Source organism: Mobula birostris, chromosome 15 (assembly GCF_030028105.1).
Source record: "Mobula birostris isolate sMobBir1 chromosome 15, sMobBir1.hap1, whole genome shotgun sequence".
Taxonomy (NCBI): Eukaryota; Metazoa; Chordata; class Chondrichthyes; order Myliobatiformes; family Myliobatidae; genus Mobula; species Mobula birostris.
The window spans coordinates 56,207,392-56,440,608 of record NC_092384.1 but is presented as its reverse complement, the minus strand read 5'-3'; the positions used below and the strand labels follow the sequence as shown (position 1 = coordinate 56,440,608).

Here is a 233,217-nt window from a genome sequence, read left to right as displayed (position 1 = left end):
AATATTCATTTTGTTACGAAGTGTTGGTGCTTTCTTTAATCTTTTAATTATTTCTTCAGGTTTTGATTAATCTTAAAATTGTGAAAACTGAATTGTTGCTGGATATCAGATGCCAGCTGGGGGAGAGCCCGTGTCATCTGTCTACGTTCCTCAGAGGGATTGGAACTTGCTCTTACTTCCTTCAAGGCCAAGGCAATGCTCAGGCTCTTGTTCCTCAGTCCTGGGATTATCTGGCTTAGTGAGATGGATCTTCCAACTGGCTAAATTTGAAGAAATGGGCAAATTTGTAGATGAATGTAGAGATGAATAGCAACTGTGGGCATCAGACCCATTTTGGTAAAATGCAGTCTACTGTTGCCATTTTAATACAGTGTCACTTTTCCTGCTATCTTACTTTTAGGTTAGTTTTGTTTCTGTAATCTTCTTATACTTTGACATATGATCAGAACATAGCAAAGATTGCTTAGTTCTCATGCTCCAGGCAGTAATATTTGGTGAACTTACTTGTAATCATATTTGTCATTGCTTTATTTCATAATGGCCTTAAATAATCCACACAATTTTAATTCTCTATTTAAGAAATATTTTAAGAAACTTTATTTCTCAAAGAGTGATGGAAGTAATTGGTTTCCACAGTGTTGAATTGAATTGTATCGATATGTTTGAGGAGATACTGGAGATGCACTTGAGGGAACAAGGAATAGAGGGTTATGAAAGGCCGGGCTGAAGTGTAAGTTGTGTCATGGGCTGTTGAGCTTGAATTTACTGACTATGCAGTAACAGTAATGCTTCCCTTCCTGCTGATCAAAACAACTTTATGTACGCTTCGAGGCGTGCAATACCAGACACGACACCTACCCCCTTTTCCTGGAGTGCAGCCACTGTCTATAACAGCAGCAAACGTGAGCAGAACTCTGCAAAGAGTCAATTCCTGTAAGGCTACCAGGCCAGACAGTATCCCCAGGCCAAGTATTCAGGAAGTGTGCACTGCTCATTGGCAGCTTTAACACTTCATTCACCCAGGCTGCTACATGTTTCAAATTAGCCACCATCATCCCTGTACCAAACAACTCTACACCTTCAGAATTAAGCAACTACCACCCAGTGGCACTGATGCCAATCATCATGAAGTGCTTTGATTGGTTGATAATGGCACACATCAAAAACTGCATCCTTGCCACACTTGACACTCACTGACATGCTTACTGACAGAACCGCTTTACGACAGATGCCAAAGCATCTGTCATGCCCGTGGCCCTAGAAAACAAGGACACTTTTGTCAGAATGCTGCTTCTGGATTTCAGTTCAGCATTCAATGTAATTGTCCCACAGACCTTGGTGAACAAACCCCAGCTCCTCAGTCTAATTATACCACTGTGCAACCGGGTGTTGGCCTTCCTAACAAATAGACCTTACAGTCAGGATGTACACGCTCCTCCCTGTGCATCATGCTCAACACAGGTACTCCCCAGGGCTGTGTGCTAAGACCATTGTTGCACACTCTGCTCGCACGTGACTACCCGGCCAAATAGCCAGGCAATCACATTGTCAAGTTCACCAAAGGCATGACAGTGGTGGGACTCGTCACTGGTAATGAAGAAATGGCCTACAGACTGATGATGGAAGAGTTAGAGGCCTGGCACCGGGCAAATAACCTCTTCCTCAATGTCAACAACACAAAGGAGATAGTTAGTGACTTCAGGAGAACTCACACCATGCACTCCCCTCTTTACATCAGTGGCACAACAGTGGAAACTGCGAGCTGTTTCATACTCCTGGAAGTGCACATCTCGCACAACCTCTCACGGGCCCAGAACACATCCTACACAGTCAGAAGAGCTCAACAATGCCTCTACTTTCTGGGAAGGCTGAAGAGAGCTGAACTGTGCACATCAGTACTCACAGCCTCCTTCAGATGCGTAGTGGAGAACATCCTAACATTCTGCATCACTGCACGGTACAGAAACTGCACTACGGGTAGAGAAAACTGCCCGATGCATCACTATCACTAGCCTACCACAATTAAGGATATATATAATAGAAGGGTGATGGAAAAAGACCAGCAAAATCATGAAGGGTCACCCCATCCCAGCTCACGGAATGTTTATCGCACTCCCATCAGGGAGGAGGCTACACAGCATCCATGCAGCCTCTCTTCCTCAGCAGTAAGGCTAATCAACACCTTTACCCACCCTACAACACACCATCCACCACCTCTACTTGACAATTTCCTGTCAGACTCACCTTATGCACAGTACCTTATTGTGTTCTTTTGCACTACAGCTGATGCAGAGTAACAATTACTTTGCTTTCCTTTGCATTTGCGTGCTGGAAATGACATTAAGCGATCTTGAATCTTGATTGCCCTGCTTCCATGCTGCATGTCTCTTGTAATGAAAACAGTGAGTGCACTTGGGAAGTACTGTATTGGATAAAATGGTATTTGAGAAGTCCTGTAAGTCATTTATATATTGTTCTTCAGGTCCTGGAAGGTACCTAAAGAACAATGTAAATGTTCCAAATACTTATTTTTTTTATCGTCAAGATGCATGGGAATAAAAATGTTTGGAATTAAAATGAAATAACAGCATTATCTAGGGAAGCAATGGCAATTTTAATGATAAAATTTTGTATCATTTCTTAATGCATGTGTTACTAAATGACAATAAAAGAGGACTACGTGTCTTCATAATCTAAAAAATAAGTCGCAGCATTGATTATGCATCTTGAAGTGGAATGGATGCATTTGTTTCATCAGACCAGTGTGGATGTTGTTCTTTTGTCTTCTTACTACGAGTTTTGCTATCAATTCACTTCAGTAGCAGGACGTAATTTTAAATAATCAGCTGGAAGAACTCAGCAGAACAAGCAACATCAAAAGAATTTCAAGAAAGGAACAGTTTATGTTTCAAGTCAAAACCAGAATTCTTGACTCTAGTGCTCATTTCTCTATTCAAGACTGTATACAAGTATGATCATTGTTCTCACAAGGTGCCATTGTTTAAAGGAACACACATCAAAGTTGCTGGTGAACACAGCAGGCAAGGCAGCATCTCTAGGAAGAGGTACAGTCGACGTTTTCGGCCGAGACCCTTTGTCAGGACTAACTGAAAGAAGAGCTAGTAAGAGATTTGAAAGTGGGAGGGGGAGGGGGAGACCCAAAATGATAGGAGAAGACAGGAGGGGGAGGGATGGAGCCAAGAGCTGAAAGGATATATGGCTGTGGTAGTGAGTCTGAGTCAAAATGTGGTCGAAAAGTTGAAGAGCCGAAGAAATTACAGATGGGAAGTAGTGAGAGATGGTTTCACTGAACTCCCGTCGAAGAGAAGATTTAAACTTCTTCAGTGTAGGCATCACCAGAACAGGCTTCGCAGTAGTGAATTTAAAGGAGCAGGTTTGACAGATTGTGACCCTCTCACTTGCATTGGATCAGATTTTTTTCTCCACTGGGGTAACCCAGTGTGGACAGGATGTCTTCAGTACGTATTCATAGAGAAACTGCTTTATTTATGTGAAGCAAATATTAATGGCATATGCTTTAGATATGTAAATAAATTATATAATTTACTGTTAATTTGCTGCAGACATTTTCAAATTTATAAAATCAGCATGAGAATCAGGTTTATAATCACTGGCATGTGTTGTGAAATTTGTTAACTTAGCAGCAGCGGTTCAATATAATACATAATATAGAAGAGGAGAAAAATAATAATAATAAATTCTGATTCTGAAGTGCATAATATACACATTCTTTATTGAAAATTTTACCGTGGCAAGTGTCTTCTCACTACATTAACTGGATACTGTATGATTGCAATAGATTTAATAATTTATTTAACTAAATGTGACAAATTTGTTCAATTATAACAAACAATATAATGACAGTTACATCGATAAAATCTGGTTTAATGAACTGGTGACAGTTACATGGCTAAGACAGCAGAACAGACATCACAATGAATTATTTAAGTTTCTATCCCACGTTTGCTATTCATCAAAATCTTCCATCGGACTAAAGCAGCAGATTCCTTTATATTGTCCTGATGCAAGCCCTAGTGTATCACAGATATTTTGCACCTTACATCAACAATAGGCCAACAATCCAGAACATCGCTGTCTTTGCTTTATTATTCTAAACACAACTTCAGCAACACATACCAAATACCTGTGTATCTGAATGGAATTACACTGCTCTTGATATATGCTTTTGCAAATGCTATGACATTGAATCATACTGTTAGTTTCTCAGGAGCCACCCTTGCTGGGGCTCTCCAGAATCTTCAGTAAGAAATTAAACAGCTCTATTATAAATCTCACAATGAGCCTCATCATTAGTTTCTAAGGTTTCAAAGGCACAATTTAATGTCAGAGAAATGTATACAATATACATCCTGAAATTCTTTTTCTTTGCAACCATCCACAAAAACAGAGGCGTGCCCCAAAAATGAATGACAGTTAAATGTTAGAACCCCAAAGTCCCCCCCAGCTCCCCTCCCTCCCGCGCATAAGCAGCAGCGAGCAACAATCACGCTCCCCCCACTGGCAAAAATAAAGTGCACCCGCTACCAGCATTCAAGCGTGAGCAAAGTAATAGCAGACAAAAGACCTGTAGTTGCGGGGAGACACAACAAACAACTCGCTGGCAATTGAATTACACAAAAATGTAGCACCTTCAAGGAGATAAATCACTGCCAACAGGGGAGAACCTGCACATGCTGGAAATCCAAAGCAACACACACAAAATGCTGGAGGACGTCAGCAGGCCAGGCAGCATCTATGGTAAAGAGTACAGTCGATGTTTCGGGCCGAGACTTTCATCAGGACTGGAAAAAAATATGAGAAGTCAGAGTAAGAAGGTGGGGGGAGGGGAGGAAGAAGTACAAGGTGGAAGGTGATAGGTGAAACTGGGCGAGGGGTAGTGGTGAAGTAAAGAGCTGGGAGGTTGATTGGTGAAACAGATGAAGGGCTGGAGAAGAGGGAATCTGATTGGAGTGGGTAAAAGACCATGTAAGAAAGGGAAGAGAGAGGAGGACCAGAGGGATGTAATGAGCAAGTAAGGAGATAAGATGAGAGAGGGAAACGGGAATGGGGAATGGTGAAGGAGAGGGTGGGCAATTACTGGAAGTTCAAGAAACTGATGTTCATGCCATCAGGTTAGAGGCTACCAAGACAGAATATAAGGTGTTGCTCCTCCAACCTGAGCGTGGTCTCATCGTAGCAGTAGAGGAGGCCATGGGCCTATTTTCTTTGCTATGAGTTTTCATGACTTCAGAATCATTTTTAATTCTGGATGTTATCCTGTAATGCTATTTTTTGTAACTTTGTTTCTTCCTTTAATAAATAATCATCTCCAAATTGTTGCAGCCTCATTTTCCAGTTTAAGCAAACTCCGCTTGTTCAATAATTGGAATTTAATATGATACCGATTATTTTTAAAGCATTAATTATATTCACATGATGTATTTCAGAAATATAATTTCAAAACAATTATATTTTTCTCTTGCTATGAACTGAAGATGTCAGTGACGGTTTAGCCCAACAAGATCACATCAAAGTCTTAGATAAAGTATTTTATAATAGATTTCTATACTGTATATTTTCCAGCAATAAATTGCACCTGCAAAATAATGTGGCATTTTATCATCTTAAACCAGTGGTCCCCAACCTCCGGGCCGTGGACTGATACTGGGCCGCGAAGCATGCAGGGGTGCAGCGGTGCAGCCGGGACGCACCCAGCATATCTTTAAGAAAAAAGCCAAAACAAACAAGCTAATTAATTAGGTGCTGCCCAGAAGCCAGTATTCATTAGAGGAACTGAAGGGGAGAGGGTCAATAACTTTAAATTCTTCGGCGTTAAGGATCGACGTTTCTCTCTCTGAAAAGTGTCAGAGGATCTGCCCTGGGACCAGCACGTAACTGTCATTACAAAGAAAGCACGGCAGCACCTATACTTTATTAGAAGTTTGTGTCGATTCAACATGTCACCTCGATCCTGACAGCTCTGTCTTTTCAGCCTGTCTGGGCTGGCATTTAAATTGACCAAAAAATGGAACAACTAAAGGCTCCAGCGCCCTGGAAAGAGAAGTGAACATCCCGTAGAGCAAGTGAAATCGGCAATCGCCTCTGATCTGGGCCGACATTTACGTGCCTATTTCGGCTTTTTTCTTAAAGATGTGCTGGGTGCACTCCGGCTACCGCTGCACCCCTATATGCTTCGCAGCCCAGTATCGGTCCGCGGCCCGGAGGTTGGGGACCACTGTCTTAAACTATCTTTCTTAGCAAGTATCAATCTAATTAAATAAACTATTTCACTGTCAATCAATTGTTAATCTATTTTGTGTGTTCATATTTGTTTTTTTTTACTCTTTTGCCCAGCTGATAGTGTTTTCATTGTATTTTGGCCACAAAATAACTTGATTGAGGATGAATTAACTAAAACACTTCTCATGACTGCCTCCTACAAAGGACTGAATCTGAAGTTCATCTCTTGTTATTCACAGGAAGTCATTCCAAGCAAGATGCGAGAGCTTTCTGCTCTTTATTTTCTGTCCAATAGTTGATGTTGCTTTAGTCAAAAGGCGGTGAGGGTTCAATGGAACAGGCATTCGCTGTTCTCCTTCACAAACAATATATTTTCAGTTTTGTGTACTTAGCTCTTTTTCAGGAATAAATATGCCATGAAGATCCAGATGTAGATCAGCACTAACAGAAGCACGGCCCACTTCTTTGAAAGTTTTTGCATCAAGCACAAGTAAAAATGAAGATTTCTTGGCATCAGTTGATACAATTGAAGACAACAGAACACCTAAAAATGTATACCAATACAAGCTTAAGGCATGTTTAATAACCTCATAAAAATGCAAAGATGTAGAAGCCATGCAATATTGATGGGGCCTGATGTGCAACCAGACCAAAGTAATCTACTACTATACTACTGCTTAAAGTTGACCCTGAATTTGAATTAACTGCAGTAATTCACTGCGTATTTCAGAAAAGTGATGTAGATTACTTCACACCCAAATACACGTGTATTGTCAATAGGTCAAAATATTAATACATTAATCTAGACTTTTACCAACATGACCAGTTTACTAATTATATATTGGGCAAAAATGAGAAAGTAGCTCAGATTTACCAATTGTTATGTAAACCTAATGATTACTCCTTTTTTTTAAAAAAAGTAGAGCATGTTGAATATTTTGCTGTTTCAAGTTCCACTTTTGTTTCTATATGGACTGCAGGAATCTACACATCTACATACCTCGAGTAAGCCTTAATTCATTGACCTCTATCTATAAATCTTCTCTTATACAGTTTAGAGCATTACAGAACTCCCCAGTTAGTAAAACAGCCAAGGCCTCAGCTTATTAGAGATATTACCTCGGTCCTATCCATCCAATCCTCCCCACAACTGCAAGCAATCAACCAGCTTTCTGACAAAGAGTCTTTAACTTGAAATACCATCTGCTTCTCTTTCCACGTATCTACCAATCTTTGCGCCATGCACTTCACTTTCCCATTAACTGTAACACCATGTTCTGCACTCTGTTTTTCTTTTTGCTATCTCACTGTAATATCTACAGCATGCTGCATCTGGATGGCACACAATTCTTTTACCCACTGTATCACACTCCATGTAACAATTCTAAACCAGTAATATCAAAACCTTAGTGCCTTCATCCAAGTGACTTCAATAAACGGTAAAAAGTTGAGGCCCAGCAATGACTGGTCATGTAGATTTTCTCTTGCTACACCTTGCCAAGCAGAAAAAATATACCATATAAAATATATTGCTATTAGCCAAACTATCTTCAATCACAGCTTATATGTTACCTTACACCAAGAGCTTTTATTTTCCTTTAATGGAACATCTTATTCAATGATTTCTGAATAAGCTCTCCAATAAACTGGTCAAACACAACTTCTCTTTCACAGACCAGGTTGACTTTACCAGATTGCATTGATTTATACTATTACTCCCACCAGAGACTTCTATCTCTTACTTCCACACCAACATCTTGAGCTTCTCAGCCTAAATCATTCCTCATTCATTACAATGACTTAATCCTTTATCAACAGATCTACATCACCACCTTCCTATCTGCTTAACTTTCCAAAGTTTATATGCTCCTGAATATTCAGTTTCTAACCTTGGCAACCATATCTCTTCAACGGCTATCAAATTGTGCACATTTATTTATTTATGAACTGTTAACTCACCTTGTTTGAATCCTGTGTGCATTCCAGTAAAGAGCCTTTAATTTTGTTTTATCATATTTCCTTATTCTGGTACTATTTGCTGGTGCATTTAAGCATGTACATCGCCCATTCCTGATAAACTCTGGTTATCATGTTAGTATTTTGTGCAACTCTTTTTTTTTTCCTCTTTGCCTCTCTTCTATTTCCAGATTAGCTTTCTTTTATTCTGAGATTACCTAGAGGTTCCTCTACACCTCCCCCTCCCTGCTGTTCGACCTTGTCTCTGTTGAAGTACAATCCATCTGCCTTGTAGAGATCCAACTTCCCCCTAAAGATCCTGATGCCTCAGGAATCTCCAATCATAAATTCAGATTCTCCCTCTTCCTATTTCTGCACTTACTGCTGGTAATATGAAGATTAATAACTTTGAGGTCTTGCTTTTTAACCTCATTCCTGGCTCCATAAACTCTCTGCTTGCAAGACTTTATCCCCCTTCCTACTAATGTTGCTGGTAACAATATGGACCATGATGGCTTTTGTATCCTCCTCTTTCATGATTCTCTATGTCTTTCTGTGACAGCCTTGACCATGGACCATGGACCATGCAACATACCATTCTTTAGTTATCACTACAACCACAGAAACTGTTGTTTGGGCCCTTAATGGCTGTAGTACAGTGCTGTGCAAAAGTCTCAGGCACTATATAATAGGCACTACATATACAGTCGGCCCTCTTTATCTGCGAGGGATTGGTTCCGGGACTCCTCGTGGATACCAAAAAACGCGGATGCTCAAGTCCCTTATTCAACCTGTCTAAATGCAGTGGACCTTAGGATCCAGTGGAACCCTGGACCTTATTTAACCTGTCTCAGTGCGGTGGATATTAGGAGCCAGTGGCGGAGCTCTGAATCTGCAATGTTTCTGTTCACGAAAATAATCACGATTGCGATTTAAAATAAAGTGGAAATACTAAAGCGATTGGAAAGAGGTGAAATGTCATCGGTCATTGGAAAAGTGTTAGGCTACAGCTCGTCAACAATTGGAACAATTTTAAAGGATAAAGTGAGAAAGGCCCTGCCCTGATGAAAGCTACAATTATTACTAAGCAACACAGTGGTTTAATTGTTGGGTATTGGGGTTTTGGGTTTTTGATCCCTCGCATCAACCCGGCAGGGATGGAGAGCGCGCTCGGGAGCGATCTGTCACTGGATCGAACTTGGGAAATTCCATTCCTGAGCCCGGCACTGAAACATATGTTTCTTAAGTATTTTATATGCATCGAAAGGTAAAATATATACTATATACTAAGACAAACATTTGACTAACTGACACCAAATAATACTGGATGTACCTGTTCCGACTTACTTAGTAAGAGAACTTCCGTTTTTTTTTATCCCGATCCACGATAACCTACGCACATCCTCCCGTATACTTTAAATCATCTCTAGATTACTTATAATAGCTAATACAATGTAAATGCTATGTAAAATAGTTGTTATACTGAATTGTTTAGGGAATAATGACAATTCGCGCATGCGGAACTCGCAGATAAGGAGGGCCAACTGTCTCTATTGTGGATTGAGAATAGGAAGGGGTCAGGGAGAGAGGAATCAAGGTTGGAAAAAGGGAAAGTCAGAGGGGAGGAAGCGGGAAGTACCAAACAGACATTCTGTAATGATCAGTAAACCAGATGTTTGGTATCAAATGGCCTTGCCTGGTGTCTCATGGCTGGTGTATCTGTCTACACCTTTCCTGGAGCACTCCACCCTCGCCATCCCCAACATCTTTTGCTCCTGCCAGATTTACAAACTTATATATAAAACTAATGTCAATATATATACATTACTTTGCATTGGATGTGACATATATATATATATATATATATATAAGAATTTTAGATTGTACTCTAAGTGGCTAGTAAGGGGTCGAGTCTTGGAGTAACACTTGAGGGTAGGTTAGGGAGAAGTTGGAATATTTTGTCAAAGGGATGAGAGTGTTGGGAATTGGCTGCATATTGGGGAGGGGGCAGCAGACTGGGGTTACAGGGGGGAGTTTGTAACTATTTTGGTTGCCTGCAGGTCTCTTGATTTGGTGCTCTTCCAAGAGTGCACAAAAAGCAATAATAACCAGCCCCAGAACCATCTGTCACAAGAAGATCTCAGGACAGGAAGGGCCTGACTGAGCTTCCTGGTAAACATGATTTGTCAGGGAAGCAATTACAAATGGGACTTACTCCAGCGTTACAACATTTTCTATGGATTCCGGCTATAACTAAATGTTCCTTTAACTATCTTTCGGAGGGGGGAGGGGGGGCTTCAGTTCCCCACATTGCTCAGATAATCAGGTGAAACAATGAGAAATGAAAGTCCACCATACCCTATTAGAAAATATCAAATTAATAACATCAGCCACCCAACTGAATTTATGGAATGAGACCTTTGCATTGGATGTGAGACTGGAGGTCCACCCACGTCTCCAGCAATGACCATCTTGGAGCTCAGAAACATTTTCATGTTAGAGCCTGCTTAAGTGTGATTTTTGTTGTGCGATTCGGGTGATTTTTTTTTAGGCTGGGGTGCAACTGCATATAAGTAGGTAAGGCCTATTGGGATGGTGGTGGGGACCAAGAGTAGAGGCTGGAAATAGTCCAGAAGAATTGTGTGGCTCAAAAAAACCTCTAGAACCAATTTTGAGAGAGTAGATGGTTGGATGTCTTAATGCCAGAGAACACATTACCTATTTCTTTGTGAAAGTTGCCCTGAGCCTCCACAGCAGGTACAACAACACACAGTATGTGAGTGTTTCAGCAAGTTCCTATCTGTTTCTGCTTCTAAGCTTACTTTTAAAATTAGTGATAACTGATTTTGAAAGTGCAAATCCCCAGCATGTTTTAGAAGTTGCTGTCCAAGTTTTCAAGTGAAGGATGGGTGCCTCACTGTTGAAAGTCACTTATGATGGGCAGTACCATTTTAAATGTTCTGTCTGACAAAGAAATATCCCAGTATCTGTTTAAAATGTAATTTTCAATTCTAATTTTTGACCTCTGGACTTTTTACTCTGCTTTTTTCAAGTAAGATTCAGGTATAGTGTTTATTATTTCGAAAATGCAGCTGTATTCAATCTCCTCTATTTTGCCTACTTTTACATAGTTGTGATTGTGATTGTTGTTTTCTGAATTCTATGCTAAGCACACCTTTTATTTTCCTCTCTGACCCTGGCCCTCACCCCATGTACTTGTTTTGACGGTTCCCATTTTGAGTAAGGACCACTTACCGTCATCTTCCTCTTTAGCATCTGGAGCTTGGACAAACACTGGCTCTGCAGGCCAGCAATCTGCTTCCTCCCACTCCAGAAAATTCCCGGTCTGAATGTCACATTTAATTACCTTGGAAAGAGATGAGTTTTAGTCAGTACGCAGTGGAATTACAAGGAGGGTCCATTTCCATTCATAAAGCATTGCTGCAAAAATAAAACTGCAGTAACACTGGAAAGAAAACTCAGGCCCCAACTCCAGCCGACACAGGAGGAATCTCCTGGACAAACTCTGCAGCAGTACACATACTGCATACCATCTGATAGCTGAAACAGACATACAGAATGCTGAGTTCTTCCACCATGTTGTATGTGCTACTCTGGATTTCCAGCATTTGCAGAATCTCTTGTTACAGAATGAGAGTTTGATCCCAAAGGGAAAGCAAACACCCATGAAATGCAGCTCTACAAAAAAAAACATAATATAAATGTGAACACCTACCTTTGTTGGAATTGGCTTCCATTGAACTCTGGATGCATAAATGTACCTGTACTTCTTACCATTGTAATTGTAGTTTATTCGCGGAAGCTCTACACCTGGAGAAACAAAGTTGTGTGAAGTGCATTCATTTGCATTATTATATATCTATTTAGAACACTACAGCACAGAATCACGCCCTTTGGCCCATCTGGTCGATTCCAAACTATAGTCCCTTCGACCTGCCCCTCAACCACAGCCCTGCAGACCACCCTTCCACCCCCATCCATGTACCTATCCAAGTTTCTCCTAAACGTTGAGATCGAATATTGTCTATCGTCTATTGAATCCACATCCATTTCCACTGGCAGCTCATTCCACACTCTCACCACCTTCTGTGTGAAGAAGTTTCCCTAACATTCCCCTTAAACATTTTACCCTTCACCTTTAACCCATGACCTCTAGTACTAGTATCACTGAACCTTTAGATCCAAATTTTCTGAACAAATTTAACACAACAGTAATTTTGAAATTATATCCGAACTACCATCTTCATTTCATGTTTAACATGAGAATTTATCTTTTTATGGATATTTACATTTATAAGAGGGATAACAGATTTATGTCATCTTTGCTGCAGCATACCTTTAGTTAAATACCTACCTATTTTCTATCAGTGTACCTTTCCTTAGAGCCCTCCATCCCTTCAACTTAGGTTAGCTAATATCAAAAATGCCCTTGGGCCTGAGCTGAGCATAAACTTACAATGTCTTCTCACACCTCAAACTTCCCAAGTCCTTGACAGACAGCAAATAATAGCCATGTTCGTGAGCAGGGGTTCCAACCTGGGGTCGATGGACCCCTTGCTTAATGGTATTGGCCCATGGCATAAAAAAAAGTTGGGAAGCCCTGCTCGAGAGTCTACTGCACTTGCATGACCATTTTAAACCAAACTACACTAGTTAATCTACAGAGCAGCACAGTGGTGCAACTAATAGAGTTGCTCGTTTATAGTTCCTGCAAACCAGGTTAAAAACTGACATCCATCGCTGCCACTGTGGAGTTTGCATGTGACTACGTAGGTTTCCTCCAGCATCTCTGACCTTCTCTCAAATCCCAAAGATATACAAGTTGGTAGGTACTCTGGATTTGTTTTGGACAGGAGGATGCATTTATGAACCAATATTCACTAAGAATGGTGCCCTTCCACATTCCTCACGAGGCCCTACTTTACCCTGCCTCAGAGTCTTCTGCTGCCTGTACTGTTGTGACTGCCATATTAAACTACTCAACTTGTCCCTATGTTCTGTCCTCACAAACTTAAGGTTCATGTGTAGTTCAATGACAATGCCCAAAATGGAACTCTCTCATTGATCAGACCTGTGCTCACTGACTTTCACTGGCTGGTATTAATTTCATCCTTTCAGCTTTCTCCAATCCTCTAAACTCCTGTAGTCCCACAATCTTCAAAGATAGTTCCTGTCTGTCCAGTGCCAGCCCCATGTGCATTGCCAGATTTAATTGCTCCACCATTTGAGCTGCCAAGGCTCTTGCTCTTGAATTCAGCCTCCTGGCCTGAAACAGCGACTGTTTATTTTCCTCCAGAGTTGCTGCCTGACATAGTGAGTTCCTCCAGCATTTTGTGTGTGTTTCTCAAGATTTCCAGCAATTGAATAATCCCTTGAGTTTAAGTCTTTGTTTTTCTAACTCCCTATCTTCTTTTAAAGAAACCCTCTGTGACCAAGCTTTTCAGCACTTGTACTAATATTTCATGTGGTTCACACTATTGTGTGTGGGCATGTGGTTAAGGCATTAGACTAGCGACCTGAAGGTCGTGAGTTCAAGCCCCAGCTGAGGCAACGTGTTGTGTCCTTGAGCAAGGCACCTAATCACACATGGCTCTGCGATGACACTGGTGCCAAGCTGTATGGGTCCTAATGCCCTTCCCTTGGACAACACTGGTGTCGTGGAGAGGGGAGACTTGCAGCATGGGCAACTACTGGTCTTCCATACAAACTTGCCCAGGCCTGCGCCCTGGAGAGTGAAGACTTTCCTGGCGCAGATCCATGGTCTCACAAGACTAAAGGGTGCCTTTACACTATTGTCAAATATGCAACCTTCTTATACTATTGTATTATTACCTTCAAATAAAATTTCAGGTGTGCAGTACACTTGTCCATCTTGCTCCTTCAATGCCTGTGCTGTGGTGCCATGAAGTCTGACAGTGTTTGTGCCGGTCTCGGTGTTCTAATAAAACAATAAGCAATTACAGCAGGTAAACTGTACGTCTTCTCTCCACAGATACCCAGGTCTATGGTGTAGCAGTTCATCCTACAATACTATTCCACACAATAGTCTAACAAGCAACATCAACAAGCTTACTTAATGTCTGTAAATGGACAATTTCCAAGATTGGATCACAGGACTTCAGTCACAGACCTTCTCGTTATGACAGGATTGTCAGTCTAGTCTTCTTACACTAATATTGCCGAAACTGACCAACTCCAAGGAAGATGAATTTGCACGTGGAGCAGCACCATCTCCTCTTAACCATTTATTTCTGTGATCTGGACCATGTTATCAATAAAATCTCGGGGTAGCATTTATGTAACTTCAAGATTTTTGTTTCATGTAAGGTGGTTTTGTAATGCTTCTCCACAATTTTGCAAAATAAAGATTAATATAATTATTGACAGTATCTGTGGAAAAGGAGATTTCACTTCCATTTTCAGAATTCTGCAGCTTTCAAATGAAACCTTGCAGATATTTACTTAGTATTTTGTATATCTATGCATATGTTTTCAATTAGATAATAATTATGCACAGAATTAAGTTACAAGAATGCATCACACAAAATATCTCCTGCCTTATCCCTGTTTACTCCTGGTAAACCCCAAATCAGTACTGTAATGTAAATGTCCACCCTGCCAGATATTCTTTGCCAACTTAGGGGAATTACTTGTTAAGCATTCTGGGCAGATGCAATTCCAATTCTTAAGTATATAAATAATAACTACTTTGCTTCTGAAAAAGGATTTATTTGAGAAAAGTGCGCTATAAGCCTAGGGGGTATGATTCTTCATTGTCCCTGTTGGGCTGTTGGAGTTTCTTTAACTTTCCATTTCACTGAACTATACTCCATTGAAATCTTGAACAGATACTGAGAAGTTTTATTGATTCACCACCTTAGGGCGTCACTGACAAGATCAGCACTTATTGCTCATCTTTAATTGCCACTCGAGAAGGTCATTGTGACAAATAAGTGGCTTGCCAGTCCATTTGAGAAGGCATTTTAAGAGTCAACTACATCTGGGTGAGTCTACGATCACATGCAGGCCAAACCAAAGAAGGATGGTAGATTTTCTCTCCAAAAAGACAACAATGAAACTAATTTTTTTATGATAATCCACTGATTTCTGTGGTTATCACAGCCAAAACTACTGGCAGTTGTTGCAAACTGGAGCGGCACAGTACAGGTGACCCGGGTTCAATTCCTGTCACTGCCTGAAAGGAGTTTGTGCGTTCTCCCCATCACTGCATGGGTTTCCTCCAGGTGCTCTGGTTTCATCTCACAGTCCAAAGAACGACTGGATGGTAGATTAATAATATCACCTCCCTGAACAAAAAGCCACAACAGCGCCTCCACTTCCTAAGAAAATTGAGGCAAGCAAAGCTCCCACTCCCCACCTTAACTGTGTTTTACAGGAGCACCACCAAGAGCATCTTGACAAGTGGTATCCCCATCTGGTATGGGAACAGTTGAGTATTGGACCTGAAGTCCCTACAAAGGACTGTGAGAACACCTGAGAGGATTATAGGGGTCTCCCTACCATCCTTCAGGGACATCTATCAGGAGTGTTGCCTTTGTAGGGCCCTTGGTATCATTAAGGATCACACCCATCCATCCGGCATCTTCTTTGATTTTCTATCATCAGGTGGGAGGCCACGATGCTTCAAAGCAAGAACGGTCAGGATGAGAAATAGTTTCTTCCCCCAGGCCATTAGGCTTCTGAACTCCCTGCCACATCGTATTCCAAGTGTCCCTGGTTAATCTGTTCCCTGCCTTACAATATTTAATATTAATGCACTTTAGTTTGTTATTTATGTGTGATTCATCTGTAGATTTTATCCTTACCTTCATAAGTAGTCATGTGTTATGCGTTTTACACCCTGGTTCGAAGAAACTTCGTCTCGTTTCTATATACATTAGATACATGTATGTAGTTAAATGACAATAAACCTCACTTGCCACTTGTCTATTCCGCACTGTATCTCAGTAAGTAAATAAGTTGCAAGGTTGTCAACTCAATTCAAATCCCTCGGCTGCCTTTGGAGGGATTTGAACTCAGACGCCCAGATCGTTAGTCCAAGCTTTCTAGAGAAACAAGTTAACTGCTATGTAACCCACCAGAAGAAACACAATCTTTAATTATGTGATTGAAATCCATGTATTTCAAATAGACAGACATTCTCTACCGTGATGTATTATTGCAGAAATATAGATGAAACTTAACCTTGTCAATATCCAAGGGAATTACAAATCTTCTGCACTGTGGAAGTTTGAAGCTTTTGCCTTTCTCTTGAAATTCATTATCACTCAACTTCATGTTTGCTAAGTAGAACATTTCATACAAACTGTTGTCTTCATATGCAATGATGTCAATAAGCACGTGGTTGTTCTCTTCATATGCATTGACATGATGATAGACCACCAGTGCATCGGTGTAGAACTTCATGGGCACAGCCTTCTTTGTTTTTCTGTCTATGATATGAATATAGGTCTGAAAATCATAAATGGATATTGAAATGAACTTAACAACTAGAAAACTTCCCACGGTTGACAAATAATGTCAAAAATTCATTAGGTTTCCAATTTGGGGCCGGCTGGTGGCGCAACGACATCGGCGCCGGACCCGGGAGCGGAGGTTCCCGGGTTCGAAACTCATCGGGTCCACTCCCGAGTACGCTTTCCATCCGTGCCGGGTTGAGTGTCGAGATCGCAACTTGACCTCATAAAATAAAGGGAAAATACTGCAAAAATGTCTGTGCGAGGAGTGGCACACCACACAGTCTCTCTCTCTCGCTCTGCGCCTTGTAAGAAGCCATGAAAAATCCATCATCACGGACGCATGCTCAGACACGCAGACGCACACGCACTGACTCACACGCACGCAGGCACATGCCAAAAGAAAAGGTTTCCAATTTGAACCATATTAAAACTTAAGCTACAAGTCTAGAGCAACATAATTGATTGTCAGTAAAAAAAAAATGGATGGCACTACAAACAACAGGAATTCTGCAGATGCTGGAAATTCAAGCAACACACATCAAACTTGCTGGTGAACGCAGCAGGCCAGGCAGCATCTCTAGGAAGAGGTACAGTCGATGTTTCAGGCCGAGACCCTTCGTCAGGACTAAGGGTCTCGGCCTGAAACGTTGACTGTACCTCTTCCTAGAGATGCTGCCTGGCTTGCTGCGTTCACCAGCAACTTTGATGTGTGTTGGATGGCACTACAATATGGCCAAAATTGTCTGGTTTGATACATGGTAAAAAGCTCCTATTTTAAAGGGATTATTTCATGGATGTCTATCAAGCTGATCCTGGTATGCACTGAGTTAAAATTAAAAGTTAGCGAAGTAAGTGGCTACCAAGGTGGAGCCAGCTGCAAGGGCCCACAGAGGGGCTCAGATCTGAAGCATAGCCCAGACATCCAGACCACAGTACTTTTTATTTTTGTTATTAATTACCTCTCTCAAAAGGAAGTTATCAAAGGAATGTGCAGCTGCTTTTGAGGCTTGTAGCACACACACCTGCCACTGAGTCATTACCCATTGGCCAGCAAGGAGTAACTCAAATTACCCCTCGTGGTTGCACAGTAGCATGGTGCCTAGCAGCGACCCGGGTTCAATTCCCGCTGCTGCCTGTAAGGAGTTTGCACGTTCTCCCTGTGAGAACGTGGGTTTCCTCCGGGTGCTCTGGTTTTCTCCCACTGTCCAAAGATGTACCAGTTGGTAGACTAATTGGACATTGGAAACTTGTCCAGTGATTAAGCTTGGGGGATTGCTGGGTCAAGGGCTGGACGGGCTTATTCCACACTGTATGCCAATAATACATCTGTAAATACTTTCTTCACTCAAACAATTACACCAAAATTTGCACCAATATCAATGTGTTTAATTAGCACCTTTGCCTCTGAAGCCAAGGGTTAAGGGTTCAAGTCCCACCCTAGATACCGGATCATGATTAATAACAATACTGAGGAATTGCTATGGTTGGAGAAGATATTTTTCCAATCAAATGTTTAAACTACTGCCTTTTCTGCTCTCCCAACTGGAATTAAAAGATAGCCCAACAATAATTGAAAAAAATGCTGTGTTCTCCCCGAAGTTCTAACCAACATTCATCCTTTGGTCACAAAAAAACAAAGCAGGGATCAACAATATTGCTGTGTATCGGAGTAACAAACAAAATATTGGAGGAAGTTAATGGGTCAGGCAGCGTCTGAAGAGGGAAGTGAGTAGTCAACATTTTGGGTCAAGGCACTTCGGGTGGCTTAATAACACAGCGGCCAGCGTAACACTGATACTGTGCTGGCAACACAGGTGCAATCCTGCTGCTGCCTGCAAGGAATTTGTACCTTCCTCCCGTGACTGTGTGGGCTTCCTCCGGGTGCTCCAGTTTCCGCCCACGTAGCAAGGACATGCAGGCTGGTAGGTTACTGGATCAGACAGGTGTAATTGGGCAGCAACGGATAATTGAGATCAAAGAGCCCGTTACCATGCTGTATCTCTAAATAAATATGGATGAGCAGTGGCAACCTGTCATAACTCCTACAGTGACTGCATTGAAGAGGAACATGCTTACTTATAAAATACTTTGACACGTCCTTTCTTTGTGAATGATGCTACAAAATTATTTAATACCACCTCTTTTTCATTTATCTCTTCACTATGTAATGTCCACTGAGGCATTTCTAACCTAGATACATGTGCCATAGTATGTATTAGATTAAAGTCAATTTAAGAACCTTAAGTCTCACTGCTTGTCTGGGGGAAAGGACTCTGCTGTGTTAGTGGTGATCCTTATGTAAAAATTCAACATGCAAACACAAACACAATGCAGAATGTATCCATGTTTGAAATCTGTAACTTAACCACTATGCTACCAGACATGATAAAGGACACAGCGACAATCCTACCTTCTCCTTTGGGTGCCAACCCAGGCAGCTGGCCCAGTTTATTCCTCTGAAGTAGGCTGAAGCCAATTTGAGTATATCCAGTTTAAATGGCTGCTCTAAGAAGATGATGTAGTTTTCAGTCATACCAAAGCTGTGGTAGTAACTGGGGCTGAGAAGTGAGCGACAAGGGATGGAGCAGAATATTTCACAGTTTTTAAAGCACGCATTCTTGTCATCTGTGTGATTCAAGAGGAATGAAACACCAGTTACACAATTGCTGTCTTTAAAAAAAGCTAGTATTGCACTTTCAAGTTATATAAATATATGTAGAAAATATCCAAGGTACAAATTACTTCTTAAGTGTTAGTAGCTTTATTTCTCTTGTTCAAATGCTATAATGTTGGAGCTGGGCAGATTTTGTGGTGGTTATTGAAGAGCTCAGTCAGTTTGGTTCATGACAAGAAGACCCCAGAAATCTGGAATTCCTCAGGTTTGACATGTTATTACAGGTATTTCATTTAGATTCCTTAGGTTGGTGGTGTGGATTAGGGTGTGTGTGTGTGTGTGTGTGTGTGTGTGTGTGTGTGTGTGTGTGTGTGTGTGTGTGTGTGTGTGTGTGTGTGTGTGTGTGTGTGTTTGTGTGTGCGTGTCTGTAATAGTCCACTAGCCTCTTGACCAGCTGCCATAAATCACCAACAAGGCTTGCAGGGACAGAGCCCATAGAAAGAAAATTTTACAAAGGATAGGATTCTATACAGTGTTTAAGTTCAGGCTGTATTGGCTAACTATCAAAACTGATAAAAGAGAGCAAAAAGATGGGCTGAAAAACATCAGCAAGTTTATACTTTTATAACGTATTTACTGTTTCCTTGCTGAAATACTAGTAAGGCACCAATATTAAGCTCCATGTTTGCTCATATTGTTGTTTCCTACTTCTGCTGAAGATTTTAGCTTGTAGGGTAATGTAATTGGGGGAAAATACATATAATTCACAACTACCAACATTGAGTTGGGGTTTTGCTTTAAGAGGATGGTCTGATGTGATGATGTTATTACGTGGAAGGTTTTTTAGTGCACTTTTGTTGTGTAGGTTTTTAAGTTTAATTAAATGTACTATGGGGTTTGTTAAACATAAAACGCCTCACTTTGTTTTATTTGTGGAAACCTACATTGGTGACCCCAATGCTCTAGGATGATTCCGGAGCTATTGACCATGTTGGCCAAGGCAGTTGCTTTGAATCTGCTGGAGTTTTGGGAGCAAAATACCATTGTTCAGTTTGTACAAGCTTAGGCCCAGTTCGCTTTGCGAGAAATCTCTGCAAACAACACCAAATTCTACTATGTGGTAGCGTCGCTTAGAAATCCCACAGCAGTGAGAGTGGTGAGTCTGCTTGAACACAAACCTGAATACGATAAATATAGATCACTAAAAAACTCTTACAAACTTTTGGACTATCAAGAGTCTGAACGTCCCAAAACAGTTGCACACCTTACCTAGTGTCAGCAATGATAATGGAGCACATGCTGTCTCTCCTGGGAAACCACCATCCTGGTTTTATTTTAAAATAACTTTTATGCAGCAAATACCTGAGCAAGTTCATATAGTGCTTGCTAATGCACCTCTGATGCACTATAGGGAGCTTGCTAAGATAGCTGATAGTCTACGCCAGCCTGTCTCAACCATTTTGCCCTGGAAGAACCATTGAAATAATTTTCAGGTCTCATAAAAATTATTATACCTATAGCTCATGGTATGTTAGCATGATCAGTGAGTTGTAGGTATAATAATCCAAAAATAATTGTCAATACTCTTTTTAAGTAGAGAATGAATTTTTAGCTTAACTTTCTTGAAATTAATTTCTTTCTTTTCTTATTTTCCTTTCATAAATTTTAAGAACTCATCAGGTAAACATAATAAATTTCTCTTTTCTGGGTTGAACTTGAGATAAGCACACATGGATTTCACCTTCAACTGAAATGAAACGATTTCTATCCTTGCTCTTGATGCTTGTTAAGCAAGAAAAAGCTTGCCCACACATGTAAGAAGTTGAAAACTGCAGCAAAATGTTTATTGCTTTCCTATGAATGGCAGGATACTCTTCTTTCACAGAAATCCAGAACTTGTCCAGGGGCAGGTCAGTAAATCTCATCTTGAGTGCACAATCAGAGCACAGCTCACAAAGTTCTTCCTCTTCTCTCAAAGTCAAGTTCTCAGGCTGAGCAGAAGATTCAGAGAAAGGGTCCCTCACCCAGTCATACACTTGTGTTGTAAGGGATGAAAAATACTATTCAATTTCGTTCTACACTTCTTTCAGGTAGTTTTCAAAGAGACTTGATAGTTTCTGATATTCTTCCTCTCTTTCAAACCCAAATAGCCTGGAAACATTTTGGGATTTCCTTTTCCAAATTTTATTTAATAAAGATTCAATTTTCTTTAAAATCCAAGAATCTTGTCATTTGAAGTCAAAACATTTTCTCCAGGGGCCTTACAGAGGTTTGTTCAACTGGTTCATATGATGTAAAATATCTGTTAAGTAAGCTAGCTTCTGCAGCCATTCTTCATCTTCAAAGCACTCAGCAAAATTTGGTCTGCTATTTTCTTGAAAGTGCTCCTGCAATTCACCTTTCAGCTCAAACACCCTGTTGAGAACTCGTCCTCTGCTAAGTCACCGGATTTCTGTATGTAGCAGGAGATTGGTGTGCTCTTTATCCAGGTTTTCGCATCGTTTTTAAAATTCTCAAGTGAACTGGTCCTAAAGCTACTAAACAACTTGCTTCCTGAACCCTTTTATTGACAATGACTTTATTTCCAAAAGCTTTAATGTTTGTTTTGAGATTCCAATATTTATTTAAAATAATCAGCACTTCTATGTGTCATAGGGATGTGATCTGTAGTTAAGAGTCTTTTCAATTTTGCTGGAGCCATTGCTACATTTGTAAGTTTTTTGCCACAGATTAGGCACAATGGAATAGGACAACTTGGAACACCAGTCCATGTAAAACCCATTGATAAGTAGCTTTCATTGTAAAGGCAGACTTTTTTGTGTCAGCTGTTGCACTAGTTGAGTGCACGATCAGTACGCAGTGAAATGACTCAGAAGACTGTAATTCTTCATCATTAACCTTGTCTGTAGGCCTTGGCCTAAAATCCTCCTCTTCCACCTCACACCTCCTCTTCAAAAATTGCCACATTGGATGTCTTTAGAATGAAAACTTCCCTCCAATTTGCTACTACACCAGTAGCTTGTTAGCTCGCATAAGTCAGCCAGCGACATGTAAGGGGAAGTTGGGGGAGGTAATTCAAGAGGGAGAAGCTAACATCACAGGCCAAGTTGGCCCAGCCCATTCAATGCTCAGAAAACACACTTCACGCTCCTTATCGGCCTACCGTCCTCCCCCCTGCGCTACACAGAGCTCACCAATTATCAATGGCCTCCCCCGTCTCGCATCAAAAACTGAGAATGGACTCAACCAAATAAACATGGTCTACCTGCGAACCGCCATACTGGGCTGAGATTGCTATTGGGGCTGGTCGGTCACTGCCCACCATAGCGAGCACTAGCATCGCGCATTATGCCAAGTTAAAAAAACATGCTTATTTTTGTTTTAATCATGATCTCTTGCGGAACCCTTAGTGTCTTCTCACAGAACTCTAGGATTTCACAGCTCGCAATTGCGAAACAGGCAATGCCAGGCTTCGGTAGGAACGCGAGGAAGTGCCAACGGCCTTGCAGCTTCGACAGTCCCAGCGCATCGGGATATCAGAGGTCTGTGAACCGTGGGTTCCAGCTGCCAGGGTCATCTGCTGTTCATTACGGACACCCCTTTGGGACAATGTTTCCTGCGAGATACAGGTGCTCAAGTGAGTGTGCTGCCAGCATCGCCTATTGATGAGAAGGCAAAGAGTGGCGAAACCTCGCTGGAGGCCGCCAACAGCAGCAAGATCCAGACTTACGGGACACGACAGGTGATGCTCTGCTTCAGTAGGCGATGTTACACATGGGACTTCGTCCTGGATAAAATGGCTAGACCTCTGCTTGGTGAGATTTCCTGTGAGTCCACGGACTGTCAGTTGATCTTAAGAACTGCTGGCTTGTGGATGTCAAGGACCTTGGCTCGTTACCTTGTTCCCCCAGTAAGTTCCCCACAATGACTCTGTTAAGTGCATGCACCACCGCATGTGAGTTTATTCAACTGCTGGGCGAATACTTAGACCTCACCAAGCCCACATTCTCCACTACAGTCACAAACATAGGGTCAAGCACCACATTTCCACAAATGGGCTGCCAGTCCATGTCCAAGTGCTTAGACTAGACCCAGAAAAGCTGGCAACTGCGAAGGCTGAGTCTACCATTATGGTACGACTTGGCATTGTACACCAGTCGAACAGCCCCATCGTGCCCACAAACTGGAGACGGGCTGTCTTCAACTCTATACATGGCCTCTTGCATCCGGGCCGGAAGGCCTCAGAGAAACTGGTTGCACTAAAGTTTGTCTGACACAGCCTCAGAAAGGACATGTGTGATTGAACTGCAGCTTGTATGGAGTACCGGCCGGCAAAAATTAACCATCATGTACAGGTACCACTGGTATCTTTTGAGGTCCTTGAGCAACAGTTTGACCATGTCAACATGGACCTTGTTTGTCCTCTTCCCACCCCCCCTCCTACAGTTTCATACACCTTCTTACCATGGTGGACCGTACCAGCAGGTGGCCAGAGGCCACTAGGATATATCACACTGTGGTGTATCACCCACAGTTCAATGGCCAATGTGAGTGGTTTCACCACTTCTTAAAGGCTACTCGAGTGCTTCCCTGACAGATGAGTGTTGGCATGATCGGCTCCCGTGGGTTCTGCTGGGGCTCAGAACAGCTCCAAAAGAGGACCTGCAGTCGTCCATGGCTGAATTGGTATAAGGGCAGCCATTACAAGTTTCAGGTCATTCCATTATTGGCTGGTCGGCCTCTCAACACCGTTTCATCCTCCTCAGTAAATTCAATTCCTTTTCACCTATTCCTACCTCCCATCGTTGAGTACACTGCACCCTTGGATTCTCGTAGACCTACATTCCACCTTGTTTGTGCTCATCCGCCATGATGCACATTGACATCCCCTGAAGCCCCCTTACAATAGCCCATTCCATGCTTTGGAACAGGGGAAAAATAGCCTTTTATCAAAGATTAGAGGGGTAAACCTGAACGTATTTCGGTAGATCATCTTCAGGAGTTATTAAGTATGTCAGTCAGTGCAGCTGCTTTGAAGCTGCCTGAATTTTTTGAGGAAACCTGCAAGGTGACCTCGTGAGCTGAATGCCCACAACTCATTCCACCCTACACTGCACTGCAACTAATGAACTGGCACTGGTGTTGCAATTGATGCTGCTGACTCACCCACAGTAAGTCTCTCAATGAGAAATTCTTTGGATTCAGTTAATTGCAATGCATATATGAATTCAGATGGTAATATTTTTGTGACTTCTGTTATCAGCTTTGGTATTTTTACAGTCCGGTGCTTATATAGTAACTAGGAGTGTTGAATTGAGAAGCAAAAAGTTCAATAAATGAACTGCAAGGTGCAAACTAAACTAGAACGATTCCACATCTGACCTCCAGTTTGTCCTGCTACAAGAAAGTGAAACGCACCAAGCCTGATTCTCTTGCTCTGACTTGCATTGAAAAGTATGAGGGAAGGGAGTAGGGCAGGGGGCAAATGGAATAACAAGGCATCCCAGTGACCCCTAACTTACCAGTTTCACCTTAACTTCCACAAAGGACTCATCTTAACAGAAACCCAGATGAGAAAGGAAAAATATTTCAACGTCCATCAAACACATCACACAAAACCATCTAAACAGACACTGAAAATACTAACTTAGATTTCTGAGGATCACAAACTGTGCTTATGGAACTACCTGGCTTGCAATGAAAGCAGAGAATGCTGTAAATATTCAGCAAGTCAGGCAATATCTGCAGAAAAAGAAACAGAGTGGATTTCGGGTTGAAAATATTTTGTCTGATATTTAAAAAAAACATATGAAGATCTCTAATGTGAAACATTAACTCTTGTTTCTCTCTCCATAGATGCTGCTTGTCCCTAATTTCTGGTATTTTCGGTACTTGTTTCATATTTCCACCGTATTTTGGTTTTCATTTACCTGGCTTTATAGTTGGTACTTTCACAATCAGGTACTTTGTTTTGCCTTTCTCTGCAATAGATGTGCCAATGTTGTAGGAGTTTCCGTTTCCATCATAATGTGGATGAGATGTTGCCAGGTTGAGTGGGACATAATCTGCATAATCAACCTATATAAGTATGCAAAAATAGTGAAACATTATCCTTTACATTGAACATCCAGAATCATTTATTTCTTCATTATTAGTCTCTTGAAAGTCACTGATTGACCAAAACTCAATTGAATAAATGTTGAAAAGAATAGAGAAACTAAGAAGAAAACCGTTTCATACATACCAACGATGTTGCATAATCCTTTGCTTCAGAAGTGATTCAGTGATCAAGTAGAGATTTGTGCTTCAATTTTGGAACATCTTATCAGGTCCTTTTAAATTCCCCCAACCCTGTATGTTACTTAAATGTTCCTAGATGGTTTTAGCACTATAAAGTTTAAAAACCAGTCACTTTAGGCAGATGGGGCTTATCAGCCGTGGTTGGCAGCTCATCCAGGAGAAGGAGAACTCTGATCTCAAACCTCCACTGCCTTGCAGCTATACCCACTCATGGGGAAGGCTTCGGGAGTAAACCCCAAGGGAAAATCCGGAGCTGGAATCCCAAAGGCAGTCCTACATTGAGTCCAATGTTGGCTGGCAACTCCTGCAATGCTGCTGGTACCAAACTGTATCAGCAAACTCTGCCATTCATCTGGGTTCACCAGATGTGTGGAAGAGAGGGAGCTTGCTACATGGGCAACAGCTTGCTCTCCATATTGCACTGCCCAGGCTTGTGTATCTAGACAACTAGGATACAATATTGTATGGTCAACTCTGAACGATGGAGGCCTCAGATCTCAAACATAAAGTTTAAATTTCCCAAGGTGTTTTCTATATTACAGCATGTGAAATATAAACAGATTGAACAAACTTGTCAGAAATATATAAAATTATGTCAGGCACAAGTAGGGTAGATAGTTGGTTTTTAACCCGAGATGGAACTGTCATCATGGCTTTAAGGGTAGGAAGGGGAAAGTTTAAGAGGGATGTATGAGGTAATTTATTTTTTGTTTTACTCAGAGAGTCATAGAACAAGGTGTTAGGGGCGATGGCGAAGCCAATACATTAGTGTTGTTTTTCAGGCAGTTAGCAGACAAACAAGATTCTGCAGATGCTGGAAATTCAGAGCAACATACACAAAGTAGTGGAGGAACTCAGCAGGTCAGGCAGTATCTATGGAAAGGAATAAACAGTTGACACTGTGGGCTGACAGCCTGCTTCAGGACTGGCTGGTAATGAACAGGCAGGTAATGAAGAGGTGCTGTACAAGACCAATGCAGGGGGATGGAATTAGCCTCATTTTACATCATGGTTAGCATAGTCATAATGGGCCAAATAACCTGTTACTATCCTGTTCTTTACTATGTTCTATAGAATAAAACTTAGACACTCTCCCCTACAGAGACAGAAGTGAAAGAAGGAGTTATATGAAAAAAGGGAGCTGAATTGTTCTTTGTATCTTCATTGGAAAACGGTCGTGAAATGGAGTAAAATGCTAAAGAACCCTGCTCTCCTCCCTTTCTGACAAGGGAATCATGTAGAATTGGCAGCTCCACAAACATTATACTTTAGTGCACAACTATTCCTTGTTATTGTTAAAATGTAAAGATATCTAGAGCGTCTCAGAAGAGTACTTTGTTCTAAGAAACATGTACTGAACATTCAATGTGGTATCCCAGCTTCCGAAATTCGAAAGTTCATCACTCATATAATACCTCATCACACGTTTGATGTATATATCATAGAGTTTATTTTTTAACTGTGGACGCTGAATATGTGGAATTCATTGCCAGAAATGGCTGTGGAGTCCAAGTCATTGGGTATATTTAAAGCAGAGGTTGGTAGGTTCCTAGTTTGTTAGGGCATCAAAGGTTATGGGGAGAAGGCAGGAGAATGGGGTTGAGAAGGATAATAAATCAGCCATGAAGGAATGGTGGAGCAGACCCAATGGGCCCTGTGGCCTAATTCTGCTCCTGTCATGCGGTCTAAAGCACAGGAACATGTTTGGACAGGTAAAATGAAAACCTTACTTCCAGCATCATCACAATTGCCACAAAATTCACAAATATACAAGAATCTCACCTTTTCCAATGTGTCAAGTGACCTTGGGTCAATTCTTCTGATGTAGTTAACCTCCGATGAAGCATAGAAATTATCACCATATTTGATTATGTTAATCAAACAATTATCAGTGAAGTCAGGAATAGCATGTGCAAGGTAGGAAAACGCCCTGTAAATTTTTTTTAAAAAGTTATTGCTTACATTTAATGAATGCCTTTCTTATTTTGAGTCAGGTTACAATGTAACAATTTATGGAGATGCCCATTGAAATGAATTGGTTTTGGAAAATAATTAGTGGAAATTAAAATAGCCAAGTTATTCATCATTAATTCATCCACTTCAGATTGTTGAAAGAAATCAGTAATAGTCCACTCAGATGCTCCAATGATAATTTTCGAGTGTATTTCAAACTTCTTCACATGAATGGAAACTCAACCTTGTTCATACAAAATGAGAAGGGAAAACTGACTGATTACAGACTAATAGATCCAGCGTCGCAACATCAGATTCTTGTAGATGCTGGAGATCTTGAGCAACACACATGGAATGCTGGAGGAGTTCAGCAGGGCAAGCAGCATCCATGGAGGGAAATGAACTGTCGATGTTTCGAGGCAAGGCTGGAAAGGAAAGGGGGCAGAAGCCAGAAAGTCTAATGACAGTTGCATGAAGCTGTTAGGAACTGTGAATGAAATAAGGTTAAGAAAAAATCCAGAAATATAAAGGCCGGCCAAGGGCAGCCGGCTCAGAATTTAGAAAGGGATGTCAGTCAGTTTGATAATGTTAGCAAAGATACTTTTAAGAAATAACAGATTACGTAGATATCAGCAGATCACAGATGTCATGTGTATGAGTCGCCTGAAGACATTCCAAACAATGATTCGGATGACTAGTTGAAGTGGAAATATGTGAACATGAAAGATGACTACAGTTGAAAAAACAGAGTTGGGTTCAACAGATTTCACTAGGACTACAGGAAGTGATTCATCTCAATAGAACAATATTTCCCCTTGTTTTAAATAGATCATTTTAACCTGGATGAAATTTGCAGAATAGTTTGAAAACAATAAAATGGACTAGCAATTCATAATCAATGCTCATTTATTTTGTCTCTCAATGAACAGATAAAGTAAAACTGCTTATGTTCTGATGATTTGAACAGTCCTTCCAGAAGTGCACTACTGAGCTATGCAGCTCGGAATGGCTATCTGCAAGTTCGAGAAGGTGTGGGCAATGAGCTGGCTAACTGGTGCCCTGAACAGGGAAAGTGTTGGAAACTTAAAAGGAAAGCCAGTGGAATTAGAGACAAAGAGATTCAGGATATGCTGGAAATCCAGAGTAGCACACAAACACACAAGATGCTGAGGAGTAATGAAGGGTCCCTACTATCTGTTTATTCCATAAGACCATAAGATATAAGAGCAGAATTAGGCCATTCAGTCCATCAAGTCTGCTCCACCATTCCATCATGGCTGATTTATTATCCCTCTCAACCCCATTCTCCTGCTTTGTCCGTGTAACCTTTGACACCCTTACAAATCAAGAACCTATCAACCTCTGCTTTAAATATACTCGATAACTTGGCCTTCATAGCAATCTGTGACAATGAATTCCACAGATTCCCCATCCTTTGGCTAAAGAAATTCCTCCTCATCTCTGTTCTATTCTGAAACTGTATTCTCTGGTCCTAGACTCCCCAAATAGAGGAGACATCTACTCCATCTAGGCCTTTCGATATTCGAGCAACACACACAAAATACTAGAGGCACTCAGTAGGCTAGGCAGCATCTATGGAAAGGAGTACTGTTAGAGTGGTTTTGGGTTTAGGTCATTTACATTTGGCAAATGGCTTTGGCTACCAGTCTTCTGTTCCTTGAAAATGTATTGTGGATTTAATTTGGAACAATGCATTCCTAAAAGCTGTGAATCCCAGTCCAGACAATGCTGGCATCTGTGGGATGGATGCGAATCAAAAGGTTTGAAGTTTGTATGTAGCTTCAAAAGAAAGCATTGTCTATACTTTGTAAATATGGAATTGTCCTTTGTGTTCAGCAAATAAATATTGAGCCTCACGTTGGGCCAGCAGACCTTTCCACTGAAAACGTCTCCATATGATGCCTGCTGTACCTTGTTTTGTCGAATAAAGAAGCTGCTTTGTATCTACCAGTAACTCTCTCCGGTACAAGTACAGTCGACGTTTTGGGCCAAAACATTGACTGTATTCTTTTCCAAGGATGTTGCCTGGCCTGCTATGTTGGTTGGATTTCCAGCATCTGCAGATTTTCTCATGTTTGTTCTTCCAATCTTTGATTGGTTTCCCCCTCATTCTTCTAAACTCCACCGAGTACAGGCCCTGAGCCAACAAACACTCCTTATACATTAAGTCTTTCATTCCCAGGATCATTCTCGTGATACTCCTCTGGACTTCTCCGATAGAAGCAAATCCTTTCGAAGAAAAGGGGCCCAATCATGCACTCAATACTCCAAGTGCAGTCTGACCAATGCCTCAAAAAGCCTCAGCGTCATGTTCTTGCTTTTGTATTCTAGTCTTCCTGAAATGAATGCTGAAGTTGCATTTTCCTTCCTTACCACCAACTCAATCTGCAAATTAACCTCTAGGAACTCCTGCACAAGAACCCCCAAGACCCTTAGCACTACTGATTTATGAATTTGCTCCATTTAGGAAATAGTCCATGCTTTCATTGCTTCTACCACAGATGCTGCCTGACCTCCTGAGTTCCTCCAGCATCTTGTGCGTGTTAAACCAGAGGAATCTGCTGTTTTGTAAATAAAGGCAGAGGCACAGCAGCATTATATAATTACGAATTTAAACAACAATTTATCAGGTCATGTGAAGGCTGAGTTGAAAGAGGTACATGTGTTACTGAGGTGTTTAGTGCAGGCTAACTAAAAATGGCCCAGGATTGGGAGATCAGAATTTGAAGAAAATGTTTAAAATGCTGGAACTAATCACACAGGAATATAGAATAAATGGGGATATTGAGTAGAATTTTTTACAATTGGGAAGAACTTTGAAATAGTAAATACGTAACTGTCTCTTGTTAGGAAACTGATAGTTAATTGAAAATCAACATTAAGAAAGTGAAAGGACGTTGGGAGAACAGTTTTTGATGAGGATTCTTGTACACATTATTTTTTTTGCTTGCTTTTCAGGGAGAAGAGTAGATATCTTTGAATCACGAAGTTCTAAGATCACAAGGAGAGATGGGCAATATAATTAATTTTAAGTTGCTCTAGTCAAAATTCTTCTGAGCTGCAGTTTTCTAGTTGCATTGTACCGATTAAAATTAAGTGAATTAGGAAGTGTTAGTATTTCATTTCTTACTTGGAAAAAATATTCTTGCATGGGTCTGGATAAGCCATTGTGCCGAACTCTGACACGACAATCCTATTGGCTTCTATATTACGCTTGTAGGTATCACTTTGGAGATATTTGCTTCTGTAGAACACCTCACCTGAATTTAAGAATACAAAAGCTGGCAAACATTGTGGTTTGTAGCAAAATACTTTCAAATTTTCAATCTCGATTTGGAAAGTTAACATTTAACATAATGCGTTGGATTCTATGGCCTACTACAATTGTACCACTTTGAATTCTGCTACAATCAGTGGTATTACGTTCAATTTAAATTTTGGAATAACTAATATCCATCCTAATAAAAGGTTAAATGCCAATAAACAGAAATGGTGCAAATTATATTTATTCACTTGAAGCCAGTCATGTTCTTGCTTCAAATGCATTTACTTCTCCAGCTTTCCTTTGGAGTGAGTAACTGACATCCATTTTCCTGGAGTTTTAGCGTTTAGTCTTATTTTCAAAATAGCACCTCACATATTCTTTATACTTCATTGTCGCCAAACAACTGATACTAGAACATACAATCATCACAGCGATATTTGATTCTGCGCTTCCCGCTCCCTGGATTACAAATCGATAGTAAATATTAAAAATTTAAATTATAAATCATAAATAGAAAATAGAAAAATGGAAAGTAAGGTAGTGCAGGTCCGGATATTTGAAGGGTACGACCCGGATCCGGGTCAGGATCCGTTCAGCAGTCTTATCACAGTTGGAAAGAAGCTGTTCCCAAATCTGGCTGTACGAGTCTTCAAGCTCCTGAGCCTTCTCCCGGAGGGAAGAGGGACGAAAAGTGTGTTGGCTGGGTGGGTCGTGTCCTTGATAATTTTGGAATATTGAAGGATAAATTCCTTTAAATGAGCATGTGTAGAAAACACACTGAAATGCTGATGGACACCTTGGTAAGATCACTTCATTATTTGCTTTTTGCTAATATTGGCTTCCTTCATTCTCACTTAAAGTTGAAGTTAACACTTTCTTTCTGATTATAGCTAAAGCAAATGAAAACGTAAAACTCCTTTGATGGCTTCATCAGAGAACAAGCATGAGTACGAATACAAGAAGTAAAATAGTTTCCAACAGCATTTCTCTGGTGAATTATGGCACACTGAACAGCAAAGGCCTCTACTTGCAAACCTCATGTGTACTTCATCTCATTACAAAGGCTTATTATCACACTTCTGCAACTTCTCCTCATTTGCTCTATGAGGGATCACATCTCCTCCGATGTGCTACTACCAAATCAAACTACAAATATCAAAATGCACAATGAAAACATTAAGCTTTGGTTACATTGCTAATAGCATTATAAACCCCATATCTATTTTGAGTTGCACCACAATTGAACTATATGAAATAAAGAGTTACTTCACAATGGAATTTTTTTTAATATAAAAAGATGATATTTAAGACACAAGACTTGGCAGATCCTGTTTACTTCCTTAAAGAACACATAACTAAAGAAATGGATTGTGATAAAGTCATAATTATAACAGGGAAACAGGCCCATTGATTTGACTCATCCATACCAAGGTGGCCAACTAAGCTAATCCAATTTGTCCCATATCCCTCCAAACAGTTCCTACCCATGTCCTATTTCACAACATATGATAGTGATGTTAAACCTGATTCTGATTTATACATTAAATTCACATACCATTTTCAAAGGTGAAGCTATGTAGCAAGGATAACCCATCGAACCAATGGTTGTAAACAGTGTCTCCAATCTTATGCATGCCAGGTCCATTTCGGATGAGAACACCTTGCAGCCATTTTGGTATTTCACCTATTTACAGTTAAAATAAAAATCCATTAAAATAATTCCTTATTTTATATTTATCAGTTTTTTTATTTAGAGAATCATATCAAGGAAATTCAATGCACTGGAAGTAATACAGCATGCATATTAAGATAAACTTGGAATTTATTGACTAGAACATAAACTATTGAGGTAGTTGTTGCATAGGCCACCTGAGTCACAACAAAATCTACTGTACAGTGAACGTTCTACATTTACCTTTAAAAAACTGATGATATGGAAATTATACCAATTTCTCCCCCCAGGAAAAGCAGAGCAGCGTCTTCCGAAAAAGCAGGGAGTAGAGGATTGTTCCAGTTACATTAACCTGGTTTTATTGAGAGAAGTTGTTGTCGTTTTTGTTTTCTCTGGTCTTTAAATAGATGTTTTGTTGGCTGTACAATGGACTGATGAGGTCGGATGCTTTGGCCCATAGTAGGACCCCACAATTGCAAACGTGCCACATCACAGACGGAAGTTTAAACCGTTCTCAGAAGAAGGAGAATAGTGTCAGCCTCTGGGCTACATACTGAAAATACAGCAATGTATTTGTAGCTCATCGAGACAGCAACACAGATTTCCTCATGGAATTGTGTGGTCGTACCTCTGAGTGTCTAGCATATAGGAGCATCATTCACAGGTAAGATGTGGGCCCTTTAACTCTTGGGCTGAAACACTGATACTTCAACTCTGCCTGTTAAGAGGTATCTGATGTTTGCTATATGTTCTTTAAGAACAGAGAATCTGGCTGCAGAATTCCCAGATTATAATGTTTGCTTCGGTATCAGAGTTTCACACAGCCTCTGATTATACAGCACAGTGAATGAACAGGGAACCAGAAGAATTTCTGATTTTTGTTTTAAAAATTCCTAATCTTGCCCTATCTCATCTCATTGCTTAAGCACACACCTCCTTCCTTTTCTAATGCAAACTTGCAACAGGAAAAAGTGTAATTGCTGACAGCTACAATACAAACCTAGCTTATCTTCTATCAACATTATAACCTTAGTCTGATCCTCTCTACCTTACATGGTCCAGATTTGTCCAACCTAATGTTTATACTCATACATTTTAAATCAGTGACCTGTCTTTTGTTCAAAAAGAATGTTATTGCTGGAAAGTAATATTGCTGGCAAAAGCGGGTTACTGGTACCCTAAAATCAGTCGCTTCGGGCAGATGGGGCTTGTCAGCCATGGTTGTCAGCTCATCTAGAAGGAAAACTCTGATCTCAAACCTCCGTTGCCTTGTGGCTATACTCACTCATGGGGAAGGCTTCGGGAGTAAACCCCGAGAGAAAAATCCGGAACTGGAGTCCCTACGTTGAGCTCAATGCTGGCTGGCAACTTCTGCGATGCTGCTGGTGCCAAACTGTATTGGTCTCTGCTGTTCGTTTGGATTCATTAGTTGCGTGGAGAAGGGAGCTTGCTACATGGGCATCAGCTTGCTCTCCACACTATACTGCCCAGGCATGCATACCTAGACAGCTAGGACACATTGTCCACAGTCAATTCTGACTGATGGAGGCCCTCAATCCTATGAACAGACAAAGTGTGTTGATTTTAAAAAATGGATTTGTATGAAATAGAAATTATATCACTTGCTTAAAGTGATGCTGATCAGATTAGTTCAAAATGTATAATAAATTTTCAGCAATTTAGAACTTTTATATTTGCACGTTTCTGCTTTCCCATAGTGATTCTCGTATAAATGATTTACAAGCTCCATAAAAATATAAACATTCTGCCCTACAGAAAGAACCTAGAAGTTACATTAAAATAAAACTTTTCTGCAATGCAGGCTTCTCTAAAACAAGCATTATATCTCATTCAAAAAGAAAGCACAGGAGTTTAGCACCACTGACAGTTTATCTTTGTGTGTTGGTAATGTTTCACTGTATCTGAAGATTTTAACTAGTATAAATGATGACCTCGACCTTTTACCCATCTGGATTTTGTGCACCTGTCACGTGAAAGCAAACTACACATCCAGAAACCGATTTGCCAACCAATAAATGAAAACAAAATTCACAGGCAGGTAGTCTCAGTGGGAATTCTCTGTTAATCTCTAACCACATAGAATGATTGCTACAATGCCAACGATGGTCTCTGCTGCTTTGTGAATGTATCAGAGACTGAAATGTGCAGCATCATGACAGCAATCTATTCAGTAACATTCTATATGTAAATCCCCAGATCCACCATCAACCCAAACCAATAGCCCAACATGGACAGCAGCAAAGCCAGGGAAACAGATAATATTCTTTAAGAGGCAGGTGAAATGAGCATCATGCATTGTCTTGGATGCATCTGAGAAGAGTGCCATACTCAGCAATGAGCGTTGTGCCAAGGACTCGGACAGTGGCACAATTAGGCAGTGTTCAAGTAGAGTGTGTAATAGTGGAGGGCTGGATTAGCCTGTATGTCCAATCCTATTGCTTAATAGCAAGCAATCCCAAAGTAACATTTAAATAATTTTTTCTGTCACATCTAAAAACTCTTCTATATCAATGTCTGGAGCTTTCACTTAAGCATTCTTTACTGATAGCAAACAGCAACAGTTGATAAGACAACATATTACAATCGATAACATGTAATTCAGTTTCAAAGGTATGTACACATTCAATGTATACTATACTGCTTTCCCTTTACAAAATATAACAAACCATTATAAATGTATACAAACTATTTACAACAGATAGTGCATTAAAGAACTGCTGTATTTATATATGATCACTGATCAAGTTCATAACATGCATTTCAACATTGATTATATCTCACAAGAGCTTAACGTGAGCCAAAACTTCATTAACTCCAGTCCAGTAATTAAAAGTTTCTATTGTTTTCCAAAATACCCATTATTTGTCTTATTATTTCCCATCTGCTTAACTCCACATGCTCTTCTCTGCACCACAGTTCTCATTTTGGCTCATCAGACATCGGACTTTTCCCATCCTCTGCTGACTTTTTCAAGCAAGAAAGTCATCACCTCTCACCTTCTACCTCTTGATGGTTTCTCGTGCATACAACTCAGCCTCTGTGGTCCTTAACTTCTTTGCTTCACCTTGGCTAGACAGTGCAGAGAGATGACACTGGTATATCCACCCCTCAGATAGTATCATGCATGGAATCTTCAAACTCTCTAAATTGGCAGAACAATGTATTAAGATTTCCTTAATGCACCTGTTGGGGTCATCTATATCTGGTGCTCCCAGTGTGGCCTCCTGTATATCGGACATTATCGCTATAATAGGCTTTTTTTTGGAGTAGCATCTGCACCTGCACTCTGGCAGGAAGCTATGGAGCAGGTGCTGCAAAGCTGTCCAGGCTCACAGTGTCACCTGGATGACACCATTGTTACTGATTAGGATGACAAGGAACATCTCCAAAATCTCAAGACAGTGTTTAATAAAATTAGAAAATTATGAGCTCAGAGAACGATGCAACAAGTGTGAATTCTTTAACAAATTCATCACTTACTGTGGTCACACCATTGATGCACAATTAGTACACAAGTGAGGTGAGAAAATTCAAGCAGTGGTGGATGTCCCAGGGCCAAAGTACCTGTCACATTAATGATCCTTTTTAGGATTTGTCAATTACTATAGTTGTTTCCTGCCAAATCTGGCTACTGTGCTCCACCCCTTGAACTCATTTCTACAGATCAGGAAGAAATGGCAATGGAGAACGCCCCCTGACCTCATTACCACAGATCGAGAAGAAATGACAATTGACAAAGCAGTGTGAGGTGGTTTTCCAAAAGTCAAAAGGAAATGCCATCCCCTTCTCCCACCACATCTGCTCGCAGGATGAGGCTTTTCATTCCAGAACAAAGGTGATGTCCTCCTTCTTCAATGAAAAGGGCTTCCCTTCCTCCACCATCAATGCTGCTCTTATCCACATCTCTTCCATTTCATGTGCTTCTGCTCTCAGCCCATCCTCCCGCCACCCCACCAGGGACAGGGTACCGCTTGTCCTCACCTATCACTCCTCCAGGCTCCGCGCCCAGCACGTAATTCTCCATAACGTCCGCCATCTCCAATGGGATCCCACCACCAATCACATCTTTTCCTCACCCCCCCCACTTTCTCTTTTCAGCATGGATTGCTTCCTACACAACTCCCTTGTAAATTCGTCCCTCCCCACTGATCTCCTTCCTGGCACTTATCCTTGCAAGCAGAACAAGTTCTATACCTGCCCCTATACCTTCCCTCACTACCATTCAGGGCCTCAAACAGTCCTTCCAGGTGAGGCAACGCTTCACCCGTGAGTCTGTTGGGATCATATACAGTGTTGGTACTCCCAGTGTGGCTTCCTGTATATTGGAGACCTGACGCAAATTAGGAGACCTGCTGAGTTCCTCCTGCATTTTCTGTGTGTTGCTTGTAGATATATTGTTTGATAAAGCATTCTTGTTCATTTAAATAATTTACATATGTAAAAGTATGTAAAAGGTACATCATTATGCCGCCCCCTCACAAGTGCACACACCTCACTTGAAAGTAAAAAAAAACACAAGATTCACAACTCTTGGGCTCCTTTGTTTTTATTTTTATGTCTTGGAATTACAAAACATAACAATTACAGCTCAGTACAAACCACTGCTGTAACTTGCCTCGTACACAATTCCCCACTACGTCAGAGAGACGTAGAGGGAAATCGTCCGCTAACTGAAGAAACTCCGGATGCGACGTACCTTTCCTTTCCTACAGGCCCCTTTGGTGCACAATGTTACACTGACCTTTCAACCCAATGTTACAGAATCTCACTTCCTGGTGTTTTAGCAAAGCCACTTTAATCAAGCAGATGGATTTTGTGTATCACAGCAATAAGTTCTGGTGGTGAAGGGAATGAATGTTTGTGATAGTGGATGACTGCTTTGGACAGGACAGTATCCAATTCCTTGACAATGACCAGAGTTGCACTCACTCAGGCAAGTAGAGAGTTTACTACCACACTGCTGACTTGTGCCTTGTAGTTGGTGAAAAGGCTTTACAATCTTGGGAAGTGAATTCTTCTTCAGAACAGAGGCAGCTTCCAATCTGCTCTTTGAGTCAATGTGTAAATGTAGCTGATCCTCTTGTTGAAGGATTTCACAATGTTAAGGCCATTGAATGTCAAGGTGGGGCAGTTAGACTTCCGTATAGAAATAGTCAGTGGCTGGGTGAGGGGGGAGTGAGCAGTGGACTTGCTTTGCTTTGGTTGATTTGTTTTCTTTTTATTGTTGCTCTCTGTGTTGTTCTGCTGAACATCGCGGGCATGCTTTGTTGGCACTGGAATGTGCGGTGACACTTGTGAGCCACACCCAGCAAACCTTTAGGTGTTGGTTGTTACTGAAAACGACACATTCACTGCAGGTTTTGAAGTACATGTGATAAGTAAATCTTAAATCTAGACATTAGTTCACTCACCATCTCAGTGTTATTATTTCAGAGGACCTGTCCTGGGCCCAACAGGTACAAAGAAAGTAAGCAGCGCCCCTACTTTCTTAGGAGTTTGCAAAAATTTGGCATGCCATCTAAAACTTTTGACAAACTTCTATAGATGTGTAGTGGAGAGTATGTTGACCAGTTGAATCACAGACTGGTATGAAAAACCAATGCCCTTGAACGGAAAAAGCAGCGGATATAGCCCAGTCAATCATGGGTGAAGCTCTCCCCAATATGGCGCACATCTACATGAAACGCTGTTGCAAGAAAGCAGCATCCATCACCAAGGACTCCCACCATCCAGGACATGTTCTCTTCTTGATGCTACCATCAGAAAGACTCACACCACCAGGTTCAGGAACAGTTATTACCCCTCAACCATCAGGCTCTTGAACCAAAGGGGATAACTTCACTCAACTTCACTAGCCCCATCACTGAAATGTTCCCTGGCAAAGAATCTTCATCTCATGTTCTCGACATTTATAGCTTATTTCTTTCTTTTTGTACTTGCACAGTTTATTATCTCTTGCACACTGGTTGAATACACAAGCTGGTGTGGGCTTTCATTGATTCTGTTATGGTTATTATTCTAAGGATTTATTGAGTATACCCATAAGAAAATGGATCTCAAGGTTGTACATGGAACCACCTGCACTTTGATAATAAATTTACTTTAAGCTTTGGTTGGCTCTGTGTGGGTGATTTCTACGTGTCTCATTGGCCTCAGTATCAGCCAGATCTTGCTGCAAGCAGCATGGAGATCTCCCATCCACTGCTACCAACCTTATAGTTCCCACACCCCACACTTCCCGTTTCTACCTCCTATCCAATATCCACAAACCTGCCTGTCCTGGCAGACCTATTGTCTCAGCTTGCTCCTGCCCCACCGAACTCGTTTCTGCATACCTCGACACGGTTTTATCCCCCTTGTTCAATCCTTTCCTACCTATGCTCGTGACACTTCTCGCACTCTGAATCTTTTCAATGATTTTAAGTTCCCTGGCCCGCACCACTTTATTTTCACCATGGATGTCCAGTCCCTATATACTTCCATCCCCCATCAGGAAGGTCTCAAAGCTCTCTGCTTCTTTTTGGATTCCACACCTAATCAGTTCCCCTCTACCACCACTCTGCTCCATCTAGCGGAATTAGTCCTTACTCTTAATAATTTCTCCTTTGGCTCCTCCCACTTCCTCCACACTAAAGGTGTAGCTATGGGCACCCGTATGGGTCCTAGCTATGCCTGTCTTTTTGTTGGCTTTGTGGAACGATCTATGTTCCAAACCTATTCTGGTATCTGTCCCCCACTTTTCCTTCGCTACATTGATGACTGCATTGGCACTGCTTCCTGCATGCATGCTGAGCTCGTTGACTTCATTAACTTTGCCTCCCACTTTCACCCTGCCCTCAAGTTTACCTGGTCCATTTCCGACACCTCCCTCCCCTTCCTAGATCTTTCTGTCTCTATCTCTGGAGACAGTTTATCGACTGATGTCTATTATAAGCCTACTGACTCTCACAGCTATCTGGACTATTCCTCTTCTCACCCTCTCTTCTCACCAAAAATGCCATCCCCTTCTCACAATTCCTCTGTCTCCGCCGCATCAGCTCTCAGGATGAGGCTTTTCATTCCAGGATGAGGGAGATGTCCTCCTTTTTTAAAGAAAGGGGCTTCCCTTCCTCAACCATCAACTCTGCTCTCAAACGCATCTCCCCCATTTCACGTACATCTGCTCTCACTCCATCCTCCCACCACCCCACTAGGAATAGAGTTCCCCTGGTCCTCACCTACCACCCCACCAGCCTCCGGGTCCAACATATTATTCTCCGTAACTTCCGCCACCTCCAAAGGGATCCCACCACTAAGCACATCTTTCCCTCCCCCCCCCCTTTCCGCAGGGATCGCTCCCTAAGTGACTCCCTTGTCCATTCGTACCCCTCCCCCACCCCTCCCCACCAATCTCCCTCCTGGCACTTACCCTTGTAAGCAGAACAAGTGCTACACATGCCCTTACACTTCCTCCCTTACCACCATTCAGGGCCCCAGACAGTCCTTCCAGGTGAGGTGACACTTCACCTGTGAGTCGGCTGGAGTGATATACTGTGTCCGGTGCTCCCGATGTGGCCTTCTATATATTGGCGAGACTCGACCCAGACTGGGAGATCGTTTTGCTGAACACCTACGCTCTGTCCACCAGAGAAAGCAGGATCTCCCAGTGGCCACACATTTTAATTCCACATCCCATTCCCATTCTGATATGTCTATCCACGGCCTCCTCTACCATAAAGATGAAGCCACGCTCAGGTTGGAGGAACAACACCTTATATTCCGTCTGGGTAGCCTCCAACCTGATGGCATGAACATTGACTTCTCAAACTTCCGTAATGCCCCACCTCCCCCTCGTATCCCATCTGTTACTTATTTAGATACACACCTTCTTTCTCTCTCTCTCCTTTTTCTCCCTCTGTCCCTCTCACTATACCCCTTGCCCATCCTTTGGGTTTCCCCCCCCCTCCCCCTTTTCCTTCTCCCTGGGCCTCCTGTCCCATGATCCTCTCATATCCCTTTTGCCAATCACCCGTCCAGCGCTTGGCTCCATCCCTCCCCCTCCTGTCTTCTCCTATCATTTTGGATCTCCCCCTCCCCCTCCCACTTCCAAATCCCTTACTGGCTCTTCCTTCAGTTAGTCCTGACGAAGGGTCTCGGCCCGAAACGTTGACTGTACCTCTTCCTAGAGATGCTGCCTGGCCTGCTGCGTTCACCAGCAACTTTGATGTGTGAAGCATGGATTGCTTCCTTTGCTGAGGACTTGTAAATGGAATTGAACAGTATGTAAACAGTTTCTTCTCTGACTCATGATAGGAAGGTCATTGTCATGGTCCAGTCCGTGAAGTCCGGATTCCGGTTCACGGTCCGTTCTATGCTCCTTATTCCAGGCTTTCTGGTTTTCCCCAGTTCCTGTTGAGGAAGCTGATTCTCATTTAGGCTGGCTTCATAAATAGCTTCAGGATTCTGCCTTGGGCTGCTGGATTGTTCCTGTCCAAACCCCCTGTCTGAGGTCCTTCCCTTTCTCTTCCTTCTGTTGCCTCACCTGGAGCCCTGCTGTGCCTGCAGCCCTTGTCTGCACTGCCATCAAGTTCCATTGCTGGAGCAAGATAAGGAACTATTGTTGTTTTGAACTGTCTCTGTGTCCATGCCTTCACTAGGTGAGTCTGGCTGTTTGCCACTACCTAGTGTTGGGATCTGTCTCTGTGTCCATGCCTTTGCTGCTACCTAGTGTTGGGAACTGTCTTGTTGTATTCTGCATTTTGTGTAATGAGTCCTGGCCCTATGTCCTGTACCCAAGGAGGGGTCCTGGCTCTGTGTTCCATGTTCCTGTCTCTCCCTCGACCAAAGCTCTGCGTTCCTGTCTCTCCCTCGATCAAGTCAAGGCTTTGGGGTCTTGTCCAGTCCTAGCCATGTCCAAGAACCTTGTCCTGTCCAAGCCACAGCTGTGTGTTCTCGTCTTGTCCATGTGTCTCACCCAGCCCAGGAGTACCTTGCCCAGCCTGGCGCAGGGGTTCCCTTGTTCTCTCCAGGGGTCTTACGTCCTGTCCTGTTGCCTCTCCTTGTCCTGTAGCCATGTCTTGTCCTCGCCTAGTTCTGGAGTTGAGCCCAAGTCAAGTCCCAGGTTCTGGGTCCTTGCCCAGTCTCTGGCTTGGAGTCCATACCCAAGCCTCATCTCCTCGCCTCGTTCTGGGGTCCGAGCCCGAGTCAAGACCCAGGTTCTGGGTCCTTGTCTCTGGCTCGGAGTCCAAGCCCAGGCTCCTAGTTCCCAGTTCCATGTCCTGGTTCCACTATCCTAGTCAAGTCCTAGCCCAGGCCCTGAATCCTTGTCTCGTCCAGGGCCTGTGTCATGTCCAGCTTCGTTTCTTCCTGTCACACCTTGCTACCTTGATAATCCTAGTCCTGTTCCTAGTAGTTCAGTGTCTGTGTCTTGCATTTGGGTCCCTTCCCAGCACCTACCTTGTGACAGTCATTTGTGAAAGCCAAGGAACTCCTGCAATAAGGTCCTGGAACTGAGAGGATTGGCCTCCAACAACCTCGGCCATCATTCTTTGTATGAATTTCACCAATGGAATATTTTCCTTTTGATGCCAACTAACTTCAGTTTTCCTTGGGTTTATGGATCACAGCACCAATAACCACATGAATGTTTTGTGCATTTCTGAGTATCACTAATACCCTGCACTTTGTTGCTGTGTTGTCTGCTGGGGCCTCAATAATCCCATTTCCTCTCAGAAACTTGGGCAGTGACTGCACCCAATGAACGGACTACCCCAAACCATTAGCTTTTAGTACAAGCTCGCCCCCATGCTGAGCACCACTGGGCTGTTGGCTTCAACACAAAAGTAAATCACAGTTCTGGAGTCAGACCAGGCCAAGCCACAGGGACAGTTTTGTTTATCACTTCTGCATCAATACAATCCATTTCAACTGGAAGGCTTTGCTTTTTGTTTCTTTGTTACTCATTCAATCATCAGTTTTAAAATTGATTAAAAGAATGAGATTTCTCTTCATTATTAAGTTTTACAGGTCAGATCTCACCAGTGTTCTGGCAGGATAATTGCCAACTAATTAATTTTACAAATGCAGACTATATCTGTATTGTATGTTTCACATACAAACACCTCTCACACTTTGCCAGCTCACCTACATAACTGTCACTCCATGGCCACTGTATCTGTGGAGAACATGCTTGTCTTTCTCTTCGCCTTTCTTCTTCCTCAGCATCAGTAGCAAACCTCCACCTCCCCCCCCCCACCCAATGTAGCAACGGTAAGTTCTCCTCTGTCATTCAGTTAAGAATACAACGTTTAACGAAAAAATCTTTTGTTGTTAGTGAATAACATTTAAGGAGCAGACCTGATACCTGCAAGGATATGTCAAAAGTCCCAAGACAAAGTAAACAAAGTAGTGAAATGGCATATCCATATCCAAAAAGACAGTTTCAACTTAAGTTCCACAGATGTCTTCTCTTCCAAGGAAAACTATTAGATAAAGCTTGAGATTTATAGTTTACATGAGTTATAAATGCACGTACGACGCAATAACAAGAATTTTTAACATCATCTCATCACGTTGCGAAACCAGAATTTGCTGTGTTGGTGTTCTAACATTTGTGTTACAGATAAAACTAAAGAATCCTCGCAAGGAAGTGGCGCGCCGTTTTATTTCCACTGTCTGCTTTCGCTTTTGAACAGCCTTAAATTAGGACAACTTTTAATGCGAATGTTTTCATTTTCGGCGCAGTGGCGGTAAGTCATACAATCTCTGGAGAGAGAGAAAAACACATTGCTACGCCTTCCTGAAGAGTTTATTTCTGTCCTCCACTAATGCTTGCTAACAATTTATCGCTTCAGAATTTGACGGGGTTTGAATTCTCACAGAAAGCGGCACGGTTTAAAAGTGAAACAGGTTTGTGAGGAATCGGTGGCTGAATCAGACTCAACAGCTCAGTGTGTGATCAATTTCACTCAGTTCCTGCATTACGACGCAGTATTGATGTTGATCGTCTATTTTAGTACACTTCAAATAACTACCATATGCAAATGCATATACGTATTTAAACATGAAACTGCGCCACTGATCACCTTGGTCCATTCTACAATACACAGTATTTCCTCACCTTGAATTTCTGTTTTGATTGCCTCTGGAGTTTCCCTTTTATTTTCACCAAACAGCGACTGCATGATGTCGGCAGACCGTGAGCAGCGGCTGCACTCAATGTCTGGACTACCCCAAACCATTCGCTATTTATACGACCTCGGCCCTCTGCTGAGTGCCACCAAGCGGTCGGCTTCAACACAAAGTAAATCGCAGACGTGGAGTCAGACTAGGCCAAGCCTCAGTGACAGTTTTGTTTTACGTCCACATAAAACACTTCTGCGAGATGAGATCCGTTTCAACGACGCATGCTTTGATTTTTCGTTTCTCTCTGTTACTCGTTCAGTCACCAATTGTAAAGTTGATTGTCCTAAAAATGAGATTTCTCCTCACCGTTATATCACCGACATTCTGGCAGGATATTCCCAATTCTATCAATTTTCCAAATGCAGACAATATCCTTAGCTGCCCCCTCCAAGCACTCTTTGAATTAATGAAAAGCCCAGGATGCATATGCAAACAAAATTTGGAGCTGGACTTATGCCAGATGCACCTGTCAGATTCAGGTTCACGGTTACCGTTTGCGTTAACAACCAGCACTACCTAAGGATATGCTGGCGGCAGACAGCAAGTGTCACCACAAATTCCTGCACCAAAGTAGCATGCTCACAATGCTCGGCAGAACAACACAGAATACAACACGCAACAGAACAACAAAAGCAAGCCCTTTTCCTCCCTCCCAACCATCCACTGACCCACAGTTTTTCAACCTGAGGAGGGGCCTCTGGGCCTCCATATACTGATGAATAATGGGCGTCCAACAGCCCCAGAGGACTACAAACTCCTAGACCCAGGACTTTTGCCATCATGCTTCGACTTATGGACTTCCTAGCAACTAAGGGTTTCTGTCAACCCCAGCACTAGCCAAAGGCAGAATCCCGCACTCCAAGCCTCAGACTCTGGAGTCGCCTACCGAGGGGGTCACTGGCACTTGTGACTCTTGCTCACATGGACTTCCATTCCCAGGGGAAATCGCTGACCTGGCAGACCACCAGCCCTCATCCTCACGGCTCTTTGTTCACAGCACTTGCCAGCCCAACTTACGTGGATGTCATTCAACTCACGCCACATCACTGGTTTTCAAGTGTGGAGCAGAGGTAGAAATTCTGGCCTGTCATCTAACTCCTCCACATCCCTTTTCTTACACCTAACCTGACTCTCTAACTCCCTTGTCCCCAAAACCATCCCAACAAACTTAAGAAAACAATTCAATCTGAGTCACCATCTTGATGGAGACTGCATCTATTAGTATGTAACAGAATTACATTCTAACAGATTTGGGTCTTTTGTTTAATGATTAGTATTGCACTGTAATTCATATGGCCTAATAACCTTATTTTAATTACATGACTAGGGTTTGCATACTCAGCAATTAATTGAGCAACTAATCAACAAGCTTCAAAATCTGGGCCTCTATCTCCCTCTGCAACTGGATCCTTGACTTCCACTTCGAGAGACCAGTCAGTGCAGATCAGAAGTAACATCTCCTCCCCCCGCCAATCAACACAGGTACACCTCAGTGATGTGCATTTAGTTTGCCACTCTACTCATGCCTGTGTGACTAGGGACAGTGTAAGTGCCATCTATAAATTTGTTGATGACTTGTTGGCAGAATCTCAGATGGTGACAAGGGGTACGTGAGTGAGGTAGATCAGCTGGTTGAGTGGTGTCATAACAACCTTGCACTCAACATCAGTAAGACCAAGGAATTGATTGTGGACTTGATTGAGGAAGGAGAAGTTGGGAGACACACACCAGTCCTCATCAAGGGGTCAGCAGTGAAAAGGGTGAGCAGTTTCAAGTCTCTGGATGTCAATATCTCTGATTATCTATTCCGGACCCAACACAAAGAAGGCATACCAGCAGATACATTTCATTAAGAACCTGAGGAGATTTGATAGGTCAGCAAACATTAACAAATTTCTATGTTGAGAACATTCTGACTGGTTGCATCACTGTGTAATACAAAGGCACTAACGCACAGGATCAGAAAAGGCTGCAGAGGGGTTGTAAACTCAGCCCACTCCATCTTGGGCACTAGACTCCCCACCATCCAGGATATCTTCAAAAGGCAATGCCTCTCAAAGGTGGCATCCATCATTAAGGACTCTCATCACCCAGTACATACCCTCTTCATTAGTACCATCAGGGTGGAGACATAGTAGACTGAGGACACATAGTCTATTTTAGGAACAGTTTCTTCCTCCTCACCATCCATTTTATGAATGGTCCACGAACCCCCCCCAACACTACTTAACTATTTTGTTCTCATTTACACTACTTTATAGTTTTTTTAAAATAATTATTGTAACTTGCAGGATTTTTTTCTAATCTATTGCACTGTACTGCTGCCAGATGACAAATTTTACAATATATGTCAGTGATAATAAACCTGATTTTGATGTTACCAACATTTGCACACCTCCTGATGACAGGATGGTGTTAAAATTATTTTTTCCTCTCACATTGATTATAAACAGGCATTGAGATTTGAATTCTTTATTTCAAAATATAAACATTAGAAGCAAAATTTCAAATGTCACCTTCCACATTAATCAAAAAAATCTTGGCAAAGAGCCTTAAACAACCAATATATTACACGCAACCACACTGTACGTCAACAGAATACATTTAAAATGAGTATTAACTAAAATGAACCAGGCATATCTTCAAATGTTTGGAGGTTTCTAAATCACAAAAAAATGTATATTACCATAAATCAGGGGTCCCCAAACTTTTTAATGCTATGGATACCTGCCGGTAACTGAGGGGTCTGTGGAGCCCAGGATGGGAACCCCTGCTGTAAATAATTAGAAGTACAAGAATGAACTGTAGGAGGAGTACTTTAAAGCATTTTCCTGTATTTAGGCATCTCAGATCCACATGCTTGAGGATTCAATTATCTTCATGGAGCAAGTAGATTTTGATATTATTTAGTTTATATCAGCATCATTAATAACATAGGCACCACTGGAAATGGATTGTATCAGGATAATTCAAAGGCAATATGATAGCTCAATTACACCAACAGGAGAATTAAGGTCGAACAAACAAACAGTTGTTGATTTGACACAAAGCTATTTTTCTTAAGTTAGCTGATCAAGCAGTTTGTTTTACATAATTAATAAAAGTTCAGCTCAGCAAAACTATAATTGATTTTCAAGAGATTTGTCTAGATTGTAATCTTTGAAGATATACAATATGCTGTATTAATATAATTGGTCCTAAAATCTTTGACCATTGATTTCCAGCATTGAAACAGTTTTTGTTGTATTACAATTTGATTAGTTTTTTTTAAAAGAAATGGATTACTGAAACAACTGAATGAATTTACAGAATTTTTCACATGCATATAGATGAACAAAAATCAATGTTGCACAGTAGTTTTTTTGATTTCAGACATTTCTTACAAGGCTTGTTATGTAGGAGTGAGGCATTTTAACTACATAATATAGTATAGTATGTCAGAATGGATAAATTGTGTATTTCCAACATGACATTAAGCCTTCCACAATGTGTACATCTTTATGGATAATTTCTAAAAGCACCTTTATAATGTATCATTCCATGGCTATTGCCATCTTGAACTCAGAGAACAGCATTGCGATTTTTATTACTGATTTAATTTCCCTCCAAGTCTGAAATACACTTTCAAATTACGATTTACTAGGCCAATGCAAATTATTTACACTGAACACCATCTTTTGCTCATGTTGAAAGACTTGAGCTACTTTAGAAAAAAAATAGGTTAAATGCAATCAGTATGCAGTTACATGACTAATACTAATTCAGGGAGCATTAGGCAAAAACAAAATGGATATTAAGAGGCACTTTAAGAAAGATAAGAATTTTAACTGCTTATGGACCTGCAGTTCTTGTAAGTTTTCTTGAATGGTTATCAGACCAATAATATTACTGGATAAGTACTTATCATATTAGAGACTGCAAGTACACTTGTACAATCTGTCAGTAGTTTCCTTAAGTTCTCTGGATCTAAACAAATTTATCAACCAAATGTAAACCTTAGCAGAATAGCCCAACAATCCCATTTAATACACTAGAACAGATAAGAAGAATCCATCACCTCTTCATTTGGGCCTCTAGGTCATAGCAGAAGTGACATTCACAGCAAGCGAACATGTCCTGTAGGACAAATTCACTTCAAAATATTTTAAGCAAACATTAAGTCCTTGGATGTTTAGTGTTTCCTTTCTTTGTAAAATTCACCAAATTAGTAGTCTTCATAATTAAATTCTTACAACATTTCCAAAAAGAGCTGTGATTTTGGAAAATATGATCTTGAAGTATTCAAGTCATGCCGGTCTCAGAGCTGAGACCAGGTGTGTAACTGACGACAGTACATTCTCTGCAGATCTAAAGCATAATTACAAACAATTTGCATATGTACATGTTAATGAAACATTGAACTCAAATTAATTTCAATAATGGCAATATCAACTTAAAAGGGTGCAAGTTTAGAGGTATACAGATATTAATGTACCATTTTTTTAAAATATCTCCAGGTTTAAGAGTAGCATATCAATCTAAAAAGTGACAGTATGTGTTTTTGAACATTATACATATTGTACATTTTGCTGTCACTAGGACAGCGCAAGATAATGCAGATTATATGTTGTCATCCAGGAATATACAGTATGTTGATCCCATCTTCAATTCCTCAAAGCAGCCAACCTAGAAAAAAGCAATGAAAATTTCAGCTGAACATTTATTAAATGTGAAAAACAGAAAAAGCTCAGAAAGAATTGATGTTTTATATATTGCCTAGATTGTGATTTTAAAGTATATTTGAAATGCTAATCACACCTATAAACCAACCTAGGCTTAACTTGAATCCTCTTGAACTTCAAAAGATTAATAAGAATGTAAGAAATGTGCATTTTTGGATATTGACACGTCATCTGGAGGTGTGCACTATTTACAATAAGAAAGAAGAGTGTGGTTGCTTCTTTGTAGTAGGAGCTGAGTGTAAATATAAAATGTGACAGCAAGAAGGCAAGAAAAAGAACAGCAAAATGCACAATAGACCAATGGAAAAGGAAGTAGGAATAAAGAAGAACAGTATTTCCTGCCATGGGTGTTCTGATCATTTTATTGACAAAAAATGTTTCTCTTTCACATACTGTACGCATCAAATCTAGGCCCGCTTTCATCACTTGCATCATCCCTCTTATTTTTCTTTAGTCCAGCAACTTATTTTCTCTTAGACCCCCAAATTCCTTTGGATTATTTTGGCACTATTACGCAAAGAGAAAATTTCCAGTAGCTAATTAACCTACCAGTACATATAGGAAATGAGGGGAAGATGGATTACCTGTGAAAATTGTCAGCTCGTCTGATGGTTATGAGATAGAACTTTTGTATCAGTAATCACCACTATTACATGCCAATGAAAAATCTTATTGAACAGTGTTATATGACAAGGAATCTTAATGGAACACAGCAGTACTTAATAATTAAAAATGCTAATTTAAAAGTGTTATTGCCAGCTGTCACATTTCTCTCTGGTACCACACCACAGTCCCACATAAGTTCAATCAATTTAAGTCAGTTTTTGTTGCAGACTTTTTCTCAGCCAGGATGATAAAATTGTTGGCAAGATATATCAGTCATGCTGTAGAACAATTTCCGACACTAGTGGCCTACAGCACCTACCTTCTTGAAAGCTGGTCCTCCTTGTCCTGGTCACGTACTGAGGATTCACCAAGGGATGTTGCACCTGCTGGAAGTTGATTCAGTTGGTCCATCACCTCCAAACCATTCTCCTCTGCAATCTGCAAAATGAGGCTGTCAACCTGTTCTTGAGGAGTAGTTAACGTTGTTGCAGAGCTCATAGAGTCTTCCATCACCTAGAATCATGCAAAAAGTCACTTGGCAAAAGTGTAGCAATTAACTGAACAATATATACACTTGACTTTGACAGAGGTGGAAAAAGCGAAACAAGGAACATTTAAAGAGGAAAAATAATTTTGAGTAATTTTTGTTCAAAAATAACTACTGTATACAAATTTTGCTGCTGTCTTCAACAATGAAAAAACTAACATTTGAAGTACTTACTGAAGTGTGCACGTCTAGATTTTGAACTTGTTGTTCAAATTTGTCCATTACAGCAGAAATTTTTTGTAAGTCCATTGACTTCAATGCCTTATCCAGTCCTTGTGTAACACGTGCCATATTCTTTGTAACCTAGGTATATGAAGAATGTTCAAAATATTTTCAACCTCGAAAATGAATATCACTATTCAAGAGAAGTACGAGCAAGTTATAGAGAAATCACTTATGCACAATCAAGCCCTAATCATACATAATTCAGCAAAGTGTTTAATTACTGAATCAAAAAGTATATTTAAGCCTTGAATGTTTCTATTTTAACAGAAAATCAAAAGACTGCTCCCCCCCCCCCCCCAACTGATAAAACTCTACACTGGCAGTAAATTGAAAGCAAGTTTGTGTTTTCCTCTTAGGATGCTGCTGTAGCTTTCTAAACACTTACAAACTTCTGATCTATCTCCAGGTGTCTAAATGACTTTCCATTGAATCATCGAGTCAAACATCACAGATACAAGCCCATTTGTCCATCCTGTCTATACTAGTCAATAGAAACCCCACTTTGAGCATTCTGCATTTAACTTCGCATGCCATTGTTTCAAGCCTCCATCTAAATACTTAGAAGTACCTGCTTCCACAACATCAAGAAATTAATTTCAGATTTCAACCAAAAATCTTCTAACACCCCCCCCCTCCATATTTATCTGTGCTCAGGAGAAAAGTACCTCACTGCCCATTTTTTGCCACTCAATTTTATAAACCTCAATCAAGTCACCTTTTGTACTTCCTCACTCTAAAGAAAACAAACCTAGCCTATCCAATCCATTCCATTCTCATATGTGAAACACTCTACTCCAAGCAATATAGTGGTAAATTTCCAAGAAGCCAACACAAGCACATACACTAAAGCATAAAGAGCAGAACTGGTTAGGCAACTGCTTTACATATTCCATGACCATCACTACCATTTACTTATTTCTGCCATAGGTACTGTATGTCTTATAATGTTACAGTGATCATCTGTTAGAGGGAAATTAGTTCTTTTAGAAAGCCAAATCACTACTCCATACCCCTTTCATCGTTACTGCTGTCTGCACTTTCGACGCTACTGCATCAACTCGGGAAGCTGTCCGTAACCAGTTCAGACCTTCATTTTTCTTTCTGATGGCATTTTCTGCATAGATCTTTGCTCCTTCGATGTTTTTTTGCTGAAGAGCCTTGGGGGAAAACAAAATCAGGGTGATGATAGGCATACTAATATTTCACAAAAAAAATGAAGTAAAACTGAGTAGTTGTACAAATTTACATCATATTTTAAACATAATATAAAAGATTAAATAATAAAGGGATGAGAACAAAGCTGTACAACTTTGCATTCTGGAGCCTTTCCTGTCTCACTGTTAAACACCATACAACTGCCATTAATTCTTAAATTATGTATACTGATAATTATTTGAATACTTGCATTAACTTTTAGGCTAGTATGTTTGACAATTCTACCTTGCTCCAGAATTGTTAAAAAACAGGATGAAAACAAGTAGTGACAAATATTATCCAATTTAAGCTCATCCTATCCAGTGCACACATGATAATCCTCTGAATGCAAATAGCTGGTTTCAGTTGGGAAAGTTCAATGAAACAAAATATAAAATGAATGCTAACCTTCTTCACTTTAGCTTGTTCGGCTTTTGAGTCTTTTTCAGCCTTCTTCGCCAATCGCTCCAGTTGTTTTGATGTAAACTACAAAGCATTAAGCAGCTCAAATAATATCCCACAAATATCAACTTCAAATTCTTGTCATTTTCCTGTAAATAGGCTTCAATTTACAATTCTCAGGCATGGAACGTCAGATATAGATAGCAACTACAATGGCATGAAATGTTGTGACCCAGAACAATGAGACTTGAGCACTGATCAAGACACGACTGCGCAAGCGTGTGGATGTCAGCCAGTGAGAACAGCGAGAAGAGTTTAAAAGGAGACAGCTTTATAGAGCAGGCGTCAGAGTCGAGGGAGACAGAGTAGGAAGGCTTTGGCGATAATGGGTCAAGGCGAGGTATGTTGCTTGTGTAGAATACAGACAGGAAGTATGTGTGTGAGGCTGGTGTTCTATGCTTGGTGTCAGATGTGGGAAGTCCAGGAGACTCCCAGCCTCCCGGTCGGCCACATCTGTGCCAGTTGCGTCAAGCTGAAGCTCCTTAGGGACCGTGTTAGGGAACTGGAGATGCAGCTCGATGACCTTCGTCTGTTCAGGGAAAGTGAGGAGGTAATAGATAGGACCTATAGGCAGGTAGTCACAGTGGGAACTGGGGAGACAGATAAGTGGGTAACAGTCAGGAGGGAAAAGGGCAGGAGTCAGAGGCTAGACAGCACCCCTTGACAATAAGTACTCCTGCTTAAGTACTGTTGGGGGGGGGAGGGGACTACCTGGGGGAAGCAAGAGTGGCCGCACCTCTGGCACAGTGTCTGGCCCTGTGGCTCAGAAGGGTAGGGAAAGGAAGAGGATGGCAGCAGCGATACAGGACTCTATCGTTTGGGGGTCAGACAGGTGATTCCGTGGATGCAGGAAGGTAGCACAGATGGTAGTTTGCCTCCCAGGTGCCAGGGTCCGGGATGTTTCTGATCGTGTCCACGATATCCTGAAGTGGGAAGGAGAACAGCCAGAGGTCACAGTACATATTGGTACCAACAACATAGGCAGGAAAAGGGAGGAGGTCCTGAAAGCAGACTACAGGGAGTTAGGAAGGAAGTTGAGAAGCAGGACCACAAAGGTAGTCACAGAACCATAAAACCATAGAAACTACAGCACAGAAACAGGCCTTTTGGCCCTCCTTGGCTGTGCCGAACCATTTTCTGCCTAGTCCCACTGACCTGCACATGGACCACATCCCTCCATACACCTCCCATCCATGTATCTGTCCAATTTATTCTTAAATGTTACAAAAGAACCCGCATTTACCACCTCATCTGGCAGCTCATTCCATACTCCCACCACTCTCTGTGTGAAGAAGCCCCCCGTAATGTTCCCTTTAAACTTTTCCCCCCTTACCCTTAACCCATGTCCTCTGGTTTTTTTCTCCCCTTGCCTCAGTGGAAAAAGCCTGCTTGCATTCACTCTATCTATACCCATCATAATTTTATATACCTCTATCAAATCTCCCCTTATTCTTCTACGCTCCAGGGAATAAAGTCCTAACCTATTCAACCTTTCTCTGTAACTGAGTTTCTCAAGTCCTGGCAACATCCTTGTAAACCTTCTCTGCACTCTTTCAACCTTATTTATATCCTTCCTGTAATTTGGTGACCAAAACTGAACACAATCCTGACGAAGGGTCTCGGCCTGAAACAATGACTGTACCTCTTCCTAGAGATGCTGCCTGGCCTGCTGCGTTCACCAGCAACTTTGATGTGTGTTGCTCGAATTTCCAGCATCTGCAGAATTCCTGTTGTTCACAATACTCCAGATTTGGCCTCATCAATACCTTATACAACCTCATCATAACATTCCAGCTCTTATACTCAATACTTTGATTAATAAAGGCCAATGTACCAAAAGCTCTCTTTATGACCCTATCTACCTGTGACGCCACTTTTAGGGAATTTTGTATCTGTATTCCCAGATCCCTCTGTTCTACTGCACTCCTCAGTGCCTTACCATTAACCCTGTATGTTCTACCTTGGTTTGTCCTTCCAATGTGCAATACCTCACACTTGTATTAAACTCCATCTGCCATTTTTCAGCCCATTTTTCCAGCTGGTCCAAGTCCCTCTGCAGGCTCTGAAAACCTTCCTCACTGTCTACTACACCTCCAAACTTTATATCATCAGCAAATTTGCTGATCCAATTTACCACATTATCAGCCAGATCATTGATGTAGATGACAAATAACAATGGACCCAGCACTGATCCCTGTGGCACACCACTAGTCAATCTTGGGATTACTGCCTGTGCCATGTGACAGTGAGTATAGGAATAGAGTGAGGTGGAGGATAAATGCGTGGCTGAGGGATTGGAGCAGGGGGCAGGGATTCAGATTTCTGGATCATTGAGACCTCTTTTGGGGCAGGAGTGACCTGGACAAAAAGGACGGGTTGCACTTGAATCTGAGGGGAACCCATATCCTGGCGGGGAGGTTTGCTAAGCTATTGAGAGTTACTCCCTTACTCACTCTTCCTTCAGTTAGTCCTGACGAAGGGTCTCGGCCTGAAACGTCGACTGCACCTCTTCCTACAGATGCCGCCTGGCCTGCTGCGTTCACCAGCAACTTTTATGTGTGTTTATTGAGTTCAAACTAGGATTGCTAGGGGCAGAACTGAACTGAAGAGACGGAAGAAAAGGCAGTTGGCACACAAATAGAGAAAGCTTGGAGACAGTGCGAGAGGGAAGATAGGCAGGTGATAGACAAGGGACGCACTCAGACCAATGGTTTGAGATGTGTCTATTTTAATGTAAGGAGTATTATGAACAAGAAGGGATCCTGGGGGTCCGAGTCCATAGGACACTAAAAGCTGCTGCACAGGTTGACTCTGTGGTTAAGAAAGCATACGGTGCATTGGCCTTCAACAAACATGGAATTGAGTTTAGGAGCCGAGAGGTAATGTTGCAGCTATACAGGACCCTGGTCAGACTACTACTGTGCTCAGTTCTGGTTGCCTCATCATAGGAAGAATGTGGAAACCATAGAAAAGGTGCAGAGGAGATTTACAAGGATGTTGCCTTATGAGAATAGGCTGAGTGAACTCGGTCTTTTTTCCTTGGAGCAACCGAGGATGAGAGGTAACTTGATAGAGGTGTATATAAGATGATGAGAGGCATTGATCGTGTGTCAGAGGCTTTTTCCCAGGGCTGAAATGGCTATTATGAGAGGGCACAGTTTTGAGCTACTTGGAAATAGGTACAGAGGAGATGTTAGGAGTAAGTTGTTTTTTTTAAAAACACAGAGAGTGGTGAGTGCGTGGAATGGGCTGCCAGCGGCGATGGTGGAGGCGGATATGATAGGGCCTTTTAAGAGACTCCTGGACAGGTACATGGAGCTCAGAAAAATAGAGGGCTATGGGTAACCCTAGGTAATTTCTAAGGTAAGGACATGTTCAGCACAGCTTTGTGGGCCGAAGGGCCTGTATTGTGCTGTAGGTTTTCTATGTTTCTTTGATGGTATTTAGTTGACCATGGAGATGCAGTGAGATGATGGTGACAATTAGAAGGGTTAGAGGATAAGGAGATTTTTCTTATTGATATCCTAAACACATTACGCTTAGCCAAAAACCCTACCTCACCATTTCTTGTTTGTTTTAGATCAACCAAACCAGTTATTAAGTTTGGAAACTTCTAGTTCTGGTGTGCCAAGTGGAATGTTTTCTCACAAAGCCAGCTTATAAGGAGTATTTTATTAGTAATTATTAGTATTATTAATTTGCTCCTCCTTTTGGAAATTGGTAGTCAATCTCAAAATTGATGAAAATTCTACAAGTTGTCTCAAACACCAAATGGCTGCCAATATGGGCATGGACCATTTTGGCTCTCGCCTGAGATGACAGACTTGGCATCTGTTAATCATTTTAATTCAAAGTTTGGCACCTCCAATAAACTGAAAAGAATCTCAGTAATATCACCCCAAATTTTCCATTTGCTCTACAAGCAATTAGTCGGAAGTCTTCCAGTAGGTAAATCTAACCTCTCTGCACCTCCCCCAACTGGGCAGAAAATACAACAGCCTGAGAGAACAGACCACTGGGTTCAAGGACAGCTTCTATCCTGCTTTTAGAAGACTTTTGAAAGGTTTTCCAGCACAATAAGATGGACTCTTGACCTCACAATCTACCTCATTATGACCTTTCACCTTATTGTCTACCTGCACAGCACTTCCTCTGCAACACTATTTTGCATTCTATAGTTGTTTTACCTTGTATTACCTCAATGCAAGGTTGTAATGAATTGATTGTTATTAATAGTATGAGAGAGGTTTTTCTCTCTACCTTAGTACATGACAATAATAAACCAATTACCAATGCAACATGAAATGCAGAGAACTCAAGTGAAAATTAATCTGCAGTCGAAGTTTTGCAGTTAATCATGGCATTCATCACCAACATCAAACTTAGTTGCATACAAAGACTCAGCAATCTCTGTAATGCCGATTTGTCGCTTTAGGGCAGTCGGTGGTCTCTGGTGCCAATTACAGGGATCTTTGGAATCCTAGAACAATGTTATCAAGAATACTGAGCAACCAACAACATCGAGGAATTCTCAGACCAGAAAGAGCACATTTATAACTAAAGTAGTTTATGGTGTGTGAAATAGAAGTTGGAATATCAATGAAAATAAGCAGAAAGATTATCTACAGTTTATTATGAGAAGCACTGTATTTTAAAATACTATGTTAATGGAAAAATTCCTACAAGTTTTTAAAGAGTCAGAGAGGAAGTTAAAATTATAACCTTCCAATAAAAACCTTCTTGGCCTCTAGCAACAAAAGTTAAAAGATTTCTTGAAATAACATAAATAGTCCTGAAGTACCCTAAAATGTGTATTTTCATGGTCATTGTCGATGACACAGATTACGCCACAGAAAAGTGAAAATTAGCAGTGCCTAAAGGGAAGCACATTATCAATGACACAAAGTTTTAGATTTTTTTCATTTAATTGGAATGGATACACTCCCAAAATTGTCAGTTTTAAAGTGTAATTAGAGAAAACAAAAGAGTTTGCTGTCCTTAACCAGTTTGCTGTCCTTAAAACAGGAAAACTCAAGGACTTGTTCTTCTGACGGTGTAGTCACAAAATGGAACAGAACTACTCCCAAGTTTGGCATAAAATCCATATACTTTGGATATAGCATCTGGCTAAGGGAAAGCAGTGTAGACATTTTAAATAAAAAAAAACATGGTTTACCTATTATAATTGTACCTCAGAAATAGGTAGGAGGTTAAAGAGATATCTGCTTTAAGCATATTACCCACTTGGCTCTTATAGTGGGCAAACTTAGTTGGGAAGCATAACATTGCTTCATTATCGAGATGAAAACAAGATGGCAGCCAAGACCCCCCCCCCCCCCCACAAGGTATCACGACATGCAAATCAATGAAGGACCAAGACAATTCACTGCAGAGCAGCATAAGGTACAAGGTTTAGGGTGAGAAATTGAAGTAATATTTCCAGAGAAGTGCTTGGTAACAACTACCTGAAACAAGAGCAAACTGAACAACTTGATCCTGATATTAAACTGCATCACTGTTATAGAGTTTATTGTCACAAACTCTTAGTGGAGATAGTTAAGATATTCCAGAGTGCATTTACCAAATAAAAGTCACAGGCAAGTGTGTCCACAAAATACTGTAGTCACCCTCCTAGGCCACTTCAATTACACTTTTGACACCTACCAAGAATCAGACGAAGAGTTCTAGGATTAAGAGCCAGCAAAGAGGAACTCGCAAGTGGTGGACACTCCAATGCCCCTGCTGCCATGTTCTTCCTTCTTGGTGGAGTTTAATGTTCAGGAGGTACTGTTACCCAAGTATATGAATAGACTACACTTTATAAACGGTATATATTGCAACAAAGTGAATCAGGAGGCAAGTGAGTGTATGTTTTGGGTGATGGATAGGTTTCCAATCAAATGAGCTGCTGGAGATAGTCACTGTCTGAACTTGAGCAACAATTACACTTGCCACTTGTTATCCCAATTGTTTCCCAGGTCTTGCAGATGGGGTTTGCTTCATTTAATGACATGAAAATGGAATTGAAAATTGTGCAATTGTCAGTAAGCATCTCCACTTCTGACTTCAGGGTTAAAACAAGTTCACTGATAAAACAACAGGAAGAGGTTAGGTGTAGAGCATGGCCCTGTGCAACAGTGTCTGGAGGCTCAGATAACTAATTGATCACCAACAGCCAAAACCATCTGGCTTTGTGTGAAAATGATTCCAAGCAGCAAGTGTTTTGTTCTTTAACTCCTGCTGACCAGTTTAATCAAAGCTCCTTAATCACACATTAGGGCCAATGCCGCTTTGACTACAACAACGCCACGGGCTGATTGTAGAATTCAAGTCTTTCGATCAGATTTGGACAAGGCTGCAATGAGAAGAGAACTGAAGTCACATTCAGCTGCATTAAAGATAGTCAACCCATAGCAACAACAGAGAAGCAGCTGGATAAACAGTAGTTTATCGCCAAATCTCTCAAGTCTTCACTTTGTTCGCAGGACCCAAACCAGATTTGTATTAGAAAATGTTTGCTTGAATGGATGCAGCCACAATTAAAGCAGAATATCATCCATCTTAAAGAAGCCTTCTTTTGTGAAAAACTGTTCTCACTGGACTTGCAAACCAATTCCTCAGATGTGCAATATAATAGATGTTCAGCAACCAACTCTTACATGAACACACAATACTCATCCTCCAACACCAAACAAAATTGCAATATTGTGGAAATACCAACATTAAATTACACAACAGCTTAACAGAAATGGACACTCAGTCCTTGTTGGTTCATAATTTTCTTTCTGTGAATCCATGCACTTCTGAGTTGACTCCAGGCTATACCTTGGTCTCTTCCACCACCTCCCCCCAACAAATATATCTTTGGACATGTAAGTATTGAGAAACCACTATGCACAAATATGGTGATCACCACAATAGACAGCAGGGTAACAGGGGCCATCAGTGATGGAGAACAGGATTTTAGTACAGTAGAATCTGTACAGGTGAGGCATGGTGGCGAGGTGAAAGAATTTATAAACAAGTAATAAACTGAATTCAATGGTTACATATACTAGAGGAGGAAATAAGTGCTGCAGTATACTGGTACCATAACAGAAGATAAAAGCAATGGTCACCACAGAAATAGTATAAAATTAAGGGTGTAGATGAGCAACCTCATTATCAATATACTTGTGCTAACTGAATTGAAACTTACAAATAAAAGATCCATCTGTTGACAGAACAGAACAATCCTAAATCAGGTGGGTGTGAACAAGAGCTTGAGGAGCTTAAGCAATGATAAAAGAATAGAAAGGGGGAAGAAGGAAAAGCACACGTGTGCAATAGAGTAACATAACGTACAGATTAAATAATTAAATAGCTAACAGTGTAAGGCAAAGTATGAAGTTAGTTAGGGCAAGCTGCAAGAGAGTTTTAAAGGGACTGAAATTGGAAAAAAAAATCAAATTGACAAAATTTTTGTACTTACCCGTAATTGAAACAAGGTATCTGTAAGAAAGAGAAATGGCCACACGTTACTGATAAAAACAAAACATTTTTAAAATCACATACATTTACATTAAAGATCCCATTGCAATTTATTTTACTGCCAAGAAAGAAGCACTTTGTACTGATTATATCATGAGGACATTGATAAGGTCAGTCTTTTCCCCAGGGTAAGGAAATTTAAAACAAGAGGACATAGATTTAAGATGATAGGAAACATTTAAAAGGGACCCAAGGGCAACTTTTTCCCCACATAGCTGGGTGGGTATGTGCAGCAAGCTGCCAGAGGAAGCTGTAGAGATGGGTACGACTAAACATTTAAAAGACATTAAGAACATAAACACAGAGATTCTGCAGATGTTGGAAATCCAGGTGGATGTCCTGATGAATGATTGGGTCTGAAACGTCAACCCATTATGCCCCTCCATAGATGCTGCCTGACCTGCTGAGTTCCTCCAGCATTCTGTGTGTGTTACATTAGGAACATAGACAGGGAAGATAAGAATATGGGCCAAACACAGGACAACTCGGGCAGACAAATTGGAGCAAAGGGCCCGGTTTGCATGCTGCACAGAGTCAACCTGCACAGCTGCTTTGAACATCCTATGGACTCGGACCCCAAGATCTGTCTGATCCTCCACACTGCCAAGAGTCTTACCATTAATACTATATTCTGCCATCATATTTGACCTACCAAAATGAACCACCTCACACTTAACTGGGTTGAACTCCATCTGCCACTTCTCAGCCCAGTTTTGCATCCTATCAATGTCCCGCTGTAACATCTGACAGCCCTCCACACTATCCACAACACCTTCAACCTTTATGTCATCAGCAAACTTACTAACCCATCCCCCCACTTCCTCATCCAGGTCATTTATAAAAATCACGAACAGTAAAGGTCCCAGAACAGATCCCTCAGGCACACCACTGGTCACCGACCTTCATGCAGAAAATGACCCGTCTACAACCAGTCTTTGCCTTCTGTGGACAAGCCAGTTCTGGATCCACAAAGCAATGTCCCCTTCGATCCCATGCCTCCTTACTTTCTCAATAAGCCTTGCATGGGGTACCTTATCAAATGCCTTGCTGAAATCCATATACACTACATCTACTGCTCTTCCTTCATCAATGTGTCTAGTCACATCCTCAAAAAATTCAATCAGGCTTGTGAGGCACGACCTGCCCTTGACAAAGCCATGCTGACTATTCCTAATCATATTATACCTCTCCAAATGTTCATAAATCCTGCCTCTCAGGATCTTCTCCATCAACTTATCAACCACTGAGGTAAGACTCACTGGTCTATAATTTCCTGGGCTATCTCCACTCCCTTCCTTGAATAAAGCAAAAACATCCGCAACCCTCCAGTCCTCCGGAACCTCTCCTGTCCCCATTGATGATGCAAAGATCATCACCAGAGGCTCAGCAATCTTCTCCCACACCTCCCACAGTAGCCTGGGGTACACCTTATCCGGTCCCAGTGACTTATCCAACTTGATGCTTTCCAAAAGCTCCAGCACATCCTCTTTCTTAATATCTACATTCTCAAGCTTTTCAGTCTGCTGCAGGTCATCACTACAATTACCAAGATCCTCTTCCATAGTGAATACTGAAGTAAAGTATTCATTAGGTACCTCTGCTATCTTCTCCGGTTCCATACACACTTTCCCACCGTCACACTTGATAGGTCCTATTCTTTCACGTCTTATCCTCTTGCTCTTCACGTACTTGTAGAATGCCTTGGAGTTTTCCTTAATCCTGCCTGCCAAGCTCTTCTCATAGCCCCTTCCGGCTCTTCTAATTTCCTTAAGCTCCTTCTTGTTAGCCTTATAATCTTCTAGATCTCTAACATTACCTAGCTCTCTGAACCTTTTGTAAGCTTTTGTTTTCTTCTTGACTAGATTTATTACAGCCTTTGTACACCATGGTTCCTGTACCCTACCATAACTCCCCTGTCTCATTGGAACGTACCAATGCAGAACTCCACACAAATCTCCCCTGAACATTTGCCACATTTCTTGCGTACTTTTCTCTGAGAAAAGCTGTTCCCAATTTAAGCTTCAATTTCCTGCCTGATAGCCTCATTATTGCCCTTACTCCAATTAAACGCTTTTCTAACTTGTGTGTTCCTATCTCTCTCCAATGCTATTGTAAAGGAGATAGAATTGTGATCACTATCTCCAAAATGCTCTCCCACTGAGAGATCCGGCACCTGACCAGGTTCGTTTCCCAATACCAAATCAAGTACAGCCTCTCCTCTTGTAGGCTTATCTACATATTGTGTCAAGAAACCTTCCTGAACACACCTAATAAACTCCACCCTATCTAAACCCCTCGCTCTAGGGAGATGCCAATCGATATTTGTAATGTCATCCAACAGTGTCGACAACAATCAACGTGTGACAAGTTGTGCAAATAAAAAAACAAAAAGAAATATAATAATAAATCAATAAATTTTGAGTACACTCACTTAAGAGTCCACGAAAATTGAGTCTAGTTCAAGGTGAACAGAACAGTGCTGGGGCAGGTGAAGTTGAGTGAAGTTATCCTCTCTGGTTCAAGGGGTAGTGTTCAACTGTTCTTTAACCTGGCGGTGCAGATCCCAAGGCTCATGCACCTTCCTGCTGGTGGCAGCAGCGAGAAGAGAACATGGCCTGGATGGTGGGGGGCCTTGATGATGGATGCTGCTTTCCTGCAACAGCGCTCCATGTAGACGTGCTGAATATTGGGAATGTCTTTATCTGTGATGGACTGGGCTGTGTCCACTACTTTTTGTCATCTCCACCACACATCTATAAAAGTCTGTCAATGTTTTAGATGATATGCTGAACCTTTGCAAACTTCTAAGAAAGCAGAAGCACTACTGTGCCTCCTGTGTTCATAATGGCCCTTACATGCTGGACTCAGGGCAGATCCTCTGAAGTGACAACACTGGGGAATTTAAACTTGCTGACCCTCTCCACTTCTGATCCCCTGATGACAACTGGCTCATGGACCTCTGGCTTCAACTACCTGTTAATCAATAATCATCTCCTGGGTCTAGCTGACATTAAGTGAGAGGCAGCTGTTGTGGCACCACTCAGCCACTTCAATCTCCCTTCTATATCCTGATTCATAACCACGCTTGATTTGGCCAACAACAGTAATGTCATCAGCAAACTTGTATATAGTATTGGAGCTGAACTTAGCCTCTCAGTAATAAATGTAAAGCGAGTGGAGCAGAGGCTAAGCGCCCTTGTGCTGAGGGAGATTGTGGAGATGCTGCCAATCTGAATTTCCTGATGCATTTCCCTTAATTTCTCCTTTCATCCTTATAACTTATCTTTGCAATGACTTCATTTTCTCTTGATGATTTGGCAACCAGATTTGCAGATGGTATTTTGGGTTTGGCACAAGTTCTCAATGTTACTGTGTTAATAACATAAATTGCCAATTTTGCAGTCAGCTTTTGTTGAACAACAGTGCATTCATACCTCAATTGTCAACACTTCACGGAATTCATTTACATTAACAGTGCCACTTCAGGTGGCACTGCATTGTTGGAAGTGCTGCCTTTCTAAAGTAACATGTAATTTTCTCCCATAGGTCATGTAATCAATGGAAGTTTTCAAACGGGAATTTGCAGCAGTCAGCCACTAACCCACCAGTCTGCTCAGACACCAGTGGGCACGTAGCCAAGTGGTTAAGGCATTGGACTAGCGACCCGAAGGTCGTGAGTTCGAGCCCCAGCCGAGGCAACATGTTGTGTCCTTGAGCAAGGCACTTAATCACACATTGCTCTGCGACGACACTGGTGCCAAGCTGTATGGGTCCTAATGCCCTTCCCTTGGACAACATTGGTGTCGTGGAGAGGGGAGACTTGCAGCATGGGCAACTGCTGGTCTTCCATACAACCTTGCCCAGGCCTGTGCCCTGGAGAGTGAAGACTTTCCAGGCACAGATCCATGGTCTCGCAAGACTAACGGATGCTCAGACATTTTATTTACTTATTGAGATACAGCACAGAATAGGCCTTTCTCCTCCTTCAAGCCACACCACCCTGCAATTCCCCGATTTAAACCTAGCCTAAGTCACAGGACAATTTACAGCGATCTAACTGGTACATCTTTGAACTGTAGGGGGAAACTGCAGCACTGAGAGGAAACCTATGCAGTCCCAGGGGGAACGTACAAATTCCTTACAAACAGCAACAGAAATTTGGTCTGATCAGAACATCAACTCCGCATGCCCATTGATCCACACATTTATCTACCCCAACTTAAAAATGATCAGGTTTCTGCGTTCATCACATCTCTCAAAAGGCATGGATGACATCCTCTCCAAATCTGCACATATTATTTGGTCTTCTCTTATTTTTAATTATTCCCAGAACAAAAGCATCAAGACCAGCAATTTAGTATCATTCCCTAATTGAATTCCAAGAGGGACACGGTAATCCACCTCCTTGAATTGCTACAGTGCACAGTGAAATGATAGTAACTGACTACTGAGGAGGGAGTTCATCTATTGAGAGCCAGCAGCATAGAAATAGCATATTGCCAAATCAGGACGATGTGAGTTGGAGAGAAATTTGAAGACAGTGGTGCTGATATTGTTGTGCAAAGTTGGCCACCAGTACTGGCTGAAAAAAAAATAGGCTACACTTCACGAGGAAATCTGCAAATGCTGGAATTTCAAGCAACACACATAAAGATTGCTGGTGAACGCAGCAGGCCAGGCAGCACCTATAGGAAGAGGTACTGTTGACGTTTTGGGCTGAGACCCTTCGTCAGGACTAACTGAAAGAAAAGATAGTATGAGATTTGAAAGTGGGAGAGGGAGCGGGAGATCCAAAATGATAGGAGAAGACAGGAGGGGGAGGGATGGAGTCAAGAGCTGGAAAGTTGATTGGCAAAAGGATAGGAGAAGATCATGGGATGGGAGGCTGAGGGAGAAAAAAAAGGAGGGGGGAAGCCCAGAGGATGGGGGAGGGGGAGGGGGAAAAATAATAATAATAAATAAATAACGGATGGGGTACGAGGAGGAGGTGGGGCATTAACGGAAGTTAGAGAAGTCAATGTTCATGCCATCAGGTTGGAGGCTACCCAGACGGAATATAAGGTGTTGTTCCTCCAACCTGAGTGTGGCTTCATCTTGACAGTGGAGGAGACCGTGAGTAGACATATCATAATGGGAATGGGACATGGAATTAAAATGTGTGGCCACTGGGAAATCCTGCTTTTCACCGTCTCATGCAAAAATGCCATCCCCTCCTCGCAATTCCTCCGTCTCCACCACATCTGCTCTCAGGATGAAGCTTTTCATTCCAGAACGAAGGAGATGTCCTTCTTTTTTAAAGAAAGGGGCTTCCCTTCCTCCACTATCAATTCTGCTCTCAAACACATCTCTCCCATTTCACGCTCTCACCCCATCCTCCCGCCACCCTACTAGGAATAGGGTTCCCCTGGTCCTCACCTACCACCCCACCAGCCTCCGGGTCCAACATATTATTCTCTGTAACTTCCGCCACCTCCAACGGGATTCCACCACTAAGCACATCTTTCCCTCCCCCCCCCACCCCGCTTTCTGCAGGGATGGTTCCCTACGCGACTCCCTTGTCCATTCGTTCCCCTCCATCCCTCCCCACTGATCTCTCTCCCGGCACTTACACTTGTAAGTGGAACAAGTGCTACACATGCCCTTACACTTCCTCCCTCACCACCATTCAGGGCCCCAGACAGTCCTTCCAGGTGAGGCGACACTTCACCTGTGAGTCGGCTGGGGTGATACACTGCGTCCGGTGCTCCCGATGCGGCCTTCTATATATTGATGAGACCCGACGCAGGCTGGGAGACCGTTTCGCTGAACACCTATGCTCTGTCCGCCAGAGAAAGCAGGATCTCCCAGTGGCCACACATTTTAATTCCATGTCCCATTCCCATTCTGATATGTCTATCCACGGTCTCCTGTACTGTCAAAATGAAGCCACACTCAGGTTGGAGGAACAACACCTTATGCTCCGTCTAGGTAGCCTCCAACCTGACGGCATGAACATTGACTTTTCAAACTTCCGCTAATGCCCCATCTCACCTTCGTACCCCATGCGTTATTTATTTATTATTATTATTTTTTTCCTCTCTCTTTTTCTCCCTTTGTCCCTCTCACTATACTCCTTGCCCATCCTCTGGGCTTCCCCCCTCCCACTTTCTTTCTCCCTAGGCCTCCCGTCCCATGATCTTCTCCCTTCTCCAGCCTCATATCCCTTTTGCCAATCAACTGTCCAGCTCTTGGCTCCATCCACCTGTCTTCTCCTATCATTTTGGATCTCCCCCTCACCCTCCCACTTTCAAATCTCCTACTATCTCTTCTTTCATTTAGTCCTGACGAAGGGGCTCGGCCCGAAACGTCGACTGTACCTCTTCCTATAGATGCTGTCTGGCCTGCTGCATTCACCAGCAATTTTTATGTGTGAGGCTACACTTCATATTCGATTCCTTCAATGACAAATACTTTGGAATGTCTTGAATAAGGGGAGTGCACTTAACAAACATGGGTCATTTCAATGCTCTGCTTCCTGAAGCCCAACCTTAAGGAAGCACTGCCAACCACCTCCCCTAGCTTCCCTTTCAATTGGATGTGAGGAGGAAGCACCTCCCGACTCCTCCTGCCGCACCTGCATGGGTCCCAAGTGCCACTTCCGATGTACAACCCCAAACCCGGCTGGCGACCAGCACCAACAAGCCCGACGGGGCCCGGTTCAGGGTCTCGGCTCCGGGCACCGGTCACCCGACTCCCAGTTGGCCAATGGGTGAAAAAAGGAAACGCGCACCGCCTATTCGTCGAGTCTGGCTCCCACTTGCCAACAACCCCCCGCTCAGCCCAAGAAGCAGCCTTACCGTCCATGATCTCCGGGCTGCCGTACCAGTTACCCAGACTCGCAGCCTCTTTCCGTCAACCGGCCGCTCCAACTCTCGCGCGAAGTCGCGTGACGTCATCAAGGCGGAGAACCCGTCATCTGATTCGCGTCACGGATTGCGTCACACAGTTACCCAAACAGTGGAGCGGTTTGGGCTGCAGGGTATCATCTTTTGTCCATGGGTACCGGAAGCAGCAACACGGAAAATAAGGGTAAAAATCTGACAAGCATTTGGTTCCCATCGTCTATTTCAGATGTACAAAACGATTTCACCTTTTATCAAGCTTATTGTCATTAACTGCATGTATATAACGTTTATAATGTATGTACAAACGAGCCAACGTTTCTTTGAAACAGGGTGTAAAAACAAATTACACACGATAACTTATGAAGATAAGGATAAAATCCACAGGTGAAGCACACATAAAATAACAAACTGCAGTGCATTAATGTTAAATATTGTAAGATATGGAACAGATTAGCCCTGACATACCTGCGGCAGGGAGTTCAGAAGCCTAATGGCCTGAGGGGAAGAAACTGTTTCTCATCCTGACCGTTCTTGATTTTATGCATCATAATCTCCTGTATGATGATAGAAAGTCAAAGAGGATGCTGGGTGGATGGGTGGGATCCTTAATAATACTAAGGGCCCTGCAAATGCAGCGCTCCTGATAAATGTCCCCACTGGCTGGGAAAGAAACCCTTATGATCCTCTCAGCTGTTCTCACACTTTTGTAGAGACCAGGGGTCCAATGCTTGACTGTTCCCGTACTAGATGGCGATACAACTTGTCAGGATGCTCTTGATGCTGCTCCTGTAAAACACAGTGAAGGTGAGGGCTGGGAGCCTGGCTTACCGCAATCTTCTTCGGAAGTCGAGGCGCTGTTTGCTGTGCCTTCTTGTTCAGGGAGGTGATATTAAGAAACCAGGTGAAATAATCTGTGAGTGAACTCCCAAGAACTTGGTGCACTTCACTCTCTCTTTGGAGGAGCCATGTATTGGCAGAGGGGGATAGTTGGTCTGCATCTTCCTTAAGTCCACAGTGATTTCTTTTGTCCTCTCCAAATCTCTAGATGAGCATTTGAATCTAGAAGTGCTCATTGGCTCTGTGAAAAGAACTCTATCAGTGACTCCGCTTCCAGCACTCTCTCAGGCAGTGCTTTCCAGGTATACGTCACTCTTGAGTGGAAAAAAAAACCCTTGGATCTTCTTTAAACTTCTTACCCGCCACCCTAAACCTATTACCACTTACCCCAAATCAGCCCTATAATTTTGCTTACCTCTGATATGGGAAACACTTCTTACAGTCTACTGACACCAAAGATACCTTAATAATGTTCCTCTTAACCTCTTCTGCTTTGGGGAAAGCAGACCTTGCCTCTCCAGTCTCTCCTTAAAACTGAAAAGCTCCAACCCAGGCAATATCCACTTAAACACAAGAAATCCAAACCAACATACACAAAATGCCAGAAGAACTCAGCAGGTTAGGCAGCACCCGTGGAAATGAACAAAGTCATCAGTTTGTGTCGTATCTACCTTGTGTCAGTGCTGAAGAGCATGAAAGGATTTCTGTTAGTAATCTTTCTCTAGCCACCATTCATATGTTCTGCGTAACCCGGTAGGTATATTCACAACAATTTGTAAGCATCTACATTAGAGAATTGACTTAAAAGGTTATTGTTAACTTGCACAACAAAACACTTCTGAATCACAGTTCTGAATGAACGAAACAACACAAGTGTTCCCCAGCAATCATTTGTACATATTGTCTTACAGAAAGCACTGAAAATACTCAGCAAGTCAAGCAGTATCCATGAGCAGAGAGAAACAAAGATTATAGCCCAGGTTTTGAAGTCATAATCGAAACTGGCAAATGAAATACAATGTTGGAAAATGTGTGGTCATGTACTTTGGTAGTAGAAATAAACGTGTGGATTATTTTCTACTCGGGGAGAAAATCCAAAAATCTGAAATGCAAAGGGAGTTTCGAGTCCTTGTGCAGAACATCCTAAAGGTTAACTTGCAGGTTGAGTCGGTGGTGAGGAAGGCAAATGCCATGTTAGCATTCATTTCAAGAGATCTAGGATACAATAGCAAGGGGGTGATGCTGAGGCTTTGTAAAGGCCTCACCTGGAGTATTATGAACTGTTTTGGACCCCTTATCTTAGAAAAGATATGCTGGCATTGGAGAGGGTTCAGAGGAGGTTCACAAGGATGATTCCAGGAATGAAAGGGTTATCATACCAGGAATGTTTGATGGCTCTGGGTCTGTACTTGCTGGAATTCAGAAGGATGAGGGGGGATCTCACTGAAATCTTTCGAATGTTGAAAGGCTTAGACAGAGTAGATGTGGAAAGGATTTTTCCCATGGTGGGAAAGTCTAGGGCAAGAGGGCATAACCTCAGGATAGGGGGGGCACCTTTTCAAAACAGATGCAGAGAAATTTCTTTAGCCAAACGGTGGTGAATTTGTGTACTTTGTTGTAACCCTCACAGAAAGCTTCTCACAAAAATCCAATCATCTGTAGTGCAGATTTTCCCTTGACTGATGTCAGTAACTATCAGGCATCAGGTCAATGAAAATCCTGTCATTTGGAGCTTGATGTGTTGTAAGCTTCATCAAAAACCTTCATGTTCTGTTCAGGATTTGTTTTACTGCAACAATACATCCAAAATCCAACAAAGGAACAGACATTTTAGACCCAGAAATAAATGCAATTTAGTTCAATGTTTAAAAAAGAGAGTAGCAATAAACCATGTTCGCAGAAGGCTAGTGGAATAGAATGACACATTGCAGATTATATTTAATTTAGAAGTGTGAAGAGATACATTTTGGTAGGTAAAATGAAGAGAAGGAATACATTCGTATAAAAACAAAGAAACAGAAGTAGGAATAGGCTCCCCATACCCGCTCTGCTTTTTACTTCAGTGTCACTTTTCTCCACTAATTCTTGACTGCTTTGATGGCCTTAATTTCTAACAGTGCACCAATCTCGGCTTTGAATGTAGTCAGTGACTGGATTCCTTCGCTCTCTCCCTGTCCAGATGAAGAAATGTTATTTCTCTCTCCTGAGAGGCCATCTGCTTTCCTTGACATGATGAAACTTGTTTCTGGACACCCCAGTCCAGGAGGAGTATCAATTGTGTAACTCCACTGTGAAGTTCCATAAGCTTTCATATTTTTCAATAAGACCATCTCTTATTTTTCAGACCCTCGAGAGTATAGTCTCGGTTACATTGATCTCTCTTCATATGATGAACCAGACTTTAAAGAATCAAACTGCTTCACTTCTGTCACAATTAAGTAATTGCCCTGACAGCATGTTCTTTCAGGTTCCTGTCAGATGTTCTGAATGAAATAATTGATGTTTAAAAGTGGTGAATGAATACTGTAGAACCTGATCGTTTGCTTTGAAGAGTTTTGTTCAGAGTTAGGTAGCACTACATTTAGCATTAAGGCTGAAATGTCCCGGAGCATTTCAGGACTTAAAATTGCATTCCCTGGCTCTGAACCCACCACACATACCCTTCATCAGGCCAAAAAAAAGAAATTTTAAAGCAGGTTGATAATTTTGTAGCCAGAGGTATTTCAATTATATGGCAGGTAAAAGAAAGCTAAAATACAAATTAGCTATTAATTAAGTACATAGTGGAACAAGCTTGAGGAAATTTCTTAAATATTATTGTAATACTTTGGTCCTTGTTATATCTTCCTGAATCTGTTTAGATAACTACCCATCTTCAAACGAGAGCGGAAAACAGAGTAAAGCAAGTATTCCTACAATTGTAGTTACATCTGCATCAGAAAAAGCTATTACAGATTCCAAGATGTCTTCTGAAGGAGAGAGCAAGAAAGGCTGGAAGACAAGGTTTCATCGGAAATTAAATTAAAACTGAATTTTGTAAAAAAAGTATATAGAATTTCACTTTTCCAATTAACTTGAAAATTCAGTTCCTTGTAAAGATGTATAAAACAGCCAGTAGTTCTGTTTAGTGTTTGTGTAAATTAAATACCTATTTTCTTTGTTTATCAATATAACTGAGAAGTACTGCATGGATACCAAAGCTTTAAGATAGGTACTGTTCTATACGTGTGTCCTGTCTTTGGTCTATTGAAATGCAGTTGTGCAAATAAACTATTGTTGAAGAATTCTAAATCCATATCTGAATGTGTGAATTAACATGTCGATAAAATGAGTCATGAGGAAATTGAGAGCAATAATCAATTTATGTTTAAGTGAGATTGGTCATCATCATTGTATTGACAAGAATTAATTTAAGTTACGAAATAGGAAAGGATGATTAAATATCAGATTAGTTTCCTTTCTGTATGTTGCTGATGCCAAAGCACAATATTTTAGGTAACATTTAAAGTGTAAGTTTGCTGCAGTATAAAGACCTTTTATGCCCATGTCACTGTATGCATTTCTTGCAAGTGAATAAAATTCACTCTAAGGCAAAAAGTATTCACACTTAAATAACTAACGTAACTCTAAATTTATGGAAATAAAATTACTGACTAACCCTTATTAATAATGGAATCTTTTTCAATAATAAAGACAATAGTAGATGCCATTTCATTGACTCTTCACTCGGCCCTGGAACATCTGACAGTGAAGATACATTCTTCAGGATGCTCAATATTGGCTACAGCTCAGTATTCAGCACTGTCATCTCCTCGAAATTAATCAATAATCTCCAAGACCTAGACGTTGATACCTCCTTGTGCAACTGGATTTTCGATTTCCTCACTTGCAGACCCCAGTCAGTTTTTATTGGCAACTATATCTCCTCCACAATCACCATCAGCACAGGTGCACCATAAAGCTGTGTGCTCTGCTCCCTGCTCCACTCGCGTTGTATTTATGACTGTGAGGCTAAGTATAACACCAGTACTATATATAAGTTTGCTCATGACACCACTGTTACTGGCAGAATCAAAGGTGGTGACGAATTGGCATATAGGAGGGAAATTGAAAATCCGGTTGAATGGTGCCTCAACAATAACTTCTCACTCAACATCAATGAAACCAAAGAGCTGATTACTGACTACAAGAGGAAGAAATCAAAAATCCATGGGCCATCAGTGGACTATTCTATAGATTTGCTGAGTACTTCCACAAGAAATTGAATCTTAGGGCTGTATATGGTGACTTTTATGTACTTTGATAATAAATTTACTTGGATCTTTGAATCAAATTAGTCGAATTTCTTGATAAACAACCATCTTTCTTTTCAAAACTAAACTGAAGAAAGCTTATGTCCTTAGTTCTTAACTGGGTTTTGGAAATAGGGTATACTATACCCTGAATCTAACTTTTAGAAAAGCCAATACAATATTTCCCAATTTCAGTTAGTTATTGTAAGGAAAAAGATAAATGTTCCTCCTTGGTATACGCTAAAATAAAATGGAAGTCTGTAGGATAAAGTGCCGTTAGCTTGGAGTGGAATTGTTTTGGAAAGTACAAGAGAACAAGTCCACAGCAATGCTTTGAGAAAGTCAAGGAAGTACAAGTCTACAATGGTAATAGTGGAAAGTGGTGAAAACTGCTTTTGTCTGGCCTGAAGGTCATAAGAGATAAGGGAGTGGGGGGGGGGGGGTGCAGCTGCTACCACCAAGGAATAGAAAACTACCAATGCAAGGGGTTTTCAAGGGTATAAAAAGGTGCACTTTCTTTGTGCAGTGGGGAGGAGAGTTTTGGCTTAGGTTGGATCACAGCTGGTGCTGAGGTAGGGAACAGTACAGTACATCGAGATAGAGTTAGGCAGACTTAGAGACAGAAAGATAAAACAGGCTGCTCGTGAGATCCTCGATCTGTGCCCCCTCTGACATTGCAGACATTGACTTGCTAGTGAATAATAAGTATTGTTACGATTTCCGTACTGCTACTACTGAGACAAGCAACACACATAAGAGTTGCTGGTGAACTACTGGAGACATTTGTTTTTCTTTCAGCATAACATTTGTGCTAGTTCTCATAAAGTGTTTTCTTGTGGTTGAATACATGTAAAGTGTCTTCTTTATTTGTGGGTGCATATGTAAATACATATGCACGTGGCCAAGTGGTTAAGGCATTGGACTAGTTACCTGAAGGTTGTGAGTTCGAGCCCCAGCCGAGGCAACGTGTTGTGTCCTTGAGCAAGGCACTTAATCACACATTGCTCTGCGACGGCACTGGTGCCAAGCTGTATGGGTGCTAATGCCCTTCCCTTGGACAACATTGGTGTCGTGGAGAAGGGAGACTTGCAGCATGGGCAACTGCTGGTCTTCCATACAAACTTGCCCAGGCCTGTGCCCTGGAGAGTGAAGACTTTCCAGGCGCAGATCCATGGTCCCGCAAGACTAACGGATGCCTTTAATTTAATGTAAATACCCTGAGCTGAGTAAGGAAAGAACACAATTAATTTTAAAATAATTTATGTTTACAGTTATGAATTGTTAATTTGTCAAAAACTAAAAAATTCTCATTTTCTTGAACAGAGAAGAAAGTAACAACATAAGTTCAATCAGCAATAGCTTGTTAAAATACACTTAGTAAAGTAAATGTTTTTTAGAGGATGGCACTGTGTAATAAATTACTGGAAGTAAGGAAACAGCAGAGCAAAAATTTTATGTCTCTTCTTGGTAGAAGACACTGAAAAGATTCCAGTCATTTGGGAAGGAAATGTTAGATAATCTTATGGGAGTAAAGGCTGATAATGTCCCTGAATCTAATTACCTACATTCCAAAAAATAATGATTGGCTGAGATCTTACATAATTTTCTAGATACTGGAAATTTACCTGTGGATTGAGAATGTATAAATAAAACAAGAAAGAAGGGAAGCAGTTACTGGGAAAATGCTGCAAGGATGGATAAAGACAAAATCAGTAGCTGTCATGCGTTCGGATTTCCAAAAGGCACTCAGTGAGGTTTCACACAAAAGCAGTTATTATATAATATAATATTATATAATGAGGATAACATATTAGCCCAAATAAAGGATCAACTAGCCCAGCGAAAAGATAGTCAGGATAAATAGATCATTTTCAGGTTGCAAGCCATAATGTCTGGTACCATAGAGTTCAGTGCTGGAGCAACAACAACATATACTGTAATACAACTGACTTGGATGAAGGAAGAAAATGTATAGAAATTGTGAAGATATAGGATCTGTAAATGTATATATAATAGAATTGGAAAAGGCTGGAAAAACACTGCAGGTCACACTGCAAATGTACAGGGAAACCTTGCATTTCTACTTGATGACCTTTCATCAAAACTGCATTTAAATACAGTCAATAATGTGGAAGGCAAGTGGAACGAGGACTAGTGAAAGAAGACTATTACATTTGACTTGCTACAATCATGCAAAAAGCAAGTAAAGGTACAGGTACAGTTTTCATTTCGTTCAAGAGGGTATGTTTGCACTGGGGAAAGTTCAGAAAAGGTTTACCTAGACTGATTCCTGGGATGAAGGATTTCTATGGCACTTATTGAGACTTTGTTCAGAGGAGTTTATAAGAACAAACATATTTTGGATTTGAGAGTACTTGATAGGATAGATGGGATAATCTAGAGCAATTTAACCAATTTGAGAGGAGGATGAATTTGTTTTCACGGGTCCATGAATCTGTGAGCCACGGATACCTACTGAGTCAATGAATGCAATCAAAGTTTGTGGCAAACTTAATTTATACCATAGGCAAATATAATATGCTATAATACTAGAAAAGAAAATTTAGTCATGAAAAAGCCTGTTAAGCATTGCATCACTCACTAGTACAGTATTTTCTGTACAAAGAAACATGCTTTCATTTACCATACAGCTTTTGGCAAAAGATTATAATAAGTTATTGAGCCACACATCATAGACTGGGAGTATAATTGACAAACATTGCTTTCAAAAGCAAACAAGTTGCTCCAGCGGTTAATGGGGAACTGGCAGAAAAGTGGGATTTTTTCAAGACCACATTAAGAGTGATAGTAAAACAGATAAAGGCAGCACAGCGATGTGTGCTATTTCTGTTCCAGACCTCAACACATTCTGTTTACCCCTCAGATGATTTGTTTAAAACAAATGCTTCAGATTATCTCTTACTTTTGATCAGGGTTTTATTTTGGGTTCCTATCCCTATATCTCACACTCCAGTCAATGCCATCAATTTATATTTAACATTATGCACAAACACCTAGCACGATTTGCAACCCAGGAAGCTTTGTGTACTGATTGAAGTCCTTACAAAGTAACAAGGCTTTAACCAACCTGCGATATTCTCTCACTCAACACATGCAAGAACTTGCCTTGTACTTCTATACAGCTTCAAAACTTGAAGTAATGGAAATATTAAGAGAATAACTTTCTCAACAATTTGATGTTACCAAAAAAATGACCAGTGGAATATTCCCACAGTACTACCCTAACAGTCAAGGGTCCAACCACTACTGGACATTGAAAGGCTCTAACTGGTGGGCAAGCTCCTTGAACAAAAGAAAGGTACAGTATATAGCCCCAGGAGGCCTCATGAATGACAATTGTGCATTTTGTTTTGTAACTCCAAAACATAAAAATAATTTCAAAAAAAAACATGGAGAGTCCAGAATACAAGTCTAACTTCGCTTTTACCTTAAGTGAGGTGCACAGGTAATACACTGTGGCATGACGACGTATACCATTCTCATACTTCATATATGGAGCCATAATGAATTATTTAAACAACAAAGAATGCTTAATCAAACAATATATTTACAATATTACTGATATATTGAATTCACAACATTGTGCTATTTACAAAATTAGGTGCTGACACTACTATGTAGAGCAACACACAAGATGCTGAAGGAACTTAGTGGGTCAGACAGCATCTGGGAATCGAAATGGACAGTTAACATGTTGAGATGAGACCGTTCATCTGGAATCAGTGTACCAGTTAAGTCGAGTTTATAGTCATGTATGTACAGATGCAATTTAAACCTCCCTTGCAGCATCATCACAGGAATATGCATTATACAGGCAGCATTCACAAGGAAAACTTAAATTATTTAATTTTTGCAAGAAAATAGCACAATTTGGACAAAATCAACAAAGTCCACCATAGAGCAAAGTGATCAGGGTGGTCACGGTGTTGCTAAATTGTTGTGGTGATCAGGGTTTTACTAGCTGGTTCATGAACTGAATGGTTGAAGGTAACTAGCCATTTTTGAACCTGGTGGTGTGGAATTTCAGGCTTCTGTACCTCCTGCCTGATGACAACTGCAAAAGGAAAACATGGGCCGAATGGTGGGATCTTTGCTGAAAGATGCCTGCCTTTTGAGACAGCACCTTCTGTAGATACCAGCTGGTGGCGTAGCTGGACTTCGAGGTGAGAGGTCCCGAGTTCAAATCCAGCCGGCTCCCTTGCACGCTGTCTATCCATGCCTGGGTTGAGTGTTGAGCTAACAACTCAACCTCATAAAAAAAACCTGGAGAGAGATGGGCTCTGCCAGGTTTCAGATGCCCAAGACACGCCGTGCGATGAGAATACCAAAAAAAAGATCGGTGCAAAAGCTTGTCATGACGGCGCCCCGACGACTCCACCAGGGGTTAAGAGCACACACACACACACACTGCTGTAGATATTACCTGTGGAGAGGAGGGATAAGCTCATTATGTATTAGGCAGAGTCCGTTATGCAGCTTCTTACATTTTTGTGCATCTGAATTGCAACACCAGGCCAAGATGCTTTCAACAGTCCATCTGTAGAAGTTTAACTGTTAGAGTGTTTGGTGACAAGCCAAACTTCCTTAACCTGCTATGAAAGTAAAGATGCTGCCCTGCTTTCCTTGTGATAGCTTCTTTGAGCTGGGCCCAGTTCAGGTCGTCCAACATGTTAACACCCAGAAGTTTAAAGCTGCTGGTTCTCCCCCTTGCCAATATTGACTGCTGCCTGTTTGCCCTCCTTCTCCTTCCTGAAGCCAACAGCTAGTTCTTTAGTTTGTTGACATTTTGATGATCTGACTGCATAGAACCAGGGACACAGCATCTATAATGGATACACAAGAGAATGTTTATGTCAGAAACTGTAGCAACCAACATCTGCTGGAAGAACTCAGCAAACCAAGCAGCATTTGTGGGAGGAAAGAAATGATCATCAAATTTTCAGACACAAACCTGGAACCAGGCCTGAGAGTGGAGAGAGGAGATACCCAGTGTAAAAAGATGTAGAGTAGTGAGAAAACAATAAAGTAGTCAGCATAATCAGAGACCCCACCCACCACAGACATTCTCTCTTCTCTCCCTTCCCCAGGACAGAAGATACAAAAGCCTGAAAGCACCTACTACCAGGCTCAGGGCATCATCTACCCCATTATTGAACAGTTCCCCATTAGGATAAGGTGGACTCTTGATCTCTCAGTCTACCTCGTTATGATCTTGCATCTCATTATTTACCTGCATCGCACTTTCTCTGTTGAGTCATACAATTGATAGAAAAGAACAGCACAAAAACAGGCCCTTCAACCCATCTAGTCTGTGCTGAAGCATTTAAACTGCCTACCTCCATCGACTTGCACCAGCCATACCCCTACCATCCACGTACTTATCCAAACCTTTCTTAAACGTTGAAATCGAGCTTGCAAGCACCACTTGTGCTAGCAACTTGTTCCACTCTCTTATGACCCTCTGAGTGAAGATGTTTCCCTTAAACTTTTCACCTTTCACCCTTAACTCATGATCTCTGGTTGTAGTCCCACACAACCTCAGTGGAAAAAGCCTGCTTGCATTTACCCCATCTATACTCTTCATAATTTTATACACCCTTATCAAATATCCTCTCAATCTTCTACATTCTATTGAATAAATTCCTAACCTATTCAACCTTTCCTTATAACTCAGGTCCTCTAGACATGGCAATATCTTTGTAAATTTTCTCTATGCTCATTCAAACTTATTTACATCTTTCTGGTAGGTAGATGACCAAAACTGCACACAATACTCCAAATTAGGCCTCATGAACCTCTTTTACAACTTCAACATAACATCCCATCTTCTGTACTCAATACTTTGATTTATGAAGGCCAATATGCCAAAAACTTTCTTTACGACCCTATCTACCTGCGACACCACTTTCAATGAATTATGGACCTGTATTCCCAGATCCCTTTGTTATATTGCACTCCTCAGTGCCCTACTATTCATTGTGTAAGACCTACCCTGGTTGGTCCTACCGAAGTGCAAAACCTCACACTTGTCTGCATTAAATTCCATCTGCCATCTTTCAGCCCATTTTTCCAGTCGATCCACATTCCGCAGCAAGCCATGATAGCCTTCCTTGCTGTCCACTATACCCTGAATCCTGGTGTCATCTGCAATTTTGTTGATCCAGTTAATCACATTATCATTCAGATCATTGATACAGATGACAACTGACCCAGCACCGATCCCTGCAGCACACCATTAGTCACAGGCCTCCTGTGAGAGAGGCAACTATCTACTCCCACCCTCTGGCTTCTCTCACTAAGCCAATGTCTAATCCAATATACTGCCTCATCTTGAATGTCGAGCAACTGAACCTTCTTGACCAACTTCCGAAGCAGGACTTTGTCAAATGCCTTGCTAAAATCCATGTAGGTGACATCCACTGCCTTGCCTTCATCAACTTTCCCGGTAACTTCCTTGAAAAACTCTGCAAGATTGGTTAGACATGACCTACCATGCACTAAACCATGCTGACTATCCTTAATCAGTCCATGTCTATCCAAGTACTGATATATCCAATAAGAATTAATATCCAATAAGTTATCAGAATACCTTCCAACAAGTTTCCCACTGTTGAGGTTAGCCTCACCAGCCTATAATTTACTAGATAATTTTTAGAGCCTTTCTTGAACAGCCGAACAACATTGGCCATCCTCCAATCCTCTGGTACCTCACGTGTCACGAAGGATGATTTAAATATCCCTGCTAGGGTTCCGGCAATTTCTGCACTTGCCTCCCACAGGCTCCGAGGAAACACGTTACCGGGCTCTGGGAATCTATCCATTCTAATTTGCCTCAGGACAGCAAACATCTCCTCCCCTGTAATTCTTTGGCACCACGCATTCTGAGCTTCCATATGAACAATGTTGTCCCTTGCAATCCTTTTGCTCTTATCATATCTGTAGAATCCTTTAGGATTCTCCTTCACCTTGTCTGCTAGGACAACCTCATGTCTTCTTTTAGCCCCCCGATTTCTTTCTTAAGTGCTCTCTTGCATTTCTTATACTCCATAAGCACCTCATTTGCTCCTGTCTATACCTGCAATGCACCTCCTTTTTTTTTCTTAACCAGGGCTTCCAAATATCTTGAAAACTCTACACCTGCTATGTTACCTTTTATTCTGACAGACATATATAAGCTTTGTACTCTCAAAATTTCACTTTTGATGGCCTCCCATTTACACCTCCCGCTTACCGGAAAACAGCCCGTCCCAATCCACACTTGCCATATCCTTTCCGGTACCATCAAAATTGGCCTTTCTCCTTGACCTATCTTTTTGGATTATTCACTTTGAAACTAATGGCATTGTGATCGTTAGATGCAAAGTGCTCCACTATACAGACTTCTGTCAACAGCCCGTCTCATTCCCTAACAGCAGCTGTCTCTGGGACTTCTATGAACTGATTAAGGAACTTTCCTGCACACCTTTGACAAACTCTATCCCATCTAGTCCTTTTACAATATGGGAATCCCAGTCAATGTGTGGGAAGTTAAAAATCACCTACTGTAACGACCCTCCAGCATTTTGCGTGTGTTGGTTTGGATTTCCAGCCTCTGCAGGTTTTCTCGTGTTTTTGATAACAACCTTATGTTTCTTGCAACAGTCGGCCATCTCTCTACATATTTGTTCCTCTAAATCCTTCAGATTGTTATATGGTCTGTAATATAGCCCCAATATTTCTCAGTTCCGTCCATAACACCTCACCAGACGAGTTCTCCAGCCTATCCTGACTGATCACTGCCGTGATATTTTCCAGGTCTTCCCCTCCTCTAATCCCTTCCGTTCTGTCACGTAAATCAACGGAACCCCGGGACACTGGGCTGTCAGTCTTGCCTCTCCTGCAACCACGTCTCACTAATGGCTACAATATCATAATTCCAGGTGTTGAACCATGCCCTGAATACTTATTGCATTGAAATATACGCAGCTCAAGACTCTGATCGCACCATGCTCAACCTTCTGATTCCTAAATTTTGTCTTAAGGTCTTAGCTATATCTGTCTCCACAACCTCTCCACTAACTGTTCTGGCACTCTGGTTCCCATCCTGCTGTAACTATAGTTCAGCTGTTAATTCACTCTGCAATCTTTCTATTTAACCTTGTACAGAACAGATATGAACTGATGAACAGCACGCAAAACAAACCACACACACCAAAGTTGCTGGTGAACGCAGCAGGCCTGGCAGCATCCCTAGGAAGAGGTACAGTCGACGTTTCGGGCCGAGACCCTTCGTCAGGACTAGGGTCTCGGCCCGAAACGTCGACTGTACCTCTTCCTAGAGATGCTGCCAGGCCTGCTGCGTTCACCAGCAACTTTGACGTGTGTTGCTTGAATTTCCAGCATCTGCAGAATTCCCCTTGTTGACGCAAAACAAACTTTTCATTCTGGTCCTGACGAAGGGTCTCGGCCTGAAACGTCGACTGCACCTCTTCCTAGAGATGCTGCCTGGCCTGCTGAGTTCATCAGCAACTTTGATGTGTGTTGCTTGAATTTCCAGCATCTGCAGAATTCCCCTTGTTGACGCAAAACAAACTTTTCATTCTGGTCCTGACGAAGGGTCTCGGCCTGAAACGTCGACTGCACCTCTTCCTAGAGATGCTGCCTGGCCTGCTGAGTTCATCAGCAACTTTTATGTGTGTTGTTTTCATTCTACCTCGGTGCATGTGACAATAAGAAGCCAATTTCAATTGGTGCACTGAGGAGAAGTGTAAATCGATTGGCGGATTGTGTATCGATCGTACCAAGAATGTAAACAGCATTTCAGCATACGTACTCATCTTTTGTACATTCTTATTGTGAATAACGTTTACTTTTGGAGATAAATAAACAACCCGGACCAGTAACTCCAAAACGCGCTGGGTGGTGGTTGGCCATCACAGCGCAAACCCTGGTAGAGCCGCCGCTTGGCCAACTGCGGCTGGTTCTGGAGCTGCTCCGAGATCATGGGCGACACCAACGACGAGCCGGAGCCCATCCGACTCAAGTCCCTGAAGTACGAGGGCAGCTTTACCGTGCCGCCGGAGGACAAGGTAACACCAAACAGTGAGGGAACGCGTGGAGCGAACCCCAAGCAACGCACAGCAGATTCTCCTTCACCTGCTCCGGAGGGGCCATGCGATGGAGACAAACCTGTTCTGTTTGTGCATCAATGATTGGCCCTGGGCAGTCACGTGGATGAGTACTGTCATATGACTGACCCCGGAAGTCTGCAACCCAGTCTCCGGGGTTTAAAAACTAAACACGAGTAATTCTGCAGATGCTGGAAATTCAAGCAACACACATCAAAGTTGCTGCAGGACGAAGGGTCTCGGCCTGAAACGTCGACTGTACCTCTTCCTAGAGATGCTGCCTGGCCTGCTGCGTTCACCAGCAAATTTGATGTGTGTTCCAGGGTTTAACTCTCACTCATTCACTGGGGAATTTAAAATGTATGCATACCTCAGTTATAGAGCTACCGTCAACAATGGTGATCATGAAGCCACTCGATTACCATAAAGATCCACCTAATTAAACTTTCAGGTCAAAAACCACCAGAATTGGTCTTTGCAGAAAATACATTTTAAAATTTTGCCCTGTTTTTTAAAAAAAATTATATATTTGATCTGGCCATCATGCAAAATATACTGATTCAGTAGAGAAAACTAATCTAATTTTCCTGAAATTTGCCTGAAATGTTATCTGTTTGTCGCTTCACGGATGCGGACCTGCAGTTATTTCGAGCATTCTTGGTTTCTGTTCCGTTTTTGTTTGCTACCCTTTGCATTCTTTCAGCCGCTCCGGTAATTCATAGGCTAATAGAGATGGATTTTACATGTTGACGCAATCTGATCTGCATTTCCAGTATTTCCAGCATTTTGTGTTTTTATTTTAGATTTCCAATAAATGTTTTTAAAGATGTATTTTGGGTATTAACTGTGTCTTACCAGTAACACACGTTCTGTGTCTGTAGACGATGTGAATTCTCAATGTTTCAGATTGAATCAGATTCTGATCACGTTTATTATGACCGGCATGTGACGAGAAATTAACTTAGTAGCAGTTTCAATGCAATACATAATATAGAAGAAAAAATATATAAGAAAATCGTAGTCAGTATACTTTATACAGTATACGTATATTGAATAGATTAAAAATCGCGCAAAAACTGAAATACTGTATATTAAAAAAAAGTGAGTTAGTGTCCAAGGGTTCAGTGTCCATTTAGGAATCGGATGGCGGAGGGTAAGAATCACTGAGTGCGTGCCTTCAGGCTTCTGTACCTCCTCACTGATGGTAACAGTGAGGAAAGGGCATGCCCTGGGTGCTGGAGGCCCTTGATACTGGACGCTGCCTTTCTGAGACACTGCTTCTTGAAGGTGTCCTGGGTACTTTGTAGGCTAGTACCCAAGATGGAGCTTACAAGGCAGTGGGGCTATTTACCCATATATGTGTATTACTTAGAGTGTTGCAAAATCTATGTGTTTTTCCACAGCCCTTTCCTATTCTAGCTGGTGAATTCTGTTGTCTGTCGGATGGATTGTTTTTGTTTTCTTGATGTGATATAAATTGTTGATGTGTGGCCAGAGCTAGGATTGGAACTGGGGAATACAGCCGGGATTGGGAACACTAGGATCAGGAGCATACAGATGCAAATTTACATAGTTGTTACACCTTTGGAGAGGGTGTTTGATTACAACCTCATTGTCATTGCCAATAGTCCAAGATTTACCTACAGGACACTCTGCCCCATCCCTTGCAAACAATAAGAGTGGACTTGTGTACATTCATTGATATAACCAATACAGTTAATCAGATAGCTGACAGAAAGAAGTTTGTTTTCAGTGAATTAAAAATTCATATGTTGAAAGTTAACCTGCAGATAATTTGCTGTGTGAATTAATTAAGTAAAATAAATAATGTATTGTGTAGGCCTGTATCTTTGGCACTAGCAGCTTTTCTAAGTCAGTGGATCTTGAAAGCTACCCTGTCATTAGTTTTTGTTGTACCTTTCTCCCCCTGTACAGAATAGTTGGAGGAAACCATGCTATCTTGCACAGATCTGGCTGTAACCCTTCTAAGGTTAGCTGTCAGGAAGAGTTTCAAATTATGAATCAATACCATTACATCAGAGATCCAAGTTGCATTCAAACAATTTTTTATGAAAATAGGAGTTTCATTCACAAATTTTCTTCTGTGTTGAAATGGTATGTTTGTATTTTAACTTTGCAGCTGGGTAGAGGCAGAAGTGTGAAAGAATTTGTGAAGCTGAATCGTATTGGTGAAGGAACCTACGGTATTGTATGTAAGTCCAACTTTAATTTAATTCTTTCATAATGGGATGATTAAGATCTGCTGTTTTTATTTCAAAATCAATGAGGTTCGTGAAATATTCTTTTCAACCATTCTTAGATGTTTCAGGTGTGATAGTACTCAAGCATTCACTCTCATTGACCCATTGTCCACCATGCTTCTCTCTTCAGTTTTCCTTTCCCCATTGTCCAGTTCCATGGCATTGTTCCACTGTGAACATTATATCATTCTCAAATGGTTTCTCCTTCATCGTCTGCATATGTTCCGTTCTCAGGCATCAACATTTTATGCCAAAGGACAAATTATGCTAACAAGAGAAAATCTGCAGATGCTAGAAATCCAAGCAACACACACAAAATGCTGGAGGAACTCAGCAGGCCAGGCAGCATCTATGCAAAGGAGTACAGTCCACGTTTTGGGCCGAGGCCCTTCCTCAGGACTGGAGAAAAAAAGATGAGGAGTCCGTGTTAGAAGGTGGGGGGGGGGGGGAGGGGAGGAAGAAACACAAGGTGATAGGTGAAACCGGGAGGGGTGAAGTAAAGAGCTGGCATGTTGATTGGTGAAAGAGATACAGGGCTGGAGAAGGGGGAGTCTGATGGGAGAGGAGAGAAGGCCGTGGAAGAAAGAAAAGGGGAGGAGCACCAGAGAGTGTGAGAGGGGGAAAAGGGGATGGGGAATGGTGAAGGGTGATGGGGGGTGGTGGCCATTATCAGAAGTTCAAGAAATCAATGTTTATGCTATCAGTTTGGAGGCTACCCAGACAGAACATAAGGTGTTGCTCCTCCACCCTGAGTGTGGCCTCATTGTGGCAGCAGAGGAGACCATGGATTGACATGTCAGAATGGGAATGGGACGTATTAAAATGGTGGCCACTGGGAAATCCCACTTTTTCTGGCGACGTAGGTACTCGACGAAGCTCTCTTCTTAGCTAGTATATGATTTCACATTTTACTGTCACCCAGCTCTATCAGACCACTTTTTTCTATTAACCTCCTGTGTCTTGGCACCACTTCCTGCATTTGAGATGGATGCAGCAAAACTCACAATAAGCAAAAGCAGAACTATCTTCTTTGGTTTCTATAAATTTTATTACTATTTAATAGTTTTATTATTATTTAATTATTTATGGGCAACTGTAATGAAAACCAATTTCCCCCGGGATCAATAAAGTATGACTATGACTATGAATAAATAATTCTACACCTTTGGTTTTTAGCATAATTTTACTCCTTGACCAAACAACTCATACAGAACACAGAATTCATAATGTTCAGCCTAGAGTTAGCTTCTGCTGTGGTTCAATCTCTCTCAATGTTTGCTATCATTCACCCTCTTGCCCACCTCCTCATTACTGAAACCTTAATTCATGTCATTAACATCTTGTAGCTGCCCTTATCCAATGTACTTTTATTTGATTTTGATGTTTCTGCCATTGTAAACTAATAAGTAACCCAAAAGGTTTCAGCCCTAACCTTTACTGCATCCTCGTGATTTTTTTCTTAATCAATTTGACTGCAGCCTTGTATCCTGAAGAATCGTTGATAAACTTATTGTCTTCCACTTCAAAAGCCTTCAAGGCCAAACTCCACAGCTTTCAAAATCCCTTTGAGCCAAAAATCCCCTATGCACATTTTGTCCTCTGTATAACCCAGCTTCTCTTTCATCAATCCTCTATTTGACTATTGGTGATAACCCCTTGTACCATTTTCCTCTACCTGCTGGATCAAAACTCATTCTACAATCCCACACCCATACCAGCTCCAGACTTGCCTTTAGAATTTTTTCTAACATTTGCTTTATATGTGTACCAGTCCTCCAGCTCAATTCTCTAGCCTCAGAAAGGGTGCACCAGCATGCGAAGCACTGTGAGATGTCGTTTTACACTGTATGTACGAGCACTTTAGAAATTGAAGGCCAAAACTCTAACTCTTACACTCTGTGAATATAAACATTATTTAGCGCCATGGTAGAGTAGCTGTTAATGCAACACAATTACTGCTTGGGGAATCGGAGTTCAATTCCAATGTTGTACATCCTCCCCATGAACATGTAGGTTTTGTCCGGGATGTCTGGTTTCCTTTCACGTTCCAAAGATGTACCAATAAGTAGGTCAATCGGTTATTGTAAATTGTCCTGTGATTAGTCTGGGGCACTGTTTTTGGGTTACCACCTGTTTGGTTCCCAGACCACATCCCCAGTGTCTCCCTCTCCTTTTCCATCTGTTACATAAAAATTGTGAAGAATTTTGATTAACGACGCACAGTAAAAGAAAACAGGAACTGCAGATTCAAAGCAGTGACAGGTAATTCAAATCTATTAAAAGCTACAAATAAAACTGTTTCTTTATTTAATTAAAGTAAAGACAATTTTCATCTACAATTTAAGAGCGTACCTTTGTAGTCCAACCACTGTATTCACAATTTCATTGCTTTTTCACCTTTCAATGAGGTGGATGGGCTTGGTGCGGTGATATCAGCTTTGCAACATCAGGCTGAATGTCACTCAGAAGGACTGTCAGATCTCCACGTTCAGCTACTTGAAGTCTATTTTATTGCTCTGAAAGAAGTTGGGCCACTGCATGGAAACCACACTTCGCTAGTTAAGATTTTGAAAAGGCGATAAGGAACATCTTGATATTTTTCCACAGAATGGGATAGCATTCAGAGATTTCTCGTTGCAACCAAAAGTCTTGATATGATTTTCTGAATCTCTGCTTCAGCTCAAAGCCATTTTGCGGTGGGATCAGTTCTTCCTCCATCCTTCCAGTTAATTCCTCGTTACAAGTGTTCAGGAATGGATTTATTACCCAATCTGATATTTGGATCAAGAGAAGATGGATCCAATGCAGATTACCGAGGAGGAGACATTTGCCGTCTTGAGGCAAATCAGGGTGGATAAATCCCCAGGACCAGACAAATTGTTTCCTTGGACCCTATGGGAGGCAAGTGCAGAAATTGCTGGGGCCCTAGCAGAGATATTTAAATCATCCTTACTGACAGGAGAGGTACCAGAGGATTGGAGGATAGCTGATGTTGTTCCACTGCCTAAGGAAGGCTCTGAACTTAAACCAAGAATTTATAGGCCAGTGAGTCTGATACCAGTTGTGGGAAGGTTATTGGAAGGTACTCTTATAGACCGGATATATAAGTATTTCAATAGTCAGCATAGCTTCATGCTGATAGGTCATGTCTAACCAAAGCTAAGGAGTTATTTGCAGAAATTACCAGGCAATCTCAGGTGGTGACAAGAGGGCGTACAGAAGTGAGATATGCCAACTAGTGGAATGGTGCCACAGCAACAACCTGGCACTCAACGTCAGTAAGACGAAAGAGCTGATTGTGGACTTCAGGAAGGGTAAGACGAAGGAACACATACCAATCCTCATAGCGGGATCAGAAGTGGAGAGAGTGAGCAGCTTCAAGTTCCTGGGCGTCAAGATCTCTAACCTGGCCCCAACGTATTGATGTAGTCATAAAGAAGGCAAGACAGCGGCTATACTTTATTAGGAGTTTGAAGAGATTTGGTATGTCAACAAATACACTCAGAAACTTCAATAGTTGTACCGTGGAGAGCATTCTGACAGGCCGCATCACAGTCTGGTATGGAGTGGCTACTGCACAGTACCGAAAGAAGCTGCAGAAGGTTATAAATCTAGTCAGCTCCATTTTAGGCACTAGCCTAAAAAGTACCCAGGACATCTTTAGGGGACGGTGTCTCAGAAAGGCAGCATCCTTTATTATTAAGGACCTCCAGCACCCAGGGCATGCCCTTTTCTCACTGTTACCATCAGGTAGGAGGTACAGAAGCCTGAAGGCACACACTTAGTGATTCAGGAACAGCTTCTTCCCCTCTGCTATCAGATTCCAAAATGGACATTGAATCTTTGGACACTAACTCACTTTTTTTAATATACAGTATTCCTGTTTTTGCACATTTAAAAAAAATCTATTCAATGTACGTAATTGATTTACTTGTTTATTTATTATGTTTTATTTTATTTATTATTATTATTATTTTTCTCTCTCTCTGCTAGATTATGTATTGCATTGAACTGCTGCTGCTAAGATAACAAATTTCACGTCACAGGCCGGTGATAATAAACTTGATTCTGATTCTGAAGTGGATAAGTTCAAGGCAGTGGATGTTGTCTACATGGACTAGCAAGGCATTTGACAAGATTCCACATGGGATGTTGGTCAAGAAGGTTCAGTCCCTTGGTATTCAAGAGGAGGTAGTAAATTGGATTAGACATTTGCTTTGTGGGAGAAGCCAGAGAGTGGTAGTGAATGATTGCCTCTCTGACTGGAGGCCTGTGACTAGTGGTGTGCCGCAGGGATCTGTGTTGGGTCTGTTGTTGTTTGTCATCTATATCAACAATTTGTATGATCATGTGGTTAACTGGATCAGCAAATTTGCAGATGACACCAAGACTGGGGGTGTAGTAGACAGGGAGGAACACTATCATGGCTTGCAGAGCGATCTAGATTGGCTGAAAAAATGTGCTGAAAAATAGCAGATGGAATTTAATGCAGACAAGTGCGAGGTGTTGCACTTCGGTGGGACCAACAAGGGTAGGTCTTACACAGTGAGCGGTAGGGCATTGAACAAAGGAACCTGGGAACACAGGTCCATAATTCTTTGAAAGTGGCGTCACAGGTAGATAAGGTCAGAAAGAAAGCTTTTTGCACAAATCAAAATACTGAGGAGATGGGATGTTATGTTGAAATTGTACAAGATGTTGGTGGGGCCTGATTTGCAGTATTGTGTGCAGTTTTGGTCACCTGCCTACAGGAAAGATGTAAATAAGGTTGAAAGAGTACAGAGAAAACGTACAAGGATCTGGAGGACCTGAGCTAGAAAGAAGGATTGAATAGGTTAGGGATTTTTTTTGCGACGGCAAATGTTGCACTTAACCAGGGTTAACTTGGACAGAAATATGGATATGACTGATTTGACTTTGATTACTGAAAGAAGCATTCTAATCTTCAATGAATTTTATCACAGTTTCCAAAAGCACATAGAGGTGTCTCAGGCAGTTTCCTTTGGGAGCCGTTTGAGTTCTGTGTGCAACAGCCAGTATTCAAACTGTTTGTCATTCTCAGTACAAAGCTCTCAACATGGTCGAGAATTGAGTGCGATGGACTTGATTTTATTTACCGCTCTGTTAACGGTGTTTAATGATTTGTGTAGCTAATTACATAGGCCTTTTGCAACAAGGTGTTGTCTGTTAATTGTACGGTGAATTCTCAATCAGGATTGTGGGAATGATGGTATTAAGTGCTGAGCTATAGTCGATGAACAGCATCCTGACGTAGGTGTTTGTGTTGGCCAGGTGGTCTAAAGCCATGTGGAGAGCCATTGAGATTGCATCTGCCGTTGACTTATTATGGTGATAGGCAAATTGCAATAGGTCCAGGTTCTTGCTGAGGCAGGAGTTCAGTCTAGCCATAACCAACCTCTCAAAGCATTTCATCACTGTCGATGTGAGTGCTACCAGGCGATAGTCATTAAGGCAGCCCACATTATTATTCTTAGGCACTGATATAATTGTTGCCTTTTTGAAACAAGTGGAAACTTCTACCCGTAGTAGTGAGAGGTTGAAAGTATCCTTGAATACTCCCACTAGATATTAAATATTAACTCCTCTGTTGTATCTGTTTCTAGGCCCCTTGCAAATAACAACTCTTAAACCATATTTTTATCTTTTTTGAATCTAAGATTTGTTGACTGGCAATATTGATCCATCTGACTTAAGAGAAAATTCTGTTGTCCTAAACATGTTGCACAATGCGTCTTCTGCATTCTCAGACATTTCAGCTATTTGTCTTTGAACAGAGTTGTCGCTGAGCGGATTTGCTTTAATTATTTGGTCTGGTGACTTATTCAAAACAGTACACAGAGCCTCTGTTACTGCTGGCAGAACCAGTTCTTGTCCAATTGTATGGGGCTTTCCAGATTTAGCAATGAGTAATGAAATGTTGTATGAAGCACACAAACCATCACTTTTTGTTGTGAAGTGCTTTCTATTTTTGAAAGTTTTCACAGAGTGACTGAAAACAAGCCAAGGTCTTGTTAACTTTATCAGAGTGTTTTCTCCTCAGATGTTCAAGGAGCATAGATGGTTTCACTGCTTCATTTGAAAAAATCTTCTTCACACAACAGACGTATTGGCTGTTGTTGGTTGCTTGGTACTGGTATAACTCCATATTTCAGATCCTCCACACTATATCTTCGGCATTTCTTTTTTGTTTGGTCTGCTTCTGCCATTTTTGTTATGGATTAATGGCCATGGTCAATTACCTGTTGTTTAAGGCCAACCAATAAGGGGGAAAGTATGATCTCCTCATATTTCAGGCAAAACCTGACTCTCTGACTGAAGGTACATAAAGTGGGGCAGCAATACCTTGGTTGGGTCCTGTTTTAGAAAAATGCGGTCAAGACCAGTTGAAAGGGCAGATTCTGAACTTTATCCCATTGAACGCCATACCCTAATTCCCAGGAACTGCTTCACTGTGTGAGCATGGGAACTATACTAGCTAACCCTGCACTACAGTAGTGAACAGCAATAACGTGCAGGCTAGGCCCGGAAAAACAATTCCTTCAGTGCAGATTTCTGATCATATGCTAAATAAAGAAGTGTCACATTGCTTTTCAGCAACTATAATGCACTTTAAAGTTCAAAGTTTAAAGTACATTTATTATCAAGGTATGTATACTATATACAACCCTGAGATTTGTCACCTTACAGGCAGCCACAAAACAAGGAAACCCAGTAGAACCCGTTGAAAAAGAAGACTGCCAAATACCCAATGTGCAGAAAAGACAATAAATCGTGCAAACAGTAAAAGTAAGCAAACAATATTCAGAACCAAAGTTCACAAAAGTGATTTCATGCAGCCACAAAGCAGTCACAGCCAATCGAGGAGCCCATTTGTTGCAGGCCAAAGCCTCAGTTTAGCGCAGAGATGAGTAGACTTCACAAGCAGCGTGCTGAACACCAGCTCATCCCTTCCTTCTGGCCTGAAACCCTGACCTTTACAGTCTGGCCCGGTGTTTAAGTTGTCCAAACAGTGGGTTGTTCCTTGCTCTCAGACCTGGCCCTACCACTTCGATATACTCTTGGACTCAGGCTTTGAGGAAAGGGTGGGCTAGCAAAAGAAGAGGCAATTATTGATCATTGTAATTTTAATCAATTACAAGGCACTGAGGATCAAATGCTTGTAATAAGTAATTCATTTCTTAAGTTAGGCTTGTAATCCTTCAGTTCCCTCTTGCTACCGAGCACCCCTCCCTACCGCCCCCTTTACCTTTATCACACCAGGGGTGGGGGGTGATAATCACCCACTTTGGGAACTACTGGTCTAGGGTTAAATAGATGAGTTGCTGTGTGGTATGGCTCGTTGGGCTGGAGAAGCACTGTAGTTTGAAATAAAAATGAATAAAATATAAATGTTTTGACCTCTCCTCTTGATTGTGAATAGCTGCAAAGTAATAGTTTCAGCATTAATGTTCTTTATTGCTTTAGACCGTGCCCATGATATGAAAACTGATGAAATTGTTGCTCTCAAGAAGGTTCGAATGGATAAAGAAAGGGATGGTAAGTTAGAGATAATAAAGTTAATACCAATTGTTTAATGCTTTGTAGGTAACTCAATTCATCTATTTTAAATGTTAGTCTGATAATGTTTGAAATCAATTCCACTCCAAGTAGATATTTTGAACAATGACTACTTTGGACTTAGTCAATTAGAAACTTTTACTCCAGCTAACTATTAAAAAAATAGGAAAAAGCCATTCATATATTTATATATAAATATAGTACAGTCAACTTTCTCTACTTCAGGATGCTTTGAAATCCTTTATGCTTATTGTTTGTGCAATTTTAATTTAGGAGCATCTGCACCAATGGATTGCCCTTAAATTCACAATGATTGACACCCGTGACCATATTTTTTCATATATTAAGTTCTGGGGTCCAATGTCAGCAGTAAGATCAGAATTTAGAACTCAAGAAGAACCAGTACCAGTTTGATGAGAGTACCCAGGAGATAGAGAGAATTAATCACAGATTTAGGAGTTTACTGGATTGGCAGCTTAGATTTTTGTGTTTAAGTCTACAGTAATGTATAAAAATATGCAACACCCAAGTGTTGGGACATAGTACAGCTGGTACTTTGGAGAACTTTGTAGAGATGTTTTGAACACTTACTTCATGGAAATATGAAATAAATTTAATGGTTTTTAATTTTTACGTTATGAAATAAGACCATAAGACACAGGAGCAGAATTAGGTCATTTGGCCCATCGATTCTGTTCTGCCATTTTATCATGGCTGATCTATTATTCCTCTCAACCCCTTATCCTGCCTTCTCCCCGTAACTGTTGATGACCTTACTAATCAAGAATCTATCAACCTCTGTTTTGAAGATACCCAATGACTTGGCTGTCAATGAATTCCAAGATTCACCACCCTGGGGCTAAAGAAATTCCTCTTCATCTTTGTTTTAAAGGTACATCTTTGTATTCTGAGGCCGTACCCTTGGTATGAGACTCTCCCACTATAGGAAATTTCCTCTGCTTGTCCACTCTACCTGGGCCTATCTCTGAAAATAAACTGCAGCTGGATTCTAATAATTTCTGATTGGATCTCATTATGTACAAAGGTACAGTTGGCATTTCTGTCTTTTATGCAATAAAGCAGTCCATAGTCAAATGCAACAGGACTTGGACAATATCAAGGCCTCGGCTGATAAGTGGCAGAATTAGTACCAGATTTATTATCACTGACTTATGTATATGATGTAAAATCTGTTGCTTTGTGGCAGCAGTAAATACATTGACATAAAATTACAGCAAGTTACAAATTAAATAAATATAGCAAAACAATGAATAATGTGGCAGTGTTCATGAAATTTATTCAGAAATCTGATGGTGGGGGAGAAGAATAATTTGACTGTGGGATTTCTGGCTCCTGTACCTTCTCCCCATTGGTAGGAAGGAGAAGATGGCATGTTCTAAATGGCGAGAGTCCTTAGTGATGGTTGTCACCTTCTTGAGACACAGGCCCTTGAAGATGTCCTAGGTGGTGGTCTGGGTTGTGCACACACGTGCCAGGCAGTGATGAAGAAAGAGCTATTACCCTAACTGGCATTATTATCACTGAACTGCCCAACGGTCAATATCCTGGGGGTTACCAATGACTAGAAGCTGGAATGAAGTAGCCATAAATACAACAAGATTACTGCAGTAGGTCAGAGGCTAGGAATCCAATGTGAGTAACTCACCCCCTAACTCCCCTGAGCCTGCCCATCATCTACAACTCTCCCATCAGGGGTGTGGTGGAACACACTCCAGTTGCTTTTTTGAGCGCAGTTTCAAAAGCACTCAGAAAGCTCAGCTACATACAGGACATAGCAGCCCACTTCATTAGCACCCCATTGGCACCACCCTGCTGGCACTTCATTGGCAGCCCATCTGCACCCATTCACTCATTCCACAACTGATACACAATAGCAGCAGTTTGTAACATCTACAGGATGTACTGCAGCTACTCACTAAGATTACTCAGACAGCACCTCAAAATCTTTAGATCTACTGATGAGGAAGAAAAGGACAGCAAAAGTATGGGGAACACCATCACTTAGAAGTTGTCCTCAAGCAACATAATGTCCTGACTTGGAAATACTTTCAGTGGCCACTTTATTTAGGTACACCTGAACATCTGCTCATTAATACAAATATCTAATCAGTCATTCACGTTGTAGCAACTCAATACATCAAAGCATGCAGACATGGTCAAGAGGTTCAGTTTTGTTCAGGCCAAACATCAGAATGGGGAAGACATGTGATCTAAGTGACTTCAAGTGTGGAGTGATTTTTGGTGCCAGGCGGATGGATTGAATATTTCAGAAACTGCTGATCTTCTGGGATTTTCACGTGCAGCAGTCTCTAGAGTTTGCAGAGAACGGTGTGAAGAACAAAAAAACTACTTGTGAGCGGCAGTTCTGTGGGCAAAAACTCGTTAATGAGAAAAGTCAGAGGAAAATGGGTGATCTGGTTCAAGCTGACCAGAAGGGAACAGTAACTTGGATAACCATGCGGAGCAGACTCAATGAGCCAAATAGCCTAATTCTGCTCCTATATCTTGTGTCTTATGGTTACAAAGTGTGGGCATGCGGCCAAGTGGTTAAGGCATTGGACTAGCGACCTGAAGGTCATGAGTTCAAGCCCCAGCCGAGGCAACGTGTTGTGTCCTTGAGCAAGGTACTTAATCACACATTGCTCTGCGACGACACCGGTGCCAAGCTGTATGGGTTCTTGGACAACATTGGTGTCGTGGAGAGGGGAGACTTGCAGCATGGGCAACTGCTGGTCTTCCATACAACCTTGCCCAGGCCTGCGCCCTGGAGAGTGAAGACTTTCCAGGCACAGATCCATGGTCTCGCAAGACTAACGGAAGCCTTATGGTTACAAAGAAGACCATCTGAACATACAACACATCAAACCTTGGAGTGGATGGGTTTCAACAGCAGACCACCACACTGGGTTCCACTCCTGTACCTAATAAAGTACCCATTCCTTCACCAGCTCTGTTCAAAATCCTACATCTCTCTCACCCTGTAACACCGTTGTGGGTAAATCCACTCCTGAATGACTGCAGCGGTTCAAGAAGGCAGCTCGCTTCCACCTTTCGAGGCCAATTACAGATGGGCAATTAAATGGGTTTCAGCCTGCAAAACTCACATCCCATGTATGAATATATATAAAAACGGAAAGCTGACAGAATTTAGTTTTATGAATTTATGTATCATCTTTTTCAACTTTGGGACATCTCAGAGTGATTTATAACTTTTGAAGTGTTGTCATTGTAAGCAGAAATAGAGTTTAATTTAATAAAACTGCACAGCCAAGCTTCTTTGTTTCTTTTGCTTATTTGCAGGAATCCCCATCAGCAGTTTGAGAGAGATTAACCTACTACTTAAACTGAGACACCCTAATATTGTAGAGCTAAAAGAAGTAGTGGTGGGAAATCACCTGGACAGGTCAGTGATTTGACTTTTTACCTGAAGCTAACGGACAAGCCAGACTTTTGAGGTTAGCTTTTAAAAAAAAACTTAATAATCTTAAATTTTCAATTACGAGAAGGAAAATAATCATTTCTCCTTTGAGGTTTCTCTACCTGTTGTACGATCACGTTGTAAAGAGAACGGGCAAATCTTTTGATAAGCAGTTTGTAGTTTTAAAATACAAAACTATCAGCACAAAATTTGAAAATTTTGTAATAACTTTATTAAAGTTAGTTTTGCTTAAAAAGGCAACAAAGCTTATTTTGAAAGGATAGAGACCCACCTTTTTGCAACAGAGGTTACTTCTAAAGACTTTTTCAGATTGACTTTATTTGTTACATGTATATTGAAACATCAAAACACAGGGAATTGTATTGTTTGAGTCATCAACGACCAACATAATCTGAATATGTGATGGTGGTAGCCCACAAGTGTAATTCACACATCTTTGGAATTTGGGAGGAAACCAGAGCCCTTGGGGGAAACCCATGCTATCATGGGGAGAACATACAGTACAAGCACTTTATAGAGAATGTTAGGAGGATGTTACCGAGGTTCTGTGTTGATGGACTGGACTGTGGACTCCTTCAGTTATGTTTTTAATATTCTGTGTTTTCACCCATTCTTTTTGTGTGGCGTGTTTTGTTAGGTTTTTTTTGTGCAAGGGGAGGGGGTTTGGGAGAATGATGTTCTTGTTGTGTTTTGTTAGTTTCTTTCATGTGGATGGAGGGGTGTTCGGAACATCGAGGCGATTGTGGAAGGTGAGCAAGGGTTCAGCACCGGCTGCCTGGCTTTTGAATTGCTGATGGGACGGATCTCTGATGCTGGAGAAGTTTGTGGGCCCCATCGCTCTCTGATCCGTCCCATCAGCGACTTGAAAGGCAGGCAGTCGGGACAGAACCCTTGCTCGCCTTTCGGTTAAGATGGCGCTACCGAATGTGTGCGATAGCTTCCTGGTCGTCAAAAAACTAAGAAATATGACTAAAAACATCACTAAAATACCTTTCCTGAGGTAAGTTGTGTTAAATTTTCACCACAAACAGTGAAGGGCGAGTGATGATGAGAAAAGCTCGGGGGATGAATCATTGCAGGTGGAGTTCCAATGCTCGTACAACTGGCTCAGGAGTGAGGTTGGATCACTCTGGGTGCCGTAAGGAGAAGTTGGGCCCGGGCAGAGGAGATTTGATTTTGAGGTTCGAACAATGCGAAGTTGGATCACTGTAGGTGCCAAGCTGATTTGAAGAACTTGAGAGCGGCTTTGGGCTGGGCCACGAAACCTGGGCCTGGAGTGAGTCGCTGGGCGGCATGGTCTGGGCCCAGAGTGAGTTACTGGGCGGCATGGTCTAGGCCCAGAGCGAATCGCTGGATGGTGAAGTCTGGGCCTGGAGCTAGTTGCTAGGTGGCAAAATCTGGGCCTGGAGTGAGTCACAGGGCGGCGTGGTCTACACCTGGAGCCTTTTGCTGCAGCTGGGTCCTAGTGTAAGTTACGATTCGCTGTAAGAATTTAAATTTAAATTCCGGCCCAGATCGAAGGCCTGAACTGATTTTGCTTGCTCTCTGCGATCTTCACTCCTCTCTCCAGGGTGCTGGCCCCGAGAGCCTGAAAAGACAGGGCACTGGTCAGAACGAGAGCCGATTTTGCCCATTCTTCACAATGTCATCTCCATGGCGCTGAGGCAATGAAGGCTGCCCCGGCTGCTGGGCTCCATGCCCACTAATATGATGAACTGATAAGCGAGGCTTTCTGGGCTGCTCAGGGGTTCAGATCTGAGGACTCAATTTTAGTTTGAAATGCTGTTGTTTGCTTCAATTTTTTGAATTATTTGTACTTTTTCTCCTCTTGTGCATTGAGTGTTGGTCTTTTATTTTTATTCTTTTTGCTTAATTGGGTTCTTTCGGGTTTCTTGCTTTGTGGCTATCTATAGGCAAACAAATCTCATGTCTGTATAATTTATACATTCTTTGGTAATAAATGTTCTTGAATCTGTTGTCGGAGGACAGGCCTCTGCGCCTTGTTACATTTGTTATTTTTTTGTGGGGCTGGGGGGTTTGGGGGTGGATGATCATGTTGTTCTTTTTTAGGCAGGGGTGGGGGGTGGTTTGATGTTTTTTTTTGCAGGGGTGGGGGTGGTTTGATTTTTTTTGCGGGGCAGCGGGGTGGTTTGATGGGTTTTTTTGAACGATCTCCTTGGCTTTCTTTGTTTCCTGACTTTTTGGGGGAAGATGAATCTCAGAGCTGTATACTGCTTACAAACTTTGATAATAAATAAACCTTTGACCCTTTTGACATCAATGGCGCTGTAAAGCGTTGCACTAGCTGGTACTCTGACGTTCCACCCCCTATGCTCAGTTTGTCTTTAATTGTTGCTTTTTAATCTCCCCGTATTTACCTCATTATTAAGAGAAAAGGGATAATCTATTGGTAGTAAGTTCTGTAACTGGTAAATGTTCAAAAAGGTTGATTTTTTATTATGACAGATTCTGTTGGAAAAAGTTTTGTCCAGTAATGCCCTGACATACCCTGACAAAAACATACTTCTTGATTTGTGCAAATGTTACTCCAGTGCAGTAATGAGAGCTGATGATCAAAGCCACCACCTGGTGTCAAATGAAACATTTATTTACTTACATTTTGAATATCAAGGCATACAAGCAGCAATTTTAACATCCTTAGCTTCACAGTATTGTTAAGTTGTTGGTCAATAATGCTACTACTAACGACCGTGTGTGAGGACCAGTAGGAGACAATAAATTCACTGCAATTTAAATTTTATTTCCCACAGTATTTTCCTAGTAATGGGATACTGTGAACAGGATCTTGCCAGTCTTCTAGAAAATATGCAGTCACCATTCTCAGAGGCTCAGGTAAACAGAGAACTATTTAACATATTAGAATCTTTTTACAGGAGTTGCTTTACAAGTACAAATTTCTGCTTGAAGTTTTAGTACCAATTTAAAGTAATAAATATATGCTTTTGTATTTTTAAATATATGCTCCACATTTTAATTATGAGTCCCAGAGCTTTTTAAAATTTCTTATTTTTGTTGTTTCTGTTTTTCTTAAGGTGAAATGTATAATCTTGCAGTTATTAAAGGGACTGCAATATCTACATGAAAACTTCATTATTCACAGGTGAGTGAATTGAAAAGTTCAGCATCTGAGTAATTTTGTTTTAGCTCAAGCAATGATTGAATGTGAATGAAAATTTAAAAAAATTGCAGTTGTTGGTAATCACACAAAGTGCTGCAAAGAAAGTGGAAACTAAGTTAAACATATTTGAGTAAAGTATGTTATTGAGTACAAGAAGCATGACTTTCTTTCTTGGGCCCTTAGCTCCGAAGTGGAGCGTAGGCCATTGATGACCTCCAGTCTGCGTCATCCTCTGAAGTCGATGGTATGGTTGGAGTTCATCAACATTTCTATAACCCATTGCATCCAGTGTACAGGGGGTTGGCCAATACAGCTTCACCAGAGCACTGTTGGCCAGCCATGATCATTTCCACCTCTCACAACGAGGATGAAGGGATGGACTTTGAGAGGCATACAGGAACTGTATTCCATAAAAACTGGTTCAGCAAGAAAACAATTGAGCCTTGCTGGGTTGAAACTGCCGAGATAAATACCGCATTAAAAACAAATTAACTTTTATAGTGTCTCTTAACTTCTCAGAGCTAGAATATAATGTAAGACCACAAGCCAAATGAGTATAATCAGGCCACTCTACCATTAAGTCTGCGTGGCCATTTCATCGTGGCTGATTCATTTTTGCTCTCAGCCCTATTTTCCTGCCTTCTCCCCATAATCTTAGATGCCCCTTACTAATCAAGAATCTATCAATCTCTGCTTTAAGTACACCCAGTGACTTGGCCTCCACCCTCACTGGTGGCAATGAATTCCACAGATATACGACCTCTGGCTTATGAAATTCTTCCTCATCTCTGTTCTAAAGGGCCATCCTTCTATTTTGAGACTGTTCCCTCTGGTCCTAGACACACATACTATTGGAAATATCCTCTTCATGTCCACTCTATCTAGGCCTTTCAATATTTGGTAGATTTCAATGAGATCCCCCTTCATTCAAGCTCAAGTTTATTGTCATCTGACTGTGCATATATATAACCAAACGAAACAACGTTCCTCCAGACCACAGTGCACCCATAAAACATGTATCCCACACAGCACATGAAACAAAATATTACTTATAAATAAGTTATTTAAATACAATTCAAAATGCATGTAGTGCACAGTACAAGTAAACAGTAAACAATTCACTGTCCTAGTGACGAGACCTCAGTGCTGGCAGAGTATTCATTAGTTTCACAGCCTGAGGGAAGAAGCTTTTACCCTGTCTGGCAGTCCTAGTCCTGATGCCCCTGTACCTCCATCCTGATGGTAGTAGGTCAAAGAGATTGTGTGATGGATGATAGGGATTCTCAACAAGGATCCTCTACAATGCTCCCAGTAAATATCACAAATAGTGGGGAGGGAGTCCCGGTGATCCTCTCAGCAGATTTTACTATCCTCTGTAGGGTCTTGTTGTGCAATATCTTGCAGTTGTCATACCACACAATGATACAGTTAGACGGTTCACTCTTGATGGTGCTCCTTTAGAAAGTTGTTAGAATGGGTCCAGTTGCATTCCTCAATCTCCTCAGAAAGTGTAGATACTTTTGTAGCTTCTGGACTAGTGAGGAGGTGTTATCTGTCCAAGTTAGAAGTAATCTTTCTTGTAACCTCCTGTGAGTACAGGTCCAGGGCCATCAACCGCTTTTCATACATGATGAAATATTGAATTGGGCTATTTCTCTTTGCACATGGGTAAAACCTAAAACCATTTTATCTGTTGACTTAAACTTTACAAATAACCATTAAGTTCAACATATCAATTAAATGATCCTGATACAAAAACTTGCAGATGCTGGAAGTCCGAAACAAAAAAAATACTAGAAACACTCAATAGGCCTGGCAGTTTATACAGGGGGAGGAATAGACAACGTTTCAAGTCAATGACCCTTCAGTTTTAATGTATCGTGGTTTTTGCTAGTTCTGTTAATGTGAGAACACAGCTTAGGAGTCAATCATGTAGTGAGACCAGTCGACCAGTCAAAAGAGAACACTACTAAGCTTTATAGGACATAATTAGTTCCCTACTACTTATTCCATTCTCAAGTTTTTTTTTTAAGATTATGCCCCTCAAATTATTAGATTTACTGAATTTATTAGTATTTTGATCTATAGGGGAGTTCATAACCAGCACATTTTTAGCTCAAGGATAAAAATCACTACAGCGATGATACAGGATTAATTAAACTGATTTCTGAAGTAAGGTGGGAAGTTAAATTGTAAGAGCCAAGTCGTCAATGGTTTACTCTTTTTCATAAATGCTGCCTGGCTTGCTGAGTTCCTCCAGTATTTTGTGTGTGTTGTTTAGGATTGCCAGCACCTGCAGAATTTCTTGTGATTGTGAAGAGGAAAATTCCCAAGTTTTCATATTTTAGCATTGACTTATACTTTGTAGAAATAACATTGTAGTTTTACTCCATTAGCCAGTCTTTTTCTTGTTGATGTGATTTGCCGAAAGAGAATGATGTGTTGAGTAGAGAGATTTTGCAAGTAAATATCATAATAAATACTAGCCCAATTATAAAAGCCATCTAATATTTATTTGCAGTGTCTCTTTAAATAAGGATTTGCAGAAGTTTACTTCTTTCAGAATTAGTGGCACCTATCAAGAATTTGTATTTAAATCAGTGATGAGCAGAGTTTCTTAAAATAAAATTTGATTGAGATTCAACTGAGACCTAAAGATAAGATCTAAAAATTAAATTAAAACTGTCAGCAAACAAATAGACAGTTTTAATTGACTTTATTGATGAGTGACAAAAAGAAGCAGTGTAAAATCAAGGCAGGCATTTAGAACGCAAAATTCAAATTGCATTTTGAAAATTTAGGTCTAAGTGCATTTTTAGAGAAAGTTAAAATGGTTCTGTTGGCAAATTTTGACATATTCGGGAATTCCCAAACCATTGTCCTGATTATGACAAGGTATGGGTTCAGGCTATACTAGTTGTATACTATCCTTGTATCTTAGTGCATCAAACCAATACAAATATGGTATTGTTGACTTAAGACCACAATGTTATGACAAAGAACCAGATGGTCAACAAACTGCCAAATTTTGTTTTTTACCTTTTGAAACAACTACATTGGTAATAAGAGCGTTCCATTTCTTCAGAGACCTTAAGGTATCCAATTTGCTGATGACTGATAAAGGGTGCGTGAAGATAGGTGAGATTTGTATATTTCTTTTGTATTAACCTTATTAACATAAAAATTACATACTAATATCTTATATCAGCCGTATCTTTTTAAGTTTAAATTTAGCCTTTAAATGCTTGTTTTGGACATGATTGTTTTAGAAGAAGCTGTAAAAAATAATAGTAGCTATTAATGTAATTTTTAATTTGTAATTTTTTACTGTGTATTTGCCACTCTAATTTTTTGTCACCACACTTACCTCATTTGGTATGCAAATATTGACTGCTACGTTATGACTAACTGCTCAGCTACAAATTGCTTTGGAATGTCCTGAAGTTGTGGAACATGTTTAATAAATTCTTTCTTGCTTAACACTTATTGTCCATTACATAGCTTTCCTTTTTAAAATCTGTAAGTGTATTGTGTATCATTACAGCGGACTTTGGGCTGGCACGTGCATATGGGGTGCCTCTAAAACCCATGACTCCAAAAGTAGTAACACTATGGTAAGTTGGCAGAGACACGTTAGTGGAAGTCTTATGATAATTATAAGATGACTTAGTACTAAGCTAAAGGTGTAGCTAGGTTTGGCCCTTCCTGGAGTTACTCCACATGCTTTAATGCCTCTACATTATCTGCCCCATCACCCCCTCCTGCTTTTATATCCAGCAGCATCTTGTGGCTCTATTTTAGTAATTGCTGTACAGGTATTTTAAAATTTAAAATACTTACATTGGTTTGGTGGATAGGAACATATGGAAAGAACAGATAAAGAATTTAAGCAATTTTAATTTGTTCCAAATTACTTCAAAATCTCTGTAGGGATGACTGGATTCCTTTTACCCAGAGTATTTCCATATACTCAGATGCTGGCACTTTAGCACAGAGGTTAGCACAATGCTTTACAGTGCCAGCGGCCGGGATTCAGTCCCCGCCACTGTACATTCTCCCTGTGCTGCAGTTTTCTCCCACAGTCCAAAGGTTTACCAGTTGATAGATCAATTGGTCATTGTAAATTGTCCCGTGATTAGGCTTGGGGTTTGCTGTGCACTGCAGCTCGCAGGGCCAGCAGGTCCTGTTCTGCACTGTATCTCGATAAGTTAAAAAAACAATTGGGTGTGTTGCATAAAGAATGGCTGTAGAATTATCCAAAGCACTATTGCTCCTATTTTAAGAAGTTAGCAAAATAAAGCATGCCGTGGCTTTAAAGAACTAAACAATCTTTATTTATCACTTCCCTCCAAAGCTCTGAACGATGTTCATGGATTTCCTGCACTCAATACACTTGATGTTCCTACTTCTGTAAATTGATCTACGTAATCGATTGTCCAACAAATTTGTAGATCATGTTGGTTATTGACTCTAGGATTCAATGCAAAATCCCACACTGTTGTTGCATTGCAAATATTGATTAAATGTCAGAGGCTAACCTTCATGAAACACATTACTTCCGGACTCTTAGATGAAAAATAGACTTCTTAAAAGCACTTTGTGGTAATGTTGTTCCCCACTGAGACATTCAGGTTAACTTGGTTTACAATTGTCTAAATTAGTCATTTCTTTTTGTGATGTATTTGTTGTGATTTTGTGGTACATTTGTTCATGTTAACTAAATAAGGTGATGTACTAAACCATAGTTCACAGTAATTTTTAAAGCTTTGCAGTTGGTTCCCAGGTAGTTACAGATCACAGTATATACTTACAATGCGTGGTTTTATTAGCTATTTTGACTTTGTGAAACATTAAGGATTGAGGCGATGCTTGTGTACAGGACTTGGAATTCCTGACTGGATCTTGTGTTCTTACATTGTTAGGTACAGAGCACCTGAATTACTACTGGGAACAAAAACACAGACTACAGCTATTGATATGTGGTTGGTAGCTTATGTGCATGGCTGTCTCACCATTTATGTGTGTTGCTAAACTTTGTTTTAGCTTTTCTCATAAGCTGCTCTTGTTTTTTGTTGTTAACAGGGCAGTAGGTTGCATCCTTGCAGAGCTACTGGCACACAAACCTTTGCTTCCTGGAAGCTCCGAAATCCATCAGATTGACTTAATTGTTCAGTTATTAGGGACTCCGAATGAGAACATCTGGCCTGTAAGTCTTACTGAAACCTATCAGAGGCCTTGGATATTAATATTGTTTTTAAAGCAAAAAAAATTACTCTGAGAAAATTTACGTTCATGTTTATTTTATTTCATTTTTTTGCCGTTCATCTCAATTTAAAGTTAATATTCTCCTACCAGATGGGCTCATACAGGAGCATCAATTCAAAATGCCTTTCTGGACAAGTGGACTGATTTTTTAACTGCAATAAACATACCCAAGCATGTAATTTTGCCAAGTGCATGCACTCTATTATAGCATAGTTGATATTTAGTTTATAGTATTAGGTAGAGTCCTGATGAAGGATCTTGGCCCGAAATCTCAATGGTTTACTGTTTTCCATAGGTGCTGCCTGGCATGCAGAACTCCTCCAATATATTGTGTGTTTATTAGATTGATTTACCTGGTTCACAAGCTGACATTACATTTGGTGGCATCCACTTCTTTCTTCTTTAAAAAGCACAAGTAGTGTTTTGTCCTGTTCTATTGATCATCAGTGAGTAATATGACAGTTACAATTGTAAGTCTTTGGTCTGATGGGAGTAAACTGGAAGTAACTAAGAGCTTCCTAATTCTTTTATCATATGTTGGAGTCCATTCAACTTTTGCATTAATTTTATTATTTTTATTCATTTTGTTTGCCTAATATTGAGCTTTGAATGAAAAAGAGATCCTTCTTAGAATCAGAATCAGGTTTATTATCACCGGCATGTGACGTGAAATTTGTTAACTTAGCAGCAGCAGTTCAATGCAATACATAATATAGCAGAGGAAAAAAAAATAAACAAGTAAATCAATTATGTACATTGAATAGATTAAAAAACATGCAAAAACTGAAATACTGTACATCAAAAGAATAGGTAGTGTCCAAAGGTTCAATGTCCATTTAGGAATCGGATGGCAGAGGGGAAGAAGCTGTTCCTGAATCACTGAGTGTGTGCCATCAGGCTTCTGTATCTCCTACCTGATGGTAACAGTGAGAAAAGGGCATGCCCCGTGTGCTGGACGTCCTTAATAATAGACACTGCCTTTCTGAGACATCACTCCCTAAAGATATCCTGGGTACTTTGTAGGCTAGTACCCAAGATGGAGCTGACTATATTTACAACCCCCTGCAGCTTCTTTCAGTCCTGTGCAGTAGCCCCCCCGCCCCCCATGCCAGACAGCGATGCAGCCCGTCAGAATGCTCTCCACAGTACAACTATAGAAGTTTTTGAGTGTATTTGTTGACATGCCAGATCTCTTCAAACTCCTCATAAAGTTTAGCCACTGTCTGGCCTTCTTTATAACTACATCGATATGTTGGGGCCAGGTTAGATCCTCAGAGGTCTTGACACCCAGGAACTTAAAGCTGCTCACCCTCTCCACTTCTGATCCCTCTATGAGGATTGGTATGTGTTCCTTCGTCTTACCCTTCCTTAAATCCACAATCAGCTCTTTCATTTACTGACGTTGAGTGCCAGGTTGTTTCTGCGGCCCCACTCCACTAGTTGGCGTATCTCACTCCTGTACACCCTCCCGTCACCACCCGAGATTCTACCAACTATTTGGCTATAGGGAATATTACCAAACATTTGTAATTATCTTTGCTTGAAAAAGTTGATATGATACAGTTATTACTACACTGGATTTGATTCTATCATTTAACTCTTACATGCATATACTGTATGTTGTAATTTAGGGCTTTTCCAAGTTACCATTAGTGGGACAATACACTCTGAGAAAACAGCCTTACAATAACCTGAAGCACAAATTTCCATGGTTATCAGAAGCTGGCCTCCGACTTCTCAACTTCCTCTTCATGTATGACCCAAAAAAAAGGTATTATAACATAGTGTCTCTATTTAATGAGGTTTCCTTTCAGTGGCGGTTCATGTGGGGACTTTGCTCAGAGCTACTGGAAAATTGGGTTGGTCTTAGGAAGGTAGTATAGTTCAATGGGTGTTGCCTTTTAATCTAAAATTATTCTAACTACTTCCCTTGCAGAACTTCCTGCTATGACTTTTAAATTTTCAGCTGATGTGATGAAACAAATAATTCAGATTGTAGTTAAGGTGGAGAAATAAAGTTGTTCTTCTTTTTATGTAATTGTAATATGAACTCTTTGCTAAATAATCTATTTTAAAAATGTTATTTTTTAAACTTGCTTGCCTCGGTTTGTTCCTATTTCTCCATTTTTTTTTGTTTTGCCTCACTTTTCTACAGGCCAATTAGAGCGGACAGTTTAAAATTGTTGAAGTTGATTAATTGAGTTTAACATCCAGAAAGAATGGAAGTATGATTTGGTCCATTGATGTTGTTTCATCTAGAGTTCAATTTTATGTTAGGTGATCAACATTCCTTCAGCACCTGGTTTCTGGGTGATATTAATCTTTTGTTTTGATTCATGGTCTGTGTTGAATTCTGAAGGTAAATCGTAATTTGTGAATCCTGATTTACGTCATTAGGTCTCGTGCTCTTCATCAAGATATTGCTTCAATGTGCTTTTGTCACAGCGTGTTCTCATAAAACTCCACCACACTGTACTTAGATTCTAAGTGTAGACAGAATTAATGTAAAGGATTAGGTTTGTAAGGGGGTAAGAGGATTAGATGGCACCTGAGGAAGATTTTTTTGGGAGGATGATTGGCATTTACAACATGCAGCCTGGGTGGAGAATGATGAATGCAGACACAATTGAAACATTTAAAAAGATCTGGATAGATGCTTGAATAGCCAGGCTTAGAAGAAGAAGTCCTGATAAATGGCATTATACAGATGGCTACTTGAAGTCAGTAAAAGCACAATCAATGGGCCCAAAATGGACACAAACCTATGCTGAAAGTCTCTATGACTGTGTGTGTGTGTCCCTCAGTCTTGGGTCCTCTACCAGAGGCCTGGGAGCTTGTTTGGTGCAGTATCCTTGCAGTTCCTAGTAGTGCGCTCTTTTGGACTGAGATCTCAGATGTTGTTCCCAGGATTTGTTGGAGCCACTCTCCCAGTCCAGGTGTCACAGCTCCAAGTGTTCCTATCACCACTGGGATTACTCTGGCTTTAACTTCCACATCCTTTCTGTCTGCTCTTTTGAGCCCTGGTATTTCTCCAGCTTCTCATATTCTATCATCCTGATGTTACTGCCATTTGGAATTGCCATATCTATTACTATTGCTTTCTTCTGGTCCTTGTCCAATAGTACTACGTCTGGTTGGTTGGTTCATACCTGCTAATCAGTCTGTGTCTGGAAGTCCCACAGGATGTGTGTGTGGTGTGGGACTTTTTAAAATATATTGCTCCTTTTCTCTGTTCTTAAGTTGCAGTGTTATTTTTCTCTGAAGAATTTAATTGGTTGTTGATTCATTGACTCTCAACATGAGTAATTGGGAAACTGCTAATTTTCTGAAAAACCTCCAGTAGTCTATTAGATTTCAGTTAATGTAATTGTACACTGGCATTCAATTATTAGGATGCAGAAAAACTGATGGATATTCTATGTTTTAAGGGCTACAGCAGAAGATAGTCTGGAGAGTTCCTATTTTAAAGAAAAGCCATTGCGTAAGTTCAAAAATATTTTGTAAAAATTAGCAATTTATTTTACTTGGAATTGTGCTGATCTTTTTTTTCTGTGAGTCAAAATGACACTGTGATTAATAGTGAAACTTCGAAGTGTGCTGGAATGCTATGATCCTTACCTGCATTTTTACATAGTCAAGTATATTATAAATATACCTTTGATCTCTGATATATTTTGTCATCTGCAGTAATTCCACTCACATTTATGACTTGTACAAATTTTGCCTGTTTAACAGTCACAAACCCAGCTTCTGACAAAGCCAGACATTCGATTCCTTGTTGCAAATCTATTTCTGACTCTGAAGCATCAGACATAAGTAGTATGGGAATCAAAAATCATGAAAAAACAATTGTTGTGCAACTGCTCCACATTAACCATTCACAGGAAGCTATTACTGTGTTGCCACTGCTGATTCTATACTGACTACATGTTCACTATGTGCACTGCACCTAATACTTATTGACATAAAGATCACAGGCCCATCGTAGACTGTTAGAATTAAAACAGTATTTCAGTGATGTATGACTTTAAGGCAGCACCAAGACATTGTACACAGAGTGGATTTGATTGCACAATTCTCTATATGCTGTGACAATTTATCATCAACATTGTGCTATGCAGTATGATGTAGGCTGTCATGGTCTCATGACCATGATCGTTCTCAGCAAATATTTTTATGTAAGTGGTTTGCCATTGTCTTCTTCTGGGCAGTGTCTTTACAAGACAGGTGACCCAAGCCATTATCAATATTCTTCAAAGATTGTCTATCTTTTCATGGAGAAGATAGTAATATTCAGACAAATTCATGGTATCAAAGCAGAAATCAAAATGATTCAAAAATAATTAAAAGAATTAAAACTTCTGAAGTCAATTAGTTTATCAAGGTGTATGCAGTATTATGGCTGACAATCTCATTGAGAACAAAATGATAACAGTTTCAACGGTGTTTACAGAAATAATAAATAAGTGGAAGTTTATGTCAGAAGTAAGACGATCGGACAACATTTGCAGCAACTTCAGAATTTTCGGTTTTAACTGGTGAAAGACTTGACACTAAAAACATTCATGTTGTTGAGGGCAGGCATTTTTACCATCATTATGAACAGTTTCCCTTCTTACAACAATGAAGGACTTGACTTGAAATGCTAGTTGTCCATTTCTCTCTACTGATACTGTTTGACCTACCCCAACATCTTGCTTCTTCCTTCAAAATAATTAAGAATATTTACTAAGTATATTTTTTTACTGCGACGTTTGGGCCACTTATTCATCTTCCTAACATTCTAAAATCCAAATATGACGGTATTCAGCACAAGCATCCTCACCTCTAGTAGTTCATGAAGTACTTGATTGAATTGATTGAATCGTATAAAGGAATTTAAACATTGAAATTGGATGTAATTTTTAAGGTAATGTTTTATTTTTGTTTCTTTGAAGCATGTGAACCAGAACTTATGCCAACGTTCCCCCATCATCGTAACAAACGAGCTGCTGCTAGTGTGGATAACCAACAGAAACGTCCCAAGGTGTGATTCATCGATTCTAGTGACCTGGAAACCATCCTCCAGTATAACTGTCTTTTGTTCAGTGGATTTTGTATTTTGTTTTATGACAATAAACTTCCCCACCAGAAAGCAGTCATCAAATCACAGGAATGAAACAACTCTGCAGTGCTGTTTTAAATTTAAGTGGATGGTTTGATGCTTTGCAAGTATGTCAAACATCTTTTCAAAATTTTCCATTAAGCACGTGATGTTCATTTCTCTTCCTCTTTTTGTATTCAAAGCATTGAATTCAAGGTATGAAACCATTTCATACTTTTCAATCTCAGTTGAAAATTTCTTGAGAAAAGGCTACATTTATTGAAAAGTTTTAACTTTTACAATGTGAACAATCTGTATCAAAAAGCTGGTGTTCCAGTATTTCTTGTGCAAGAATAAGGGAAATTGACTGGTTATTTAATTGACAGTGATATTTTCATGAATTTTATATGCCAAACCTCAGAACATGAAAAGATTTTACAGACAACTATTACACTTTCGTAAGGCTGTGTGTGGTTGTGCAGAATGCTGCATTCGAATTGAGAATGCTATTCAGGAAGATCAGTGTTCTGTAATCACTAAGATTTTTGAAAAGTATATTGTCATTATGTATTTTTTAAATCAATCTATTATACATTCTGTCAGATTACACTTGAGAGCCAGAGCCTGTATTGTTTCATCCCAGCTGGCCATTAGTGAACTAACCAAGCCAGAGATAATCCAGGTGCAGAAGAGACAAGGGTCTGAATTACCAAACTATCCAACTATTTAAAACTACTTAATGCACAAAAAAACAAATATTTCAACAAATTGTCACTTATTTTAAATTAAGTCTTTCATAATGTGTAGTCAGCTACCTGAATTAAAAAAAATTCCACAAGCTTAAGTTTTTTAGGCATGTAATTGCAATACTTATGCTGTGATGCTCCCCTCTTATCATAGTTCTATGTTGTTTTGGCTTTGACCAGATGTTTCTTTTCATGTATAAATTAGTATTTGTACAGTTGGATTCCACCATTGTATTCAACCACAGATGGTATCAGACACAGTAAAATACCATCGGAGAGAGATACAGTACTTGAAGACCTACACATCATTTTAAGAACTGCTTCTTCCCTTCACTAGATTTCTAAATGGTCCATGAACACCATCTTACTATTTGCCTTTTGCACTATTTTGTTACTTAGTGAGTTTTATGTCTTTCACTGCACTACTGCTGCAAAACAAATTTCACAGCATAGGTCAGTGACAGTAAACCTGGTTCCAAATGACACATTTGATTACTTAGATCCATCTCTCCTGAATATTAAATTAGAAAAGGACAATTCTGTTTAGTTACCAGAAAAACTTGTGTTGTGCTGAAATATACTTTTTGCTGGCAGATGGGAAAGGAACGTTTAGCAAGATCCTGTTCCCCAGATCAATACGTTTATATGACTATCAGTGTGCGCATGTTGCTAGGTGAAATGAGGAAAACACTGCAACAACACATTTGACTTCTGGCTCACCTGCTTACTCATTTTCAAGTCCAGTAGCACAGCTTAATTGGTGCTGAGTTGAGGACCAGATGCAGTTAACGTTTGATTCCTTTATACTTTATGGCAATCGGGTGTTTAGGACTGGACTTCCAATCCATTTGCCTGACACTAAGTCACTACTGGCAGACTTCTCAATTCCACAGGATGCCATAGGAGTGAGACTTGCACTTCCACGCAGCTGCAGAACATCAGTGTGGCCACGGGGCAAGTGGAGTATAATCTAACCTATATTTCAACAAGGGGGATTTTATAGAACTTCCATACTACATGGTCAAATCTCCATAATAAATCCATTATACACTTCAATATGGTCTTGGCTTTTTCAACTTCAATTTTAGCTAAAATTGAGGTGGTGTGTATCTCTTAGGGAGCAAGGGGTTTGACTAGACTAAACAGCCAGGTACCAAATTAAGAAGCAAACCAGACTGGATAATAATTGATATCTGGTTTAACATCCAACTGAGAGACCCTTTTGCCAGATTGTACCCAAGAGAGTTAAAAACACATGTCAAATACTGGTGTGGAAGAAATGGGTCTTAATAGAGCACTGACATTGCAACTGGGAAGGGGGAAACTGTCTCACTAGGACAAGACAGACAATTGAAAACTATCTGAATGCACTCAATCATCAGAGGACCATTCAGGACTGTGAGAGTGCAGTGCAATAAAACAAATGTGAGTGTGCTTCAAGGAACTCTCAAGTCCATATAAAGGAATATAACATTCGTGAAGGAAGCCTTTGGTAACTGCAAGGCAAAATGTTCTCTGAAATTGCTTTTCTCTCTGGGTCTCAGAAACAGAACAGGTCCGGTTTAGCCTTTCAACACAGGCGTCAACACTGGTCATCCATTTTCTTTGTAAAAGCATTTCTTCTACTGAAACCTTACAGCCATCATATTTACAAGTAGTGCTGAAAGCCAGACACAACAGTAAGTAATGGTTAACTTGAGAATGTAATTCACAGCAAATATTCCCTTTAAGACACAAACCAAGAGGGAAAAAGTATCCAGTTTTCCAGAATACATTACTATTGATGAATCTGCAAAAATGAATGAAATATTTTCCAGGAATACATGAAGTTAAATTTTGTAATCAGAAAAGGCTGCGTAAAACAGAATAGGAAGTTTGTTACAATATTCAGTTAAGCAAGTAGTTACAAAGAGCGTTGAGCCCGAAACATTAACTGTTTATTCATTTCCATAGACGCGAGCTGACCAGCTGAGCTCCGCCAGCATTTTGTGTGCTACAGTGAAAATTCATAAAGTGAATGGTTGAAAATCAAGAAATATTAGTAATACTGCAAAAGGAATTGCTTTTATTACAAGAAAACTGAATAATCTTAGAAGTGAATGGAGGAACAAGACATTAACGAGAATGGGAACAAGTAAATTAACAGGATATCAAAACGAACTAAAAAAGCTTCTATAGATAAGAAAATATTAGTTATAGTTAATATTACATAATTTAAAATGATGGAAGATTGAAAAGGGGTGTTGTTCAGCTTCCTTGTATAGGAATCATTGAAAATGAATGCAGTTACAAAAACTAAGAATGTAATTGCTACATTGGCTTTTATTACAAGAGGCTTTAAGTGCAACAGTAAAGACCTCATATTTCAATTCTACACAGCCCCAACAGACCATTACCATTCTAGTCTCCTTACCCAAAGGGAAGGGTATACTTGCAATAGGGAGGATGTTATGATGGGTCATCAGATTAATTCCTGGGATTATCCTGCAAGGAGAAATTAGAAGCATCAATGGTCATTTCAGTGAAACAAAATGTTTATGGGGCTTGGCAAGGTAGATACAAGATGCTTTCCCTGGTCGAACTGTCTAGACCCAACAAGTCAAAACACACAAAAGATGAACTATTTTGGGCAGATGAGAAGAAATTTCTTCTGTTAGAGAAAGCATTGAGTCTTTGGAATTCTCCAATTTCTGTAGAGGCCGAGTTAGTGAGTGCATTCAAAACAGATTAAAATCTATGAAGAAAAACAAAGTATCAGGTTTTTTAATTGACACAGATGTTAAAAAACAGCTATGATTTGACCAACCAGCAACACACGTTCAGAACTACTGCTTCCAAATGTTCCTTCTAGAAGGAAATCAATCTTAGTTCTTATTAAGCGATGCATGACTGTAACCATTAATGAATTTTGTTTTGTTACTGTTGATGTCCTGATACTGCTGTTAGTATGTGAAATTTAGATAAGTGCCAAAAACAGTACAAGTTGTTAAAATACTGTACTGGTTGAGACAATAGGTGAAAAGATCTAATTTGGAGTCCAAAGAGTGAATATCGAAGTTCAGAACAGGTTCTTTTGAATCTGGGAAAGCACCAGTAGAATTACAGGAAAGAATGCAGGAAGGTTTTGAAAATGATGAGCAGTGGTAGCTTAAAAGACATTAGACAAGAGTAAATTGTCAAAGATCCTCAGGTTTTACTGTGCAAACACGATGGGATCTGCTCAGGCTGGTAACCCTCAGAAGGGGGAAGAGCTACAAGCTGGCAACATTGATGCCTTTACCTTTCCCACTGTCAACCATTGTAATGATCAGAATTATGTCATCATCAGAAATATTATCTAAAAGTAATGACATTTTTAGTCCAATGGTATTTTTTTGCTGATGCTTCAAAGTCAAATGTTTGCACATAATATTTCTTCCCTATTTTAACATTGTGCATATGACTATTGTACTAACACACAGTTAACTGTTTACGTTTGGGAAATTTAAGACAATCGACCTCAAAGGAGAAGAGATGTAGATTTTCATTTCCTCTTCTGCAAGTTAACCCGAACAGCCAATATTAAACATGTAAAATTTGACTGTGCACCTTGCCATAAGTATCAGGCACTTTCAGATTCAAACAGTTTAATGGAAAATGATAGGTACTCGAGTCTGCAGAGTACATTTGATCAAAGACAAAAATTCTTATATGATGAAAACTTTACAAATCAAAATGTTTTCACAAGCAATCATTTCTCAAAGTGATGCTATTTTACTGCCCATTCACATAAATCACTTGTATACACCCTATTGTTTTACCATAAACTTGTGTGGGTGTCCAAACACAATCAGGATCTTAACTTCTCAAGCATCGTGTCACATTTCTGACATACTAGTATAGATCGGTAACCACAGTATGTACACTTACACATGCCACATTCACAACAAATATATGTGGCTAATGCCTTACATACTACACAGGCAGGATCTACTTTTAGTATGCCTGCATTTGATGACTGCGCCAAGTTACTGCATGCACCTTCAGCCTGTTGGGGATATACAGAGTCTGCAGTTTCAAAAAATCTGAGGACATGATCCATGCAGGTTTTCATACTGTTACAGGAAATGGTGTGAGCTGTGCAACATGTATCACAACAGTAGCGAACTGATTCACCACTGTCAAGACAATTATGCTTTAAGTATTTTTTCAGATCCAAAACATCTCCAGCTGTATCGGGGTCACCAACAGATTTAAACTCAGCTGTGGTTTTATGTAGGTCTTGAGATTCCTCAAATTTATTGTCTTCAATATTCGAAGGAGGAATGTGCTCATTACCAGAGATTCTAGTAATGTGCTTGCTGCAAGTTTCATCCTTATACTGGTCACTACTATAAGGCCTGTACTCTACATGCATTGCCAAGGGGATTGTGCTTCCATTGTATTCCTGCTGAGAAGGAGAATTGGTTTGATGATTTGCACTAGGATTAGACCCTGAATCCATATAGATATCTTCTGCATTAGAGACAGATGCAAGTGTTCTTTGAAGTTGCTTTCCTCTCTGGGTATCAGAAGTAGAACAGGTCTGGTTTAGCCTTTCAACACAGGTGTCAATATTGGTCATCAATTTTCTTTGTAAAAGCAGTTCTTCGACTGAAACCTTACAGTAGCCAAGTTTTCCAATGACTTCTAACAAGATTTCACATTCAGTCCTTGCAACAAAGAAGTTAAACGCTAGACTTATCAATTGTGAAGCATGTGGAAGATCCCCCACTTCAAGTTCAAGATTATCCTTTACCCGATAGCCCATTCTCTTAAAAATTCTTTCAAGGTCTTCATTACAGATTGTAGGTTTTAGGTGGTACACATAGGCTCCTGAAAAAGTCTTTAAAAAAAGAGAAACACATGATTAAGATTTTGGACAAGGATGTTGAGGGTGATAAAGAGATGTAGAGGGGAGTACAACAGCAGAAAATTGAGCCAGTAAAAGTACTGTATTGTAAATTCATCAACAATTAAAACTATGGACATTTTGGTTTGTATAAATGTGTTGCAACAGACAAAACACATTGGAAAATAACGTTTTTGTTGAACATTTAGAGCATTTAACTCTTCAAATTCCGTGTAAGCAGGACAACTTAGCTGGCAAAATAAAACTTATTAGCAGACTTACCTTTATTGTTTTGAATTCATTTCTCCATGGGTACTGAAAGAGGTTGGCAGCAGCCATTTCCAATAATTCAAAAGCCCCAATCAGCTTCTTGAAAATATTTGGGTAATTATGTGACCTTTGCAAGGATTTGGCAATTATTTCATGCACATCAACCCACAGTAAGGAAGCCAAATGTGCGCCACTTTTTATTAACCATTGTCTGATTTGTTCTTTTAATTTGTTATCGTGACAAATTCCATTGTGTCCCAAAGATGATTCTTCACAAACCTTCTTGTATCGCTCGAGATAACATTGTAGTTCAGCGGCCATTCTGAAAGAAAATCTAACACAATTTATTCTATTAGAGCGCTTTTTAAGCACACAGTTGTTTACATTAGGAATTTAAATGGATACATGGCCTAAACAGGACAATTAACAAGGAGAGAGATTTACTTTCCCCACTTACTGGTGAAGAAAATAATCACATGGGTTCATTCTTAATACATATATTTGATTAAGAATTTGAGTCTTTATTACTATTTTCTCTTTTAACCACTACTGGGCAATTTATATTTTGATGTACATTAAGATTGATGATTCCTTGCTGAGGGCAGCACAGTAATATAGGGGCTTAGCATAATTACAGTCCTAGCAACCCAGGTTCAATTCCTGCTGCTAACTGTAAGGACCTTGTATATGTTCCCCATGACCACGTATGTTTGCTCCAGGTGCTCCTGGTTTCCTCCCCCATCCCAAAGACATACAGGTTAGTAGGTTGATTGTCACTTGGGTTGTATTTGAGCAGTGCAAGTTCATTCGGCTGGAAGGGCCTATTACTGTGCTGACTCTAAATAAAATAAAATTCAACCGTAGTTGATGATTATTTTGCCTGTGTATTTCTAATCCAAAACTCAGCTACTTTGTAGCATAAGAGTGCATGCACTGTTAGAATATTATGTGTGCTTACTGACAGTAGAGGACAGAAGACCATGGAAGGAAGCGAAGGGGGAGGAGAACCAGAGGGAGGTGATGGGCAGGAAAGAAGGTAAGGTGAGAGGGGGAAAATGGGAATGGGGAATGGTGAAGGAGGAGGGTGCAATTACTGGAAGTTTAAGAAATCGAAGTTCATGTCAACAGGCTGGAGGCTACCTAAACGGAATACGAAGTGTTCCTCCTCCAACCTGAGTGTGGCCTCATTGTGGCAGTAGAGGTGGCTATGGACTGACATGTCGGAATGAGAATAGGAAGTAGAATTGAAATAGTGGCCACTGGGGGAAATCCCAGTCACAGATGATACATTCTTCCAATCTACGTTGGGTCTCACAATACAGGAGACCACACTGGGAGCACTAGATGCAGTAGATGCTCCCAAAAGATTCACATGTGACATGTTGTCTCACCTGGAAGGGCCCAGAGTGGGGAAGGAGGTGTAGGGGCAGGTGTGGCACTAGTTCTGCTTGCAAGTGTAAACACCAGGAGGGAAATCATTGGGGTGGGACAAGAGAACAAAGGAGTTGGGGAGTGAGTGATCTCTGTGGAAAGTCGTGGAGGGGGGGCTGGATATCCGGGTGGTGGGATCCCATTGGAGATGGCATTAGTAATAGGAGATGTGTGTTAAATGCCTTTTTACCACCCTGTCTAACCATGACAACATTTTCAAAAAACTAAGCAACCGTATGCCTAGGTCCCTCTATTGTATTACACTTCCCCTCCCCGCCCCCCAAACCAGGATGAAGCCGCTTAGCAATAGGAATCCACGTCAAACTGGGAGAGCAGATTGATTGGCACTGAGAACCCAAATTTAGCGTTTGGGGAGGTGGGGGCACAAAGTAATTTGTCCATAAATGCTCAGAGGAACACACCACCTAATGAACAACTCAGTTGCCTCCCCTGTCATGCAGCTCTTGGGAGTGTCAGTGTGTGGGCCCCACATTGGTCCCATACTGGAGTGGAAGCTAGTCATCCTCACCCAAAGCGTCTGCCCAGGGGGAATGGGAGAGGGTAGATTAATACATCCACTAAATCACCTCATCTTTTCAATTACTTTCAGTAATTGAAAACCTGCTGCAGAGCTGCCTGTTGGTTTTAATCATGTTGTTAAAAATCACTTCACTGATTAAGAGTCTGGAAATGATCACAGACATGAAGGCCTGTTGAATTAGCTCTCCTGCTCTGAGCATCATAGGATAGAGCATTTGGCACTTTACCAAAGGCTACAAGGTGGAACTGTTCCTCACCCTATTGCGTTAATTATTCAATTCTGTTCAATTTATTTTATTCAGAGATGCAGCATAGTAACAGGTGTTTCAGGCCCAATGAGCCCACGCCACCCAATTATTCCCATGCAACCAATTAATGGACTAACATCTGAAATGTGGAAAGAGGCCGGAGTGCTTGGAGCAAACCCATGCGGCCACAGGGGTGACGTACAAAGTCTTTACAGAGAGAGGTAGCATTAAACTGGGTCGCTCTAACTGTGGAAGCTTGTGCTGAGTGTCACGCTACCGTGCTGCCCCCAGTCAAGGTCTCATTGCCACCTGTTTCACTATTCAACAAGGCTCCTTAATTTAGTGTCATCAGCAAACTTGCTAATCCTCTGAAATACATTCATATCTAAACCATTTACATACACAAGAAATGCAGAGGTCCCGACACTGACCCCTGGGCATCTACTAGTCACAGGTATCCTTCAACCCTCACCCTCTGCTTCCTCTCATTGAGAGAACCTGAACCCAGCTTGCTGGCTCCACCCAACTGCATATAACCCAACTCTTCAGGTCGACCTTCTATCTGTCTTAAAGTTCATCTAGGCAACAATTGCTACCCTACCTTCGTCAGACATGACCTCTCATGCACAAAACCATGCTTCCTCATCAGTCATTAACTGACCAAGCAACAGCAGATCCAGTCTCTCAAAATTCCCTCCAGTAACTTCTCCACAACCGAAGTAAGGCTCACCAGCTTGTAGGTCCCCTACCTATTCTTGCTGCCCTTCTTGAACAATGGAAGAACATTAGCCACCCTCCAGTCATCTGGGATTTCACATGTGGCTAATGACAAAACAAACATCTTGACAAGGGCCTCTTGTGATTTTTCTTCCTGAAAGGTCTGGGGTGCACTCGTTCAGGCCCTGGGGATTTGCTCATCTTAAGGAGCTTCAAGACTGCAAATACGTCCCTAATAAGCACACAATCTAAGGCCTCACTACTTATCACCCTCATTTCTTTGGAATCCATGATTTTCCCCTCAGGAAACACAGAGGAGAAATAGACATTAATCTCAGCTATCTCCTGCATCTCCACACATTGGTGGCCCTGATAGCCTTTTAAGACGCCTAGTCTCTCCTTAATAACCCTTTTACTGTTAACATAACGGAGTAACCTCTTGACATCTTTAACCCTGCCTGCCTAATCCATTTCATACCTTCTTTTTGCCTTTTAAGTTGTTCTTAATCCTTTTCAATTCACAGAATACTCTGTCGATTCCTCTTTTGATTCACAGCAAGCAGCCAGCGGAGTAAGTCGCTGTTTTTCGGGAGAAAATTCAGATTTTTTTTAACGACTTTGGATAAAAGAGGCACGACTGCGCAGGCGCGTGACCTCAGAGCGCAGAAGGCTTAAAAAGAACACAGCCCTATCCAGTGGGCAGCGTCGGAACAGGCTGTGGAGTGAGAGGGTACGGAGTGATAGGGCTTTGGCTCAGCGGGACTTAGGCGGAAATGGGAAGAGGCTTCCTGTGACCTTTGAGTCTCATGATAAAGGGGCAAGTTACAAATTTATTTTGTAATAACAGTAGCATTAAAAGTATGCATCTAGGATTAGTGTTGTGCTTGGAGTGCCAGATGTGGGGACCCTGGGAGACTCCCAGCCTCCCCAAGGATTACAACTGCACCAGGTGCATTGAGATGAGGGTCCTTAAGGACAGTGTTAGGGATCTGGAGCTACAACTTGATGACCTTCAGCTAGTTAGGGAAAGTGAGGAGGTGATTGATAATACCTATAGAGAGATAGTGGACAGCACCCCTGTGACAGTCCCCCTCAGAAATCGATATATCATTTTAGATACTGTTGGAGAGATTGACCTGACAGAGGAAAACCACAGCGAACAGGACTCTGGCACTCTGCCCAGTGGCGTGATCAAGAGAGCAAGGAGAAGTGCAGTAGTTATAGGGGATTCCATAGTGAGGGGAAAAGACAAGAGATTCTGTGAGCCGGACAAGGATACCTGGATGGTGTGTTGCCTCCCTGGTGCCAGGGTACGGGATGTCTCAGATCGGGTCCAGAGTATTCTGAGGAGAGAGGGCCAGCAGCCAGAAGTCTTGGTACATGTTGGTACCAATGACATAGACAGAAAAAGAGAGGAGGTCCCGAAGGAAGATTACTGGGAGCTAGGAAGAAAATTGAAAAGCCGGACCTCCAGAGTAATAATCTCATGATTACTGCCTGAGCCACGCGCTAATGAAGGTAAGAATAGCAGAATTAAGCAGATGAATGTGTAGCTAAGTAACCGGTGCAGGGGGCAGGGCTTCAAATTCTTGGATATCTGGGATCTGTTTGGGGGAGGTATGACATATACAAAAACGATGGGTTACACCTGAACTCAAAGGGTACTAATACCCTGGTGGGATTGTTTAATATAGCTGTTAGGGAGGGTTTAAACTAAGTTGGCAGGAGGAAGGAAACCAGGGTGTGAGGGTTGAGGAAGAGGAAAATAGAAATAAGTCAAAGATACTGTGCAGTGAAGATGGCAAGGAGGACAGGCAGGTGACTAGACAGGATAATTTGCTGTGCGATAGAAATATAGCAAAATCGGTAATAGATACTGATCTAAATGTACTGTATTTAAATGTATGCAGCATTAGAAATAAAGTGGATGACCTTGTTGTACAGCTACAGGTTAAAAGATAGGACACTGTGGCCATCATCGAGTCATGGCTAAATGATGGATGTGATTGGGAGCTGAGTGTCCAAGGATACACAGTGTACAGGAAGGATAGGAAGGTAGGTAAAGGGGGTGGCGTGGCCCTGATGGTAAGCAATGATATCAAATCAGTAGAAAGAAGGGACACAGGATCAGAAGAGGTAGAATCCTTATGGGTCGAGTTAATAAATGGCAAGGGTAAAAAGACACTAATAGCAGTTATATACAGGCCTCCAAACAGCAGCCGGGATGTGGACTACACATTACAGCTGGAAATAGAAAAAGCTTGTCAGAAGGAAAATGTCAAGATAATTATGGGGGATTTTAATATGAAAGTGGATTGGGAAAGTCAGGAAGGTACTGGATCTCAGGAGAGGGAGTTTGTAGACTGCCTACAGGATGGCTTTTTGGAACAACTTGTCCATAAGCCCACCAGGGGATTGGCTGTTTTGGATTGGGTGCTGTGTAATGAACCTGAGGCGATTAGGGAGCTGGAGGTAATGGAACCCCTTGGAAGTAGTGATCATAACATGATTAAGTTCAGTTTCAAATTTGAAAAGGAGAAGCTGGTATCAGGTGTATCGATATTTCAGTGGAACAAAGGAAATTACAGTGGTATGAGAGAGGAACTGGCCCAAGTCGATTGGAAAAGTAAGCTAGATGGAGGGACAGTAGAGCAGAATTGGATGAAGTTCCTACAGGAAATAAGGAAAGTGCAGGAAAAATATATTCCAAGAAAAAAGAAAATCATGAGTGGAAAAATGGCACAAATGTGTCTAACGAGAGAGGTTAAGGCTAAAATAAAAGTAAAAGAGACGGTGTACAAGGAAGGAAATATTAGTGGGAAAACTGAGGACTGGATGACTTTTAAAACCTTACGGAAGGAAACTAAGAAAGTCATTAGGAAAGAAAAGATGTATTATGAAAGGAAGTTGGCAATTAACATAAAAAAGGATACTAAGAGTTTTTTTAAATATATGAAGAGTAAAAGTGTGACATGGGTAGATATAGGACCGATTGAAAACGATGCTGGAGAAATTATAATGGGTAACAAAGAGATGACAGAGGAATTAAATGAGTATTTTGTATCAGTCTTCAGAGTGGAAGACAATAGCAACATACCTGATAGGTCTCAGGGAATAGAATTAGGTACAGTCAAGATTACTAGAGAGAGAAAGTGCTTGGGAAGCTAAATGGACTAAGAATAGATAAGTCTCCCGGTCCGGATGAGGTGCACCCAAGGGTTCTGAAGGAGGTGGCTTTGGAGATTGTGGAGGCATTGGAAATGATCTTCCAGGAATCAACAGACTCTGGCATGGTTCCGGAGGACTGGAAGGTTGCAAATGTAGTTCCGCTGTTTAAGAAAGGAGAGAGGCAGCAAAAAGAAAATTACAGACCAATTAGTCTGACATCGGTAGTTGGAAAGTTATTGGAGTCGATCCTCAAGGACAAGGTTGTGAAATACCTCAAGGTGCATGACAAGATAGGCCGAAGCTAGCATGGTTTCATGAAGGGAAGATCCTGCCTCACCAACCTATTGGAATTTTTTGAGGTAATCTCAAATAAGATTGACAAGGAAGAGGCTGTGGATGTTGTGTATTTGGATCTTCAAAAGGCCTTCGATAAGGTGCCGCACAAGAGGCTGCTTAGTAAAATGAGAGCCCATGGAATTACAGGAAAGATATTGGAATGGGTGGAGCATTGGCTGATAGGCAGAAAGCAAAGGGTGGGAATAAAGGGATCCTATTCTGATTGGTCGCCAGTTACTAGTGGTGTTCCGCAGGGGTCGGTGTTGGGGCCGCTTCTTTTTACAATGTATATCGATGATTTAAATTATGGATTAAATGGTTTTGTGGCTAAGTTTGCGGATGACACCAAGATAGGTGGAGGAGCAGGAAGTGTTGAAGAAACGGAAAGTTTGCAGAGAGACTTGGCCATTTTAGGAGAGTGGGCAAAGAAATGTCAGATGAGATACAATATTGACAAATGTACGGTTGTACATTTTGGAAGAAGAAATAATCCGGCAGATTATTATTTAGATGGGGAGAAAATTCGAAAATCCGAAAATCGGAAGTGCAAAGGGACTTGGGGGTCCTTGTGCAGGATACCTTAAAGGTTAAAGCAATACTCACAACACGCTGGAGGAACTCAGCAGGTCGAAGAGAGGCTTCCCTTCGACGGGAGTTCAGTGAGACCCTCTCTCACTGCTCCCCCTCTGTGATCTCCGCCTTTCTCCGACTCTTCGACCAGATCCTCACCCAGACCCGCTACCACAGTCACATCTCCTTCCTGGGAACATGTCTCCGCCGCCGCCTCCTTCTACTACCCATTGCATTTTCCTCTATTCCTTCTTTACCTTTCCTGCCCATCACCTCCCGGCTTCCACGCCCCCACCCCTTTTCTTTCCCCTTACAGGTTTTTCACCTGGAAACTACCAGCCTTCTCCTTCCCACCCTACCCCCACCTTCTTTATAGGGCCTCTGCCCCTTCCCTCTTCAGTCCTAACGAAGGGTTCTGGCCTGAAACGTTGATTGATCGTTTCCATGGATGCTGCCCGACCTGCTGAGTTCCTCCAGCATGCTGTGAGTGTTGCTTTGACCCCAGCATCTGCAAAGTATTTTGTGTTTACCCTAAAGGTTAACCACCAGGTTGGATCAGCAGTAAGGAAAGCAAATGCTATGTTGGTATTCATTTCAAGAGGAATAGTGTATACGAGTAAGGAGGTGTTGATGAGGCTCTATGGGGCACTGGTGAGACCTCATTTGGAATACTGTGTGCAGTTTTGGGCCCCCTATCTTAGAAGAGATGTACTGATGTTGGAGAGAGTTCAGAGAAGATTTACGAGGATGATTCCTGGAATGCAGGAGCTAACATATGAGGAGTGTTTGTCGGCTCTTGGACTGTATTCATTAAAAGTATCGAAGAAGGAGACGGGATCTCAGAAACATTTTGAACGTTGACAGGGTTGGACAGAGTAGATGTGGAAAGGCTGCTTCCCTTGGTGGGTGAATCCAGGACAAGAGGCCAGTCTTAGAATTAGAGGGTACCCATTTAAAACAGAGATGAGAAGAAATTTTTTTAGCCAGAGGGTTGTGGATCTATGGAATTCGTTGCCGCATAGAGCTGTGGAGGCCCAGTGATTGAGGGTGTTTAAGGAGGAGATTGACAGGTATCTAATTAGTCAGGGTATCAAGGGATATGGGGAAAAAGCTAGAAATTGAACTAGATAGGAGAATAGTATAGCTCATAGTGGAGTGGCGGAGCAGACTCAATGGGCCAAATGGCCTACTTCTGCTCCTTTGTCTTGTGATCAATTTACTAAGGGATCCAGTCATACCCAGCTGCCTAACCACAATATGCACTTCCCTCTTTTTCTGACCTGAGCCAGGATGTTTCATTTTGTTAGGTAAGGATGCCTGAGCTCGTTGTGTCTACCCTTCACTCAGACAGGAACACACTGCCCTCGACTCTTGATGGGACATTTTTAAAAACCTTCCTTTCTCTTTGCAGTCAACCAGTCAACCCCAGCTAGATTCTGCTTGATGCTCTCAAAGACATTCCTGCTCTAGTTCAGAACTTTAACCTATGAATCTACTCTACCTTTTTCTGTAACTATTTTAAAACTAATAGCATTATGGTCACTGGGCTTCAGTTACTTGGCCACCTCATTTCCTAAAAGAAGGGCCTCTGTACCTCCCTCTGCTCCTGGATCCATGACTTCCTCATCGGGAGTCCACAGTCAGGGCAGATCAGAAATACCATCTCCTTCTCACTGACAATGAACACTGGTGTAGCTCAGGAATGTGCGCTCAGCCTACTGCTCCATTTTGTCTACATCTATGACCATGCAGCTCATGACAACAATTGTTGAAGAATTTCACATGGGGACAATGAGTTGTACAGGAGTGAGACAGACAAGCTGGGTAAAAGGTGACGCAACAACGACTTTGCACTCAGTGTCAGTAAGACCAGGAACTGATTATTGACTTCAGAAAGGGGAAGTCAAGGGAAGACCCACTAGTCATTATTGAGGGATTAGCAGTGGAAAGTGAGCAATTTTAAGTTCCTGGGTGTCAGCATCTTGAAGATCTACTCTGGGCCCAACATATTGATACTATCACAAAGGAGTTATGCCCGTGGCTATATCTCATTAGCAGTCCGAGGAGATTTGGTATGTCACCAAAGATTCGAGAAAATTTCTACAGATATACCGTGGAGAGCATTCTGTCTGCATCATCACCTGGTATGGAGGGGGACACTGCACAGGATCAGAAAAAGCTGCTGAAAGCTGTAAACTCAGCCAGCTTCATCACGGGCAAGAGCCTCCCCAGCATCAGGGACATCTTTGAGAGACAACATCCATCGCTAATGACCCCCCTCACCCAGGACATGCCCTCTTCTCATTGATACCATCAACATTTCAGGAACAGCTTTCTCCTCTCTGCCACCAAGTTCCTGAACAGACAACAAACTCAGGAACGTTACCTCAGTATTTTCCCTCTTTTTGCTTAATTGTTTATATATAATATTCTCATTGCAATTTATAGTTGTTCTTATGTTTTGCAATGTACTGCTGCAGCAACCAATTTTCACAACATCTACCAGTGATATTAAACCTGATTCTGATGTTCTTCTTTGGGGAAAATGTCTTGGATCTGCAACACAAATTCTGCACTATGCCCTCTGGGTGTTCTAGTCTATACTGAGGAAACAGAAATCTCTCACTAGCACTACCCTGCTACTCTCACAACTACCTGCAATTTTCTAACACATCTGCTCAAGCTCCCGCCGACAACTGGGGGAGGGGCGTTTAAAATATAGCTCGACCAAGTGTCTTGGTCATAATTCAGACATAAAGTAACACCAAATTTAACAATGTGCAAAAAAAAAATTAAACTGACACTTCGTGACTCTTGTTCATAAAAACTGCTGAAGATACCAGTCCATCACGATAATGATTACATCCACTAAGCACCTTCACCAGCTTGTGCCTTTGCACTCCAGAACAACGGAGGTACAAACTCAATTACCACAAGGCAGAGGTAATGAAGATTCAAACTCCTGATACACCAATTTGGAAACATCGTCAAGATGTTTGTTTTTATTTTAGACTACTCAAAATCGTCATTGATAGTGTGGTCAATAAAATAATTTAAAGATAATTGTATCTTAATATAGAGTGCAATTGACGCCACTTTTCACTGCACATAAGCATGAAGTGGCAAAGTTACTCTGGAGACACCCGTGGCTATGACTGAGACTTTCGTTTTGCTGGGATTTAGACCGAGTCAAATCCCAGAGCGAATCCAATCTCCAGCAAGGGAGAAGGATGTTCCCTGTTCTATGCTGGACTCGAAAAGTCACACAAAAATTAATAGTCAAAAATGACTAACTTTTGAACAAGTTTTTTTTAGTACTTTTGGATGGCGGGGATGGAGGAGGGAAATAATTCTCAAATGTCAAATTCATTTGCCCCGATAAAGTAAAGAGCCTTATTTTGAACAACCACTGGGCACCCAGGTGGAAACTCTTTATAACCTACAGCTCCAGCTAATTTTTTGGGCACAGATATTGAAAACGGCTTTTACACCGCGGGTCTCTTCATATTATCTTCACTACTGTCCCAAGTACGGTAACTGTCGCGATTGTGACTGCTTTCACACACGACATGACCTCTTACCCAGTTAGTTGCACATGGATGAACGGACGGAACTGAAATCGAAAGTCTTAATTTTCCGTCTCCAATATTAAGCATACAAATTAACCCCACTTCCTGAGTTTTCCTTCACTTTTAGTGAGTTAGAAATTTCAGCAACTATCAATAATCCATACCCCTGAAATGTTGAACAACTTCTCCGGGCACGAAGAAGAGAACTTGATATCGATCTTCTGCCACTGGAAGGTTCTCTTAAACTCGCCTGCCAGTGACCACCTTTAAGTTCCAGCCTCGACTGAAGATAAAGAAATCACCAAAAAGTACTTCTGAATGACACATAAATATAAAAGATAAAAAATAAACGCCGGGTAACACACACAAACCACTATCAGCAAAAACTGCGAAGTTACCTTTCCCATAGGGCACGTGACGAACACAAGCCTGGCCTCCCGCAGCTCACTGGTGCATGGCAATGATTGACATCTCACGTCCGTAATCAGGCGCTGAGGGAGAAACTTCTGCTACCCTGAACCTAAATCAATGAAATCATATTATTAAACTTGAGCTTAAAGTCGCTATGTTTACTGGGAACATAGACTATACAGAAATAACAGTGTATCGTTAAGTTATTTGGCACAGGTGGTACAATGTTCTCAACTCTATAGCTTCTAATCTGATCCCTTTTGACCTCCTCTCTCATTTTTACCTATTGTGTACCTACCATTTTTACTTCAACAACTCCTTGTGAAGTTCTACGTTCCCCACACTCTTTGGGAGATTTCCTGTTGGATTACTTAGTGATTATCTCATATTAAACAAAGGACCCTTCTCACCAGCGCAACATTCTCCTTGTGTCCATCCTGTCAACAGCATCATTTTAAAAATCTCTATCAAGTCATCCCTCAGTTTTGTTCATAAGTGAAATAAGACCTAGTCTGTTCATCCTTTTCTGATGTGTAATTCTGAACTCTGAATCTTGATCCTTTGCAGCTTCTCACACTATAAATCGGCTTTCCTGAAGGACGGTTGCATGATTTTAACCTTTTCTATATTTTTTCATTAATAAGAAGGCCACAAGAAGGAACACAAGTAGGCCATTTGGCCTGTTGCACCTGCTTTGCTATTCATGGCTGGCCAACTTTCCATAAGTCCAGTTTCCTGCTCTATTCCCATATCTATTGAACTTATTGCTAATTTTCAAAGAATCAATCACTGGAGGTTTGAAGAATGAGAAGGGATATAATGAAATTATTGTATCACATATGTAACACCCTCTGTGTGAAAAAATTCAAAGTTCAACATTCAAGGTAAATATATTACCAAATTATGCTTATGTCACCATATACTGCCCTGAACACAATCTGTGCGGATTGGTGATAACATCTCGTCCTCGCTGACGATCAACACTGGTGCACCTCAGGGATGTGTGCTTAGCCCACTGCTCTGCTCTCTATATACCCATGACTGTGTGGATAGGCACAGCTCAAGTACCATCTATAAATTTGCTGGTGATGCAACCATTGTTGGTAGAATCTCAGGTGGAGATGGGAGGGCGTACAGGAGTGAGATATGCCAACTAGTGGAGTGGTGTCACAGCAACAACCTGGCACTCAACATCAGTAAGACGAAAGAGCTGATTGTGGACTTCAGGAAGGGTAAGATGAAGGAACATGTACCAATCCTCGTAGAGGGATCAGGACTGGAGAGAGTGAGCAGTTTGAAGTTCCTGGGTGTCAAGACCTCTGAGGATCTAACCTGGTCACAACATATTAATGCAGTTATAAAGAAGGCAAGACGGTGAATATACTTCATTAGGAGTATGAAGAGATTTGATATGTCAACAAATACACTCAAAAACTTCTATAGATGTACTGTGGAGAGCATTCTAATAGGCTGCATCACTGTCTGGTATGGGGGAGGGGGTGCTGCTGCACAGGACCGAAAGAAGCTACAGAGGGTTGGAAATTTAGTTGGCTCCATCTTGGGTACTAACCTATAAAGTACCCAGGATATCCTCGAGGAGTGGTGTCTCAGAAAGGCAGCACAAATTTTAAGGACGTCCAGCACCCAGGGCATGCTCTTTTCTCACTGTTGCCATCAGGCAGGAGGTACATAAGCCTGAAGGCACACACTCAGCGATTCAGGAATAGCTTCTTCCCCTCTGTCATCCAATTCTTAAATGGACATTGGACCCGTGAACACTACCTCCTTTTTAAATATATATTATTTCTGTTTTTGCACAATTTTTAGTTTATTCAATATACATATACTGTATTTGGTGTACTTAATTATTTATTATTATTATTTCTTCTTCTTCTTCCTCTATATTGCATTGAGCTGCTGCTGCTAAGTCAACAAATTTCACGACACATGCCAGTGATAATAAACCTGATTCTGAGATTCACTTTCTTGTGGGCATTTACAATCGAAATACAACAGACTTTAAAAAACTACACACTACGAAGATGGACAAACAACCAATGTGCAAAAGAAGACAAACTGTGCAAGTAGAAAATAATAATAAAACTACATAGTGACATACTGCGTAGGTTTAACAGCAGTGCAGAGCAATGGCTCCAAGATAGTCACTCATTAACAGAAACCCAAAACTGAGTATTGAAATCAGCACACCAATACGGCAGAAGAGATTAAGAAGCAAAATTGAAACCTTAAGAGCAGAAATAGACCACTTATTGAAGTACGAGATGGATAATCCAAGTAAGAAAGTTAAGAGAAAAGCTGAAGAAACACTTAGGAAATATAAGGTCCACTCAAGACGTGGCCAGCTTAACAAAAGCATTGTAGAATTTATAACAACACACATCAAAGTTGTCGGTGAACGCAGCAGGCCAGGCAGCATCTCTAGGAAGAGGTACAGTTGACGTTTCAGGCCGAGACCCTTCGTCAGGACTAACTGAAGGAAGAGCTAGTAAGAGATTTAAAAGTGGGAGGAGGAGGGGGAGATCCAAAATGATAGGAGAAGACAAGAGGGGGAGGGATGGAGCCAAGAGCTGGACAGGTGATAGGCAAAAGGGGATACGAGAGGATCATAGGACAGGAGGCCCAGGGAGAAGGAAAAGGGGGAGGGGAACCCAGAAGATGGGCAAGGGGTATAGTGAGAGGGACAGAGGGAGAAAAAGGAGAGAGAGAGAAAGAATGTGTGTATAAAAATAAATAATGGATGGGGTACGAGGGGGAGGTGGGGCATTAGCGGAAGTTAGAGAAGTAAATGTTCATGCCATCAGGTTGGAGGCTACCCAGACGGAATATAAGGTGTTGTTCCTCCAACCTGAGTGTGGTTTCATCTTTACAGTAGGGGAGGCCGTGGATAGACATGTCAGAATGGGAATGGGATGTGGAATTAAAACGTGTGGCCACTGGGAGATCCTGCTTTCTCTGGCGGACAGAGCGTAAGTGTTCAGCAAAACGATCTCCCAGTCTGCATCGGGTCTCGTCAATATATAGAAGGCCACATCGGGAGCACTGGACGCAGTACATCACCCCAGCCGACTCACAGGTGAAGTGTCACCTCACCTGGAAGGACTGTCTGGGGCCCTGAATGGTGGTAAGGGAGGAAGTGTAAGGGCATGTGTAGCACTTGTTCCGCTTACAAGGATAAGTGTCAGGAGCCAGATCAGTGGGGAGGGATTGGGGGGATGAATGGACAAGGGAGTCGTGTAGGGAGCGATCCCTGTGGAAAGCAGAGGGAGGGGGGGAGGGAAAGATGTGCTTAGTGGTGGGATCCCATTGGAAGTGGCCGAAGTTACGGAGAATTATATGTTGGATCCGGAGGCTGGTGGGGTGGTAGGTGAGGACAAGGGGAACCCTATTCCTAGTGGGGTGGTGGGAAGATGGAGTGAGAGCAGATGTGCATGAAATGGGAGAGATGCGTTTGAGAGCAGAGTTGATGGTGGAGGAAGGGAAGCCCCTTTCTTTAAAAAAGGAGGACATCTCCCTCGTCCTGGAATGAAAAGCCTCATCCTGAGAACAGATGCGGCGGAGATGAAGGAATTGCAAGAAGGGGATGGCATTTTTGCAAGAGACAGGGTGAGAAGAGGAATAGTCCAGATAGCTGTGAGAGTCAGTAGGCTTATAGAATTTATAGATACACTCAAACAAAAGCATGCTGCACACAAAGCCAGACCAAGTAGATATACAGTGGCATGCAAAAGTTTGGGCTCCCCGGTCAAAATTTCTGTTACTGTGAATAATTAAGTGAGTAGAAGATGAACTGACCTCCAAAAGTCATAATGTTAAAGATGAAACATTCTTTTCAACATTTTAAGCAGGATTAGTGTATTATTTTTGTTTTGTACAATTTTAGAGTGAAAAGAGGAAAGGGGCACCATGCAGAAGTTTGGGCACCCCAAGAGATTTGAGCTCTCAGATAACTTTTATCAAGGTCTCAGACTTTAATTAGCTTGTTAGGGCTATGGCTTGTTCACAATCACTGTTAGGAAAGGCCAGGTGATTCAAATTTCAAAGCTTCATAAATACCCTGACTCCTCAAACCTTGTGCCTACAATCAGCAGCCATGGGTTCCTCTAAGCAACTGCCTAGCACACTAAAAATTAAAATAAACGATACCCACAAAGCAGGAGAAGGCTATAAGAAGATAGCAAAGCATTTTCGGGTAACTGTTTCCTCAGTTCGTAATGTAATTAAGAGATGGCAGTTAACAGGAACGGTGGAGATCAGGTTGAGGTCTAGAAGACCAAGAAAACTTTCCAAGAGAACTGCTCATAGGATTGCTAGAAAGGCAAATCAAAACTCCCGTCTGACTGCAAAAGACCTTCAAGAAGATTTAGCAGACTCTGGCGTGGTGGTGCACTGTTCTATTGTGCAGCGACACCTGCACAAATATGACCTTCATGGAAGAATCATCAGAAGAAAACCTTTCCTGCATCCTCACCACAAAATTCAGCATCAGTAGTTTGTAAAGGAACATCTAAACAAGCCTGATGCATTCTGGAAACAAGTCCTGTGGACTGGTGAAGTTAAACATATAGAACATAGAACATAGAATGGTACAGCACAGTACAGGCCCTTCGGCCCACAATGTCGTGCCAACCCTTAAACTCTACCTCCCATATAACCCCCCACCTTAAATTCTTCCATATACCTGTCTAGAAGTCTCTTAAATTTCACTAGTGTATCTGCCTCAACCACTGACTCAGGCAGAGCATTCTACACACCAACCACTCTCTGAGTAAAAAACCTTCCTCTAATGTCCCCCTTGAATTTCACACCCCTTACCTTAAAGCCATGTCCTCTTGGATTGAGCAGTGGTGCCCTGGGGAAGAGGCGCTGGCTGTCCACTCTATCTATTCCTCTTAATACCTTGTATACTTCTATCATGTCTTCTCTCATCCTCCTTCTCTCCAAAGAGTAAGGCCCTAGCTCCCTTAATCTCTGATTATAATGCATATTCTCTAAACAAGGCAGCATCCTGGTAAATCTCCTCTGTACCCTTTCCAATGCGTCCACAACCTTCCTATAGTGAGGCGACCAGAACTGGACACAATACTCCAAGTGTGGCCTAACCAGAGTTTTATAGAGCTGCATCATTATCCCTTGACTCTTAAACTCTGTCCCTCGACTTATGAAAGCTAACACCCCATAAGCTTTCTTAACTACCCTATCTACCTGTGAGGCAACTTTCAGGGATCTGTGGACATGTACCCCCAGATCCCTCTGCTCCTCCACGCTACCAAGTATCCTGCCATTTACTTTGTACTTTGCCTTGGAGTTTCTCCTTCCAAAGTGTACCACCTCACACTTCTCCGGGTTGAACTCCATCTGCCACCTCTCAGCCCACTTCTGCATCCTATCAATGTCTCTCTGCAATCTTCGACAATCCTCTACACTATTCACAACACCACCAACCTTTGTGTCGTCTGCAAACATGCCAACCCACCCTTCTACCCCCACATCCAGGTCGTTAATAAAAATCATGAAAAGTAGAGGTCCCAGAACAGATCCTTGTGGGACACCACTAGTCACAACCCTCCAATCTGAATGTACACCCTCCACCATGACCCTCTGCCTTCTGCAGGCAAGCCAATTCTGAATCCAGCTGGCCAAACTTCCCTGGATCCCATGCCTTCTGACTTTCTGAATAAGCCCACCGTGTGTCAAATGCCTTACTGAAATCCATATAGATCACATCCACTGCAGTACCCTCATCTATATGCCTGGTCACCTCCTCAAAGAACTCTATCAGGCTTGTTAGATTTGATCTGCCCTTCACAAAGCCATGCTGACTGTTCTTGATCAGACCATGATTCACTAAATGTCCATAGTTCCTATCTCTTAAGAATCTTTTCCAACAGCTTTCCCACCACAGATGTAAGGCGCACTGGTCTATAATTACCCGGACTATCCATACTACCTTTTTTGAACAAGGGGACAACATTCATCTCCCTTCAATCCTCTGGTACCATTCCCATGGACAACGAGGACTTTTTGGCCACAATGAGCAAAGGTATGTTTGGAGAAAATAGGGTGCAGAATTTCATGAAAAGAACACCTCTGTTAAGCACGGGGGTGGATCGATCATGCTTCGGGCTTGTGTTGCAGACAGTGGCACAGAGAACATTTCGCTGGTAGAGGGAAGAATGAATTCAATTAAACACCAGAAAATTCTGGAAGCAAACATCACACCGTCTGTAAAAAAAAATGAAGAAGAAATGAATAACAACAGGAATTCTGCAGATGCTGGAAATTCAAGCAACACACATCAAAGTTGCTGGTAAACGCAGCAGGCCAGGCAGCATCTCTAGGAAGAGATACAGTCGACGTTTCAGGCCGAGACCCTTCGTCAGGACTAACTGAAGGAAGAGTTAGTAAGAGATTTGAAAGTGAGAGGGGGAGGGGGAGATCCAAAATGATAGGAGAAGACAGGAAGGGGAGGGATGGAGCCAAGAGTTGGACAGGTGATTGGCAAAAGGGATATGAGAGGATCATGGGACACGAGATCCGGGGAGAAAGACGTGGAGGGGTGGAAACGGAGGATGTGCAAGGGGTATAGTCAGAGGGACAGAGTGAAAAAAAGGAGAGTGAGAGAAAGAATGTATGTATAAAAATAAATAACGGATGGGGCACTAGCGGAAGATAGAGAAGTCGATGTTCATGCCATCAGGTTGGAGGCTACCCAGACAGAATATAAGATGTTGTTCCTCCAACCTGAGTGTGGCTTCATCTTTACAGTAAAGGAGGCTGTGGATGGACATATCAGAATGGAAATGGGATGTGGAATTAAAATGTGTGGCCACTGGGAGATCCTGCTTTCTCTGGCAGACAGAGCGTAGATGTTCAGCAAAACGACCTTCCAGTCTGCGTCGGGTCTCGCCAATATATAGAAGGCCACATCGGGAGCACCAGATGCAGTATATCACCCCAGCCGACTCACAGGTGAAGTCGACGTTTCAGGCCGAGATCCTTCGTCAAGACTAACTGAAGGAAGAGTTAGTAAGTAACCCTTACTCACTCTTCCTTCAGTTAGTCCTGACGAAGGGTCTCGGCCTGAAACGTCGACTGCACCTCTTCCTAGAGATGCTGCCTGGCCTGCTGCATTCACCAGCAACTTTGATGTGTGTTGATTGAATTTCCAGCATCTGCAGAATTCCTGTTGTTCACAGGTGAAGTGTCACCTCACCTGGAAGGACTGTCTGGAGCCCTGAATGGTGGTAAGGGAGGAAGTGTAAGGGCATGTGTAGCACTTGTTCCGCTTACAAGGATCCTTGCACTTATCCTTGTAACAGAATAGGCACGGAACATAGATTGTGGTATCTGGTATTCTGGTATCTGTCCACCACTTTTCCTTCGCTACATCGACGACTGCATTGGCGCTGCTTCCTGCACGCATGCTGAGCTCGTTGACTTCATTAACTTTGCCTCCAACCTTCACCCTGCCCTTAAGTTTACCTGGTCCATTTCCGATACCTCCCTCCCCTTTCTAGATCTTTCTGTCTCTATCTCTGGAGACAGCTTATCCACTGATGTCTACTATAAGCCTACTGACTCTCACAGCTATCTGGACTATTCCTCTTCTCACCCTGTCCCTTGCAAAAACGCCATCCCCTTCTCGCAATTCCTCCGTCTCCGCTGCATCTGCTCTCAGGATGAGGCTTTTCATTCTAGGACGAGGGAGATGTCCTCCTTTTTTAAAGAAAGGGGCTTCCCTTCCTCCACTATCAACTCTGCTCTTAAACACATCTCCCTCATTTCATGTACATCTGCTCTCACTCCATCCTCCCACCACCCCACTAGGAATAGGGTTCCCCTGGTCCTCACCTACCACCCCACCAGTCTCCAGGTCCAACATATTATTCTCCGTAACTTCCGCCACCTCCAACGGGATCCCACCACTAAGCACATCTTTCCCTCCCCCCCCTCTATTTTCCACAGGGATCGATCCCTACGTGACTCCCTTGTCCATTCCTCCCCCCAATCCCTCCCCACTGATCTCCCTCCTGGCACTTATCCGTGTAAGCTGAACAAGTGCTACACATGCCCTTACACTTCCTCCCTTACCACCATTCAGGGCCCCAGACAGTCCTTCCACGTGAGGCGACACTTCACCTGTGAGTCGGCTGGGGTGATATACTGCGTCCGGTGGTCCCGATGTGGCCTTTTATATATTGGCGAGACCCGACGCAGACTGGGAGACCGCTTTGCTGAACACCTATGCTCTGTCTGCCAGAGAAAGCAGGATCTCCCAGTGGCCACATATTTTAATTTCACATCCCATTCCCATTCTGACATGTCTATCCATGGCCTCCTCTACTGTAAAGATGAAGCCACACTCAGGTTGGAGGAACAACACCTTATATTCCGTCTGGGTAGCCTCCAACCTGATGGCATGAACATCAACTTCTCTAACTTCCGCTAATGTCCCACCTCCCCCTCGTACCCCATCTGTTACTTATTTTTATACACACATTCTTTCTCTCACTCTCCTTTTTCTCCCTCTGTCCCTCTGAATATACCCCTTGCCCATCCTCTGGGATCCGCCCCCCCCCCCCCCGTCTTTCTTCCTGGACCTCCTGTCCCATGATCCTCTCATATCCCTTTTGCAAATCACCTGTCCAGCTCTTGGCTCCATCCCTCCCCCTCCTGTCTTCTCCTATCATTTTGGATCTCCCCCTCCCCCTCCAACTTTCAAATCTCTCACTCACTCTTCCTTCAGTTAGTCCTGACGAAAGGTCTCAGCCTGAAACGTCGATTGCACCTCTTCCTAGAGATGCTGCCTGGCCTGCTGCGTTCACCAGCAACTTTGATGTGTGTTGCTGCAATTTAACACAATCTAATTACTAACACAGGCACAATCAAGTGGCAAACGCCATTCATCAAAATATTGCTTCAAAATACAAACTCTTAAATGAAATCGCACCTTACTATAAATACTAGCCTGATCCAATTTTATAGTCAGAATACCACAAATTATGTTATGACCAATCAGTTATTACAGATAGGACAATCCATAATAACCATCTGGATACAGGATAAGCAAGACCAATTTATTTAAAAGATATAGCAATTCCAAATACATATAACACAGAAATCAACAAGTATAAAACACCAGAAATATGCTGAATTAAAAGAGGAAATTGAAAGATTTTGGAATGTGAACAAGGTATCCATTGTCCTGATAGTAAAATCTACACAATAGCATTAAACAATTAGGACTACACAGTAATATCCATGTAAGTCTTCAGAAAGCCACAATACTAAGCACCACTAGAATAGTCCAAAAGTTCCTAGCAATTGACACATGAGTGTGCTTGGCTGTGCCCGTACCTCAGGTTTCACCAGGTTGAGCTGAGAAAAAATAAGTAATAATAAGAATTTTGATAACCACCATTATCAGAATAAACTGAGGCATTTCCCAGGGTGACTCTCTAAGTTCACTACAGTTCTGTCTAGCTTTGAACCTGCTCTCTAATTGACTGAATTGGACGAAAATTGGATATCAAATCAGAAATAACGAAATGAACTATACTTTAGCACACCTTCTGGATGATTTGAAATTATATGCTCCTTCATCAGTAAAGCTAAAGCAATTAATTCAAACAGTAGAACTATTTTCGAAAGACATGAACATGAACTTTTGACTGTATAAACTTAGAACATTAAACATAAAGAAAGGTGCCATATAGCTAATAGAATACAAAGCAGAGCAGCAGGATACAATACAACTGATGGATGAATATGAAATATGTAAGTATCTGGGATATCAGCGAGAAAAGAAAATAGATCATAGTGTGATAAAGGAAAAACTTTTGACAGAATTTACTACAAGGCTTGAGAAAACCTGCCAAACAGAGCTCAGTCATAAAATTATAACAAGGGCAATAAACACTTTTGCTATACCCATATTAACATATTCTTTTGGCATAATACCTTGGTCTGAAAACAATCTGGAAAATTTACAGAGAAAATTAAGAACTGAAATGACAAATTTCAGGAAGCGTTATATACACTCGAATGCATGTAGATTAACACTACCTAGGACAGAAGAGGCAAGAGGAATAACAGACATTAAAAATCTACACAATAGTCAGATAAAACCCCTGAGGATATATTTTCATTAACAATAACATGATTCAGCACCCTGTGTGAGCATATGCAATTCTGATAAGGAGTATACAACACTAAACTTAAATAAAACACAGCCTAGAAAAATGAAGATGTTATCACTATTGAAGACAAAATTAACCAGTGGAAGAGCATGACCCTCCATGGAGGACATCCCATGATCTGAGCAGATTAGATGTCAACAAGGAAGCGTTGAATGCCTGGCTTAAAGTTGGAGACCTATTCCCGGAAACAGAAGAGTTACTTGCGGCAATAGAGGACCAGGTGGTTAACACAAAAAATATTAAAAATACATAATAAAAGATCAACAAATTCAAGATGATAAATGTAGAACATGCTAAGGAAAACCAGAAGCAATTCAACACATTACAGGATCCTGCAGCAGTTTAACTCAGTCTGATTACTTACACAGGAACAAACAAGTGGCCAATATCATTCACCAAAATCTTGCTTTAAAATACAACGTATAAAAGAAATTGTGCCTTACTACAGACACAAGTCCGATCCAGTTTTAGAGTCAGAAAACCATAGATTATATTATGACTGATCTGTTATTACAGGTAAGACAATCCATAATAATCATTCTGATGTAATAATACAGGATAACCAAGCAAGAATAACTTACTTAATAGATATAGCCATTCCAAACATACATAACTTCCAGAAATCAATTAATGTAAAACACTAGAAATATGCTGAATTGTAAGAGGAAATTGAAAGACTTTGGAACCTGAACAGGGTATCCATTGTCCCGATAGTAACATCTACAACTGGTATCATTCCAAATTCACTACACAATATCAATAAACAATTAGGGCTACACAGCAATATTTATGTAAATCTTCAGAAAGTCGCAATGCTAAACACTACTGGAATAGTCCGAAAGTTCCTAGCAATTGAGAAATGAGTATGTTTGGCTATGCCTGTAAATCAGGTTTCACCTGTCTGAGCAGAGAAAAATCAGAACTCCAGTGTGTTAAGTGAAATATGAAACTGAGCCTAATGTGTTTAAAGGGTGCACAGGAACTAGGCGCTAAGGTGTTTATACAGAAACCACAGACCTAGGTGAGTATAACAAAACTAATGTCCATTGTGTTGAAGTGATTTGATAGATTGGTCATGAAGCAACTCACGCCTGAGAAGTGACCTGGATCTACTCCACACGTCAGAAAGAAGTCAAGACAGCACCTCTACTTTCTTAGAGGTTTGCGCAGATTCAGACAAATTCTATAGAAGATATCCTACCTGGCTGCAACATGGGCTGGGATGGAAAAAACAATGCCCAGGAATGGAGAAGGTTACGGAAAGTGGTGGACGAGGCCCAGTTCTTCCCAGGCAAAGCCCTCCCCACCACTGAGGACATTTACCTGGATCACTGCCATAGGAAAGCAGCATCATCGCCAATGACCACAACCATCCAGGCCATGCCCTCTTCTTCCATGTACCACCATGGGGCAGAAGGTACAGAATAGCTCCCACACCACCAGGTTCAGGATCAGTAATTACCCTACAACTGTCAGGCTCCTGAACCCATGTGAATAACTTCAATCATTACTACCCTGAACTGATCCTATGACCTGCAGGACCTTTTACAACTCATGGTCTTATTATTTTTTCTATTTGCACAGCTTGAGTCTTTTCATAAATTCTATCGCATTTCTTTTCCCTCCCATAAAATGCCTGCAAGAAAATGAATCTCATGATAGTATTTGGTAATATACATGTACCTTGATATAAAAAATACTGTACTTTGAACTTTGAGAGGAAAGGGAGTGTGGAATCGAGGACCTTCATATGTCAAAAGGATCAGGAGAAGTCAAACACCACTGTATTAAAAGGAGCATGGGAACTAGGGTTCTGGTGTTTTAAAGGGATGCAGAGATCAACACCTAGTTTGGCCGTCACATCAGCATCAAGATCACCAAACAAATGAATAGCAGATTATTGGACTTCAATAATATCTCTTCCAAATATTTCACATAAAATACACCAGGGGGCACTCTCTAAACATTTTTGATCACTTTAGTGGTGCTTTTGCTAAACTAAATAACATACAAGCCCTGCAAGACACAAAATTTTACATTTAAAAGTATTTGTAATCTTTTAAAATGCTTATAACTATTTTCTTTAAATCTGAAAAATATGTTGAAATCAGTCTGAATATTTACTGTTTGTTATCAATGCTGCCATCTTATTGCAAAGATTCAGAGTTACAAAAACAGTCTTTAAAGAGAGCGTTCAGCCAAATTAACAATAATATTTAGTCATATATTTGCACACATCTAATAAACAGTCAGACTTGTGGAGGAAAGGAATTTAGAGTATGATTTTAACCCAATTTGCTGGATGAGGGACAGAAATGCGTGACTCCCATTAGTTTCCTAATGAAGAAGCTAAATTCCTTTTTGGCGTTTTGACACAGATAACATAAATGCAAGTTTCATGCAGATACAGAAAATCATTGTGTGCCCTTGTAGTTGATAATTACACTTTATCATTTAGGATCATTCTTGTCTTTATCATAATGCCCGAGGAATATTTTGCCACAGAGCAAAATATTTTCTTCCTACAGTCAGCATCAACAGTCACTGATGCTGGGATAGGTCATTGGGCAGGAAACAGATTTTATTTTATCATAAAGATCAAGATCTTCATGGTTTGTTTTCTATAAAGAAATCAAAAGATAATTACACTTATTAAAGATAATCTAATTCCCAATGTAAAATCAATTTCCGTAAAATAAACTTTCTTTTGGAGAAGGATTATGTCCTGATATCAGTCCAAAAGATAAAAGTTAGAATCTTGAACAGCATTTTCTATTTTGCTTCTGCTAACCAACGTGAAGTAACATTCCCTAGAACTATTGCAAACTTATAATAATATTTCCATTTTAATTGGTCTCAGTACAGTTTTCCAGCTCTTCTGTCTTGGTGATCACACATACTGAGATGCAGTGAAAAACTTTGTTTTGTATGCTGTCCAGACAGACAATTCGAAACATAAGCCCAGGGTTGTACAAAGGTCTTAGGCACATACAATATACCTTGGGTACCTAAGACATTTCCACAGTACACAGAACATAGAAATCTACAGGCCTTTCAGCCCACAATGTTATGCTGACCATTTAACTTACTCTAGCAACTGCCTAGAATACCCTACCACACAGTTCTCTACTTTTCTGATCTCCATGCACCTAACAGTCTCTTAAAAGACCCTATCATATCCACCTCCACCACCATCACTGGCAGAGCATTCCACACACCTACCACTCTCTGTGTGAAAAACTTACCCCTGACATCCCCTTTGTACCTACTTCCAAGCACCTTTAAAATACGCCCCCTCATGTTAGCCATTTCAGCCCTGGGAAAAAGCGTCTGGCTATCTACACGATCAATGCCTCTTATCATCTTATACACCTCTATCCGGTCACCTCTCACCCTCTGTCACTCCAAGGAGAAAAGGCCAAATTCACTCAACCTATTCTCAGAAAGCACGCTCCCCAATCCAGGCAAAATGCTTCTAAATCTCCTCTGAACTCTCTCTTCAGTACCCACTTCCTTCCTGTAGTGAGGTGACCAGAACTGAACACAGTACTCTAAGTGGGGTCTGACCAAGGTCTGATATAGCTGCAACATTACCTCATGGCTCTTGAAATCAATCCCATGGTTGATGAGTGTCAACACACCATACACCTTCTTAAAAACACTGACAACCTGCGTAGCAAATTTTGTTTTCTTTAGCCAGAGAGTGGTGAATCTGTGGAATTTGTTGCAACAGGCAGCTGTGGAGGCCAAGTGTCCACTGAAACTGTAGTGGTAATTTTATGGACTGCACTGTACTGCTGCTGCAAAAATAAAACAGATTTCATGACATATGTGAGTGATGATAACCCTGATTCTGATATGGTTTTGTATTGTGGACTGAGAGTGGGAAGGGGACAGGGAGAGGGGAAGGGAAAGGGAGGAGGGAGGGAGCAGGAAGCATCAGAGAGATATCTGTAAAGATCAATAAACTAATTGTTTGGAATTAAATTACATTGCCCGGTGTCTCAGGGCTGGGTATATCTGCACATACGCCACCTCCCACTCCTGGCACTCCTTCTCTGCCACCTGTCCCACACCCCTCCCTCCTTCGGAATCCACTCTCACCAATCCTAACATCGTTTGCCCCCACCAGACTTATAAACATGCTCTCCACTCCATGTTGACTAATACAGTGCTGTGCAAAAGTCTCAGAGAGCCTATATATATATGTGCCCAAGACTCTTGCACAGTACTGTACATAAAATCAAGATGAAAATTTGAAGAAATATAGTGTTACAGTTGTGGAGAAGCTGCAGTGTAAGTGGACAAATGTAGTGCAAGTACCATTACGAAGTAGGTTGAAAGATTAAGAGTTTATTTTTGTCATACTGTGCAACGTTCTGGTGTTGCTGTGGTCAATCTTTGAGACTTCAGTTTGTTTGAATGAGCCAACTGTTCGCAAGATGGACATAATTCAATGTTGGACAGATACTTAATCTTTTCTGGTTTGTAGCCCATTGCAGAGACTCACAACCACACCAAATTTCAAGCTGTCAAGAAACATATTTCATTCAGACGAACATTGTGTTTTAATGTATGTAAATGATGAACAAATAATTTATTGACATATGACTATAATAAGACCATAAGATACAGGAGCAGAATTAGACCATTTGGCCCATTGAGTCTGCTCCACCATTTCATCATGTCTGATCCATTATTCCTTTATCCCAATCTCTTGCCTTCTCACCCTTCATGTCCTGACCAATCAAGAATCTATCAACCTCTGCCTTAAATATACATGAGAATTGGTCTCCACAGCTGCCCGATGGCAATGAATTCCACAGATTCACCACTCTCTCCTCAACTCCATTCCAAAATAATGCCCCTGTATTCTGAGGCTGAGTCCTTTGGTTGTAAACTCTTCCACCATAGAAAACATCCTCGCCACATTCACTCTATCAAGACATTTCTCTATTCAATAGGTTTCAATGAACACCCTTTATTGTTCTGAATTCTAGCGAATACAGGCCATGAGCCATTAAATACTCTTCATATGATGAGCGTTCAATCCTGGAATAACTTTCGTGAACTTCCTTTGAACCCTCTCCAATGTCAGCACCCCCTTTCCAAGGTAAGGGGCCCAAAACTGATGATATCAGTAGAATACCTTCAGGGTAAACCAAGATATTGGTTACACATTCTTGTCCATCATAACATCAGAAAACATCTCCAAATTTGGGTAGTTCCACTGACATTTTTGTGTTCAACCTTCTAATCGTGGGATGGGAAAAGAAGAGAAGATTCTCAATGTTAATAATGAAAGCAAAACTAACTGTTTGGCAAATGTCTTTTGGCATTTAAATGAATTCACCAAGCAAGAAAAGCGTGAGCCTGAATGAAAAGTGTAGTCCTATTCTTGAAGACAACTGTGGAATCTTCTGTTATAAATCACATCTCATTTTCCTCAGTAAGGTCTTCAGCTTCCCTTGTGAGGAATGTGAAACTGGGCAGCCGCTCCCATGCTTGCATTGGCCTCTATACTCCTCCCTCCCAGACTAGGTCTGTCACTATGAAGCCCAGTAGTTTTCAGAGTAGTAAAGTGGCTGCTTGGGTGTCCTTGCCATCACTCCCAGTGAAATGATATCATTTTAAGACCAGTACTTAAAGCAATAGTTTCTGTTGTAAATCTCTTCTTTTGGGGATCGAGTAGGCAAGTTGTCATTTCCTATATCAAGTACGACTACTTACTGTGTGTAACTCATGCTGAGGATCAAGAATCATGTCCTGAAATACACAACTTACTTCACAATTGGTGAATGAGTCAGAATCAGAATCAGAATCAGAATCAGAATCAGGTTTATTATCACCAGCATGTGAAGTGAAGTTTGTTAACTTAGCAGCAGCAGTTCAATGCAATGCATAATCTAGCAGAGAGAGAGAAAATATAAAATAAAAACATAATAAATAAACAAGTCAATCAATTACATATATTGAATAAATTACTTAAAAAATGTGCAAAAACAGAAATACTGTATATTAAAAAAAGTGAGGTAGTGTCCAAAGCTCCAATGTCCATTTAGGAATCGGATGGCAGAGGGGAAGAAGCTGTTCCTGGATCACTGAGTGTGTGCCTTCAGGCTTCTGTATCTCCTACCTGATGGTAACAGTGAGAAAAGTGTATGCCCTGGGTGCTGGAGGTCTTTAATAATGGACGCTGCCTTTCTGAGACATCACTCCCTAAAGATGTCCTGGATACCTTGTAGGCTAATACCCAAGATGGAGCTGACTAGGTTTACAACCTCCTGCAGCTTCTTTCAGTTGCTTTGCTTGAGCTCAGAAGAAACTCATCAGGGTTCCCTTTGAAGCACCATTTTAAAGCATTTAAAAAATATTTGAATTTCTAGCCCAATTATTTTAATTTGACTGCCAATTTCAATGGAATTAAAAATTAACTAGAGAATCCTGAGATGGGACTTTTAGAATATTCTCACAGGATTATTATCACTAGGTTAGTTTGTTGATTGGTGTTACTCTGTTGAAAGTAATGAGATTAGACATTAGAGTATAATAGCCTCCCACCTGCTTTCATTTTGTTTGACCCTTGACAGTGGGAGAGTAGGGGAGAGAAGGATTAGTTACTTGAATAAAACCAGAATGTGTGAGAAAGAGAAGGAAATAAAGAACTTTTAAATGACAGAATACCAGGATTATAGCAAGATTACATATTCTTAAAAATGCATTTTCCTAATCTGCTTTCTTTCTTGCAGGTATCACTGTTTTAAAAGTAAGAATCTTTCAAATGTTAGCCTTTTTCCATGTCTGCTTTCTAATTCTGTATTATAAACCACAAGCACTCGGTGATTGCATAAGAAAAGGTTTAAGCATCCATTGTGCATGAAACATAATACTCTCGCAGGTAAACTTCTCAGCACCTGTCTTCAGAACGCAGATGAGGGATTACATGGCATGGGCGATTTAATAAATTCTACATCATGCAAACAGCAATTCCCTTCTTTTTGACATGTGCAGTGAAGGTACTATGTTCATAAGACCATTTAGAAGCCTTCTAGTCAAACAGCTCAGGCTGATGAAAAAAACATTAACCATAAAATAATTCACTCTATTTCAAAGCGAATCTTAAAATGGATAAGCATTTAAGATTGTGTAAGTGCGGAAGGTATCAGTGGGAGGGGTTTAATTGGGAAACATTCCAGCCAAAAATGAAAATCAGAAAAGAATTGCAAAAATAGAATATGCAGGAAAAACTCAGCAGGTCAAGCAGCAGCTGGAGAAGAAGAACACTTAATTTTTCAGAGTTAGGACGTTTATCTCTCCACAAATGTTGCCTAACCTGTATGCTTTTCTAGAATTAACTGCTTTTATGTCCAAGTTCCAACCAAATTGTTAAACAGTCACCAGATCTAATTATTGTGTTTGCTGAAGCAGGAGATACCCTGTCAGGAAACAGTTTATCATTTTCACATCATCCTTGGGCCCAAATGGTTCTGGTATAAGATGTCTTGCAGATTTTATATTGTCAGTGAGATTTTTCAAGGCTCAGGAAATCATGTGAAAGGGAGCAAAGACTGTCAAGGATGTACAATGAAGGCTTTTATACCACAGCTTCTCAGCCAGGGGAATAACTTTTCCTATTGGCTTTCCAAATCTTCTACTCGACATCAGGTATTTCCTTACAAGGATTCCTCGAGCCTGGGATCAGACCTTTGAGTCAAGTACTGGGATAGGATGATTCATCCCAACCTTCCTCCTGTCTATCTGAATGATCCCTTCTAACACTTTCAGATCCGACCTAACCTCACACCAGTTTACTCTCCCCAGAATCTGGATTAGGTTGTCAAGGTCCCACATGTTGTTCTGAGGTAATTCCGAAACAACTAAGAGCAAAACCTGTTAAGCCGGCATATAGATCTAGCCTCCTGACCTTCTGGGTTTCATCAGAATTCCCTACAGTGTCTGCCTACATTATCCACAACAAAATGTCTAGTTCATATTTATCACCGAAAACATTTTGGAAATAGTGTTCAGCTTTAACGTGTGGCTCTATGATCAATGATTTATAACTGGAACGTGAAATGAATGTAACTAATTCTATTCTTTTTATTGACGTGAACATCTTGGTCCACATAGCCTTCTACTGTGCCATTATTTATAAGGTTTGATGATTTTTTCATGACATTCACCAATAATGTTGGTAGCACAGTGGTGCCCCCTCACAATTCCAACAACCAGGATTCAGTCTTGACCTCTGATGCTGCCCACGTGGAGTCTGCACGTTTTCCCTCTTTCCTGCAGATACTCCACTTCCCTCCCACATCCCAAAGAAGTGGGGTCTGCAGGTGAATCCACCCGCAAGGGTGCCGGTGAGTGATAGAATCTATGAGGAATTGATGGGAGTGAGGGGAATAGGAAGTGAGATTCATGGAGAATTAGTCTAAGTAGGTTGTTGGTGGCCGGGATGAACATGGCGAGAGGAGAGCCTGTTCCCAAGCCGTGTCATTCTATGACTGCCTGTCATCAAATATTGACATACTTAAAAGGACTTCTTCCCCCTTCCTTTCGAGTCCTGATGAAGAGTCTCAGTTTAACACGTCGAATATTTATTCCCCTCTATAGATGCTGCTTGACCTGCTGAGTTCTTCCAGTATTTTGTGTGTTGTTAAGATGTCCAATGTTATTTTGGACTATGAAAGTTGATGCTTATTCTGGGTGCATTTATTGACTTAATGGCAAATCAACAGACATACGAGGTTGTTGTCTTGGTATGTTAATGCAATAGGCAATATTAACAGGTTAACAGACTGGTGGTGTGAATGGGGGTGTGCCACAGGGATTAGTATAAGGTCCTGAGCTACTGAAGTTATGTTAATGAAGTAATAAAAAATCAGTGTGTAGCATATCCAAGATTGTTGATGGCGCACAGGTACATGGGAAGGTCAATTATGAGAAGGATACAATAAATCAGCAAATATACACAGAAGGATTACTTGGGCAGGCAGATGGCAGATGGAGTGTAGTGTGGGGTCATACGGTTGTGCTCGGTGGCTGTTCCAATTAACTTTCCAGACTACATCACTCACTCAAGCACGTGATGATGAGGGAACTCAGAAGTGTTATATCATTGCCAAGAAAAACTAAAATGAAACACATTTTACTTTATGAGAAGTTAGTAGAAATTACAGCACACTGACATATTGAAATACAGACAATAAACATACAGCTAGAATAGGGAATTAAGAAGTCTTGCACAATGTTTATTCATGCAAGATTGCTTAATATAATTTCCAGCGCGCAAGTGTGACGGGGAACAAAATAATTACTACTCTGGATCCAAAACAGCATAAGAGAAAGGACACAATGATAACAAAACACAACAAAGATAAGTACAGAAGATAGTCTACCTACATAAATTGATTGTATGTGCATAAAGTGATGCTAGGTGCAGGAATGTCTGTACATGAGGTGACTGACAGGAATGATAAATTAGTGGTGGTTGGGGGCGTGGAGGGGTGAGTTAGTGTTGAATATCCTCTATGCTTGGGGAAAGTAACTGTTTATGAGTCTGGTGGCCCTGGCGTGGACACTACATAACCTCCTCCCTGATGGGAGTGGGTGGGATCCTTTATGACTTGCTGGCCTTTTACTGGCGCCTTTCTGTACATGCCCTTCATGGTGGGTAGCTGGGCAGTTAGTGCAGTTTCTGTACAATGCGGTGATGTAGCTTGTTAGGATCTGCAGAAGGTTGTGAGTATTGATGAGTATAGTTCAGATCTCTCAGCTTCTTCAGAAAGTGGAGGTGTTGGTGAGATTTTGTGATTGTTCAGGATGTGTCCTGGGACCGTGAGAGGTCATGCAAGATGTGCATTTCCAGGAGTTTGAAACTGCTCGCAGTTTCGACCACTGCACTGCCGATATAAAGAGGGGTTGAGTGGTATGAGTTCTCTTCCTCTTGTTGACATTGAGGAAGAGGTTATTTGCCTCTTATTTTAATACACTGGTGAAATTATTCCAGCAAAACTGTATGCAGTTTTAGTCTGCAAGTCTGAAGAAAAATATGCTTGTCTTGGCATTAATGGACCGTAGATAATCTGGGAGAGGAGTTTGTGAAATGGGGAGAAAGTAAGCAGGATTAGCCTATTCTTATGGCAGTTGATTAGATTGAAGCACACAAGATTTGGATGGACAAGAACAGATACTAATAGGCTGCTCCCTCAGGTTGGGGAATGTCGAATTAGGCAATAGAATCAGAGGATCTGGCTTCAATCATTGAAAAAGAGAAATATTCAGAAAATTGGGGAGAAACTTTCTTACTCATTGACTGATCAACCTTTCAAATTTCTTGTCCTAGAGAGCCATAAATATCAACGATCAATACATTCAGGTAAAGACAGATTAGTTCTGGGATACTTATAGAATCAGGATAAACAAGGATCAAGCAGGAACATAATATTACTGAGTGACTGAAGAAGTTCAAGCTTACTCCTGTTATTTCAAACTTTGAATTACTTTCAGTGACCACTTTATTAGATACACCTGTACACCTGTTCATTAGTACAAATATCTAATCAGCCAATCATGTGGCAGCAATTTAGTGCATGCAGACGTGGTCAAGAGGTTCAGTTGTTGTTCAGACCCCACATCAGAATGGGGGAGAAATGTGATCTAAGTGACTTTGACCATGGAATGACTGTTGGTGCCAGGCGGCATGGTTGAATGTCTCAGAAACTGCTGATCTCCTGGGATTTTCACGCACAACAGTCTCTAGAGTTTACAGAGAAAGATGCAAAAAACTTAAGTCAAGTCAAGTCAAGACAAGTCACTTTTTAATGTCATTTCAACCATAACTGCTGGTACAGTACACAGTAAAAACGACACAATGTTTTTCAGGACCATTGTGCTACATGAAACAATACAAAAACCACACTGAACTACGAAAAACAACACAAAAACTATACTAGACTACAGACCTACCCAGGACTGCATAAAGTGCACAAAACAATGCAGGCATTACAGTAAATAATAAACAAGACATTAGGCACAGTAGAGGGCAGTAGGTTGGTGTCAGTCCAGGCTTTGGGTATTGAGGAGTCTGATGGCTTGGGGGAAGAAACTGTTACATAGTCTGGTCGTGAGAGCCTGAATGCTTTGGTGCCTTTTGCCAGATGGCAGGAGGGAGAAGAGTTTGTATGAGGGGTGCGTGAGGTCCTTCATAACGCTGTTTGCTTTGCGGATGCAGCGTGTGGTGTAAATGTCCGTAATGGTGGGAAGAGAGACCCCAATGATCTCCTCAGTTGACCTCACTATCCACTGCAGGGTCTTGTGATCCGAGATGGTGCAATTCCTGAACCAGGCAGTGATGCAGCTGCTCAGGATGCTCGCAATACAACCTCTGTAGAATGTGGTGAGAATGGGGGTTGGGAGACGGATTTTTCTCAGCCTTCGCAGAAAGTAGAGACGCTGCTGGGCTTTCTTTGCTATGGAGCTGGTGTTGAGGGACCAGATGAGATTCTCCGCCAGGTGAACACCAAGAAATTTGGTGCTATTAATGATCTCTAAGGTGGAGCCGTCGATGTTTAGTGGAGAGTGGTCGCTCCGTGTCCTCCTGAAGCCAACAACCATCTCTTTTGTTTTGTTCACATTCAGAGACAGGTTGTTGACTCTGCACCAGTCCGTTAGCCACTGCACCGCCTCTCTGTATGCTGACTCATCGTTCTTGTCAATGAGACCCACCAGGGTCATGTCATCGGCGAACTTGATGATGTGGTTCGAGCTGTGAGTTGCTGCACAGTCGTGGGTCAGCAGAGTGAACAGCAGTGGACTGAGCACACAGCCCTGGGGTGGGGGGGAGCCCGTGCTCAGTGTGATGGTGTTGGAGATGCTGCTCCCGATCTGGACTGACTGAGGTCTGCCAGTCAGGAAGTCTAGGATCCAGTTGCAGAGGGAGGTGTTCAGGCCCAGTAGGCTCAGCTTTCCAGTCAGTTTCTGAGGAATGATTGTGTTGAATGCTGAACTGAAGTCTGTGAACAGCCTTCAAACGTGAGTGTCTTTTTTGTCCAGGTGGGTTAGGGCCAGGTGGAGGGTGATGGCAATGGCGTTGTCTGTTGAATGTTTGGGACGGTATGCGAACTGCAGGGGGTCCAGTGAGGGGGGCAGTAGGGTCTTGATGTGCCTCATAACGAGCCTCTTGAAACTCTTCATGATGAAAGAAAATCGAGTGAGCTACAGTTTTGCAGCCAAAATTCTTTGTTAATGGAGGGCAGAGGAGAATGTCCAGACTGGTTCAAGCTGAAAGGAAGATGACAGCAACTCAAATAACCATGCATTACAACAGTGGTGTGCCTAGGAACCTCTGAGGTTACCCCCCATTTTTCCCAATCCTTCCAAGGTTTATTTCTCAAAGCTGCAGAGCTGTCTGCCTTAGGTAGATGTGAAATAGTTGCAATAAGTTCTTATGTGTAGAAGCATTTAGCTCAGCACTGAAGTCAGGAAAAACATAACAAAGTTAAACTGGAGAATGAGAATAACTGCAACCCTTATGATTTTTAGAATGTTTGTCTGTAGACCCAAAAGGTGATGAGGACAGATGACAAGAAGTGTGGTCAAAAAAAGACTTTCCTGCAAATTGAACAAAACTTACTCTCCTTGTGGCAAATGAGAGATGTGTCTCTGTTTTATAGTTTGGATTGCAACATTTTTTAAAGGAAGTTACATTTACCAACCTTGACCTATTGCTCACAGGCCTTCCAGACCCTAGTGTGAAATACTTAGCTAGGAACAGTGAAACCCAAAGTATTCCTATCACGTCACTCGTCTTGACTGGCAATGAATTAATGTCTTCTTTTTACATGAAAATATCGTGATGGTATGTAGCTGTGCCTAATAACGTTGATCCATCAACAAGGGTGTTGATTATGACTCTAAACATAAATCTCCAGAGCAATTAACATCAGACTAGGCTCTCTCTTAAGCCTCTTCACTTGCAGTATTTATTCTTACTCAGAAATGTTTGGAACTCAACCAAACCAGAGACAGCTTAGAATCCTCAATCCCCTGTAAACAAATGGGTTCAACGCTGTAAGGTTTTAATTACAAAGTAAGATAAATTGTAATGTTCATTCACCTTTAACATTCAGAGTTTATTTTAACTTGTAATAATATGTGAAAAATGATGGATGTAATGACATCATGCATCTAATCTGTCTGTGCAACCGGTCACAGCCCATTAGTGGAGTGATTTGGTAGCACTCAGGATTTTACAATTATGCCAATTATACACAATTAATGCATGTTAATCAAGTCAGTGAGAACTAGAGTTCCCCTAGGTCTCCAAAGTCCTGTCTCTGGAACCATGGAGAATATAATTATGTCATTACAGATGATGATACAATCACTTAAACTAATTGGACAAATACATCTTTGCCTTGGGTTAAATTGAAAGAGGCATCTTCTACAAATCCAAAATTTATTACTTCAAAATATTCTGAACAAATTGGTCAAAGGGATCACGTGACTATATCAATCTATTGAAACCCATGATGACAATCTCAGATTCCTGAGCTTTTTACTGATTTACTTTTTGGAAATGATTTTGCCAGCAATACATAACATTATCATTGCCTAATGATATGGTCAGCATGCTCCCATTCAGAAGACGTATTCTATGCTTCCTAATCTCTACTCTTTCAATCTGTTAATTCTTCACTAAGCATCAATTAATGTCTATAATCTATCATGGAGTGACTATTTGGTTTTAAAAAATTCCCTAGCCACACTAATTTGTTTTACATGTTAAGGACTCCCCTATTAAAGTCTGGCATTGTACCAATTTCTGTGTTAAACAAAATCTGTGCTCATTTTTCTTTTTCCTATTGTATTCCCCTCATTAATCAATACCCAGATGAAAATCTTCTGTTTACAATATGTAATTATTGACTGTACAACCTTATGTGTCATGCACTTTGTAATATGACGTGCAAATGTTATCTATGACACTTCAATCAAACAATATGAACAACATAAGTAATGAGTTGGGAGCATAAAACACAGACAAGGAAAGTTCCACTGCATATTTATATAATCACCATGCACTTTGGTATTTCAACATTATGTTGCAGGTATGTCACTTTAAGTCAAGCCCTGATTAAACAGAGCATACTCTAAATGGAAGGAAAACATTTAGAAGTCAGAAGTTCAAAGAAAATTTTGAGGGAGTACATACAGAGATCACTAAATATCAGAGAGAAAGCTGGGAGCCAAAAACAGCTAATGGACTACAGCTCTCAAATGAAAAACTTACTTGCAGTAGCATTACTGCCAGAGTATCATATAAGCAGCATTCGCAAGGAAAATTGAAGTTAAACATAAATTATAAACTATTTTTACAAGATCAAATACAATTAGAACAGAAAGAATGAAGTTTATTTTAGTGTAAAGTAATCACTGTGATTAGGGTTGCACCAGGTGGTGCCAGAACTGAATGATTGAAAGGAAGCAGCTGATCTTGAACTTGGGGATGTGTAACTTCAAGTCTGCTGTACTTCCTGCCCAATAATAGCTGCAAGAAGATGGCATGGCCCAGATGGTGGATGTTGTTTTCTTGAAGCAGCATCTGCTGTAGTTACTACAGATGGTGGGGAGAGATGTTTCTGCAATGTATTGGCAGAGTCCACTAGACTCTGTAGCTTTGTACATTGCTATGCCTTTGAATTGCTGTATCATACCACCATGCAACCAATCAGGATACTTTTAGCAACACATCTTTAGAAATTGGTTAGAGAATTTGATGACAAGCTGAACCTCCTTAACCTCCTAAGAAAGAAAAGATGCTGGTGTGATTTCATTATGATTGCATGTATAACCTGGGCCTAGGATAGGTCATCCGATCTGGTAACACCCAGAAATTTAAAGCTGCTGACTCTATCCACTGCTGCACTCCAAATGTCGACTGGCACATATTTGCCCTCATTCTCCGACCTGAAGTCAACAACCAGCTCTTTAGTTTTACTGACGTTGAGCAAGAGGTTATTTTTGAGGCACCACTCAACCAGGTGACTGATCTCGCTCCAGCAGGCTGACTCATTACCACCCGTGATTCATCCAACAACAGTACAAGTTCAAATTCAACTTTGTTTCATGAGCAGGGATGTTTTACTAGAATCTTACCTGGATTTCAGCACCTAAGTTACAGAGAAAGGTTGAACAAGTTGGGTCTTTGTTCATTGGAGCATAGAAGGTTGAGGGGAGACTTAATAGAGGTATTTAAAATTATGAAGGGAATAGACAGAGTTGACGTGGATAGGCTTTTTCCATTGAGAGTAGGGGAGATTCAAACAAGAGGACATGAGTTGAAAGTTAGAGGGTAAAAGTTTAGGGGTAACATGAGGGGGAACTTCTTTACTCAGAGAGTGATAGCTGTGTGGAATGAGCTTCCAGCAGAAATGGTAGAGGCAGGTTCGATATTGTCATTTAAAGTAAAATTGGATAGCTATATGGACAGGAAAGGAATGGAGGGTTATGGGCTGAGTGCAGATCAGTGGGACTAGGTGAGAGTAAGTGTTCGGCATGGACTAGAAGGGCCGAGGTGGCCTGTTTCCGTGCTGTAATTGTTATATGGTTATATGGAATCTGAAATCACACATAGACCTCCTGAAACCAGATCTGCGGAGGGAAGTGCAGGATTAACAGTTCCGCCAGTAGCCAAGTGAAGCACCAAGGAGCTTCAAGATTGGACAGGAAGTCCTAGTGCATGATTACTGATAAAACAAGTGGACATCGGTAGGATAGCTACAAGAACTGGACCATTGACGTACACAGTGGATGTTGGAGGTCAGACGTGGAAACATCATGTGGGCCAGATACTGGATGCTCAACCAAAGAACACACCTGAGTCGATCACATCCAACGAGATGGGCACATTTCAGTCACCAGACTTACCTCTCAGTGATGATCATGTCATTTTCAGCAACATGACACCGGCAACTGAGAACATTTTCTCAGACAAGACACCTACGAAACCTGATGCTACTCCACAGGTCCAGAGGCACTAACTGAAAGAAACAGAGCACCATCCAAAAGACTTAATTTTTAGTATAGTGAAGCTGGTTATGGACCGTTATTGTGAAAGCAATTATTTGGAATATGGGTTTACGAAAAGGAATTTGAATGTTTTGTACATATACAGTTTTATGTTGCATTAATCTAAAGGGGGAGGAAGTGTAATGTATAGATCTAATTATTATTTTAGATCGATGACAACAAGTGTCATTCAACCATACATGAATACCCATGAGTACAGCCAAGCGAAACAGTTTTCATCTGGGGCCAAGATGCAAAACATAGTACCAACAGTCATACACAGCATAAAGCACATACAGTACATATAAGATAGCGGTAAAATAACAGCAGGATCTGTCTTCACTAGAGAAGACACAAGCAATCTCCCAGATGTATGGATGGGCCAAGGACATAGGGTAACAGAGGAACTGAAACAGATTGACATTAGGAAGGAAACGGTGATGAGTAGACTGATGGGACTGAAGGCTAACAAATCCCCAGGTCCAGATGGTCTGCATCCTAGCGTACTAAAGGAGGTGGCTCTGGAAATTGTGGATGCATTGGTGATCATTTTCCAGTGTTCCTTAGATTCAGGATCAGTTCCTGAGGATTGGCGAATGGCTAATGTTATCCCACTTTTTAAGAAAGGAGGGAGGGAGAAAACAGAGAACTATCGCCCTGTTAGCCTAACATCAGTAGTGGGGAAGATGCTAGAGTCCATTATTAAAGATGAAATAGCGGCATATCTTGATAGCAGTGATAGGATTGGGCCGAGCCAGCATGGATTTATCAAGGGCAAATCATGCTTGACTAATCTATTGGAGTTTTTCGAGGATGTAACCAGGAAGATAGACGCGGGAGATCCAGTGGATGTGGTGTACCTTGACTTTCAGAAGGCATTCGATAAGGTACCACATAGGAGATTGGTGGGTAAAATCAGAGCTGATGGCATTGGGGGGAGGATATTGACATGGATAGAAAACTGGTCGGCAGATGGAAAGCAAAGGGTAGCAGTGAATGGGTGTTTCTCGGAATGGCAGGTGGTGACTAGTGGTGTGCCACAGGGCTCGGTATTGAGACCACAGCTGTTTATGATTTACGTCAATGATTTAGAGGAAGGCATTGTGAATACCATCAGCAAGTTTGCTGATGATACTGAGCTGGGTGGCAGTGTGACATGTGATGAGGATGTTAGGAGAATTCAAGGTGACTTGGATAGGCTGGGTGAGTGGGCAGAAACTTGGCAGATGGTGTTTAACGTGAATAAGTGTGAGGTTATTCACTTTGGGAGCAAGAACAGGAAGGCAGATTATTATCTGAACGGTGTGGAGTTAGGTAAGGGAGAAATACAAAGAGATCTAGGAGTACTTGTTCATCAGTCTCTGAAGGTGAATGAGCAAGTGCAGCAGGCAGTGAAGAAGGCTAATGGAATGTTGGCCTTTATTACAAAGGGAATTGAGTACAAGAGCAAGGAAGTCCTTTTGCATTTGAACAGGGCCCTGGTGAGACCACACCTGGAGTATTGTGTGCAGTTTTAGTCTCCAGGGTTAAGGAAGGATATCCTGGCTGTGGGGGAGGTGCAGCGTAGGTTCACTAGGTCAATTTCTGGGATGTCCGGACTGTCTTACGCAGAGAGGTTAGACGGACTGGGCTTGTACACGCTGGAATTAAGGAGATTGAGGGGGGATCTGATTGAGACATATAAGATTATTAAGGGATTGGACAAGATAGAGGCAGGAAATATGTTCCAGATGCTGAGAGAGTCCAGTACCAGATGGCATGGTTTAAGAATAAGGGGTAGGTCATTTAGGACAGAGTTGAGGAGGAACTTCTTCTCCCAGAGAGTTGTGGAGGTGTGGAACGCGCTGCTTCAGAAGGCAGTGGAGGCCAATTCTCTGGATGCTTTCAAGAAGGAGCTAGATAGGTATCTTATGGATAGGGGAATCAAGGGTTATGGGGACAAGGCAGGAACCGGGTATTGATAGTAGATGATCAGCCATGATCTCAGAATGGCGGTGCAGGCTCGAAGGGCCGAATGGTCTACTTCTGCCCCTATTGTCTATTGTCTAAAATAAAGTCACACTAAAAATATATAATATAGTCCAAGACCCTAAGTGTCACATCTTGTAGATTGATGGTGCATGGATATTGTCGCAAAAACAAGCATGTAGCAGTCTGCAGATGAGCACAGTCCAGCTTGGTTTCCACTGGGTAAACACTGGAGAGCAGCACCAATGGGAGGAGGCTCGGTCACAATCCAGCATGGCCACGTCACCACATCACCTCTGGTGTCTCCCTTCCTGGCTGCAGCAGGCAACACCACAGCATGAAGTGTAGTCCGCAATATAGCTGAGGCCATGTGGCTCCCCCACTGTTGGTCTCGACAATAAGTTCAAGTTCAGGTTTAATTATTATTCACCCATGCACGAATAAAACCAAACAAAACAGTGTTCCTCTAGAGCCAAGATGCAACACACATTACCAAAGCGCATGGCACTAATAGCACATACGGTTACAGTCTTAGAAAACATGCAGTCACAAAGCAAAGTAATAATCTAGCCCAAGTGTTTGAGTGGCATGTGGGTAATCCTGGTCCAGCTTGTACTTCCACCAAACGAACACCAGAGGGCAGCACTGAGCAAACATTGGAAGGCAGCACCAAACAAACACTACTGGTGATCTAGGGCTTGTTGTTGGGGAAGCAGTGTACAGTCCTGGCTGGCAAGATGGTGTTCTCACAGAATTTGATATAGTCTGTGATACAATCAGTCATTTTGTTAATGTCCTCCCTGTGTGGCTGACATAACACATCCCAGTCCATCCTCTCACTGCATTCCTGTAGTACCTCGTTAATATCCTGAGTCCACCTCCTTACAATCCATGTTGATTCAGGCTGCCGGTGGACAAGATGCAAACAAAGAGAAAATCTGCAGATGCTGGAAATCCAAGCATCACACACAAAATGCCAGAGGAGCTTATCAGGCCAGGCAGCATCTATGGAAAAGAATACAGTCGACATTTCAGACTGAAACCCTTCGGCAGCACTCGAACAATGCAGAACAGCTCCAAGTGAACACTGGAGAGCAGCACCGAGCGAGCACTGGAGAGCAGCATTGGCAGAAGGGACCAGGCCCCAACCCAATACAGATTCCTGTGTGCGCCACGGAGGCTCCTCTACACTGCCTCAGCGTCTCCTCCTCTGGGCGGCTTGCACCTAGTCCTCGTCACAACCGAGGGAAAGCATCTCCCCACCATCAGTCTCACCAATGAACCAACGTCCAGCAGGATACTGCAATCCCAATAAAATCATCCAAGGCAATCACTCGCACTGTGCACTGTCTTGGCACAATGGTAAGCAACAAATCCAGGAGACAACACAGCGATGGTACGCAATAAGTCCAGCTTCACCGCTGATGGGATAGTTCTGCAGTACATGAGGTTCTTAGTATCTGGAAGTGACTTGCGATGATAAAAAAAACATACAAGACAAGCCAATACATCTTTCGTTGGACCTGGGGTGGCCGCTGTGTCTGAGTGTGGCACCATCTTACCGGAGGTAGTGTTATCGGTGACTTCGAAGTTGGCATTGCATCTTACTGGACATAGTGTTACCGGTGACTTTGAAGACGGTATTGGAGTTGTTGAATGAGGAAGTTGAGTGTCCAGTTGCAGAGGACATACTACGGCCACCTCTTGATGCTTGACGATGAGTTCGGATGGGTCGACCATTGAGATGTTATCAATGACCATCAGCCTGACGTGTGAGTTCCTGTTGTCTGGATGACCCATAGCAGAGTGAACAGCCACAGAAATCACGTCGGCTTGTTGATCTATTATGGTGGCCGGCAAATTGGGGCAGATCTAAGTCATTTCTGAGGCAGCTCCCGATTCGTACAATGACCTGTTATGCTTTTTAACTTCAAAACATTAAACTAATTCAAAGGCAGACACGGAAGTCTGAAATATGAGACTAACTTTGATCTTACTTTAAGTGAGGCATGTGCGTAGCATGTGGTAGTGTGATGACATATGTAATTCACATATTTATGCATATAGCCATAATTAATGATTTAAATGAACAAGAATGCTTAATGAACCTATATATATATATATACACATACACACAAGATCACTCAAATATTGCTGAAATATTAAATACACAACACACCTCCCTGCTTAACTATAAACCCGAACTCAATGGAGCACACATCTCAACTTTATGCACAGTATACTATATACTATACAGACATCCACTGCATAGTCTAGTTTAAATGGTTCCATTCAGGCTTAAAGATTTGATTATTGTGGAGGCTTCTTGTTCTTGTGGGATAACATCTTCCCTGACAAGGGGGTGTCATTCTGTTTGGCAGGTGCCACTTGAGTCTGTGAAAACAATCTCAGGTCCTGGGTCCTCCTCTGTGGTGGTTGTAGGAGTTGGCTCTGAGACTGCAGGTCTGGACACCTTTCATCTTCCTTATGTTTTTCTAGTTTGTGCATCTTGATCTTGGGAAGGTCCATTGAGTTCACTGGAATATTCTCTTATTAATCCTTCTATTGCTCCCTTTGTGATCTGGTCTGCCCTCTTGGTTTCCTCATTCACAACATCAACAGATGAATCCTCTGTCTTTGAATCTCCATTGACTCCTTTCTTTTTGGCTTTCCATTTTTGGGCTTTGGTCTTTGCATCTACTTTTACAAGCAGCTTTTTGTCTCCCACTTGAAGTTCAGTCAATAACCTTAACCGTCGCAGAGCAAATTCTGGTTCTTTGTACTTACAAAAGCCGAATGATTGCAACATTCCTGAAGGTCCTTGAACTCCTCTAGCTTAAAATCATTTTGCAAGCCACTGCCTGATTAACAGCTGAAGTTTTCTCAGATACGTTGCCTGCAAAAACTTGCAGTTAGATCATTCCTTTGGTCACTTTCACAATTCCCCTGAGCAGCATGGTCCTTCCTTGGTCCGACATGCTTTCCAACCAGAGGCCCAGAGGTTGGCACCAACACCTGTTTGTCCTCTGTTGGGCAAGGATTCATGGTGCACAGCGTAGGGACAGTAGTGGCATCATTCAGTACCTTTCTAAATTTGCTTTCAGTTGAGTTTATTACAGGAGTGCCTCATGCTATTAGTGGATGGATCTCTAATCAATTTGTAGCTGTGTCAGTCAATCATGTTCCTACAATGCTGGTCACCATGTTTTTACCACATACAAACTCAGTGTGGCTTGTTGGTTGTTGTATTTCCCTGTCACAAATGTCATTCCCACCTGAGTTATCTTCTCTCCCGTATAAGTTCTTAGTTGGATATCTACAGGCTTCAGTTTAGTATCTGTGAAAGACTGTTCAAACTCATTTTGTGGAATGGCTGTAACAGCTGAGCCAGTGTCCAATTGCATTTTAGTTAATTTGCCATACACTTCTGGTGTAAGCCACATTGCTTGTCTTTTGTTAGTTTTGAAAATGTAAATCTCAAAGGTATTCAATCCTGTGTAACTTAACATTTTTTGATTTTTCACCAATAATATGCAGATGAGGGCTCTTTTTGAAACTGCAACTTGACTTTTCATCTTTTCCCTGTGCAGTCCATCTGTTTTTGTCTGCCCAACATACTCTTCGTATGTGTCCCACTTTGATGCACTTTCTGCAGCAAGTTTCACCTTTAAATCTGCATTGATCTGCTGTATGTGAGCTTCTGCTATAAAGGTAACATGATATGTTTATGCTGACTTTCACTCCTGACTACAAATCAATTGTGCCTCTGTCTGTTGTCTCCACTGATACAGCAATTTCAACTGCTCTTTTAAATGTCAGTTGTGATTCACTTAGGAGTTGCTTTTGATTGATTCCTTGTAAGATTCCACAAACGAAATGATCTCTCAGTTCATTATTAAGCCAATCACATAACTAACAATGCTCAGACAATCTTTTCAATTCGGCTACGTACACTGAAATGGACACCACTTCCTTTTGGTTCTATTTATGAAACCTTAAGTGTTTTTCAATCAAAATTGGTTTTAGTTCTAAGTGTTCCTGTACTTATTTCATTATACCAGCAAAGCTAATTTTTAATGGTTTGGTTGGAGCAGTTAAACTTTGAAGCAAACTGTATTCCTTTAAACACAACACACTCAGCAAAATTGGTACTCGTTTCTCATTGGCTATTTCATTTGTTTCAAATACTGTTCAATTGACTCAGTATACATGAGCCAGTTACCCACTGAGCAATCGAGTGTATCCATCTTTCCGATGTAGCCAGCCATTTCTTCTCTTTCTTTTTATGATTATTATCACTGTACTTATTGTTTATGAAACAATGAAATCTTTCATTTTCTGCATTTAATAAAACTTGAACATATCTTCCCTTCTGAAGAACACATGCAGTGCTGCTTTTTTAAAAAAGTTGACTGTCTCTGTACATGCTCTGCTGCTTTTTTTTTTAACCTGACCTTTCCTTACTGTGCTTCGTTTAACTTGAATGTCTCGCTGTACTTCAATAGGTCAGAAGTCATATTGGGTTCGTTTTAAAAATACCTTGTTGCCATTGTTATGTTTTGTAATTTCAAAACATTCAACCAATTCAAAGAAAAAAGAAGAGAGCTGAGAATGCAGGTCTAACGTTCTTTACTTTAAGCAAAGTGCACATGCATTACATGGTAGTGTTGTGATGTATGCAATTCACATATTTATACATATGAATTATTTAAATGAACAGGAATGCTTAATTAGCCTATATATATACACACACACACAAGATTACCCAAAATTTACTGAAATATTAAATAGACAACATAACCAACTTCCAGAAGTACTTCATAATTGTTGATGTAATTGCTATTGGATGCTTGCTATTGAGGTAGATCACCAGTCTCTTCATGGGAACTGGTACAGTAGATGCCTTTTTGAAGCAGGTGGGAACTTAAGACCACAGGAGTGAGAGATCAAATATGACAAATATATCTGTACATGCTCCAGCCATTTGGGTCTACACAGATCACTAGTGCACGGCCAAGTATGTTGTCTGAACCAGATGCCTTTCATGGATCCACCCCTTAAAGGATTACAGTGAGACACCCAGAGTTGTGGGTGCCCTCATATTGATAGGTTATGACACTGTCAAACAAAACAAAGCTGAAATCATACTTAAGAAACAGAAGCTGCATTGTCATTTTGGTCGTCTTGTCTGCTACGTCTTTCAGTTATTTCTTAGCTGACCCTTTAACTTAGAACTGCTTCCTATCCTAACTGTCTTAATTCCCTTAACATCTACAGTAAAATTCCCTGTACAATGAAAGGTGTGCAGCAGAGATTATCAGAAAAGTGCTCAAACTCCAAAGGTTAAAATATAAGGAGGTTATGCAAATTAGACATGAAGTTCTTGGAATTTGTGAGTTTAAGGCTAGTTGGACTGAACTATATACAGTACTCCACCTGTGGCCTATTCAATGTTTTATAAAGTTTACCATAATCTCCCCACCCTTACGTACAAAACCCTGATCAATGGAGACAAATGTCCCCTGCATAATTTTTATTACTCCATCTTCCTACGATGCCTCCTTCAGGGGCACTTGGACCTGTACACCAAAGTCCCTCCATTCTTTCATATTCCCTGGGCCCTATCATTTATTATGCATTTTTTAACCTTATCAGTTTTCCCAAAGATTGTCACCTCAGAACGACCAAGGTTAAACTCCATCTGCCATTGCTCTGCCCATCTTACCAAATGACCAATACCATCCTATACTTTAGAGCAGGGGTTCCCAACCTGGGGTCTACAAACCCCTTGCTTAATGGTATTGGTCCATGGCATAAAAAAGTTTGGGAACCTCTGCCCTAGAAGAATCCTGCTCACTACAGAGTTGTGGATGCCTGAAATGTGCTGCCTGGTATGATGGGAGAGGCAAATAATTTGGAGCTTTGAAGAGATGTTTGGATAGGCAAATGGATGTAAGGAAGATGGAGGGATATGGACATGGAGTAAGTAGGAGCGATTAGTATTTGGGTGTTTGATTTGCTTTTTAGCTGGTTTGGCACAACATTGTGGGCCAAATGGCCTGTTTCTCTGCTGTACTGTTCTATGTTCTATTAACAACATCACCAATTTTCATCTCATTTATCTTATCTCCTACATTAATATGCAAATTGGTAATCAATATAATGAACAGTAAGCGTCCCAGCACTGGACTCTTAGACTTCCAATGACAGTAACAACCTTCTACTAACACCAAGTCAATTGCCTTGTACTACCAAGTCAATATATGAATCCAATTTGCCTTCAATCCCCTGGACTCTAATCTTTTAGAACAGTTTCCCACATGACTCAGTGCCAAAGACTTTACTGTGGTCCATAATGACTAGGTCAGCTTCGCCATCCTCATCAATATCCTATGTAATTTCCTCAAAACGTTCAATCAAGTTGGTCATCCAGAACGCCCCGTTAACAAAACCATGCAGTCTTTCATTTAATCTCTACTTCCCCAAGTACAGATGAATCCAGTCCCTCACATTTCTTTTTCATTAGCACCCCCACCACTAAGGATTATTTACAGGCTCCAATTAAGAAGGTTACCATCCTCTCATAAAGGTAGCATATTTGCTTCCTGTCTTATAGACTGTCAAACTAAAAATGATAGCATTTACTAGTACTCTTCTCCTGTCCAATAATCAACCTAAAAGGTGCATTAAGCATAGAGTAAAGATTAGTTCTTGTTAAATAATATAGTTTCCAGTTCTTTTTCCCTCATACCTTCCTAGAGTAATGGAGCTACAGTACATTTACTACATTCCATTCCACAAGAACACGTCTTAAAATGCTGAAAATGAACACATCCGCTATTTCTGTAGCAACTTTCCTTCTGAGGCGGCATGGTAGCATATTGGTTAGTGTAACGTTTTACACCACCAGCAGTCGCGGTTCAATTTTGTCACTGTCTGTACGGAGTTTTTCCATTCTCTCTGTAACCACTTGGTTCTTCCTCAGGTGTTCTGGTTTCCTCTCAAGTTCCAAAGGCGTACGGGTTAGGGGTGGTAATTTGTAGGCATGCTCTTTTGGCACTGGAAGCATGACGACAGTTACAGGCCTCCCCCTGCACAGCCCTGGACTGTGTTGGTCATTGACGCAAACGATGCATTTCATTGTATTTGTCAATGTACATGTGACACGTACAAAATGCTGAAAGAACTCAGCAGGCCAGGCAGCATCTATGTAAATGACCGAACAGTCGACGTTTCGGGCTGAGACCCTTCATCAGGACTGGAAAAGAAGATGAGAAGGTAGAGCAAGAAGGTGGGGGGAGGGGAGGATGTACAAGGTGGCAGGTGATGGGTCAAACTGGGAGAGGGGTAGGGTTGAAGTAAAGTGATGCGTGAAAGAGATAAAGGGCTGGAGAAGGGGGAATCTGATAGGAAAGGGCAGAAGAACATGGAAGAAAGGGAAGGGGGAGGAGCACCAGAAGGAGGTGATGGGCAGGTAAGGAGATGAGGTGAGAGAGAGAAACGGGAATGGAATGGTGAAGGGAGGGGGCAATTACTGGAAGTTGGAGAAATTGATGTTCATGCCATTAGGCTGGTGGCTACCCAGATAGAATATACGGTGTTGTTCCTCCAACCTGAGTATGGCCTCATCATGACAGCAGAGGAGGCCATGGACTGACATGTCAGAATGGGAATGTGAAGTGGAATTAAAATGGGTGGCCACCGGGAGATGTCACTATTTCTGGCGGACGGAGCATAGGTGCTCAGTGAAGCTGTTTCTGAATCTACGTCCGGTCCCACCGATATATAGGAAGCCACACCAGGAGCACTGGATACAGTAGATGACCTCAATAGACAGGTGAAGTAAAGCTAATCTTTAATCTTCATCTTTACCTCTTTTAAAGCCCTTGGATGTTGACCATCAGGTCCATTGGTTTTGTTGGCTTTTAGTCTCATTAATTTCTTCAGTACTTTATTAATGCCAATGTCTTTAAGGCCTTCATTCACTCTAGGGTGTTAGCTCTCCACTACTGTATGATTTATTGTATCTTCTAATATGAAGATAGACAAAATAGTTCCTTTAATCTCAACAATGTGCCTCTCATTCTAATAAGCTTTCATACCTACATGATGTGTTTTATTCAGATTTAAAACGCAATTTTCATAGTTAACCAACTCAGATTCAAACACTATAAAATTCTATCATAGCCTATCATCCATAATATAAGTTTTTTCTTGTTTGGCATGTGAAGGATAATAGCAGTTGAATGTTTATTGTTTGTGAAGTTGCAGAGTTGTTAAACATGATTATTAACTGACTTCTTATGAATTGGGCTACAGGTGTTATCAGCAATGATATCTACCATTAAATTTGACAAGACAATGCGAACTGAATTATGGATTTAATTTAGAAAGGAGGTTAATTGTTCCTAAATTATCTTTGCCAAGACATAGCAGACATCATTTGATGTGAAGCCAAACTTTCAAAATTACACCGTTTAAGATTGCAAATAAGGTGAATCATGATTAGCAATTTTTTTTTGCCAATAAGTGGGAAACCAGTGATAATACTGAAAAGAAATAGAGAGAAATTTGGTAAAATATCTTTATACAGGTAGAGTTTTGAATTTCCCGCAAGACTCATTGTTTAAATAGAAACTCAGTACCAGATGCATCATATGCAACTTCTATTTATGGACTGCAATTATGGGTAATTTTCTTAAGAAAGATCATCAATCTGAAATGCAAAGCCCACTTTTCCCTCCACAGACTCTGCCTGACTCGCTGAACATTTACAGCATTTTCTGCTTTAATGTCAGTCACCTGCAGTACTTTGCTTTTGTAGCTCATTGACAGAAAATCTTGATTTAGTGCTGTACAACCTCTAGGATTGTGCCATGTGACTACTGCTAACTAAATCAGAATCAGAATCACGGCATACATCGTGAAATTTGTTGTCTTTGCTGTACCAGTGCAACGCAATTCATAAAAATAGAGAAAAAACTGTGAATTACAGTAAATATTTATATATATGGAAATAGTTAGATTAAATAAGTAGCGCAAAAAAGTAGTGAGGTAGTATTCATGTGTTCAATGTCCATTCAGAAATTGGATGGCAGAGTATGTACTAACCAGCGTCTGGTTGGAAGAAAGCCATAAGAGTGGTTGCCTGTCACTCAAACCCTTCATTTAAGGTATTTTTGCTGGTGATTTGAATTACTGTTTTCCAGTCTCTTTAAGAGATAGGTTGGAAGACAGGATGTCAGAAGTTCTGGTTGAAGAAGCTATTAAATTTAGATGCAATGCTTGTCTCTGGATATCAAACACGTCTTCCAGCTGAGGTGACGCACTGACACCTGACTGAGACAGTAATGGCGGCATCTCAAGGCGCTAGATTTTCATTCAGCTGATTTATCTAAAAGACACAGAGGGTGGAAGGACAAGTTTACACGACAAATTAACTGGCTGTGACGAGTAGAAGCAGATGAAAGTAAAGGCACCTCCAATCCATCTGCCAAACACGGGAGTTCCCAGTGGCCAAAGCTTTTAATTTTGATTCCCATTCCCATTCTAGTATGTTGGTCCATGGCCTCCTCTTGTGCCCCTTAGACCTATTTCCCTGGGTGGAGGATCAACACCTTATATTTCTTCTGGGTGTCCTCCAAACTAATGGCATGAATAGTGATTTCTCTTTCTGGTAAAATTTTCTTTTCCTTCTCCCTTCCATCTTCTCCTAGTCCCCACTCTGGCCTTTTACCTCTTCTCACTTGCCTTTCACCTCCCCCTGGGTCCTCTCCTTCTTCCACTGTCCTCTCCTATCAGATTCTTTCTTCTCCAGCCCTTAACCTTCCCCACTCATTTGGCTTCATCTATCACCTCCCGGCTATCCTCCTTCCCCCCCACCCTTGCCTTTCTATTCTGGCATCTTCCCCCTTCTATTTCAGTCCTGAAGAAGGGTCTCAGCTTGAAAAGTCGACTGTCTATAGATGCTGCCTGGCCTGCTGAGTTCTTCCAGCATTATGCATGTTGCTTGGGATTTCCAGCATCTGCAGACTCTCCTGTGTTTATGAAAGTATAGATGTTATTGTTTCTGACTGGTTAGAAAGGGAGTGCACACGTGGCCAAGTGGTTAAGGCATTGGACTAGCTATCTGAAGGTTGTGAGTTCAAGCCCCAGCCGAGGGAACGTGTTGTGTCCTTGAGCAAGGCACTTAATCACACATTGCTCTGCGACGACACTGGTGCCAAGCTGTATGGGTCCTAATGCCCTTCCCTTGGACAACATTGGCCTCGTGGAGAGGGGAGACTTGCAGCATGGGTAAATGCTGGTCTTCCATACAACCCTGCCCAGGCTTGCGCCCTGGAGAGTGAAGACTTTCCAGGCACAGGTCCATGGTCTCGCAAGACTAATGGATGCCTTTATTTATTTAGAAAGGGAGAGAACTGAATCATAAACTAATACCCTCAAAGTGGGGCAATACACACAATGTGCTGGAGGAACTCAGCAGGTCAGGAGGCCTCTATGGATGGGAATGAACAGTCGATGTTTTTGGCCAAGACCCATCATCAGGACTGGAAGATTACGGGGAAGAAGTCAGAATACGATAGGGGAATAGGAGGAGGAAGTACAAGGTGGCAAGTGATAGGTGAAACCGGGAGAGGGGTTGGGGGGGGGGTGAAGTGAAAAGCTGGGAAGTTGTTTGGTGGAAGAAATAAAGGGCTGGAGAAAGGGGAATCTGATTGGAGAGGACAAAAGACCAAAGGAGAAAGGAAAGGGGGAGGAGCACCAAGGGGAGGTGATGGGCAGGTAATAGTTTTTACTTCAAGCACATTGTTACCTGTGCTTGATTACTTTTTCACATCTTCTTAATGGATCTAAAGTTGTTAGCAGATAATTATTTCCATGTTCACAAATTAGAAATACTCACACATCAAAGATTAGTTTACTTGTGAAATCTGGGAGTTCAGCCTGAGGGAACAGTTGTTATGTGAGATAGAGCTATCCTTCAAAGAGTGCGCAAATATCGCCGGTTGCTTTTGAACTGCCCTGACAACTCACATTATTAAAACATTGACAGTTTGTGAGTTGCTCAATATCTCCGGCATCTGCAGAATCACTTGTGTTTCCACTCAGGATTTTGGTGATGCCAGACTGATGGATTTTTAAGACTCTTGGATATTGTTCCAATTAATACTACAACACGTTCAGGTGGAGACACAAGAGATTGAAGTTGCTGGAATCTGGAGCAACAAACAATCTGGCAGAAGAACTCATTTCATCGTGCAGTTTCAGTGGAAGGAAAGGAATTGTTGATGTTTTTGGATTGAAACTCTGTATCAGTACCAGATCTTAATTGACTTTTTTTGAGATGCTGTGCAGCAATATGACCATAGTTTTTTTGGGGTGGAAAATGTAATAAGCCTAGAGAGAGGCCTGGCTATGTTTAAAAGAAACACAGGAACCGGGCCCTGGTGAGTTTAAAGAGAAGTGCACAAACCAAGGCCCCAGTGTGTAAAAGTGAGCTTGGAACCAGGGACCAGAGAACATCTGTAGATGCTGGAAATCCAAGTGACACACATGAAATGCTGGAGGAACTCTTGGAAAAAAGTACAGTCCATGTTTTGGGCAGAGATCCTTCTGAACCAGGAAGTTAAAAGGAGTGCGAACCAGGGCTCCAATGTGTTAATAAGTGTGCAGGAACTTGGGCTTGAGTGTATAAAGGGAGGCCCAGTATATAAAGGGATGTGAAAATGAGTAGGTGAGTAAGCATCCAGCGAATTAGATGCCAAACCACTGGGATTTCTGCACAGTTAAGTTGCGGATTATTTGAATTTTCCTGTATTTAGACCATATAACCTAGGAGCAGAATTGGGTCATTTGGCCCATCGAGTCCGCTCCGCCATTCAATCTTGGCTGATGTTTTTTCCCCTTTCTCAGCCCCACTCCCCAGCCTTCTGTGTCCAATCAAGAACTGATCAACCTTGCCTTAAATGTTGGGTAACTTTGCCTTAGCCAACAACCTGGCCTCCACAGCTGCCTGTGGTAATAAATTCCACAAATTCACCATCCTCTTGCTAAAGAAATGTCTCCACATCTGTTTTAAATGGACGTCCCTCCATCTTGAGGCTGTGCCCTCTTGCCCTACTAAACTCACCTCAACATGTCTTTTACAGTCATTTAACCCACCATGGGCAATAGAAAAGTCATTGTTGCAAACAGTGCAGCGAGCAACACTGTCATTATTTTTGACCCCTATTAGGCAGGGGTACACTTTAGTGTAGTCTGGGGTGAAGTATGTTTTATATTTTCTGATGGACAATGAAAGAGAGAGAGAGAGAGGTTGACTGTAAAGCCTGCCCACAGAGAAAACTTATAGGTCTACTTAGCACAAAGGGAGACCAATCAGGATGTTCTCTCTGTCACTCTCTCGTTACATCTGTCACTCGCTCTCTCTGTCTCTCTCTCCCCACCCCCCCCTTTGCTTGCTCTCAAAAAAATCAATTTCCGGGATATTGTATATAATTTGCGGGTGTCAGAGAGCCGCTATCGATATGCAGGAGACTCCCGAAACTTCCGGGAGAGGTGGGATGTCTGCCCTAGACTCCCCCACATCCTTTCCACATCTACTTTGTCTAGACCTTTCGACATTCGAAAGGTTTCAATGAGACCTCCCCCCATCCTTCTAAATTCCAGTGAGTACAGACCCAGAGCTATCAAATATTCCTTGTATGATATCCCTTTTATTTAGAAAGACATGGTGTCCTAGTTGTTAAAAACTGGGAATAACCATTAATAATGACCAGGTTGCCTTGAAATGGAAATTCTGAAATGTTTCTTTTAAAAAGCTGCTTGTCTGGAGAGGGAGGTGCTGGAGATTGGGAATGATGGGATATATCTACTTTCTTCATCTTGTACAAAGGAGGCAACCAGCATTTGCATGCTAGAACAATCTTCAGATCTAAGCTCTGACTAAGGATTCTGACTTGTCACTCAGAATTCTCTGAGCTCAGCATCTTCAATCAGTAACTCCCTGAGGTGTGATTTTCATCATAGTTATTCACTTACGAGAAGAAGTCGTTGCCAGCAAAACCAACACTGTTGCGGATCCCCAGTTGCTCTTGAGAAGGCTGAAGTGAGTCACCTTTCTCAGCCACTCCAGTGCTTGTGGTCAATGTACTGCCCCGGTGCTGTCGGGATTTCGAGCCTGCAATGACAGCAAATTATTCCTATAGTTGGCATTTGGAAAAGCGATGCCAGAGGAGGCAGGAACAGTAACAGCAGTTAGGAGCCATTTGAACAGGTACAAATGCACAGGAGAGGGAGGGCTGTGGAATTAATGCAGGCAAGTGGCATTAGTATGGACACACATGACAGTTCAAAGTCAAAGTGAATATATGTTACGTTGAGGTTCATTTTCTTCCAGGCATTTACTGGAAAATAGACAAATACAATATAATTTATGAAAGCTATACATAAACAAAGACTGACAGTGAGTGAGTGTGCAAAAGAAGACAAATTGTGCAAATGAAACTACATTCAGAGCAGGAGTTTAGGAAGATGGGCCGAAGGGCTTGTTTCTATGCTTTACAACTTTACTTCAATATTTATTTGCAGGATAGTGTATGATTTGGAAGGAGATCCTTCACCCCTCATCCAATATGTACTGAGGTATTTGCATTCTCCCAATTATTCCATTTGGAAAAATAGCAGAGTAGTAATTCCAAAATGTTTTCATTTGATTTTCAAAGATTTCAAATGTCCTGAACACATTACAATTCCCATGCTGATTTTCAAACCCTTCCTGGTCCCTCCCTTCCTCTCTCAGGACCTGGAGTCCTCTAGGAGCTCTGTGTTCCCCAGAGTTCAATCACTGGCCATCGCAAGAAACGACAGTCATAAAACGGGTGTGGAGCAGTTAGCGCAATGCTCTGACAAACGCCAGTGACCCCGGTTCAGTTCCGCTGCCGAGTGCGAGGAGTTTGTATGTTTTCCCTGTGACTGCATGGGTCTCCTCGGGGTGCTCTGGTTTGCTCCCACATTCCGAAGGTATAGGGTTCGTAAATTCATTGGTTACATGGGTGTAATTGGGCTGCGCGGGCTCCTTTGGCCGGAAGTGCCTGTTAAACAAACAAACAGACTCTCACATCAGCTTTCAACTGAACCCCCTCACTGGATCTGTTTCCATCTTTGCCTTCCTCCTCAAAAATCACCTCACTGGCCATTGGAAAGGATTTGATAAAAGGTCGTTCTTCAGAAAGATCTCGCCACAGTTATTTCCAGCAGTTTCCATTCTTATCCATTCTCGGAAAGGCAGTGTCCATTATTAAGGACCCCCAGCACCCAGGTCATGCCCTTTTCTCACTGTTACCATCAGGTCAGAGATACAGAAGCCTGAAGGCACACACTCAGCGATTCAGGAACAGCTTCTTCCCCTCTGCCATCCGATTCCTAAATGGACATTGAACCCGTGAACACTACCTCACTTTTTAATACATATTATTTGTTTTTTTTGCATGATTTTTAATCTATTCAATATATATATACTGTAATTGATTTAATTTACTATTATTATTATTTTTCTCTTCTTCTATATAATGTATTGCATTGAACGGATGCTGAGTAGTTAACAAATTTCACGGCACATGCCGGTGATAATAAACCTGATTCTGATTATCTTGATTTCCACCATCTGCTTGAACTGTATAAATGCCAGAAATGATCAACATTAATATAAATGTATCTACACATTACTGAGGGTTTGATGTAGGAGTTAGCATTGAGGGATGCTGGTCCATGGTGCATTGAATCCTATGTAAACAACTAGAACAATACAACAGCAGGCCTGGCCACTCGGCCCACAACATCCGTGCTAGCGATGATGCCTAACCAAATAATTCCATCTGTCAGCACAGAATCCATATTCTTCCCCTCCTTTCGTGTACACGTGTCTGCCTAAATGCCTCGTAAAAACCACTGTTGTATCAAAAGACAGTATGCTGTGTGCTAACGAGTGAATGCGTGGGGAGAGAAGGGTGGAGTTTTGAACCCACGGGGCGGGTACTCTCGCAGGCCGGTATAAGAAGAGTCTTCACTCCTCATTTGCGGTTCTGTCAAATTCATCCCCCTTTTCTTTGAAACCGCCTCCGATTCTGCTGTCTGTAACTAGGATGGCTGCAGCTGATCGCACCGTACTCGTGCTTGGGGGAGCCGGCATTGTCGGCTCAGGCATCGTCAAAGTTCTGCTGGAGAAAGGTAGGTGACAAATATTACGCTATAACTGCCTGCCGGAAGAAGGTAGAGCGAGAGGTGTATTTCATTTCACACCTTGTTCACTGTTTATTCAGTTCCACTTCCCCGTCCCTTTATCAGGACTTTTTTTTCTGTAAGGACGTTTACACTAACTTTCCAGCCTACTGAAAATGTCATGTGACAAGCAGTGATGAAATAAACAAGTAACCTGTCCGGAGGATATCGGGCAGAGAAAAATGCTACCGGGTATCTGGCGTTTGCCAGTTATTTAAGCGAGGTGATGATCACTGCCTTGCTTTGTACCCACATCCCTGCAGGTATGTCGTGCGCAAGGGGATCCGCATCCTGAGTGAAATGATGTGTGGGAGCGGCTGTGGAATGGCAAGCCCCCTTCTGTCACATTTTAAAGCCAACTGAGGGCACAATGAATTTCTTTGCCCACTCGCCTCCCTGTGCGTCAGTTTCCAGTATGTGCCCAAATCCTTTGCGGAATTCTTCTGTTTTGAGAATCCACCTCAAACCCGGACAGCTCGCTGGAAAAGAAAATTATTCCTTGGTCCTTGTGCCTGTGATCTTTGGCCAGCAGCCAGCTTCCAGCCTCCTGCCGATGAAACCGGTTTCATCGCGTTTACATGGAATCTCCTCTGAACTTCTGCATCAAGGAAACGGTCTCTAAACTGCGGACATTCCTGCTATCTCTAGTATTATTTCAGCCAATTTCCGCTGTAGTTATCCGCTTTAAAGTTAAGACGTGTCATAATTGGTCTCCCCACTCCATCGCTACTCACCCATAGCATTACTTCAGGATGGCTCGAATTTGGGTAGAATCCAAAGTGAAAGTAATGACTAGAATTATACAACAGGTTGGTCAAGATCTCCAAATAGTGATCTTTAGCTTAAAAAAAGGCAAAAGAACAAAATCCAGTTCCAACCCCCGATGGGAAACTTAATTGAATTGGGGTCCTGATACTCCCCTCAATTGAGCGTAGTAATTGCTGTACCACTGTTTTCTATGGGAGCGAATTCAGCGTTAATCGCAGTGAGACAACCCAAGAACCAAAAAGTCAGGGAAACGTTTTTTTTGTGATGTTGATTTTTTAAAATTTACAAATTACAACAGCTTCCCTTCTCACCTTACCAGCTTCTTAATAATTGTGTCAATCTTTCATGAAGTGTTTGGACTATTGTTTAACGATGGATGTGTTTTGCTGAGTTGCAAACGATACATAAACCCAACGAAAATTTCCAGATTCGATTCACCAGCTGCTTTGCAAAAAAAAAAGACAATTACGTGATTTTGGTTGCTCGACTCCCATCTATCGTCCAAGAATAAGAATACTGTCTGGAAATGCATGCGCTTTATGATTTAATCTACGCAATCATTACGATTCGAACAGCCGCTGAGAATAAGACACTCAAAATGAAGGAGGAGTTCAGCAGGTCAGGTGTAGCTAGCATCTTTCGGCCACAAACGTCGACTCCTTGTTGCTTTCCGTAGATGCTGCCTGACGTGTTGAGTTATTCCGGCACGTTGAGTGCGGTACTCCGGATTTCCAGCATCTGCAGAATCTCATGTGGTTATGAGTCACAGAGATTGACTGGAAAATGTTTTTTTTTTGCTTGTTGTTCATTCCAACTTAAAAAAATCCATTGTAGAAATTGCAAAATAAATATCTCTGCGAAATGTACATAATAGAAAAAATTGAGCGCGGTGATAGATAGCATTTAACTTTGTTTTATTCTTTAAATCACACAGTGAGGTTGACATTAACAAAACTCTTATTGCCCCTATGAAGACCTGTTGTTCAGCCACTACAGAAGGTTACACAGGTTCAACCACATTGGAAACTTAGACCCAGATTGGTTTATTTCTCCAAAGGGCCAGAAGACCATGAGATCAAAAGATTTAGGAGCAGAATTAGGCCTGTCCATCTACTGCATCTGCTCTGCCATTCCACCATGGCTGATTTATTTTCCTTCTCAACCCCATTCTCCTGACTTTTCCATGTAACCCTTAGTAATCAAGAACCCATCAACCTCTGTTTTAAATATTACTAATGAAGGCCTCTGTAGCGATCTGCAGCAATGGATTCCATGGTATCATTGCCCTTTGGCTGATGAAATTCCTCCTAATCTCCATTCTAAAAGGATGTCCTTCTTTTCTGAGGTTGTGCCCTCTGGTCTTAGACTCTCCCGCTACCATTTAAAGTTTAATAGCTTCTTGCTGGCCATTATTACCATCAGATCTGGCTTGTCTCTCCCCATATTTAAATAAATTATTTAAATTTCACATCTGGCTTGATGAAATTTACACCTGTGTCTCTGAATTATTAATACAAGACACTAGGTTACCATTCTGGCAATATATTGATTTGCTGACCCAACATCTTTAAACATAACTGTATTAGTTTCAGCCTGTGGTATTGTTCCTTGTTGGTGTTTCACTATTCAAATGAGATTTTCTTTCCATTTTACTGGTAGGTCCAACATAAAAATATAAAGCCTTGAATACACACCTATAAATTTGAGTGGGGAAGGTCCTGCCTGTTGCTATGGTAGTTTAATGAATAGCTAGAAGGCAAACCAAAGCTGACGTGCACTTGCTGTGCTTGCAAGCAGTTTGTTATTTGGTTTTAAAAATCGACATGGGTTGAACTATGTAAATATAGCATTTACAACAACACACCTTTCATTTTTAAACATCAACCAATCCAATAGCTGCGGGAAAAGCCGGTGCCATATGATTAAGGAACTGGTTGGGTGAGGACAGAAACCAGATGCACATATATCATAACCTTGATGGCTTTTCACATCATTTTCTCCCATGCATGGTTGATGTTCTTACATTCTCAGTATTACTCCAAGTTAAGTTGATCTCCTCATCACTAAGCAAACAAAAGATACTGGAACTCTTGCAATTTTTTGTCTATTGTATCTCAATTTGCCTCACTGTTCTGAGTATTAACTAAGCATAACAGGGATGATTCAGGAACTCAAATCAAGGGTTACAAAATAAAATATAAAACATCAACTTTGATTTCCTTCAATATTTTTGTTTTTATTTTAAATAGAACTGTTAATATTACTAGTGCATAAACCTTCTTTGGGAAGAGTGCAATAAATCTTTAAGTATTAAACCAAAGTGTTACAGCTGAGTACGCAGTCACTCTTGCACAACCAAATTTGATAATTATGGATAAGATAATTAAAACTGTTTCACTTTGTTAATTATGATGACTCAGTAAAGTGGGAGGCAACTAAAAACTTCTCATGAGAGGAATTTATTTATTTAAAGGGTTGTGGACCATTGGAATTCTCTACCTGAAAGGGCCTTAGCTATGCCTGCCTCTTCGTTGGTTATGTGGAACAGTTTGTGCTCCAAACCTATTCTGGTACCGCTCCCCAACTTTCCTTCGCTACATTGACGACTGCATTGTGCTGCTTCCTGCACCCATGCTGAGCTCGTCAATTTCATCGACTTTACTTCTAACTTCCACCCAGCCCTCAAATTTGCTTGGTCTATCTCGGACACTTCTCCCCTTTCTTGATCTCTCGGTCTCCATCTCTGGAGAAAGACTGTCCACTGACATCTTCTACAAGCCCACTGACTCTCATAACTACCTCAACTATACCTCTTCCCACCCCGTCACATGCAAAAATGCTATTCCCTATTCCCAGTTCCTCAGTCTTTGCCGCATCTGCTCCGACGATGAGGTTTTCCGTTGCAGGACATCTCAAATGTCCTCTTTCTTTAAGGGTCGTGGTTTCCCTTCTGCTGTCATCAATGATGCCCTCACCCGCATTTCCTCCATTTCCTGCACTTTGGCTCTCACCCCATCCTCCCGCCACCACAACATGGACAGAGTTCCCCTTGTCCTCACCTACCACCCCACCAGCCTCCGGATCCAGCACATTATGCTCCGCAACTTCCGCCACCTTCCACAGGACCCCACCACTAAGCACATCCTTCCCTCTCCACCCCTCTCCGCTTTCTGCAGGGATTGGTCCCTCCGTGACTCCCTGGTCTACATGTCCCTCCCCACGGATCTCCCACCTGGCACTTATCCCTGTAAGCGCAAGTGCTACACCTGTCCCTACACTCCTCTCTTGCCACCATTCAGGGCCCCAAGCAGTCCTTCCAAGTGAGGCAACACTTCACTTGTGAGTCTGTTGGGGTCATCTATTGCATCCGGTGCTCCTGGTGCAGCCTCCTGTACATCGGTGAAACCTGACACAGATTGGGGGACCACTTCGTCGAGCACCTCTGCTCCGTCCGCCAAAACAGACAGGATCTCCCAGTAGCCATCCACTTCAGCTCTGCTTCCCACTCCCATTCAGATATGTCCTCCTCTACTGCCATGATGAGGCTAAACTCAGGATGGAGGAGCAACACCTTGTATACCGTCTAGGTAGTCTCCAGCCCCTTGATATGAACAAAGAATTCTCCAACTTCCGGTATTTCCCTCCCCCTCCCTTACCCTATCCCTATGTCACTCTGCCCCCTCCCCCAGCTACCTATCACCTCCCTCATGGTTCCGCCTCCTTCTACTACCCATTGTGTTTTCCCCTATTCCTTCTTCACCTTTCCTGCCTATCACCTCCCTACCTCCCCTCCCCCACCCCTTTATCTTTCCCCTTACTAGTTTTTCACCTGGAACCTACCAGCCTTCTCCTTCCCACCCTCCCCCCACCTTCTTTATAGGGCCTCTGCCCCTTCCCCCTACAGTCCTGACGAAGGGTTCTGGCCCGAAACGTCGACCGATCTTTTCCACGGATGCTGCCCGACCCGCTGAGTTCCTCTAACGTGTTGTGAGTGTTGCTTTGACCCCAGCATCTGCAGATTATTTTGTGTTTATGATTTGGACTCATCTCTCTGGGTGACTCATGGATCTCCAGTGCCCTAATGCAAGCATAACTACGTTCTGGCTCAGAGACATATGTTGACTCCCAGTATAACAACACATTGATTTTAACATTCGCACTCTTGCTTTTAATCCTTAAGTGGCCTCGTCCCTCTGTATTAAGTACTATAAGCCTCAGCTATCTACTCTCCTTCAATGCTGTACTCTTTGCTAGACCTGAATTTAATTAATCCACTTTATAAGCCCCACCTTCACCTGTCAAGGTTTAGATCCTTTTCTGTCTCCTTTTGGAGATGCACCAAAAAACCTAAATCCTTTTCCAAGCACTTTATTCTTAACACCTTCATTGCTAAATTTTGTTGCTCCTGTGATTCAGCACGGAACACCTTTGTTACCTTGATAATCTGTGTGATGTTGCTGTTGTCTATATTTGACGAATAAACCCTGGGAAATACTTACTATGCACAAGAGTTTTATTTGATTAACATCGTTTGTTAACAGTGAAGTACTTAATTTGTTTAAAGAAATTGCATTAGTGAACCCTCTTCCCTTATGTCTCACAATTTTGCATAATAATTAATATTATCTGGTATACAGTCCCAGGGAGATCTGTGATGGTAACTAAGAGTGGCTTAATAAATTGCGGTATTCCCACTGATGGTCAGAGCAATGATCAGCACCTCAAACTCGGGTCCTAGTCAAATCTTGACTGTAGTTATTAACCAACTCACCCGAACTATCCAAAAGCTTTTATTGACAGGACCAGCTTTGTTTTCCCTGACTTTAACTACAAGTCATTGCATGTTATTTTGAGATTAAAAACTTCTAAAGATTCAGACAAAAAAATGCCAAAGTTAATTTCATGTTGCATTAAAGGTATGAACTCTTGAAATATTATCCCTGTGTTTTGGTGGAAGTTTTATTCTTCTCACGCAAGACTGGAGTGGCATTTGCAAATTGAGTTTGATGTTTGTAAGGCAGAGGTTATAATGCATTTAAAATGATTACATCATACCTTTGACAATAAGGGCATTTTCCATAGGCACATTCATTCAAAATATTTATTAACTTGCAGTGTAATTCTAGGACCAGCATCATCGGGCCTACGTAGAGAAGCCTTTACACAAATACCATGAAAGAAAATCTTGCTCCTTACCTTTTGGATTGTGTTTGTTCATTCAGCAGAACTAAGAGATTAATTTGCAGTTTTATAAGATGATCAGTGTTTACAATGCTGTGCGAAGGTCCTAGGCACATATATATAGCTAGGGTGCATGAGAATTTTACACAGTACTGTAGTAATCTCATGCATTGCACTGTACTCATGCCACAAAAAAAAATCCTGACATATGTGAGTGATGACAAACTTGATTCTGCTATGGGTTCTATTGTGGACTGAGAGTGGGAAGTGGGTAGGGAGAAGGGATTCCTGGTTGGAAAAGGGGAAGGGAGAGGGGAGAGAGCAGGAGGCGCCAGAGGGACATTCTGCAATGATCAATAAACTAATTGTTTGGAATCAAATAACCTTGCATGGTGTCTCAGGGCTGGGTGTGTCTGCACCTGCACCATTCTCTATCCTGGTACTCCTTTTCTGCTACCTGTCCCAAACCTTTCCTGCAGCACTCCACCCTTGCCATTCCCAATATTCTTTGTTCCTGCCAGATTTACAAACTTGCTCTCCACTCCAAATTCATGGATACCCATACTGCACAAAAGCCCTAGCCATGTACAGTATATGTGCCTAAAACTTTTGCGCAGTACTGTATTTCCTGGACAATATTCCTTTCTTAACCAAGAGCAGAAAATAGATATTAACATGTATTTTATTTTAATTGATTTTTGTGGGATCTTCCAGTTTACAGACTGGTTGTTATGTTACCCTGCACAACAATCATATCAACACTATTTGTGAAGTTTTTCAGAACTTCTTCACAGACATCCCACCCTGCAAAACTCATTTCAGGGAGGTAGCACCATCAATTTGCGGGAGACTCCCAGAACTTCCGGGAGAGGTGGGATGTCTGCAATAGAGCAGCTCCTGAGCAGCTAGCCAGCTAGTTTAAATAACATTAGCTATGCGAATGAATGAATGACACCTGTTAAACTCACCTCAACATGTCTTTTACAGTCTTAACCCACCATGGGCAATAGAAAAGTCACTGTTGCAAACAGTGCAGCGAGCAACACTGTCATTATTTTTGACCCGTGTTAGGCAGGGGTACACTTTAGTGTAGTCTGGGGTGACGTACGTTTTATATTTTCTTTTTTTTTGGAACACTCTGCCATGACGCGCGTGCTCTCTCGCGCTTGCTCTCTCTCTCTCTCTCTCCCTCTCTCATGGTCACTCACGCGCTCGCTCTCTCTCGCTCTCGTGGTCTCTCTCGCTCGCTCGCTCTCAAAAAAATTGATTTCCAGTTCATTTTATATAATTTGTGGGCATCAGGGAGCCAGTATTAATATGCGGGAGACTCCCGGCACTTCCTAGAGAGGTGGGATTTCTGTCTTCAGTACAGTATTGTGATGGTGAAACTAAAGTTATTTTCTTTCTGTTTTGAAAATCAATTGGAATTGCATCTCAAGACCATTTGTGTAATGTAAAACAATATTTTGTCGCTGAGGCTTGGAATAGCTTGGCCATGATGATGCATCCAATAGAGAGTATCATTCAGAAATAGTAGAATCCAACTAATTTGTTCAATTGCAAATCAATCTGTCTGTATAACTGCAGGTTCCATCTGAACACCCAAGCACTGAGGATGAAGATTGATACTATTCAATCAGGTTTACTTCTGAGCTCTTTCAACAGTGCTGGCGATATCTTGTGGATTGAATCCAAGCTATGTGACATCAGTAACAAATATTATTCTAATCATCTAAAATTTCTTCATTAGCTGGAATGAAACACTGCTGTTACAGTTGCACAGTAATTCATTTATTACTAATATCTAAATCATTTATTAATGGTAATTCAGTTTGACTTTTCTGGTTCTGTGCAGTGATCACATATTTGTTCATCATCATAGGTTGCCTTAGTAGTATTTTCTTAACCATTCTAGCTTAACTGTTTCCCTCCTGTGTGTACAAAGAAACATGCTTATGCAATACCTTCTACATGCTTAGAGCATCAGAGAATCTTTTATGTAATTGCATCTTATTCCTTCATCTGCAGCCTTTTGTTGCCTTAACTCATGTCAGCCTCTGTCACTACTTCCACCTCATCTGTCTTTCACCCTCTCATCTCCTGGATTCACCTATTGCTTGCCAACTCTGGTGCCACCTCCTTCTCTCACCACTTTATACGGAGAGCCTCCTCTTCATCTTTCAGTTCGGGCGAAGAGTCTCATCCTGAAGCTGTCCATTTCCCTTCACAGATGCCGACTGACCTACTGAATTCCTCCAGATGTTTGTTTTTTTTTGCTCCTTCATGTAAATTAATTTTGGAATAAATACCAGTATAATAAGGTGAACAAGTGCAACAAGCTATTTACATACAGCAGAGTCTCTCAAAATGGCATTGACTAGCTAAGCAGTTTTGGAATGGATGTTGTCCAGGGCACCATCAGGCACCATCATATGTTAAATGTGAAATGTAAAACTGAGCCTACTCATTTTAACTCATTCGCCTTCTAAAAAGCCAAAAAAAAACCCTAGGTTTTTGTGGCTTATGTTGAATTCTTTTTATTTCAATGTTTTTTCAGGCTTCCGTGTGGCAGTAATATCCAGAGATGCAGATCGTTTAGAGAAACTAAAAAACTTTGTCTCAACTGCTGCAAGATCCAGGCTTTTTACACTAGTTGGAGACGTAGGTAATGTATCCTTTTCACAAATTCAAAGTATTCTTTTTCACATTAATGGGAAACAGAAAAATGGGCATAAATAAGCATAATCGAGATGTCAAAGAGCTCTATAGAAGTCTAAAAATGGATTAGCTTTAATTCTTGTTTGATATGCGCATGTAATTGAAGGGAATGGGAGGAGACTCATTTGCAAGGCCGGTTTCTGAGCCTTGTAATCTCAATACAAAAAAAATACATACAGCTTTTATGTTGGAAACAAAATTCTGTTGTCAATATAAACAAGAACATACTGTCCTTTGACCTGCTAGGATGCTCAGAGGAGATTTAGAGAGGTCTGGTTTCTAAATTCCAACTTCGGAAACGAGACCTGGTGTAATACTCACCCTGACACATTTCAGACATGCCTAGAGGTTGTGGGTGGTTAGTGTGGCAAGTCGTTATATGCATCACTGTACTGTGGTAGTTTTAATCAACTGCCTGAAACGGTTCCAGGTTCAGAAGAGGGTGCAGAAGCCGCTAAAAATGCAGTCCTGCAGGCTGTTGAGAAAGTGACAGATATTGTGTCATCCCTGGGGTTCAGCTGGTGGCAGGGTGGCCCTCCTCACACTCAAACACTGGAAGAGCTGAATAGGGTAAGTGGCAGAATTATAACTCCAAACTCTAGACCTTTGAACAGCACTGCGCTTTGCAATCTTAAGCTATTGACTGCTTGTGATTACATTAAATTATCATTCAATCTACCCAGTACCGAGTGATGTAATGTTTGGTCATAGAGTCGTGACTGTAGACTTTTTTTTTACAGTATTATATGAAATAGTTAAAGTACATTACCTTTTGACTTTATGGACCTGTACAGTTCTGCAGATGGCTTGATGTCAGCAGTACCCTTATTTAATAACAAAACGCTTTTGAAGCTACATATTGAACACATGCCATTTTTATAATATGCATGTTTGCAACCATTTCCACATAAGGCTGCAGGGCTGCTTGACTACGCTTGCCTTTGTTGTTAAGCAGATCTGTCATAACTGAAAAATCAGATAATGCATCAATTTTCCCTTGTAATTGTAGCTGGATTTTTGGAAATAGCAGTTTAATGGGTAAGAAACTTAATTACCTTTCCTAATCACCCAGAGATTTTTAAACATTTCTTGACACTCTTGTAATAAAAGTGGAATCAATTCATTCATATGAATTTCACTTCTTATGCTCTGTTCTCACGAGGAATACTTTCTTAACCTTGCTGAATGAGGTGTATTTAAAAAGGACTGGCTCTTAAAGTTTGTGACTCATTTCCTAGGAAGAATGGGGAAAAGTCCCATGGTTTTCAAAATATTAAACATGAACTTTTGTTTATTTCATGTTTGTGCAATGTTTGAGTTTTGTGTATTGGGTCACCCTGGGTTACAAATGACCTGATTTATGCAAATCTGGCTCTTTGCAAATTCACCCTTACCTGATTAACACACTTTACAAGCTAGTAACGTTATTAATATTTTATGGTATCTATTAATGACTAGATGCCGTATATATACATTACTTATAGGTAGTGTAAGGTTGATAATTCTACAAAATCAATTAGTGGTATAATATAGGTTACTACAGGAAGCAGATGTTTCTAACTTGTGGAGAAATCAAATTGTGGATAGTTAAAAAAAAAAAAAAATTCTTATATAACCCAGGGGATTTTATATATATATATATCAGTCACATTGTTACACCTAAGAGTAGCTCTGCGACTAAAAGAACAAAAAAATTTGTGAGCAAAAGTCGCAGGGCCAGAGAGGAAATGGGAATTATACTGATAGAAGTGCTATGCTGTGGCTTGACATAGATGATGGGCTGGATGGTCTCCTCTGTCTAATATAATATTTTATCATCTACCTCAGTCTCACTTCTTTGTCCTCGTAATAATTTTGCTCCGTGTAAAATGATGAAAATGAATGATGATCTATGCTTTATTTACTCTCCTTATATTTCGATGAATTGTCACTGAACTGTAGATATGACATCCAATTCTAGTTTGCAACTTTCTTCCAGAATTGCCTTTTCATTGCTGAGCAACCTAAAGAAAGGGCTCACATTGAACGGGAGCCTTGATTTTATCTTGGAGAAAGAATTACAGTCAAGTGGCCCGTGTGCACGATCAACTGATTTATCATTGTTCAGCCACCTTTAATATGTTGCTGACTGGTCAACCTTTAAAACTGAGCATCAAGACACTGCAAGAGTTATAATCCCAGTGTTTAAGCAAGTGCTTCTTGAATGGAGCCCTGATTGGGAGAGGGAAGGCTAAGTTTCCTTATGGTGCTTCCTGGAGTGCTCTGATATCACTCGGTCTGCAAAGCCTCAACATCACGAAGTATCCTTGTCTGGCAGAGCTTCCTTTTGGTCCTGTTTTCTGTCCTGGCAGATTTGGCCCAGTGGATTATCCCCAAAGTATTCCCTCAACTCTGGCCTCAGCTGAATGGACTAATGTCAATAGCCAATAGCTTTCTGAGCAGATTTAGCCCTTTCAATGTTTGCCATTTCATCATTCTATTTTAATTATAACCATCTCCTCCCCCTCACGTTCCAGAGAGCGGTTTAAGTTTTTCTGTCCTCCCCCACCTCCATCCTTAATAAACTTAATGGAAAAAATTCTTCTCTAATTTATGTCATGCATTTTTAAGTCAGAACGTGTACCACGGACTGTGCAGCAGCCAGAATATGTTGCCATGCCATCTAACGCAGGTATTGTACGCTCTAGGTTCTGAACACACTGGTGCTGAGCACTTTCACATCCTGGAAGGCATTCTTTCCGCTGGTTAAAGATGACCCCCATGGATCATACACATTTATAACTGGTGAGTTGACTACTTCAGAAAAGACTCGATATTACTTCAAATTCCTTAAAATTGACACAATATGTTATTTAGATTATGAAGACACATAGTCCCCTTTATTGTCATTTAGTAATGCATGCATTAAGAAATGATACATTATTTCCTCCAGTGTGATATCACAAAACACAGGACAAACCAAGACTGAAAAAACTGACAAACCCACATAATTATACATATAGTTACAAACAGTGTAACAATACCATAACTTGATGAAGAAAGTCCATGAGCACAGTAAAGTTCAAAGTTTCTCAAATGTCCCACATCTCACGCAGACAGGAGAAGGAAGAAAAACTCTCCCTGCCATGCCGACCACAATCTGACTCTGAGTCATCTGAATACTTTGAGCTCTGATCAGCTCTCCGACACCGAGTACTGAGCGGCATCTCTGCTGAACGATTCGACCTCCTTCTCGGTCGCCAAAAGCAGGCAAGGCCGGGGATTTTGAGGCCTACCCTCCGAAAGATTCCCGACCACACAGTAACGACAGCAGCGGACGGGCGTTTCAGAAATTTCTCCAGATGTTCCTCTGTGCTTTCACATCCATTCTCCATCAAATCAGAATTGTCCACGGCCCCTATTTAACAGATACAACATCATTTTTCACCGGAGGGCGCGCACGCACGGCGTGCTGCCATCTTCTCCTCCCACCGAGGTGACCTTAGCTTTTGAACATCTGATTGTGCAGTCCATTCTGACGGTTGCTAACTGGAAATGTAGATGGATGGATTAGTAAACTTGCAGTCATTATGAAGATTGGTGGCATTGTGGATAGTATGGAAGACTGTTAAAGGATCCAGTGGGATATAGATCAGATGTTCCATTTTGTGAGATCAAAAGAAAAGGGACAGTATAGTGTTAACGTCAAGACCCTTAACAGTGTTGATATACAGAGGGATCTTGGAATCTCCATCGATATCTGCCTGAAAGTGGCTGCACAGGCTGTTAGGGTGGCAAAGAAGACATATGGCATGTTTGAGGAATTGAGTTTAAGAGTTGGGAAGTCATGTTGCAGCCTGATAAAACTCTAGTTAGGCCCCAACCTTATCTTTAGGAACTGAGCTTGTACAGTCTATTAAAGCAAATCAAATTTTTAAGAACTTTGCTGAAGCTTTCTGATGTTGGCATATTCTAGCTCTGCCAGAATTTATAGTATTAATCTTAGAAGGAATTTCTGGAGGTGGAGTGCGATTTAATTGGCAGGATAGGTGAAGTATGTGTCAATGGATCTGGGTTTGAGAGGGTGAACAGCTTTAAGTTCCTCGGCATACACATCACTGAGGATCTCACGTGGTCTGTACATATCGGCTGTGTGGTGAAAAAAGCACAGCAGCACCTCTTTCACCTCAGACAGTTGAAGAAGTTCGGTATGGGCCCCCAAATCCTAAGAACTTTCTACAGGGGCATAATTGAGATCATCCTGACTGGCTGCATCACTGCCTGGGATGGGAACTGTACTTCCCTCAACCGCAGGACTCTGCAGAGAGTGGTGTAGACAGTCCAGTGCATCTGTAGAGTTGAACTTCCCACTATTCAGGACATTTACAAAGACGGGTGTGTAAAAAGGGCCCAAAGGATCATTGAGGACGTCAGTCACCTCAACTACAAACTGTTCCTGCTGCTACCATCCGGAAAACAGTACTGCAGTATAAAAGCCAGGCCCAACAGGGACAGTTTCTTCTACCAGGCCATCAGATGGATGAATTCATGCGGACACAAATGTATTTCTATGTTATTTTGACTATTTATTATAAGTTATTATAAATTGCACATTGCACATTTAGACAGAGACATAACGTAAAGATTTTTATGCCTCTTGTATATGAAGGATGTAAGTAATAAAGTCAATTAAATTCAATGAGCAAGATCCAATCTAGATTAAGCTCATTTCATGTAATACATTTTTCAAAAGCAAGACTGCTTATTTCATCACTAACAGGGGTGCTGTGAGTAACAGACTATGTGCCTGTCGAGACTTGATAAATGCGTCTATACACTCCTGTACCTAATAAAGTAGCCACTGAGTGTATATTCGTGGTCTGCTGCTGCTGTGTCCCAGCCACTTTGAGGTTCGATGTGTTGTCTGTTCAGAGATGTTCTTCGGCACGCCATTGTTATTTGAGTTATTTGGCTAGTTACTTGAGTTACTGTCTGTAGTGTTCTCGTGCAGTGTGTTGAAACTCTGACTAAACGCCAAGTTAAACCGGAGCCAATGAAGACAGAGTCGTAGTAAGGTTAACCATTTACTGTTCACTCTTCCACATTAACGTCGTTTGGTGAAAATTGTTGATAAAAAAATACAAACATATACAGTGTCTGTTTCATTCTGGAGACCACGTGCGCTCTCTTCTTTTAGCGAGTGTCTCCAGTCGCCCCGAGTAGCGAGCGAGGGGGGTCCTGTCAAACCGCTGCCGGGCCCGAGCCCACCCCGTGTTTGAAATTGAAAAGCTGACACGCGCTCCACCCAAACCGTCGCTTCCTTAACAGAAACCGTGTTAATATTTTTACTTCAAATACGTTCATAGGAACTTACAGCGTTGCTTCTATAATGTTTCTTTGTGGGTAGAAACGGAGCTCTTCATGATCGTGCTGCGCACATGGCGCCCACCTTCACACCCTCTCCGAACCAGAGGTTGCACATAAGATGCGGCGAAACCGGAGGTGATGTCATCACATGCCGCGATATACCATAGACGATGAATTTACCTTTGTTATACTGTAACAGAATGATCAACCTTTAACTAGAAAATAGTTACAAACAAATCATTTAAAGCGTAGGCCCAACAAAGTCAAATAAATGCCTTAAAGGCAACACACTGTCATTTTCCTGTCAGCTTGAACAAATCTGGCCATTTTCCTCTGACCTGTCTCGTTAGCAAGGTGTTTTTGCTCACAGAACTGCTACTCACTGGATTTTTTTTTTGTTTGCTTATCTCACCTTGTTCTGTAAACTCTAGAGGGCTGTTGCCCATGAAAATCCCAGGAGGTCAGCAGTTTCTGAGATATTCAAACCACCTCATCTGGCACCAACAGTCATTACACAGTCCAAGTCACTTGGATCACACTTCTTCCCCATTCTGACGTTGGGTCTGAACAACAACTGAACTTCTTGACCATGTCTGCATGCTTTTATACATTGAGTTGCTGCTAAATGATTGGCTGATTAGATACCTGCATTAGTCCTGCCCCCTGCCTCAGTTCCTCAGCCACCCTTTCATCTGGTTCTATCTTTCTGCCCTGACTAGCATGTGGCACCAACAGTATCCCAGAGAATACTGTCTTTGAGGTCCTGCTTTTCATCCTACTTCCTAACTCCCTATATTCACTACACAGGAGTCCTTCCCCCATTCTACCTGAGTCATTGGTGCCAATATGCACTATGACCTCTGCCTGCTCAGCAACCCTCCCCCACCGGAGAATATTCTAATGTTCTGCAGCCACTCTGGGACATCCCTGGGCCTAGTACCCCGGAGGCAACACACCATCCTGGTGTCTCTTTCGCAGCCACAGAACCTCCTGTCTGTCCTCGAACCATCGAGTCTCCTGTCACCTTTGCTCCACCTGACTTCACACTCTCCTGCTGAGCCTCAGATCCGGTCATGGGAGCACTGACCTGGCTGCTGCTGTCTCGATGGATCATTGCTCACACCCACCAGCAGAATCCACAGAGGGACACAGGTTGTGGAGGGGAGAGATAGGCACATGCTTTTAATCCTAATTGTTCAAAAACCCCTTGGATTATTAGCGGCGTACTAAGTGGAAGGGTGTAGGGCAGTTCATGCTTCAGTTAGTTTGAAAAACTGAGCATCAACCCTCCAATTTTCATCATTTTTGTCATTAAGAAGCAAATCAACTAAACAATGCCATTGTTAAAATCTGTAAATTAACCTTTTTTTAACCACCACGTATGCTTGTCACACTTTGAAACTGTGTTAAAACCATAAGACCATAAGACAAAGGAGCAGAATTAGGCCATTTGTCCCATTGGGTCTACTCCACCACTTGATCATGGCTGATCCATTCTCCTGCCTTTTCAACATAAACTTCTATGCCCTGATTTATCAAGAATCTATCAACCTCTGCCTTAAATACACCCAATAACCTGGCCTCCACAGCCACCTGTGGCAACTCTTTGGCTAAAGAATTTCCTCCTAATCTCCATTCTAAATGAATGCCCTTTCATTCTGAGGTTGTGCACTCTGGTCATAGAGTCATCGACCCTATCTAGACCTTCCAACTTTCAATAGGTTTCAATGAGATACCCCACCTTATTCTTCTAAACTCCAGAGAGTACAGGCCCAGAGCCATCAAACGTTACCTATATGATAAACCTTTTATTCCTGGAATCATTTTTGTAAACCTCATTTCAACCCTCTCTAATGTAAGTATATCCTTTCTTAGATAACAGACTCCAAACTGCTCACAATACTGCAAGTGAAGCCTTCCTATTGCCTTAAAAAGCTCCAGCATTATATTCTTATTTTTGTGTTCTAATCCTCTCAAAATGAATGCTAACATTGCATCTGCCTTCCTCACCACTGACTTAACCTGCAAGTTAACCTTTAGGGAATCCTGCACAAGGACTCCCACGTCACATTACATGTCCGATTTTTGAATTTTCTCTCCTTTTAGGAAATAGTCTACAATTTTATTCCTTCTACCGAAGTACATAAACCATACACTTCCCGATACTGTATTCCATCTGGAACTTCTTTGCCCATTCTAATCTGTCTAAGTCCTCTGCAGCCTCCCTGCTTCCTCAAAACTACCTGCCTCTCCGACTTTCTTCGTATCATCCCAAAGTTGGCCACAATGCCGTCGATTCCATCATCCAAATCACTGACATACAACTTAAAAGCAAGCGATCCCAAAACTGACCCCTGCGGGATACGACTAGTCACCACCAACCAATCAGAAAAGGCTTCCTTCATTCCCACTCTTTGTCTCCTACCATTGCTCGATCTATGGTAGAATCTTTCCTGTAATACTGCGGGCTCTTACCTTGTTAAGCAACCTCATGTGCGGCACCTTGTCAAAGGCCTACTGAAAATCCAGGTACACACATCAGTTCTCCATTGTCTACCCGGCTCGTTGTTTTCTCAAAGAATTCCAATAGATTTCAGGTAAAATTTCCTTTATGGAAATCATGCAGAGTTTGGCCTATTTTGCCATGTGCCTCCAAGTACTCCAAAACCTCATCCTTAACAATCAACTCCAGCAACTTCCCAACCACAGAGGTCAGGCTAGCTGGTCTACAATTCACTTTCTTCTGCCTCCCTCCTTCCCTCCTATAAGACTAGAGTGACACTTGCAATTTTCCAGTCCTCTGCAACCATGCTAGGATCTAGGGATTCTTGAAATATCATTACCAATGCCTCCACTATCCTTCAACCACCTCTTTCAGAACCCTTGGATGTAGTTCATTTGTCCAGGTGATGAGGGGGGATCTCTCTGAAACCCTTCGAATATTGAAAGGCCTAGACACAGTAGATGTGGAAAGGATGTTTCCTATTATGAGGGAGTCTAGGAAAAGAGGGCACAGCCTCAGGCTAGAGGGGTGTTCATTTAAAGGAGATCTGCAGAGAAATACCTTTAGCCAGAGGGTGGTGAATTTGTGGAACTTATTACCACAGGCAGCTGTGGAAGCCAGGTCATTGGGTGTATTTAAGGTAGAACTTGATAGGTTCTTGATTGGATATCGCACCCAAGGTGACATGGAGAAGGCTGGGGAGGGGAAAAAGGATCAGCCATGATTAAATGGTGGAACAGACTCGTTGGGCCAAATGGCCTAATTCTGCTCCTATGTCTTATGGTCTAATGGATTTATCTACCTTCAGACCTTTCACCCCATCTCCCTAGTAATTGCAACGGTGCTCACTTCTACCCCTTGAGACTCTTGAACTTCTGGCATACTGCTAGTGTCTTCCACAGTGAAGACTGATGCAAAATATTTAATTAGCTCATCCACCATTTCCTCGTTCCCTGATTACTATCTCTCCAGTGCCATTTTCCAGTGGGCTGGTATCTACTCTCACTTCTCTTTCACTCTTTATATATCTGAGAAAATCTTTTGGTATCCGCTTTGACTTACTTTCACATTTCATCTTTTTCCTTATTACAGGTATGGCTTTTTAGTTGCCTTCGAGTAGTTTTTAAAAGCTTCCTAATCATAGTCATAGTCATACTTTATTAATCCCGGGGCAAATTGGTTTTCGTTACAGTTGCTCCATAAATAATAAATAGTAATAGAACCATAAATAGTTAAATAGTAATATGTAAATTATGCCAGTAAATTATGAAATAAGTCCAGGACTAGCCTATTGGCTCAGGATGTCTGACCCTCCAAGGGAGGAGTTGTAAAGTTTGATGGCCACAGGCAGGAATGACTTCCTATGACGCTCAGTGTTGCATCTTGATGGAATGAGTCTCTGGCTGAATGTACTCCTGTGCCCACCCAGTACATTATGTAGTGGATGGGAGACATTGACCAAGGTGGCATGCAACCTAGACAGCATCCTCTTTTCAGACACCACCGTCAGAGAGTCCAGTTCCATCCCCACAACATCACTGGCCTTACAAATGAGTTTGTTGATTCTGATGGTGTCTGCTACCCTCAGCCTGCTGCTCCCGCACACACAGCAAACATGATAGCACTGGCCACCACAGACTCGTAGAGCATCCTCAGCATCGTCCGGCGGATGTTAAAGGACCTCAGTCTCCTCAGGAAATAGAGGCGGCTCTGACCCTTCTTGTAGACAGTCTCAGTGTTCTTTGACCAGTCCAGTTTATTGTCAATTCGTATCCCCAGGTATTTGTAATCCTCCACCATGTCCTCAGTGACCCCCTGGATGGAAACAGGGGTTACCGGTACCTTAGCTCTCCTCAGGTCTACCACCAGCTCCTTAGTCTTTTTCACATTAAGCTGCAGATAATTCTGCTTACACCATGTGACAAAGTTTCCTACCGTAGCCCTGTACTCAGCCTCATCTCCTCTGACTTCCCACTAATTTTTGCTTTATTAAATACCCTCCCTTTTGCTTTTATATTGGCTTTGACTTCCCTTGTCAGTCACAGTTAGAATACTTTAGAATATTCAGCCTTTAGGATGCTTTCTTCTTTGGGATGTATTTATCCAGTGCTTTCTGAATTGCTCCCAGAAATTCTAGCCATTGCCGCTTTGTTGCCATCCCTGCTATTGTCCCCTTACAATCAACTTTGGCCAGCTCTTCCCTTATGCCTTGGAAACTCCCTTTATACTTTATTGTCACCAGACAACTGGTACTAGAACGTGCAATCATCACAGCGGTATTTGATTCTGCGCTTCACACTCCCTGGATACTCAACTTTAATACTGATACATTTGACCTTAACTTCTTCCTCTCAAATTTCAGCGTGAGTTCTATCATTATGATGTCTGGTTCCTAAGGTTCCTTGACCTTAAGCTCCCTGATCAAATCTGGGTCATTACACAATACCCAGTCAAGAATAACTGATTACATCGAGCGCTCAACCACAAGCTGCTCTAAGAAGACATCTCATAGGTATTCCACAAGTTCTCTCTCATTTGATCCAAAATAAGCATCAACTTGGTTTTCCAATCTACCTGCATATTGAAATCCCCCATGACTATTGTAACATTACCCCCTTCACACGCATTTGTAGCCCACATCCTGGCTATTGTTCCGAGGCCTGTATGTATCTCCCACCTGTATCTTTTTATCTTTGTAGTTCCCAACCTCTATCCGCAAAGATTCTACATCTTCTGATCCTATGTTGCCTCTAACTAAGGATTTGATTTCATTTTTTATCAACAGAGCCACGCCACCCACTCTGCCTACCTGCCTGTCCTTTTGATGTAACGTGTATCTTTGTATGTTATGTTCCCAACCATATTCTTCTTTCAGCCCACATCATTCCTGTCAATCTCTTAACTGTGCTAAAAAAAATCATCTATTTTATTTCCTATCCTGTGTGCATTCACTTTTGATTTTATCCCCGTTGCACTGTAACTCATTCCACTGACTGCAGTTTTGTGCTATCATCTGCTTGTCCTTCTGACAGTCACTACACACTGCCTCTGCTTGTGTGCAAACTGAAACCATCCTCAGCCCTATCATCAAAGTTGCTGGTGAACGCAGCAGGCCAGGCAGCATCTCTAGGAAGAGGTACAGTCGATGTTTCAGGCCGAGACCCTTCGTCAGGACTAACTGAAGGAAGAGTGAGTAAGAGATTTGAAAGTGGGAGGGGGAGGGGAGATCCAAAATGATAGGAGAAGACTGGAGGGGGAGGGATGGAGCCAAGAGCTGGACAGTTGATTGGCAAAGGGGATATGAGGGGATCATGGGACAGGAGGCCCAGGGAGAAGGAGAAGCGGGGGAAACCCAGAGGATGGGCAGGGGGTATAGTCAGAGGGACAGAGGGAGAAAAAGGAGAGTGAGAGAAAGAATGTGTGTATAAAAATAAATAACGGATGGGGTACGAGGGGGAGGTGGGGCATTAGTGGAAGTTAGAGAAGTCGATGTTCATGCCATCAGGTTGGAGGCTACCCAGACAGAATATAAGGTGTTGTTCCTCCAACCTGAGTGTGGCTTCGTCTTTACAGTAGAGGAGGCCGTGGATAGACATGTCAGAATGGGAAGGGATGTGGCATTAAAATGTGTGGCCACTGGGAGATCCTGCTTTCTCTGGCAGACAGAGCGTAGGTGTTCAGCAAAGCGGTCTCCCAGTCTGCATCGGGTCTCGCCAATATATAGGAGGCCACATCGGGAGCACCGGATGCAGTATATTACCCCTGCCGACTCACAGGTGAAGTGTCGCCTCACTTGGAAGGACTGTCTGGGGCCCTGAATGGTGGTAAGGGAGGAAGTGTAAGGGCATGTGTAGCACTTGTTCCGCTTACACAGATAAGTGCCAGGAGGGAGATCAGTGGGGAGGGATGGGGGGGATGAATGGACAAGGGAGTCGCGTAGGGAGCGATCCCTGCGGAAAGCGGGGGGGGGGGTAGGGAAAGATGTGCTTATTGGTGGGATCCTATTGGAGGTGGCGGAAGTTACGGAGAATAATATGTTGGACCCAGTGGCTGGTGGGGTGGTAGGTGAGGACCAGGGGAACCCTATTCCTAGTGGGGTAACGGGAGGATGGAGTGAGAGCAGATGTGCGTGAAATGGGGGAGATGCGTTTGAGAGCAGAGTTGATGGTGGAGGAAGGGAAGTCCCTTTCTTTAAAAAAGGAGGACATCTCCCTCGTCCTGGAATGAAACGCCTCATCCTGAGAGCAGATGCGGCGGAGATGGAGGAATTGCGAGAAGGGGATGGCATTTTTGCGAGAGACAAGGTGAGAAGAGGGATAGTCCAGATAGCTGTGAGAGTCAGTAGGCTTATAGTAGACATCAGTGGATAAGCTGTCTCCAGAGATAGAGACAGAAAGATCTAGAAAGGGGATCTCCCAGTGGCCACACATTTTAATTCCACATCCCATTCCCATTCTGACACGTCTATCCACGGCCGCCTCTACTGTAAAGATGAAGCCACACTCAGGTTGGAGGAACAACACCTTTGATGTGTGTTGCTTGAATTTCCAGCATCTGCAGAATTCCTCTTGTCTCAGCCCTATCACTCAGTTTCCTCTCTCCCTGCCAAATTAGCTTAAACCCTCCAAACTGTTCTAGCAAACCTGCCCACAAGGATGTTGTCCCCCTTAGGTTCAGGTGTAACCCATCCCTTTTGCACAGGTCATACCATCCCCAGAAGAGATCCAGAAATCCAGAAAGCTGAAACCCTATTCCCTGCACCAGTTTCTTAGCCACGCATTCATCTACTAAATCATCCTATTCCTACCACAGGCAGCAATACAAATATTACTATCCTGGAGGTCCTGCTTTTCATCTTTCTGCATAGCATCCCTAAATTCTCTCTTTAGGAATTTTTCCCTTTTCCTACATATGTTATTGGTGCCAATATGTGCCAAAACATCTGCGTGCTTACCCTGTCCCTTTAGAATACTATGGACCTGATCTGAGGCTTCCCTGACCTGGCACCTGGGAGCCAACATACCATCTGGGCATCTCTATCATGTTCACAGGATCTCGTGTCTACTCTAACTGTTGAATCCCCTATCACTACTGCAGTCCTCTTCCTTCCCCTTCCCTTCTGAGCCACAGTGGCAGACTCAGTGCTAGAGACCTGATGGCTGTAGATCATTTCCCCCCTCCCAAGAGTATCCAAAGCGGTATACTTACTATTGAGGGGAATGGCCACAGGGATGCTCTGTACTGGCTGCCCATTTCTTTTCCTTCTCCTGACAGTCACCTTGGTACATGCCTCCTGCAACTTAGAAATGACTAACTCCCTGTAGCTTCTATCTATCACCTCCTCAGTTTCTTCTAAAAACCAAAGCTGCAGCTCCAATTTCCTGACACGTTCTCTGAGGAACTGCAGCTCAATGCACCTGGTGCAGATGTGGTTACCCAGGAGGCTGGAGGTCTCCCAGAATTCCCACATCTCATACCAACAACACAATACAGCCTCTTGAGCCATCCTCACCGCTCTATGTACTAACAAACAAAGAATGAATGATGAAGAAGAAACATCAGATATGTACCTCGCCCAAGCCTGTTGAACCAAAACTTCTCCGCTCTAAGACTGGTCTACTCACACAATGGCCGCTCCGCTCATCCCTATCTTATTTTTATTCTTTTTGCTCATGAATTGCTATTTGATTGGACCACCAGAAAACGCTGAAAGCCTGCGAATGCTCCTTTGTTAAATTTCACTCATAGACCAATGATCTGCCTCCTCTCACACCCCTGATTCAATTGGGCCACTGGAAAAACAACGAAAGCCCACAAATGGCCCTTTTTAAAATATCACTCATGTACCTGTGCCTCCTCTCTTGCTCCTGATTTGATGGGGCCAGCAGGAAAAAAACAGTGTTGTTAGGCAACATGCCAGTTTGAATTAAGAGCAGAGCCTGGCTCTATTCCTTCGAGGTTGAATATATTAGTGAGCATTATTGTGTTGTGGCAAAGATAGGTTGTCCTCCGGAATGGTGTAATGAAAGGTTGCAGTGGGAAGATGGAAACCCATTGGGTTTGGCGTACAGCTCACAATTCTTTGGTCTGATGGTGTCCTGGCTAGGAATACCAGCTGGGCAGGAATCTCATGGAAACATCACTAGTGTAAGGTGATTGACAACTACCTTATTATACTCAGAAGAGAAACATCAACATTTAGTTGTGCACGAATATACAAGAATTCAGTTGATGTACTTTTTGACTGCCCTTTTTAACATCTGGAAAAAGAAGTGAATTTATAGTGAAGTGACTGATTCCAAAAATAAGTCATCAATTCCTTTCTCTCATTTTTTTTTGGCCATGCAGTACAAGTTGGTTGCATTTCAAAACTGCATGACGTCCATTACAATGATATCTCTGGATTGCTGGCATTGATATAATCTTGGGTAGTAGTCACGCACATCTTAGGGCAGTCATCCAAAATACTTATGATGAAGGAAAAGATAACTCAGACACAAATGACCAGGATCTGTCATTTTCATTTATACTGTATAAATTCTTCTATCACTTAAACTAGCGGTTATAATGATTGAGAACAAACATTTTAAATGATTACTGATAATAATAATACATCAATGACCTTGGCTAATTGTTCAGATACAGAGCAAATATAGATACACTGTGTATCTGCAGTTTAGAAGCATGATAGATGGCAATCTTTGAATATAAACAGAAGTCTTTACAACCCTATTTTATTTCTGTGTGCTTTTTTATAAAAAGTTTTGTCCCTATAATATGGCCATAAGAGAACTGAACAAATGAGCCTGGAATTTGTATCATGTCATCCCTCTTCTGTTTGTATTTATCTTGTGAAATTCAATCTAGACTGAAGTAAAAGGCAGACGCAAACATTTTTGGTTGAAATGATGGAACTGGATGGGACACTTAAACAGTTATTTCACATTAACATGCCTAATCTTTCCCAATGTCACTCATGATGTTGCGTGCAGGTTGCATAGTGCTGAGTGTCAAGGTAAGTGGGAGGTGAAAGCACCAAACTCCAACCATTGTGGAAAAGCCACAATAGAACTAAGAGTATTGTTTGTCTCAAAAAATTGGGAGTTTCCATACTTACACCTCCCAATGTCTTCAGGGTTTATTGAAGCTATCAGGGAATTCCTCACTATTATTTTATTGCTGAGATGCTGATAAAATGGATGTTCATTTGTGGCACTTCTGGCAGTATTCCATTACACTGGACAACAAATTTTTTCCAAAGGTTGCTTCATCAGAATTTTTTTTTTTGTTTATTATAGACCACTTGAAGCTGAGCACAAATATAATTTCAGATTACTTGCCTCGTGTAGGAATTTGGAGAAACAAGAGATTAACTTTTATTGAATATAATGCATTTAATTGCATAATGGTGCTGATGCTATGCAAGAGTTCAACGAAGCTAAAAATGTTTTGTTGGTGATTTTCATTTTTGTACTCAGTGTTCTGGGGCTTCTTGCTTAGTTGTACAATAATACTCAGTCAGTACTGATGGATTGCAGTTACCTTGATACTGTTTCTCTATGACCTCAATGTCCTTGGTGAAGCCTTTCACCATGCTTGTCGCTGACGGGGCCAGATCTGCAAGGAAGTCGAAATATGAATGCAGAAAATGAATCTTCAGTGACATGTAGCACTTCATGGTTTTGTGTGCTTGAAGCAAGTCGTCAACCAGCAGCATGTAGTTTGGTGCTCTGTAGTTGCCAGAAAAATTTCAACAACATCCTTGAATGCCTTCCATGTGATTTTCTCCAGTCCCACTAGATGTTCTTCAAATTGCCTATTATTGACAACCTGTTTGGTTTGTGGACCAACAAAGATGCCTTTCTTAATCTTGGCACCAGTTACTCGGATTTGAATTGTGAATTGAAATAACAAATATAGGCAATTTCAAAAAATGGTACGTGGTAGGGAAATTTCACGGTGATTTTCATGATCAGCAGCCCACAATCCATAAGATACACCCCAAAGTATTCAGGAAACAAAATTTTTGTTGTCCAGTGTTTTTGAAGGAGTCATTATGACTCAGGTAATCACTCAGGAACTCCAGACCAGGAAGCTAAGATATGCCAGTCAGTGAAGAGTCTTCTTCCATAGAGTCCTAAGGACACCACATCCTAACTAGAACATTCAAATCAGAAAACCATTGGCATGCTTATGTGTTCCAAGACTGTCGAGAATAAGATCTACCACTTCTGTGGGAAGATCTTAAGCCATGGTCATCAGTCTGGACTGCACTTCGCATAGAGGTCATAGTAATGTTGACTTTCATCTCCCCTGCTCTTTCCAAGCAGCCTTGGAAAATCTCTGACATGTCTCCCAATTTGAATCTCACTGTTGCATCAGTGAGATAATTGATGCAATATAGTTTAACCTAATGCAATTTTGGTGAGGAAAATTGAAATGGCAGGCACAGGAATTTGTCTGTACTGTTGGCAGCCATTGTCTGCACATCTTTCCACAAAGTTTCCCATGAAGAATCCAGGCCTGATCATCCATGGAATGGAAATCTTTCCCTCAATATTCAGCATGAGAAGAATTCCTCACGTTGAATGCCACTTTTCCAGGAGCAGGTACAGCCCCCTCATCCTGAAGGGTTCCCCAATGCCGGGTGTTTTTGGTTGGAGGGATGGATTTTGTGGGGCAAGGGCCATGCTGTACATCATTTCCTACCCAAACCAGTGTTTCTCCATGCACGGAAGCTAAGTACAAGCACAGAAAGACAGGATACCAGAGTGGTGGGGAGTGTCGAGGGAACACACATCGTCCCTCTTAGACAGATCAGCAGCAGGAAGGGTGAGCAGTTTCAAGTTCCTGGGTGTCAACATCTCTGAAGATCTATCCTGGACCCAACATATTGATGCAATTACAAAGGAAGCATGGCAGTGGCTAAATTTCATTAGCAGCTTGGGGAGACTTGGTGTGTCATCAAAGACTCTAGCGAATTTTTACCGATGTAATATAGAGTGCATTCTAACTGGTTGTATTGCCCTCTGGTATGGAGTGGCCACTACACTGAATCAGAAAAAGCTGCAGAAAGTTGCAAATTCAGCCAGGCACTAGCTTCCCCAACACTGAGGACTGCTTCAAAAGGTGATGCCTCAAAAAGGTGGAATCCATCGTTCAGGACCCACATCACTCTGAACATGTCTCTTCTCATTGTTACCATCAAGGAGGAGATACAGGAGCCTGAAGACACACACTCAATGTTTCAAGAAAAGATTTCTGAATGGACAATGAACCCATGTAAAGTGAATCACTATTTTTTGCTCTCTTTTTGAACTACTTATTTCATATATATATTGTGGATCTGGTGGGCTCTGTGTTGGATGCAACAGTGAGAAGAAAGGACTATCGTTCAGCTCATATCTGCTTTGGAAAGTGGGCTTTCCATATGGAGACATTAAAGAGTCCTGCTGCAAGAGCCAAAGAACTGTACTGTTATAGCATATACTGTTTAAAAGAAAACTGGCAAAGATGTAGGTACGACAGGCATCTTAAAGAAAAGGTAAAGAGTTTTAGAGTAGTAATACAAGAACTTTGTGCTTTGGCAGCTGTTGGTAAGACCACCAATGGTGCAGTGATTACAGTTAGGGATATTGAAGAGCACAGAACTGAAGCAGCAGATATGATTTTCATGAATTGGTTATAGAGAGATGCAGCATGAAAATATATCCCTTGGTCCATAGTCCACTCCAACCATTCACACTCATCCTACATTAATCTCTCTACATTCTATTAACTGCCCCCCCACCACATTCTACCTCATTCATACACTAGGGGTTACTTGCAATGCCCAGATAACCTGCAGTCCCACGTGTGTGGAATGTGGGAGGAAGTCGGATCACCTGGAGGGAGAACGTACGCACTCCACACTGACAACACCTGAGGTGTGGCTCGAACCTGGATCTCTGACACAGTGAGGCAGAGGCTCGATCAGCTGCACCCCTGTGCTGCCTATTAGTTTCTGCACAGAGTAAATGAGTTCAGACCCACAGTGCAAGGTTTTATCCCTTGTCTGGATTAAGTCAGTTCAATACCACTCTATGGTTGGTCTAGGCTATAAGATAAAAAAAATATGCAATGGTTCATATTTCTAATCACTGCAGTAATCTCTATTGGTTATCTATTGGTATGGACTAACCTTAGACTGGATCTGACTTCGTAAAGGTAGGGGAAATAGTCATACGGCAACCAAAATAATTATCATCAAAGTCCTGATGAAAGGTCTCAGCCCAAAATGTCAACTCTTTATTTCTCTCCATTGATGCTTCTTGGCCTGCTGAGTTCCTCCTGCATTTTGTATGTGTTACTCTTGGTTTTCAACATCTGCAGAATCTCTTGTGTTTATGATTATCAGACCATTTTGTTGCCATGAAGTCTCAATCATTCTGTTAATTTATATTTAAGGTTCAAAGTAAATTTATTATCAATGTACATACATGTCACCATATACTACTTTGAGATTTATTTTCATTCAAGCCTACTCAGTAAATCCAATAACTATAACGGAATCAGTGAAAGAGTCCACCAGAAGAGTGGACAACCAGTGTGCAAGAGACAACAAACTCTGCAAACACAAAAAGAAAGATTAAAAATCAATAATAAATAAATAACCAATAACTATTGAGAACATGAGATGAGGAGTCCTTGAAAATGAGTCCATACTTTTTGGCAACAGTTCGGTGAAGGGACAAGTGAAATTGAGCGGAGTTGTCCCTCGGTTCAAGACCCTGAACCCGGTGGTGCGAATCTTGAGGTTTCTGTACCTTCACCTTGATGGCAGCAGTGAGAAGAGAGCATGTTCTGGGTGATGGGGGTCCGTGATGATGGCTTCCTGCAACAACACTCCTTGTAGATGTGCACAGTGGTAGGGAGGGCTTTATCTGTGGTGGACTGGGCCGTATCCACTACTCTTTGTTGGATTTTTCCATTCAAGTGCATTGGTGTTTCCATACCAGGCTGTGATATGGCCAGTATACTCTTTGCCACACATCTACAGAAGTTTGTCAGAGTTTTAGATGTCATGCTAAATCTTTACAAAATCCTAAGGAAGTCGAGGCACTGCCATGCTTTCTTCGTAATTGCACTTGCGTTACATGCTGGGCCCAGTCAGATTCTCTGAAATGACAACACCAAGGAGCTTAAAGTTGCTGACCCTCTCCACCTCTCATCCTCTAATGAGGACTGGCTCATGGACCCCTGTTTTCCTCCTGCTAAGGTCGGTAATCAGCTCATTGGTCCTGCTGACATTGAGTGAGAGGTTGTTGTTGTGGCACTACTCAGCCAGATTTTCCGTCTCCCTCTGATATGCTGATTTGTCATGACCTTTGATTCGTCCTATAACAGTGGTGTCATCAGCAGACTTAAATATGGCCTTGGAGCTGTGCTTAGCCACGCGGTTATAAGTGTAAAGTGCGTAGAGCAGGGGTCTAAGCATATAGCTTTGTGGAAAACCTGTGCTGATGACGATTGTGGAGGAGATGTTGCCAAACCAAACAGACTGGGGTCTAAGAAATTGAGGATCCAATTGCAGAAGGAGGTATTGAGGCCAAGGTCTTGAAGCTTATTGATTTGTGTTGAGGGGATGATAGTATTGCATTCTGATATGTAGTCGATAGTGAGCATCCTGATGTATGCATCTCAGTTGTCCGGATGTTCCAGGGTTGAGTGAAGAACCAGTGAGATGGCATCTGCTTTGGACCTGTAGTGCTGGTAGGGAAATTAAAGCAAATCCAACTCGCTATTCAGACAGGAGCTGATATGCTTCAACACTAGCCTCTCAAGACACTTTATCACTATAGATGTAAGTGCTGCAGGATGATGGTCATTGAGACAAGTTATCACATTCTTCTTAGGCACTGGTATAGTTGAACCCTGCTTCAAGTATGTGGATACGTCAGACTGCCAAAGTGAGAGGTTAGAGATCTCGGTCATCACTCCAGTCATTTGATCAGCACAGGCCTTTCAGTACCCAGCCAGGTACCTTATTTGGGCTGGATGCTTTCCGAAGGTTCATTCTTCAGAAGGTACTCTCACGTTGGCCTCAGGGACCAGAATTTCAGGATCACCAGGGGCTGTGGGAATTCATGGTGGTCAAAGCCAGCATTGAAGGCATTGAGATTATCTGGAAGCAAAGCTCTGTTGTCACCTATGTTGCTTGATTTCACATTGTAAGTGGTTGATAGCATTCAAGTCCTTCCACAGCTGTCAAGCATCCTTTATTGATTCAGATTTGGTCCAGGATTGATCTGATCAGCTGTGGATGGAAAGTAGTAAAGTATCTGATGAATAAGTGAAGTGCTTCCGGTCGATGTGTTACAACCTAGGTGCAATGCACCCTGAGGAGAATTATGAAGTGCAGTGTCAAACAGTTAATCCTTTCCCTGTTGCTTCCCCATGTGTGAAGGTGGTGCTGGGGACCGCCTACTGATGCCTGGGACTGGATTCTTGACCCTGGGAGCTGCGGCAGCTCTGGCATTCTGCCTGGTTGTCAGAGAGGAGTACCCTGACGTCCCATGCAAACTGAATGAGGTAAAGATTTTAATAAGATTGGCTTTATTCGTCTGATCTTCATGAATTTGTCATACAGAGGAATCAGATTCCTTGATTCACAGAGCCCACACCGACCATTTACACTCATCCTACATTAATCCTGTCTTCTTCATTCTGCTCGAAACATGCAGTGAAATGTGTCACTTGCATAACGACCAGCACATTCAAGGGGCAGTTGCAAGTGTTGTTCTGCTTCTGGTGCCTGCTTAGCATGCCCACAACTTACTAACCCTTACATCTTTGAAGTTTGGGAGGAATCCGGACACACATGGTCGTGGGTCAACTTACAAACGCCTTACAGGCAGCGGTGGGAATTGAACCCTGACTGATTGTACAGCTGGTGCTGAAAAGCATTGCACTAACCACTACGCTACCGTGGTGCTTGTGGATCTGCTCAAACAAATACTTTCTAAATGACAAGCTAACTGATTTCCATACAGATTTAATGGTCCATATTTGATCAGTAATTGCTTTCGTTTTCTTTGTGGTAATTTAAGTGGGAAATGAAACCTGTTTCTTGAATACCCTCATGATGCCTGTGCCCTCTGTCACCTCTTTTAAATGAGCAAGGTCACTTTCCAGCCATTAATGATATCTGGCACATTTGGTCATCAGGTTTTAAGCCTAACTTATCATTCTTAACACCATCTTCCAATTAAGGGCTTACACCATTACTGTTTTCATGTTGGACTTGGACTGAAAATATTAAATTTGATCTTTGCAGTGTAATTCCTTTTCATGAACTTTTACATTACTGACTGTCTTAAAATATAGATGTAATTTAATAACGTTCGTATTTCTTGTATAAGTGATTGGAAGTTAACTTTTTATGCTGTTGTACAATAGAAATCTCTTGGGTGCAAATTATTGTTGTTACATTGACAGGTGAAGTTCAACATGGGTGTTGTGACCCCAGATCGGATTGCTGCTGGCTTTGCCAATCACCTGGATGTCGGTGAAGCCATGGCCAGTATTTTGGAGAAGTCATCTGTTTCCCACTACGTATTCTGTGTGAATACCCCAGTTGAGCTGAAAGCCTTGATCACAGAGGGGAAAATCTGAACGTGAAGACCCTTCAGATCTCTGTACCAAATCAGCATTCAACATTCTGTACTGCATGTATAGTTTATTATTAATTTTAAAGTCCTGTAATACTACAGTGGTGTGCACTGTATTATAAAACCAGTGATATGTCTGCCAATGCTTGTTGATTCTTGCACTTAAACTGAAACAGATTAAGATCACCTATCTCCATTTTGTTTCATGTTACATCGCATCCAACCTATTCAATCCAATTGCTTCCTTCTACCTAAGGTTCTCCCCGTCCTTTTTTCCCATTCAATCTTACATCCCTTTCACCTTCTTCTCATGCTTGTCCAGTCTCCCTTCAACCACTTCCTTTGGTAGTGAGCTCCCCATTCTCATCACTCTGAGTGGTTTTGAATTCCTTTTGGTTTTCTTGGAGGTGGTTTTCCCTGGATGGACTCAGTGATGGGTGGATAGGCCTCCCCTCACAAGTGGAAACTGTTCCTCCAGAGCTTCTCTGTCAAAAACCTGCATATCTTAATGGTCTGCACGAGGTGACAATTTATCCTTTTCCAAAGAGAAATGGGACCCCTTTATTAGATAGGTATATTAGCATGCCATCTTTCACACATGAAGTCTACCACAGCCTACAAAGTTTCAGCAGCTTCATTTGGACATAGAATAACTTTCACAGAAGGAGTTAAGGCTGGATCTGGGTTGATCATAGTTTGAACTGCATCCTTTGTAAAGAAAAGGCCTTATAGATCTGTCATTGAATACCGATTTATGTTTGTTTAGAAATCATCTTATTAGTGCATTTACAACTTGTGCCTATATTTCACATCCTTCAATTTTAAGGAGATCAGGTCTAAATTGTTGATTAGTCTGTGGGTGTCACACTTAAGCAGAACGATATTCACACTACAGTGCCGGAATATATAAAACTCTTCTGTTTTTAAAAACGTAAACACGAGGGAACTCTTCTGTTGCTTTCTCTCTGCCCTTGGATATTCCAGAAATACTCCAGATGTACAGTAAAATAATGTTCGATATCATTTTTAATCCTGATCATAAGGATGTTTGAGCAGGATATCATACTTGTTCATTGTGTAAACGACAATTGTCTGTTATTATGAAGACAGTATGCAAAAACATCTCAGCTGAAAAGAAAGAATGAGATGCTTTGCCATTCAAATCGACCCTCTCCAAACTTATTCAAGAGTATTTGGCTCTTAAATTGTGTATTGTGTCAAGATAAAGGGTTATGGATGACTTCCTTAACTAACATCAACCTTAAATATTATTTAATAGTCTGAGTGAAATACTTGGAGGGAATATCAGCTTTATTTTGAATAACTGCCCTTCATGTATTACTTAGAAAAAAGAGAAACTATTCTTTAGACTGTTAAGTGATAAAGGTAGTTTAGTTTGTGTCCTTACAAGATTATAAAATGGACCATACAAAGATATATAATTTGCTTGAGTTCAAAGAACTTCAAATGATTTTCATGAAACCTTTCAGTTTACTGCAAAGACAATTGCTTTGGCTACCAACATAACAGCATAAGGAATGTAAGTAAGAGTAGGTCATCTGCCCTGCTAAGACTGCACTACTTTTTCATAGGATCATTACAGATCTGTCTTTGAACTCAGCTCCACCTACCTGCCTTTCCCCCACAACCCTTAATACCCCTGCTATTCAATAATCTATCTAACTCTGTCTCAGATGAATTTAATGAGGTGGCCTCTACTGCTTCCCTGGGTAGAGAAATCCACAGATACATGACATATTATGGGAAAAGCAGCTTCTCCTCATTGTCATCCTAAATTTATTCCCCTGAATCTTGAAGCTATGTTCCCTAGTTCTAGTCTCTCCAGAATCCAATTATATTCCACAGTTTCATTCTTAGAAAATTAAGATCAATTAATTCAAATTAAATTTATAAGCAACAAAACCAGCAATCAGAATCTGAATCAGATTTAGTATCACTGGCATATGTTATGAAATTTGTTGTTTTTGCAGCAGCAGTACAAGGCAGTACACAATAATAAAACTGTGAATTATGGTAGTTATATATATAATTGAAAAAGTAATGTGGTAATGTTCATGGGTTCAATGTCTATTCAGAAATCTGATGGCAGAGGGGAAGAAACTATTCCTGAATCATTGAGTGTATGCCTTCAGGCTCCTGTAGCTCCTTCTTGATGGAAGCAATGAGAGAGAACTGTAGTATTGCTGTCAGTGCTGATAATTTAGCTGACACTAACAGGTGTCAGTTTGGGTCAGTACTTTTCTAAGATCCACACATGAATCAAGGGATAGTTGTTTATATTGTTACCAAGATTTTAAAATTCATTTAAGGCATATCCTCCCTTGCAGTATTTTATATTTTTGGTACTGATGTAAGCTGCCCACTTCTTTACTCAAATTGTAAGACTTTAACCATTTGCCGTTCTTAGTGAGAGCTTTTAGCTAATATTACATATTCATTACAGCAGGAAAGTAACTAATCTGACTGTGGTCTGGTGTCTTTTTAAAAAAAAATATTTCTTACATGAATTTCTTACTGTAAATTGATATTAGTCAATTTTGTTACATGATTTAATAAAGATGAATGTTTGTTCTAAAAGTTTGGTGATTTTCCTTGAATGAGTTCTATTGTTCTGCCTTGTTTCATGGCTGTCTGTGGGGAAGACAAATCTCAGGCTTGTATACTGTATACATACTTTGCTAGTAAGTGTACTTTGCATCCTTAGTAACTTAGCCTCATTTGCACTCACTACTAATAGCACACCCTCTATGTAAATGTGAACACTTTGACATGTTGAAGATGTGTAATATGTCATGATCTTTAAAATTCACTGATTTATTTAGGTTTATAAATAACATTAATTACTGGGAATGATCTGAAGTTACACTGTTATCAGTAGATTTTCATGATAAGTGCAAGCACGAAATTGGGAACTGTTATACCAGTATGTTTTTCTTTTGTGAAGGCTGGGTGGTGCCTCAAATGTTTTGAAGTAATTATGTGGATGTCACATTCCACCTAGTGCACGCACATACATCAAACAGCCACTCAAAGTATTCAGCGAGGGAAGGTGAAACCTCATGCTGATTGGACGCCAGGGCTACATTTTGATAGCAACAATCACATCAATGCCCCCTTTTGATCAAGATTTGTGCTCCCTTCTTCCAAACAATTCCCTTTAAAGAGATTATAAATTGCTTTCAGGTTAAAGCTAGCTTACTCTGGCTATAAGTATGATTCTATGTTTGAAGTGTTCCACAATTATTTCAAATTACACAATCCAACATGGAAGAGTGCAGTGGTGATGGAGGCTGTTTTGCTGACTAAATCTTCTGTGCAAGTAGTTATTCCAAAGCATGAGTCCATTAGTTAGCATTGGCCCCTTGTGAAAGGACAGGGACTACCTGGAACAAGATAAAAAGTTGAAATAAGGAAGGGGAGGAGAAGGTAAATGGTTCATCAGCCCTAAGTGCACAGGAAGTATTTCTCTCAGTTGTACCTTGCCCGAGGACAAAATGAGACACCCAACATAAATCTTTACTGCAATCTGCCCCCTACACCGCCACAATGACAACTACTGATTGGTGTTTAGGCAAGTGTCAATGAGTGAAAATTTTGGAACCAGTGATAATAATTCAGAAAGCTTTTGGGTAATAGTGAAGAGGGGCGAGACTGATCAGTAATTCAGACGTCTAAATTGTGGGCAGGAGTAGATAAAATTAGATTGGGACCAACTGCTGCAGGGAACAGACAATAAGTGGGAGTCTTTTAAAAGGGAGATAGAGAGGTTCGGGCCAAAATGTTCTCGTGAGAGTGAAAGGTAATAATGAATAGATCTGGGAACTTTGAACGATAGGTGTTGTTAAAGGGTTAATACAGAAAGAATACAAATAACAGATAAAATTAACTGTAGTTGACCGTAATTGAGCTATAGATACAAATTCCTATGTGGCTACTGGGCGGTTAAGAATGTTCATTGATAATGTGTTACCTTACTCTGGACCATGAAAGCCAGTCTGTCATCTTACATCTAATGTAACAACTAATCAGTGTGGTGAAAGAGCACTTCCACTATAATCACTTAGACAGGGGTTCCCAACCTTTTTCATGCCATCACCAATACCATTATGCAAGGGGTCTGGTTGGGAAACCCTGATTTAGGGGGATCTCTATAGTTTTTAACAGCTTTCATGTGGCCTGTTGCATACTTGCCACTGTGAGATAGTAGTTCCTCCCTAGATCTCCAAGTACTGCTGAGTAATGGATAGCTGAGGAGCATGAGCATGTGAAGGAGGGGTGGAGATCCCCCCACTGCTGGGCTATCAACGTATGACATCAGATTTGCTAAAGCACAAAATAAAAACTTGCAGGACTAACTTGTAAATGATTATGCAAAGTGAGTCAATCACTATTGTTCATACCTCTGTTCTCTGTGTGTCGTGTTGTGTCAATGGCATTGTAAGGCTGCTAATTTTCCATGGAGATCTCGGATGTGCTTGGAGAATGACTCCACGCAGCCTGTCCCCTTAGCAGACATCCCACATCTCCCGGAAGTTCCGGGAGTCTCCCGCATATTAATAGTGTTTCCCTGATGCCCGCAAATTATATACAATATCACGGAAATCAATTTTTTTGAGAGCGAGCGAGAGGCAGAAAGCAAGAGAGAGCGCGACAGCGACCACGAGAGAGAGAGAGTGCGCGAGAAAGCAAACAAGAGCACGAGAGAGAGCGCGAGCGAGCGAGAGAGTGCAAGAGTGACCGAGAGAGAGAGAGAGAGAGAGAGAGAGAGTGAGCGCGCGCGCCCCATGGCAGAGTGTTCCAAAAAAAGAAAATAGAAAACTTACGTCACCCCAGACTACCTAAAGTGTACCCCTGCCTAATAGGGGTCAAAAATAATGACAGTGTTGCTCGCTGCACTGTTTGCAACAGTGACTTTTCCATTGCCCATGGTGGGTTAAAACGTAAAAGACATGTTGAGGTGAGTTTAATAGGTGTCATTCATTCATTAGCATAGCTAACATTATTTAAACTAGCTGGCTGGCTGCGCAGGAGCTATTCTATTGCCGACATCCCACCCCTCCTGGCAGTTCCGGGAGTCTCCCGCAAATTGATGGTGCTACCTCCCTGAAATAAGTTTTTGCAGGGTGGGATGTCTGCCTTAGACCTGACTATGGACTACTCCACCTCTGAACTGGAGCAGTTATAATTGTAACGGCTACTTGAACAACCCAACACAACTGTTAGAGACCAAGCATGGGGATTATACTGTATGATGTGCCTTCTGATCCAATCCAATAGTAGCTCCTACAAAAGTTATTGGCTGGCAGAAGCATTTGCCGTATGACAGAGTAGGATGATCAGTGCTGTCTTCCTGAGAAAGAAACTGATTCCTGCCTCAGAAAGTGACACTTCATGCTTGCAAACAAATCCTTCCCTCCCACCACTGACCTGTGGGAGCCATTGGCAGTCTTAGACAATGGAAGCGACACACAGAAAACGTTGAAGGAACTCAGCAGGCCAGGCAGCATCCATGGAAAAAAGTACAGTCAGCGTTTTGGGCTGAGACCCTTCGGCAGGACTGGAGAAAAAAAGATGAGTAGATTTAAAAAGTGGGGGAGGGGAGTGAGAAGCACAAAGTAATAGGTGAAACCTGGAGGGAGACATGGAGTGAAGAGCTGGGAAGTGGATTGGTGAAAGAGATACAGGGCTGGAGAAGGGGGAGTCTGATAGGAGAGGAGAGAAGACCATGGAAGAAAGAAAAGGGGTGAGGAGCAGCAGAGAGAGGTGATGGAGGGGAAGGAGGTAAGGCAAGAGAGGGAAAAGGGGATGGAGAATGGTGAAGGAGAGGTGGGGGGGGGAGCATTACCAGAAGTTCGAGAAATCGATGTTCATGCCATCAGGTTGGAGGTTACCCAGATGGAATATAAGGTGTTGTTCCACCAACTTGACTGTGGCCTTTTTGCGACAGTAGAGGAGGCCATGGATTGACATGTCAGAATGGGAATGGGAAGAGGAATTAAAATGGGTGCCACTGGGAGATCCCGCTCTTTCTAGTGGACGGAGTGTAGGTGCTCAGCAAAGTGGTCTCCCAATCTACCGTGGGTCTCTCCAATTATCAGGAAGCCACACTGGGAGCACCGGACACAGTATCCAACCCCAACAGACTCTATAGATGCTGCTTGGCCCTGCATTTTGCCTGTGTTGCTTGGATTTCCAGCATCTGCAGATTTTCTCTTGTTTTTGATTAGACAATGGAAGTCTGTTTGCACATTGCATCCAAGAGCATAATGGCAGAGGTCTGAGTTTATGGGGCAGAAAACAACTGGAGATGTCTTCATTATGGGCTTCCACTGTAAAAATCAGTGTGGGGTGCATGCTTCAGTCGAAGTGGCATCATTGGTCCTTGGGCATTGCACCATGGTTAAGTCTGAAGTGTGTGATAGGTCAATACTTTTATGCCATTAAGCTTAGTACAATCCCATGTGCCAAGTTGCTCCCTCATTTTGTCCTCCAGGAGTAGGCAGAAAATTCCGTGGCCTTCCTACGTCTTCAAATGTTTAGTTGTGTCCGCACGAGGCTAACAGACACTTGGAGATCTAACATAATCAAAAATAAAATTGTATACTTTTCTAGACAATTCAGTTTGTAATTTAACTCAATCTCTATTTAACGAAGGCACCAACCAGTTTGAGAAGAGAGCGTGTCACAGTTAATCACACTTCAACTGCATATCTGTGTCTCAATACTTTCCCCTTGGAATCATTTCCTGTTTCTTATTAGAAACATTCTTGATTTTTCAGTCAATTGGCTGCTGTGAATTTTTTATGAAATAGGCCAAGTTTTTGCACATATTTATCTGGCTTGAAGAATTTCTGTTACATTACACAGGGGATTTCTATTAGTTTACCTTCTATAACATTCAGGTGTACTAGCTGAAAATGTAAAAGGTAAAACCAATGTAACTAAACAAACAGAAAATGTTCTAATATTTTGTAGATATTATACATGTTTTCTTCCCTCAATAAACCTGATGTATGTGCTAATATTCCCCTTACTCTATGGATAGTATTTGCATTTACCTGTAATTTTTCGAATGATGGAAGATGAAAATAGTGTAAGTAGTATTAAGGAAGAAGTAACACTCATAACACACTGGAGGAACTCAGCAGGTTGGGCAGCATTCATGGAAATGATCCTACCAGCCTTCTCCTTCCCACCCTCCCCCCACCTTCCTTATAGGGCCTCTGCCCCTTCCCTCTTCAGTCCTGATGAAGGGTTCTGGCCTGAAACATTGACTGATCATTTGCAGGGATGCTGCCTGACCTGCTGAGTTCCTCCAGCGAGTTGTGAATGTTGCTTTGACCCCAGCACCTGCAGATTATTTTGTGTTAAGGAAGAAGTAGATACTTGATAATGAAGTTTGTAATAAAATATAGGATTGTGATTCCAGGTAGGTAAGTACTTTTAAAAAGACATACGTTCATTGCAAATTGAAAAAAGTTGAATTTCTCTTTGGGATGAGAGAGAACCATCTGTTTTAATACAGCATTTTTTTTTGAACCTGTATCTTGCTCATGCACCATCACTCTTTATATATTACATTCAAGTTCAAATTTAATTGTCGTTCAACTATATGTATATACCCATGAATACAAGTGAAATACCATTACTATAAATTATGATTTGGCACCACAATCTGTCAATCTCTGAAAGTGTATGCACTCAACATGTGTTGATTTTGCTTTTTCTAGGTGTTTATATGATCTTGTTGTTAGTTTTTTTTCACAAAACCTTCAGGAACTGGCATTGGTTCAACCGATATTTGTGTAACACCTGCAGCCTGCTAGATTTTTGATAGCATAGGCTTCAAGATTTCTACCTATCAATGCTATTAAATGTTTGATTGTCACACTGTGCTGGTGGGTCATCAAGAAACAGATGGAAGGTTTATTTTCTGAGGACATTTACATTTTCTGCTCTTCTACAACAGGCAAGAGAGGTTGAAATCTAGCATGATGCAAGCCACTTATGAAATACACTTCATGGCTTTGTAATATAGAATCATAAATTTATACAGTATGGAAGCAGGCTTGTCAGCCCAACACATCAATGCTGCCCACAGTGACATCCTGAGCCCATTCATTTGTCTGCATTTGGCTCATATTCTTTTCAAACTTTCTTGTTCATTTTACCCGTCCAAGTGGTTTTGAAACATTGCACCCACCTCTACCTTTACCTCTGGCAGCTCATTCCCTATTATATGGAAAACCTGCCTAGGTCCTGTTTAACTCTTTCCCTCTCACCTTCAACTTACGCCTTCTAGTTTTAGACTCCCTTATCAGTGCTGGGGGGTGGGAGGTAGGGAGGAGAAGATGGAGATCGTCTACCTTAGGCTATTCTTATTATCCTCTATGAGGTTACCTCCCTGCCTCCTTCACTCCAGAAAGAACTAGTTATAACTCAAGCCTTTGGTCCCTTGTGAACCTCCTCTCTACCTTCTTGAGCTTAATCACATCTTTTTGGAGCTGCAGACAGTAGTTTTGGTGTTCTCAGCACAATCAGAATCAGAATCAGGTTTATTATCACTGGCATGCGACGTGAAATTTGTTAACTTAGCAGCAGCAGTTCAATGCAATACATAATCTAGCAGGGAAAGAATATTTAAAAATTTTAAATAATAATAAAATAAAACAATAATAAACAAGTAAACAAATTACGTATATTGAATAGATTATTGTACAGATGTGACATTACATCCTGACTCTTAATATAGGTACTGTACCCTGTTAAATGAAGGGAACCGTACCATCAACTTGCCACCTTCATCAACTTCTCTCCCGATGTTGCCAATTTCAAGGAATAATATACCTGTAACCTTGAGTCTCTCTCTGTCCCACAACACTTCCCAGGACACTGTCACTTACTGTTATGTCCAACCCTGGTTTAACTTTCCAAAGTGCAACACTCCATATTTGTCTTAGTAAATCCCATTTGCCATTCCTTTGCCTAATTGATTTAAATCCTGTCGTAATTTTGGACAAGCCTCACTGTCGGCCACATCACCACTCTTAGTGTATATGCAGACTCAGTGACAAAAAGACCATTATACAACCAACAATATTTTTACCTCCGCAGCTGTCAGGGGGTTCTAATTTTTCACCCCAGCTTAATTTTGAAACCCATATTAACTACAACAAAGCTTCAAGCTACATCTATCACTGTGCTTGCCATCAATTTCATTGCAAGATGGTGTATGTATACTGCAGATGCCATCAGATGTCCAAGCAACAAAACTGGGAAATTTCTTCCAACTTTTACTTCTCTTATTTGTTGGAGAAAACCAGAAGGGAGAGGTTTCGTGAGTGTCTAAATCAAACTCATCTAGATGATAATGGAAAAATAATTTAGTCTTCAAATAAAGACATGGCTTTTGATGCAGGGAGCGGACAACATTTACAAATGATGTTATTATCTACAGTGTTGAGTTGAAGACAATTGCACTTCCTCTCAACGTCTGTTTTCACTTTCTGAGCTCCTTAAAGTACCATTACATTATCTCCACACACTGGCCTTGGACTTTTACTGATGTTTCTTCGAAGATAAGTAACCTGGTTACACAAGCTTCCACAAACAGCATGTGATAATGACAATCGAGCACATCTACAAGGAGCACTCCCACAAGAAAGCAGCTTCCATCATCCAGGCTATGCTCTTTTCTTGGTGCTGCCAGCAGGGAGGAGGTATGAGAGCCTTATGTCCCACACCAATAGATTCAGGAACAGTTACTACCCTTCAACCATCAAGCTCCTGAACCATTGTGGATAACTTTACTCACCTCAACTCTGAACTGATTCCACAACCTGTGGACTTACTTCCAAGGATTTTACAACTCATCTTCTCAGTATTATTTATTTACATTTTTTTATGTTTGCACAGTTTATCTTTTTTACGTTGGTTGTTTGTCAGTCCTTGTATGTAGGGTTTCTATTGTATTTCCTCATCATACTGTGAATGACTGCAAGAAAATCAATCTCAGGGTAGTAGGTGATGACATAAACATACTTCGTTAATAAATTTAGTTTGAACTTTGAAGAAATTTGAACTTGTGATGTTGACTGAGGAATAAGGCAACTAAATCTTGCATTATACAAAACTTATCAATGAGAAATCTCCACTGTTTCATCCTTATTACAACAGGACTTATATTAAGTGGGCCAAGGAAGGACAGATGGAATTGGGCAAGTGTGAGGTGTTACATTCTGGCATATTAAACCAGGGCAGAAGTTGCAGTAAATGCTGGGCCATAAGTTTTCTGCAGAACAGACCTAGGAGCCACAGACGTATAGTTCATTGAAAGTGGTTGCACACGTGGACAAGGTGGTGAAGAAGGTATTTCAAAGGTGAGAGTAAATTTGTTATCAAGGTTCATACATTATATGTTACCATATGCTACCTTGAAATTTCATTTTTTGCAGGCATCTACAAGGGAAAAAGTGATAGAATTTGATTAAAAAAATACATAGACAAAGACTAAAAATGTGCATAAGAAGAAAAACTGCAAATAAAAAAATGAGTTTTTAATTTTTCTTGGAAGTGAGTCTGTAGGTTGTAGAATCAGCTTGGAGTAATAGTGAATGAAGTTATCACACTGGTTCAAGAGCCTGATGGGTTGTAGGACTAGTTGTTACACCATTCCTGAACCTGAAGGCATGGGACTTCCTAAAGCTCCTGTACCTCCAAGCCCATGCTAGTAAAGAAAGGGGCATGGGTTAGATCAGGAGTTCCCAACCTGGGGTCCAGAGATCCCTTGGTTAATAGTAGGGGTCCATGGCATAACAAAGTTGTTGGGAACCTCTGGGCTAGATGGAGGGCTTCTTTAATGACGAATGCTACTTCTTGTGGCAGTGCTCCATGTACAGTAAGATGTACTCACTGGTGGAGGGGGCTTTGCCTGTGATGGACTGGACTCTATCCACCACTTCCTGAAGCCTTTTCTATTCCTGGACGTTGCTGTTTGCATTCCAGGCCGCAATGCAACCAGTTAGGACATTCTCCACTATGCGTCTACAGAAGCTTGTTAAAGTTTTTGGTGACAAGGCAAAACTACACAAAGTTCTAAGAAATTAGTGGTGTTTAGGTGCCTTCTTTGTGATGACACTAAAGGACTCGTCCCAGGACAGATCCTCTGATATCTTAGCACCCAAGGATTTTAAAACTCCTAATTAGGACTGGCTCATGGTCTTCCAGCTTCTTCCTCCTGTAGTCAATAATCAGTTCTTTGATTTTACTGATGTTAAGTGAGAGGTTGTTGTAGCGACACCACTCAACTAAATTTTCAATCTCCCTCTGATATGCCAATTCGTCACCACTTTTGATTTAACCAACAACAGTGGTGTCATAGGCAAACACCATATGGTATTACAGCTGTATTTAGCCACACAACCATAAATATAAAGTGAGTAGAGCAGGGGGCTAAGCACACAGGCTTTTGGTTCACCTGTACTGAGGGAGATTGTGGAGGAGACGTTGTTGCTAACCTGTACTAACTGGCGTCTTCAATTGAGGAAATCGAGGATCCGGTTGAACAGGGAGATAATGAGGCCTTCATCAGTCATGGCACTAAGTACAGGAGTTGAGACACAATGTAATTATACAAGTCACTGAGACCACACTTGGAATATTGAGCATAGCTCTGGTTGCCCAGCTACAGGAAGGATGTCACTAAGCTGATAGGAAAATTCACAAGCAAGCTATTGGAACTGTAGGACTTGGGTTGAGAAGAGTCTGGAAAGGTGGGATTTTCCTCTGGAGTACAGGAGGCTGAAGGTGGCCTCAGATGTATAAAACCATGAGGGGTATGAACTTCTCAATGTAACTGAATCTAAAACTAGAGGGCATAAAGTGAGCTGGCATTGGAAGGTTTAGAAGCTGTAGAGGCAGATACACTTCCAATGTTTAAAAGATATTTTGATTTGTACCTGAATAGGAAAAGTTTGGAGAGATGTGAGTCAATGCAGGCAAATGCAACTAGAATGAATAGACTTTAGTCAACAAGGATGAGTTGGGCAAAGGTTGTGCTGTAAAAGTTGAGTCATCTGCTGAAGCAAAGTTTGTTTTCTGGAAACTACAACTGAGGGATGTTTATGAACGGAAACAGAACAGGAAGATATTGCTCAAATCCATTATACCCTGAGCAGTTCAGAAATTTCTTGTGATATTACAATATGATTGGTTGCCTTGATAACTTTTCATTTCTAACCAGTGATAGAGTACTCACAACATGCCCTCTTTGGCTTCTGACCCATTGTTTTTTATTGAGCTATGAAATACTGGATTTAACTAATTGGGCTTTGTTCACTATTAATTTGTCTACATCTCATCCAATGGTAATGAGTGGAGTAATTAGATTACAATGTATTTCAAATTATTTTAATGAGCCTTGCAATGTTATCTTAGTGGCTTACAGCATAAAACTTGTTTGGTATTAAGGTTCTTGGTGTGAAAAATCTTGGACATAAAACAACAACTAAAGATTTACTGCTATTTATTTCAGTTACCTTGTGTATTTATTGTCCCATAAAAATATGATCAATATGCTAAAGGATGAGAAGGATCACAGTTATTGTCATGTGGGATGTTACATTTGGCTTTAATTCTGTTTTTGGGAAGGGAAATGAGTTTGGACACAAAATGCGCTATCAGCTTTCCTGACTCTCCATAATTCTGAATGTGGGGAGCAGATCTAGAAGGGGTTGAGTGATGGCCCAAATTTTTTGACATTAGTTACAAATATGCCACAAGCTTGTATCAACTCCTGCTGAATCTGCTCTCAATTTTCAGAAAATATGTCCATAACACGATAAGATATAGGAGCAGAATTAGGCCATTTGGCCCATTGAGTCCACTTTGCCATTTCATCATGGCTGATCCATTTTCCCTCTCAGCCCCAATCTCCTGCCTTCTCCCCATATCCCTTCATGTTCTGACTAATCAAGATTCTATCAATCTCTGTCTTAGATATACCCAGTGACCTGGCCTCTATAGTCACCTGTGGCAACAAATACAACAGATTCACCTCTCTCTAGCTAAAATAATTCCTTCTCATCTCCATTCTAAAAGGACACCCCTCTACTCTGAGGCTAAATCCTCTGGTCTTAGACTCCCCCACCATAGGAAACGTCCTCTCCACATCCACTGTATCAAGGCCCCTCAATATTCTATGGATTTCAATGAGTTCACCCCTCATTCTTCTGAATTCCAGTGAGTACAGGACCAGAGCCATCAAACGCTCTTATTTGACAAGCTTTTCAAATACAGAATCATTTTTGTGATCCTCCTTTGAAGCTTCTCCAACGTCATCACATCCCTTCTTAGATAAGGGCCCAAAACTACTCACAATACTCCAAGTGAGGACACACCAGTGTTTCATAAGATCTCAACATTACATCCTTGCTTTTATATTTTAATCCTCCTGAAATGAATGCTGACATCACATTTGTCTTCCTCACCAACGACTCATGCTGCACAAGAACTCCCAAGCCCCTTTATGCCTCAGTTTTTTTGTATTTTCTCGTCTTCTAGGAAATAGTCTACTCTTCCATTTCTTCTACTAAAGTGCATGACTATACACTTCCCAACACTGTATTCCATTGGTCACTTCTTTGCCCATTCTCCTAATCTGTCTAAGTCCTTCTGTAGCCTCTCTACTTCCTCAAAACTATCTGCCCCTTCACCTATCTTCATATTATCTGCAAACTTTGCAACTAAGCTATCAATTCTACTATCCAAGTCATGGACATATAACATGAAATGAAGTGGTCCCAACCCGGACCCCTGTGGAACACCACTTATCACTGGCACCCAATCAGAAAAGGCTCCCTTCACTCCCACTCTTTGCCTCCTACCATTCAGCCAATGCTTTATCCAATGCCAGTATCGTTCCTGTAATACCATAGGGTCTTAACTTGTTAAACAGACTCATGTGTAGCACCTGGTCAAATGCCTTCTGAAAATCCAGGTACTCAACATCCACTAATTCTCCTCCATCTATCCTGATCGCTATTTCTTCAAAGAATCCCAACAGATTTGTCAGGCAAGATTTTCCTTTGAGGAAACCATGCTGACTCCGGCCTATTTTTGTCATGTGACTCCAAGTACCCTGAAACCACATCGATAACAATCAACTCCAATGCAGAATGAGCTATGAAGTTAACCATCATTTCAGAAGATCAGCCAGATCACGCAATCTCCTGAAGGTGTGGCTTTTTGCTTGAATGTTTTCTGCACCAAAGTCTGTATTTTGCCTAATATGCATTTCTGGTATTTCTTAATATGTTGGTTTGAGCTTTGCACAGGGCAGCTTTCTATTATTATGTAGTTAATTAAAATTTAATTTGCTCATTTTTTAAAAGTGAAAACTACATTGGTAAGCTTGTTTTAAAGCTCAAAAGTATTTGCAAAACATTCTTTAATCATAATTATCCCCAAACTGGAGGAAATTAGTAGATTAGATTAGATTAGATTCAACTTTATTGTCATTGTGCTGAGTACAGATACAGAGCGAATGAAATGCAATTAGCATCTGACCAGAAGTGCAAATGAATAGTATTATTTACAAAATAACTGCGATCATGACTGAGAGTGAAATTTGTCACTGGGTCATTTTAGTAGCTTTGCTTGTTTCTGGAGTACACATTCCCTTCTCTTCCAGGGTAATGCTTGCATTAATGTAGCAATGGTAGTGGCTATCTTTAAACATTTACCAAATTGGCCCCTCTGCATTTGGAACAGGCGCAGAAGCTTAGAGACGTCCTGCAAATTCCAGTTTCACAATTTGGAAAGGCAGACAGATTGGAAGAAAAGGCAAAGATCTCCCAAACACTTTCTTATTGTCTACAGTCTGTTTTCCAGTATTGACTTCATAGTGGCATAACAGAATTAGCCTCACTTACCCTAGTGCCAAGTAACGTGCTAGACTATTGGTTAGTCCAGACTGTGTCAGCAGCAGATTAATTTTATCCATGGCACCAAGAACCTGAACTTTGCTGGGAAATGTTAAAACAAATGTGTTATTTCTGCCTAAGGGAGTGGAAGATGAGGAAATACTTACTTACACAATAAAAGCAAGTGTAGACAAAGTGAGTTTCCAAACACATCATGAATTTGAATAATTATTGGAGATTAAGTATGTTCCCACTCCTTTAGTCTCCTTATTTGAATTAATATTCACTTTGACATTTCCCAGTTGAACAATTGTCTTACGTCTTGAACATAATTTGAATGAATAAATTAACTTCTGTGTCTGTTGCCTATGTATGTGGCTGACACAGGCTTCCACATCAGACTTATTAGCTAATTTGCAAAGGAACACTGTTTACTTGAAAACACTGTGTCATTTCATTTATGACACCGAATATCCTAATCAGTGCTGTTCTAAACCTTGATCTTTGGATTGAAAGAAATCTTATACAAGGCAACATTTTCACTGGTAGTAATTAGGTGGTAAAATTAAGTGCATTCATAATATTTTTCCCAACAACTTAAAATGGACCAAACAAGATGGCATCTGTCATAATATTTAATTATGAATGTAGATTTCAATCAGGCTGATGGCATTCTTGTGCAAAAGTATAATCTCCCAAGGTTATGTCAGAGGTGAGTATTGAAAATTTTATTTTTTTATTTTCTCAGACTTTAGTGGTGATGCTGTTAACCTTGGATTAATTTTGTTTTTATTCATTGATAAAATCATCTGTTTTTGTATTTGGCATAGAGTAGAATCTGAGCTTTATTGTTATTGCCTAGGCCCACACCTTGTGCAAATACATAATAACACAGTTACAAGAAAAAATGACCCTCGTGTATATCTTGCACTTTAAACAAAGAGAACTATTAGATTTTTGGGATATAAGCAAAGAGAAAAGTGTAAAGATATATCAGGGAAGTGTGTACTCTCCAGCTTAATGACAGCAGAACAACAAGGCAGTGTTTGTGTGTGTGTAAGGAATGGGTTTACCAAATGCTCTCTGTCATAATAAACCTATTCTTAGCCCAGTAAATGGTTATATCACTGATGGAACATCATCAAGAGTCAAGTTCTGTCGGTCTACATCATCTAGTTAATGATGAAAGGAGGGTGCTCTTGTGGACCTCAAAGAACGCAGTCTACAAAAGAGTCGGAGTCCACTGCTGTGCATTTCTGCTTTTTCAATGTGACATGTGGTCTGGTCTCTACTGTTGAGGATCTGAGGCATCCTGGATGAGTGATGTCATCCAACTGGCTCAGCAATCAGGCTGGTTCAAGTATCTTCACAACTGAAATATTAAGAAATGATAGTGACCTGGATGTGGGGGTAGAAGGGTGGGTTGGCAAGTTTGCAGATGACACAAAGGTTGGTGGTGTTGTAGATAGTGTAGAGGATTGTCGAAGATTGCAGAGAGACATTGATAGGATGCAGAAGTGGCAGATGGAGTTCAACCCGGAGAAGTGTGAGGTGGTACACTTTGGAAGGACAAACTCCAAGGCAGAGTACAAAGTAAATGGTAGGATACTTGGTAGTGTGGGGGAGCAGAGGGATCTGGGGGTACATGTCCACAGATCTCTGAAAGTTGCCTCACAGGTAGATAGGGTAGTTAAGAAAGCTTATGGGGTGTTAGCTTTCATAAGTCGAGGGATAGAGTTTAAGAGTCATGAGGTAATGATGCAGCTCTATAAAACTCTGTTTAGGCCACACTTGGAGTACTGTGTCCAGTTCTGGTTACCTCACTATAGGAAGGATGTAGATGCATTGGAAAGGGTACAGAGGAGATTTACCAGGATGCTGCCTGGTTTAGAGAGTATGCATTATGATCAGAGATTAAGGGAGCTAGGGCTTTACTCTTTGGAGAGAAGGAGGATGAGAAGTGATGATAGAGGTATACAAGCTATTAAGAGGAATAGATAGAGTGGACAGCCAGCGCCTCTTCCCCAGGGCATTACTGCTCAATACAAGAGGACATGGCTTTAAGGTAAGGTGGTGGGAAGTTCAAGGGGGATATTAGAGGAAGGTTTTTTACTCAGGGAGTGGTTGGTGCATGGAATGTACTGCCTGAGTCAGTGGTGGAGGCAGATACACTAGCGAAATTTAAGAGACTACTAGATAGGTATATGGAGGAATTTAAAGTGGAAGGGGGTGTTATATGGGAGGCAGGGTTTGAGGGTTGGCACAACATTGTGGGCCGAAGGGCCTATACTGTGCTGTACTATTCTATGTTCTATAACAAATTAATACCGTAACCTTTAAGAATTCTATTGTAAGCATGGGTCCAGGTGATTATAAAATGTTGAAATAGTGTAAATGAGCAAAAATGGCTGAGTGAGTAAGCAGGTTCATTATTAAACATTCTGGGCCTTTGATGCAATTAAACATCAAACACTGCAGACTGATTATAATTCCGTATCTTGCATTGACTGAGGATATTGCTAAATTGCTTGACATCTACAGTATGCAATCCATAAATAAATGACTAAGCAACTTTTCCTTGCAAGGTGGTGGAGGCCAGATCATTTGATAAGTAAGGCGGAGATGAATAAATGTTTGAATGATTATAGGGATTTGGCACAGAAGTTGAGGCCAGTATACATCAGCCATTGGATGTCAGGGCAGGCTTGGTGGTCTCGTGGTTTCTTTCTGCTGCTGGTTGTGTTCTAATTAGTCATTAGCAGATGATTTTCCACTTTTTAGGGAAAGTCAGGGAAAGGAGATACTGAAAGTGGCAGTGGGAAATTATGAGTTTTGAATGTTTGGGCACAATAACACAGGCTGATCTAGAAGGATGCAAATTACAAGTTATTGTAGACTGCTAAATGAAAATTCCTTTCAACGAATGGTGCAAGGGAGTGGAAAGACAGGAGTGGAAGAATCCTGGACCACTTTACTATGGAACTCATGAACGACTGGAAAGAAGTGATCTCTAGTTACTAGGACACCAGCCTTTCTTGCACAATAAGAATATATCTTGGATCTGTAAAGATTTCCTACAGATTCCAAGTTGAACACATGGGGAATTAAATAAAAAAAAAGGAATAAACTATTCAGCACTTTGAGGCAGTACAAACAACAGAGAATCTGCTGATGCTGGGACTCTAAGCAACACACACAAAATGCTGGAGGAACTCAGCAGGCTAGGCAACATCTATGGAAAGGAGTACAGTCGACGTTTCAGGCTGAGACCCTTCAGCAGGACTGGAGAGAAAAAAGATGAGTAGAGTTAAAAGGTGCAGGGAGGGGAGGAAGAAACACAAGATAATAGTGAAACCGGGAGGGGGGAGGGGTGAAGTAAAGAACTGGGAAGTTGATTTTATGAAAGAAATACTGGGCTGGAGAAGGGGGAATCTAATAGGAGGGGACAGAGCTGTAGCATTGAAATTCACCAATAAGAGAATACTTGGGCCCTTTATTGTAGAAAGGATGTGTTGGCATTGTAGAGGGTTCAGAGGAGGTTCTTGAGAATGATCCAGGGAATGAAAGGAATAGCATATGAGGAGCATTTGATGGTTGTGTGTCTGTATCGTTGGAGGTTAGAAGAATGAGGGTTGCAGCTCATTGAAACCTATTGAATATAGAAAAGCCTTGATAGATTGGACATAGTAAGAATGTGTCCTATAGTGGGGGAGTCTATGACCAGAAGGCATGTCCTTGGAATAGAAGGGCATCCCTAGAAACAGAGATGAGGAGGAATTTCTTTAGGCAGAGGGCTGTGAATCTGTGGAATTGATTGCCACCGATAGCTGTGAGGACCAAGTCATTGGGTATATTTAAAGAAGCTGATAGGTTCTTGATTAATAAGGGTGCAAAGGTTACAGGGAGAAGTCAGGAGACAGTCCCGAAGAAGGGTCTTGGCCTGAAACATTCACTATTTACTCTTTTCCATAGATGCTGCCTGTTGTAGCAAGGGCTAGGCCTCAAGCCATGGGTTTGCCTGCTGCTGCAGTCCAGGTGAGGAGACGCTGGAGGTAGCATGGCATCTGTAGTCATTTGAGGGTGGACTCTCCCATTGGTAATGCCCTGCAGTGCTGGATCGACAGAATTACAGGCTAGACTGCTGGGAACCATCAATTCATAGGACATATCACTCCAGGTCTTGGACTAAAAATGTGTCTTCTGGCGTGACTATATTCTTTTTTTCTCTCTCACTATTTTGAATGTATGTTTATGTTTTTTCACCTCAGCCCCAGAGGAGTGCTGTCTCGTTCGGCTATATTCATCTTTTGTAACCTGGGGAAAAGTACACACTCAGGGCTACAAATAATTTTTCGGGTTTTAATTCCTTTATCGGTTTTAGATGTTTTAGTGCCTGAAAAGGGTCTCAAAACAAAACGAATGAATTTACAACCAGTTCTTGCCATTACAATCTCAGTTTAACTTTCCATCCACACCCTGGTGTATTGACAAATTGCGTATGCAGTATAAAAATACATAAAGCAAACCGCACAAAACTAATACCGTAGTGGCAATTCTGAAGGAACACAATACAAACAACATTAGAATCTCACCAACCCTGTACCTTATACATAGCAGCGAAAATGTAAGTGAATACATCTCCTCTAAGATGTCTACTTTTTAGTACACACATGCTTAACTTCCGAACAGAGACTAAACAATCAGTCATGATACAATAAAGTTAGACAAAAGGTACACTTTGGCACAACTTTTACAAGATATTGCCTGGTAGTTAGATTACAGGAAGACTGACCTACTTGGCCGGCAAGGAACTTTGCACAAGCCACGCTACCTAGTGTTGATGCTTTCACTTGTGAAAATCTAAAGCATCCACATGTACGACATGTCAAATTACTGATATTCTCAATTCACCAACAAGCATAAATGAATTCACATGGATATCATCAATTAATACTCACTGTTCCTCATCATGCCCAGTATCTCTGGGAGGAACTTAATCCCAAAGCCCTACCAGCTTCTTCTGCCGAAAACAAAAATGGTCTCCCACATGTGCATAACGACATCACCGTCTCCACTTAAAGGCACAGACAACTATTCTAGCATTACCCGAATGGATGCCTAAGTACACTTTTAACGAGAATGAATAAGATTCGATTGTCACCTGGTTACACATCTGTGGTTTGAATGATAGTTAAACTTGATTTGATTTGATTGATTCAAATCAAGGTAGAGTGCAACTTGAAGGGGAAACTGTATATGTACTAGCTGCCCATATCTTCCCAGTGATAGAACTGAGATTTGGGAATACTGAGAATCAGGCTTATTATCACTGGCATATGCCATGAAACCTGTCATTTTGTGGCAGCAGTACAGAGCATAAAAATGCCTAGAAGTTGCAAAAAGATAAATAGTACAAAAGAGGAATCGTGAAGTAGTCTGAAGTAGGATGCTGTCTAAGTTGCATGCTATCTTGGACAATGTCTCCCATCCACTGCATAATGTACTGGTTGGGCACAGGAGTACATTCAGCCAGAGACTCATTCCACCGAGATACAGCACTGAGCGTCATAGGAAGTCATTCCTGCCTGCGGCCATCAAACTTTACAACTCCTCCCTTGGAGGGTCAGACACCCTGAGCCAACAGGCTGGTCCTGGACTTATTTCCTGGCATAATTTACATATTACTATTTAATTATTTATGGTGCAACTGTAGCGAAAACCAATTTCCCTCGGGATCAATGAAGTATGGCTATGACTATGACTATGTGTTTTTGGATCCCCGGACCATTCAGAAATCTGATGGCACAGGAGAAAAAGCTGTTTCTAAACACAGTGTGTGTCTTCAGCCTCCTGTACCTCCTCCTCAATGGCTGTAACATGAAGAGAAGGGAGTGAGGGTCTTTAATGATGGATGCTGCCTTCTTTAGATGCCACTTTTTAAAGATGTCTTCTGATGCAGATAGTTGTGCCTATTATGGAACTAGCTGAGTATACTGCTCTCTCTTCTGATCCTGTGCGTTGGAGACTCCATACCAGCTGGTGATTCAAACAGTCAGAATGTTCCCCACCGCGCATTTGTGGAAATCTGCAGTAATGTTTCTTGTATGTTGCCAGAATTATGTTTATGTAGACAACTGGGACAGTTCATCAAAGTTCAAAGTTCAAATTAAAACTTATTATCAGAGCACACACATGTCATCACATACGTTCCTGAGATTCTTTTTCCAATGGGTATACGCAGTAAATCTATAGAACAGTAACTGTTAAACAGGATCAGTAAACTACAAATAGTGCAAATGTAAATATAAATAAATAGCAATAAATAATGGTTATGAAATAACAAGATAAAGAGTCCTTAAAGTGAGACCATCGGTTGTGGGAACGCAAGGAATAGAATGAGTGTAGTTATCCCCTTTTGTCCAAGAGCCTGATGGTTGAGGGATAGTAACTGTTCTTGAACCTGGTGGTACAAGTCCTAAGGCTCCTGTACCTTCTACCTGATGGCAGTGACAAGAAAAGAGCATGGTCTGGGTGGTGAGGGTCGTTGATGATGGATGCTGCTTTCTTACAGCAACTTTTCATGTAGGTGTGCTCAATGGTTGGGAGGCTTTACCCATGATGTACTGGGCCGAATCCACTACCTTTTGTAGGATTTTCCACTCAAAAGCATTGGTGTTCCCATACCAGGTCATAATGCAGCTGGTCAGCACACTTTCCACCACATATCTATAGAAGTTTGCCAAGGTTTTTGATAACATGCTGAATCTCCGCAGACTCCTGAGGAAGTAGAGGCACTCTTGTGCTTTCTTTGCAATAATATTTATATGATGGTTCCAGGACAGGTCCTCTGGGATAATGACACCCAGGAATTTAAAGTTACAGACCACCTCTGATCTTCTGATGATTACTGGCTCATGGACCACTGGTTTCCCTCTCCTGAAGTCTACAATCAGTTCCTTGGTTTTATTGACATTGAGTGAGAGGTTGTTGTTATTACACCAGTCAGCCAAGCTTTCAATTGACCTCTTGTATGCTGATTCATCACCACCTTTGATACAGTCCACACCAGTGGTGTCATCAGCAAATTTGTATATGTTGTTGGAGCTATACTTAGCCACACAGTCATGGGTGTAAAGTGAGTAGAGCAGGGGGCTAAGCACACATCCTGGTGGTTCTCCGGTGCTGATGGAGATTGTGGGGGAGATGTTTTTTGCCAATCTGAACTGACTGGGGTCTACAAGTGAGGAAATCCAGAATCCAATTGCACATGGGGTATTGAGGCCCAAGTCATGGAGTTTACTGATTAGTTTAGAGGGGATGGTGGTGTGAAATGCTGAGCTGTAATCGATAAAGAACATCCACATGTAGGCATCTTCCTTGTCCAGACGTTCATCACATTGGTTCATTTAGAACTGTGAAATAAATAACCCAGTCAATAGAACATGTCCTAACTGAATTCAATTAATTGAAATACTGATTAAAAGGTCTTGAAGAAAAATAAGTTATTTGCCACTTCAGAGTTTACGTGATCAGCAAGATATTATCTTCAGATTTTAGACTCGAATTGCCTATGAAAGTTTAAACCAAAGCAATATCTTAAGTATTTTGGGACATGCTTTTTAATATTGTTATTTTGCAACTATTTGATATCCTAATAATATTCTTTGGGTGGCAGGGTGGAGATACATCTCTACCAAAGGGAGCGTAAGGTGCTCCTTTCTTCCGCTAGCCTATAGGTCACCCTTGGGCGAGGTGTAGTGCCTGCATAGTACTTCCTCCCGCCCACCCCACCAATCAGGGTCACATGAAGCTATGGGAGCAGGTGGTGGATGGTCGTATGAGCAACTGGTGCAGATCACTAGTCCTTGTTATGTGACCACTGACGCCAGGCAGACAATCTCTGAAGAGCACTGATAGGATATGATTGGGTCACCCATCTTGCAAAGGCACTGTCCAGAAGAAGGCAATAGCAAACCACTTCTGAAGAAAAAATTGTCACAAGCAATCATGGTCATGGGAAGACCACAGTCGCCCACATCATATGACATGGCACATAACAAACGAACAAATAGTATTCTGACATTCTGTGAACAAATTGTATTAATAGTGCGGGCCAACAATGCTTTCATTTTGATTGATGTCAGCTTTACAGACTAAATTAAAGGCTAAATCTAAAACAAGCATGACAAGCAAGCTTGTCTTTTTCACTGGGGGGGATCCTCAAGACAGGTTTGGGTGAAAAGCAACACTAAGAAGCTTGTGATGATGTTCTGATTTTACGCTGTCTGATTGTGTGCACTCGAGCTTTTGATATTTTGCCTGTGAGTGATATTTCCACACCCTGTTGTTTTAACTTAAAGTTTTAGGTTATTTAAAAGTACTTAATGGTAGAACACATCACATTGGGATTTACCATGAAATGCCATCACATTTGTCTTTCAATTCCATTCTTTTATATTTGACATATTTGCACAATAAATATATTTCAATATATGCAGAATATATGAGGTGTGATTGATAAGTTTGTGGCCTAAGGTAGAAGGAGTCCATTTTAGAAAACGCAGCACATTTATTTTTCAACATAGTCCCCTCCTACATTTACACACTTAGTCCAGCGGTCGTGGAGCATACGGATCCCTTCTTTGTAGAAGTTGGTGTCTTGGACCTCCAGAAAGTGGTCCACAGCAGGGGTGATTGATAAGTTCGTGACCTAAGGTAGAAGGAGATGAGTTATACAGCTGTCGTTACATGAACATGCAGTTCAACTCTTTGAGTGATTATGCAGAAAGTTTGAAGTTAATAACTCATCTCCTTCTACCATAGGCCACAAACTTATCAATCACCCCTGCTGTGGACCACTTCTACAAAGAAGGGATCCGTATGTTCCACGACCGCTGGACTAAGTGTGTAAATGTAGGAGGGGACTATGTTGAAAAATAAATGTGCTAGGTTTTCTAAAATTGACTCCTACCTTAGGCCACGAACTTATCAATCACCCCTGGTATGTTGCATTTCAAAATTTACTATCAAAACCAAGGATTTATACTTGACTCAGTTTATAAGGTTTCAGTTTTAATTTATTTGTCACTTTAATATCTGAGCAGCATATTGCTGTGGTAATTCCTGCAAAAATGAGCTTTACCATAGAATTGCATTGGAATTCCAGAGACAAAACCAAGTGAAAACTACAATATTCTTCAGTGTTGAAGTTCCACATTTGAAAACCTGTTTGAAGGTCTGAGACTTGCTGTAGTTGGTCTGAATTGCCAGCAATGTTAGTCCTAAATGAAAGCGTCTATTTTGATAAAATAACCAAACAAAGTTATCTCAAATACGAGGAAATCTGCAGATGCTGGAATTTCAAGCAACACACACAAAAGTTGCTGGTGAACACAGCAGGCCAGGCAGCATCTCTAGGAAGTGGTACAGTGGACGTTTCAGGCCAAGACCCTTCCTCAGGACGAGTCCTCCTGACGAAGGGTCTCGGTCTAGAACGTCGACTGTACCTCTTCCTAGAGATGCTGCCTGGCCTGCTGCGTTCACCAGCAATTTCTGTCTGTGTTGCTTGAAACAAAGTTATCTATATATTTATGGAAAATGGTTTGTACATGAAGTAACTTCTGTAAATTAAAAAGTATTTATTAGTTCTTTCATGAAGAAAGTGAGGTCCATCCCACCTCTAATTTAAATCCTTGTGTATAATCTTGTGCTGTTCATCCTAACAGGGTTCAAATAAAAGCCATCATAATGTAATCTCCCATATTGATGTTAGGACATGTTTCTTCTTCTCCTGTCTTTGAACCACTCATTTACTGCTTTAATACAAAATAAAAATAAAAAGGGTGAGGATGTCGGGAATACTCAACAGGTCCAGTATTTTCTGATTTTGTTTTTATTTCAGCAGTTTTTAAACTTTGCTTAAACATTATTTGTGCAAGGTTTCATTCACAATCTGGAGATTACCACTTTCATTCTCGTTGTCAATTTGCTTCAAGTGAGTTCAGAGGCATAGATGCATTAAAGGAGAAGCTAGATGTGTACAGGCATGATGGATAGGAAGGAGAATGGAGAGAAAAGGAGGGCTAATGATGGGATTAAATAAAAATGGAGAGTTTGAGTAGAGTGTAAATCCTTGCATGAACCTTTTGCATGAAATGGCCTTTGTGTTATAAATCATGAAGTATTTTGTACAAAATAGCATGATTGTGTCCTAAAACATTTCATCTTCATTGGCCTAATCATGCTGGGTCAAAAGGATTTGCTTTAAATTAATGATGTTCAACTTCTGTCTGAAAGTCCCGTCTGGCACTAAGATTACCTGCTTGCATCTCCATAACATGGGCAATTTTCTCTTGCCTGCCCGCTGAATTTAAACTTCATCTGTGCCTTTGTTACCTCCAGACATGAAAGTTCTTGACTGCCCCTCTCTGTCCAAAATTCTGCTGTCAATATCTGAATCTATCACCCAAATACTTTGACTTCCTATTTTGTCAGCTTAAACTATCTCTATTGTCTGCAACTTCCTCCATCTTCTGACAACTTCCCATCTTCTGAGAATTCTGTATTCCTTCAATGTTGGGCTTGTGAATTCCTACTATCTTTTATTCCAATTTATCATTCTGCCATCCAGGACCTAGAGCTCCCGTCTTAGATGTCTCTGCCCTTCCACGACCCCTCTGTCCTTTAACCTACTACATCAATGACAGATCTGACCATGCCTTTTGATCAGTTGTCCTTGATCACCCTGTATGGCTCAGAGTTTTCAGGTTCAGCTCCTCATTAAGTGTACTTTATAAGTACAGGTTATTTATATTGACTGAAACAGAATTAATTACATATCATATGCCTGTTAATCAGTTACTACTTTTTATGATAGTACACAGTGAAAAATGTAGTTATCAAATCTTTGTGGCAGGCCTAACTTGTGCATCAAAATTGATATAAATTTATTCAAAGATTGCTGTTTACATTATGCTGTGACAAGTAATCGTCATTGCAAAAGTACGATGAACAATAAAATGTAACTAAACAGAATAAACAACGAAAGCAAGAAAACATCAGTGCGTAAAATTCAGAAATCTATAACATGGTAGTTATGTTGTGTAGAAAGATACACGATAGAAGTTGAATCAGATTTGTTATCAATGACGTGACAAAATTCATTATTTTACACCAGCAGTAGAGTGCAAATGCAAAATTACTTATTACAAAAACAGTGCAAAAAGTTTTTATTATTGTTACATGCACTTACAGTGTAAAGCCTGCATACCATTCAAACAGATCAATTAACTACACACTGCATTGAGGTAGCACGAGGTAAAACAATAAGCTCTCTGCAGTCTCTTGTGCTCCTGGGCAGAACAGTTGCCATGCCAAGCTGTAATATACACAGAATTCTATGGTGCATCAATAAAAACTATGAGTGAAGGGAAAAAGGGACATGCCAAAGTACCATACTGCTCCTGAAACTGAAGAAGCAGTAAGCTACCTGGCCCCTTGAACTTGCTGCTGGACCATCTCAAGGAGAACATTTCTGATTAATTGTATCACAATTCCTGTCTCCCCTAGCGACCTTTCGTCCCCTGCTTATCACAAATTTGTCTACATTTGTCTTAAGTATTCAGTGTGCTTCCACTGTCCCTTGACCAAGAGTTGCAAAGATTCACAACCCCCTCAGTTTTGGGTGAGTGTGTGGGTTGCTTGCTGGGGGGCGGGTGGGGAACATGCCCTATATCCTGGAACCTTAAACTTTGGAAAAAGTCAAGCAATAAACATGATTTGGGGAGGTGAGCTTGTAACTTTAACGCAGTAGAAAGTTTACTAGAAAGTTTACATTTAAAACAAAGTTAATGCAGGGCAAAATACATTTTTGCAAGAATTGTGATTTGATTTTCTGGATTCAGTAATGTGGTTGACACTGAAATAATTGAACAAGTGGCTGTTATGGGTAACCTGGGATGTTCAATAATTGCTGGTCATGCTAATGAAGCCCACATTAATACAAAATCCCTAAACCACTCATGTCCTTCAGGAAGGAAACATCCTTCTTTCCTGGAATAACAACTGCATCAGAAATAAAAGATTCTTTCCTCAAAGGCAGGGTTGCTATAGTCAAGAACAGCCAAATTGGGATGTGAACATGCCTGCTAATAATCTAACTGCATCCTTTTCCTTAGCACTCAGGATTTGCAGAGAAAAGGCATGAAGATATCAAATTATAGCTTTTATCGATTGCCCGGCATACAGTGCAATTAACACACACAAAATGCTGAAGGAATTCAGCAGAGCTGGAGCATCTATGGAAAAGACTAAGCAGAAGATGTTTCGGGCCAAGACCACTCATCTTGTGTGTTGATACAGAGCAGACAGTCTCTTGTACAATTAAATCACCGTGTAATTTAAGAAAAATGGTAGAGTTGAAGTGAAGATGCTTTGAAGCAGATAAATCGGTATTTGCTTGACACTGTCTCTTATTTTGTAAGAGATTTCTGGTCATGAAAATCTTTAAAGTTCTATAAATCTTAGTGTAAGTTTATCCAGAGATGTAATTTAATCAAATATTTATTTGGATTGCTTTAATGGCTTTGATTGAATACAACCAGACAGTAGCTATTGATTAATACAGGAACAGAACCACAAAACAAATATGAAAAGTAATTAAAAGCAGAAAAAACCCTGCAGGTGCTGGAAACCTGAAATAAAAGGAATGCCGTGAATATTCAGCATTCAAGGAAATGTTTGCCTTGCACATGAAGTCCTTGTGGTTTGAAATTATTTGCTCAGATTGACGTAATAGGCCATCATGGGTTAGTCGTGTCTCTTGAACTGGCTAGGTTGCTGGGCCATTTTGAAGGTGAGGTGAGGGCACATCTTTAAACAGATATATTATTGCAGACCATTTTAATGAAGGACTTTAAGGAACTACATGAGTGTATATGACCAATGCCAACGTTTTTCAATCATAGCTTGAATTTAAGTTGCTTGCTTTAATAACGGACCTACAAATACAAGCTATTTTGTACTTGTTTTTTTTTAAAAACCTAACCTTCTCTTAATTTCATCTGACTATAATGGAACTATAGTATACAAGCCAGAAGAATGCATCAATTGTGTTGGGGTATTGAGGCATTGTTTCCTTTTCCTACAGTCTAGCAACAGCAATGCAACAAAATGATAGGATATTCCTGTGATAGCAGTGTTTAAGGAACATTTAGACAGACATGTGAACAGGCAGGGAATTAGGAAATACATATCACATGCAGGCAGATAGACACGCATTTTAACTTGACATCATCTGTGGCACAGACACCGTGGGATAAAGGGCCTATTCCTGTGCTGTACTAATTTGTTCCAAGGCAACTTTCAAGTTTCATCAGATGAACTGCTGTCCAAATGTTGGTCTTGAACAACTTGCACATTGAGCTTTAACAACCAGAGTGAAGAATTTTCCATCACCCTACTAGTTCATAACTTAGGTAAGTCTGCATATAACACAGTATACGGTTGTCTCTGTGACCACATGTGTTTTCTCTAGGTGCTCCAGTCTCCTCCCACATTCCAAAGACATATGGGTAGGTAGGTTAATTGGTCATGTGAGTACTGGGCAGCAGAGGCTCATGGGCTAGAGGCCCTGTTGCCATGCTGGATCTCAAAATAAGCACTATCACGCGACATGGAGAACATTATACCGGAAGCCAGTCAGTTCACTAAGGCCTCGCGAATAGAAAATGAACTATTTAGCTCTTCTCTGGCCCAGCACATTGTGGAAATCATGATGAGTGCCTGAGTTCTTTTAAATTAAGGATTCTCTCCCACTATCCTTTCAGATGGTCACTTGCAGAAGCTCCTACTCCAAAACCCACTATCTCCATATTGCAAAAAATATTTTCTCATTTCTCTCACCCTCCTCATCATTCTACTATATACCTTAAGCCAAAGTACCGTACGCCCCTTGACCTTCTCCTAGGAAGCATCTTATATATTTTAAGGATTCTATTCTCCTATATAGGAACATTATTACTGTTTTCTACGTTGCAAAGCAATTACAGCAGAGGAGGTTGTCCAACATTTTTCTGTGTTTTGGATGTGGACCTGGGCTATAAAATCTTTTTCCTCCAGTATTATAGTTATTAGGTTTTATATTCTGTGTTTTTTTTGCCCGATCTTCTCATTTTTTTTGTGCGGGGAGGGGGATTTTAGTGGTTGATGATCGCACTGTCTTTTCTTTCTTTCTCGCTTTCATGGCTGCCTGGAGAATTGAAGAATTTCAGAGTTGTATACTTTGACAATAAAATGAACGTTTGATCCTTTGATATTTTGAAGAATTAAAAATCCAATACAGCACACAAGCTTTCAATTAAAACCATGAATTGTTGTGAATTATTATTCATAACTGGGTAAGAATGCAAAGCAATGGGAGCTTGGAGATTTAAAGTGCATTTTCATGTTTTCTTTAGAATGACAGAGTTCTTGGAATTTGCCCAATTAATAACTCATGATCAGATTAAAGGCAGATGGACTTTGGTTCCTCCTTTAGACAGAAGTTTGATGTTAAGTCACCAAATGCTTTCTGAATGTTGTCATAAAGCCAGGGCCCGAAAGATCTAGGTTTTGAATTTCCTCAGACAGTAATAGGTTTCTGACTATCAATAAGTTTATTTCTCACTGTACAATAGAAGGTAGCAATATTGAGAAACATTTCTTTGTTATTCTGACCTATTTCATCTAATGTATGGGGTTTCTTCAAAATGAAGCTGTGTTTAATTTTGGATGGAAAAATATACAGAATCTGTTGAATGTGGCAAATACATAGACCCAAAGTAAAACTCAATGGTGGATGTGAAACAGACCTGGGAATTAAGAAACTTGCATCGGAGCGGCTGTGTACGTACATCTATTGATGCTTCTGGACACATCTTCAGTGATGTTCCTGGAATCGTTGGGTGTTTCGGGTCTTTCAACATCATATAACCTCCTCCAGGTGACCCAGACGGGGCTGATCAGACCCCAGCTTATGTCCAGATGGCTAGCTACTTATGACTCCATGGCTCCCCTCTTTTGAGCCACAGCCATATTGAGGCCCTCTCTGCCGCATCGGTGGTACTGCAGATGGCTCTCCTCTTCCTCTCTCCCTCGATGCCCAAAATGCTGAAGGCTCTAACTAAAGATCGGGCTACGAATCCCCTACAACCAACCTCCACTGGGAGACATCTCGGTCTCCATCCAGCCTGTCCTGCGTACTTGGAGAGCTTCCTTTCAAAGGCCTCTTCCAAGCTATCTTCCCATGGGACTGTCAACTCCAGCAGCACCACTTGCTTAGTCGACTCAGACACTAGGACAATGTCTGGTCGCAGGGTGGTGGCTGCCATATGGTTGGGGAACTTCAGCTGCCCTTCGAGGTCCACCAACAGCTGCCAATCCCTTGCAGAGGTCGGAATGCCTGCAGATGTTCTTTTGGCAGGTATTCGCTGCTTCCCAGTTCTGACAAAGGCAATGGTCTGCTTGGAGGGTTGGGACCGCTTTGTCCACTTAACTCTTGCACTGACTGCTTCAGCGATGGTCTTCAGGGCCTGATCATGCCTCCAACTGTACCGTCCCTCAACAAGTGCCCTTGCACAGCCGCTGAGGATATGCTCCAGGGTTCCTCGCTTGGAGCACAGTGGGCACGCAGATGACTCTGCCTTGCCCCATGTGTGCAGGTTTGATGGGCTTGGAAGCACATTGTACACTGCCTGGATGAGAAATTGGATGCGGTGTGGTTCGGCTTTCCAAAGGTCAGCCCAGGTCACTTTCCTGTCAACCGCATTCTCCCATCTTGTCCAAGCTCCCTGTTGCTACAATTCCACCGCCTTGCAGGCTCCCATCTCCTCCACTACCGCTCTCACCTCCTCCTGAACTAGACGACGCCTTTCCTTCCCTCTGGTGTCCATTTGGAGAGTTGGAAAGGATCCTAGCCCAGCTCGGCCTTGTGTGACCACTCCCACCAGCCTCCTGTGACGCAGCCTCGCCTCTGCCTCCTGAACAGCTTCCTCTGCCCTCCACTTCCTGCCAGTACTTACTTGGATCCCTGCTCCAGCCACCTTCGTGTCACTTGAGTCCCTATACTGTAGCACTTCTCTGGCACTTGTTACCTTGAATCTTTCCTCCAAGGATTTGAAGGGCAGTTGCAGTTTGTTGTGGTGTCCATAGAGTGCGATGCTGCTCAGGCTCTTTGGTAGCCCCAGCCATCTCCTGAGGTGGTTGCTAACCCTCCTCTCTAAGGTTTAGACTGTCGAGATCGGAACTGCATAGACAAGGAGGGGCCACAGGATTCTGGGAAGAATGCCATGCTGATACACCGAGGCTTTAAACTTCCCAGGTAGGCCAGACTTGTCCACAGATTTCAGCCAGCCATCCAACTTGGTGCAGGTTGCCTGAATGGATGTTGTGTCCCTTAAAGGGCTGTCAAAAACTTTGCCTAAGCTCTTGACTGGCTTTTCTGTGATGGTTGGGATGGCTGTGCCTGCGATGCTGAACCTCCAGTTGTTCTCCACCTTCCCTTTCCTCAGCACCATCGATCTTGATTTGGCAGGTTTGAAACGCATCCGGGCCCACTCCACCAGCTTTTCGAGCCCTTGCAGAATCCTCCGGCAGCCTGGGACTGATTCTGTGGTGACTGTGAGGTCATCCATGAATGCCCTGATAGGCGGTTGCCGTTGAGTGGAATTCATTCTGGGCCCTCTGGACTCTGGTTCAGCAGACTTAGTGAGCATGTTCATGGCTAGGGAGAACAGTGTCACTGAGATAGTGCACCCTGTGATGATGCCGATCTCCACCTTGTGCCAGGTTGTTGTAATTGCTCCTGAAGAGACCCTCATCCTGAAGTTGCTGTAATAATCAGTGATAAGGTCTCTGATTCTGCTGGGGACGTGATATTTGGTCAGTGTGAGCTGCACCAGCTTGTGCGGAATGGAGTCATATGCATTTGCCAGGTCGAGCCACAACACTGACAAGTTGCCCTTGTTCTCTCTGGCCTCCTTGATGAGCTGTGTCACCACACTGACGTGCTCCAGACAGCCCGGCATCCCTGAAATGCCACCCTTCTGGACTGATGTATCAATGTAGGTGTTCTTTGCTAGGTAGGTGCACAACCGGTTAGAAACTGCGCTGAAGAAGATCTTCGCCTCGACACACAGCATGGAGATAATGCGAAACTGATCTATCTGGGTGGCATTTTCCTCCTTTGGGATCCAAACCCCTTCAGCCACTCTCCACTGTTCCGGGATCTTCCCCCTTCTCCAGAAGATTCTCAGGATCTTCCACAGACGCAGCAAGAGTTTGGGGCAGTTCTTGTACACTTTGTACGAGGTGTTGCTTGGTCCTGGAGCCGAGCTTGCCCTTGCTTTGCAGACGACCTCTCTGACTTCCTTTAGTTGCAGCTCTGACATGTTGAACTGCACATCCGGTTCAGGTGGGTCTATTAGGATGTCGCACTCTCTCAACTCCTGCTCTCTTTCAGGATCATTATATATCTTCTTCAGATGTTGGTCTATGTCTTCCTGTGAACAGGCCAGTTTCCCACTGCGCTTCTCCCCCAGCAACTCCTTGGTGAACTTGAAGGCGTTGGCGATAAAGGCAGCACGTTATCAGGCCCTTTCACGACGCTGCCTCTGATGCCACTCTGCCCAGCGGAGGACCCTGATCTTCTCTTGTCTTATGCACATCAGCTGGGCCAAGCCAATGTGCTCCTCTTCTCCTGCCTCCTTGTATTGGGACTTCAGCGCTTTCATCTCCTGCCTGATGTTGTGGATCCTCAATGCTCTTTGGTTCTTCGAGTAAGATATTTTGGAGCCTCCCTTCTCCTCTCCTCCGAACCGTTCAGCTGCGGTACTGACAATAATTGTTGTCATGGCTTGCAGCTTCCTATCAACCCCTCCCTTCGCCGTTGCCTCCAGAATTTGGTTGACATCTTTGTCAAACTGCTTCCACAGTGAAGTCATGTTAGCTGCAGGCCATTTCATCCGCCTCCTGTTAGACTTCATGTTCGAGGGATTAGTTTGCAACACTTGGAGGTTCCGGGCACTATGGGGTGACTCTGGGCCTGGCCCCTCCTTCGTTTCACCAGGTTGGACAACTGCGCGTTGTGCTGCTCCTGCTCCCGCCAAACACTTCATCCTCGCTTGGTGGATCTTCAAGCCGTGATCATTCTAGCAGATTTTGCCACATGCACACTGCTTCCTCATCGTCGTTTGTTCGTTGCCCGGGTCTGATGTCGTTGTGTCCATCCGACTGGGGTGCTCATCCTCCCCCCCTCTCGGGCACCCCAGGGGTATCTTTTCCTTAGAGTCATTGTAGCTTTTGTGGGGGTCCTCCTCTCAGAGGACACAGATTGGGTTGCCAGCCCGTTCTGCCCTGGTTACCGTCTCTCCGGGCTGTCACTCACTCTCCAGTCGTCACCACTCTTTTTGCGGTTGTCACCCAGTCTTTCCTGGTTGTCACTGATGAACTCAGGGTGTAAGCTGTGTACATACATCTACTGATGCTTCTGGACACATCTTTAATGATGTTCCTGGAATCATCGGGTGTTTCGGGTCTTTCTACATCATACAACCTCCTCCAGGTAACCCAGCCGGGGCTGATCAGACCCCAGCTTGTGTCCAGATGGCTAGCTACTTATGGCTCCATGGCTCCCCTCTTTTGAGCCACAGCCATCTTGAAGCCCTCTCTGCCGCATCAGTGGTACTGCGGATGGCTCTCCTCTTCCTCTCTCCCTCGATGCCCAAAATGCTGAAGGCTCTAACTAAAGAATGGGCTACAAATCCCCTACAACCAACCTCCACTGGGAGACACCTCGCTCTCCATCCAGCCTGCTGACAGTTGCTGACCAGTCCTGTGTACTTGGAGAGCTTTCTTTCAAAGGCCTCCTCCAAGCTATCTTCCCATGGGACTGTCAGCTCCAGCAGCACCACTTGCTTAGTCGACTCAGACACAAGGACAATGTCTGGTTGCAGGGTGGTGGCTGCAGAAGTCAGAATGCCTGCAGATGTTCTTTTGGCAGGTATTGGCTGCTCCCCAGCTCTGACAAAGGCAATGGTCTGCTTGGAGGGTCGGGACCGCTTCTCCCACTCAACTCCTGCACTGACGGCTTCAGCGGTGGTCTTCCATGCCTCCACCTGTACCGTCCCTCAACAAGTGCCCTTGCGCAGCCGCTGAGGATGTGCTCCAGGGTTCCTCGCTTGGAGCACAGTGGGCACGCAGATGACTCTGCCTTGCCCCATGTGTGCAGGTTTCAGAGAATCACAAAACTACGTTAGGTATCGACCCATTGAATCTGTTTCCAGCACTTACAATATTTCAGCTGCTACAGCTCGTGTTACATGCACATGCAGTTCAACTCTTTGAGTGATTATGCAGAAAGTTTGAAGTTTATAACTTATCCCCTTTTACCTTAGGCCACGAACTTATCAATCACCCCTGATGAGTTATTAACTTCAAACTTTCTGCATAATGCTCAAAACATTGAACTGTATGTGTATGTAACGAGAGCTGTATAACTCAACTCCTTCTACTTTAGGCCACAAACTTATCAATCACCCATCTGTGGACACTTTCTGGAGGTCCAAGATCCGTATGCTCCACGACCGCTGGACTAAGTGTGTAAATGCAGGAGGAGACTACGTTGAAAAATAAATGTGCTGGGTTTTCTAAAATTGACTCCTTCTACCTTAGGCCATGTACTTATCAATCACCCCTCGTATTGACAATCTATTCAAATGTAATTTAAAAGTTGTGAGTTCTTTGTCAAGATGCAGACCATACACATGATAATGTAAAAATGCTATCTTATGCCAATAATCTGGATTTGATTTCCGTTGGAAATGAGAAGATAAACTCTATCAAATTTTCCACTGCTATTTTATGCATTTGTTCAATGCCAGTGTGTGTTTATCAGTGAAATGAAAAAAAAGGAAAAGTAATTGGATCATCTTTTCTTTAACTTTACAATATTAAAATTAAACAATGAACATTGATTGAAGATTCCCTGCAGTTAAGATAGACATTACTTGGACAAATGCAAGCCCAATGGTTAAACTCCAACTGTGTAACCTGAAAACTGCACAATAAACCCATGATTTTGCATCCTGACAGCTTCAGATGTTTCTTTTAAATTGCTCATCCAATTTAATACCATGCTTGAATTCTATTTGCCCTTAAAACTTAGTTAAGGCTAAGCTGTTTGTAATATTTATACTCTGACCTACCATAGCACAATTGAAACCAAATGCATTTTTAACAAATTAGTATTTTACAAGAACCAGTGTGCGTGCGACAGCTGCCTGACCACGCTGATATTTGTGGCAATTAACTGAATAATTTAGCATCATGCATCTTTGAAGCAGACCTGCAAAAGCGAGAGGCAAGGATTCTGCCAAATAGAATTTCAACCTGATATAAGTAACAGACGGCTGTAGAATTCAGAGTTAGTGTCATTTCTGCTTTAGAGCAAAAAACATTGAATATTAACACAAGAGATTCTGTAAGTGCTGAAAATCCAGAGAAAAACACACAAATTGCTGGAGAAACTCAGCTGGTTAGGAAAAGAATAATCAGTCAACGTTTCAGGCCAAGACCTTTATCAGGTGGGATGATAGGTTAGTGTCATCAAGCCCTTAAGCACCTACAGCTACCTTGACTGTAATTCTTCTGAATCCACTTTAGGCAAAGGCTCCATTCCATTTGCCCATTCCTTCCTGTTCTATTGTGTATGTTCTG

At 41.6% G+C, this 233,217-nt stretch overlaps 5 protein-coding genes and 1 long non-coding RNA gene across 16 annotated transcripts; 3 read left to right on the top strand and 3 right to left on the bottom strand.

Annotated features, from left to right (window-relative positions):
* Nucleotides 1-6,221: 6,221 nt before the first annotated feature.
* Nucleotides 6,222-43,800, bottom strand: LOC140210672 (beta,beta-carotene 15,15'-dioxygenase-like). 3 transcript variants are annotated; one of them, XM_072279848.1, is made up of 11 exons: nt 43,663-43,800; nt 32,427-32,555; nt 30,737-30,866; nt 27,415-27,562; nt 25,263-25,410; nt 19,129-19,343; nt 16,444-16,710; nt 14,071-14,176; nt 11,954-12,048; nt 11,473-11,584; nt 6,222-6,805 (listed from the first exon to the last, which is right to left on the bottom strand). In XM_072279848.1, exons 1-11 carry the CDS (start codon nt 43,781-43,783, stop codon nt 6,636-6,638), a joined length of 1,641 nt encoding a protein of 546 aa, XP_072135949.1. In that variant the 5' UTR covers nt 43,784-43,800; the 3' UTR covers nt 6,222-6,635. The 3 variants fall into 3 exon arrangements, with proteins under 3 accessions (XP_072135949.1, XP_072135950.1, XP_072135948.1); XM_072279849.1 differs by lacking the exon at nt 6,222-6,805 and having other exon boundaries at nt 11,527-11,916; nt 12,013-12,048; XM_072279847.1 differs by lacking the exon at nt 6,222-6,805 and having other exon boundaries at nt 11,527-12,048.
* A 2,383-nt stretch (nt 43,801-46,183) lies between these two features.
* chmp1a (charged multivesicular body protein 1A) lies at nt 46,184-65,940 on the bottom strand. The gene is made up of 7 exons (XM_072279846.1): nt 65,849-65,940; nt 58,954-58,973; nt 51,429-51,506; nt 50,837-50,983; nt 49,776-49,904; nt 49,374-49,567; nt 46,184-48,392 (listed from the first exon to the last, which is right to left on the bottom strand). Exons 1-7 carry the CDS (start codon nt 65,853-65,855, stop codon nt 48,371-48,373), a joined length of 597 nt encoding a protein of 198 aa, XP_072135947.1. The 5' UTR covers nt 65,856-65,940; the 3' UTR covers nt 46,184-48,370.
* LOC140210671 (uncharacterized) lies at nt 65,631-71,066 on the top strand. Its single transcript, XR_011889269.1, has 2 exons — nt 65,631-66,080; nt 69,595-71,066. It is a non-coding gene; the product is annotated as an uncharacterized lncRNA (long non-coding RNA).
* Nucleotides 71,067-79,981: 8,915 nt separating this feature from the next.
* cdk10 (cyclin dependent kinase 10) lies at nt 79,982-108,741 on the top strand. 7 transcript variants are annotated; one of them, XM_072279839.1, is made up of 13 exons: nt 79,982-80,114; nt 82,294-82,366; nt 89,900-89,971; nt 93,314-93,416; nt 96,224-96,305; nt 96,506-96,573; nt 99,677-99,729; nt 100,136-100,205; nt 101,514-101,573; nt 101,674-101,797; nt 103,488-103,626; nt 105,282-105,337; nt 106,794-108,741. In XM_072279839.1, exons 1-13 carry the CDS (start codon nt 80,028-80,030, stop codon nt 107,055-107,057), a joined length of 1,251 nt encoding a protein of 416 aa, XP_072135940.1. In that variant the 5' UTR covers nt 79,982-80,027; the 3' UTR covers nt 107,058-108,741. The 7 variants fall into 7 exon arrangements, with proteins under 7 accessions (XP_072135940.1, XP_072135942.1, XP_072135943.1 ...); XM_072279841.1 differs by having other exon boundaries at nt 79,983-80,114; nt 103,488-103,627; nt 105,285-105,337; nt 106,794-106,993; XM_072279842.1 differs by lacking the exon at nt 79,982-80,114 and adding an exon at nt 80,317-80,465.
* A 1,132-nt stretch (nt 108,742-109,873) lies between these two features.
* On the bottom strand, nt 109,874-123,820 carry spata2l (spermatogenesis associated 2-like). Of its 3 annotated transcripts, none has more exons than XM_072279837.1 (4): nt 123,569-123,806; nt 116,240-116,340; nt 112,838-113,159; nt 109,874-112,549 (listed from the first exon to the last, which is right to left on the bottom strand). In XM_072279837.1, the coding sequence occupies exons 3-4, from the start codon at nt 113,144-113,146 to the stop codon at nt 111,515-111,517; spliced, it is 1,344 nt and encodes a 447-aa protein (XP_072135938.1). In that variant the 5' UTR covers nt 113,147-113,159; nt 116,240-116,340; nt 123,569-123,806; the 3' UTR covers nt 109,874-111,514. The 3 variants fall into 3 exon arrangements, with proteins under 3 accessions (XP_072135938.1, XP_072135937.1, XP_072135936.1); XM_072279836.1 differs by lacking the exon at nt 116,240-116,340 and having other exon boundaries at nt 109,876-112,549; nt 123,569-123,718; nt 123,803-123,820; XM_072279835.1 differs by lacking the exon at nt 116,240-116,340 and having other exon boundaries at nt 109,876-112,549.
* Nucleotides 123,821-167,122: 43,302 nt separating this feature from the next.
* On the top strand, nt 167,123-200,100 carry LOC140210306 (uncharacterized). Its single transcript, XM_072279184.1, has 6 exons — nt 167,123-167,308; nt 175,866-175,973; nt 176,457-176,596; nt 178,714-178,810; nt 196,321-196,445; nt 197,352-200,100. The coding sequence occupies exons 1-6, from the start codon at nt 167,224-167,226 to the stop codon at nt 197,526-197,528; spliced, it is 732 nt and encodes a 243-aa protein (XP_072135285.1). The 5' UTR covers nt 167,123-167,223; the 3' UTR covers nt 197,529-200,100.
* The last annotated feature ends 33,117 nt before the right edge of the window (nt 200,101-233,217 follow it).

What these genes read in the sequence shown, in the direction of transcription:
- LOC140210672 (XM_072279847.1), bottom strand. Translation starts at nt 43,783, where the DNA reads ATGGTTTGGGGTAGTCCAGACATTGAGTGCAGCCGCTGCTCACGGTCT. An exon ending in AGTACCAACTATAAAGCCAG is followed by an intron (nt 19,344 to 25,262) that starts GTAAATGAAAAC and finishes TGAATCACACAG; the next exon opens with ATGACAAGAATGCGTGCTTT. An exon ending in ACCTGAAATTTTATTTGAAG is followed by an intron (nt 12,049 to 14,070) that starts GTAATAATACAA and finishes TTGTTTCTCCAG; the next exon opens with GTGTAGAGCTTCCGCGAATA.
- chmp1a (XM_072279846.1), bottom strand. An exon ending in CAGCAGTAACGATGAAAGGG is followed by an intron (nt 49,905 to 50,836) that starts GTATGGAGTAGT and finishes TCATATACCTAG; the next exon opens with GTTACAAAGAATATGGCACG. An exon ending in GAGGACCAGCTTTCAAGAAG is followed by an intron (nt 48,393 to 49,373) that starts GTAGGTGCTGTA and finishes GCTTTTTTCTAG; the next exon opens with GTTGGCTGCTTTGAGGAATT.
- cdk10 (XM_072279839.1), top strand. Translation starts at nt 80,028, where the DNA reads ATGGGCGACACCAACGACGAGCCGGAGCCCATCCGACTCAAGTCCCTG. An exon ending in CACCATTCTCAGAGGCTCAG is followed by an intron (nt 96,306 to 96,505) that starts GTAAACAGAGAA and finishes GTTTTTCTTAAG; the next exon opens with GTGAAATGTATAATCTTGCA. An exon ending in GAAAACTTCATTATTCACAG is followed by an intron (nt 96,574 to 99,676) that starts GTGAGTGAATTG and finishes CCATTTCTTCAG; the next exon opens with AGACCTTAAGGTATCCAATT.
- spata2l (XM_072279836.1), bottom strand. Translation starts at nt 113,146, where the DNA reads ATGGCCGCTGAACTACAATGTTATCTCGAGCGATACAAGAAGGTTTGT. An exon ending in ATGAATTCAAAACAATAAAG is followed by an intron (nt 112,550 to 112,837) that starts GTAAGTCTGCTA and finishes CTTTTTTTAAAG; the next exon opens with ACTTTTTCAGGAGCCTATGT.
- LOC140210306 (XM_072279184.1), top strand. Translation starts at nt 167,224, where the DNA reads ATGGCTGCAGCTGATCGCACCGTACTCGTGCTTGGGGGAGCCGGCATT. An exon ending in TACACTAGTTGGAGACGTAG is followed by an intron (nt 175,974 to 176,456) that starts GTAATGTATCCT and finishes AAACGGTTCCAG; the next exon opens with GTTCAGAAGAGGGTGCAGAA. An exon ending in TCCCATGCAAACTGAATGAG is followed by an intron (nt 196,446 to 197,351) that starts GTAAAGATTTTA and finishes TTACATTGACAG; the next exon opens with GTGAAGTTCAACATGGGTGT.